The following is a 288,358-nucleotide window of genomic DNA, read 5'->3' on the forward strand; positions in this document are numbered from 1 at the left end:
AGACCGGTACTGAACCAAAGCCGCCTTCACAAACACCACAGCTCTTTGGGTTCCATCAGAGGTGTGAAAGGCAGGTGATCATATACGTGAATTTTCCAGAAGACGTGATCAGAATGTTCTTTTCCCTCAGTTGTTTTTAGGGCAGGAATGAGAGTAAAGTATTGTGCCAATATATAGGTCCAACCATACCATGCATTTCTTGCTTATATTTCTTGTTTAACTTATAATTTAAAAAATATTTTCATATCATGACTATTTCAATTCAAATAGATGGATGATGGATTTAAGCTCATTTTACAGGTGGTGAAATTGAGATACAACTTGACTTTTCAAAGATCACAGTTTGCTAGTGGCTAAGTGGGGGTGTGTCCCAGGACCCTCATCTCTGGACTGCTGTTTGTCATGACCATGCAGAGGTGGCTCTATAGTGGTTCTTAGATATGCTTAGGTGGTGGGACCTGGGTGTCACACTGACCTAGGCTAACCACCATGGAAAAACAAAAAAAACAAGCCTTCCCATGCTAGTTTTTCATGTATACAAGTTGTAGTTGCTAATGACAGTTTTTAAGAAGAAGTTCTTGGGCTTCCCTGGTGGCGCAGTGGTTCAGAATCTGCCTGCCAATGCAGGGGACACGGGTTCAAACCCTGGTCTGGGAATATCCCACATGCCGCGGAGCAACTAGGCCCGTGAGCCACAACTACTGAGCCTGCGCATCTGGAGCCTGTGCTCCGCAACAAGAGAGGCCGCGATAGTGAGAGGCCCGCGCACCGTGTTGAAGAGTGGCCCCCATTTGCCGCAACTAGAGAAGGCCCTTGCACAGAAACGAAGACCCAACACAGCCATAAAAAAAAAAAAAAAAAAAAAAAAAAGTCCTTGAAGAAAAACTCAAAGTTGGAAATACAGTGTTCACTAACTTTATTTTCTGCAAATAAAGTTTTTGCACAGGAAAAGACAATTGTTAGGTGAATTTTAGAATTAGAAAAGTTCAGACATGCAGATTAAGATGTTCCTGTTTTTGCTTCTGTAACCACTCTTCTGCCTGCCAGCATTTCTATGAGTCACTTACACTTAAAAGGAAAATCTAACCCTGTTGAAAAGCAAACCCTCTCAAAAGAGTGATCTCTAGTAGGAGCCAATGGTATCTCTTTTCACAGTTAATTCCAGCTGCTTCCTTATTCCCACTTCCCAAACGCAGACTCCTAAATACACAGATAGCTGAACCTTACCTTCTGACTTCATTCATTTGATCAACAAATATTTATTAAGCACTTAAAACGTGCAAGCACTATTCTGGTCTCTTGGGATATGTTACTGAGCAAACAGAAGAATCTCTGCCCTCTAGAAACTTATATTCTAGCAACTTTGAAGGTAATTTTCGATTCAGATATTAATAGCATTCAATGTGTTGATTTCTAAGGAAAGTAGAATCCATTATATTATTCTCAGGTAGAGCTAGTTTCTAACCACAGCCTTTCCATTACCATATCTGCTGGTAAATAATCTGAATAAGGAATATTGAGAGGAAATATTGTCATAAACTCAATATGGGTTCTTCTGACCTTTGGGCCCTACCTCAGATAGGACAGCTGGGAGCCTGATAAAACTTACTGGCTAGTAGCCCTTAAGAGTTGAGATTAAATCGGAATCAGAGAAGTATTTTCTTCATGGCAGTCAATGCTAAAGAAACCTTTCCTCCCCCACGCCACTCCAAGCATTATATTAACCATTCATTGCTCGTGAATTTCAGACATATATTTTGTTTTTCTGCACAGAGCTTGGTAATGATAAAAAAACCCAAAGGGTTCTGGGTGGAAACAAGCCAGAATGGGGAGGAAAAGGAGGATGATAGACCAGCTTAATAGCTTATATCCTAAACAGTGTCAGGAGGCAAAAAGACAGAAATGTTTTGTCTTTCATGTTGCCTCCCAATCTAGGCCAGTCCTTTTGAAACATAACACAGTCTTGAAAATTTTAAGAGACTCTGCAACTCGAAATCTGAAAGCATAAGGGAAGTAGCGTGGCTTCTTATTTGCTTTGTTAAAGTGTAGGTATAAATGAAATCAGTAAGTAAATTTTAAAAAGCAAATGTGATGGACTTCCCTGACGGTCCAGTGGTTAAGACTTCGCCTTCTAATGCATGGGGTTCGTGTTCGATCCCTGGTCAGGAAGCTAAGATCCCACATGCCTCACGGCCAAAAAACAGAAACATAAAACAGAAGCAACATTGTAACAAATTTAATAAAGACTTTAAAATTGGTCCACATCAAAATAAATAAACAAGCAAATAAATAAATAGCAAATGTGGGGCTTCCCTGGTGGTGTAGTTGTTAAGAATCCGCCTGCCAATGCAGGGGACACGGGTTCGAGCCCTGGTCCAGGAAGATCCCACATGCCTCGGAGCAACTAAGCCTGTGCACTAGAACTACTGAGCCTGTGCTCCAGAGCCCGCGAGCCACAACTACTAAGCCCGTGTGCCACAACTACTGAAGCCTGCATGCCTAGAGCCTGTGCTCTGCAACAAGGGAAGCCACCACCATAAGCCCGCGTACTGCAACGAAGAGTAGCCCGCGTGTGCTGCAACTAGAGAAAGCCCAGGCGCAGCAACGAAGACCCAACGCAGCCAAAACTAAATAAATAGCAAATGTGAAAAAAATATTGAGCTTATGCATTTATGAGAGTTCTGACTCATAAGTTAGGGTTTCATTTTTTAAAATAAAAGTTGTTATTTTGAGTTAGTTACAGAGTCTATGTCTCTTTCAGCTTAAGAAAACCCAGCAGATTCTGTCCCTTGTGCCCATCATCTAAGTTCTAAAAAGAGTTGCTGTTCAGTAACTGACATGAGAAGCTGACATGAGAAGTTACAATTTTCTTGGTTTTCTAAAAACAAAATGACAGTTGGCATTTTGCAACTTTTGAATGTGGGTGGGAGGATGACAAATAGCGGAACATGTATCATTAAGGCACTCTCAAGGAGACTAGACTCTGGAATGCGTGCTGGGGACAGAGGCAGGAAAGAGGAGAGAGGTTTCTCAGCAGAGCAACTGCTGGGCAGATAGGGTCCGTAGCTGACTGCCGCTGTGATTACCAAGTGCTTGGATTCTGCAGTGGCATCGAAGCAGTCTCTTGTTCAAAGTTTTTTGTTTTTGTTTCTTAAAGATACCTAATTAGGATGAATAAAATAGTAGTCTCCTGTGTGAAAATCTTCACTATTGTGACTATTGATCCTAAAAAAGATTTTTAAGTGAATTTTGTAATGTTTCATGCCTTCCTCATTGATGCTTTCTAGAGTTTTCCTGTCATGGAACTTCTTGCTTTAATCCTGATGGGCACTTCAATGTAATGAACGTACAACCTCTTTAGCTATAAACTAGAGGTATAGCTCTTCCCAGATTCAGTTTCAGCGAGGTTCTCTTAACCTTTGTTAATTGCATGTTGGAAAGATTGCTTGTCTGTCTGCAGTGCTGAGATGTGTGTGGGTAGAAGTCAGATTCATAAAGAGGTAGGCAGAGAGTTAACCTGAGTTACTTTATTCTGACAAGCTTGATTTTGTGTGTGGGCTTTCTGGTGGTGGGACATTGTTCGTATAAAAAATCAGCCATGAGCTGAGCTACAGGCCCTTCATTCCAATTGTAAGTTTAGGAAATTGAGTTGAAGGTGGTATTGATTAGGTACAAAAGTGATGAATTATGGTCTGTCAGGAGCTCTTCATTAATTAGCAGAATTCCCATTGGCGTTGATCTGGACTCCATAGGGGCGATTTAGGAGGCAGCTGTACCCATGCTGAAGCTGTACCCTGTGCTACAGTCCTTGTCAGCATCCTCCACAGAGTCTCAAGTCTCTGGGCCAGTAAAAAAGATCATTCCATCACATCGTGCAGCAAATCAGCCCCATTTTCAATTCACCACTTCCCCTTCTCAATATATACTGCCCTAAATATAAATTAGCATTGCCTTAAAATTTGGGGGTGGGTGGGAAGCAAATGGTAGTAATTTGAATGGTACATTAAACACCCTACAAAAGCTTTCTGGATCTCTATTAGGAGTCTGATAACATTAACATCATTAGAATTCAAATATTACTATAAATGTACATGCATATCCTTAGTCTATCATTTATTGCCTATTCTCGTATTAGATACATATCAATGTCAAAAGACACAGTTCTTTTTTTTCTAATGATATAAAAAGCAACATGAAAAGTATAAATTCTCATGACATGTGAGATTAAAAGCTTTGGCCAGGAAACTGTTTACTGTATTTTGTGGAAATAAGGATTAGTCAAAGTTGAATACTCTTCCCTTGAGTTTAACACAAAATCATGGCTCGAACACCATTTATCTGGCAAATGACCAGAATTCTCTGCTCAGCCCACCCTCCAACTCCTGAGAAGTTGGGAAGCCTAAGGGTTGGGAAGGCTTCCAAACCAAACATACCCTCCTAACCGAGCATATGATAAGGGAATGCAAGAGGGAACTACGGTCCCGCTGGGGTTTTCTCACAGTTGGGGTGTAGCGGAGGTGATCCAGCAGCTGCTGGGAACTAACACTGTTCTGGCTCTTTCTTGCCCCTTTAGAGGTAGGCCTACCTGAGTTTCTATCTTCTGAGAAACCCAAAACCTTGGTTTTCACTCAGCACCCAATATAGACAGTATATGGTTGGGAATGGCTGGCCACAAATGAGCTTGTAGGGATATACTGGGCGGGGGGCGGGGGCGGTTAGTACAGAGTATGCTGAATGCCTATCAGAAATAGGGCCTCAGAAGTAAGTTTGACACTAGGGATGCTAAAGAATTCAGCAACCCTCTTGATTAATGTAAACTCTATTGTGTCTTATGTATGGCAAGTTCTTTTCAGAAAATTCTTCTCTGGGGAGCTACTATGTCACAAGTGTTACGAAGAACTCATACACCAGAGTTCCCACTTCTTGAGAAAAAATCTGTCTTTTCCCCTAAAACTTTTTGGGGTATAATCAGAAACAGTGAACTAGATGTACACGAAAAGCATAGATGTCAACGACATGGTGCTGGATGAAAATGGTTAGTGAAAAAAAAATGAAATGAGATTTGTAACAGAGTATCATTTATGTACATTAAAAACACAAACACAGGGCTTCCCTGGTGGCACAGTGGTTGAGAGTCCGCCTGCTGATGCAGGGGACACAGGTTTGTGTCCCGGTCCAGGAAGATTCCACATGCCGCGGAGCGGCTGGGCCCATGAGCCATGGCCGCTGAGCCTGTGCGTCCGGAGCCTGCGCTCCACAACGGGAGAGGCCACAACAGTGAGAGGCCCGCGTACAGCAAAAAAACAAAACAAAACAAAGCAAAACAAAAAAACACACAAACACACAACCAACATTACACCTTTTATAAGGGTCCCTGCATATCAGACACTTCAGAGTGACATGCGTATGGGAAGGAAGAGTGAGGGGGGTTTGGGGGGGGGCTGGGGATAAAGGGGTTAAATGAAATAAAGTCAAATCAGCAAGCAAAGGCCTCGTATGGACCCAGACTGCTGGGCTGTGGATTGAAGAATGTAATTCACTCACCTCTGTGAACCCGAAGGTCAAGGATTCCTATGGGAAGAGTAAGGAGTGATAGAAGAAGTGGGGGGTCCATGGGCACAGGGAGGGGAAAAGGAACCTACTTAGGTCATGCTTCCTCCTCCATCCTGCCCTTTGCCAGGCGTTCCAGTGACGTCTGCAGAAGGGGCCATGCCACAGGGCAGGGGTCAGCAAACTTTTTCCATAGAGGACCATCTAGAGAATATTGTAGACCATACAGGCCAGTCTTCCAACTACTGGACTTGGTTGCTGTAGCTTGAAAGCAGTCATAGACAATCCATCAGAAAATGCAGGGCTGTTTTCTAGTAAAACTTTATTTAAAAAACAAGAGGCAGGCTGCATGTGGCCCATGGGCTCTGGTTGGCTGACCCCTGGCATGGGAGCTGGGCCTCCTTAATTGGTGTGGCCCACCATCCCTTATGCATGGCCCAGAGCAGAGCCTCTAAGATGATTCTGTCATTCAAAAATATGACCTATGAAGACGGATGCAAAGGCACCAGCCTCATTTAAATTCAGAGAAAAAGAACCCGAGGTCCACAGGGGCTTCCGTGATAATAGAATCTGAGACACGCTGAGCATTTGCTGCTGGGATAAATAACCCGGGGGCAGGGTTCACATCACTTTTCATTTGATCAAGTCAAGAGCATGTTTCATAAGCAAATGCAAATGCTCAAGAGCTTTTTGGAGTTTGCAGCAAGTGGCAGGAATTTACATTCCGTGTCTCCCAGTGGAACAGTGTCAAGGGCTCCCTCTCCACATTTCTCAGACAACTTGGCTTAAGTCTTAGGGGCATTCCCTCCAGGGACCTCCACGCTAGATAGGAGGCTGTCTGGGCAATAGCTAAACCCATGCCTGCGGCTCACATTAAGGGAACGTAAGACAAAAGCATAAAGTCTTCAAAATGATCATTTCTACACGAATAGGCCAATCAAGCACTGTAGATTCAAGCACGATGGTCGTCAGTGTGATGCTTTTCAGATGTCAGCAGGAAAAGGTAAACAAAATCAAGTAGCTGGACTGCCTTTCACCTCCACCCTGGTCCCCTGGCTTCTAGTTGCTAATTATCATCTCTCAAGGCACCTGTCCCCCTCCCCGTCTTGTTTGTCTGGCAAGCATCTCAGCCTCTCTCTCATTACTGAGTCCCTGGCTGTTTCCCAGAAGAGGGAAGACTCCCTCTGGCACTGGAAGGACAGCCTGTACCCCCTGATGTGGCAGATCTTAATTCAGTCCTGTAACAGTGTGTTTATCCACAATGATCCGTTTGTTCCAAATTAGATTTCGCCAGGCACCCCTTCCCTGCATTTGACTTGAGTCTATACTTTCTTGCTACAGCTCCAATGCTTTACTCTCCTGAGGAGAGGCTGTTAGGCAAAAAAGGACCCTTTTAAACCCTGTATAAATTAGTGTCAGTCATAAAATTCACCCACAGAATTTCTCAGGAATCTACAAGTCAAGAGAGAGGTGAGAAGAATCATTAGCTAAGTGTGCTCTTCTGATGGGGTCCGTCAGGATTTCACTCCAGGGTCTGTACATCCTGACTATGACAGCGAAGGAGTTCTCCAAGCAGACCTAGGGGGGAAAAATTAATAGTCAAAGACCCCATGGACCTGTTATTCCCATGTCTGGTTATAAATCCAGAATATTGAAATACTGAAACTTGTTCATAAAGGAAGTGCATTTTGTTAAGTTTGCTGAGGAGTTGCCCTCAGTATGGTTAACTGTACCTGATTTGAAATTTCACTCTTAGATGAGATTCAGAAATAGGTATCCGACTTCACGCTCCCCTAAAAGTAAATGGTACCTCAATTCAAAACGATGCCAGAAATGTTCATCTTAGGTCACCCACAGGAAGCCTTGGGTGCCCAGTAACAATTACATTTACATTTTTGGTGTTGTGTTGGGATAAAGGGAAAGACTAAGTTATACCTGCTGAGTGTCCTCTGTCTTGTCCCACTCTCTGCCCAGATCAGACGTTGCTCTTATTTTCTCATCTCTGAACCTCTGTCTTCTTTTTTGCAGTGCTTCTATAGCTGAACCCTCCAGGCCAACCACCTACATATCCTCTTCACCTTCACAAATCTGCATTTCTCTGGAGGAGGGAAAACAAGTGTGCCTTCTCCTTTCCAGGCATGAAGGTGACAGGGAACTCAAGAGGGACCAGAGAGACACACTATTCTTTCTACTCCTGGTGAGCATTCTGGGCATTTTGTTTAAAGGGTCAAGAGATTGACCTTTGACATAGAAAACAAACCTGTGGTTACCAAAGGGGAAAGGGCGGGAGGAGGGATAAATTAGGAGTTTGGGATGAACATATACACACTACTATATATAAAATAGATAACCAACAAGGACCTACTGTAGAGCACAGGGAATTATACTCAGTATCTTGTAATAACCTATAAAGGAAAAGAATCTGAAAAAGAATATATATATATATGTGTGTATGTAAAACTGAGTCACTTTGCTGTACACCTGAAACTAACACAACATTGTAAATCAATTATTCTTCAATTTTTTTAAAAAAGAGAGACTGACCTTTAATTAATAACAGTAATATAAATGCCTAATTTTATTGAATGTTTACTGTAGGTCAGACACTGTGCTAAGCACTTTCTGTGTATTTTATCCTCACAACAACTCTGGGTAGGAGGAATTCATTGAATACCTCTTTCACATGGGGAAACTGAGGTTGGACAAATTGTAACTTGCTCAGGCATGGAATTTGAAACCGGGGAGTCTGGCCCCTGTTTCCAGCCTCTATGCTATAGCAGGGAAAGGAATAGAAGAGGTACCGTCCCTGAGTCTTGCCACTTTGTGGTTATGCAGTTTCTCAAGGGAGACGAATCTCTATCATCCTGTGTAGGATTTACTCAGTACAAACTAAAAATGCCTCCTGGATTAATCCGGCAGCCCACACCTCACCATATGCCTCCTCTTCTGCCATCAGTCCCTGTCTGTTCAGGGAATGTTAACTCCGGTTATTATTAGCTGAGGAATAATTATGAATATGTATATAATTCATGTATGTAAATGTATTAATACCCTTTCCCTACCCTTAATCTTGTCTAAAGTGTTACCATGAAGGGACATTTTTATTTCTACAACCTAAACTCTTAAGACAGAATAGAGTTTTGTTTGTTTGGATTTAGCGTAAATCCTTAGTACAATCGAGATTGGAGGTGGGTTTTTGTTGTTGTTGTTGTTAAGAGCAGTGTTTGTACCTCATCTACAAAAGAGATGCCACCAACCCCTTTGTCAGTGGAGTGCTTTTCTAGACTATCCTCCTGGTGCCTTTTTGGATCAATGACATGTGTGTAAGATGGCCAGGCTGAGCCGGGGTTGCAGAAATGCTTTTGGAATAATGCAAAACTAACTGCCCTCCGTATGGCCCAAATGGAAGACCTTGGCTCCATTGGCATTTTTCTCTAAGGGAGGTAATTATCCAAAGACAAATGCCCACACTGACAAAACCCTAGAACAACAGTAACAAATAAGAGCTGACCTCTATTTAAAGCCTTCTATGGGTCAGATGCTATGCTAAGCAAATTACACACATTAAGTGGTTGCTATAGATTTGAGTACACTGTTATGCCCACTTAACAGATGAGGAAACTGAGGTAACAGGTAGTAAAATAGTAGAGACAAGATTAAAGCCCAGAGTTTTTCAGTCCTCTGACTCACTATGAGACTCAGCCAAGTGACAACATCCCAGCTGCTCCAGGGTCCTGGCAGGCAACTAACTTAAAGAAGTGAGGTCAGCCGCTGCAAAACAACAGGGAGCGAAGGGGCTCGAACAAATGGAGAGAGCATCGTCTAGCCAAGGAGGAGCTTCCACTCACCTCAGGCAGGCGTGTGGGCCAGGGTGCCAGGTCTTTTGATTTGTCCAGAGCGGCCAAGAAAGCTGGAGTTCAGTAAGAAATCTCCCAGTTTTTGAATGCTGGCACCTAATTTTATAAAGGCACTGTCCATGCCAACAGCCTACACCCGCAGCTCGTGCGGAGCCCACACGTGGCCATCTCCTTCCTCCACTGCACTGACTCCGCGCACAGTGTCCCCGTTGCAAAGGATTTGCTCTCAGATATTGACCTTCTGTATGGAAGTGCTCCTGGCTGCTGGGCTCGAATTCTCTGCTCAAGTTTATGAGCGCATGCGGTTGAAGAACGGAGAAAGATGAGGTGAACATGCCCACTTCCGTGTCCCATACTGCAGTTTATTCAGCTTGAGTGCCAACTGCAGCTTCGAGCTCTCCCGCGTCCTCTCTGCTGGGATCAGCGTCTTCTTGGCCTGAGTTCTCGTGAGGCTTTGTACTGCACTCGGTTGTGTTCTATCTCCCTTTTACCTGGTACATTTCTCCTTTCTCCCAATTACATAGTCAGCCTCTTGGGACAAGTCCAAAGTCTTACTAATTACCCTACTCTTCCCGTCTTCGCCCAAGCCCAATCTCAGCGTTTAATAGGTTTACCTTTCAAATATTTACGACATTCGCTCTAAAAATTGCAGTACGGGGAGGCTTGTCTTTGTATTCTTATTAATTAAGAGACAGGTTCAGTTGCTTTAATAAAGAACTAAACATAGTTAATTTGCCTCTTTAAACCTGTTTTCTCCTCTGTTAAATGTGAGTAATTACCAGACCTACAAGAATCACTTAATAGCTCTAGATTGCTTAGCACAGCGCCTGAAGCATAGACGGCACTCGGGAGAGGTCAGTTCTCGTCATAGCTTTCACAGATGGCACTCAGGATTTAATACAGTGGAGCTAGGATTTACTAAACAGCATATGGGGTCTCATTGCAGGGGGTCCTCACATCATGGGCTGAGATCCTGAGGAACTCATGGAAGGTCTCTTCCAAATTGAGACAACAGTTAGGGTTCCACATATTCGTTTCTTGTCAACTGTAATTGTTTGCTTGAACCTGGTAACTAGTCCTTTCCTTCTTAACAGAAATTTTACAAATCTAAATGATGAATGTGCTAATTACTGTCTGTCACGGGCTGAATTTCCATCCCCCTCCTCAAAATTCATGTGTTGAGGCCCTAACCTCCAGTACTTCAGAGTGTGATTGTGTTTAAAGATAGGGCCTTTAAAATGGTAATTAAGGTTAAACAAGGTCATATGGGCGGGTCCTAATTCATTCTGACTGTTCTTATAAGAACAGGGAGTTTGGAGACGCAAAGAGACACCGGGGATGGGCATGAAGAGAGAAAGGGCCATCTGAAGACACAGGAAGGAAATGGCCATCTAAGAGCCAAGGAGAGAGGCCTCAGGAGGCACCTAACTCGCTGACGCCTTGATCTTGGACTTCCCGCCTCCAGAACTGTGAGAAAATGAATTTCTGTTGTGCAGTGGTCCCCAACCTTTTTGGCACCAGGGACGGGTTTCGTGGAAGACACTTTTTCCACGGAGGTGGGGCGGGAGGGTTCGGGCGTAATGCGAGCGGTGGGGAGAGGCAGATGACGCTTCACCGCTCACCTCCTGCTGTGCGGCCCAGTTCCTAACAGGCCGTGAACTGGTAGTGGCCCGGCGGTTGGGGACCCCTGCTGTTGTGCACACTACCCAGTCTGTGATACTTTGTTATGGCAGCCCTGGCAAACTAATACATGCTTCTTCCCTTGGACCTTTGCCTCTTTTCAGTCACGTAACTCCAGAAAATAGGAAATGGGCATCTGCTTAAAGTAAGTGGGAGAAAAATGCACTTTGGGAGAAAGAGCATGTTTGCCTAAAAACTCTCTCTCCTGGCCTAGTGTTTGGGGGATTTTCTGAGGAAGGTGTGTATGGCAGATCCTGTCCATGTCCTGCCCATGTCCCCTTGGGTCTCATCGCTGTAGCACACGCCAGCCAGACGTTAAGCTGCCAGCATCACATCAGTGTGTGTGGAGGTTTTTTCCTGATTCCTGAAACCTACCCTGTCAGTGCTCAGTGTAGAATGGAAGTCCTGGAGAATCGATGCCCAATGACCCATGGTAACTGGAGTATAACTACCCCAACTCCCTCACACTCAAACAGGGTAACTCTTATAACTCCACATTGGCTTCCAGAGTTCTGCAGCAGTATTAAGCTCCAGATTACAATATCAAGTATTAATCTTTCTTGATAATGCACCTTTTCTTGGCTTCCTTCCTATCCCTGTTGAAGTTCTCCATCCTTCCATTGCTGTTCCTGGGAGCATCTCCCAAGCAAACTACTTGCTCTAGAACTCTTATTTCAGGGTGTGATTCTGGGGGGACCAGAACTAGGGCAACCTGCTTTCTGGCTACCTGTGTGTGCATATGAAACGTCCATATTTAAAGATGCTGCTACGGTTTCTAATTTAACAGTATGGCACACCGCATTGCATTCTTTCTGTGGTAAGTGGTCCATCAGCTGGTGAACCCTGGAGCCTCTCTTTGCAGGGAGGGGTGCTCTACAGTCCTGCCCTATGGAAAAGGTTTTGCTTCAAATTAACCACTCTGCATTTTTTTTTTTCATAAACACAAAAGCCCAATCCTTTCAGTGCTTATTGCATTTGATTAGCCTGTGCTCTTGCATCACATGTCCATGTTGGGTAGGTGTGTTTGCATCAGTGTAGAATGATTTTAATAACTTGTCTTGTGCCTGAGCCACATATTTCCTTATGGGGCTGCTGTAACAACTGCTGTGAAGTTTTCTTTGTCCATGGGGGTGTGGTAGGGGGGTTTGCTTCCGAATAGGAGTCCAAGAGACTGTGAGAGAAACAGACTTCTTAGGAACAGTGCAAGCTGCCCTGTGTGTGCAGTAAAGCTTCTGCTAAGGACCACTGACCCTAAGCCTGCGTTACTCTCAGGCTGATGGAGTGCAGTCAGAGGTTGAGGTCTTCTCAGTGCTTACTCAGAACAATGCTAAGGACACTCCACACTGAGTAACTTTCAGCCTTCCAGGCTCCCTTAACCCTCTGAAAACTATTTACAGCAAGACCCGCAGTTCTGGAACGAGGATGGTTCTGGGACAAGGCTCTAGATGAGCTCGTTAACAAGGCCTCACCTGACGATGTGTGTAAGCTCTGCAGCTGTTTTGCCAGCAGGATCACTTATCTTTGCCCCAATAGGAAAGGTTCTGTCACAGAAGCTATTTCTCTGTTGCATCTTTTGTGAATCTTTTTCTATTAGTGCATTAATCCTAAGAAGTATTGCTGGCTTAAAGGACTTATATGAAACGTTCAGGGGTCCACCACTGTAGCGTTTAATCACCTTCATTGCCACATGGTCTTCAGCTCAGGGCTAAAGGCCAGAACCACAGTTTTAAAGAGCTGTGGCTGACTCACTCCACGCATCTCAGCCAAATTATTTACCTTCTGCTCATTTACTGGTAAAAAGGAAAGAATAAAAGTGTGTGGTACTCTATTATTTTCCATCTCATTATTTAGAAAAGCCTCCCCTGTGAATTGATTAAAGTATTATACGGAGGGAAGTTTTCAACTAGGCTCTGGGTAAATCTACAAACTCCTATAAATCCACCCATTACCTCTAAATGGACTTCCTTTGAAGTAGGTCATTCTGTAAATTATGAGGACCTTAATCCTGTCTTTAGTTTAAACATGTTTTCCAAGAAAATTTCTCGTAGCAACCTGTTGGGGTATTAGTTTGGCCCTAATGCAAACGGAGGTAGCATTGAACTGCGAAGCACAAAATCCCTTGTTTGGTTTCCCAGAATTTTTCCTAAAATTTAAAAATATTTTCTGTGTTTCTTTTGTTTTAGTAATGGCAAGTTGAGTTTATTGGACTGAAGATTCCACATTGTTTTATTATCCTAGACAAAGGCATTGAGCACCCAAACTGTTTGGGGCAGGTCATCAAAAGCAGCTCTCACCCCTGCCTGAATCCCCTTTCATCTTCCATTCCCCACATCATCATCTTGTTGGGTTTTGCTTCAATATGTTCAACTCTTCCTTTCCTCTCCACTCCTGCTTAGACTACTTAGTAGCCTCAGTTGTCATCACCTCAACTGGGTGTCCCTGTGATACCTCCAAGTCTGCCTCCTTGATCTTAATTCCAGATACTCTAGGCAACTCTGCCTCCTGTTTCTTGGCTAATTTTCCCCACGCATGCTTCCACCATGTCCGTCCCCAGCTAAGAAACATACTGTCCTCCCTATGGATTACCACACACCTTCCAATGTACTCCGCCTGACTTTCGAGGCCCTCCACCTTCTAGCCTGTCCCTAACAGCCCAGCGTGCTCTCATTTTCCATTACTCAAGACGTTTTGCTTTTTCCTGTTCCCGGGAACAAGCCATGATCATTTCCAGGGCCAGTGGGTATGGGTGTGCAGCTTGTGTATAGCCCCCTGGCATTGGGCATCATGCAGAGCTGGTCACTTCAACTTCCATGATTTTCTTTCTTCCCGCTGCTTGACTGTCTAAATCCTTCTCATCCTTCAACATGTCCCTGAGCCATGATGTCTTCCTTAACTCTGCCAGTTCTCACCGATCTCCTCTTCCTTTGAGGTTCTGCAAGTCTTATAAGCTCTTCCCCCCAAAAAAGTTCTTAATAAGGGCTCCCCTACTACAGAGGGCAAGAACCCCCAATTATTCATCTTTCCATCTGAGAACACAGTAGGGCTTAGTGACTATTGGATAGTTTTCTCTTTTTTCAAATGTGATTGTTTTAACTCTCCCAACTATTTTCTGACCTCCTTGAGGGAATGAAGGCTGTCATCCACATCTGTAGCTCAGACGGTGCTGAGCGCAGGATTGATGTTCTATAAATATTGGTTGTCTGATTCCTGGGCATGATCTATAATTAAGCCAGAGAGAAAAAAGAACATCAAAGGTTCATATGCTTCTTAGAACGAAACCAGCATCACCTCTAGTTGGATTCCAGAGATATGTGATGTGAACCAAAAGGGTGTGATCTTCAAGCAGTAAGGCCCATTTCAGGAAGTTGTCCAAATTGTCCAGAGAGAAGAAATGAATTAATCATTTTTGTCACCAACACCAATAAAGTAGATTTCAAGCAAGGCAGCTTCAATTATTTCGAATACTGAGTAGCTATTCAAGGTTATTAATATTGCAAACTGAAAGGCAGAAACACTAGAAATGCAACATTTCTGCCCTATTGTTAGAGGCTGAAATTTTATGAGGATTACCTGTTGTCATGGCAGAAAATTATTCTAAATACATATCCGACAGTAACTCTGAAGAGTCTTAAATTCTCTAGTAGATGCTCCAGAAAACAGCCACAAAATTCTGTCATCCCATCTGTCTTTTTCTCCTTATGGAGGATCTGTGCTGCCTTAGAGAGACAAATGCAAAATTGAAACAGAAAGCAAAGTAGCCTCCTGTAAATGCCTTCTTTACTGTCTTCTCCTCTAGCATCTTCCCTGTCACATCTGATCTTGTGATGATTGGCACTTCTTCTTTGGGGGTATCTGTAGGATTTGAGCATCAACAGGATTGGCAGATTTCCACTTGCTTTGCCCTTTCCCAGACTGCCCTCAATCCCTCCAAAAACTTCTTTGCCAGCAGATACTGGTCCACCTGACAAACACCAGCGTGGAGTGTTAACTTATGTTCATTTTCAGGCTTATACCTTGTAGTGGTGGTGGTAGGGTGCTGGAGGGTGATCCACTTGTACTAGATAGGGGTCCACGGAAGAAGGAGCAACCCTTTAAATGGTAGTGGAATTCATAATGAATGCTGCAAATGTAAATGGGGCGGCTTACATCTGTCTTCATTTCTGGTCTGTACACGCTCACATTTAGGGAGTTAGGCTCAGCCCAGGCGTCATGGGTCTTAGGAGTTTTTGTTATTAGATTACCTACTTGGAAAATATGATGAAGCCTATGTCTCTTTCATCAGAGAAGTACACAGGCATTCTTCATATGATTTCAGGAAGTTCCCAGACCTTCTAAAATCTATGTAGCCCAGATTGAAGACAGTAATAAAGATACTTTCTAACACACCTGTGCTCCTGACTGCGCCTGCATTGTTCTAGGTACTTCACACTTCATATCTCATGTATTCCCCACAATAATCTAATGAGGCAGGTCCTATGATTTTCCTCATTTTGCAAATGATGGAACTGAGGCCAAAGACATAGCCCGTTCACCTTTCCACAATGCTTCCAAGTCTTCCCTATGATTTCATGGACTCTTGACTACATTTCTTCTTCTCTTCTAATGTCTACACCCTAAATAGAGATCTAAAAAGCATCTTGTCCGTACAACTTGAGAAAAACTATTAAGGCTTTACAAATATTAACTCCTGTTGATCCTCTGAGTCTCCCTTGTAAATAAATATGAAATTCTGTTGTTACTATTGTGAATGGTATCTGAGAACATGTTTCAAATCTACGTATTTGAAAAGTGAAACGACATCAGTTTTGATCTGAAATCATAAAAACTACAGTTCCGTGTAATGCCCATCATTGCAGAGAACAACTCCGTAAGTGATGGGGAATTCACACAGTATTTGGAAGGAATGGCCTTAGTCCTCAGAAAGCTTACAGCCGAAGAGGAGCCGGGGAGAACACGTATGCACATAATCCAGTGGACCACGACCCAAACTGGCTCATCCTGAATCGACTGGAGAACAGAGTCAGATTCTCTCAGCCTTGACAATGCAGGTTTTGACATTTCATCAGGCATAATCAGAAACTTTATGACTAACAGCTTTTCCTAGTTCTAAATCGATAGACCTAAAAGAGCACCTGCAGATAAAAGGTTTAGTGAGCAGCTCTGCTAATAGCAGTTGTGAAGCATTTCTTCCTCAAGCCCTCTTTTCCCTCCTAAGGGAGCAGGTCGGAGGGAGAGAATCAGATGAGTGTCACATTTTAATTTCCTAAGAAAGTTCTTCATTGCTGCTCTTATCAACATCACCTCTTTTAAGTAGGTTTATTTAGAAATAAAGATTGATATGTCAAGTGTTTCTCTCTATCCGGGCCTGATACAAAGCTTTAGATTAGAAAAACAAATTGGGGGGATTGCCTAGAACACATTCACAAAGTTTGTGTGCTTGGAAAAATGTGTGCAGAATTTCATGTTACTATCCAATCACCGTGTACTTGCGTGTGTGTATGTGTGCGTTTGTGGGGAGATAATTTTGATTAAGTATTCACTATGGAATTTTTTAGGTTAGACCAGTTTTGAACATAGAATAGACAGGATTTATTAATGACAACAACGCATATATAGTTCACTGTTTGCTAGGTGTTTTCATAGGCATTATTTACTTTAGCCTTTATTACCATCCCACAGACTAGGTTTTATTATCCCCTGTTTTACAGATGACGAAACAGGCTCAAAGAGGTGAAGTGCTTGGTGAAGGTCGCAGAGCTAATAAATCAAGAAACGTGGGACGTGACCTAGGTTTTCTGGTTGCACTTTCAGTGTTTGTTTTATTCCCCCACAGCTGTATTCAGAGTAGAAAGGATGAGGAAGTTATGTTTCGGGTGTTGGCAGTAAAGAAGGTGCTTCGGGAATAACCTGTGTAAAGATTTGGGGTTTGCCTAGAGAGGGGATTACGTGGGAAAAGTTGGCGAAGATCGTATCTAGACCATTGTTTGTTCACCAGGTCACGCGGCTTCCTTGGACCTCACCTGGGAATGATCAACAGCAGCTCCAGCCACATAGCTGTGATTTAAGAGGTACCTCATTGGGTTAGAGTCTGCATGTAGACCCTGTCTAATCTTCTCAGCAACCTGGTAGTGTTAGTATTACACAGAACATATCATGGAGGCTCAGAGAAGTCAAGTAATTTAAGGCCATGTAACTAGAAGGTGGAAAAATCTGGGTTTAAACTCAGGCCCATCTGGTTGCAAAGCACGGGTCTCCCCCATTCCACCACCCAGGTCCCTCTAGTAGCCACCTTTGTGGAAATCACTAGTTCCGTGTCAGGATGAAAGTGGTATTACTTCAGCAAAGGTAGCTGGGAAGTGGGCAAGGCAGAAAGCTTTTTTAGCCTGTTCACATCTCCGTCCTTTCTTACTATCAGAGATAAATTTTTTTCTAACCATGCCCTATAATAACCGTTCTCAGGTTCCTTGGTCTTGGGACCCCTTTACACTTTTAAATTATTGAGCTTTTGTTTTCTGTGGGTCATGTTTATGGATACTTACTGTATTAAAATTGAAAAGAGCAAAAATTTTAAAATATTTATTAATTCATTTAATAATAAACTGATTATATGTTAATAGAAATATGTTTTATGAAAAATAACTTCTCCAAAACAAAACAAAGTTAGTGAAAAGAATGGCATTGTTTATATTTTTGTTAATTTCCTTGATGTTTGGCTTCGAAGGAGCTGCTGGAGTGCCTTATCTGTTCCTGCATTCCGTTTGTTGCAATATCACATGTCCGTAGCCTCTGGAAAACACCAGTGTATCCTCATGAGAAAATGAGAACAAAAAAGGCAAATAATATTTTAGCATTATTAAGAAAATAGTTTCTACCGTATGGAACCCCTGCGAGGGTGTTGAGGATCCCCAGAGGTCCCCAGACCACACTTTGAGAATTGCTGCCTTATGTAACCACTTCAGTATTCACTAGGGCCAGTGAAAAAAGTGAATGTTTGGGTTGGATGGAAACTTACAGGTCACTGAATCCAATCATGCATCTGATAAAACGAAATTCCATGAAGCCTGGTGTAAGCCCCCTATTTTGCAAGGGTAAGGACTATATTAGGTTCAAAATGGACTTTAAGTGGATAGAAAAGCCTTTATTATGTTGAGAAGAAATTTTACTCTGTGGTTTCCATCTTCAGTCTTAACTCTGTATAGAATGAGTCCAATTTCTCTTCTGTGTATTCAAGGTATATGAAAACAATGACCTTGTTGTCCCTTGAGTGCTGTCATCTTCTTTAAGCTAAAGAGCTTCTTTATATTTAAGAACTTAGGAGACATTCCTGCTCTGAGTGTTCTCTAGCCCCACATCTATATCTTCTCACCAAGATCTTTGAGTACCAATTTGAACTCATACAATGTTGCCAGAATGCTCTAAGGCAGATTTTCTCACTGCTTACTCTGTACTTAGCTTGCATCAATGCTACAGATGTTTCAAATTCACAAACAGGAAGAAACATACTGTCAAAGGTCTCTGTCTTCTGGTTGGGTATGACCTTTGATACCCTGTTTGCTTTCCCACTCCCTTCTGCCGTCCTGGTGCAGGCTCTGCTTTCTCCAAGGCATCATTTCATCTCTCCCTTCCCTTTCACCCTTACGGGACGGCAGTGCTCTAGGTGCAGCGCTCTAAGGTTTGCAAACAGCTTTACAAGCGTCACCTCATTTAATTAGCACAGAAACTCTTCACAGAATGCATGGATGCAAGTATTATAAGGAAAACACAGAAGTTTCCATTAACCCGATTTTATAGATTACCATGTTAATACTTCATGCCTGGGATTCTGTAACCTGCTTTGCTGGCTGCCCAGCTTTCAACGTCTCCCTATTTTAAAGCACTCTACATACTGATGCTAAAATCATCTTCCTTCCCTGCTGATCTGAACATGCCACCATCTGGAGTCCATTTATAGCCTCCCATCACCCTTGGGATAATGTATTTTCCTGTGACCTTTGAGACTCTGCATCTGCTAAGACCTCTGGCTTGCTTTCCTCAACCTAGGATGACAGTGTTTGGCTAATCACAGCTTTGTTCATTCATTTGTTCATCCAGCATTCATTCATGCAGGCATTTTTTAACTTAGCATCTACAGTGTGCTAGGCACTGCAATAGACACTAGAGGGGAATACAAAAATGAAACATCTCTGCCCTCCAGGGTTTTATAACCTCATCTAGGTCTTACATGCAAACATTTAATTCAAATACAAGACTAACTGTGATAAGAGAGGCCGTGAAAGTAGATTCACAGTAGTAGGTATACTCTGGGGTTTACCTGAGGAAGGATTAATCCCAGTGGGCAGAGCAGAGAAGGCTTCTGGGAGGAGATATTGTTTGATCTGTGAAAGGATGAGTAGATTTCCATAGCAGAGTAGGGAGGATGGGACAAGACTGGCTTGGCTTTCTTGCTGTCTGTTGGTCAAGTTATTTCTCTTACTGCCTTCTTGCTCTGTCTTCTTGGGTATTTTTTTGCACCAGTGTCCTAAATACCCAAGGGCCTGGTAAACTTGCACACCTGCCTTAAAAAAAGAAATTTCCAGGATGATAACAGTAAATGGCATATAAAAAGGCATGAATAGAAGGATTTTGTTTCAAGACTATGAGTGTAAGGAATAGAGGACAAACTTATAAGGAGGAACATCCACCCTTATCAGCCAGTCTCTGGCTGGAGCCACCAATGCTGATAGTGTAAGAAAACATGTACCATCCCTGAGGGGAATATTTGCATGACGCATAGTGTGTGATGCACTACACAAACAATAGCACAGTATCACACAGGCTTGTCATGAACCATCTGATGGCTGATAGTTCTATTTATGATGCTTGAACACTAAAATGAGGAAGGCTTAACATTTTTAGGTTTGAAACATGTTTCATTATTTTGCTACATTTCTCTTGCCTGCATATTCATTCCATAAGAAAACAAAAATAACGTTAGTATCAAGTACACAGTTATACGTGGTATTCTCAGCAGAGGCGGTATGCGCTGTATTGGGTTTCCAGTGCAAGCTCTGCCTCTGACCTCCCACTGCTCACCCTTAGTCCTTGGGAAGGTCTGATTCAATCCGTTTTGATCATTGCATATTAAAGTGTTGGCAGGCTTGAATAGAGAGGCGAAATTGTATTTAGGTTTTCCATTTCAGAGAGCTGGTAAAGCAATGCAAAACATCTCAAATAGAGGAAAAATTAAAACAAGAGATGTTGGGAAGGGTTGGACACCAAGGAGGACTCACCAAAGTCCTGATAGCTATGGTGTTAGGAGACTCTTCAGCATGACATACACTGTGTACATTTATCGGGAGATACGTAGGTACACAGGGAGGGGAAAAACAAGGGAAAAAACCCAGCTAACAGATGCTTTCCTTGGCGTTCTTTTTCTTAAAATTAATTAATTAATTTATTTATTGGCTGTGTTGGGTCTTCGTTGCTGCACACGGGCTTTCTCTAGTTGTGGCGAGCGGGGGCTACTCTTCGTTGCGGTGCACGGGCTTCTCATTGCAGTGGCTTCTCTTGTTTTGGAGCACGGGCTCTAGGTGCACGGGCTTCAGTAGTTGTGGCACACAGGCTCAGTAGTTGCGGCTCATGGGCTCTAGAGCACAGCCTCAGTAGTTGTGGCGCACAGGCTTAGTTGCTCCGTGGCATGTGGGATCTTCCCAGACCAGGGCTTGAACCCGTGTCACCTGCATTAGTAGGTGGATTCTTAACCACTGCGCCACCAGGAAAGTCTCTCCTTGGCGTTCTTGATAATCACATGGGATCACAAAAATTAAAGGGGGAAAACCAAGGTGAGTCACTGCTTCAAATTTCATACAAGTAGAAATGGAAAGACACATGCTGTGTGTTCTCCAAGGGCCCAGCGCAGCAAGGGGTTGAGTGTCTCTGCTTCCTTCTGTCCTCTGAGCACTGCAGTCCAGTTCCACCCTTTACTCTCAGATATTTGGACCCCAACATAGTTATCTCTCCAGTCTTTTCTCTTGAGCTCCAGCTCACCCTCTGCTCTTGCTGGTCACATTTTCACTGGGGTGCCTTCTAGTTTAGTTAGTTTAACTGCTGTGTAAAACGAAAATCCCCAAAACCAGCTCCCCCTACTTCCTGACTTCTCTAAATCCAGAGCCATTTCTTTAATTGAATTTTTTTGAATAGGTAATATTAAAAAAAAATTAAAAATTATGCTTGAAAAACACCTCCCTTCCTTCCTTTCTCATGTAGCCAAGTCTGACCACTTGCAAAAAAACTTCACGTTTCTTCACACACATACAAATATAAGTATAAATCTCCCTTTATTATTATTTTTTTGAATTCATAAGGGAGTATGTTCTTCACACTTTTCTGAGCCGTATGTTCTGGTCATCTATCGTTGTGTAAAAAATACCTCTCAACTGAGTGGCTTAGAACAATTTGCTGCTCACTCTCATAGTTCGGTGGGTTGATTGGGCTCAGCTGCGGAGTTCTTGCTTTGGCTTCTCCCCGTGGCTGCAGTCAGACGTTAGCTAGTACAGGAGTCACGTGATGGCGTGGCTAGACCGGAGGTTCCAAATGGCTTACAAATGGCTGTCCATTGATGCTGGTTGTTGGATGGGAGCTCAGTTGCCAGAGCACATCTATCTAGACTCTCCAGATGGCTTGGGCTTCTCACAGGAAGCTGGGCTCTGAGTGGGAGCATCCCAAGAGCCAGCGTCCCAAGAGAGTAGGAAGTGAAAGCTACCAGGTCAGTTAGGGGCTACTTACAGAACAGGCACTGTTACCTCTGCTGGATTCTACTGGCCAAAGTAGTCATAGGGCCAGCCCAGGTTCAAGGCGATGGAGAAATAAGTCCTGTTTTCTTCATGGGGGCGTGTCAAGATTGTACTGCAGAAGATCGTAGGGATAGGAGACGCTGTGTTGGTCATCTTTGTAAAATACAATCTGTATCACCACCTGAAGTACTTTTCTACTCCTCCTAACACGTGTCCAAGCCCTGAGGAGCTTTCTTTTATAATCTCTGACATCTAACCTCTCTCTTTTTCCACTGACCCCACTCATTCAAACCCTCATCCCTTTGTAGCTAGGTGAAAGTCAGAGTTATCTTCCTGGTCTCCCATTGCCCCTCACTGCAAATAGCCAATAAAACTTGTGTTTTCTTACCATATGTATTTCCATAAACTTTAACTTTGATGATGTCATTCTCCTAAGTAAAAATCAGCTCTGATACTCCAGTGGTTTTGTTTGACCTGTGCAATGTTGGCATACATAGGATTTGCTTTTTTGTTTTAACTTCCAACATTCCAAAATCAGGAGAGTTTATGTAAAAATCCAGATTAAGCTCCTTTTGAAAAACTGGGTCCTTATATGTGGTAAAATTCAGTACTTCAACTAATATGTTCTAGATACTGAACAAAAGGAAAAAGACTTTCAAGCCCTTGTGGGACTTATATTCTTGTTGTGGGGAGGCAGACAACAGAGAAAATCGATAAGTAAAATACATAGAATGTTGGATCGCAACATTGGAGGGCTAGGAAAGAGAGCAGGAAAGGGGCAGATGGGAAGGGCTACAATTTAAAATCACATCGTCATGGATGGCCTCACTGAAATGGAGACATTTCAGTTTAAAAAAGCTTAAGGAGTAGAGGAAGGGTAACACTGAATTCTAGAACTATGCTTTCTAATAGAGTAGCCCAAAGCCATAAGCGGCTCTCTCAATTTATATTAATTAAAATTAAATAAAATTTAAAATTCAGTTTTTCAGGCACATCAGTCACATTTCAAGTGCTCAAAAGCCACATATGAGTAGTGGCTACAAAGCAGATACAGAACATTTCCACCATTGCAGAAAGTTCTACTGGACAGCATTTCAGAGGAAGTGTATTCCATGCAGAGGGTACAGCAAGTACAAAGGTCCTGGGGTGGGGTATTGCTTGATTTGAGCTAAATAGTGGCATGGCTCTTCTGCTTACACATTCCTGCTATTCCCTATTGCCTGTGTTATACCATGGCTATATGGTAATTGTCATTTAGCAGCTTACCCCAAGCCAACTTTCCAAAGGTCCTGTTGGTATGGAGTTTTAGAACTTTGGTCAATACCATAAAATCTATGGGATAAAGTCCAAACTCCCTGGTCTTGCATTGAGAAGCACTGTGAAGGAGTGTGAAGACCAAGGATCTGGCCTAGGAGTCAGAACACATGTGTTCTATTTTAGAGCAGAGGAGGTTCATGGTGTGATTCAAAGGGTATTATCAGGGGCGATATGGCACAAGCATCCCCTAATCGGAGTGATAACTGACCACAAGTGTCCTGGAGGGCCTCTACTGGACCAGGACTAAAGGTCTAGTGGACCTTTAGTTGGTGTTTCAGGAGGGAGTTTGGAGTATGGAGTATGACATAGGGGCTCAAGGCAATGCCGAACTACCAGTGGAAGCAGAAGTATTTCAACATTATATAAGCTGGTACACTCATATGGTACATACAAATAGGATTTCAGCCTTCAATGTATGAGACAGGTATTTGGAAATTGTAATGGATGATAGAGTTTATTGTAGGGCCCTTTCCAGTAAACACACACAGCTTTAGGTGACAGGATTTAAGGCCTTCTCCAGTGTGTCACCAGCATCCATTCTGATATTTTCTCCTTCTTCTCTATCACACGATCCCTCTCTCCCACCAGTATGACACATTCAGTGCCCAATATGTTCTGTGTCCTACCACCTTGGTGTTTTTCTCATGTTTTTCCTTCTTACTCAAAGGACCGGCACCCTTCTTTCTGCCTGGTTGAAGCTTCTGGACTCAGCTTGAAGGCACAGCTCAAGCTCCCTTCACTGACTTTTGCCTGTCCCAGACCAGAAGGATTTCCTCGCTCCTGTGGCCCTCAATGCTCATTATTCACACTCACTGGGCAATTACCAAGAGTACAAGGCAATATCTTTGTTATTTTATATGTGTATCTAGTCCTGGGCCAAGTTTTAAGTTTCTTGAAGGCAGAGGTCACAGGTCATTCTTCTTTTTTCCTTACGTGGCCATATTTCCGTATATATTTGCCAAGCATCTACCTTGAGAGGGCTGAGGGTACAACCAAGGGCCCCGATCTCCCGTAATTCTCATTTGTCAGTTTTATTTTTTTTAACGTGAATAAGCTTACTCAATTCTTACAAGTCTTAGGCAAAGATAGGGACCCCAGCGTCCTACTGACAAGGAGTAAAAGCGCTGGCTGGCCCTTGTTGAAGACAGATTGATCTGGGAGGTGAAGTTTCACGGCTATCTGGACATTAAGGCCCTGCTGGAACAGTTTCATTCCCAGGGCTCCCCTATTCCTACCTCCTGGAATGGTGTAAACAATGATTCACACCACAGCAGGCCTTTACGCTTTACCAAGCACATTCATCATATGCATCAGGCATTTAGGGAGGGTCAGGTTCCAACTTGTTAGCAGAGATTCACCTCCAGGTCACCAGACTTGAACCTATTTTGCTAAACACCTAGCATAACGAACGAACAAAAGTCTTCTCCCCTTAGCCTTTAATGATGAATGTGTCAAAGAGGGGACGGCGGGGGGGGGGGCAATTCTACCTCACTGGTGTTTGACTTGTAGCAGAATACAGAGCCTATTTTGAAGTTCTCTGGCAAAAACCATTTTTGGGAATAGCGATTACGATTTTGAGCCAGGCTGTGATGGGAACGGGGGAAAAAACCATTGCGCACACGGGGTGGGGTTGGTGTGCTCCAGACTTCCCAGCTCGCTTGGTCGAAGTTCAACGCTGTCAGAGAGGAAAAGGGGGTGAAGCGGCACTTTTCAGACTAAAGGGAGTTGGGGGATGGGCCGGGCAGTTGAGTGGGTTTGGTGCTGGATTCTGGGGATCCCGCACCTGTGGAAGAGACGGTGTCCAAGGTCCGAGGAGCGGCTGCCGGGGTCCAGGTCCACGGGCGTCCAGGTCCGCGGGCTGAGGTGTGCCGCTGGAGAGGGCGGGGCGGGGCGGGGCGGGGCGGGGCCGGGCGCACCTGGGCGGGGAGGGGAGGTGCGCGGGGCTGAGCCTGGCGGGGGCCGCGGCGCGCGCCAATGGGCAGCGGCGGGCTGCGCGCCCCGCGCCCGAGCCGCAGTCGCGCCCTCTCACTGCCTAGCGAAGGCTTGGACGGCGCGCGGAGGCGAGCGCGGTGAAGAAGGGCCTTCGGCGCCGCAGCCGCAGCCGCCTTCAGGGCATGAGGATGGCCGTGGGCTCCGTCAAGATGCAGCCGCCGTGCGAGAGTCCGGCCCTGGCCGCGGCGGTGGCGGCGGCGGACGGCGCCTTTCGCCGCAGCCCCAGCGCCCGCGAGCCGGAGCGCGAGCCGCTGCAGTTGCCGCCGCGGCCGCGGCTGCGGGACCTGCCCGCGCTGCTGCGGAGCGGCCTCACTCTGCGGAGGAAGCGCAGCGCCGCCGGGGGCCGCGTGAGTGTCCGGGTCCTGCCGGCCGGGATGGGCGTGGGCGGCGTGCACGTGGAGCCCGCGCCCACTCTCGCGGGCGACCGAGGCGGGCGTCTGGAAGTTGGGGAGGTTCCGGGAGAGGCCCCCTTGTGAGATACTGGGCAGAAGAGGGACCCGGGACGGTGGGGTCGTGGGGTTCCCCCAGGGGAGCGAAGGTTTGCCCTTCCCCCAGATGCACCTGACTTAACCCAAGCGCACCTGGATTCAGGCTGCGGGACCGTGAGCATCGCCGGAAGAAGGGCTGTTTGCCTGTCCCCAAAGGGGGAGCTGCAGGTGTCCGGTGCCTAACAGTCGGCCAGCCCTTTCCCGACAGCGAGCCTCAGGCCCCACGAGTGGGATCTCCGTTTTCAGGGGGCATGAGACGTGTGCGCTGGTGTTGGGACGCCTCGTTGCAAGCTTTGGGCATCGGCACTGGCTCTGGCCGACGCTACGGACGAGGGGGAGACCCCGGAGTCGGAAGCTCCGGGGCGAGCTTTAGCTCCCGGGTTCCCGAGTCGCCAGCACTTAGTACTCGGCGACTCCCCCAGAATCTTAAATATTGACTTCCTGCTGGTGTGTTCGATAGGATTTCCTGGTGGAGGACGGTGCCTCATTGGGTTCTAAGGGCATCTAATGGCCCGAGCAGGTCAGACGTGTTTTGCGGTTAAGAGAAGCGGGGCGGCCTGGGGTCTTTCATAAGTCACCCAGCAGGCCCTGCCGGGGCCTCTGGCCACGGGGCTGACTTGTCAGGTGTCCGTGCTCACCGGGGCCTTGGGCACCTTTTGGTGGGTTTTACTGAGCTTTTAAAAATTTGCCATCCTTAAGGAGACTTGACCGAGAAGCTACCACGGTGTAGATTTTTTGGACTGTAAGTTAAAAAAGGAGTCTTGGTTGTCTGCCTTAAAAGATCTTACTGGGGGATTTTCAGATCTTGCAAGATAAGTTTGTGGAAACTTGAGAGTTAGGTAGAAACACTGGGTTTGGTATGGACTCATCTGGTCAGGGAGGGGTCTGAACTGATGGAGGTCTTCAGCCTTTCTAGGCTGTGTTCCTACTTTCCTAAGAATTTTTCTTCCCGTGTAGGGATGACTGTACATGATCTACCTCAGAAGGATGTTTTGAGGATTAGCTGAGTGTAATAGGACATCTGTAAGTCCATGACCAGGGGAGTTTAGGAATTACCCACAAATGACCTTAACGTGTGGCATACAGGATTGCCTGCAAAGAAAGCGAGGAAATGTGTCCCAAAGATGTGATAACTAAATAAACACAAGAACCAGAGTTATAGACCTTGCAGGCGTCTAGGGAAGAGTAGGTCAAATCATGTTCCTATTATCCTTGACAGTTACTTTTTCATGGCCCAGAATACTGAAGATGTGAGGGCAGCCAGGCAATCTGTGAGCAGAATTGCTGAGGGTTTCTTTATAAATAGATCTAGAGTGTTCATCTGCATAGAGGCTTGTGTTTCCCTTGCCTGGGATGATGTTGTGGTGGACCTTGCCTAGATACATATTTACTTAATTATTCTGAATGCAGTTACTTCAAATAATGTATACTTTATTGGCCCTTCTTTAGTTCTAATACTGTATGACTTCTCTTTGGGACATTCCAAACACATTTCATAAGTGCATGGCCAGTTTTTTTATTGGAGGAAGATTGTCAAATTTTCCAATTTTGGAAGCCCGTAATTTTCAACTTTTTTCCCCTCCTTTGGCTCTGGAACCACCTTTGTGTTTTTGGAACCTTCCCATCAAAGGAGTTGGAAAGGGTTTGAAAGAAAGAGAAAAATAAGTGAAATATGTACCCATATTAGTTTGTTCAGGCTGCTATAACAAAATACCATAGGCTGGGTGGCTTAAACAACAGAAACTTATTTTCTCACAGTTTTGGAGGCTGAGAAGTCCAAGATCAAGGTGCCAGCAGATTTGGTTTCTGGTGAGAACTCTCTTCCTGGCCTGTAGACAGCACCTTCTTGCTGTGTTCTGACATGACCATTCCTTGGTGCACATGGAGGGAGAGAGATCTCTCTCTCTTTCCTTTTTCCTTTTTGTTTTTTAAATTGAAATATAGTTGACATACTATATTATGTTGGTTTCAGGTGTATTACATAGTGATTTGACGTTTGCATACATAACAAAATGATCACCACAAGTCTAGTTACCATCTGTCTCCGTACAAAGTTATTGCAGTATTATCGACCATATTCCTTATGCTGTATGTGACATCCCCATGGCTTATTTATTTTATAACTGGAGGTTTGTATCTCTTCATCTTGTTCACCTATTTTGACGCCCCCCCACCCATGACCACCTGTTTATTCTCTGTATCTTTGAGCCTGTTTTCATTTTGTTTGTTTTTTAGATTCCACATATGAGCTTATACAGTATATGTCTTTCTCTAACTTATTTCACTTCACAGAATACCCTCTAGATCCATCCATATTGTCACACATGGCAAAATTTCATTTTTTTTTAATGGCTGAGCAATCTTTCATTATATGTATATGCACCATCTTTATCCATTCATCTATCAGTGGACACTTAGCTTGTTTCCATATCTTGGCTATTGTAAATAATGCAGCAGTGAATGTAGGGGCACATGTGCCTTTTCCAATTAATGCTTTTGTTTACTTTGGGTAAATACCCAGATGTGAAATTACTGGATCATGTGGTAGTTCTATTTTTAATTTTTTGAGGGACCGCCATACTGTTTTCCATATTGGCGGTGCCAATTATAACCTTAACCAACAGGGCAGAAGAGTTCCCTTTTCTTCATATCCTCACCAACACTTGTTGTTTGTTGTCTTTTTGATGACAGTCATTCTGACAGATGTGAGGTAATATCTTATTGTGGTTTTGAATTGCATTTCCCTGATGATTAGTGATGTTGAGCATCTTTTCATGTGCCTGTTGGCCATCTGCATGTCCTCTTTGGAAAAATGTCTCTTCAGGTCCTTTTTTGTTTTTGTTTTTGCGGTACGCGGGCCTCTCACTGTTGTGGCCTCTCCCGTTGCGGAGCACAGGCTCCGGACGCGCAGGCTCAGCGGCCATGGCTCACGGGCCCAGCCGCTACGCGGCATGTGGGATATTCCCGGACCAGGGCACGAACCCGTGTCCCCTGCATTGGCAGGCGGACTCTCAACCACTGCGCCACCAGGGAAGCCCCAGGTCCTTTTTTAAATGGGGTTATTTTTGTTTTTGATGTTGAGTTGTATGAATTCTTTATATATTTTGGATTAACCCCTTGTTGGATATATCGTTTGCAAATATCTTCTCCCATTCAGTAAGGTGCCTTTTCATTTTGTTGATTGGTTTCTTTCACTGTGAAAAAGGCTTTTAGTTTGATATAATGCCATTTGTTTATTTTTTCTTTTGTTTCCTTTGCCTGAAGAGACAGATCCAAATATATATATATATTGCTAAGACTGATATCATACTGTACTGCCTATGTTTTCTTCTAGGAGTTTTATGGTTTCAGGTCTTACATTTAAGTCCTTCATCTGTTTTGAGTTTCTTTTTGTATATGTTGTAAGAAAGTGGTCCAGTTTGATTCTTTTGCTGTAGCTCTCCAGTTTTCCCAGCACCATTTATTGAAAAGGTATATTCTTGCCTCCTTTGTCATAGATTAATGGACCGTATAAACGTGGGTTTGTTTTTGGGCTCTCTATTCTGTTTTATTGAGCTGTGTGTCTGTTTTTATGCTTTACCATACTGTTTTGATGACTGTAACCTTGTAGTATAGTTTGAAATCAGGGTGTGTGTGATACCTGTAACTTTGTTCTCTTTCTTAAGACTGCTTTGACTACTTGGAGTCATTTGTGTTTCCATACAAATTTTAGAATTTTTTGTTCTAATTCTTTGATCTCTCTCCCACTAATTCCATCTTGGAGACACCACCCTCATGACCTAGTCTAACTCTAAGTACCTCCCAAAGCCCCTCCAAACACTATCATCTTGAGGCTTATGGCTTCCACATATGAATTTTGGGGGAACACCAACATTCAGTCCATAACAGAAGGGTTTGAAGGAAAGAGAAAAACATGAGAGGGCTTCCCTGGTGGCGCAGTGGTTGAGAGTCTGCCTGCCGATGCAGGGGACGTGGGTTCGTGCCCCGGTCCAGGAAGATCCCACATGCCGCGGAGCAGCTGGGCCCGTGAACCATGGCCGCTGAGCCTGTGCGTCCGGAGCCTGTGCTCCGCAACGGGAGAGGCCACAGCAGTGAGAGGCCCGCGTACCGCAAAAAAAAAAAACAACAAAAAAAAATGAGAAATATGTGCCAAACCAGTGGATGACTTGTAAGTACCTGGGGTCATGTGGTTAGCCCCTTGGTTACCAGTGCAAATAAATCATGGCTTAGATCTTTTTGTGGACCTTTAGTTTTGTATCTCATGAGCTGTACTTCCAGATTACAGCTGACTGATTATAGGGACAAGTTAGCACAAATTCATTACTACTGGTAAGAAAGTAGCTTTGTGCATTACACAAGTTGGTAAGAAAGTTTGCAGCTTCTGTATTGACCAAGATCCGATTTAGGAATATGTGAGACTCTTGCTCATGCTGTCTTGGGCTCCCACAGATCTTGACAATCTGACATCAACTGGCATCTAATAAGCTCTTTGTGGGTTGTGTTGCCCAACCCAGGTGTCTTGTAGGCTGTCTCTTATGAGGAAAAACTAAGCTGACATTTGTTACTACAAGAACTCCTGGTTCCTTGGTTCAGTCACTTCTAATCATACTGAATTCAGAATGCAAACTGATTAAGACTCTTTGCACTGCTTTAGGCTAAGTGGGGAATGGCTAAATTTTTCTTTTGGGGAGGACCTCCTAAAAATGTCAGTGGTAAGATAAGGCACAGATTGAATTTCCACCACAACCATTTAATTGTTTGTTTCTTTTTTTAAACTTTGTGTTACGGAGATTATGAGAGAATAGTATAATTACTACCTACCTTCAGCAGCTATTAACATTTTGCCAGTTTTGTTTCACTTATTTCTCCTTTCCCTACTTTTTTTTAATGGGAGCTGGTATATTTTAAAGCAAAATCCTAAATATTATGTCATCTCATTCATAAGTGTTTCAGTTTACATCTCTGATAAGGGCTTTTTTCCTTAGGAAAAAAAGAAAAAAAACATAAAAATTGTATGGCTTTCTCAAACCTAAAAACATTAATAAAATTCACAAAATATTAATAAAATTCACAAAATATTAACAAAGTTCACAAAAAATTAACAAAATTCCTTGATGTAATTCCCATATTTAATTTTTCTCAAAGATGTCTTTTCACTTATGATTTGTTGCAGTCAGGAATTAAACAAGGTCTCATTGCATTTGGTTGTTAGGTTTTCAAATCTCTTTTATTTTATAACAACCCCTCCCTCCCCCCCCCTTCTTTTTTCATGCCTTTGATTTGATGGAGATAGCGGGTCATTTGTCAGGTAGAATGTCCCGCTTCTGGGCTGACTTCTTACTTGTGGTGGTGTCTAATTTGTACCTTTATTTTCAATGTTTCCTATAATCTGGCAGTGAGATGTAGAGGCTTGATTAGATTCAGACTTAAAGGCAAGCATCCTTGGTAGGTGTTACTGTGTAAAAGTGTGGCATCGCATCATAAGACATGTGATGTCTGGATGTTTCTCTCTTTGAGATATCAAGAGTGATTAGTGGGTTCAGGTAGAGTCAGCTTACCCTTGTACCTTTCACCTAATGATTGTAGCATCGGTCATTCATGATTGTAACCTAGATCCATTTCATTAGAGGTTGCAAAATGATGATGATGTAAATCCATCATGCCTCTTGCATTTATCAATTGGGATTCTGTCTATAAAGAATTTACCCTCATGAATTACTTAGGTCTCCTGAAAATCAGATCGTGTAGAAAAGACAGGGAAAAAGCTTAGTTTTTTTCCTTTTATCAATTTTCTGAGTTATGATTTAGTGCCCTAACAACCTCCCATGATAATCAGTGAGTTTTTCTTTTTCAAGTATCAGTAAGATCTTGTGGATCTTAATGTCTTTGTTTCACTCCATTGAAGTCAATATTCTTGTTGATGCTCAGTTTCTACTTATCTCCTGTATACTTTTTACAAGGCCCTAGTAGTCTCTAATACCTTTCTTGCTTTCCAGCACAAGGTATTCTAAGCTTATCTTGTCCATTTCCTGCCCCAGACCCCAAATCAGCCATTTTCCAAGGAGTACTGATTCTTTTTACTGAAAACCATTTGTTTCCCCCAACTTTTTCCTCTCTTAGTGGTTGCATTTTTTTTAACCTTTATTTTAAGCCTTTCATCTTAAGTTTTTGTCTCTTTTAGAATTCTTCTCATCAGATGTTTCTAAGACTGTCATTTTCTCCCTCTAATAAAATAACTGGTAACTACCATTCCCTCTTTCTATATATACTGTCAGGCTGCTGGGACTGGCTTATTTTGGGCTTTGGCTGCTGTGATATTTTCTGCAGTGTGCTACCACTTTCTTCGTCTCCTTGAAATCTGTTTCAGTTCAGCAGCTAGAATGATTCACCAGTTGTGCCAGTTCGACTGTTCACCGAAGTCCTCCAGCGATGCTCAGCCTTTGGATTAGTCTTCTCTCCCCTGACCCCTTCCCTTTAGCCGCCCTTCACTCAGGCAGGGTCCCGATGACGTTACAAGTGCTCTTCAGACTTGAGACACTGGAAGTTCTCACTTTTTCATTTATCACAGTCTCTACCCCATGACTCCCTCTCAGAGAAGAACAGAGCTGCCCATTTCCTGTGTCCGAGCTGGAATGTTTTAGGTGTGACTTCACACCCTCCTCTGCTGGAAATGAGACTTTGTTGATTGAGAAGCACATTCTGCTCCAAATTATACCAGTATGGCCAATTTATAGTCATTTTATACACACTTCTCATAGGCAAAGCATGTAATTTGTTCCTTGTATTTAAATTAAAATCAGTGGCTAACACTTCATAGCACTTAATTATGTGCCTTGCATGTTCTTATATAAACCTTAACCCTCACTACAAGCTTGTGTGTTCAATGCTATTATTTGCATTCTACAGATGAGGAAACTGAAACCCAGAGGTAACTTGCCCAAGGTCATTGAGTGGGTAGGGGAAGGGAGGTTTGAATCCAGCCGGTCTGGTTCCATAGTCCATGCTCTGGCTTGACTCTCTCAAATGCACTGAGGGCAAAGGGTCTTATTCTGAATGCCCGTAGCCTTATTGTACCTGCCCCTATGACCTTCCACTCTGACAGTGGTCAGTTCATGGTGTTGATAATGTCACACGTTAACTTTTCTTTCATTGGAGCACAAAGAGACTTGTGATCCACCTGCTGGGATTGGGGTAGGGGAACTGAGGGCTGGGGGGAAGGAGCTACTGTGGTTATAGGTTTACGGTAACTAATATTTACTAAGATTAAAAGGTGCATTCAGTGTGTCCTAAGCAAAACCACCCAGGCCCACCTTGATCAATCCAAAAAGCTTGTGAATTCATCCTGCTTACTTCCTTTCTTAATCTGCTTATGGTAGCCTGTCAGAAGATGAAGGCCATTAAAGGGAGGTGTGCATCTTTCAGGAAAGGTGAGTCAGGTCAGAGATGAGGGCACATGTTGGTTTTATTTGAGAAACATTGACTTCCTACCAGCTCGAACTTTGATGTCATAGAACTGTGTTGACCATGTCTATAAGTAAAGTAAAACTCCGTGAATGTCACCTCTAAAAATACTTGGGAAGAAGGAAAAGGAATTACAGATTCATTTATTCTATTTTAATTTCTTGTAATTCTAGCAAAGGACCTCAAGGGCAAGTTAATGCCATATTGACTTTCTTTCTCTCCCCTCCGACCCCCTCACACAGGCTTTGGTTGAATAATTAGATCAGAGGAAAAGAGCTTGGGCCACAGCTTCAGAAGCTGGGTTTGAGTCACAGGGCTATCGCTTGCATGTTATTCTCTGAGCTCTCTAAGCCTCAGTTTCTTCCTCTGTAATGAGACACACTGTAGATCAGGTTTTTGTGAGAGACAATGTATGGGACGTTTTGGACACATTGGAGCTTAAATTTTTCCTTCCCCAGCTGGATGCTTATTCTAGGCAAATGGACTTTCAGAGACATATTTCTGGAAATCTAGGCACAAAAAATTTTGCTTTCATATGCAATGTCAGTTTCCAAGTTTTAGAAAAAACGCGATGTCCTAACATATAGTGAATATTGTAGATAGTGTCTAAATACTGGTGCCATAACAAAATAGTCTGAGTTTCACACTTGCACTGTTTCTTAAATTGATTTGGCAGTAATTGGTAACTTGTGCAGCTAAAAATAGACGGACAGGTGGGAGAAAATTCACTGGGGATGACTTGGAGTACTTGTCATTTTTTTTGCCTCAGTATTTCATAACAACCCTGGTTAGGAATACTGACCTTTCCAGTAATGAATATGTTACCTAGGAGTAATTTGTGAGAGGTTATTAGATTCTATGGGAAATTGAAATAGTTAAAATCAATGACTTTTTTCCATGGCTAGTTATTATTATGAGGTATCCTTCATAAATGGGTATGGAAAAGGGAAAATCCACAGACACCGCTGTGGATTCTGGCATGTCTTTTATCAGACTGAAACTTCAATAGTCCCCTAAAGGGAGGAGGTATTTTCACCTGTGAGGACACTACAGTCCAGAGAGGTTAAGTAGCCTTCCATGATCACCCAGCTAGGAACAGTATAGGTAGAATGGAGCCCAGGACCGTCTGATTCCAAAATCTGTGGCCTTTCCCCAAAACCATGCTGTCTAAGACATTGACAATAATTATAACGTGGTGTATTGAAACAGTGGGTGCCCAAGGAGCTCCAGTGGCACAATAGGTTAGTGCATGGTACTTATATGAAACAATGGGTGCCCCAGACATTTCAAGTTTAGTGCAAAGCACAGCTTATTTTCTTTCCCATGTCTTTAGTAATGGCTTCCAGGATCGATCTTTAATTACTCGCAAGATTTGACGATGGCTTGAGCACCAGCTGTCCGTCACCTCCCAGCAATATCAGCCATTGCACAAGAGACATGAAGGTTTGGGATGACTCATTCTGGAAGCCATTGCTCATGTGGTTTGGAAGCTGACTAGCTCCGTGTTACAGATGGACTTGGAGATCTATAAAGCAAGTAGGTTCCTTTTCAGGAAGACTGGCAGAGGAGGTAGAATGAGTTTCTGGTAACCCAGGAGTTACATTTCTGAAGGTGACTTGTTTGATAATTAAGAAACTTCAGATTAGGAAGGGGGAAGTGTGCATACCTGGCAAAGTAAATGAACCCATTTATAATTGCATCAAGTTATTGAGAATACACAAGTATCTTTTAATAAAGTTAAGCTTTGGGATATTTACCTTTTGATGTGTGATTACCTGAGGCAAATGGCTCTTAACTTTTTTTTTTTCCCGAACCCAGGCCTTTTCAGGAATCTGGGATAGCACCCTAGAAAAATGCACGTGCAGACATAGTTTTGTATCTCATTTCAGAGAGCTTGTGGATGTTCTGAAGCCTGGGTCACCACACGCCCCTAGTTAAAAGGCCCTTCTTCCAAAAGCAGCACCATGGCTCTGTAATTATTTTTCTTTTCATCTTCCTCTAAAAATCTGGCATAGTATGAAGTGCTCGTTCAGCAAATGTTTTCCCGAATTAAAGCATTTTATTGGCTTGTTGAATTGGAAATTCCTCACCTCTAAATGTAGCAAAAGCTTCAGTGAGCCCTGGGAGGTGGTGGCGTTGATGGTGATAACTATTGTTCTTTAACAGATTCTTATATAACATTTATCATGTCCCGGTCGTTTGAGGTACTTTAAGAACATTAACCGATTGAACCCTCATAACAGCCTTGTGTGGCAGGTGCTCTCATTGGCTTCTTCTTGTCTAAAGTGGAAAATGAGGTACAGAGAGGCTAAGTAGGTTGCCTGAGATCACCTAATAAGTAGAGGACGCCAGATTTGAACCCAGGAAATCTGGCTCCACATTACGAGGTCTACCTGTTCTGCTGTAGCCTCTCTCCAAATAAAAGGATGTATTTCCTTGATTATAGTCTCTCTCTCTTTTTCATTTTAATACTTTTGAAATAGGGATGTGTGTTAAATTGATGTGGTCATTTAATGGGATATTACTTTTTTCCTTGTACAACTATTATTAAATTGATAGTATACCTTAAAATTTTGGTGTCTTAGAATAAAACAACGATAGTAAGCCATGTTTTAGTTTTTAAATGTAGCTGAATAGTTTATCTGTAGAAATATCAAAGTAAATCACAGCTTTAAAATGGTGCGTACAAATCACGCACTTCCGGATCTCTCCCATGTATACATGTTATTAAACTTTTGTTTGATTTTCTCCTGTTAAAAAATAAATAAAATAAAATGGTGCATACAAAGAAAACCCCTATTTGTGAAGTGTGAAATTTGAATGAAGAGTATATTAACAATTTATCTGAGCACTGATAATTGGTTACGTAATGACTTAAATGACAGAGGAAAATACATTTAAATTTTTTCCTACAAAAAGCATGAATATCCTTAAAGTAATGTTGAAGGTGAAATTATATATACATAGAAACTTTATTATTGGTTCCCTCCAGATTTTTTTTTTTTTTTTTTTGCGGTACGCGGGCCTCTCACTGTTGTGGCCTCTCCCTGTTGTGGCCTCTCCCGCTGCCGAGCACAGGCTCCGGACGCGCAGGCTCAGCGGCCATGGCTCACGGGCCCAGCCGCTGCGCGGCATGTGGGATCTTCCCAGACCGGGGCACGAACCCGTGTCCCCTGCATCGGCAGATGGACTCCCAACCACTGCGCCACCTGGGAAGCCCCAGATTTTTTTTTAAGTAAAATTTAAAAGTTAAACTTCCCATATAAATTCCTTTTTTTTAAAAAAAAAAAAAAACTAAGAACCTTGAGTATACCCAAATGCCAGTAGATTTAGACTTGGCCTTTGAGTCACTGTACTTTATGTGGGGAGTTGGCAGATCTTATCTTTTGGGACTCAGTTAATCTTTTTTATGTTTTATCTGCTTTGTTCATGAGGCATTGGCTTCTCCTTCGTAAAATGCTTTTCTTTGCATTTTGCAACATTTGTGTTATCTGTAGAAAAAACATAATTCAGGATTTCTAATAAAGGCAAAACATACCTTTCTAAAGTTAAAGAGTCCAGAAAACCAGGACTTCTGCAGTCTAGCTCGTAGTCTTCCTGTATTTTTTTCTAACTTGTCTGGCAACTTACGCTGTAGCCCCATTGGTGGTTTCGCTGTTCAGTTCAGTCGAATTTGACCTTGTCCAATCATTTACCTGCAGCTGTTAGGAGGTGTACATGCAAATACTTATGACTGCCCAACACTTTTGCCTTTGGTGCTGACTGTAAATTTGTTTTGCTCTCGCCTGTTACTATTGAGGGAAGTGAACGGCTTATCACTTCTGTTTGGTCTAACACTCTAAATGTTGAACATTTAGAGTTCATTATAATGAACAAACACTACAAATGGTTCACTCCATCATATTGTGCTGTGAATTTATATGTAGGTATGAAATCTTCTTTTGTAGGGGAAAAGAAAGAAGAAGACGTGTGACGTTACCTTTTAGATATTAGGGGAAGTATGATGCCTGTTTCAATCCATGAAAATAGAATTTGGCTTTGGTATAGGAGAGAGGACATTTTTCTGTGTGTTTGTCATTTAACAACTGTGTGGATAAGTCAAATAACGTTTTTGAGTCTCCGTCACTAAAATGGAATACCAGTATTCTATTATGATGGAATTGATGGTGGGAGAGGGGACCAGTTTTCATTTCTTGGCCCTTGTCTGCCCAACCAAGGTCGGAGCAGTGGTCTCTCTCCATTGAGATGCCAGCTCAACCCCCAGAACACTTTGGGGCATATCTTAGACAGAGGGAAAGATGGGTCTTTAATATTCACCTCATCTCTTGAGTTGAAGAGGAAGGAGGAAGATACTGCTTTAGTAGAAAGAGCATTTGAAGGAACAGGAAGATTCTGCTTCAATCGAGAATCTGTCGTACCAGAAGAATAAAAAGGACATACCTATGAATCTGTTTCTAGAAGATTAAATCATTTGTTTGGCCGTAAACAGAATTCTGGGAGAGCTGTCAGGAGAGAACTTGTGACTGCAGTCCTTTGTGTCTGGGGAGAGCTTACCAGGTGGTTTTATCTTTTAGATAAGAGTTTTTTTTGCTATTTCTTGTCATCAGTGAAAGCTATTTCTTAGCCTTAAATGAGCATCAATATTTGTTTTCCTCTACTGTTTAAAATGTATGAAATATCTTCAAATAGCACCCATTGAGACACCGAAATTTCCTACTCTTCTTGGCACATAACTTCTTTCAAAAAAAAAAAAAGAAAGAAAGCAAAGAAGCCTCCTAGTCATATTCTAATCTACCTTGACTATCTCATAAATTTAGAGCTTAAAACAACTCAGCACATTCAGTTCATCAGTAGTTGACTGTTCACTCCGCTGTCATTTATGTAAGACTTTACATTTGCAAAGTGCTTTCGCATTCTTATTTTACTGTTTTCATCGCTCTGGAGTAGGCATTCCTTTCGCGTATAGACAGAACACGTTACTGAGCTTTTCACAGGGCACAACCTCACCGGCTGTGAAGCAAAGGTAGTGCCCACCTCACAGGGTGGGAGTGGAAGTAAATTAATATGCACCGCGCTTTTCAGACAGAACTGGTAGTGTAGAGAAGGCTTAGTGTGAATTGCTGCTGTCGTCCTTGCTGCCGTCACCATCATTGCCTGAAATGACAAATCTCAGGGATTTCAGGATAAAGCCCTTTGAAAAGCTGAAATAGGTCTTATTGGTTATGGTGATAGCAATTAAGTAAGAGGCTCAGACATTGGTATCTTGCTAAAGGTCACAGCGAGAAAGTTAAGAGGCAAGGGCTCCTTAGGCTGGAAGGGTCTCTGATAGGATATCTATGGTCTGTTCTCCCTGAAGCTGTCAAAAATGGGGTCTAAAGGAGGACTTCTCAAACTGTAGCATACACACACCTGAGAATCCCCGAGAGCTTGTTAAAACACAGATTCTCGGGCCCCAATCTGAGAGACTTCGATTTCATAGGTCATGGATGGGGCCCAAGAATCTGCATTTCTGTCAAGTTCCAGGTGATGCTGATGCTGCTGGGTCATGGACTCGCACTGGTCTAAAGGGCCTTAAAAGTTTGGTCCCCTTCAACATCAGAAGATTACTGAGGCTAGGAGTCTACCTCGTGTTCTGTTTGCCGCCTCCATGATGGAAGGACAAGCCAAGATGGCAGTCTGTGACTATAAGAACTCGATTGAATTAATAATATTGGAAACTCCCCCTTATTGGTTTCCACAAAGTGAGTGGCAGTTCCGAAAGCAATGAGCATTTGAAACATAAAGGGTGCATGGCAGCTGAGCGGATCAATTCTGTTTGTCAACCCCCTGCACCCTCTTTTGTGTTCTGGTCTGTACCTTGGAGTCTGCCCCCGGATGTGCATCACTAGGGCTCGTGCCATGTGGCTTTGGTTTGCGTTCGGTCAGTGGAAGGCCGGGGGGGAGAGGAGTCGGGGTGGGTGTCTGCCCCTTCTGCTTCCTGTCTCCTTCAGTGTGGTACTGGCAGTGACTGTGACCGTCTGTTACTAGCTACAACAGGCCAGTCTCTCCTCCATCACTTCAGCTCTCTCCAGCCTCCAGTAAAGCTGTGTCTTCCCCTAGTCCCTCCTGCCTGTGGCTGTTAAAGCCTTGTCATTACTAACCCGTGTGTTCTGTAGCCTCTGCTGCTGGGTCTTGGAACCTTGCCCACACATCTTTGATAGGCTGTCTTTTGAGAGGACCCTTGATTGATATAGGAGCCTAAGGAAGAGCAGTGCTGGGAAGAATGACAGTAGAAGGTGTAGCCTTGGGTGCCAAGAACCTTGTGAATGGAGTGGGCATGGGCAGTGATTGGCCCAGCCCCTGAAGTTTAGGTGGGGGGTAGAGGTGAGGAGTGCAGGGAAGGGGACTGGCCTCTAAACGGATGCTGGGTTAACCTCAGAAGGTCCTGGGAGGTTTCTGGTGAGAAGCTATAACTGCGCCAAAATGTGACCCGAGTGCCGTTCCTGCATCATTTCTGAGCGTAAACTTGGACGGCTAGGGTTCAGAGTCAGAGAAGCTTTTATATGAAGAATTTGCATTCCTCTTCTACAATTGCCGGACAGGTTTTTTGATTTTTGTTTTCCAGCCCCTGCCCTTTTCTCAGACACCCTTAGCGTTGTTAGTCTATACACAGGAGTTCTAAGGTCTTTCTGTGGTTCTTTGATCTGGCTAAATTTTGTCACAGTGTATTGAACGTGTTCTGAAATGCCTGCCAGAACTACATTCACAAAGTAACAGGTAGTTGAATAGAACAATTACGCCTTCGGTTCCTTTGCCCATGGGTTCCAGCGATGGGCGTGTCAATAAGGTGAAAAACACTTTTCATGGTTTTGGCACTCAGCCACATCATCATCTACAGTAACCTCACCATGAAGCAGGACCACAGCACAAACTCGTACCAATTCTGTGTGTTTATCAATTCTTTTATATTGGAATGTTATGCCCAGGTTGAAACTATTTCACAGCTTGTAGAGATTTTGTTTTTTGGTGGGGGGGGGGGGATAGTGAAGGTTATCTTAATACCTTGTCTTAATAAATGAAATGTTTAAAGACAAAACAGGCCCTTGATCTCAAATTTTCTGTTGTTACAATTCTTTCGGAAGAAGAAAAATTCTCCATGAGGAAGAATGAATTCTGGAATTTTTTCCCTCTTTCTGGGTTTTCATATATTTATGTGTCAGAAAGCATGGCTATGTGAGGGAGTTGGGGGGTGTGACCTCATACAATTGAGGCAAATCATGAATCACCTTGTGTAACCGTGGCACAGATTTAAGGCATATGAGCCCTTTGTTTTTGCTGAATTTCCCCTCCTTTCTGGTCATTTATCCAGTAGGACTTGGTGGCTGGGCACCCAGAGAAGACAAGCCACAGTGGAGAGGATCCCACGTCTACCAGGAAGGGGATGGTGCCTTCCTAGATGGAGGCTGCCTTGAAGCGGTGATGTGTGCGCATCACCTGTTAGTGGAAACTGACCAGAGGGAGTGAGGAGGGGTTCTAGCGCAGATGATCCCGAGAGAGCTTGTATCCTGTCCAGGGAACAAAGAGGAGCTCAGTGTAGAGGAGCGGGCATGGCTGGGCCCCCATCGTAGGCTTCTTTTCCAGTCTCAGACCCTGGGGTGCGGACGGTCCTTGCTGATCTACCTTGTTTCCACCTCCTAGAGTGGAAGACCTCCCCATCTCCCTACCTAGCGAAGGAGCCCTTCTCTTCTTAGTATCTCCATCTCTGCTTAGGCCCTGAGAAATCTCTGGGAGCCTTTGTCCTGGTGTTTTGAGGACTCATCTCCTTACTCACTTCCCTTGGAATGAGGTATCCATCTTCATTGTGGGTTTGGTTTCCTTTGGCTCTACCCTTCTTGTTTTTCTCTGCACGTCCTCCCCCAAGCTTTGTTCCCTAAGGCTTGTCTCGTGGACCGTTTTCCCTGCACGTCTTCTCTGAATCAGCTCATCCTATTGTTTGCTCTCCTTGTTTCCCTGCACAGCCCTCCTATTTCTTCATCCTTTTACCATTTACCTGGCTCCAGCTGAAGGCTGTTTGATATGGAAGGGGATGCTACATGCTCTTTTTAGAAATTTGGGTGATTCAAGCCCACTTTTTCATGTTAAAGATTATGAAGACTCTCAGGGAAGCCCTTATCCAACCTCCCTTAATTTTTTTTTTAAGATGATTTAAGCTCTTACAGCACTTACATCACCCTTTCCCCCTCCCTTCCTTAATTTCCCAAGACAAGAGGAACTTCTGCAAGAGCTTGAATAACCACTGTCTAGCTGGTCTCCATGGGGGGGATGCAGAGTTTACAAACATTGATTTCTGATTAACATTACATTTTCAAAACTACCTCCTTTAAATAGAGACTTCTGTCCTGGTCAAAGGATGTGTTCAAAAAGGTATTCCTCTGGTGAGAACTAGGATTGTGAAATTCAAAATCAGTTTCATTTCTTAATGACCGTAATAAATGTAGAACCTTCATTTAAGCCATTAGCTGTGGGAGTACAAGGCTAAACAGAACACAGAGTAAAGTGGATTAATGATTTTGCTAATCATTCTTTTGCTGCAGGCAGCTTCTTAATAATGTAGCATCTACCCCTTACATCCCAGACTGCTGTCCAGTGAGTCATCCTCACTTTTGCATTTCTTGATATCTCTTCTTCCTTCTAAAAATCTGTATAAGGCACCTACCATCTGATTTGTCAGGACAGCCTAGGTTTTGCTGCGGTAACAAATGTACCCCCAAATCTTTGTGGCTTAACACAGCAGAAGTTTTATTTCTTATTCACAGAAAGACTATTTTGTGTCTGGGTGCTTGCCAGGGCAGCTGTCCTCCATGTGGTGGCTCTGCTTCCATGATGCATTTCCATGTCATCACCTTCCACGATGACTGTGAAATGTGAAGAAAGAACGGAGAATTTCACAAGGGCATTTAAACGCACCTGCCTGAAGGGACTTTTGCTCTCATCTCATTGGCCAGAGCAAGTCACATGACCTCACTCATCGCCAGGCATCAGGGAAGTGTCCTCTTCCCAGGAGCTCTGAAGGAGAAAAGGGACACAGGTATTAGGAATGTCTCCCTCAGGCTGCAGAAGCTGAGAAGTCAGAAGTGAATAAAGGCATAATACCAGTCTCGTAGGTCCAGCTGGGGAGGTAAACATGTTTGTAGTGTTACAATATAGTCTTACAAAGCTGTACAGATTGCAAAATACATAGCACGATAATGACTATGATAGAACAAAAAGCACCTAGAAGCACAAAGTGGGAACATCTACCTCCCTGGGCTGGAGACGAGAGGAAAACTTTAAGTGGAGGTGACATAAGGGCTGGGCTTTGTCTGTTTGCCAGGTTTAGGTCTGCGTTACCTTGGTAAGGGTGGTATCTGGTCTTATCTTATGTGCTGCATCACAGTTCAACTAATCATTCGGGATACAGCTCTAAGAAATAGGCTTATCTCTTCTTTAAGACCTCAAGAAAGAAATGAAAGCACAAATGAACGCAAGAGAACAGATCTGCCAGATACCCACTCACCTACTTCAAGTCTTTGCACAAAGGCCATTCTCTTGATGAGACGCACTGGGCACCCTATTTAAGATTGTAACATTTACCTCCTTCCCGTGTCCTATTCCTGTTCCACCTTCTAATAAATAATTGATAATTAACTTATTTATTTTCTTTATGCTCAGTCTTTCCCCACTAGTATGTAAGCTACCCAAGGGCAAGGATTATTGTCTGTTTCATACGTGGTTATAAATTAGACCAGTGCCTGGAGCATAGTAGATTCTTAATAATGCTTGAACACATGGGGGATATTTTCTTCCGTTAGACTTCCTCTAAACTGTACATGAAGTTGTGTACTTACATTTATTTCCTTCCATAAAACTTCACCACTTTTTAATTCAATAAATATTATAGCGTACCTGCTACCATTCCCTCAGGGAGCTAGATTGGGGACCACTTAAGGAGCTCATAGTCTGGTGGAGAAACTTCTTGTAGTAATTAATTAAATTTAGCAAGTATTGGAGTGCCTATAGGTATAAAAGAGGAAGTTTGTCCTTTTTGAGTATGACATGCCAAGACTTAAGATTTGTCTCTATATGTCATGAACTTTCATGGAAAACCTCTTGCCCGGTGCTGCTTGATCCATTCCAGTGGCTCTCAGCTTTTCCCTCTGTCATGAGACGCAGGAAGCACGGTCATGGCGCTCACCTGCTTGACCATCCCAGGGTTATGTTGCATCCTCGGTCAACAAATGGTAGATTGTTTCTCCCATAAGAATTCCACCGATCTATTCGGTATATTGCTTTAAAAAACCAATCTGCTTTGATTTAAAAAAATTAAACCTCAGTATTTCTCTTACTAGTGATAAAGCTCTTGTGGCAAATAGCAACTAAGTTAAGGATGTCACCATGGCCCATTTAAGAATAATTGGTTTAGACAGTATATACTATGAGGAGAAAGGAGATTGGGCTTGATTAGCAGGATGGAAGGGAACTACTGGGGGGAGGTAGTATTTGACAGCAGGACTTAACTTACTATACCACGCAGAGAAGACAGTAGACTAGGTCAGGGCAGAAGTGAGCATGGCATGGAGGAGGGACACTGAGGGATGGGCCTGGCTGGGGCAGGAGTACAGGGTAAAAGGGTTGGCTCTGTAAATTGAGGGAAGGTGATGAACAATCTTGAGTTTGTCTTTGTGCTAACCTTGTTATCAGCAATGGAAAGTGTCATTGGAAAACCTGTGTGCAGTAGAGGTTGCCAGACTTTGTATTTAATGCCCTAGTAAATTTTTTTTTTTTTTCTGGTACGCGGACCTCTCACTGCTGTGGCCTCTCCCATTGCGGAGCACAGGCTCCGGACGCGCAGGCTCAGCGGCCATGGCTCACGGGCCCAGCCGCTCCACGGCATGTGGGATCTTCCTGGACCGGGGCACGAACCCGTGTCCCCTGCATCGGCAGGCGGACTCTCAACCACTGTGCCACCAGGGAAGCCCCTACCCTAGTAAATTTTTTTTTTTAATGGAGAACTAATGTGTGACTTCAGATTTCAGAACACACCCCCTAATAAAGAACTGCTCTTCACAGTTCTATAGAAAAGTACTACATTGTTTTTATTCTTATTGTGCCTCACACTGACATTTGAGAACCACTCCATGCAGTACATATATGGGTTTGGGGGACAGAATAATGTTGAGACTGTATGTGGATGGGATCTAACAGTGAAGGTTGCAGTCACCATCAGTTGACAAAAACATTTCTTAAAGTCTAGTCTAGGTGGGTAGGGTGCAGAATGGGGAAAGGAGAGGTTGAAGGCAGCAAAATCCCTTGGGAGGAGGTTGTCCAGGTGACAGGGGCCGAGGGTCTGGTGTGAGATGGAGGTGCTGGAGTGAGAGGTCTGAGAATTTGGAAGGTCAGGATGCCAGGATTTAGTGATTTCCTCTCTGTTTTCATGGGGAGCTTAAAATTAGCAAGAACTCAAAATAAGTTCCTGGTGTTGAAAGGAATATAACTGTCAGAAATATGACCAGGGCTTCCCTGGTGGCGCAGTGGTTGAGAGTCCACCTGCCAATGCAGGGGACACGGGTTCGTGCCCCAGTCTGGGAAGATCCCACATGCCGCGGAGCGGCTGGGCCCGTGAGCCATGGCCGCTGAGCCTGCGCGTCCGGAGCCTGTGCTCCGCAACGGGAGAGGCCACAGCAGTGAGAGGCCCGCGTACCGCAAAACAAACAAACAAACAAAAAAAGACATATGACCAGAGGTGGTCTCCATACAGAAGGTCTTAGATTCCTGAGACGCTTATTTAAGAAATTATGAGAGCGTGTGTGTGTGTGTGTGTGTGTGTGTGTGTATGTGTGTGTGTGTGTGTGTGTGTGTGTATGTTTGAATGAAAAATCGTGTGTAAGTCAGCTTATGTGAGGGGAAATAGAGGGAAAGGGGATGCTTTTTAAATGACTAAATGGTGGTATTTGTCTTTTGGACATTTTTTGAAGTTTCTGTGTTTTGGTTCCAGGAAGGAGACATAAAGGGCAGTCTGCTCTCATTCTTGTGGGTCCCTCAGAGTTGGTCCTGCCTTGTGGCCTCAGGGAGATGGAAATGGAGGCCTCCCTCTCTCCTGGTCCTCCCCACTTCCTCCCCCTCCAGTGCCTTGTCCTCAGGCTGCATCTGCTCAGTGTCGGGTCTCCACCTTCAGTGCCAGCTAAGCATAGTGCCCGCTGCCCTCAAACTCAACCTTGCGTCAGGCAGAGGAAGGTAACGAAGGAGATAGCCCATGTGGGAAGAGAGGCAGCTGACTGGATAAAAAGGAGAGTATTTCTTTTAATCCTGCTTGTCTTTTTCCAGTTCTTAAATTTCTGTGTATGTGAAGTCCAGGGAATTGTGACCTAAAGGTACCCATAGCTGCTTGTCTCAGCAGACTCAGGTCGAAAATTGCAAAGGTTTTCGAGGCTGACCACTCAAAATCCACCTGCCTTCTGCTTGACATTGAGAAAAACAAAACCCACTATTTCTTGCTTTCATCAGTTTCCTGATAGCTCTTGCTTCCCACCCTATAGGATGAAGATTTGGCTCATTTACGTGACAAGTGATGTGCTCCCCCCAAAGCCTACCTCCCTCTTGCCAGTGTCCTTGGGTAATTGAGTTGTTACTGGGCCAGAGTTCAGAGGAGCCTTTTGTGTTCACCTAAACTTGCCTCTGTAATTGGATTTGGGACTGAGTCAGTCAGGGGTCTTGATTGCAACCACGAGAAACCAACTCTGAAATTACTAGAAGGGTGTCGGAGGGCAGGTCGGCCTGCAGAATTATTGCAAGACTGGAGAGGTAGGCTTCAGAAGGGGCGGGAACCAAGGATATTTCCAGAGAAGAAGCCACACAATGTAAGCATTAAGAGCACGAATGTTGAGAACAACCAGCCTGGGTTTCTCTGCCATTCACCAGCTGAACAAACTGTAGGCAAGTTACTTAACCATTCTGTGCCTTCCAGGATAGAAATGCATTCATATTTGTAAGAAGTGCTTAAAACAGTGACTGGCAAATAATAAGCAGTATCTCAGTGTTTGGTGAGTATGCATTTCTAGCTGAGGTTGTGCATATATATACATATATTTTGGCTTTTAGCTGCTAAGTATAATGCCAGGTCGCTCTCTGGGCTGCAGGCTGCTTCCACGCCCACAACCTCTTCTTTGCCGGAACTAGCTTTTGCTTATCATGAATTGCCAACCTTTGTTCAAGGGCTTTGTTTCAGTTCTTCCTGGTTCCCTCAGAAACATCGATTCTGGAACTTTATTAGCAACAGAAGCACATAAAGATCACAGTCTCTACAACTGGGGCTTTAGTTTTACTCTGTCACCCTGAGCGATGGCGTATCAATTTTTTTCTGCCACTTAGTGTCTTCTTCTTTTTTTTTTTTTGCTACTATGTTTTCATGATCATTAATAACATCCCCCTTACTCTTTCCTCCTGTTGTTTTGTTCAAGGAGAAACAGCCAGAATGGAAATTCTCATAGATGATAAATCATCCTACCTCTGTGAAGGGTTTTAGGAGCCCCCCTCTTTTTAAAATGTAGCATTGATATTTAAACATATTAATATTTAATAATTAACATTATTGCTTATTAATGTCATTTAATTATTGTTAATATTAATAATTAATATTTTAAAGAGAACAGGAAAAATTTCTTTTTTAATTTATTTTAGGACGCATTGGGTCTTCGTTGCTGCGTGCGGGCTTTCTCTAGCTGTGGTGAGTGGGGGCTACGCTTTGATGCGGTGCGTGGGCTTCTCATTGCGGTGGCTTCTCTTTGTTGGGGAGCACGGGCTGTAGGTGCACAGGCTTCAGTAGTTGTGGCACACGGGCTTCAGTAGTTGTGGCTCGCGGGCTCAGTAGTTGTGACGCGCAGGCTCAGTAGTTGTGGCTCATGGGCTTAATTGCTCTGCGGCATGTGGGATCTTCCCGGACCAGGGATCAAACCTGTGTCCCCTGCCTTGGCAGGCGGATTCTTAACCACTGCGCCATCAGGGAAGTCCAAGGAGATTTTTGTAATATGTATTCTTTTCCCTCTTCAATTTGGTTCAAAGACAATTACATCTGTCCATTCTTTTATTGAAATAGTCTTTTTCTTAAGTAAGATTATTAAGAGTGTTGGTTATTCTGACAAACCAGGGCACAGTCCATTTATAGAGAAGCTTTACCTAAGAAAAAAAATCAATGACTAGGTGTAGCCCATGTGTTGAATCTGCTGTTTTGGGTCCCAGGTTTAGTTGGTTACTCTGTCTCTCTCTCTGCACAAACACATATAATATCTTGGTGTGTGGTCCTGCAGTTCAGCCTGTTTTTGAATATGTAAATATGAATATTTAAATATCTATTGAATAATTTAAAGATTCAAGTAGCTTAAAATTTTTTCATTGACTTTTAAAAAATTAATTTAATTAATTAATTTTTTATACACCAGGTTCTTATTATCTGTTTTATACATATTAGTGCATACATGTCAATCCCAGTCTCCCAATTCATCCCACCACCCCCTCCCCCGCTCTCCCCCCTTGGTGTCCATAGATTTGTTCTCTACATCTGTGTCTCTATTTCTGCCTTGCAAACCGGTTCATCTGTACCAGTTTTCTAGATTCCACATATATGCGTTAATATACGATATTTTTCTTTTTCCGACTTACTGCACTCTGTATGACAGTCTCTAGGTCCATCCACCTCACTACAAGTGACCCAGTTTCGTTCCTTTTTTTCACTGACTCTTTAACATGAGAACTGTAGAATCATTATAATGAAATGTTAGCATTTAATATGAATATATATAAAATAACAGTGGGCCCAGGTTTTATCTCATTTGGCAGGCTGTATAACGGGATGATTAAAAGCATTTTGTTTCAATTATATACATGCATACGTTTGTGTGACCTGGGTCACCACATAAAATGTACTTCTTACTGTGGGTTGTAGTCAAAAAAGTTTAAAAAGCAATGATTTAAAAAAACAGCCATAGCTTATTGCAGCTGTGTCTCTGCTCACCTAGTGGTGGGTTCCTCCCTCAGGCATAGATGAGTCGGAGAGAGCCAGACAGGTGGTTTAAAATTGAATGCATTACCCGGTGAGTAACAGGACCATGATTGTGGCGAGGTGTTTGTTGTTCAACTTGAGACACACAGGACTTAAGTGAGAGTTATGTGAAAGGAATAGCCTTCCATGAGTTATGGAATGAATTTTTAAATGGAAAACTTTCAAAATGAAGTTCCCCTCTGTGTGTCAGATGTAGTCAGCAATAAGAAATAGGGATCGACTTTTGAAAACCTTCTGTTAGCATTGAATCTTGACTACAGAAATGTGGGTGAGAGTGGAGAAAGCCCAGTTCTGTTCTCTGCAGGTGGAACCGGACTCGTCTTCACCTTCCTCTTGAAGGCTTTATTTATACTGGGTGACTCTGATGACTCTTGTGATGCATTTAAATATATTTATAAGGAGAAAACACAGGTACACAATTGTGGTAATTAACTCCTGGAGCTTCCTTTGCTCCTGATTACATTTCTAGCGTTGCTATTTAAAACCTCATTGAAATTAAGAAGTAGGTTTGACAAGGCATTGAATCGCCCCATGGCCTGGAGGCTCAGGCAATTCACAGGCAAAGTTAGAGCCCAGAAGAGCCTTCGACTGCATAGTATGGCTTTAGTTAGGTGTTTATTTACTTAGTTTTTGAGATTATCATTTTTAAGTAAATTTGGAATTTCAAAACCTATCAAATATGGTTTAAAATTAAAAAAAATTATTGTGGTGGGGCTTCCCTGGTGGCACAGTGGTTGAGAGTTCGCCTGCCGATGCAGGGGACACGGGTTCGTGCCCTGGTCTGGGAAGATCCCACATGCCATGCCGCGGAGTGGCTGGGCCCGTGAGCCATGGCCGCTGGGCTTGCGCATCTGGAGCCTGTGCTCCGCAGCGGGAGAGGCCACAACAGTGAGAGGCCCGCGTACGGCAAAAAAAAAAAAAAAAGAAAAAAAGAAAAAATTATTGTGGTAAAATACATGTAACATGAAATTTACCATCGTAACCATTTTTAAGTATTCATTCAATAGTGTTAAGTGCACTCACATTGCTGTGCATCCAATCTCCAGAATCATATGTGGGTTTAAAGCCAGACGGTATAAAAGCTTTATTATAGGTATGCTTTTACTCTAGGATTTTAACAATATTTTAGTATTCTAAGTTTTTCCATTAACTCAAGCAGTGTCTTCTAATTCACGCTTCTAAAATATGTAATAGAAATAGAAGGAAATCCTTGGTTACTCGCTCACTGCTGTCCCCTCTGTGAACATACTCCTTTCTTGAAAGTTCTTGGTCAACTCAGTTTCTCTTATAACTATTTTTGAAGGAGTCTTGGCATTTTATTTCAAGGGACATGCATAATTGCAGACTCAAAATGGTGTAGAAATACTTGCATCTGCAGGACTCATACCCTGGAGAGGGGTATAACTTAGGAAATATGAAAAGGTTTCAATCTTGCATTCTTTTGCAAAAATTTTGGTCTAATTCAGTTTTATATGCGATCCATAAATGAGTTTTAAAATAGTTTTCATTCTAGTTTAGTAACTGCTTTAAAAACAACTCTCTTAATGGACTTGACAAGGGGAGGGAGAAGCGTAAGCTGGGACGAAGTGAGAGAGTGACATGGACATACATACACTACCAAATGTAAAATAGATAGCTAGTGGGAAGCAGCTGCATGGCACAGGGAGATCAGCTGGGTGCTTTGTGACCACCTAGAGGGGTGGGATAAGGAGGGTGGGAGGGAGACACAAGAGGGAGGGGATATGGGGGATATACATATGCATATAGCTGATTCACTTTGTTATACAGCAGAAACTAACACCACACTGTAAAACAATTATACTTCAATAAAGATGTTAAAAAAAAAAAAAAACAACAACTCTCTTGGTGATTTACTCTTACCTTCAGTGAAAGGTCTGTGTGGAAAAGTTGTTAATTGTTTATGTACTTAAAGGCTTTTTAGAACTGCTTTTTCTCTTACAGTTTGAGGATTTCGTCCCAATCTGCATGTTGAAGTCTGAGTACTGACACTTTTTTCTGTATTGAACTGGAGAGTTGTCGCTCAGGACTCAGAAGGGGATGTGATGGACAATGAAGCCCAAGAGGCCTGGACCAAAACTTACATTTTTTTGTTTTGTTTTGTTTTGTGGTACGCGGGCCTCTCACTGTCGTGGCCTCTTCTGTTGCAGAGCACAGGCTCTGGACGCGCAGGCTCAGCGGCTATGGCTCACGGGCTCAGCCGCTCTGCGGCATGTGGGATCTTCCCGGACCGGGGCACGAACCCGTGTCCCCTGCATCGGCAGGTGGACTCTCAACCACTGCGCCACCAGGGAAGCCCCAAAACTTACATTCTTGCTGATGGCTCTGATGAAGCCAGTGTCTTAAACACGAGGATCACAATTCATTAAAAAATTGATGTGCAGTTTGCATATCTGAGGGTAGTGAATTCAGTACCTGTTCTCTGGGACAGTGGAGGGAGTTAGAATTTACTAGACACTACATTGACCACGTGGCTTCATATCATGTATTAAGTGTAGCTGTCACATCATAATCCATTGTGTATCTACATTCTTCCCCTGGAAGCTGGTATCTAACCGGGCTGTGTACAGACAATTAAATTCAAACATTGGGAACGCCCAAACTATTGGTATTTGACTTTGGGGTATTTACTTCCTGAATTGTTTTCTTTAGATGTTGTTAGCTCTGAGTATTCAGAGGTTAATGGCATGAGAAAGTGATCCTAATACTTCAGCAAATTGGCCACAAAACAGACACTGACTGAGCACTGATGTTATTGGAATAGGAACTTTGGGCAGAACCCAGTCTATATCCTTTACCCACCAAGGGTCATTTAAAAATGGAAGGGCTGCCCCATCTCTTCTTGCTGTATGTTTTCAGTTTCCCCTCTTTTCATTGTCTTCAGTCACCCTTTATCTCTCCATGGATCTTGTCCAGGCCCGTGTCTCTTTAGGGCAGGCAGGGAGGGTGCGAAATGGACTCCGTGGAGAAGAAAGGGGGAACGGCGAACGAGTGAAAACATCTTTCCTAACAATCTCTTTATAACCTGTTGTATCTTGTTGGCTCTTTACCTAGAGGTTTATCTCCCCCTCCCAAACCCATAAATATATTAGAGCTAATGTAAGTTTGGATTTCTTTCTGACTGTAGGCATGTTCTTAATCCTGTATGCATAGAGTCACCATTTGCGTCAGTGTAACCTTGCCTTTCTGTTAGAGGGTTGTAGGTGGAGGATGTGGTATAAATGGGGGTTTTATCTTTTGTTTCTGGTTATGAAAGGAATATATGTAATGGAGAAAAATTGGAAGTTTGAAAAGATAGAAACAAACAAATCTACCAGTAGCCAATCACACAAAAACCATTACTATTAGCATTTTGGTATATTCTTTTCTATTTGTTTTTTAAGCGTCGTTGACCTTATACTGTCTCTTCAGTTTTACTTACTATTGTTTATTATTATTTTTTGACTTTTCACCAAGATACTTACATATATTACAAGTTCTTTAAAATATTTGTAGTGGCTGCATAACATTTCATCAGGTGCCTGGACTCGCTCGGAGGAGGGGGGCGGAGGGGAGTGCCGGTGGCAGAGTCACAGCAGTAGTGTTTTTAGAAAACCAAGGACTGTAAAACCCTTTCTGGTGGTAAAAAACATACCCTAACAAAGTGTCTCCTCCTCTGTCATTCATGTAGGTTGTGTCAGTTAATTCCGCCGTCACCTACTTTTGGAATGTAGGGCACTTTATTAACCTTGGGTCTCTCGTCTAAAAGCAGATGATCAATGTTAACATACTTTGAATGGGGCTTCTTAAAAAATTAGGGTTGTGATTGACTCTAGCTCAGCTGAGTCAAGTTAGAGAAGATATTAAGTTTGTTACCTAGTTGCATGCAGATAAGGAGAAAGAGTGCAGTTGTAGGTGTTTAAAATGAAGTTTAAAAAAATTTGATTAAAACTAAAACTTGGGGAAGTTCTAAAAATGGAACTCCTTATGAAGTACCTCTTAAAGTAATTATGCTTCAGGAGGAGGGGTGAACACAAAAAACTTGGAGTTGCTTTTGGATCTTATACAGCAGAACGCGTGTAAATCGGCGTCTGAATGTCTTCCTCCTAGAAAGTTCGGGATGACAGTACAGGCTGCTTTAATCGGAGGGCTAAGTAGCTCTGGTGTTTGGCCTCTTTCCCTGGTTCGTCTTGGCTTTATAATGTCCTGCCTTTGGGGCCAAGGCTGCTCTCTGCTTGACCTCCCCAAGCAAGAAGGTAGGCGGTAACATCACATCTCAACTTCATCGATAGACGTACTTAAGAGTCGTTGGTAAACAGGCCAGCAGGAGAGCTTTGGAGAAGTCAGTGTGGTGCTTTGTAATTGTCGAATGGAGGTGCTTAGACTTCTGAGACAGGCTTTTCAATGAACTCTTTTCTGTTAATACCAATAAATGTGCTTTGAGATGGTAGCAGATATTTATAAAAATAGATAAATTAAAATTCCTTGGCTGATGTGTTCAAGAAATGTTGGATTAAACAGGTTTATTTACTGCAGGAATTCTTTAACATCTTTAATTGACTTAGGGGCATTTTTCAGCTTTAATGAGGGAGAATAAAGTAAGCAACATCCTCAAAACTCATTTTGCCTCATATAATCCTTTTCTAGGAGGACCTCTTTTGATATCTTGATGTAAAAACATTTGTAGCAGAAGCGGGATTTCGTATCTAGGTAGTATGGATGAATGCTTTTCAAACTTTACTGTGGTGTGATTCACCTGGGGATCTTGTTAAGCTTCCCCTCCTTCCTGATTGAGTGCGTCTAAGGTGGCGCCTGAGAGTCTGCATTTCCCGGAAATGCTCAGGCGATGCTGCGCTGCTGCCACACAGACCGCACGTGGAGAAAGGGGGTAGTTAACTGTTGATTACTAGCCGCTGAGATGGGGCCCGAGGAAGATTAATACGTGCCAGGTGGTTTTAGTAGCGTTCCAGAAGGCTCCCTCATGAGCTGCGAGAGCTGATTGGAAGTTGCTGATGCCTCTTATGATGAAAGGAGGATTTCCAGAGTGAAACCAGAGAACTAGAGATCCCCTGATCTCCGGGACTTCTGAACACCGCTGGGTGACCTGCGGGGTATGTGCTCTAGGTCTCGTTCTGGCTGAAGGGATCACCGTTTCTCTTTGCTGGGACTGTCGCGACCTTTGTGCTGGAGTAGAAAGTTGTCGGGGAGGAGACCACCGTTTGAGGAAAGACTCTATGATGACTTGTTAGAGAAGAAAAAGGGTGTCTAGACAGATGGGAAGAAATAATTTGGCGGGAAGACAGAACGAAGGGGATTCAGTGGAGGGAGAAGGAGATCTAAATCAGTGTCAAGGAACAGAAAGAGTAAGCGTACAGTCAGGGCAAGAAACTTGTCGGCACCAACGCAGCACAAGGCTCATTACCCGTTACAGAGAGGGAGCCTGGGGAGAAAGTGACCCTGTGCTGAACCTGGCCCGTGGTGGCATCTGATGTCAGCAAACGAAGAGAAGTGATAGTTGGGGTGTGGTTGCTGGAAATACTAAAGGAAATACGTACAAGATGTGAATGAAGTTGTGGTTCCATCGTATGGCTGTTAGAGTACAAGGAAGTGGAGGCTGGTGCGTTTCTAAAGTGAATTTTCAGGCTTAAAGAAAAGCGCACGAGGGCTTCCCTGGTGGCGCAAAAAAAAAAAAAGAAAAGTTCACGAGAGGAAGGAGGACGTGTGACCCAGGATAAAGAAAGTCTCACGAGCCTGTAGGACTCCAGGGCCAGCTCACTGAGGGCTTGGGAAGTAAGTGAAGGCCGACAGAGCTCGCGGTTTTGTGTGTGATCAGAGCCAGCAGAGGAGGAAGGCATAGGCCTGCTTCTTGCGGTAAGTGGCAGGATGTGATGCCTCTCTTCTTACCTCCAAAAAGAGGATGACGTTTCAAATGGGGATTGCACAACATAGGCAGCAGTGGAGTGCCGGCTCCTTTAAATGACTTCTGGGGAGTTAGGAAAATGACCTTTTGTGATGCTGCAAGTCCACACGTGGGATCGCAGCACCGCTGTTAGGATTGTTTGCCAAATTGCCAATTGAGGATCAGTGTCATCACCCTGGTATCATTGCACATGTCATGAATTTTATAAGTTGTGTATGTGAAATTGTAAACTGCCATGGTTAATATCGATCCTGTCAAGTTCTAAAATGAATTCTTAACTGAAAGGTTTGGGAATGCTAAGGGAAATAAGTAGTAGTAACCAGGAGACAGGGTAAGTTGAAAGTGAATTACAGGATTTCTGCTTGGCAGTGTCCAGATCAGACATTTCTTTAAAACTCTAGGTACAGTCGATTCGTAGGTGAACAGTGGTGGTGGCGGGTTGTTCTCATTGACAGAAGCCTGTGGAAATTCTGCACCCATTTGGGAAGGGACCATGGTCCCAAAAACCTGATAAAAACTGGTTCTGAGGGAGCTCCTCCAGACTCCTGAGTATGGGAAACAGGACCTCACCCCCATGGGTCACGTGGATGAGTGAAATAGCCAATGTCCAAAAGGTGCTTGCTGTGAGAATCCTGGGCATGTGCCCCATAGAAGAATTTTCTTTCTCTTCTGACCAGGAGGAGCCTTGGGTGAGAGGCAGAGAATTCTGTCAGAGCTGCTCCAGCCTTGCTTTGTCACAGGTACTCTGCCATGTCCTAGGGATGTGGATGAAAAAGATACACCCCTGTCCCCGGAGCAGCTTACAGTGTAGGAAGGGAGACCCACATTCATGTACGTAATAACAGTCAAGTTTGCTGAGTGCCCCAAAACAACAGCGAATGCTTTCTGGGACTTCCCTGGCAACCCCGTGGTTAAGACTCTGTGCTTCCACTGCAGGGGGCACGGGTTCGATCCCTGGTCGGGGAACTAACATCTCGCATGCCATGCAGCTCGGCTGTAAAAAGAAAAAAAAAGGAGCGAACGCCTACTGAGCACGTACGATACAGTGAGCACCTTTGTAAGCCCTTTAATATTTTATGTCAGTGGTTCTCAAAGTGTAGTCCATGAGCATCAGCATCTTCTGGGAACCTATTAGAAACAGATTCACAGCCTCGCCCCAGACCTAAGGCATGCAAAACCTCTCGGATGGGGCCCAGCAATCTGGTTTAATAAGCCCTCCAGGTGATTCTGATGCAAGCGATTTGAGAACCACTATTTTAAGACATGTAACCCTGACAAGAACCTTATGAGCAGATTTCATTTCTCCCATTTAAAGAGATGGAAACAGAGGTACAAAGAAGTTAATTTGTCTACAGATGCCTGACTTTTAAGTGGTACAGAGAGGTTTCGAATCTAAGCAATGCACATTTAGAGCTCTGCTCCTAACCACCAGACAAGGCTGCCTCCCAGGAGAATAAGGTGCAATGCACAGAGGAAGGAGCTGTAAACTCCAAAAGGTAAAAGGAATTAAGGTATTAAGAGCTGGATTTTTTTTTCCTTTGCAAACATTTAATGAGAATTAATTGTATGCAATGAATCATCTTACACACCATGGACATTTATAAATATGAGTGGAATATAGATCCTATCTTTAAGATTCTTATAATGAATTAGGAAAACCTAATATAAATATGTAACTGGAATCTGAAGTACTTTGAAGTAACTAAGAGAGAAATTCTGACGGGGCAGGGAGTGGGGATTTGAGCATATGAATACATTTTGACATAAACTGTACGGAAACTTACTTCTTAAATGTATGAGGAGAAAGGCATTCCAGGCTCAGGGAATATTATGTGCAAGATTCAGATGTTTGAAACAACATGTGTTCCTGGATTTGCTAGTCTGCATTACGGTATAGATTGGAAATTCCTAATTTAAAAGGAGTTCATGAAACTAATTGCTCCTTGTTTATTTTCACCAACATTTTTTTTTTTTTTTTGGACGGCACTGTGTGGCATGCGGGATCTCAGTTCCCTGACCAGGGATTGAACCCACGCCCCATGTAGTGGAAGCATAGAGTCTGAACCACTGGGCCACCAGGGAAGTTCGTGTTTGTTTTAATCTTGGGAGCCAGTAATTGTTTTGACCTATTTCTTGCTTTTATGTAACATGTCAGTGAAGGTGGAAATGTACCTTAAACAGTTTTGGAGGAAATAATCTTAAATGGCAGCGAGAGATCATTTGGTTCAAAATGAAAGAAATTCTTACTGGTTACTCACAGGGATATATTGCTAGGGAGATTACAGAGCTCCTCCTGCACTGTAAAATTTGATAATCTAGACCAGGATTGGTAAAGTTTTTCTGTAAAAGGTCAGAGAGTGAATCTTTTTGTCAGGAAAACGGTCAGAGGCCATATGTAGACACAGCAGCTTAACTGTGTTCCAATAACACCATGAACCCAGTGTGGCAGCTGAGTTTAGCCTGTGGCCCCCTAATCCAGGTCCCCACCTGTTTCACGTCGCTTAGATGAAGGCCGTGGAATGCGCCAGGAGACCTCAGGATGCCCTGTTTGGTGCTATTATTTCTGAGGTTCTGTGTATGGCTTAGTTGAGTAATTGAGAAATAAATACCAGAACTAGTTTGTAAGTCTTCCGTCTGCCAGAAGACTGTATGTTATCACCTTTATTGTTTTGCAGGGTTAAACAGTTTATGTACAAATTGACAAGAAACATCTAAGAGACTAATTTATTTCCAGAGCCGATGAAGGGAAGCAAGATACCTATTCCTGTATTTCTTTTGCTCATTTCTGACTTGGCGTTAATATAGGAAAGGAAAAGAGAACCTTCTTTCCTCTTGAAGACCCCACACAAAGTGACTTATTGAAATGTTTTCCACTACAAAGAAATAATTGGTATTCAAATGGATCTTTAAGTTCTAAAACAAGCACATAAATTATTCAGTGTATAAAAATATACTCTTGCTTCATATGTGACCACTTAAGACAGAGTTGAGACACTAGAGAAAACAAGGGGGGAAGGGTGGCAGAGGTGTTGATGGGTTTCATAGGTTTTGACGGCGTGGTATCATACCTTACCACTTGGCCAGAGAGTCTGGGTCACCAGGCGGTGTGGCAATGGGAGGAAGTTGCCATTGGCAGTTCAGCCCCTGCTGTATACTGTAGAAGGTCCTAGATTGACAGAAGGTTGAAGTCCCTCTGGGGGTTTACGAGGCTGGTTGAGGAGAGATCATCTACACATGCAGATGGAGCCGGGAGGCATATTAGTGGCAAATACTGACAAGTATGGAGTGTTTAGGGGAAGAGATTGGTCACGGGAGGCTCAAGGCTTGGGTAGGCTTCTTGTAGCATTTGTGTGGATGGAAGGAAGGGCAGGATGTGGAAATGTAAAGAAATACAGGGAGCAGAGGTCATGGCAAGGGCTTGCACACAGAGGTGAGAACGCACACGGTTTGCAGAGTAAAAATCAGACCAGCCGCCTGGCTAGAGCGGCAAGTTTGCAGGAGAGATGTGCAGCCTGGATTATGTAGACATTGAGGGGACTGGCCGCTTGGGTAAAGTCTTGGGATGTTGTCTGTGAGCACGTAGGGAGCATAAACTGTTTGTTTTTAAATAAATTATATTTTTTAATAACAAGATGATATGTAAGGAGAGGTTTTAGGGAGGTTAATCTGATTTGTGTGAAGGTGCTAGAGGCCAGAGTGGTCAAGGAGGCAAGGAGGGTCATTCTGTTGGGTAGCCAGGATGATAATGTTACAGTGAGAGCAGCTTTTAGTAAAGAGACACATGCTGTATTTTGAATTTTTTTGAGGATTTATTTGTAGGGAGGAAGGAGGCTTTTATTTTTATTTATTTATTTTTTTTGCGGTACGTGGGCCTCTCACTGCTGTGGCCTCTCCCGCTGCAGAGCACAGGCTCCGGACGCGCAGGCCCAGCGGCCCTGGCTCACGGGCCCAGCCGCTCCGCAGCTCGTGGGATCTTCCCAGACCGGGGCATGAACCCGCGTCCCCTGCATCGGCAGGCGGACTCCCAACCACTGCGCCACCAGGGAAGCCCAGGAGGCTTTTATTTTTTTGAACTTTACGTTTTGAAATAATTTCAGACTTAAACGTACAAATAATACGGAGACTTTGCCTTATAACCATCTCCCAGCTTCCCCAAATGTTAACATTTTATATAACCACAGTGCACTTGATACACAGTACCAGCATTGACGCTCAAGTGACATTGACACTCAAGTAACTAAAATACAGACCTCGTTCACTTTCTGCCAGCTGTCCTACTAAGGTCTTTATCCTAGTCCAGGATCACACTCAGGGTCACATTGCCTTTCCTTGTCAGTTTCCTTTGTTCTCCTCCAGTCTGGAGACCCTCAGTTTTTCTTACTCTTTCATGACTCTGACAGTTTTTGCAGAGCACGAGCTAGCTATGTTGAAGAATGTCCCTCAACTTGGAGTTGTCTGATGTGTCTCATTAAATTCAGGTATGCATTTTGACAAAAATACCCTAAAAGTGCCTTTCTCAGGGTATCGTATCAGCAGGCAAGTGTTGTCAAGTCTCATGGTTGGTGATAAGTTTTATCACTTAGTTAAGGAGGTGTCTGTGAAGCTCCACTGAAAGGTTACTATTTTTTCCTCAGTGTTCCTTAGTAGCTTGTGAGGAGACACTTTGACACTATGCAGATATCCTGTATCTTGGCATACTTTTGTTCACTAATTTTGGCATCCATCGATGATTCTTGCCTGTAACATTTAGTACTGTGTTCTTTGCCTAATGGTGATATTCTCTTTGCCTCCTTTCGTTGCATTTAGTAATTGAAAGAATTCTATAAGGAAGAGCTGTCTCCCCACCCCTCCCCCACCCCATTTTTTTAATTCAATGATTTATATCAGTATGGACTCATGGGTATTTATCCTACTGGTTTAATGCAATGCTTCCATTGTTTTGCTGCTCAAATCGTCCCAGATTTGGCCAGTGGGAGCTTCTTCACGTGGGCTGCTGTGGAAAGGGTTCATGCTGGAGTCCAGGTGTGACCAGGCAGGTTGATTTTACCGCAAGTAGGGGATTCAGTGACACGTGGAGATAAGTAAGCTGACAATTTAACTGTTGACCCCAAATCTTCAGTCACTTGATGCCTAAATTGTAAAGGTTTTTCTGTGATTGCATTAACCAAGGAAGCCCACCCGGCTAGGCAAAATCATTCTCTTGTTTATAAACGCAGAGAAGAAAGATACTTGCCCAAGGAATGAATAGAATCACGTTGATGACACTTGGGGGTTTGTTTCTGTGGTACCTATCGTATATATTTTCCCAGAAGCTGCTGGTTGTTGCCAATCTGTCTCCCTAGGCAGGCAAGATTGTGAAACATTTATAAGTATTCCTAAGCCCCACTTTAATTTTCTCCTTTAGCTTTTAAGTGGGGCAAACATGTTTATACTAGAAGAGAGTCCTTTAGCAGTGGGAAGTAAAAATTAAGTCTAATGCTATGGATGTCGTTAAAAGGGGATGTCCTTTCAGAAGGTATGTAGGTACGATGCTGCTCTGGGGACGTGAGGTTCCTTGGTTTAGGGCTGCGTCTGGGATGGGGTGGGTAGAAAACACACACCAAAGAACAGGTGCAAGGTGGGATTTCCTGAGACACTGGCTCTTTGTTCTACACAAGCCAGACTTAGAAGCTCAGACTCAGAGCCCAGGGCTGTTCGGATGGCTTGCACCTCTGCTGTGTTCGGATCACTTGAGGAGTGCGTCAAGCTTCAGAGCAGCAGGCGGATGATGAGAGGTTCAAATTGCCAATTCCCACCACTGGTTTTTATAGTTTTTCTCAGACCGGGGTGCACGTTAAAACTACATTGAAGGGCTTGGAAAAAACCCACGCAGGTCCCTCTCCTATAGGTTCTAATTCTGTGGACCTGAGCTCCTGTTTGATTATTTCTTCAGTTTCCCAGATGGTTCTAATTTACCTCCAGGGTTGCAAACTTCTGGATCTAGCAGAGACAGCTATCTGTGACATCTTTATGCAGTTATCGGCACTTGTTTGTCATGTGATTCTTAAATTAGTTCATTCCATGTTATAAGATAAATGTATGCGGAAGTAACTAAAGACAGGCTTGGGCTGCAAACTCAGGTGAATTGCTTAACCTCTTTAAGTCTAGTTTTGTCATCTGTAAAATGGGATTAAAACCTCATAGTTTTTCAAAAATTAAGCAATATATTGCATGTAAGATATTCAGTACAATCTCTAGCACACAGCAGAAACTGATTTATTACTTAGTAACATGCAGCGTGTTACGGTAGAGTGGTGACTTTGGAATCAATCACAATATTCTTCCAGCCCTGGCTGTGTAACTTCCCAGCTCTGGGGCCTTAAGTAAATTCCTTAATTTCTCTGAACCTCAGGGCTCTTGTCTGTAGATGTATGAATAGGTGGGTGCAGCTCCTAATGTGCGAAAGTGCTTAAGACAAAGGAGGTGCTCAGTAAGCATTTCTGCCGCCTTCCCTTTCATACTGTTTTTTAACACATCACAGGGCAGTGGAAAACTCTAATTTTGAGAATATCATTGACTTCGGTTTGGCCAGGCTGTGTTGAGAAGATATTGTTACAGTGGCCTTTGTGGCTGTGACTGACTTTGGGAGCACATCCCTTGGAGCCTCAAGGAATGGTTGGGCCTGATGCAGAAAGAGTTGTGGTGCCCGGCCCTGTGCTTCCACATCAGCACTTGACTCATGTCTCCAGTTTGCATTATGCCGAACTTGTGATGACCGTGTCCTTCTCAAGCCAACTTCCTGGCTGAGTGGGATTCTGTCCTTTTCACCGGGATCGACTAACTTTTTTTTTTTTTTTTGCGGTACGCGGGCCTCTCACTGCTGTGGCCTCTCCCGTTGCGGAGCACAGGCTCCGGACGCGCAGGCTCAGCGGCCATGGCTCACGGGCCCAGCCCCTCCACGGCATGTGGGATCTTCCCGGACCGGGGCACGAACCCGCGTCCCCCGCATCGGCAGGCGGACTCTCAACCACTGCGCCACCAGGGAAGCCCTCAACTAACTTTTGATTGAGATGCAAGGGTATGCTGGGGCTTAAAAAGGACCTCTCTCCCCAGCCCAGGCCTTAGAACTCTACTGCACAGCCTACTGGATCACAGTCTTAATTGTTTTAGTGCATAGTCTCTTAACACATGGGCCCTCTAGTTACTTATGGAGATTTTTGGCTTCTTAGAATGATAAGAAATCTAAGTACACTTATTCCACTTTAACATGTTCATTTCTACTTGGTCGCCCAGAGTGGGTAAAGGACAACGGCTGAAGGTGACAGCAAGTTGTGTTGTGAACTGAATTCTCAAGTTATCAACAGATTTGGTAGTTCTCGTTGGTTCCTATTTTAACAAAGCAGGTCATACTTCTCCGGTGACTGAAGTGATTCATTCTTTTTCCTTTCCTTTCTCTCTCCCCTTGTAGCCTCAGTATTTTAATTCAATCCAAGGCGAGCCTTAAGGCATGTCCTTTAAAAGCTGATTTAAAAATTTGCCTTAAGTCTACCATATAGTTTAGCACGATATTTCCAATGACTCTGAAATAAGTTCCATTTTTGGTTCAGACCCAGCCTCAGAGACTATTAGCATCTAACTTTAATGGACACCTAACTTTAAAAAAAAATGAAAGTAATACATGATTGCTAACCAGTTATCTTTCTGAGTAAAGCCTTCTGAGTTTACTCTGAGTTATCCTTCTGAGTAAATAAAATTTATTATGAATTTTTTCTGGAAGTTCATTTGTGAATATTAAAGGGTTGCAATTTTCTAACACATGTTTAAAATATGAGGTTTGCACGGAATCATTTAGGGAATCATTTTCTATGGTTCATTAAATTGGAGAGGAGAAGAAATAAATTTGAATTAAAATCTAATTTCATTTGTATTGTTACTAGTCTTCTCTCTATGGTCCGTATAAGTCCTTCATGAAAGAATCATTGCATCTAGCTTAAGTAATTCTAGGAAATTGGAAATAAAGGGGGAAAAAGAATCATTTCATCTGGGCTTTATATTTGAGGTATCATGGTGAGAGCCATTTAAAAGAGGACACCTGCATCAATTGGACCAGACATCCAAGATTATAGAGTAAATTGATAGGAAATTAGGAAGAAGAAATGTTCTTCCTGATTTATTTAAAATGTTCTTGAAATCCCGTGTCTTCTGATAAATGATTTCTAAGTTAGAGGATGGTATCTTGTTCACATGTATGTTTCTGGAGCTGCCACTGTGCCTGGCAAGGAGATCAGTAGGTGCTTCATAAGGGAAATGAACGGAAGTTAGTTGCCACGGGAGTGATGAGATGAAGCCCTGAAATGCTGAGAGGAGAAACAAAACCGAGGGAGTCCAAGATGGGATGAAAACAGCTGAGTAATTGAGTATGAGGGAAAGAATATTGAATGGCGAGGGGTGCATCTTCAAGGGTGTCTTTGTGCTACTCTTTCAGGGAAATGTTGGGAGAGCAGTCTGTGAGGTTCTTCCGAGCAGTCATTCTCAGATTCCTGTAAGTTGGCCCATGGTGTTTCCCCAGTAAAATTATGTAACAGTCCTTTCACAGTGTCTATGAAAAATGAGGTAATGGATGGTCAGTTCCTCCATGTTCTTTTTTCTTTAAGTCTTTGGCACTTGCTAGTTTTAGTCAATACCAACAGCTAACATAAAGTGATCTCAAAACAAAAGTACAGTTACGGTAGTTATTTTAAGTTGAACAGATCAGTCCTTTCCGGAGTGGTACAGAGAGCGCTGAGCTTCCCCGGCTCAGGTGAGTTTGAGAGCTGCTGTCCTGGAGCGTTCAGGAAACACAGCTCCCTCGGGGCCAGTTAAGAGCGGGCTTCACAGGAGTTTCTGACAACAAATCCAGGTATTGTGTCCTGTAAAAGGCAGTTCCTGTTAGGTTGCTCTGGTCGATCCCCTGTGGGCTAGGAGCTTATCTAACACTGTTATCTAGTCGGCATGGAAGGACCCCATGGCTTTATTGACTCACCTTACCAATCTTTTGTAACAAGCCATCCACGGGGGAAGTTTCTGTGAAGTGGAATTGTGCGAGTGTAACACTAGTGTCGAGACAGCCAGATTTGGGCTGGCGGCAGAGAGAAAGGAAGCCTTTCTGCTTTCTTTTGTGGAAGTGCCCCCGCCTAATTCTTTAGAACTTGTTTCTACCTGGAAGCTTTCTTTTTAACTAGATTATGTGAAGTAGTTGCTTTTCTGAGCTGATTTAGGCAATTAGATGAGTAATAAAGATTGCCATTCTGGTCTGCCATATTGACTTTTAAAAGGCTGTTTAGGGAAAAAAAAATCACTTATCATGATGATTCATCTTCAAGTTATAAATCTGGTGTAGATGCAAATTTTAAACTGTTCAGTATTTCAGTAAGTGAATACAATGCCTAGGCTCAGAAGACAGAAGGCCTAGGAAGGGCCGGTTGGGAATGTGTATAGACTAGACCAGAAGGGGTGAGTGGGTGTTTTATTTTAACACATAGCAATTAAAAATGGCCTGTCTTAAACCTTTCTTTTTTTTTCTTGGAAGCCATTGCAGATCTTTAGCAGCGTGTACCAATTGGCATTCCTGGATAAAGAGTCTGTATGTTTGTTTCAGTTTAATTAGAAGTACTATGGGAGCTGTGTGGAGTGGGCAAGGGGCTGAGTGAGAATTCTGTCTTAGCTTAAAGTTTGGTAGAAGGTTCAGACGCTGGAAGGCAGTGAGTGGCAGGGTATGTTTTGTAAGTGATTCTAAGAAGTGGCCGCGGCGGACTAAAAACTATGGGATCTCAGAAGACAGCAAGCTTTGGAATAGCGGTAAAGAGCTTTTAAACATAGGTTGGAAGCTCAGTAAATGTTCCTTTCTCTGTTCCTTTTCCTAAACGCGACGGGAAATGATAATAGTTTTCTGTTGCACTTATACACATGTGGGCGATGGTGCTGCTTACTGGATTGTTAGGTAGGAAAAATAAGCTCCTACAATTCAAATCACTGAGCAAATAGTTGATGCAGAGATATAAATATCTGTAGTAAATGAATAGAAAAATAAACATTTTGTGTGTGTGTGAGGTTGTGTGCTAGAGGCTGTGAAAGCAAAGCAGGTTAAGCTACCAGCACTCCCTCAAGGAGCGTATGGATTCGTTGGGGCAAATGCACACGTAGAAAGATAGCCAGTACTGCAGAGCACCCAGGAGCCGCCATATAAATGGTCAGAAAACAAAGAGCTCCCAGAGGGACAAACTGCAGTGGACTGGGGTGGGTGGGCGGAGCTTCACCCAACAGGTGACTGCACAGACCCGGACTTCAGTGGGGTTCAGGGGTGTAGCAGGGAAGACGGAGGGCTTTCGGTTGTGGAGGACGGTGTGAGCAGAGGCAGGTATGAATCGCAGCTTCTTCTGATGAGTAGATCTCACGTTGAGTCAAAGAAGCCATGCACGGAGGTAGAAGAATAGAAATCTGTTGGAGGCAGAAATCTGTTGGGCCCAGAGGGGCAGGCTGGGGGTTCGGACTGACAAGCAAGAAGGGACCTACTGTCAGTTGAGGGGCTATGCAGGGACTTCTGTTCAGTTGAGGTTTGCAGGATGGCCTGAGGGGGCGTGACTGGAGCCCAGGGAAATCCACTAAAAAGCCGAAACAGCAGTCCAGGTGTGCAGGGATGAGAGCTGGAGCTCGGGTTGGCGAGAGTGGAAATAGAAGGGAAAGGAGAAATGGGATCAAAATCACACTGAGAACAAAGTGATACCTGTACAAACATGCCTGTTTCTCTGTTGCACTTTTTGAAGTTGTGCTCTGTAGGTTGGGAACCGTTCCCATGGAATATCCTGTCCCATTGGGATGAATGTTGACCAGATATTTACACTGAGCGAGAATAAAGATGTTCATCCTCCATGGCCCATGACAGTTTTGTGGCTTAGACAACTGCTGGGCCTGCCACGGTCGCATATATTGTGTCCTCATAGTACAAAGCTTTCTGTTTGGTTCTAATTTTCCCCTTTTCTTTCTTTTCATATAGACTCTATCAAGAAGAATTTCCAACCCATACCTTGAACCTGCTCCTTCCCAGGTATGATTCTTATCTCTCTTACAGCATTTTCTGAAACAGTGATTCTTCCCTTTGCTCCTGATTACGCCGTCTCCTTCACCTGGGATGGCACGGCTGAAGGTGTTTGAAATGCTCTGATACTTGAGTCATGGATAGGACAAAAATGTTCTCCCATTTTCCAAGTCCTCTACATGAATGCATTATGAACATGGCAGAGTTCATATATAATATAAATATTTTCAATTTGCTGTATGATAGAAATGCTGTATTTTTAAAATACTGGATATTTTACTCTGAAAACTTTGTGTGAAAGGGGCCTATTTATATTTATTGTTATCTAATAGTAGAATATCCCCGAATGCTCATTGAAACAAGGTGGGGATGCCTTCATTACGTTGTGTTTAAAAAAAAAAAAAAATCAGCTGACAGGGTTGCATATTTTAGAATAACAGGAGACTGTGAGCTTTGTGAGGGCAGGACCGTTTTGGCTTTGCTCAGTACTGCATCCCCAGCATCTGGAATGGGACCCGATAGCTGCTTAGTGTTTTTTGAGTGACTGAGTGAATGAATACTGGTACATTGTCAGGACTAGTCAAGTGTCAGCTGACTCATACGTCTTTTATGGCAATACTTTCTGTTATCGGACTTAAGTTGTTGGTTTTTTTTTTTTTAATAGATTTAACGTGTTAAAAATAAATCATTACGTGTCCTTCACATTTTCTTCTTAGGTTGTGTTTAGGAGGTGATTACAGGAAAATTAAGGGAGTGTAAGGATAGGGTTGAAGTGTTCCGGATCAAGTTATAGTCAATATATTATCAATTTGTTTGCCTTGGGAGAAGACATAAAATATTTTGTAGGTGCAAAAAGAGTTCAGCAAGAAGCAAGTAAACAGATGTTAGCATGCACCCTCAATATATCTTCACTTTCATGAGCCTTTACCTAGACGGTTCATTTTCATTTAGCTTCCTTTGTGAAGCAACATTGCCCTGTGGACGAAGCTGCCAATTATAGAAAAAGGAGGTAGTTTATAAAGTGGGACATAGACCTCTCCAGATCTGAGGAATACCCTGCTTCATCCTCCAAGAATCAGAGATGCATATGGACAAATCAGAAGATTAAAAAAAGAAGCTATATGAAATTTTTATCTGCTAGATGGAGTTGTGAAGTAGATGAAACCAGGATGCTTGGCATTAACTGTAAACTCTGCAGTTGAGTGAAGCTTAAAAGCAAAGCACACAGAAGCCTGCTATTAAATTGTGTCATGGTGAGAGATGCTTGCTAGATAGGAAAAAATTAGTTTCCCCGCTTCCAAGACATTTACAAGTATGCATTTATCAATATGGCAGAGTTCATATATAAATATTCTTCAATTTGCTGTATTGGTACAAACATTGTATCTAAAAAAACAGGTATTTTGCCCTGGAAACTCTGTGTAAAAGGAAGTTATTTATAGTTAAAGCAGTTAAGTGTTTTAAGCTTAGGGACTTGGCCATAACTTTTTCTATATAGTATGTCATTGGCAGCTCACAAATTGTCACATCATTGTTCTGAATTCTCAGTGAGTCTTTGTCTTTTCTGTGTAGATTTATGGAGAGAATTCTTCTTGTGCAGGAAGAGCACTGAGGAATATTATCATCGTTCAGGCAGCTGACCTGATAAAGGACAGGGTGAACCTCAAGGGATTTTACAGGTAACACAGTTTCCTAACACCTTGTCAGAAATTCTCCTTGAGAAAAAAACCCCAAAACATGTTAAAGACATAACCTTGATCACAGAGAGGTGGGCAATTATCAGTAGAAGGAGGGTCGGTTTGTTTGAAGTGTCTATTTGGGATACTGGTGGTGTGGTGACTTTTCTCTTGATTAAACTTAGCCGAGTGTTTCACAGTTGGACTCCTGGTCTGAAGATAGGGAGATTACAACTGGAAGATTACAATACCATAAAGAATAGGGAGAGTACTCAGAATAAATGATAACAAAAAAAGTAGGAAAGGGTCTCAGAATAAAGACATTTCTTTAAGTTAACTAAAGTTAGCTTTATCACAGACTCATTACAGTCATTTTCTTTTTTTCCATTCGCCACAGATGGGAAAAATTCCATCATGGGCTGGCTTTGGGGGATAGTGGTTCCCAACCTATTTGAGTAAGACGACCCCCCATCCTTTTTCCTGAGGCATAGTTTACATACAGTAAAATGCACAAATCTTAAGGGTACAGCTTGACGAATTTTTAATCATTACGCACACTTATGTAACTACTATCCACATCAAGCTTTAGGGAGTTTTCACACCCTAGATAATTTCTTCGTGTCCCTTCCCTGTCAGCAACTATCTCATGCCAACAACTTCTTTCTGATAAAAAAAATTTGGCAGACTCAGTAATATTGGCACCATTGACCAACTGTGTAGTGGAGATGAGAGAACTATAATGAATTAACACTTTAAAATCCCATGTTAATTAATCACAGTATTTCCGTAGGTTTTGACACATTCGGCATAGGTTAGATATGACACATTCGGCATAGGTCACAGTATTTCCGTAGGTTTTGACACATTCGGCATAGGTTTGTCTGTTGACAAACAATGCTTTTGTGTATATGGAATTGTGAACCTCTTGAGAAAGCTCGAAGGTCACTGCCCCACCCTCCCGTAAGGAATTCACAGCCCAGGGTCTGAAAAACCACTGGTTTAGAGCCTAGGCCAAGCAGACGCAACAGGCTGGAAGACAGGCTGTGGTGATTGTTGGATTACTTCCCGTAGAGCTCCCCCCGCCTTTTTAAAAAATAGATGGTGGTATCAACTTTAGACAAGTCTAATTTTTTTCCCCTTTTTTTAAAAACTGACACTGCATGTATGGGCATCCCTCAGAGTTACTGCAGGTTTGGTTCCAGACCACTGAAGGAAAGCAAATAACACAATAAAGTGAGTCACATGAGTTATTTTGTTTCCCAGTGCCTACAACAGTTATGTTTACACTCTAGTCTATTAAGTGTGCAATAGCATTATCTAAAAACAATATACATACCTTAATTTTGAAAATATTCCTAAAACTTGCTAACCGTTATCTGAGCCTTCAGCAGGTCATCATCTTTTCTGTTGGTGGAGGGTTTGAAATATTGTGATCAGTACCAAAAATGAGACACAGAGACACAAAGTGAACGAACGCCATTGGAAAAATTGGCACCGATAGACTTGCTAAATGCAGGGTTGCCACAAACCTTGCATTTGTAAACATGATATCTGTAAAGTACAGTAAATGAAAGTGCAATAAAATGAGGTCTGCCTGTGTAAGTCTTTGGGTTTAGTTGTCAGCAGGCTCATAGGATTCATTTCAGTTCCCACATGAGGCTGTATGTAGGATCTGTCCTTGTTCTCAGTTTTGTTTCTGATTGGATATAGATTGAAAAAGAATTGGGAGATGTACATTAATCAGGTTCACGGAAAAGAACCCTCCATCCAAGTAAGAACATGCCTAGGGTTTAGTGGGAGTAGAATGTGGAGAGAGCATGAGTTGTCCTATTTCAGATTCCAGGTGATCAGGCCAGAACCTCCTTTCTTTTATAATCTAAGGACTGATGAATGCTCTGGGTTTAGAGACAAAGTGCTAATATGATTGCCCAGGCTGGGTCATTTTCATTTGTCTGGTAGTAAATTGAGCAAAGCGTTCTCCATGTACCCCATGAGAATTACTTTCGCAACTTTGAAATGTTTTCCATTTGTTTGGTACTATAGGAAAAATCATACTAGTTTTTTGAGGCTTCATGTAAGTGTGTAAATACCACTGCCCCACTGACATTTGAGATGAGGGTTCTCTCTGCACTACTATGAATTAATTACTAAAAATGTAACCGGAGACAGAAGGAGGCCAAGAGAAAGCGAATTTTCAACTTCAGAGATTAGTAAAATTAAGGTTTTGTTATGGCAGTCGCACTGGCCTTGGAGCAGTCACCTCCATATCACAATGTTCCTGTCAAGTACGGCAACGCTAGGTAGATCTGCACGTACTCGGAACAGTTGCTGGATTCAGTACAAGACTGAAAATACACGGGGAGTAAGAACTGCTGTGGGTGTTCACATTCCTCCCTTCCAGGCATCTCTGATTTCTCCACTGCTCTCCCCTCAGTCCTGGAGGTTTAGGTATTTAGAATGGATTGTTGCTGATCTGGTCCGCAAGTCAAGGGGGTGTGAGTTAACGGCAGCGGCAGCTTACCTCATTTTGTTTGCTTTGGTGGTGTTAGTGATAGTGTTCATCCTTACCCCAGTGACGTTTTGCCTGGTGCAGATGGATTGTTGAAAGCGATTCGAAACATAACTTGTTAAATTGGAGATGGGGGTAGAACGACGTCGTGTGCCCCCGAAACAGTAGCTTGCTCCGAGCGCGGGAGGCTGATTATTCAGTAATAACTACACATGACGGCAGTCACGGCGGGACTGTGTTTTAGCATACCCACTCAGCCCTGCACCTCCCCAAGACAGAGCCCTTCCCAATGAGAAGGTGGGGCTGGGTCACCGGCATCACCCTGCAGCCGGTTAGAAGTGAGGGCTCGGAGGCTGCACCCAGCCACACTGCATCAGAGTCTGCACGTCAGCAAGATGCCCCAGGGGACTGACTCCTACTGAACACCAATTTGGGAAGCCCTGGTCTGAGGCACGTCTTCCTCATCAGCTGTGAAGAAACAAGCCAACGCATCTGTCCAGTCACCATTTGCAATTTGACAGTTTAGTTTGTTTAGTAAATGTTTTGCTGTATCCTGCCGTGTTCCAGGTGGTGTCAGACACAGAGCAGGCTGAGGAGCTGCCTGTATTGTTCTGAGAATAAGGAATAAGATGATAAAAGTGCTTTGCAAGCCCAAAGATGTGGGCTAATTGACAGAGGTGTTGAGGAATTAACACTTTGAGCCTTTAATATGAAAGGTGTCCTGTAGAAGTTAAATTTGACGGTTTGGTCTAATTGCCTGTTTTGTTGCAATCTGTTTTCTTGTTTTGTTTCAAAAAACATCCATTTATTTGACTGTTAATCTTATGTCTTAATGCCAACCTGCAACTGGAATTGTAGAGCTGGTACAATCTGGAATTGCCTTAACGGCCTCAGAGTATCTTTCAAATATTTACTCCCAAAAAGTGATACTTTATCTGAAGTAGAATATTTGGTCAGATATCTCAGCAGAAGTGTTTACTACCTTATTTTTCCATCACTAAAGAAAACGTAGCATCTCATGGCATTTCTTCATACTGTTGGTTACTGTGTGATTTCTAGGTATTTATAACTATGCCAATCACAAAAGATAGACAATATTTTTCTGTTTTAGGAATACAAATAAATACTGGCATCTTTTGGTCCTTAAATACCAAATATAGGAGAAAGATAGCCTTTTACATGATACACCTCTTTAAAAAAATTTTGGATGACCTTTTTTTCCATACGGAAGAGTGGGTTTCAATGAAATTTCTGCAAATTAAAAAAACTTCAGAAAGTTTTCTTCGTTTGGTTTTTCATCTGAAGCTGATAAAGATGGGAAAGTAGGCGTGAAAGTACCGCTTGTGATGCCCAAATTGGGGCATTCTTTGAATACAGCTGTGTATTTTAAGGATTACAGATAGTATTTCTTGCATGTGGTTAGTGGAATCCATCAGCCAGGTTTATGGGTTTATGATCTACGCTGCTTGGCAGATTGCTTAGATTATGTTAAAAAGGTTAACAGTCAAATGTATTGTTCTTTGAGACAAGTATTAAGATTTACTCTCCGTTTAAAGATCAGAAAACAGAACTTCATACTACTCACTGTGGTATAGCCTTGTCTAACCCTGGAATTATTTTGTTCTCAAAGAGATGAGATAAAAATGTGTAATTGCTTGAACCAAAGCTGATCACCACCAACTCGAGGTACTTGTCTTACCAAGGCAGAAGCATTGTCTTCAGGTAAAGGGCTGCTAAATTTATTCCTTCATTTATTCTAATGTATATATTCAGAGACTTTACCGTGGGCCTGGACTGTTCTGATGTTGGCGATTAATCGTAAGTTACATACACATAGTCTGTGTTCTCCTGAAAACTATTCTCAAGGGAGATATTATTCATTTGGAAAGATGTATAATTGCTAAATGTTACATACACAGAGTCCCTGTTCTCCTGAAAATTATTCTCAAGGGAGGAAAAGAGATACTATTCATTTGGAAAGATGTATAATTGCTAAATGTTAGGTGATGCGAAGAAGAAATATAAGAGGATATAATTGTAAACTTCTGTAAGGCAAGCGGTATTTGAACTGAAACTGAAAGATGGATAAGAGGTCCGTGTCATTTATTCTTGAGTTGCTTGTTTAAAAGCACATGAAAGTGACGGTATTAAATTTCATTTTTTTTGGCAAATGGGTGGCAACCATGTCTTACTGGGAATGGCTTTGCTTTTGTCCAGGAGAAGCTGCGTTGGGTCGGAACTGGTAGACTGGCTTCTAGAACACTGTCCTTTGGTCCAATGCAGATCTATGGCCATAGGGGTCTGGCAGCTCCTACTGGATATGGGAATTATGTCATCAGGTTAGTGTCACATGTTTTGAAGGCACAGAATCATTATGTTGTTAAGCTACTTGACCAAAATGTGTTTGATTTCCTAGATGATATTACAATCTAGATGGAAATTGTGTTTGCTGGTATATTTGCATTCTCTTATAAATGAATGTGACAGTTCATCTTTTGTTACTTCTCACACCTTTTGTAAAAATAATTAGGTACTTGTTTCATTAACTACTACCTGTAGGAGTCTTTCCCTTGCGCCCTCTCTTCTCTACTTAAAATGATGCACACAATTTTTTTAAAAAATTAGCGACATCTTTAGTTGCTCTAAATGTGTGAGTTGTCTTGCTGTACTTAGAATAGTCATCAGAAACTGACTTTATGAGTAGCATGTGTATGCCATTTTAATTGTGTAAGTAGTCATAAATGATCTATGAAAATAAGCTGTTTAAACAGAACAGAAAATTGATGTTAACTAGAAGCTAAAATAGATGGTGGATATCTCTTTTCTTTGTTCAGCCAGGGAATGGAAGACTTAGAAGTCAAGCAGTTTGGATTCTTTATTTATCTCTATCACTCAGGTGCTGGTTTGTCACTGGGAAGCCCTTTTCTTCTATAGATGAGAAATATTGAGGGTCAGAGAACATATAGTAAGTTTCAGAAAGGCACACGCCAGGTCCCACTGTGGAAAAGTGGTGCAGATGGGGATGCGGGTGTAATCTTAGTCGGTCACACCTAGCACCTGATGCTCTTCTTTAGGAAAACAGTTAACTGCCTTTGAGGAATATAATTATCAGCTTGCTTGTGTGGTTCAGGTTTCTGCTTAGCAAAACATTTTGTGTTAATATTTTTTGGAAAAGTCTCCACGTCTTGATTTCTTTTAAAATAGGGTTTCCCAACCTTGGTAGTGTTCACATTTTGTGCTAGATAATTCTTAGTTAATGGCGCCGGGGGGGGGGGGGCGGGGGGCACTGTCTCGTCCATTATAGGATGTTTAGTAGCATCCCTTTCTTCCACCCACCAGATGCCAGTAGCACCCCCTAGTTGTGGCAACGCAGAATGTCACCTGACATTGCTAAATGCCCTCAGTGCTGGTTGAGAACCACTGATCTAAATCTTGCCATAGTGTCGTATTTGTGTACCACCACGGTATTTAAAGGTACTGCTTTGGGACGCTAAAAGAAAAAGTTTCTTCTACTGCCTTTGAATTGCTGTTGATTTCACCTGTCCCTGAAGTAGAACAGTTGTAAAATACATGTGAATATGCTGGCCAGAGCTTTATGTAATAAAAATAGGGTGGTCAGTAAGTCCTTTTTAATTCAATGGGACTGTGAACATGAATGGACTTCATTATCGTCCTACCCCTGGCTTCTCCCTCATACTTAGTAGGCCTTTCAATTTATTATTCAGTTTATGGCTCTCTAAATGATATACTTTACAAAACTGATCCATGCCTTTTTTGCTTCCAACAGTGGACCAGCATTTATGCTTTCAAGACACCTATGTTTTCTACCAGTTTTCGTCTGATGAGTGTAGCTACTTGTACTGTGAATTTGAAAGAGAAGAGGCGTGGCAAAACGGTGTCAAACTTTTACTGCAGCTGGTGCCTCTCATTCCCACTAGAGCTGGCATCTGTGAACTGTAAGTAGATGCTGTTTTGTTCCATTGTAAAATTATTGTCACTTAGCGAGCCATCCCTGTGTCTGGGGACTGTGCTCTGCTTTTTAAGATCATCTCCTTTAAGAAGTAATTGTTTTATTCCCATTTCTCAGATGCAGGTTCAGAAAGGTAAAATGCTGAAAATTCAGTCCAGTTAATAAATGACTGAACTGGTATTCAAACTCCAGAAGTCCATGCCTTACCGGCTGCACCACGCTGCTTCTAGTTTAATCATTGCTATATGAGTAGATGATATAAGTTGGGAATAAACATGATTTAGCTTAAGTTGGAATAACATAATAACTGACATCCTCTCTCCAAGTCGTGACTTTCCTAAGAAAGAGCTCAACAGACATTTCTGAAAATAATCTAGAAGCAACAGCTGGCAAATTAAAACACATGAATCATTATCACATGAAGATGCTGAGTCACTATATGATTAAAATGAATTAAAATTAATTCATTAGACGGGGTGTGGGAACAGGACTTGAGTCATGACATGATGATTCTGACATGGCTTTGTTTAGCCACAGCATTAATGACAAGCTTATTTCAGTATGATGAATTGCAGGTTAAAAATTTCAGTTAGCAACTTTTATGTATTCAGTTTTTAGAATACGCTGAGATTAGCAGGGCAAGTGGTATTATCCTCATCTCATGGGTAAGAAAAATAGGTTCAGGGAGAAGCACCCACAACCATAACAAAAATGAGTTACTCTTGTTAAAAAAAAAAAAAAAGACAGTACGGAACAGTTATTGCAGGCTTTTAGAAAAGAAATAAAATGTCAGAATATTAATGAGACACTAATAGGTTGATTGTAGAGGATGCATTTTATGTCAGGAACTATGCTAAATGCTTTATATTCATTATTTCATCAGTTTCTACTATTTTAAAGTGAGGAAACTGAGGCATAGAGATCAGGTAACCTATCTACAGTCACACAGTGGTGTGTGGAGTATTCCATGTCTGTCTGGCTTTAACACGCACGCTTTTAACAACTGCTAGAGTGTGTGCCCAAGAGTCATGGGGGTCATTCTAGCGTCCCTTTCTGAGACGTTATAACCAGAAGCTATAAAAATGTTAGACTGACTCTGAAATGGTTATGAATCCAGTGCCACTGGCACCACTGCTGTTTATAGAGGACCTTGCCATGGTGAAGCAAATATAATGCGTCATTCGATTGTCTAAGTAAGGAAAGTGTTTCTTAATGTAATGTGGTCTTAATGTAGGTCAGAAGTTGCCCAGGAATAGTCAAGGAGCATTTCAGTAAATTTTAAAAAGCTTTCTAAGAAGGAGTGGAATGCTTTTTTTTTTTTTTTTTGTGGTACGCGGGCCTCTTACTGTTGTGGCCTCTCCCGTTGCGGAGCACGGGCTCCAGACGCGCAGGCTCAGCAGCCGTGGCTCACGGGCCCAGCCGCCCTGCGGCATGTGGGATCTTCCCGGACCAGGGCTTAAACCCGTGTCCCCTGCGTCGGCAGGTGGACTCTCAACCACTGCACCACCAGGGAAGCCCAAGTGGAATGCTTTTTAAGCTAGAGGTGGCTGTGACTCTGTGGGACTGGCCCTCTCTGGCAGCTTTTCTTAACCATTTCCCATCCTGAAGTCGGAAGTATGCGCAGTCCCAGGGGGTGTACCCAGATTAACGGGGTATAAGGGTGTCTGAAGTAAACTCGAAAGCAGTCCTCATGGTTTATCTCCTTTCTCTCCCACTGAGGAAGCAGTTTGGAATGCCAGCGAGATGACCTTTTTACAGGGAATCCCTGAGTCTACTGTAGGTTCTAAAGATGAAGCTATTTAAAAAATTTGGTTCCTAATATTCCAGATTACTTGCAGTCTTTTGTCACACTGATCACTGTATACAGTGATTATCTGGGGTTGATAATCACTATAGCATGCCTTATCAGCACATTCTTTTTCTCTAGGTGTGAACTTGTACATTTGGGGGTGGTAATTCCTTTGGGAAAATTGGCATTGGGGAGCTATAGACCTGTTTATCCCATATTATAAGTACAAACTATAAAAAGATAAAATTACTGAACCCACTGCAAGTCTCTTCTGGAGCAAATATATGTGTGTGTGTGTGTGTGTGTGTGTGTGTGTGTGTGTAGGTGTGTGTGTATATTTGTTTATTTATTTATTTACTCTATACTAGAGTTATAAGCAAACTTCTAAGCTCTGATATAATGTTTTGGGCCAAATTTTTGAAAGCTAAAGTTTAGGTTATCCAGACTTGGAGTAAACTGTGGTCAGAGAAAAGATGTCCAGGGACATTGTCCTCTGCCAGTTGGGTTGTCACAGCCCTTCCTAAGGTTCAACACATACGATCCCATCATAACTTCTGCTCTAATCTGGTGATCTCCATTCATTCTAGCCCGTTTATTATAAACACCCGTTTATTCCCTCATGGCCTTGTGAAGTTCTGCTCTTTCCTTGTCAAGTTATACCCACCCCTCAAGGGGGAGTCCAAGTCCTACCTTGACCACAGAACTTCCGTGATATGTGCAGTCTATGATCAGCCCTAACTTTTAGTAACCTACTGCTCTTGCTGTTTGTTTCAATTTTTTTTTTCCACTCTTCTATGTCATTCTTAGTCCTACGGTATTCATTCCACTGTATTATCCATTCATTTTTACCTATTCTACCGAAATGCCCTCTAAAATCCTCTTGACTAATTAACTTACATTGTCCGTTCACAAGCTGAAAACCCGGTCCTGTGGTTCTTTTAATAACCTTTTTGAAGTCTGCCTGTGCAGTTCTACATTGGGGTCGTTCTAATTTGCCGTCTTCTCTCTGAATCCCTTCAAAATTATGTGAGGAAACTACTTCATGTCTCTATGTAAACACTGTTCTGTAAAGATTCATTTTTAAAAAGAAAAAAGAAACATAGATTTTTTTTCTCATTTAAAATAAGATGTTTAAAGCAGGAAGGAAAATGGAGCTAATGCAGGTTTCTAGGCTAATGTGAAGAAACAAAATTCCTATGCTATACAAAATGACTTTTCTATCCAAACTGAATAGATACTTTGAAAAAAGTGAGTGCATTTGTTGTCAAGGGTACTGTCTCTGGGGGAAGAAAGAACAATTGTGCTATCTTATTCGAACTGAAAGGCAAATCAAATCATCCAGAATGTCCTTTTTCGTAACTCTTTTTTATTGGGGTGGGGCAGTTAGGAACGCTGAAGTAACATTGTAGGGAAAGGCAGCCTAATAATTCCTCCAGGACGAGTAAGACATGCTTCTGTCTAACACTGACTTGGAGAATTTAGGCTGTGCGGGAGCTTGGCTGTTTTAATTCAAGTCCCTGTATTACAGCCCTCCCAGCTTGCCCAGGGGTGGGAGTGGTGGTGCTCTGAATAACTGAGTCTGTGAACCTTGATACATAAAACTATATTCTGCCAATTACAGGGCAGTTAACACTTATGCTGCTGTTAAGAGTCATAGAAGATTGCTAAAATTTAACTTATGCTGCAATCAGGCAGGGAAAGGAAAAGGTAACTTCTTCATTTTTCTCTAAGCGTTGTGTTGTCCACATGAGCCTCTGTCCTGCTGGACAGCCAGAAAGAAGGAAAAGAGAAGCCCCATAATTTTAGCCTAATCCAGTAAAATGACTCTAATAAGGAAATTTAAAAGGTTTCCTTGTTAGCTGTTGAGCATATTTTGGTAAAAAGGTTCAGTCTCTCTGCGCCCTCTCCTTGTTCCTCAGCAAGACAGCCCCTGGGGATATGGTGAGTGGTGTGGGCCCTTGACCCTAGCAGACCAGGCTTGCCTGTCAGGTTGGCCCTTTCCCATCCGCACTGATCTTGCCTAGTGACCCCTGAAGTGTGGCTGGGGTGCGCTGTTACTGTGGAGCCTACTGTCGGTTGGGTCTGTGTCTCTCGGCTTGATCAGTGCCCGGTGGTCCTAGCTGATACGTCCTCCTGGAATGTCAGCATCAGCTGACGTTCTGATGCTCCTGAGGTCTGGCTGCGGCTTCCACAGACACCCCATTCAGTCGCCTGACCTCTGCTGAAACAGCTCTCCCTCTCATTGCATCCCACCCTGACCTTCCCTAACTCTAACCTATGTGTTACACACACACACACCACACACACACACCACACACACACACCACACAAACAAAACCCCCACACCTGTTCGTTGTTACTGTTAATGAGCAGAGTACTTAATTGGATGGTGTGGCTCACCTTCCATTCCTCACTCACCAACTCTAGGAAAAGCTCAGCCCAGAGGATTGAGATGAATTTGTTAACGTTCATGACTCCATGCTCTAGGTAGAGAAGCAGAAGGGCACTTGAGGTAGATGGTACAGTGTGTAGGGCAGGAAGTTAGGAAGACGGGCGGCGTGTTGAGAGGGTACAAGGCAGCTTGATGTGGCTGGAGCAGTGGGTCACAAGCAGCGGGGGGGGGGGGGGGCGAGGCTCAGATCGATTGCAGGGCTCTGCACATCTATAGGGAAGCTAAGCATTGTCTTTGTATTGAATAGAAAGAATGACTTAACTGTATATAGATGCTGCCGAAATAAGTAAAATACAATTTATTTGAATTCACGGTAATGTTTTTGTCATATAATTTGCTCAACACGTACAGAGTTTATGGGTCTGTGATCTACTCCTACGTTAAAGGGGTCCCCCGCTTAAAAATGGGGAACAAATGGCTTGGTCACTTGGCCTAAGCTGCCCTGGCAGTGACAATAATACAAAAAATAGCAGTAATAGTTAACACTCACATGTACTTACCACATGCAAAGCACTGGTCTGAGCATTTTACATATGACTCATTTCATGCTCACAGCAGTAGTTTGGAGTTGTGATGCGGAAACTGAGGCAAGATAGCTTGTGTAACTTGCCTAAAGGGCAGGCCTCTGTACTTGGTGGCAGGCAGCAACATGAATTGAAGGCAGAAGGTGAACTTGGAAGTGATCTTCATGGCACTGGTTCTCAACCATGATACTTTAAAAAATAAACAGGTATAACCTGAGACCTACTGAATCAGGATTGGAGTAGAGAGATGAGACATGGGTATCAGTACTTTTTGTAAAGTTCTAAATGTGAGGCTAGTGCATACTAAGGTTGAAATCTGCTGTTCTATAAAGTTAGCCTTACAGAAAACTCCGTTAAGTGATAGGAAACGTGAAAGTTAATTAAATCAGAGTCTCAAAATACTACATAAAGAAGCCAGATGAATTGTTTCAGAACATAAAGATTTTATTGAGCATGGTACCTATTGCCACTTGGGTGACACTTCTGAAATTCTGTAACTTTAGCTTCATAAGCATTTATATCTGGAAGGGATTTCCTAGATGATTGAATTTGCTCCTCTTAATTTTCAGGTAAGGAAAAGGGTCTAGTCTCTACTGAGTAACTTACATAACAGCATTTACTGACGATCAGGTTTGTGTAAAGTGCTGTGCTTAGCCCTGTAACAGATGTGACCATGTGTAAGTTAGGTAAGGCCTTTTATGAGGCCAGCTGTATTATGACAAAGTTCAGAAAAAGAAAATGAATGTAAACACAAAAGTCTTATCAAATATTACTGAATTGGATCTGGCCATATATAAAAATGATAATACATCATAAAATGATATTTATCCCAGAAATACAAGGAGGATTCAACATCTAAAAATCAGACAACGTAATTCACCAGATTCAGTACAAAAAAAGAAAAAACTATACGAGAAACTCCATAGATGCAGAAAAATCATTTGAAAAAAACTCAACATCCATTCATGATATAGATTCTCAGAAAAGTAGGACTATAAGGGAATTTCTTCAATCTGATAAAACCTTACATAAAACTTACAGCTTACATCATACTTAATAGCAAAAGACTGAATGTGTTCCCACTAAGATTGGGAACAAGGCTAATACATTGCCTCTTATCACTTCTTTTCAATACTAGCCGGTGCAAGTAAGGCAAGAAAAAGAAAGAAAGTGTATGCAGATTAGAAGTTTGAAAAAAAATAAAGCCATCTCTCTTTGCAGATGACATAATTATATACATAGAAAATCCCATGGAATCTACAAAAAACCTACTAGGCCTGATAAGTGGGTTTAGCAAGATCACAGGCTATAAGGTCAGTATAAAAAAATGTATTTCTCTGTACTGGCACAAAAAGCATTATGAAATACTTAGGTATAAATCCAAGAACATGTGTAAAAGTTGTATGTCAGACACTTCATAAGCCTGATTTAAAAAGTCAAATTGAAGTAAGTAGAGGGTCTATCCATGTTCATGGATTGGAAGATTCAGTATTGCTGAGACGTTAATTCTCCCCATATTGACCTGTCTTTTCAGTGGCAGTCATCTCCTGATCTGTTGGCCTCACCACACATGCATAATAATAAAACCTACGTTTGGAAACATTAACCTCTAAACAGGGAGTGTCCTGGAGCTCAGTCTTCAGACATCTTTTTCTCTTCTCACTCTGGATGTACCCTCACCCAGTCACGTATTTAATATCAGCTCCACAGTGATGACTCCCAAAATTCAGGTTCCTGCCTTCTCTTAGGACCTTATATACAATAATAGTACCACCACCAACTACCCTGTCACCTCTGCTCCCTGTATTCTCCTTATCCTGCCTAACGTGTCCTTTTCTACCTGACATGTACAAGCAACATGAGAAATCCATTGGCATCCTTAATTTCTGCAATGGTGCTAGATTAACAGCCTCTAACTGGAGAGATCAACTTCACGTTTGTCATTCCTGTGTCCCAAACCTTTGTATTCCTCACTTTTCCTAATTAGGTTCTCATTTTATGAACCTTGGAAAGGAGGAGAGACTGGATGAGTACACAAACATGTTTTGAGTATTTCTCAAAAAACTTTTCATGATGGAACTTGGCATAAGTTTTGTATTAGAATCAGGTGAAGAAAATGTTCATTTATCACTTTAAATTGTTTTGTATAAAAAATGCTGTGAACCCAGCTTGTCTCAGTCTTTGTTATTACTCATCACCCCCTCTCCGAAGGAAACGCTAAGTCCTCCAAAATTTCCATTGTTTACAGACCAGACTTATTCCAGGTGTGGGAAGAGACAGCTCATCTTTTTGAGAGCACATCAATTTAGGAACAGTACAGGAATTTTAACAACAATCGAACTTTTGGGCATGCTTGTGCCAGCGTTCGGAATGTAGCTGTTTAATTAAATATGAAGCATTAGTTCTCAAATCTTCAATATAAAATGTGAAAGAGATACTAGTAATAACTAACTTTATTCAATTTTAGATGAATGTGTCACTGTATACCCTGGACCTTAATAAAACCTGTCACATTCACAATTTACTACTGTTCGGTAAATTTCCTCTATAAGCATAACTGATAGCCTGATGCTATGAAAAATTATCTTCTCTTGAGAAGGTTGAACAGGTGTTTGTATTCATGATGTCAGTGATCTCAAAAAAATCCGACTCTCCTTCTTCGACCATCCCACTTTTTCTTTTCGTAATAGGAATTTGCTTTGTTAAGCAAAGTAGATCTGTCCGGTTATAGATATTATGGGAAGATGTAGGTGGGACAGTACTTGAGTGTCAGATATGACACCTTCTTATCCCCTTGGGGTCAGTAGGTGTTGGTTTCAGTAGAGATTGACTCTGGGTCCCTTGAGGAACATTGTCTTTTGTGGCAATGATTTCTTAGGGAAAAATTTTTTAAAATCGGGCCCAGGAAGTAATTCTGACAGAGAAAGTCCCTAATACTTTTCCTTGCCTGACATTCAGCAAGTGTGGAATGGACTCTGGGTTGTCCAAGAAATCGTGGATTCTGGCATTGTCAGCTGACTTATCATCATTTCTTCCCAGCATGGTGGAGGAAGAGTCCCTCCTTCTGCTCCAGACTCATCCTTCTGCCTGGGCTCTGGTCCTACCTCTCCTTGGACACTTCCCATGCCTGCTTTCTCAGGTCCTCACTCTGTTCGCTGTTCTCCTTTCTCAAACAAATGGTTCTCTCGATCTTAAGAGGACGAAAGCAAACCTACCTTTGATTTCATATCTTCTTCTAGGTACTTCTCCTTCCATCGTGTTCACTTTACAGCCAAAGTTCATGGCCTTCAGCATAAAACCAAAACTCTGTAGCAGCAATAGACAGGCCCTGACTGTTCTGTCCTCGGCTTTATCTCTTGCCGTTCCCCACTGCCCTGTGCTGCTCATCCTGCTGAGTTCCAGGGCCACTCCTTTTCCATCAGAACCTCACCTTGGATATTACTTCTCCCAAGATGCCCCTGAATCACAGATCAGGCTAAGCGGCTCTCACTTGTGTTGGCAGAGTAGCTTAAAGATGGATTTTGCTAAGCCCACTAAGTATTATGTGCTTTTCTTTTTTGTATATGTGTGTGCTGTGCATCTCCTGTTTGTCGTGGGATCATGTTTGAAAGATTCCTGTAGAGTTTGTCTTGGTTCTGGTTTATTCCATGCCCTAGAAGTTCAGCAGCCTTTAGCAGGGGTAGTGTGAGGTTCACACTAAAAATTGTGTTTTCCTCAGGTCCCTCCAGACCCAGCAGGGCGGGGCAGGGCAGCGTCAGCCTGGCTCAGGGTGGGAGGTGGTGGACAGGCCTGCCCCACATTCCCCAGGGACATCCTCTTCCTGATTTGGAGACAACGCATGCGCCCCACCTTCATGAAGTCTCAGTCTAGAATATTCTCTGTTTAAGGCGAAGGTTGATGTAAGGGTGTATGTAGGAAACACTCAGAAACAAATGACAGCCCCAGGGATGGCAGTAATAGCAACTTACATGAAAACTGATTGTTCGTGTCCTCTGTCATGTGCAACATGCCTGGGCCTGGGATCATGCTGGCTCACGTGTGCCTGGAAGGTCATGTGTGACACCTCACCTGGCTTAGCACATGCCAGTTATGCATGGTCTACACCTCTTGAACCACTAGACTCCAAATGTTTGTCTATTTTATGGCTGTTGGACACATTTAACACATTTTCCTTCAGGAACCATGTTGTGTGTGGAGTGGTAGCTCTTGGCAACTCAGTGAATATGCCATTCAATATTGAGACGTAGATGGAGATAGATAGAACTTGTGCATTTTTAAAGTTACATCAATATACAAATGCAAAATGATATTATTTAGATAATATTTCTATAAGAAATGCTTCCAGTTTTCCATCCTGAAATCCCAGGAAACCTCTTCCACTGTTGAAAAGGAAGTAGGATTTTCCAATTACAGGATGATACTAGTTGCTTTGGAATCTTGAGTCACAAATATTTTGGTCAAAACCTGATTAAGGAGTGTGGGTTCTATCTCTCATATAGAAGATTTGTGGTAAGCTTTATTTTGAAAAACGTCATTGGAATGATCTCAAACTCATTACATAATTCTCATGAAGGAATTTTTGCTAAGAGAATTTTGGGAACCCCTGCAGGAATACCAGCTAAACCCAAGTTTCTAGAAATTATACTGGACCTGACTGGTATAAAATGAATTCTACCGCCCAGATAATGGCTCTTGTGTGCTACTTCCTAAGGCTTTTTTTTTTGAAAATCAACCCTACGTGACTGTTTAGCCCTCTCAGAGCTGAGAGTTTGTGTTGGGAGACCTTTTGCGGTGGGGAATTTCCTGCTGCTTTTCTGATGCAGTATGAATTGTGTAAATGATTGTCAAACAGTTGGCCAGGTTGGAAACTGTCACTAAGACTGTACTAATTATTTCTTAGGGGAAGATGAGGAAGTGAGAGTGACCATTGGTTGCTGTTATTTTATTTAAGATATTTTCAAAGTTAACAGCTCTTTAGAGTTTGATATAAGAAAGTCATTCATGTTGGATTTTAGAGACAGGGAGGTCACTGAGAGGAGGGACTGCTGCAGGGAGCTGGGAGGGTGATGGAAGAGCTGAGGGAAATAGCTCGAGTATAAGCAGGGTCCTTCAGTTGAACTGACTGCAGAGAACAAGCTAATGTCTTGTGCTGTGGTCGTCCGGGGATGGTGGCTGACAGCAGAGCATTCCCTGAAGTTTAAGGTCCTCAGTTAATTTATTCAATGAAGATTTATTGAATGCTTCCTATGGACTGTGTTGTGTTCTAAGTGTTGGGGATGGAAGCAGGAACAAAACGGACAGAAATCTCTACTCCCGTGGAGCCTATAGTCTAGGAGGGGAGAGGACAGGCAATTTCATAAACAAACAGATTTATGTTAGTTAATGGTGGAAAACTTTATGCAGATAAATAAAGTAGGAAATGAGCGATAGAGATACGGGTCAGGAGAGGCCTCTTCAGGAGGTTGACAGAGACTTGAAGGATGTGAGGGAAGAAGCAGTGTGCAATGTGAGGGAAGTGTTCTAGGATAAGGGGACCGGCAGGGCAAGGCCCAAGACAGAAGCATTAAGGCAAAGCAAGAGTGACTGGAATGGAGGAGAGAAGTGAGAGAGGTCAGCCCCTGTAGAGACTTTGGCTTTATACTGAGAAAGACAGAGAGTCAGTTGAGGATTTTGAGCAGAGGGGGGACATGATCTAACTTACATGTGAACAAGACCACTCTGGCTCCTGGGTCGAGGTGAGAGATCCTGTGGCTGGAGCAACAGCAGTTGGAGTAGAGGTGGTGAGAAATGGTCAAAAGGGAGATACCCCTTGAAGGCAGAGCTGATAGGATTTGGGGATGGACACAGCGTAGACTGTAAGGCGGGGGGCGGGCTGTTGGGCTCAAGGATTACTTCCAACTGGAAGGATGGAGTTGCCTGTAGTTAAGCGGGGGAAGCCTGTAGGGAGGGCAGGGGTTGGTTTTGGTTTTGGTGGGGGTTGAGTAGAATGATCATGTGTCCTGTTTGATGGTTAGAGGGACAAGGGCAGAGGACCAGAGGCTTTTGCCGTTCCTGTGTCCTCACAACGGCACCCTTAGATATTGCAGACCTCGTGCATTTACAAAGACTAGGCATTAGGATTCGACACACTAGGATTCACAGTACGAGGATCCGGCGCTTGCCTTGGAGGGTTACGGGGTCAGGCTTGGGCTGTTGGCAAGCAGAGACCTTGAGAAGCAGCCGTGAGAATTCACAAAGGGGACCCCCGTTGTGCCAGAGCTTTCTGCTGGCACAAACCCTCAAGGATGGGTCTTCCTTCCTGTGGCCACTTCCTTTTTTCTTCTCTTTCTTATGTCAACTTGTCACTGCCATTGGCGGCTGAGTCCAGCCAGGGTTTCTCTGTCCCCTTCTCCAACCAGAGTCTCCCTTCGTCTCTTCTTCACTGAGCAGCACAGCCCCCTTTGGTAACAGTGGGACAGATATGCAAGTACAGTCCTCCCTTGGTATCCGTGGGGGATTGGTTCCAGGACCCCCATGGATACCAAAATCCACGGACGCTCGAGGCACTTATGTAAAATGGTGTACTGCGTATTACAGCTGATTCTTTCCCTTATTCTCCCTTGCCCCACCTGTTTCGTTACCTGTTTTGATCTGACAGGTGAGGACTTTGTCGTCACTGAGTTGCACTGACATGTATTTATATCATAAAATAATCAGAATTTATCTCATTTTGTAAAAATACATTTACTGGGGAAAGAGAGTCTGGTACTTCTGGGCCTTTGGGCATTAAGCCGGGGAGGGGCCACAGTGGTGAGGCAGGAAGGGGAGTCGGGGAGCATCACCCTTCTCTCTTCCTTCCCCCCTTTCAAGCTCTCCCACTGCTTGCCTGTCCCCCTCAGTCCTGCTCCCACGTCCCTTCTCTACGCCAGGTGCCATGCAGGTACCTGCTGGTGCAGGGCCGACCTGGGACTCCCTAGCGGAAAAGAAGAGTCTTTCTGAATTCTTGAGCAGGAAGTGGGAGAATCCCTGAAGGTGTGAGTCTGGAGAAAAGCAGGACCAGATCAGGGTTTTAGAAGGAGAATCCCGGCATCTCTAGGAGATGGGGTACAGGAGGAGAGGCAGAGACAAGTTGGTTAGAAGGTGGTTAAAATAAGTTGTGGAGGTGAGGGCCTGTCAGCACGGCTCGTGGGGAGGAAAGTAGGAGAGCAGAGCAGAGGAGGATCTGGTGACTGGAAAGTGGTGGGAGTGAGTGCTGGAGGCGGGGAAGGGCTGCAGGGTGACATAAAGCTGAGTGGTGACAGGCGCTGGCAGAACCGGTGAGGGCAGGAGGCAAGAGGATGTCAGTGGAAGTTACGTCGAGTTTGAGGAGCCTGTGAGATTCCCATGTGGGTGAAGATGTTCTGGAATGGCCACCTAGAGCCACATTGAAGTTAGATGGAAACACAGGGTGAGCTCGGGGAAGATTCAGGGGCTAGAGAAGGACTTGGGAGCTCTGGGTATAAATTACGGTGATTGAGGGGATAAAAATGGGACACGGGCTGTGGGACAGCTCTCGGGAGAGCATCACTCTGTCTGTCTTACATGTATTTCCTTTAGAAACGTTTCTGCCAAGGCATGTTTTGTGTTGGAAGCGTGATGAAGGATAGTTTTGCTTGAACAGAGACAAATTATTTGTCACTGAGCTAGCAACAGCTTGGCCATTACTCATCAAATAGCCACGATCAGTGACATACACAAGAGCTTCCCTTGGAGTTTTGAGTTCCTTTCAGCAGTTTGTTGAAAACACATTCATGACAGAATCTGTGCTAATGCAAAATACGTCATGCACGTTACCTCATCCTTCAGGTGCTGCTGGGGGCTGAGAGGCAAGAGTGGGCACGACCAGCTTGCACTTCAACACAGACACAGACGGGACGTTGAAGCCCTTGTTTGGTGCTCTTGTGTCTAATGCTCTTGGCTCCTAATTTCCTCTCAGATCTGTTTGTCACCTCAGCATAATCTTATAAACCTAGTTTGGTGGCTTATGTTATAAAGGGTTGCAAATCTCTTCTCAGTGTAACTTCGTGTGTGTGGAAACCTTGTGAATAGATCATTTTAATAATAAGGCTCATTGTTTGAAATGTTCATTATCAAGGTCATGTTTCAGATGCTTTGCTGAGCTAGGAATGAGATTATTTGACAACATGCCCACTGTTTCATATCCAGAACCTGCAATTCTTGTAAAGACGGTAGTTTGTAATTCATTGCTCTGACTTGAAGGGTGGGATTTTTTTTTCTTTTGAAAGGGTTTAATAACATTTACAGAAACAGGAAGCCAGTGCCAGAATTGATTCGACTGGCTTTTCTTTTCTTAAAGAGCATCTTCCTAGCTGTCTTAGGAGCCAGGAGAAGCCCTCCTGCCCCGCGAGGCTCGCGCTCCAGCTGGCCCACTGCAGTTCCCGAGACTGAAATCAATCACTGGACTGCCAGTGCCGTACCGCCACTCTGCAAGGCAATTACCACCGATCCCCCCCAGTCCACAGGTGTTGAAAGGAATCGCCTGTGGAAATAGATCTGGGAGACAATTACATATATTCACTTGGCATTAGTCAATGTTTTTTTCCTTTGACCAAGTCAGGAAAAAAAATGTAATTTTATAAGATTTGTCTGAAGTAGATAATTTTTTATGTTAGCATGTACATTCGTGCGGTGAAAATTTTTCATGAATTACATTAGAAAGATGATTTTTCTAAACACACTGATCTTTTACTGTGTATTATGTTGTATGTCTCCTTAGTTATTTAACACATGCATAATTTTCTTCTCAACTGGACTGTGGTCTCATAAAAAAGACCAAAGTGCTTCTGCTATTGTATTGAACGTAATTCCTATCACAGTATTAGGCTTATAATATACCATTTCATAATAAATCTGTTTGGGCTGAAACTCAGATGTAGTGGAAAATTCATGTTTCATATTTTTGGAATCTGGATTTCATTTAGACTGAGCGGGAATGTCAGTACTTTACGTTATATTCGCCATCCACTTGTGCTCTGTGCATGCCCGTGTTTATAACTCTGGTGTGTCAGGATTATTGTGGTATCATTTGGAGAGCAGTACGCAGCCCTCAGGATTTAATTGATGTATGGGAAAGACGTTCTTGCTAATTGATTTCGAAGGAACAGTTGGGCTGCAACAGAGCTGTGATCCGATGGCATTATTGTCACCGTGTTACTCACATGGGCACTTTCGCTAATGTATTAAGCAATAATGCTGTTATTTACCATGTATTCCCCATCACTTGGTGAATACATTTGAACAGCCAAAGCTGAAGAGTAATTTATTCTTTGTTTTTCAAAGATCTCATCAGAAAATTGAAGACTCAGAAGAGAGCAGCGATGAAATTCTTTGTCGTCTAACGTCTGCGGTAAGGCCATGTGATTTCCCTGCCCAGGGGTGCAGAAATAATGAGGGGTCTTTGAAGGGCGGCAGTCTGGGTAGTGGTGTAGAGAGACACTTGCCCTATGGCTGCTCATCACTGGGGGAGGCCCACGTCAAGGCAAAAGGAGTCAGTGGCATTAACTTGTTCTCTGATGCAGCCTCACCTGCAAGATCATAGATGCTCTTGGTGGAAAGTTCCTGGAACCTTAGTGGAGGATTTTTTTTTTTTTTTAATACAGTATGACTTAACCTAGGGAAAGTTGTGACCTGCTGCACAAAGGAGAAAAGACTGTATGTTTCATTAGGAAAAAAAAGATCACTCCAACCAACAAAAGATCAAGTCCTGAGTTTTTAAATGTAGTAGATTGCAACATTTTTATTATGTCTTTTAAAGCCATTAATTAGAGTCAGTAATTGACTTGTTGGTTGAAGGAAAGCTTATCCCCTTCTTCCTAGAAAAAGCTGGCCATGGTCTCTAATCATGGAGCTCCGGTTTTTGACAGGCTCTAGCAATCCTATCTCACAAAATCTTTATCCATTGGCTGGGCTTTCTGGAAACTTTTCCAGCCTTACCAAAGATTCTTGAGTTCTTCTTTAACTGCATTCTTTAAGCGGTGCTAGCCTGAAAGTCATGCTGGCTTGGGTTATATATGTGGAATGAAACTGATCTTACACAGTTCTTACATGGAGTCTTGGCATCTGGACACAGCTTGAAAGTTAAAAGTTGTTTTTCCTACTCTTCTGGAATGTAGCTTAGAAAAGGAACTTTTGGCTAAATACAGTGCTCCGTGGTATAAAACTTCACATGAAATGAAATCTTGACAGTGTGTTATGAAAAAATATTTAACATGACCTTTGCAGTTTAAAATATTGACCAAAGAGGAGTGCCTTTTAGGTGCAAAATTGTTAACAGCCATCTGTTTAAAAAAAACCACTCACTACAGACCAAATACTATGTTAAACATTATGTGTGTGTGTGTGTGTGTGTACATACACACACACACACATATTACACTTCACAACAGCCCTGTGAAATAAGTGGCGTTATCTCTGTTTTACAGACATGAAAGCTTCTAGAGGTTAAGTAACTTGCCCAAAGTCACCCATCTAGAAAGGAACAAAGCCAGGATCTAAACTTAGAATTTTCTGCTTCCTAATCACGTTCTCTTAACTACTACACCTCATTTTTTGATAACGTAATGCAGTTAGTAGGTAAGTTTCAGAAGCAGCAGACGGGTAAGATGTGGTTCCTACAGCTATACCAGGAAGATAGGCACATTACAAAGTTAACCTATAAAACAGTTGGCAGTTGAGCATCAGAAATCATGGTGTATAGATAGTAAGTCCCAGAACCGTAGCAGAGAGCTTCAGTGAAGAGACGGGGCTTAAACCATCATTGAAGGCAATCAGGATGTGAACAGGTGACAAAGGATGTGTACTCTAGCTGTAGGATTTATTGTGTGCAGGAAGAGGAATGGGAAAATACAGTGGGAAAATAGTAGACCCATCTGGTTACAGAGGAAGCACCTAATAGAGAAAAGTGAAAGACTTTTTGAACAACAGATTAACATGATGAAGCAGACATTTAAGAAACAAGAAGATGAGTTGGAAATGGGGAGACTGGTTGAGAGGCTGATGAAAACCTATTATAGTTTCTGGAGGTTTTTGGGGGAACCAAAAGAAAACTGAGTTCAAAAAGGAGCATAAAGACGTTTTTAAAAGTCAGTAGGACAGGGCTTCCCTGGTGGCGCAGTGGTTGAGAGTCCGCCTGCCAATGCAGGGGACACGGGTTCGTGCCCCGGTCCGGGAAGATCCCACATGCCGCGGAGCAGCTGCGCCCGTGAGCCATGGCCGCTGAGCCTGTGTGTCCGGAGCCTGTGCTCCGCAACCGGAGAGGCCACAACAGTGAGAGGCCCCTGTACCGCAAAAACAAAACAAAACAAAACAAAAATCAGTAGGACAGGTACATGTAGAGGAGGAGTCGGATAACCGAATGGAAAAGTGAGGATACTCTTAGGAAACTGAGTAAAATGCATGGAAGGAGAGATGACGTAATTTTGCACACACTGAGTTTGAGGACATAAGGATGTAAAAATATTCGGGAAACACCTGGAGACGCGAATCTGGAACTCAGAAAGCTCAGGGCTAGAGTTATGGGAACCAGTCCAGGTTGTCGATTGAAGAGCGTAGTGGAAGATGGAGTCTTGGGCAGCACCCATGATAAGAGGGCAGTAGGGAGATGAGAGGACAGTGAGAGGTGGAAATACTGAATGGTTTATACCATGAAAGTTCAATTCAAGAAAGCCTCTAAAAAGGAGGGTGGACAGCAAAGTGTTGGCTATGTATTTGGTTGAGGTAATCTTGCTAGAAAAAATCTCCAAGCTAAAAGACTGAGTAAACTGAGGTAAGGTGCTAGAGTGGGAATGAGAATAAAGGGTAGAGGAGAAAAATTCACGTCTTAATTGATGGCTGATCGGCCTGGAATAGTGAAACTGTCTTTGAACTGAGAACGTGGACCTTGATTCTTAGTTCTTCCAACACTATGACCTTGGCCAAATTGAGTGCTGGACTAGACAATATCTAAGTTCTAAAATTCCTCTGTTCGTTGTATAAGCCATTTATGAAGGGACTGTTGTGCTTCACCTCTTCACAATGTAGTTATTCCTGTTGGCTTTGGTATGAAAACTCTGTTACCTAGCTGTTAACACCAAGTAGGAAGGGAGATGTTTGCATACATCACTCAAGTAACAGTTGTCATCTAGCATGACCTTTAAATGCATTAAAGGAAAGCAAAAGTGACGTCTGTAATGCAGACTTGTTAAAGTGCTCTTCAAAAGGTTTGTGTAATTAGGGGGCACTGGAAAGGGGGCAGCAGTTTCCCGCAATAGAGTTTACTGTACTGCCCTGTATATTCACCTCCTTTTACTCAAACTTCAGGGTTTTGTTTGTTGCTATCTTTTTTTTTTTTTGCGGTACGCGGGCCTCTCACTGTTGTGGCCTCTCCCGTTGCGGAGCACAGGCTCCGGACGCGCAGGCTCAGTGGCCATGGCTCACGGGCCCAGCCGCTCCGCGGCATGTGGGATCTTCCCGGACCGGGGCACGAACCCGTGTCCCCTGCATGGGCAGGCGGGTGGACTCTCAACCACTGCACCACCAGGGAAGCCCTGTATGTTGCTATCTTTAAAAAAAAATAATCCTCATTTTAAAATAGTTTATTTCTTAGTCTCAGGTTAATCAAGAGAAAGGTCCTGTCATCTAAAAAAATAATACCTAAAATTCTACCCTGGAAGAAAACACTAGTGAGTTTTCATATTAAAGGAACATAGGAAGACAGTGTGTATAGAAATAAAAACGTCTTGATAATTCAGTCAAGCACCTGACATCTGAAAACCTAAAGAAGAAAATTTTGTAAGAAGTTTTCAGCTTAAGGAAAAACGACATGGCTATAATAGACTCCTTCCATTATGTTCAGTCTACAGAAACACTCTGGGCATTATTATCTGAAAATCCTCTGGCTTTCCCTGCGCTACGTGTGGTTTCTGCCTTAACGTCTTAGCTTCCTTTTTAATATCTTCTGACCTTACACATTTTGTTAACTTGAAAATCTTCTCTTCTTCTTTTCCTCTGAGTCTCTGTTAGTCTGATAAAGCTGGCAGACCAAGAAGGGCCCTTGGATGACATAGTCTCCCAGTTCCTGTCCTTGAAGTTCTGAGCATTATTTTATTTTATTTTTAAACATGAATTCTGCCAGTGTATATGCCAAAAGGAGTGTTCAGAGTTGATGACATAGATTTTATATACTTGTTTTACAATCCAGGATAAACTAGACATAGGGAAGAATTTATAGTGAATGAAATATTGCTTTCAAAGTCATAGTTCTTAGGGTGTAAATTTAGGAAATAAGCTAAACTTTGAGGCATTTTAAAGAACTGAGAAGTACTTGGGCATCATCTAAAGACAGGAAGTGGAAACATGGACATCCTTAAATAGGAGATAAAAACTGATTCTGGACTTATAGCTCATGCTTCCTTAAAATCAACATCCTAAACAAACCATTTTGGGCTATTTCTGGTACTTCAGGCTAAATTTTCTTGATGGAAATTGTAGAGATAAGAAAACACAAACATCTGAGTGAAATTCATGATTTTTATTCACATGGTGAAACTACTGAGGTGATGTGAGTTAAGCTAAGTTGTGAATTTTACATATTAGATGCTTATTTGATGCCATGGTTATATGAGTGACGTTTATAAAAGGACAGGGGTAGGGCATGTGGCGTGGTCCTCTGTGCTACTTGGTCCAGCGAAGTCAGCCATCACTTGGATGGTAGAAGAGAACAGTGTTGAGTGTCTACAATAAACGTGAACCTGGCGGTGGTAGTGGCGAAGAGTTTGTGGCCATATCTTGAGAGATGAATTCAAATGACAAATCAAGCATACAGAAGTTAGGAAGAGAGGTCAGTGTGGATGAGAACAGAATCTAATACCCGGGAACCATTTAACTAGACACTCTTACACCCTCATATTCCTTCTCAAAGCTGATGTAGTTGATAATTTTCAGCAGTTTAGATTTCTCTGTTGGTACGTTTCTGCTCTGTCCTGTTGCTTATTTTCTTCAGCTCCTCAAACTTTAATGTAGAACCTCTGCGTTTGATGCTCTTAGTGGTATTTTCCAAATTCCTTCTCATGGGGTATATTATCACTCCTCTGAGAAATACCACTGAGCAATGAAACCCAAATTATAAATGGGGTGACTGCTGTAAGTTCTAGAAGATCTTGAAGCAGATGAAGCCCCGAGAAGCCAATAGCCATACTAAGATATATAACTTTTGGTGAAAGTGTTAGAGAAAAAGATATCTGCTATGGATTTTTTTTTTTTTTTTTTTGCGCCTCTCTAGGGGAAAAAAAGAAAAAGATGTGGTTATAACTGCAGCACGTTGTCAACTTCGCAGAAGAGTTTTTCCCCGCTCAGTGTCCAGAAGTTGGACATAACTCCATCAGTTTTCACATCAACCATGAACTCGTTCTCTCATGCTTCCTAGCATTCTTTCTAGTAAAAGTCATCTTCTCATTTTTTCCCTATGTGGGATCCTGCTTTACAGGTAAAAAGGATCTGATTTTATTCTCATTAACTAAGACCTGCACTTACCCTGGGCCTCTGATTCTTCTCCCGTGTCATCTTTTCCTTAGATAGAATTCTCTTGGGAAATACTTCTCATGGAGGCCCAAGGAACTGAGTCTTAATGAACAACCAATTGTCTTGTATCACCAAAAGCATGATACTAGGAATCTCAAAGACCCCAACTTTCCAAGATTCTCTGTCTTGTCAACTCTCTCATTCCCCTCACGTGCCTGTTCTCGTATCTTGCTTTCAGTCATTTAAAACTCCTCTCCTTTGCCATGTCTAATCATTCACCTGAACCTTCCACTATTTTCTTTATGGTGTGTCTTTCACAGGACTCTGTCTACACCCTTTCCGGGTCAGGAAGCATATAAGGTGGCTAGGATTCCTTTAGTTTGTTCTTCTTGATGAATCTACAAGTTGGGTTGATACGTTGGAGAAATTCCTTGTTGAACAATAGTATCTGAAGATAACGGTGACAGCTTGTTTTGATTGGAAACGTTCCCATTGGTACCAGTTCAGGAAGCAGAAATCACATGGGATTTGAGTTTTGCTGGAGCTTTAAAGAGTTAGAATTTTGGAGACTTATTTAAGAGGTGATACGTCAAGTTAGTTAGGTCTAGAGATGATTTTAGGGAAGGTGGGGAGAATCTGTCACATTGAGTACCTGATGAGCACAGTCCAGTGATGAATTTTGCCACGTTTAGAAATGCGGTTTTTTTAAAATGCTGAAATACTAATTTCCACTCACCGTTTTTCCTGGCTATCTGCCTCTTCCTTTCTGAGGAATGGAGAAGCAGTGTAGTTAATCTCCATTTTCTAAGTCTATCACAGACTTGAGTGGGCATGTTTGTTAAGAGAATAAAAGTGACTCTGCCAGCAAATGACTAACCTTCTTTCTGGCTGCCACAGGATTGTGAACATCTTATATTTCTTGTCTTTAGGGAACATAAAATTCTTATGTGGAATTGTAGCCTGGCTCCAGCCCTTCCAGTGGCTTCAGAGCTACTATGTGATTTGGGGAAGGGCCGGGTAGATTAAGTTTTGAGAAAGTGTCAAGTGAGGCCCTGGAAGACAGCTCTGGTTTCAAAGAGCATTAAGAAGGCCCCAGAGGACTTGTAGCACGTTCTTGGTGTAGTATTCCTTGTTCTTGGTATTCATAAGAAGCCGTGGGGCTTGTTAGTACCTTCCCTCATTGTGCTTTAGAGCTACCCTGATCAGCTGCTACAGTGTTCAAGGTGCCTTTGGCCGCGGATTTTTAAGTCTCTAGGACCACTTGGAGAGCTGGTTAAATAAAGCTCCTTCAGTTTCCCTCAGGGAGGATCTCACAGTAACATGCCACAAAGCCCATGATTGTCAACATGTGAACAGAGAGCTGAATGGTATTTTTCTCTCCTTTGTCAATAAAAAAGGCTTAATATGTTCTATGTCTATCATACATCAAAGTGATTTTCTTCATCCTGGGAATAGATCCCTAAATACTGAAAGATACAGATGTACACGCACACCACTTTTTAAACTAGTTATTAAGTTATTGTCTCTACTTCCAAAGAAACCATCTGCACATGCCCAGATCATGTGGTAACCTAATTTAACTGTAGCCTTGTCAAGTTGGTTTTGGTGAACAGCATAATACATGTCTTTTGCCTACTGCAATGAGCCCAGTGTAGGGGTATTTATTTAAAAGCGTTAGTTCAGAAAGATGTCAGTGTGCAGAACCCATTCAAGAATAAAACGTGTCTTGATGAATCCCTTGTTAATAGGGGAAGAAGTGTGTGATGCTTTTTGGGTATCTGTTCCCAAGATGGAGATAATAATTTTTACCTGCAATACACATAGAAAACATAAGCATTTTTAATTGACAAGGAATAGAAATAGATCATTTAGCTATCAGTTTGTATATAAACAAGGGAAAAATAATCTGAAAAAAATATATATGAAGTGAATCACTTTGCTGTATACCTGAAACTAACACAACATTGTAAATCAACTATATTCGGTTTAAAAAATTTAAAAGTCCAAAAAAATTGTATATTTGCAGTTGTGGGTTTGTGAAGTGTTCCTGTGAAACCCTATCTGAGGGAAGTGGAAGGAGCTTCAAAAGGTGATCCATGAATATTTCGTGTTGGGTTTCTTCTTTGTGCACTTGTTTAAAATAGAACTTCTTATTGCTGCTTAGATGAAATGTAATTTTGCATACTTACCTCAATGGCATAGCTTTAAATAGTATGTCCATATGAGAAGCAGGACCAGGAGGCATATAAAAAAGTGAAAACTACTTGAGTTTTTGGTGGTAATGGAATAAGGTAGATTTTAAATTAGTTTGTTATTTTATGTTGTTGTAAAAATCAGAATATAAGGAAATTTTATGTGGATACTGGGTAGAAATTGGGCGAATTCTATTCCTATATTTGTAAGTGTCAAAAGGGTGGTAAGGCGCAGTGGTTGAGAGTCCGCCTGCCGATGCAGTGGACGCGGGTTCGTGCCCCGGTCCGGGAAGATCCCACGTGCCGCGGAGCGGCTGGGCCCGTGAGCCATGGCCGCTGAGCCTGCGTGTCCGGAGCCTGTGCTCCGCAACGGGAAAGGCCACAATAGTGAGAGGCCCGCGTACCGGGAAAAAAAAAAAAAAAGTGGTAAATTTGGTAGTGAGTTGTCATTACTGTGGATTATACTTTGCAAATTTTAAAAGTTTATCTGACATTTTGGATTAACTTGAATATAAAGACTTAATAACCTTTTCAAATTCCAGAATAAAAAAGGTGCCCAGAATGAAACCACTTAGAAATAACTCATTATTAACACTTTAGTGTTTGTTACTTTCTAGGTTATTTTTCTTGCGTGTATATTTTTTGTAAAATGTGTAAAAAAAAAAAATGACCATTTTATTTTGTGGTCTGTTCTTTTCACTTAATATATTTTCAGTGTTAACAGTACCTCCTACAACATTTGTAGGGGTTCATAGTACCCCATTCCATGGATTTATCATCCCCTGATTTTTGAACATTGTGGTTATTTTCCATCTTTTCTATTGTAAACAACACAGAGATGAACCTTTTTTTTTTTTTTTTTTTTGGCTGCACTGCATCTTCGTTGCTGCGTGCAGGCTTTCTCTAGTTGTGGTGAGCGGGGGCTACTCTTTTGTTGCAGTGCGCGGGCTTCTCATTGCAGTGTCTTCTCTTGTTGCAGAGCACGGGCTCTAGGCGCACAGGCTTCAGCTGTTGCAGCACACAGGCTCTGTAGTTGTGGCACACGGGCCCTAGAGCATGTGGGCTTCAGTAGTTGCGGTGCGTGGGCTCAGTAGTTGGGGAGAATGGGCTCTAGGCGCGTGGGCTTCGGTAATTGTGGCGCATGGGCTCAGTAGTTGTGGCTTGAGGGCTCTAGAGCACAGGCTCAGTAGTTGTGGCGCACAGGCTTAGTTGCTCCGCGGCATGTGGGATCTTCCCGGGCCAGGGATCGAACCCGTGTCCCCTGCGTTGGCAGGTGGATTCTTAATCAATGCGCCACCAGGGAAGTCCCAGAGGTGAACTTCTGTGTGGGAAAATTATTGAGGAAACTTGCTCGCAGATGTTAATTTATTAGCCTGTTCAGAAGACCAAGTGAGATCTGGGTAAAAGGCAAAGAATGGGTGGTTTTTGCTGAGTTCTTACCTTGTGCAGGCATTCTGCTCATGCTTTTCATGCACTGTCACATTTCAGCCTCGATAGCAGAGTGTACTGTCATTTGCATTGGAGAGATAAAGCATTTGGAGAGATAAAGCATTTGAGAGTCCACATTAATTAAAAATAATAATTTAGGGCTCAAAAAGCAATTGTCTCTATTATCTTCACTTAAAATGCTTCATAGTTACTGAATAGGTCTCAACCGGTTGTGTTTGGGATTTGATTATAACGTTCCCTTTTTTTTTTTTAATTGGAATATAGTTGCTTTACAATGTTGTGTTAGTTTCTGCTGTACAGCAAAGTGAATCAGTTACACATATACATATAACCACTCTTTTTTAGATTTCCTTCCCATTTAGGTAACCACAGAGCATTGAGTTCCCTGTGCTACACAGTAGGTTCTCAGTAGTTATCCATTTTATGTATAGTAGTATATAGAGTTCCCTCCTTATTTGAAGAAGTTTAGAAAATGAAACCTATGCAGTTATATTAAACAGCATTTTAATTTTTAACCCGTTAGGAATCATTAAATAGTGTAAACATGGCTGCATGGTTTAGTAATTTAGAAATTTATTCAGACTGGTTCTCAAGTCTTCAGGTTCCATTGTGTGAACTCAGAGGTGTGCCCTAGTAAAGATGTTACACCAGTTAAATCATGTTCTAGGACTAGACTCTATTAACATGTTACTATGAAACCCTAAAAAGATGTTGAGGGCTAGCTTTTCAGGAGGGCTCTGAGGATCTGTGTTGTCATTCTGTGGTAGGTAGAATGGTCCCAAAGATGAATGTGCTGCTTGGCACCTGTAAATATTACATTACATGGTGAAAGGTACTTTGCAGATATAAGTAAGGCTGCAGACCTGGATTGTCCGCATGGACCCAGTCTAATCCAAAGACCTTGCTCTGGTAGGCATCAAAGAGAAACAGCAGAAGAGAGAGTAAAGAAAAAGCCTAAGCATGAGAAGGATTCAGCGTGGTGTCACTGGCTCTGAGAAGTAGGAGTCCACGTGCAAAGATCAGAGAGAGGCCTCTAGGAACCAAGGGCAGGTGCCAGGTGACAACCAGAAAGGAAATGGGCACCTCAGTCCTACAGAAGCAGGAACCACGTTCTGCCAACAACCTGCATGCACTTGGAATTCTCTCCTAAAGCCTCTAGTAGGGGACACTGACCTGCCCATGCCTTGGTTCTTGGCCTCATGAGTCTCTAAGCAGAGGATCCAGTTGAGCCGTGCTGTCCCTTGACTCCTGACCTATGGAAATATGAGATGATAAATGGATGTCCTCTTTCTTAAGCTGCTAAACGGGTAGTGATTTGCTACGGCAGAAATACCAAATTAATACACACTCCTTGTTGAATACATATTTGCAATCCCTTGGTTCATTAATCAGCAGTTATGTCTCAGATGTCAAAAGCTGCCAGGCCACAGCTAGTCAGTTGATCCCTCTGAAGTTTCAAAGTGAATTTTTAAAGCTAAAGTCTGTCTTTCACACATCTGTAAAAGCTTCGGAATTCTGTGGAAATCTCAAAGCTTATTTTTAAAGCTTTTAGAAGTACAAGCACTGTAGGCACTGTTCACAACTTTTCGGTGAAACATATCAGTCCCTTTTATGCTAGTTGCCATGTGGGGGCCATGTAGGTGGAATGTTATAAGCAGAAGCATTACTGGTTGTCAGGGAGTTCAAAATTTAGGTGGGAAGAAGGGTCTTAAACATATGAAATATTAAAGCAACTACAGATTGGACTTTGCTCTTATAATTTATTGTTAAGCTCAACTATATTACTTATAGTAATGTGATGATGATAGCTAACACTCAGATAGTACTTACTGTTTCAGGCACCATTCCCAGATGTTTTATAGGTATTAACTCATTTCATGTTCACAGCAGTCCTGTGCTGTGGGGTGGAGAGCTGTGATTCAGCCTCAACAAACAGAATCCCAGAATCTCTCTCAAGGTTGGCATAGGAGATTTCCTAGTCCTGTTTTAGGCTTTTGGATCTTGCATTCTGAATCTTGTTCTTCCAGGAAGCCCTCCTGTGTTAGCGGTTTTTGTAGATAGACTGTCTAGTTGGAAAGGGTCTTAGTTGATCTGGATTCATACCAATGCAAGAGTTTCTAATATCACATCCCTGCAAGGTTCTATAGGACCTACCCCTACAGATGGGAGATCCTTACCACAGAAGATCCCTAGAATGTCTAGTGTTGAACTTATACTCTTGGTAGAGTTTAGAAACTTAGTTCCAAAGAGCACGATGACTGAGAAAAGACATGTAAGGAATGACATATAATGTGAAATAAAAGACATACTAAGACATGAGTTTGCAAATTATATTGTCTTTAAAGATACTTTGTTAAATACATTATATCATATAAATCTATTGAAGAATCATTTAAATGTGACACAGATTGAAAATACTCTGGTCTTACCAGAAAATGGAAAAAAATAACTTGAGACAAAAAAATTTTTTTAATTTAATGATGTACACATAATCAATGTTTTATTTCATTGTTATAGCAAAACCCAGAATGTCCAATGTATACTTGTTTCCTTAAAACACTTTTCATATATATGAAATTTTTATTTGTCAAAAAATTCATGTTGATCAGCAGTTAGGGCTTTGGGGAAATTGCTGTATCAAGAATTGTAAGGGCAGCTTTGAAGGCTGAAGGAGCAGATACACCTGCTCCTTTGAAAAGATGTCAGTGTCATTTGCTTGCTCTTTTCAGATTTTATTCAGCCAGTACATCTATAGCTTCTCCTGTTCTTTGTGCCATGAAATTTAGGAGATTTCCACAGGAAGGAATGGACTCCAACAGTTATTTTTCATCTGTTTGTTAAGATTTGCACTCCCTCTATCTCTGTTGGGTAGATTAGATTGCTATAACATCACCACCTGTTCAACTGCTGGCTGACAGATACGGCTTCTCCCAGGAGGCTCACGCTTGTTCTCTTTTTATAGTGGATGATTTGGATAGGAGGCGGTCATAAAACAAATCTTTAGAACAAACCCTTGGTCGGGGTGCTTCTGATATGTACCTTCCCTTATAGAGCGTCTTCTGTTGAACCTCACGTAGTAGACCATTTCCACTGTGATAGCTCTGATTATTTGAATGTTCGTAGGGCTAAAACATGCCTTTCTGCAGCTTCTCTCCACTGTTCTGAATTTTACCCTCACCCTTTCAAATATTTGAAGCTAACGATCACGCTCCCCCTAAGTCGTCTGTTCTCAGCAGCAGCTGCGAACACTTGACTTGCATTCCTGATCACAGATACGTGTCAGGAGTGGTACTAGGAGTCATGGTCAGAATGATGAGTAAAGGAGTCTATTTCAGTGGGCTTGCAGTCTACTGTTGGAGACCCTCAGCTAAAGAGGAGATTTCACTAGCATGTGGTAGTGCTACAACTGAGGTACGTATAGAATGCTATCAGAGAATAAACAGGGAGGACTTCACTCCATTGGGGGAGGTGGGGGACTCATGAGAAGACGACAGCTAGGTTGGGACCTGAAGGACAAGTAAGTGACAGCCACACAAAGTGGGGAGGTGGGGAGGCATTCCAGACAGAAGAGCACGTGGCAAGTCTCAGAGCAAAGAAAGACCATGGTGCGTTCACAGAATTGCAAGTGTTCTATTTTACTAAGGCTGGAACATGGATTCTTTTTTTTTTTTAAAGACATGGATTTTAAGAAGAGGTATGGAAGTAGATGATACTGAAGACCAGATGAAAAGAATACTATATACGCAATATTAGACATTGGACTCTGTCTTGGTGTCATGGGAAGTCTTTGAAGAGGTTTTTAGCGAGAGATACAAGATTATATCTTATATAATATATGATGTGGTATGAAGAGAGATAAATGAGAGACAGCGGTCTGAGTTGGGAGAAAATGGTGGGCTGAGCTAAATCAAGGGTACCTCACTTCTTGGCTTGAGACCCTGGGTACATGGTGGTACCGTTCACTGACTGGGGGTATGGGCTGTGGAGCAGATTTATGGGGTGGAGGAAAGTGGTAAGACAGTGACTTCACATTTGGAAATGTTGAGTTTGAGCTGCTAGTGGGACATTTAGGTCTTGGAGGTGGATGGATATGAGACTTTTGGGCCCTGGAGGTGCAGATATAATTGAAGCCCTGTGAGTAAATGAGGTTGCCTAGAGAGAATGAACGGAAAGAGAAGAAGGTCTAGAGGGCTAAGGATAGATCACTGAGGATCATCAAAACCAAGAGAGAGGAAAGGGAAGCCTTGGGAGAAGAGAAGTAGCAGTCAGAGAGAAAAGAGAAAAGCCTGGAGCATATGGTGTCATGGAATCCCAGTGGTCAAGAAGAGGGGGGTGGGTAACCTGCCAAACCCTGCAGAGAGGACAAGGTAGATGAAGACTGCTCCAGCCATCTCACTGTCTACAAGGAGGTGACCACCCTTTGGTCGTCCTCCTTTGGATGCTCTCGACTCCTCCTAAACCTAAACAAATGGTACTTCAAAGCATATACAATCCAGATGTTGATTTCTCTGGAGTCCATCATTTTTTTATGACCTGAATGTTATTTTACTAATATTCCTAAAAACATAGTTGTCCACTTCTAGATAATCACATTTCCATTGTTAACGTATACTATGCTTATGATCAACTAAAAATTATCACATCTTTTTCATGTGAATCTGTCTCATAGTAGATCTATGTATGCATAGCAGACTTAAATACCAGACTTAAAAAGCCTGCGTGTAGGGCTTTATTCCACTTTATTTTGTTAGTTTCAGGACACTTCTATATATGTATTAGTCTTTGAATGGTCAGCTGTTGTCTAAGTTATAATAAAATGAATAGGCATATCTGTATGTGTTCAACAATGTCTATATGAAATTTTAAAAATATCCCTAATAGCCTTGAAATAGATGAATAAGCATAAGCATATTTTATCATTCCAGCATGCTTAGCAAACACATCTTCGATATGGCGAGAGCAATTATTAGGAAAAGAACTATTTGTTAAGTAAACTATTAGATGGAGAGCAGTACTGTCTAGACAGATAAATAAATAACTTTCTTAATTTTCTAATTATTGGTTGACATTAACAGGCAATCACAAGTTTATCCATGTGTCATTCTTGTGGCAATATTAACTCTTCAGAACAAAATAATGGACTTGGAAATAGGAAAACAGGCCTCCAAGGAACAAAGAAAATTGTTCCTGAGCCCATGGTTATTCCTTCATAGGACAGAAGTCTAGCCACCATCACTGCTCAGTTTGTGTCTTATCCAAAAGCACGCTGATGGCTTTAAGAAGCATAGTTATTTATTTTTCTAGAATTCTTTAAGTCCATAGTATCTTAAGATTTTATAGTGTTTTAAAAATAAGTACATTTGGGAATAAAACAGGGAAGAGTATTGGCTTATGTTTCTTCTTACATTTAATTTAGGTAATTGAGAAAATGGGTTCTGTGTTTTAAAAGCATTTCTATCATGGTATCAACATTTAAATGTTTCTAAGATTAATAGATTTACTAAAAACCTTTAGGGAATTTGTGAATTCATGATCCTATTTAAAATTAGTTTTTAAGAATGGCCCTGTGGTTAGGTAAGACTTTTGCCACTGTTGATCTGTCCTCCCACAATGACCTTTGCTGACTTTCCATCCAGCTTCACACTTGGTTTTCAAGGGTCTGTTCCCCCAGGAAGCCTGCCATGTCTTCTCAGTTAACCTCTCCCACGGACGTGATCCCTGGCGCTCAGGGTTTGCATTTGACACTTCCTGTTGCCTCTTGAGTCTTGTACTGATGCAAAACAGCTTTTCGAGCATTTGTATTTTGAGGCTGAAGGCACTATAAAGTGCCAGAGAAAAAAGACAAAATACTGGAACTAAGACTGGCTCTGATTCTTGTTGAATTTCAGGGCTATTTTGTGAACAGTCCTGCTGGTTATTGAAGATAGGAAGCCAAAACATTTCAGCATTTTAAAACATTTTAAAATTGCTGGTGAGTACCCAGAGGAGAGAGAAAAATTAGAGATGTGTTTTATCATTCTCTTAATTATCCTCTCTTTAAATATTCACAAGAGCAAATATACCCGAAGCTGCAGATGTGTTTTGAGTTACATGGTTCTTTTTATACTGAGTAAACTATGTTTTAAAGTTTAAGCTTCTTAAAAAGCTCCCTTGCAATTTTCCTTGTGCTTGAGTAGACCGTGTCTGTCAAACTGCTGATGTAGTAACTGAATCTTATCATTTGATTGGATTATATCATAATTTAATACCTAAAACACAGTGAAGGCCATGTTCCTTTACAAATGAATTAAATTAGAGGAGAACAAAATAAAAAGTAAAGATTGATTGTCAGTTGAAATGATTATAAGATTAAAAGGTTGAGTCTCGGGGAAACTAAGATATTAAGTAGAGCAGTGCTTCTCAACCCTGGATACAACCTAGATAGAATCACTTAGGGAACATGGAAACAGCAGCAGCAGCAAATACTGTTGGCTGGACCTCTTCCCCAGAGATTCTGATTTAGTTGGGGCCCAGGTATCAATTGTTTTTTTAAAGCTCCCCAAGTGATTCTCATGTGCAGTCAGGTTTGAAATACATGAAAATCCAAGCTATTTAAAGAAAGCATTTCTTGGTAGACAAAACGTACTGACTACATAGGTATTTGACAAGAAGATACAAGAGAAAAAGATGGAGAGAAACTTTTAGTGTAAAGTTAATAGAGGTTTACAATCCATTATTGACAGCTCTGCAATATAAAAGCCCTGAAAAAGAATAGGGTTTCATAACTTACTTGGTGGCAAAAATCTAACCTAAACTGAATATATTTAGTAGAAAATCCTGAGGCCTTTCCTAGTCTGTCTTTATCCCATTTAGTATGAATAATCATACATTTCATTGCAGAAAAGTTTTTTTGGCGGGGGGTGAAATAGAAAAGGATAGCTTTATTACTTTGCCAGGCAGAGGGGGGCACAGTGGGCTCCTGCCTTTAATGTGTCCCCGCAGAAATATTAATGTTACTGCCCCAGACGTCACTGAGGGTGTGCCCTAGATAGGGTACCTTTCTGAACTATATAAAATGTTGAATTCTGGAATACATCTAGCCTCAAGGGTTCAGATCATAGTAGGGAAGGCTTGTAATAGGGAAGACCAGTGTAATAAGGTACTTCCTGTCAGATTAAGAACAATACATTTCTTCTAATTTCCTAGGCAGTGGTTTAGCATTAAATAAAAACAATGGCGAATGTCAGAACATGGCTCTTGGCTCTATATGTCTACACTTTTTTTTGAAACTGATCTGAGAAGAGGGTTCCACTTCTGTCATGTTGAGAGAAACTTATGTTAACCAACAACACAAGTAGATCAAGTAGAAAAAATAATCATCTCTAAAAGACTTTTCAGCGTAACCAACTACCGCCAAATGTAATGGTTTAAAGCAACACATACTTATTATCTTAACCAGTTCCTGAATGTTAGGAATTCAGGAGCATCTTAGCAGGGTGGGTTTTGCTCTGGATTGTTACCAAAATGTGGGCCAGAATTTCAGACACCTGAAGACTTGACCGGTGCTGGAGTGTTATATTTCGTTTTCAGTGCCAACAGGTCCCTTATTGGTACTTAATGAAAATTCTAGTCCCTGTTTCTGCAGTTGTTCAAAGTTTTAGTTTTCAGTATAAACCTAACAATTATTTGCTAAAGGAGGCTTTGAGTCCTTCTAATATGTTCTGAAGATTTCTGCTGCGAGTCCCTTCTTCCTGGGGAGTGCCTTCCCTTTGGATTTCCTTGTCCTTCCTCAGGCAGCTTTTTCTCTCCCCTAGGTTCTGTCTCTGTTCTCTTAAGGTTACCTCTGCATCCACCTCCTGTGGATCACTGAATGGGTGTTGATGGCCCTGGATAGTGTGATGAAAAGATGGCTGCCTTGGAGGAGCTTCTGCCCAGAAGACAAGCATTAGTCACAATTGAAAATGATGAATTACATCGTTGCTTGTGTGTTTAAAAAAAAAAAAAAAAGTGCGGGGAAGATGCTCTAGGAGCCTCTAACGGGATCTTACCCAGTCTGTGTTTTGCTTGGTCTGTTCTTCCCCCTTTGTGTTTTGGAGGAAGAATAACCTACCCTTGGGGTTCTGGTCAGGAACAGTTTCCCTCGGGGGCAGAAACATAACACTTTTATGTCTTCCCTGACTGCAGATGTTCAGGGGATGTAGTGTAGTACAGTAGAATAATCTCATTTACTTTATGTGGAAAAATACAAAAAAAGGAAAAAGCTTGGGTTCCTTGTAACTTTAACTGTGAAGTTCTTCTCTTTCTCACTGCTCATCTCTCATCTTCTTGGCTTCCCAAAAAGTGCTATGTTGGTTTCTTTCTCATCCCCTTTCTCCCTTTCTTTCTGTACCAAATCTTTGAAAAGATGTAGTTTTATACAGTTTTGGGAATATAACAGTTTCCTTTTCTGAGCTATTTCTATTTTGAGCCTTATTTCTAATTTGAGAAAGAAAAACTGAAGCTCTCATGATGAGAATATCAAGTATGGAAAACTGATGGAGGGTGGAGAAGACAGTTTTTGATCCTCTGTATGCAAATTAAGTGATCCACCTTCTGCATCCTTTTCCATCTCTGCTTTTTTCCTGTCTCTGAGCCACAGTGGAGTCTTCCCTAGAAGCTCATAAAATCAGGAAGCCATCCACAAGGTCCCAGTGAGTGTTTCTAATCTGCATCTTTGTCTACCCCCAAACATTTGTGACACTGTAACAGAGGAAAATTCTGAAGAGAGATGCTGTTACTACGATAAACCTTACACGTAATTTCAAATATATAAAATAGGCACTCATTTATATTTTATTTTGTTGCCGTTTTATTACTACACATACAAGTATTTATAAAGGCTTTCCTCTGGTTAATCATCACTCCTGTCTCCCCCAGCTCTCTTTTCCCCCATAAGTTCTTCAACTATAAATTCTTCTACCCATGAGTATTTTTGGGTCTCAGACTCCCACGGTTAGAAAGGGACGGATTATCTTCTGATTACAATATAATTTTCCTGAGAAAGTCTTAAGGAATCGACGAATCAGTTAAATCAGGAGTATATATACCCTTTTGAATGGCACTCATACTAGCCAGCCAGGGAAAGCACGGCAGTAAAGCAGTATGGCGGGGGCGGGGGCGGGGAAGCTGCCTTCTTCAGGGATGATGATACCCTGGTCATTGTGAAATTGGTCCTAAACAGAGTCCCAGTGACTCACTGGGCTACTTTTGCCTTCACGTACATCAGTGTAAATTAGATTGATTTCAATAGCAAATCTTTAACCTTGAGCTTTCATGCTCTGCCTTTAAAAATATCATTAGTATAATAAGCTGCAGGACCCTTCCAAACTCAGTATCACCACCCCTGCAAACACACACACACACTCACACACACTCACACTCTTCTAAGCTTAAAAGATTGTGTCCTGAAGAGGAATGAGCTTGCTTATTATGAAAATTTTTTGCTGTCAAACATAGATTTCCCAAAGATTATCCCCGCGTTATCTTTTTTTTTTTCCATGTTATCTTTGAAAGTGACTGTGGTTATCTTCTTTGGTCTCTGTTTTATGTTACTCTTTGAGAATGTTTTTGAGAAAGGATTTAAGCATATGTGTTGGGGGGGGAGAGAGAGAGAGAGAGAGAGAGAGTAAGCAAGCAAAAATCTGGACAAATGAGTGAGGTTTAAGGCACTTAGGGTATTAAAGGTCATCTTGCCTATCCCCATTTCACCTGCCCTGTGTGTTGATAGCACTTGCTTTTATGCAGCATAATATCTGAAATGGTTGCTGTACACCTGTGAGGCCTCAAGTGATCCTTCATTGTATTCAAACAGAGGTCAAATTAAACTAGGATCACCTACCTCAATTTTTCTAGAATTTCTCTATAAACTAGAATCTTTGAGACATAAAGAATATTTAATATCTTTGCCACAGTATTTTGCCTGTTTTAATAATTTATTTGCATTATTTCTGAATGTTACACAGTTATGTTTTTGAGGTACTTCTCATCATCATGGCATAAGTACCCATGTTTTCCAATGTGTACATTCTGGCAACTGTTTAATTTCTCTTTAAAGTAAGTCCATCAGATTCTATGAGGGTTGGCCTAAAATTCCTATGCAGAGGTTTTTCCGTATTATTAAAAACAAATAAACAAAAACATGGCAGCAAACTTAATGCAACAGCTCTTAACTTTGGTTGCATATCTAAAAACAAAGCTACATTTTTCTTATTCTAATTTGGTTTTTCCCCCTAATATTTTATTAGGTGCAGAGAGAGCTAGCAGCTGTTATTGCTTTGAAAGCAAGGAAGTCTGGTGAGTAGTCTTTCATGGGGCTGGAGGAAGGTTCTGATTCTTTGGGGATATTTCACATGTCCTGTGGTTGTGAGCAGTTGAATGTATCTCAGGAAGCTTTGGTATAAAATGCAGAAAAGTATCTCCATTATGTTTTAAAAATTATTTATTCTACCATCAAAATAGCACAGGTGTATATCTCGTTCTTTAAAACTAGATATACACCGCCTTGCTTTATTTCATACTTCATGGAAAAGTGAAATTAAAAATTTAAAATGTGTTTGTAGTCCACTGCAAGCATGGAAAAAGTCTCGGTACCCAGCAAAAGAAAGCAAACCACATTGCATTACCTATCATAATGACAGAGGAAACTAAATAACATAATGGTGGTCTCTTTTTTATATTTTTCATCTCAAAGTAGCCTCTTATAAAAATAATTGAATTGTCTCATAACATTTAATAGCAAGCGTTTTCCATAGGGACTGATTGTGTGGATCTGATTCCTAATACCTTAGGAAACAATCTGTGGAGGTAAGAAGTGGAAAGGAAAAGGGAGCTTTCAGATACATCTTGAGGAGAGAAAGCCAGGCTCTGCTGAAATTCGATATGAAGTAGAGACTCAATGAGGTAGAAAAAAACTTGCTTTGCAAGGAGGAGTGTCAGGAGGAGGCATCCTTTGCTGTTCAGAGGCAGGAGGTCACTGCTAAAGTCTTGTTCTAGTTTAACTTTAATGTTCAACTAGAATAAGACTTAGATAATGTTAAACTAGATGTTAAAGTAGAGTAAGACTTTTCAGGTGAACACTCTATGACAAAGTCAAAGAGTTGCCAAAGTTTGAAGAAATAAGTGGAACAGAAATGTCTTCAGAACAGAAATCATACATTTTACATCTTCCTTTTTCTAGCTAGAAACTGTAAAAATTTGCTTTTCTCTCAGTGACCTCTGGAATCAAACACACCTTAGTATGAAGCCGCTTATTGTGTTTATACTATATCTTTGTTGATTTGGCTGATGTAGAGGATGCAGAGACTGGGTGCTGTAAGGGTGGTGGAGAAGAGACTCAAGGAACAGTAAGCTGGACCCACAGAGCTCAGGCAGTGTGAAAAGGGCTCCTCCGAGGACAGGGATTAGATCATGGGTATCTGCATAGGTGGAGGCCAAGATGGAGAAAGGACACCAGTATAAAGGTTGTAGGAGGGAAGTCTTAAAAATAACTTGTGCTAGAGCTGATGGTGGTTCCTGTAAACATAAGGAGACAAAACTTACAGTCTGTATGAGTTGGGATGACAGTGCCTTGGAGGATAGGGGTTAAAAAATTCTTTTCTTAAGTTTCGGAAGAAGTTGGGAAAATAATCAAAAACATATATTCTTGGGCTTCCCTGGTGGCGCAGTGGTTGAGAGTCCGCCTGCCGATGCAGGGGACGCGGGTTCGTGCCCCGGTCCGGGAGGATCCCACATGCCACGGAGCGGCTGGGCCCGTGAGCCGTGGCCGCTGAGCCTGCGCGTCCGGAGCCTGTGCTCCGCAACGGGAGAGGCCTCAGCAGTGAGAGGCCCGCGTACCGCAAAAACAAACAAACAAAAAGTAAAAACATATACTCTTGTCATTGCTGGAGAAAAACAGAGCAAGTAAATACAGATGGGTCTGGAGAAGGGGGTTGCTAATTTTCACAGCGTGGGATGGGAAGGCCCCCAGTAGGGCACATTTGAGCAAAGACGTGAAGTCACTGAGGGGTGAACCTTGTGGACATCCAGACAAGAGCCCTGGGCAGAGGTGTGTGAAATGAGTTTGAGGAACAGCAAGGATGTGTGAGTGGCTGCAGCCAAGTGAATGAGGCAGGTTTTGGGTGTCAGGCTAAGAAGTTTGAACTTTCTGGAGGTGAAGAGAAATGAAGAGGAGTAAGCAAGACCCACACACAGTAGCTTGTGCAAAGTAAAAGACTGGTATGAAGTTGACTTTATTACGCCATCACGTTAACATGTCTGTTTTCCTTACTCATTTCATCTGTGGAGCTTGGAGTGTGAATACTACATTGGCAACCTCTCAGGGACAGAGTGAAACACAAATGCACCAAGGATGGGGACATAAATTCATAGTTTTTCAGAAAAGCCACTTTTCAGTGCGTTCTAGCCTGGTTACTCTATAAGCCAGTAACTCCATGATTGGAGGTCTAGCTTTGGGCGTGATCAGAGACGCATGTGAAGATTCAGGTAGAAGAAACCTATTTCATTGCTTATTTTAACAGTAAGAAATTAGAAACAACCCTTAAGTTCCCATAATAGAGAAATGGTAAAATTGATCAATGAAATGGAATGTTAAATAGTTTTTTAAATGATATTTCAAAGAATTAATACAGTAAAATGTTCAGTGGAAAAAAGTGTGTGCAATGAGCCTGTATTACTTGTCTTTATCAAAATGAAAATAGCTTCATTTTTTTCTTCTTAGTATAGCATAGTCATTGAAAAACTTTGGTAATACATGAATGTATGAAGAAGAAATTGAAAAATCACCCATCATCTCACCAACAGAGATAACCAATAATACTCTTTTCTGTATGTATTTACAGATATTTCTCTATTAATATGTAGATATTTTATATATAATATATGCATTTTTATAAAAGTGATAATTTTTTACATGTGCTCTTTTATTTTGTGATAATTGTATATTCACGTGCAGTTGTAATAAATGATAAGGGATGACACGTTCCCTTTACCCAGCTCCCCCCAATGGTAACATCCTGTGAAACTCAAGTACAGTGTCACAATCAGGATATTGGCATTGATACAAAACACTTACATCACTGTAAGGATCTTCCGTGTTTGTCTTTTATAGCTACACTAACTTTCCTCCTACCTCTGTTTCCTCTTTAACCTCTGCAATTAGCAATCTGTTCTCTATTTCTATAATTTTGTCATTTCAAAAATATTAGTTAAATGGAATCATACAGTATGAACCCTTGTAGGAGTGGCTCTTTTCACTTGCCATAGTTCTCTGGAGATTTATTCAGGTTGTTGTGTATATCAATGGTTATTCCTTTTTATAACTGAATAGTATTCCATCATATGAATGTGCTACACTATATGTAACCATTCACCCATGAAGGGCATTGGGGTTGTTTCCAGTTTGGGTCATTATGAATAAAACTACATGTGTAAGTTCTTGTGTGAATGTAGGTCTTTATTTCTCTGGACTAAATGCCCAGGAGTACAATTGCTGGATTGTTCGGTAATTGCATGTTTTGTTCTTGTTTTTGTTTTTTGCGGTACGCGGGCCTCCCACTGCTGTGGCCTTTCCCGTTGCGGAGCACAGGCTCCGGACGCGCAGGCCCAGCGGCCATGGCTCACGGGCCCAGCTGCTCCGCGGCATGTGGGATCCTCCCGGACCGGGGCACGAACACGTGTCCCCTGCATCGGCAGGCAGACTCTCAACCACTGCGCCACCAGGGAAGCCCTGCATGTTTTGTTTTTTAAGAAACTGCCAAATTGTTTTCCAGGGTGGCTGAACCATTTTACATTCTCACTAGCAACGTATATGTGATGTAGGTTTTTGCATCCTTGCCAGCATTTGATGTTGTCGCTACTTTTTAAAATTTTAACCATTCTAATAGGTGTGTAGTGACATACTAAAACTGTAGTTTTAGTATGCATTGCCCTAATGGCTAGTAATATTGAACATCTTTTCATGTGTTTATTTGCCATCCGAATGTCTTCTTTGTGAAATGTCTGTTCATGTCTTTTGCCCATTTTCTAATTGGATTGTTTGAGGGTTTTTTTACTGCTGAGTTTTGAGATTTCTTTATTCTAGATAGCAATCCTTAGGCAAGTATTTTCTCCCAGTCTGTAGCCTGTCTTTTCATTTTCTTATCAAAGTCTTTCACAGAGCAAAAGTTTCTAATTTTGGTGAAGTCCAATTTATCAATATTTTTTAATGGATCATGTCTTTGGGTTAAGTCTTTGTCTAGTCTCAGATGCCAAAGATTTTCTCCTGCGTCTTTTTCTTCCTTAAAAGTTTTTATAGTTTTATGTTTTATATTTGAGTTCATGATCCATTTTGAGTTAGTCTTTATATAAGATGTGAGACTTATGTCAAGATTCTTCTGTGTTTGTTTTGGCTTATGAATGTCTAATTTTTCTAGCACCATTTATTGAAAAGACCATCTTTTCTTCCATTGAATTGCTTTTGCACCTTTGTCAAAAATAGGTTGGGCATATTTTTGTGGGTGTATTTCTGGATTCTCTGTTCTGTTCCACTGAACAGACTCCATTGGTATCCATCAGTACTAGCCTTGATTACTGTATCTATAAATCCACTTTTTATAGGATTCATTTTCATGCACTAATACAGCTCTGTATCATTTTTGTTAGCTGTTGTATGTTTATATTGATACCATACAACTTATTAACTAATTCTTTGTTGTATGTTTAAGGTTTTAATAGTTTTCCTATTATGAATGATAATAGAAGGGCTCGAAGATATATTCTCGTATATATCTTTTTGCCCTTTACCAATTAATTTCTCATAATAAGTTACTAAAAATGGATTGCTGGGTCAGTAGCTTGGTATGGAGAGTGTTAAAATTTTGTTTTTCATGTCTAAGACTTCAAGTCATCTGGAATTTATTTTAGTATATGGTGTCAGGTAGAAATCCAGTTTTATGTTTTCCTTATGCTAAACCAGTTACCCCAGTAGTGTTCATTGGATATGATGCTGACTCTATCGTATATAAAGTTTATATATATATGCTTGAATTTATTTCTGGTCTCTGTATTCCTTTGATCTATTTATTCCTTTGACTACACTTTCCTGTTTCAGTTACCAACACTATAAGAAGACTTTTGGGGGATTAAGGGGTAAAGCAAGTTTCTTCTTATTGTTCTGTTTTCTTCATAGCTTTATTTTGTCAAGTTCCATGAAAACCCCTATAGGGATTTCTTAAAGTGTATTGAATTTATAGGTCATCAGATAAATCTGACACTTTGGAGATAAGTATTTGCATTCATGAACCTAGGATATCGTTCCATTGTTTTCAGATCTTCAGTACTGTCTTAAAAATTTCTCCGTAAAGCTTTGTACATTTTTTTGCTTGGTGTATATTTTGGTATCTTGTAGTTTTGGTTACTATTATGATTTAACTTTTTTTTAAAAGTTATACTCTTCTTATTTTGTGAAGGTTTCTCATTCTCTGTCTTTCATGACACTGTATAAAAAAATAAACTTTACGTTTTAGAGCAGTTGTAAGGTCACAGAAAAATTGAGCAGAAAGTACACAGAGTTCCCATATCCCCCCTGCCCCAACATGCACAGCCCACTTACTGCCATCATCTCAGAGGGGTACATTTGTTGTAATCATTAATCTACATCGACACATCAGTATCACCCACAGTCCTTAGTCTACTTTAGGGTTCACTCTTGGTATTGTACATTTTATGGGTTTGGACTAATGTATAATGACATGTATTTATCATTATAGTGTCACACAGGATAATTTCACTGCCCTAAAAACCCCCTCTCCTCTACCTGTTTGTGCCTCTCTACTCCCATCCCCTGGCAATCACTCATCTTGTTACTGTCTCCATAGTTTTTGCCTTTTCCAGAATGTCATATAGTTGGGATCATACAGCATGTAGCCTTTTCAGATTGGCTTTCTTCACTCAATAATAGGCCTTTAGGGTTCATCCATGTCTTTTAATGGCTCGATAGATCATTTCTATTTAGCACTGAATAGTATTCCATTGTCTGGATGTACCACAGTTTATGTATTTGTTCACCTCCTGAAGGACATCTTGGTTGCTTCCAAGTTTTGGCAATTATGACTAAAGCTGCTATAAACATCTGTGTGCAGGTTTCAGCTACACACCCACGAACACATAGTTTTCCACTACTTTGGGTAAATAGCAAGGAGTGTGATTTCTGGATCGTGTGGTAAGAGTAGGTTGAGTTTTGTAAGAAGTTGCCAAACTTCTTCTAAACTATCTTCTGACTCTACTATTCTGCATTCCCACCAGCAGTGAATGAGCATTCCTGTTGCTCCATATGTTCACCAGTGTTTGTTGTTGTCAGTGTTGCACACTTTGTTGTTTTACTTTGCATTTTCTTGATGATATATGCTATGAAACATCTTTTCATGTGCTTATTTATTATCTTTATATCGTCTTTGGTGAGGTGCCTATTAAGGTCTTTGACCTATTTTTCAGTCAGGTTGCTTGTTTTCTTACTGCTGTTGAGTTTTAAGAGTTCTTTGTATATTTTAGATAACAGTCATTTTTTCAGATATATTTTGCAGATGTTTTCTCCCAGTCTGTGGCTTGTATTCTCATTCTCTTCACATTGCCTTTGAAAGAGCGGAAGTTTTTTATTTTAATGAAGTCAAGCTTACCTTTCTTCTTTCTTTCATTGATCCTGCCTTTGATGTTATAGCTGAAAATTCATACCATACCTAAGGTCATCTAGGTTTTCTTCTATTACATTGTAGAAATTGTATAGTTTTGCATTACATTAAGTCTGTGATCCATTTTCAGTTAATTTTTGTGAAAAGTGTAAGGTCTGTGTCTAGGTTCTTTTTATTGTGTGTGTGTATGGCCAGTTGTTCCAGTACCATTTGTTGAAAAGACTATCCTTGTTCCATTTTATTGCCTTTGCTCCTTTTTTAAAGATCACTTGATTATATTTGTATGGGTTTATTTCTGGGCTCTGTATTCTGTCCCATTGACCTATTTGTCTATTCTTTCATCAGTACCACACTGTCTATATTACTGTAACTTTATAGTAAGTGTTGCTGTTGGGTAATGTCAGTCCTCCAACTTTTTCTCCTTCAACATTGTGTTGGCTATTCTGGGTCTTTTCCCTCTCCATATATAGTTTTGAATCAGTTTGTTGGTCCACATCTATTATCTTTTCTAATTGGTTACTTTTGCTGTATGAGAACTCATGCTTTTGTGGCTAGCAAAAGTGTTGAACTCAAATGAATTCCAGTAGCTTGTTTTAAAATTATCTTGGGTTTTTTGAATGGGCAACTACAGCATCTGTCAATTATGACTGTTTTCTCTCTGTCTTACCAATCCATATAACTCCTTTTTTTCCCTCATACTATTTCATGAGCTAGGGTCCTATGATGTAAGTTGAATAATAAAAAGATAGTTGGCATTCTTATTTTGTCCCTGACAAAACTGAATATGTTTTCTGATTAGAAAAGTAGTGTAAGCAAAGAAGATAGTTTTAGAGAAAAACAGACTTTTCTGTCATACATTCCGCAAACCACAACAAGTTTGGGAAACAATCTAGGGGCAAAAATAACCAACAAGGTGATATTAAAATATTCAGAGAATTCAAATATGGAAATAAGGAGATATCTACCTGATTCGCCCTACGCTCTCGCTGTTTGAGTTGGCATTGAGAGTGGATGAAAAATAAGTGGCAAAGTATGAGAGCCTAAGTCATAGGTTATTGCCTTCATTCCTTTATCAAATTCTAACTGAGCACCTACTGTATGCCAGGAACACTGTAAGGCATGAGGGTACAATGGTGAGCAAGGACAGATATGGTTCTTGCTATTTTTAAACCACAGTGTATGTTTCATGAATAAAAAACATTAAGTCAATAGCTGTCTGAAAAAGGAAAATGGATTACTGAGTAGTTAGGAGATGATAAAATGAAGAACTATTAAGCACAGCCTTAATCAAACAGAACTGTAGCTGTAGAATGGTACTTCCTGTGTATGCTCACTGCTGTTTTTTAAAACTATTTTGAGTTTTTTTTTTTTTTTAAGGAAGAAGAAAAAGAAGCTGGTATACTTCTAATTAAAAAAGTATTAAAATGATAGTTGTCACATCTGGGGCTTGACAGAAGGAATTGATGACCCTAATATCTGTCTTGCAGTCAAACTGTTAATTAGGGCTCAGGTGGTCATGCCAGATTTATGTCTCACTGCGAAGGGTTATTAAAACAAGAATTAGTATAAAGAAAAAGTTTTTGGTTTCAGCTCACCATACAAACAGAAATAAAAGTAACTGTCAATCAATAGATTATATAAATGATTCAAGGCTCTAGCTTAGTAAAAAATCCATTTTGTTGTAATTTTCTAAGAGGCCATCAAGATGTGCCTTTAGTTTTCTCCTCTAAATGCTAACCCTAGTGAATGTGAATAGCATTTTAAGGCTTTACAAGATTTTAAAAAATTAGCACAGATATCTTTACACTTCTTTCTTTTTTGTTGAATTGCTTATTCTACTGCTAATTGCTCACCAGTTAGAGTCTTGGGAGATATGTTTCTTCCGCTTTTCAAGGGAATCTACAGCCAAAGCATGTTTAGCTCTCATTATCTTTAGATCATATGAAATTTGTGCCATGGTGGGCTTCTATTTCTGGAAAGCCAGAAATCTCATATTGGTAAACCCTCTTGGCAGTTTTTATGTTTCGCTCTCTCTGCCTAGACCATATCTAGTTAAGTGTTTTAAAACTAGGTAGCAAGGATATTAATGTTTGGGAAAGAAAGAAGAGGTTCTAGGCTCTGTTTATACCATTAAATGTCATTGTGACTTTTGTAAAGTGATTCCAATTTGTATCGTGAGGGGGTAGGTGTAGAATGTGGGAACCTTAGAGATTCCTTCCAGCTCCAGTGTTTCATTATAACAATGAGTATTTTCATTAATTTCCTTCATTATCCTTAATGGAGTCACAACCTTGGGAATATTTTATTCAGGACTCTTTTAGGTATAAGCGAGAGATAAACAAGCTGAAAACCACCAAGGAAATTTACTGTCTCAGGGCATCTGTGGAGTTAATCAGTCTCAGCAGAGAGAACCTCTTTCTGGTAGGTCCAACAGAAGTCTTGGTGGGGACCTCGGTGGAAGGGTGGAATGCCCATCTCTGTAGCAGTGGACACATGGTTGGAGGGCAGGATAGAGAGGTTGCAGGATGAAGAGGTTAAGTCAGCCTCCCACGAGACCCACGGACTGAGGCTAGGGCAGGTGTGGCTCCCCAAAGAAAACCAGCGCGGTGTTTGACTTTATCTTTAATCCTCTCATGAACACATTGCTCATATATAGGAGAATGCACAATAAAATGGGATTTTAGAGTATAGATGGTAATAATAAAATTAAGGGGCAGCAAAGACAGGCTTACGCGCTGGTACGTTTATTGCTATCTCAAACTCCTTCTACCTTTCTGGTTTTCTGTGACTAACTTGTTATTGAAAAAATTTAAATGCTCTAAAAAGTAAAAACTGTAGGGCTTCCCTGGTGGCGCAGTGGTTGAGAGTCCACCTGCCGATGCAGGGGACACAGGTTCGTGCTCCGGTCCGGGAAGATCCCACATGCCGCAGAGCGGCTGGGCCCGTGAGCCATGGCTGCTGAGCCTGCGCGTCCGGAGCCTGTGCTCCGCAACGGGAGAGGCCACAACAGTGAGAGGCCCGCGTACTGCAAAAAAAAAAAAAAAAAAAAAAAGTAAAAGCTGTAGTAGTCTTCTCTTGAATAATTTTTTCATCTAATCTCTAATAATGAATGTTCAAGCTAGAAAATACTAGTTTATAATGGCACAAGTCTGTTAGCTGTATTTTAAGCAATTACGATATTATGCTTAATTTTTAGTGATATTTCCAATCACTTAAAATTTTCCAAGTCTTTCCCAGCCTGTCCTTATAGGGCGCACCTTGTCCTCTAAGAATTGACATTTCCACATGGTTTGCGTTGTGTCCTTTCCTCCTCCTTTGCCGCCTCCCGGATGCTGTGGGGGCAGTGGCCATCACTCTCCTTCTTGGTCAGCACAGACCCACACTGATTGTCTTGTTAGCCCCACTAACAAATGTGCTATTTAGCATTTGTCAACCAAGAGGAAAGAAGTAGCATGTGTTTTCCCCTAAAATATTCAACACAACATTCTGGTCTTCCTGATTGATTGATGATCTACGATGTTTTCCCAAGAAGAGAGAGCTTTGCCTAACACCACGCTGATTGCTGAAGTTTGCAAAATCTCCACCCGTCTTTGGTGCAATAATAACTCCTGTTCTGACATTTCCAGAGACTCTTCTGCTTGCTGACGGATTTTGTACATTCACATCCCATCTCCACCAGTGCATATTCTTACTGAACAGTGATCAATTCAGCGGTTGACAAGTTGTATCTTCCTTTTTTATCTAATGGCATAAAAGCATAATAAGAGTCTTGAAACAGTAACTCTCAAGGCAGTGCAAAGTTAAAGGTTACTTGAAAATGTAAAAATCTTACAATCCAGAAAATAATAACAACGGTAAAACCCAGGAACAATTGAAAATGCATGAAGCAGACGCTTTGTAAATTTTTCCTAACTCTCCCACTGGGATACCAAGAAAATTGCCTTTAAAAAAATAATCCCATGACACTGTCTTTTGTAATTAGAGCTATTAAGTCGAAATGATAAATAACCATTCAGTGACATACATTAAAAGAAAATAGCCCTTTGCCCTCCTTTCTCCTGAATAACCAGAGATCTGAGAGTGTCCAGCATAGGAAGTTGCACTCCTTTAACCCTGAGGGTTGCTTAGAATTTAGGAAATTACAAAGCAAGGCAAGATGATTTTGTTTTTCATCCTTCCCCATGGTCATGTCCATTAAGAGAGTAAATGGAACTGATTTGCCAAGGAGGTGAATAATTATAATAACCACAGCAGAGTGTACTCGGGAATGCAGGGTTTAGAGGCCTCTGTTTTAAAAAAATGCGCTGCAGGGGCACTTCAGTGGCGGTAGGTAATGTTAATAAGGCTCCGTAGACAAAGGTATTTATCGCTTTAAATGGGAGCTTGTTCATGTTTTCGGGAATCAGATACTGGGAAGGAGAACTGAGCACCGATGCTCCTGAGTCTCGTGTGGTCCAGGACAATGATTTTACGTCATTCAGATTCCTACCTGTTATTGCCTGTGTTTTATAAATGCGGCCGACCCTTGGGAAACGGTTTTCTGAGGTTTGGAGCAGAAAGGTGGGTGGAAGGGGAGAGAGGAATGAAAGGGAGACTCAGGTTTTCTATTCGAGTGTAGAAAAAATGGCTGCTAGCACTGCAGCTCCTGGGAACGTATTTTCTGTGAGGAAACTAGATGAGTATAATGAGTGTACCCTGTGCATAAATTCAATATTAGTTCTACACCCAAGGTCAAATGAAAGTTAATGACCATTTGCACACCAGAGATCTGAAACCCACATTTTCTTTCTTTCTCATAATGACAAAAAGGAGAGCAATTTATATTTAAATTGCTTTAAATTTCAAAGCATAAACACAGAAGTCTCCCTGGTGCACTTCTTTCACCAGTGAAACTTCCTGGCAGGGCTCGACTTTCATAAAAAATGTGCTCCCATCCTATGGCAGTTCCCCAGTGTGGACCGTTTTCTGTTTTCTGTGGAACAGCCCTGTTCCTACCCTGCTGGGTTTGTGACACCAAATCAGAGTCCAGCAATGCAATCAGGGCCACTTTCTTTAATGATTTAGGTTTTGGATTTGTTGAGCTAATTAGCTGACTGAGGCAACTAATGGGTGTCTTTAATACACTGTTGACGGGGTAGCTTCTCCAGAGCCTGCTAGCTCCTTTGTTCTTGGTCTTCTGGGGTTTGGGAGCTGCTTCCCAGAAGAACATGTGATACATGCCACCCTGCATCTGGAGGCCAGCCTGAGAGGCTAGTATGCTAATTATGAAGTGCCCCAAAAGGACGAGCATCCACTTAAAACCCTGTATCTGACTAATTCTGTGGGCTCGAATAAAGGTGTACATTGATGGGGGACGGGGTGCATGGCTGAGGGCAGGGAGGGGGATTGACCTGTGATCCATTTTTACAATTTATAATGTTATGACTGCTTCTCTGTATACCCCTAAGGTACCAAATAAAAGCAGTCTGTAGATGTTTAAAAATATTAAATATTAGAATAGTTAAGGAAATATTAAAAGAAAAAGATGATTGGATAATTAAATGGAAAGCTATGGCTAATGGCTAAAATGATCTCTTAGGAACTAAAATATTCCTTAAGATGTGAAATCCTTGCTATATACCGTTTTTGTAAAGTTATGAAATTCTGTGGTCTGGTGAACACAGTCTGCTACCAAATCTGGCAGGCCTGGGCATGTAGTCAGGAAATCTTTTGATTCTTACACGGGCCAGTGTTCACTCTGGCAAGTCACTGGCTTCCCTCAGCCTCAGTTTCCATTTTTTATAAAAGGAAAGGTTGGGCTTGGTTGAGGCTAGGGGCCATGCTGGTCCTGCAGGTCAGGTCCTAAGTACCAAGTACTGGGCAGCTTTACTTCTCTTAAGCATACATTGCTGTCTATTTAGTAAGAACGTAAGAATAACAACTGCTGATAGCTTAATTTCTTTTCCAAACATTTTTTTTACTTTTAGACTTTTTCCTTAGTGAAGCTCTACACAAGGTCCTCTTTCTAGCCCCCCCCGCCCCCCATTCAGGGAATATTCTCTGCTGTCATTTGTATTGACAAGTAAGAGGTATCAAGGGAAATCTTTGTCTTGGCCACAGAACCCAGGTATTGTCCATCATTCGTCACATTAAAAGACTAATTGTATAAACAGCCATGAAAATGGAGCTGTTCTCAGTAAAACTGAAAATGACACGGGCACAGCGTGTACGAATATAAGTTAAATAACGTGTTATAGTATGTAACACAAAGCACGCAGTTTGATTCAGCTGAATCCTACCAGAAAAAGTGATGCCGTGACAACAAAAAGTGAAATTTACTTAATGTACTATTCTTTCCATTTATGTGACCCATAAATGCTTAACATTTGAGAATTTCTTACTAAGACATTGTCTTTGTAAGTGGCTAGATAATTGTGGTTCTAGCTACATGGGATTTTCAGATAGTTATAAAAATACTGCACTTTTAATACTGCAGTGATTGAAATCTGTTTTTGGAATGAGATTGGTGATAGAAATTTTGACCCTGGCGACAATGAAGGCTTATATTGTACAACTTCAACTTCAGCATATACATTTTGACATAAGTCCTTTTGTTGGAGATGAGGAAACAGAGATGGATAGATATTTTAAAGAATAATCCTAGGTTTCCTTCTGACCAGTTGCATCAGAATTCCTCGTTAACTAAACGAAATTTTGTTTTTCTAAAGCAGGGCTCCTCAAATTTAATTTGCCTAGCAGTTACCTGCAGCACCTGTTAATACTGCTAATTCCTGCCCTGTCAGCACCCCTCCCCCACTCCAATTGAGTTTGGGTGGAGACCCTGGTATCTGAATTTTAACCACTCTTCACTCCTAGGTGATTTAGATGCCACGTTTTGACAAACACGTTCCGAAGTCTGTGTGATCTGCAGTCTCAGAGAGTGAGTTGGTGTTTTATAAAGGGTGTTGGTCCCATGAACCAAGCATGGTAGAGGGAATCAAAATGTTACTTATGCTTTTGCTACTAACTCATTTATTGGGCACCTGCCCAACATTTTAGTCTTTCTTGACCTGAATGGAAATTTTGTCATGGGAATGGTAACAGAATTAAAAGCTCTCATGGCATTGGCAGTGAAACCTTTGTAAACGAAGAGAATTATTACCAGGCTTTATTTGGTGGGCAGACTTGGGAATAAGCAAACATTCTCACTGAAGTTTCTACATGAAACTTAGCAGGAAGACATTTGTGTGGGGGTGGGGTGTTCCACTAGTTTAAAGAGGAAGTGAATTTAACCTTGGCTTTGAATAAGGGCACCTGAACCAAAGCCATATCTCATAAATTCTCCAAGTTGACAGAACTAAAGAGATTGTCTGGTTCTCCTTTTGCCAAAAAGGTGCCAACTTCTATCTGTTAAAAATGCAAACATTTAATAGAAACAAAGCATTTGCTTTAAGACCTATTAAAATTAATGGAGGAAGTTTAGACCTTATCATGTTATTGTTTTCTAGTAGAAAAATGACTGTGAGAAATTTGGGATTAATGTTTTTTTTTTTTTTCAGTAAACATTTGATCTTTTTATTTTAAGATGCATTCTAGGTATTCCGTGTATAGGCATGTGGAGATAACAAGAAGGATACTGTATAATTATTATCTCTTTAGATTTTACAATATGTTTTCATTGGTGTTATTATGGAATTAGAACCTAAATCCAGAAATTAATAAGCTGTTTAAGATTTTCCTCCTCAGTGCTAGCTGTTACAGTGAGATTGTTACCTTTTTACCCTTAGGAACAGATGGAAGTTTTTAGAGATGTTGCCCATTATCTTCCATTCTAACTGCAATAGAGAGAAAAGCATGACAGATAGAATTGCCATCTTAGTTTTATATGTTCCTGTTTTCTTCATTTTGATTTTTAGTTTTGTTTTCATGTGTTTAAAAGGCCCATTTCTATATCATAGTTCTGAAGGTAGAGCTAAGTAAAGGTTCTTTTCCTCTGTCTGAGGGGGACCTCATAGAGCAAACACACATTTACATATATTAGTAACAAAACAAACTTCCACCTTCAGGTGGGGGGCATTAGGGGAGATTGGAGATTGTCCTTAGTTCATGGCTGGAAACCCCTCTTGCTCACAGTGGAGGTGGGTTGGTGGGCATTGTCCCAAGCAGGCTGTGGGCCCCGGGGAGTGTCTGTCTACCTTGTCTGGTCAGGCATTAGAGCAGCACACCTAGGCTGTAGGCTTGGACACTGGGCACCTTGGACCCTTTGGTCCTCTCAGAGTCATCACTGAAACTAACTACAGGTGTGGAATTCAGGCTTATCATTTGTACCTAAATCCACGTTGTTGAAGCTGCTTCATTTTACGAGTAACGTTAGGCCTAAATGAATCAAATAATTTCAGGGTTAGTCTTGTAACCAAATGGACAGTCTAGTAGTTTTATCAATTTTATATGAAAAGTCAAAATACATATACTTTTATTTGAGAGGAAATATGTCTGGCTTAGTGCCTTCATCATGGATGTGAAAAGTAGTTTGGGCTGATAACCAATGCTGTATCAAAACTTTTTTCTTTCCATATATATCCTGGTTTGATTTTCTTATCTGGTAATCTTATGCAATTATTTTATTTTATGAGCCATTGGAGCATTTACACTAATAGTCAAAAATGGTAATGTAACAGATTGTCAGAGGTATTCACTGCACTGAAATATAGGTGGGAAATGCTTTGTTCTTCGTTTTCAACAGCTATGCTATATGGTCCTATCTACTGCCAGTGAGCAATATTTCAGCTGTTTCTGATTTGAACTTTTGTTGTGGTAAATGTTCTGTTCAGGATGTTGGTCCTGCCTGGACCTAGTTTAAATCTCCTCTCTTGGACCACTTGACTTCTGGCATGTGAGGTGGTTGGAGCCCCATGGTGCCCCTGGGCTCCTCTGGTCTCTGCAGAGGTGCCCATGCCAGTGGCTGCTGCCTTGTGGGATTTGCAGCGGCAGTCGGGGGCCCATCTTGGCTGGGTCAGTGTCTGGACCTTCCTGGCTCTTCGGCTCCATATTGCCTCTTGCTGGAACTGTAATCCCCGCTGCTTCCCTGCTACATGCTCCAACCAGCCCCTGGCCCTTTTTGAGGGCAGGCTCCATCACAGGCCTCTGTTTCCCAGGCCATGGAGACACTTCTGAGTCCTTGCAGACTTCCCGGTCAGGGAAAGAAGAGCAACTCAGAAAAGTGAGCTCTGCCCCTTTTTGCCCCTAGCCTTACGATGCTCACTGCTGATCCACTGTGTGTTTGCTGGCCACTGCGTGGGGCTGGGGTAGGCTTCAAGGCAGTCTCCCCTGTGTGCCACGGCCCTGTCAGTGTGTAAACCAGCACCCGCGGTCAGTGTCCCTTCAACCATCTACTGACCTCGGCCTCAGAGCCCAAGCCCACCTGGGGGAATCAGGACTGCTCTGACCTTCTGTCTCTGCTACCTCTTTCCCCTGTCCCAGCCCACGGTCCACTTGCAGCAACACGGGGACAGCCTTGAGCTTTTCTAGCCCATTACTTCCTGACTGTCCCCTTGAGGGGAACAAACCTGTGGCTTAGCCATCCATCCCAGGAGAAAGATCTGTCATCTGAGACTTCTAGAGTTAGTTCTTGATGTGCAAAGGAAGGTGATATTCTCTACAGATTTTGCCCTTTCAAGTCTGTTGTCTTGCTGCACAATTCTACCGTGGGTGTCAGAATACAAATGTTATTGGCTTCATTTTTTTTTTATATTCAAGTTTTTTATTTTTTTAAATTTATTTTTTATTGAAGTATAGTCGAATTACACTGTTGTGTTAATTACAGCTGTACAACAAAGTGACTCAGTTATACATATATACATATTCTTTTTCATATTCTTTTCCATTGTGGTTTATCACAGGATATTGAATATAGTTCCCTGTGGTCTACAGTAGGACCTTGTTGTTTATCCATATTGGCTTCATTTTTATGTTCTTTATCTTCTGCTCTACCCCAGCTGTAGGTGGGTCTGATTAGGAAAAAGTTTCCATCCAAGGATGAAAATTCAGAAGAAAAAAGCGCATTACATGTTTTATACCATAAGTAGTAGCTACCCTTGATTAAGCCCTTGACCTCCATCCTTTCTTCCACACGCCCACCCTGTGGGGTCACGGTTATTATCATCCTCTTTTGCAAGTAATGAGGTTCAAGGTTGGTGAGTTGATATCACTTGACAAAGGTCGTATACTAGAAATAGCGTAGGAATGATGCTGTATTTTTTCCCAACTGTGTAATAAAAGGAAATTTCTTTAAATTTTAGCGGGATAGATTTCAATGAAGGTTAAGGAAAATTTTCAAATCTTCTTTCCTGGCCTCCTCTTGGCCTGTCTGCTTCCCCCCTCCCCCATTGATTGATTGATTGATCGATCGATTGTACCGTTTGGTGTCTTTGCTTGTATTTGCAAACACAAGGACTCTTAGGGGATTCTTGGTGGTTCCTCTGTATGTTTTAGAATTTCACTGTGATGTCAAGGGAAGCTTCAGCAGTAGAACTGCTGACCATTCAGGAACAACAACAACAAAAAGAATGAGCATCATGTGAGTAACAGAAAGTTGTAATAAACGTTATCTTTGAAATGTAGGTTTCTTGTCTACTGTAAAACCTTAGTTAACAAGAGTGTCCATGTAGATCTAACCTGTTGTGTTTTCTGGTTTACAGTCCCTGAGGCAGAATTTCTTAGCTGTAAAAAGGAAATTAAGGGATTCCCTGGTGGCGCAGTGGTTGAGAGTCCGCCTGCTGTTGCAGGGGACACGGGTTCCTGCCCCGGTCCGGGAAGATCCCACATGCCGCGGAGCGGCTAGGCCCGTGAGCCATAGCCGCTGAGCCTGCGCATCCGGAGCCTGTGCTCCGCAACGGGAGAGACCACAACAGAGAGAGGTCCGCGTACCGCAAAAAAAAAAAAAGGAAATTAAGAGACTCAGTTCAGTTCTGGCTTAGTCCCTTACTGTGAAGTAGTGGCTTCCAGACGCTCATTTTCTTATTCTGTGAAATGGAGCAAAGGGCACCTGCCTCTGGGACTCTTGGGGACGGGAGAGAGTTAGATGGCCTAAAGCATGAAGCTTCTCACTGGCATGTAGTTAGGCTTAGAAATAACTTTCTTTTACTCCCTAAGATAAATCTTTTAAAATTTTAATTGCTCAGCAAAACTGTACAGAGTAGTGGAGTGCACTAGGATCTTTTTTAATGAATGAATGTCTTGCAGTGTCTGAGCATCATTGCTGCTCATATCTTTTATCACGTGATCAGCCTGAACCTGTCCTGTCACCAGAGCACAGTCCTTGCAAGGCACTTAAAAAATGAAATGCTAAGGTTAATTCGTTTGTTTTTCATTGAGGTTTTCTTTCTTTTTTTTAAAACATTTTCTAGAATCAATGTTTTTTTTTTTATTTTATAAATTTACTTATTTACTTTTGGCTGTATTGGGTCTTCGTTTCTGTGCGAGGGCTTTCTCTAGTTGTGGCAAGCGGGTGCCACTCCTAATCGCGGTGCGTGGGCCTCTCACTGTCGCGGCCTCTTGCTGCGGAGCACAGGCTCCAGACGTGCAGGCTCAGTAGTTGTGGCTCACCGGCCCAGTTGCTCCACGGCATGTGGGATCTTCCTGGACCTGGGCTCAAACCCGTGTTTGCTGCATTGGCAGGCAGACTCTCAACCACAGCGCCACCAGGGAAACCCTGAGGTTTTCTTTTAGTTGGATTGTATGCAAGCCATCTTTGCATTAAAAGGAAACTTGTTCATTTCTGGTACATTTCCTCTCAAGAAGGGCAAGGGAACAGGCTGCTGGGCTCAGGTACTGATGAGCTCTTTATTACCCTTGCCAATGGAGCAAATATTTATGTTCTAATTAAAGGATACACTTTGCTCTGGTGAGATTATCATTTTTCTCTGTTGAATAACTTTTCCGTTGGCTGGACATGTATTAAATGTTACTCCAAAAAAAACACCTAATAGGTAAAAACCTGTGAGGAAGTGGAGGAAAGGAAGTTTGGAGGGCCGCCTCAACGACAAGGCAAAGGCCTAAGAGTTGAAATGGAATCCTCTGTGCCTGAGGGCAGGGATAAATCATGCAGTCGGTGAGGCAGCAGGGAAGCAGCCAGAGTCCCTCTCCGTGGCTGGAGGTGTCTCCAGCCAAGTGTGGGAAGTGTGGAGCGTCTGATGTGGGAGATGGCAGAGATTCTAGCCTCCACACTCTAGGTTGATTATGATGTCTGGGTGCCAAGAATTTCCAGAATTATCAGCACACCTATATTCAAATGTTAGTATACATTTCTTTTACGCAGCAAACGTTTATCATCTGCTCTGTACAAATCCCTGGGTTGGGAGGCATGGCTAGAGTTGGAGGGGAGGGGATGTATAGGAGAGCTTACAAATAAGTATGTCATTATGGCTCTAATTTTCAAAGAGACTGAAGTCCTAGTAGGAAATTCAAGTCAATTCTTGCTTAGATTGTTTGTAATAAACGTAATGATGGTGATGTTTCCTTTGCTCACATCGCCTCACTTGCTGCTAAATGACTTCCGAGTTCCTCAGCCTAACATCCAAGGCCAACTAACTCTTCCAGCTTTGTTCTCTGCCGTTTCCCAACACTGTCCTGTTCCCTGGTCCCATCCCGTGCTTTTCTACACCTCACGTCTGTTTATGCCGATTCTCTACGTAGACTGCCTTTCCTCACCACCTCGTTCATGTGTCAGAATCTACCTTTTCCTTGAAGTCTCTTTCATAATCTTACCCTCTCCCTCAAACTGGGTGTGACATTTTATTCTGTTTGTATCTGTTTGTTTCTGAATCGGTCACCTTTGTTCAGTTAAGTAGACCAATACTCAGCAGCACAGTTTCTAGAAGTTATTCTCTCCCCTTGAGGAATTCGTGATATAGATGAGTAAAGACAGATGTTTGTGTAGCTAGTTATAAAATACTGAGATGAAAAAGCATAACTGTGTAGAAAAAGAGCTTTGTTAGGCCAGGAAGGAAGGACTCCCCATTTTGTCGAGGACCAGGGGTACAGGTCGTGAAGACGCGGAAGGATTCTCACTAGAGGGATGGGGTTTGAGCTGGAGAGCCCAGTGGACAAGAATTTCACCTGGTGAAGGTGGCAACAAGGGCATTCCAGGCTAGAAACAAAGAAATGTGGGGCGTGCCCTGGGAGAGTGTGAGACCCAAATGCCCAGCCTTCAAGGCCAGGTTGAGGCTTCAGCCTGAATGACGGCCAGTGTTTAGTAGAGTAGGGAGCCCAGGTGTCAAAGCTCTCAAACCTGCACAAACTTGGGCGGAGCCCTACTGCATCAGAGACGCTGGGATCAGGCTGTGGAGTCTGATTTGGCATTGAGCTCCCTGTGTGACTGTCGTGTTCTCCAAGGGGTGAGAGGCAGGAGTCTAAAGGGATTGGGGGGGGCGTGGCAGGATCAGACTGGCGATTTGGAAGTGGACCATCTGGGTGGAGAATGTATTGAGGGAGAGGCTGGCTGATAAGCTGTGGCGGTGGCCCCTGTGAGAGGTGGCGGGGTCATGAGCTGTGACAGTGGCAGGGAGGGAGAGGGATAGAAACGTTTTGGAGGTACAAGTGACAGGATCTAGTGAGAGATGGAGGCGAGGGATGAGGGGAAGGAAGAATATGAAGACGCCTGGTGGCGATCTGAACTAAAGAACAGGCCCCCAGAGGAGGAAGAGGCTTGTGGGATATAGTGAGGTTCATGCATGTGACCTCAGACCTTTGTGTCCTCACATCGTACTAAATAGATGACTCTTTCTTGAGGGCAGAGGTGGTACCACTACACCTATCATAGCAGCTTGTACGGAGCAGACACGTGACGGTCTGTGAAATGAACATCCTCAGTGTGTAACCAGAGATGCAGGCCTGGAATTCAGAGAAGAGGGCAGAGACGTAGACACAGCTTTGGGAATAACCCGCATAACAGGGAAAGTTGAAACCATAGGAACAGATACGATCACTGAGGAAAGAGGCAAAGAGAGAAAAGACAGCCTGCAGAAAACTTGCATTTTCAGAGTTTCAACATGATAAGGACCCAGAAAAGAATTTTAAAACAACAGTCTCAAGTTCAGCTGACAGGCTGAACAGACTGGGGCAAAGATATAGTGGTTATTGGTCAGCTTTCAAAGTGAAGTTCAAAGGGCACTGGATGGGCCAGATTATAATAGTGAAGTGTGGTGGGATTGTAAATTGGTGCAGCCACTGTGGAAAACAGTATGGAAGATCCTCAAAAAATTAAAAATAGAACTACCATGTGCTCTAGCAATTCCACTTCTGGGAATATATCCAGAGGAAATGAAAACACTAACTTGAAAAGATATCTATACCCCCATTTCATAGCAGCATTATTTACAATATCCAAGACATGGATGCAGCCTAAGTGTCCATCAGTGGATGAATGGATATAGAAAAAACCAAACTCAGGGAAAAAGACATCAGACTTATAGTTACCAGAGGCAGAAGGTTGGCAGAGGGGGAAATGGAGGAAGGTGGTCAAAGGACACAAAGTTCCAGTTCGAAGGTAACTAAGTACTCGGGATGTAACGTACAACATGATGACTGTAACTGACACTGCTGTATGTTACATAGGAAAGTTGTTAAGAGAGAAAATCCTAAGAGTTCTTATCAAAAGGAGAATTTTTTTCCTTTTTCTTTTGTTTCTTTTCTTTTTACTGTATCTATAAGAGAAGATGGATGTTAGCTGAACTGATTATAGTAATCACTTCACAACATATGTAAATCAGACTATCATGCTGTACACGTTAAACTTATACAGTGATGTATGTCAATTAGTTTTCAGTAAAACTGAAAAATAACAGACAAAACTTTAAACAGTAAAAAAAAAAATAATAAAAATGCTGTATGGAATGACTCAGTGGTGACTACCGACCACTATTGTTCAAATTTTCCTGCAAAAACATATATTGTGATGAGTTGAGGCTTGCAACTGCTTTTTCCCTTACTTTTTAAAGATTAGAAAAGATTGAGTGTTTGGAAGCATTTGTGAATGTATGTTGGTAACTAAAAATGAATGTACTCTGTCAGTGTATCTTGCTGGCAGCTCATTTCCATGCCCTCTCACGGGGAATACACTCCTTGTTGAATGTGGATGGAGTCTTGTTGAGAGACCTCCTAAAATAAACAAAATGACGTTTCTCCAGGAATGGTACCAGAAAATAGCTGGTTACTTGGATAGTGAGGAACTAGGTTCTGCCTCTTTTGGCCTGAAGATACCTCTGTGTTTTCTTCACATTTTTATGTTCACAACCCACAGGACACACACAAGAGCTTGACCTGGCACGTAGCTAATTCACATTTGTGAAAAGTACTAGTTGCGATGCCTTTGACTTTTAATTTTTTTTCCTATTCTTTCTACTGTATTCTGTTGTATTTCATTAAAAAAAAAATGAAAAGGAATCCTGGTCAGGATCCACATGAACGGATTTGCAGATGTGTAGTTTGACCAGCCTGTTCTGCTCCATCCTTGACCGAGGGCGACTTGAACTGCCACAGATACATACGTTGTATGTGGGAGGACCAGGACAGGTTCCTTCACCTCATCTGTAAGATGAGGATGATTTTACTTGCCCAGCTATTCAGGTTGTGTGAACATCAGATGAGACCCTTCATGAAACAGCTTTCCCTCTGTAAAAAATACCACATAGTGAAAGAGGACATTATTGCCAAAACTTTAATTCTTGGCAAGTTACTCTATGAATTATTTTTCTCAACTGTATTTGCTGATTTCTCACATTGGAACTTGAAGTGCTAAATTTCTGTCTGTCGTAAGATTTTTGGTTGGTTTGTAAATTTAAAAAAAAAGAAAAAGTTTGGTTGCTTCCTAAAGAACGCTCGCAACTCTAGTCACATAGTGCATTACGGTCATTGTGTTTAATGACCTGCTGGTTTGGCTTCGACCTTTACACAATTGATCAGAAATTAAGTAAGCATCATTCTGATAGAGTATCAGTCCCCTGTGTGTTTAAATAATAGTTTTGACACAGTTATTAGGAGAGTTTTCTTAGCAACCATCCCAGTAAGTCGTGGGGAGAGAGAACCTATTGTCCCCAAGGCAGCAAGAAAGTGACATTCAGGCGAGCCCTGGCATCCTCGGAGGCTGTAACTCCTCTTGAATTGCTCTTGGCTAACTTACAAATAGATACAATTAAACTAAGTACTTTTATGTGAATTAGTGCTAATTAATCCACATATATTCTTAGTTCTCTCGGGGGCTCTCATGTTTACCATTCAAAGCATACGCTTCAGAGCTTGTGCTGTAACTTTTGTGGTGGTAAGTTATTTTCAAAGGTCTTTTCTGGCTTTTGGACTCTGTGTGTTGAGAGATAAGGGGATGGTTTATGTTGGCAGAGTGCGGCTTCGAGCTTCCCTCGGTCCCAGAAGCAGTCATTCCTGTATCTGTGTTCCACTGGAGGGAACTGTCCCAGAATCAATATTTGCATAGGAAAGTTTCCCCCAACATTTTCTTATTCTAATCAGATAAACGAACTCAGTTCATGAATCCAAGTAACTGCTTCCTCCTTGTTCTACACGAGCCGCACTATGAGAAGGCAGGAAGAGAAGCTGCCCCGTATATATTCCTAGACATTAATCTCACATTAAACGGTCAGTAAGGCATTCCCTTTTAGGTGGCTAACTATGTGGTCCATGAGACTTCATGGGGGTGATTATAAAATCCTCTGAAGGCCACGATAAATAAGGTGTTTTCCCCAAGTGGTGTATGTGAAACCCTGGCTAAAATGCATTCTTGGAATCATATTTTTTCATTATTTCCAATAAAATTATGTTGCGTGTCATAAGAGACCACACTCTTTTCTTCATTATCAAGGTGCTGAGGTTAAGAGTCTACTAGAACTTTGAGTGTCTCTTCGTTACCCACATTGCAATCAGTTGCTGAGTGACCTTGGCCACGTGCCTTTAATTTGTGTTTCTAATTCTTGCTCTGTTAATCAACATGTAACTCTGGGCAGCACATTTTGAGGTCTTCAGATATGTGATAAGAAATGGAGCAGTGTTGTTGAGGATAAGCTAGAAATACAGGACTGAATTTTTATTTTATCCCAAGTATGCTTTTCTGCTAATCTCTTCTTCCTTTGGTTCTATTTATATGTACTAAGAGTTATGCCTAAATAGTGTGAACTCTCAATCATGAAATTGCTATTCACTGTCCTGCATATTGTATGATGCAGTATAATAAGGTGAGAAAAAGAAGTGCATAGACACCAGAACATTGTTGCTTTAGAAACAAAAACGTGAATGTAATAGGCAAAAATACTTCAAAATTTAATTTTCTTTATTTTCATCAAAACTGAAACCTTAAAGGGCAAAAATTCAAATAAAGTATAAATTAAGTGCCAAGGTACGGTGGATACTTCATGTGGGCCAAGTTGTCCCCTGTAGGTATATTACTGAATTGCCCTCCAAAAACGTAATTCCCCGTTACAGGATGAGGAAAGGCTTCTTATATTAGTTGTTAGTTTGCTTATTTCTACAGCCCATTGCATTTTTAAGTGGAGTTTCAGATGTTATTTTGTATTTTATTTTCCCCTTTTCATTTGTGCCTCTAGTTTTTCAAAGAAAACAGGAGTGTTCTTCTTTATTCTTAAAGTTCCTCCTAACTGGGCAACAGTAGCGTCAATGGAACGTTTTGTTGAAAATAGAAGAAAAGCTTCTCTCCGATTCCACTCTTCCGGCCTTGCCCTTAAATGCTCAGCTGGTAGGAGTTATCCTAGTTATCCGTGGGGTTTAACAGAAGACTTTCCCTCCCCTCTTTTTTAATAAATGGTTATGAAAGACGTAGCTCATATATGTAGGTGTAGTCAAGTTGTGCCGTTTTGGTCACTTGGGGAGACATTGTTCATCTCAGTTAATTTTTACAGAGCTCATGCTGCGTGCACAGCATTTTAGGTGGGTGTCATCATAAGCACCACGCAGTGGGCGTAAAAGGCATATAAAAGCAAAAGGTGTGTGAAATAATATTTTTAAAAGTACAGAGCAAAGAGCATAGTACTTAAGAGTACACAAAACAGTGCAAACTGGATCCAAAAGTACAGTGGGTGACCTCACTGTCGGTGAGGTTGCTATGTCTGGGGCCTGCTTTTGATGGAGACGGCAAGAAGAGTAAGTGGTACAGTGTGTATGAGCAGTGCCTTATTCTACTTACAAATCACCCTGGATTACTTTTTCTTACTCATCTCCCTCCCCCACCTGCACAGTCCCCTGCCTCTCATATTCAGTTCATTGCCAAATGAACTCAAAAACACAGTTCAAGTCCTCCATGTTTCTTCAGCTCATTGCCGCTTCCCTGGTCCATGCCCTGGTTGTCTCTAGGCCAGATGTTAAGCCACGGTCACCTAACTGGACTCCTTGCTTCCTTCTTGCTCCTCGTTAGTCTGGTCTCCACAAAGCAGGCAAAAAGTACCTTTGAAAATAGACGCATCATACATTTCCCTATTTTAAAATTCCTTGGGGCGCCTCCGCATGTTCTTAGACTAACATCTGAATTGACCGTGGCCCATGGTCTCTCCAGGCTTGTCTTGCATCACTCTTACCTGTCTCGGGCAGCTCCGTCTCAACCTCGGGTCTCAGCCCACATATCACTTCCTCAGAGAAGCACCGTGCACGGCCTGCTCTCCGCAGTGACCTCCCCCAGTTGGTTTTCTGTCATTTCACCATTTATCATGATCTTTAATCCCATCTTATTTTTAAAGATTATTATTGTAATAATTATGATTGTTACTCATTGGAACAGTAGTTGTTAGCTATCCCCCCAGCTAGTATGTGTACTTCATGAGGTCAGGAGCTTACCTATCTTGTTCACAGGAATGACCCCAGTGCCAGGCACCTAGTAGGTACTAAGTACGTATTTGTTAAAATGGAAGAGCAGGCTATACAAGGAGAAAAATAATGAAATCGTAGAGTTTGGATCAGAGCTGGTACAATACGTTCTGATGTTAAATGTCAGGGTGAAGTTGGAGATGAGGAAGAAGCTGGAGAATTCAAGGAAGACCTTCTGTGATGAACAGTGTTCAGACTTGATGAGATAAGTGATACAGAGGCCAAAGCAGGGCACTTATTGTCATATTTTTTGAGACTGATTTTTAGCAGTTGTGCTCAAGCCCGGTTTTATTGGGGAGAGGTTGGAATCAGGGGCTTTGTGGTAGGGGGTTATTGCACCGGTGCAGAAAGGGTGACAAGGACTTGGATAGGGAGATGCTGGGGAAGTATGGGAGAGGAGGTGGATTCAAGACTCCATAGTTTGGAATTTTGTGGTAACAATGCTCTGTACAATCCAAATATAAAATATTGTGCTTCCTCTAGCAATCCCACTCCTGGGTATATACCCAGAGAAAACTCTAACTCGAAAAGGTGCATGCACCCCAATGTTCATAGCAGCACTGTTTACAATAGCCAGGACATGGAAGCAACCTAAGTGTCCATCCACAGGTGAATGGATAAAGAAGATGTGGCACATATATACAATGGAATACTACTCAGTAATAAAGAAGAATGAAATAATGTCATTTACAGCTACATGGGTGGACCTAGAGATTATCACACTAAGTGAAGTAAGTCAGATAGAGGAAGACAAATATCATATGATATCACTTATATGTGGAGTCTAAAAAAATGATGCAAATGAACTTATTTACAAAACAGAAATAGACTCACAGACATAGAAAACAAATTTATGGTTAGCAAAGGGAAAATGGGGGGTGGTGGATAAATTAGGAGTTTGGGATTAGCTGATACACACTACTATATATAAACTAGATAAATAACAAGGCCCTACTGTATAGTACAGGGAGCTATATTCAGTGTCTTGTAATAACCTATAATGGAAAATAATCTGAAAAAGAATATATGTATGTATAACTGAATCACTTTGCTGTACACTTGAAACTAACACAACATTGTAAATCAACTATACTTCAGTTTGAAAAAATCATGCTTCATTATATAACAGTAAACTATTAGCCAAAAAAATCACATAAAAAAAAATATGATGTTCTCACATGAACTGGATAGAAGCCTTTACCTCTACCCCAGCTCCCCCTTGGGTGAAATACGAAACTGACATGGTGATGTCTTGATGGGTTTAGGTGACGAGGAAAATTGAGATCGGATTGCTCCAATGCCACTGATTTAACAAATGAGATAATGTACATGAAAAGTGCCTAGTGCTATTCGTTAAACTTTTCATCCAAATAATTTAAAAAGCAGTACTGATATTTACATTCTGGGACTCTACCTAACATTATTTTTTCCTGCCAGATTGCCATCTGAAAAGAAAATGACCTGAAGCAATTTTCTTATGATGCTACATTTGTTTAATATTCTTTTTCTTTTTTTTATTTAAGCAATTGAACAAGATGAAGAAAACAGTGACAAACACGTAACTGTGACAGAGGCTGAAGGTGTTGCAGATCCTCAGGTGTGACAAGTTCTGTGACAGCCCCTCCTTACACCCTTCTTCTGTGGTGAGAGTGGTGAGATAGCACAGGTGTTTGCAGATGATACAGGTCTCACCTTTTGTGTTCTGTACAATAGTCATATTATGGGAATGAAGCACTTATTTTTGATAAGAGATATTTCACAAGAAAAACCTAAATTGCTCTTCATGTTTATAGTTTGGTTCATGGGGGAGGGACAGTTCCGGAGACATCCTTCACTTCCCAGAGACAGCAAGCAAAGTAAGTGAAGAACCAGGGGAGACCGCTGTAGGGTAGACTGTCCCCTGGAGATGGCAGAGGAGAATCAGCCGGCTGACAGCATGACAGCCGGGGCAGGGCCAGACAGACAGTGCGACGCCTCACCTGGCGACGTTTCTGTGCCCACCCCAGCATTTACCTCGTGGTATGGACACGCTTTTAGTAGCAGCTGACCTCCAAATACTATGGCAGCATAAAAACTTTGGGTACCCTACTGCTATCAACTGTTAACTTTATAAAGTGCAGAGCATTTAGAGATTCTTTGTGGGGACAGCAGGGCGAGAAGCAGAACAGATGGCATAAGGACATTCTTTTGCAAGCCCTCAACAATTCAACTCCACTCCTCAGAGTTCCACCCCCTTGACACCCAGCTATAGCCTTGTTTGATATGGCTAAGTACCTAGCTACCATAAGCCAGTTTGTTAACCCTTTTGAGTTTTAGGTGACTCATCTCTGAACCTACCTGATAGGGGAGTTGTGAGGATTAAAAAGAGAAGTATGTTGAATAAATAAGCCATTGCATTTTATTATACATAAGAACGAGAAAGGAGTGGGTCCTGGGGAGTGTACTACTAAGAAATCGATCATGGTGTGTAGAGAGCCATGGGTTGATTGATCTACCCAGGTAGAAGAATCGGAGCTGCTCTATACTCGGGGAAAGGAGTGGAAAAACTCTGCAAACAGACAAGCCCGTGTGAGCCCTTACTCCATGCAGGGCGTTGCTCGGTTCTACTAGCTAGACCTGGCCTCTCAGGATTGCGGTGATGGTATGCTGGTATCACGCGGGTCCAGACTCATCAAAATGGATACATTAAATGTGTGTGACTTTTTGTATATTAAGTATACCTCAGTAGGCCTGGAGAAAAAAAGATTCTTAGTTTGGTCGACCCCGCACACTTCACCTTTAAAGTTGTAAGTCTGTGGAGTCTGGTCAGAATAATCACATTAGCTTTCTCAGCCAGGGCTGCAGAGGTGGTCATGTTCTAGTAAGTTCATATAAGGACTTGTCTGGGATTGTTTTGCTGTGGTGATATTCAGAATGCTGCCATTCACAGGCTCATACTGAAATTATACTTCAGGCTTCCAAGCAAACCTGGGCAAGGATAGCTTTCTTAAAGGTTTCTTAAGGCATTAAGTTATTAGTAGGACAGTTTATTATTTAGTGTCTAAATTTAAACTGCTATTTTTAATTTATTTTGGACTTATTCTGTGGACAAAAGTCTGTTTTAACGCAATTTTATTCCTCTGTGTATCTCAAATGGATGCATAGACCTTGTTCTACGAGGTTTTGTGGTTTTCCTTCAGCAACGGTGACATCTCTGCGCATCTAGAGAATGTACAGAGGAATGGAATCATGAAACCAGTTGAAACCAGTGAATCGATAATTAGATCAGGAACAGATTCTCTTTAGGTTTGGAGAGTTATGAGTTAATTCACTGGGATGCATAATTATGTAGTCTTCAGAGTATATTTTAAACAAGTTAAGTGTTCACTGGTTTCTCATTCCTTTCCCGTACATGATGAATGATGTCACTGTGGGGAAAATGTCCCCTGGCTGTTGAAAACTTTGGGTGTATAAAGGGTTAAGGCAGTCACTAACTCCAGAGAGACTGGGCCTTGCTGTACCCACGTTTACCACCTACCGGAAAACTCTAGTTCTCTCCTCATATGTTGATTGCTTTCTTTCCTTTCTCTCTAAAAATATCTTTTCTGCCTAGGAAACTCCCTATTTCCATGCAGTGATGTGTAGGAAGAGTGAAGGGAGCATGTAGCCTGGGGTTTACATCCCAGCCCTTCTTCCTCATAGCTGGTGCCTGGAGGCAAGTTCTTTATTGTCTCTAAACCAGTTCGTTCCTGTAAGGTGGCATCCGTGTCTTTGTCACCAAAGTGTCCCCACCATGCTAGGCAGTGACTAGCATGCTTGGTTTTCATCTTTGTAAAGTAGAGATGTTATAAAGTTGTCATGAGGTTGAAATGAAGCAGCATAAAAATGCGTGCCACCCTGGCACATAAAAGAGTTTCCGTGAATGTCAGGCAGCGTCCATGAGGTTAAGAGTGTTGTCTCCTGGGCCAGGCTGCACTGTCACAGCAACCCTGGGCAAGTTACACTACTCCCTGGTGCCCCATGTTCCTTTTCTGTAAGAATATTGAGAGTTAACACTTAGACAGTACTTCAAACGCACTCTTCTAAGCTCTTTGTTCTTATTAACATACTTAAACCTCACAACAAACCCTATGAGGCAGATAATATACTTACCACCACTTCACAGATGAGCTGCTAAGTGGTGGGGATGGGAATCCAGCCAAGGTAGTCTGGCTCCTACATCCTTGCTTTTAACCCCTATGCTAAGCTGCCTTTCTAGCATCTGTAAAATGGAGACAATTGTTTTGAAGATCAAATGAATATATGTGACGCAGTTAGAACACTGCCTGGCACACAGTAAGTATAGCCTCCTGGAGTTATTATCATTGTCATGATCAGTATCACATTGCTTTCTGGTCTGAATATTTAAGGTATCTAACAGGACTGGGCTGCAGTGTTGCTCTGTCTGCCATTATGGTATCTGCACTTACAGAAAACATTCTAGACCCTTCACTCATTGTAACCCTTTATTTAGGACTAAAGGATTAAAGAATCTTTATCAAATGTATAGAATTTTTGCAGGTTCTAGTGAGATATTCAATGAGTAATTTATAACGTGCTGAACTTGGGAAATTCTTGCTTTTATTCGGGTGGCCATAGACCACTGGATTCAGTAATTATTTTGTCTCCTATTCCTCCATTGGAATCAATCATTTTAATATTAAGTGATAATAACTGTCAATTATACAAATCGATTGCCACATAGTTCATGATTGTTTTATCAGCAAAGTGTGATTTAAAAAAAAAAATAGACTGAAGAAAGCTCTTATTTAAGGTTGTGATAGCTATCATAGAAAACAGATGACCCTTTTCAATCCTTTGTGTTAGAATTTATTAAACTTACTTATTCTCTCTTTTTTTAAACTACTTTATTATTTGCCAACTTTGCTGCTCTGCTTAGCAAAATGATCAATAATGTATACAGATCTGAGCTGTAATTTCTCTCAGGTCAAAAGAAGATAAAATATTGGTGACCTCCCTATTCTAGTCGGAAAATTCAAGGAATTAAATATATGTAATGAATGAACCCCTTACTTCATCGATTATGTAAATATGTAATGTATTTAGTCTCATCAGAAGAGATAATTATATAAGTGTAATAGATTAAGAACATATTTAAGGGAAATAACAGTAATAAATTCCACGCAGCTACGGTTTCTGCCTCCTTCCCTGCCCCCCGACCCACTTTGGCAGGACACAGTATCACGCGGTGTTTGTAGAGGATGGGTCTGTGTGACCAGTGTGGTGTATCAACACAGGTAATTCCACAAGGGAGGGGGACCAGAGCAGTGAACCCCCCCCTGAACTTGCACTGCCTCATCTGTACAGTGAGGGACTGGGAATCACTGAAAGCTTCCTAAGGCGCTATGATGCCCCAGCATGGTGTCTGAGGCCCGTCCTAGTGATGCCCTGGACATTAGTAAACTGCCTTTACCGTCACACTTTCTATCGCCTGTACTTTTCACTGTATGTTCTTTTCTTGATCCTTTCCACAGTTACCAAAGGGTGTATTTTTCTATTCCAACCAGTAGGAAATTTGTCATAGTTTTCTTTCTCTGGAGAAATTTGAGAAAATGGGTAATAAAATGAAATTTTTAAAATTATTCATTTATTATGAATTGTCTTCTGAATTTTCCTGGAAAGAATTCTACTTTCTGTGTTGGAAATAGGTAACGTATTACACCATCCTAGCCCATCAGTGTTTTATTCTGTCATTTGGACTTTGTGTTCAAAGTAACAAAAAAAAAAATTTATGAATTTCTATTCAAGATTTAAGTTTGCAGAAATGAATCTATTATGTAATAATCAATACGAGTTTACCCGAATACCCTGAATTTGTATTGAAAAGCATTCTGTTATTACAAAAGTGCTTTCATGAAAGGTGGATTCTTTCATCCTGGTTTTCCTTCCCTTGATAGCAATTTTTGCATGGTGTTTTAGAAAAGGTGATTTTTAAGGTTATGATAATGCAGAAAATGCTGCCATACATAGAACTTGTGCTCTTTCACCTTATGTCATAAAGGCTGTTCATTTAGCTTGCAGTTTTTCCTAAGGGAATTCTGTCCAAGTTTCATTTCACCACTGAAAGAATGGACCAAACATTTCTATGACTCCATTTATAAAGGAAACAGACTTTTCATTTACATTGATAACATTTCTCAAATACTGAAAATGATATAAATAGCGTTAATTATGCATTACAGAGATTTTTTTTTTCAAAGCAGACCTTGAAATAAGGCTCTTAAATAACTCTTCTGATGGTTACACATTAATCTTTTATTTTTTGCTGGCCTAACAGTGTTAGGTAAACTGTTTATAATTATTTTCACATAGATAAATTAAGTAGTCCAGGAATGTGAAAGTCTAGATCAAGGGCTGTTATCTTGCTTCTCCTACCATAACAAAGCTCTCAAAATATATTAATAAATTCATGGCTTTTTTGAATTAAATCACTAAATTACAGAACTGTGAAAGGAACCCCCCAGAGAACATCTGGTTTAGTGTGGTATTTCCAAAGAAGACTGTCTTATAAAGCTATCCAGGATGTACGGGCATCTCTCTGGGATTAAAGTTCTCTAGGGAATGAAGAAGCTTTCATAACCCTCCTTGAAAGCTTTTTTTGATAGTTATATGTAAGGAGTGCTGTAGAATTGATTATCTTGTGAAAATGCATCTAGAAATTATGCAGAAACCAGAAAATCAAGATAGCAATATTCCTTTTTAAATTATAAGATGATTTAATTATAAATAAGAAATAATTGAGTCAATCTGAAACCCAGTTTTAAAAGTAATAGCATTTTGTGTTTAAAATACATAATTTGTAAACCCAAGTTATCTGGTTCTAATAAAAATGTATTTCCTCAAGAAAGAAAAGTCTCTGTTTAGGATCCTAAGCAAAAAACTCATGTTCACACAGAAACCAAAAAAATAGTCGAGGTCTCTTAAATTTCCTGTGTTCAGTCCTACCGTTTTTTTGCTGATGCTATTATCAGTTGTTTTTTTAAAAATACATATGGCACCCACAGACAGAAGGAAAGACTCTCTCTCCAAGCTGGAGTCTATGGAAGCTTAGCCCAGTTGCTTTGGAGCCTGTGCTGGTGAGAAAAGGTAACAGGCTCATTCTCACTCACCAAATTAGTTAGCTCACGGTGCTTTCCTCCTGTGTGCCACCCCTGCCTGGCCCCATCCCACAAGTGCCCTCCATTACACAGGGCTGCCACACTGGGGAGCAGAGAGAGATGGGGACCAATCCATCACACTACTGAATAAGCAGCCCCGGAGCAGGTCCAGAGCTTGCAGTGTCATTAACACCCTCTCTCCTCCAGCAGGACAATATATTAAACACCCTGAGGATGACAGGGATGGAGAGAGAAGAAATCCTAGTTGGTCAACATAAATGAATTTTCTAGATAACAGAAACATATTCCTTTAAGTGTCACAACATTTAAAGAATGTTAATAATTTTTGTGTAGAAATTTCCCTGAATAATTTCCTTGCCTTCGTAGTTTAAAGGAGCGTCCTTAACACTGCTGATCTAGTATTGATTAAAAGAACATCTTCAAGATTGGCCCATGTATTCAGCATTATCTCAGGTTATGGGCTCCATTAAAATCCTGACAAACCAATACACGCTAAGGAGGACGGCTAGGACGGTAAAAGGCTCTAAAACCAAAGTCAAGTGGGCCCTTATTAATGCTTGGCAATCTGATTCTACTTTCCTTGTCCGGTTGCCTCTTCTTTCAGGTCAGGAGTTGAGAAACCACAGCCTACTGCCTGTTTTTGTTAATAAAGTGTTATTGGAACACAGCCATGCTCATTCATTTACATACCGTCTCTTGCTGCTTTTATGCTAAAACGGGACACTTGGGTAGTTGCACCAAAGACCACACGCCCCACTGAGCCTAGAATATTTACACTCTGGCCCTTTACAAAAAAAAGTTTGCCAACCCTTGGAACTGAAATGACCATTACATGCCTTCTTTTCTTATACTTCCAGGATCTTCTCACAGTCCTTACTCTCAGCTAATCACCTGACTTCTTATTTCTGAAATAGAGGCCTTCAGAAAAGAATTTCCTCGTTCCCACCACCAGATATGCTAACCTACTGGCATGTTCCCCCCGTACTCCACTTCCCCTCCTATTACAGTGAGTGAAATACTCATATTCATGTTTCTGAGAGTAGGTCTTTATGCTCTTTCCTTCTCAAAGATATTTCTCCTAAAAATGCCCTGTGTCTTGCCCACATCATCAAATTTCCCTCTACACTGTCTATGATTTCTAATAAAGATAAATGTGCTGGAATATCCCTCACCCTAAACAAGCAAGCAACATCACTCTTTAACTAGTGCCCCGTTTCTTTTTAAAAAAATTATTTATTTATTTAGGCTCTGCTGGGTCTTAGTTGCGGCACGCGGGATCTTTTTTTGTTTTAGTTGTGGCAGGTGGTCTTCTTAGTTGCAGCATGCGAACTCTTAGTTGCAGCATACATGTGGGAGTTCCCAGACTAGGGATGGAACCCGGGCCCCCTGCATTGAGAGCGAGGAGTCTTACCCGCTGGACCACCAGGGAAGTCCTAGTGCCCCGTTTCTTGAAGTAAAACTCCTCAAAAGAGTTGTCTTTCATTCTCTGTTAAAACCATGTGAATAAGGCTTTCTTCCCCCCTACCACTTTTTTTCTCAAAAAAAAAAAAAAAGTTACTTTCAGGGCTTCCCTGGTGGCACAGTGGTTGAGAGTCCGCCTGCCGATGCAGGGGACATGGGTTCGTGCCCCGGTCTGGGAAGATCCCACATGCCGCGGAGCAGCTGGGCCCGTGAGCCATGGCCGCTGAGCCTGCGCATCCGGAGCCTGTGCTCCGCAAGGGGAGAGGCCACAGCAGTCAGAGGCCCGTGTACCGCAAAAAAAAAAAAAAAGTTACTTTCAAAGTCACCAGTTACTTTTGTTAAATTCAGTGTCAGTTGTTTTGAACTCCTTATTTGATGTTTCAGCTGCACTGGATACAGTTTTTCACTCCCTCCTCCCTGAAACACCGCCCTCACTACTCACTGGGTTCTCCTCCTAGAGCCCCTCCTCCTTATTCTCATCTTTCCAATATCTAACTATTAGACTCAGCTCATGGATTTCTTCTCTGTTCACGTCGCTCCATTGGTAACTTCAGTCCTTCCTCTGGTTTAAATACCATCTACATTATGATGACTCCCAAAGTCCTATCTCCAGCTTAGACTTCTCTGGACCTCCAGACGGCCAACCCGGCAGCCCCACTTGGATGTCTAATAAGCTTATCCCTTACTAGATCTCCCCAAGTCTCCCAATCTCAGGAAATGACAACCCTACCCTTCCAGTGACTCGGGCCAAATATCTTAGAGACCAATTCTGCTAGCCCTTCCTTTGAAACATCCAGATTTTAATCACTTCTCCCCATCTCCACCACTACCACAAGTTCCAAGCCATTTCTTGTCTGAAGACCGATCTCCTAACTGGTCTTCTAGCTTTAACTGCTTCCCCCCACCTTAACAGTGTTTTCTCAACCCAGAAGACAGAACGATCCTGTAAAAATGTCAGATTATTCCAATCCCATGTTCAAAACGTTCCTAAGTATTTCCATCTTATTCAGAAAAAGAATGTAAACCTCTTACACATCCTGTAAAGAAGCTGCGTGTTCTGGTCGGCTTCACCTCTCTGAGCAGTCCCACCGGGCTCCCCCTTACCAGCTCTGCTCCAGCCCTGCTGTGCCCTTTGCTCTCCATTGAACATGCCAAACACACCCCAGCCTCAGGCCCTTGCACTTCTGTTCCTCTGCCTGTAACATTCTTCACTTCCTTTATATCTCCACTCAAATGTCAACCAAAGAATCCTTCCCTGACATTTCTATCTTAATAACATTTCTCTGTCCCTTACCCTGCTTTGTTTTCCTTCATATCATATATTTCCATCTGCCGTTTCATATCTGGATGTTATATAATCCACATCCCCTGGTGAATATAAGCTCCATGACATGTGGGACTTTGTTTTTATTGTTATTATTGACCACTGTATCCCTAGAACCTATAATAGATCTTGGCACATGGTGGTGGTTCAAATAAAATCAGTTGAGTGAGTGAGTGAATGAAAGGAGGATATCATAAATAGTGGTATTTAAATATTTGGAAGTTTGTCATATTGGATAAAAAATAGACATACTTTCAGTTGCTTTAAAGGCAATACTAGTACTCATTGTTTGAAGTTCAGTGGTTTCAGCGTTTTTGTCTAGCATGATAAGGGACTTTCCAATAATTCTGGCTCTCCAGCACTGCACAGGCTGTCTTAAGATAAACTGAGATCCTTGTCCTTGGAAACCTTGGAGACAAACTGGAAGACCACTTGTGAAGGATGCTGTAAACATAAATGTCTGACTTTGGTGGAGGAATTCCACTTGCTGTTCCATGGGAATCTGATTTGGGCCACGTCAGTGATTTTGTTTGTTTCCTTCCTGTTTGTTGGAGAAACTGCTAGTTAAGATGATGTCCTTGCCCTTAGGAATAAATACTTAGTCATTGCTTTGAATGGAAAATTCCATTTTTCTGATGCCCACTCAACAAAATGTGTGTCTTTAGTACAAACTGTTAAGACCCTGAAGCTGTGATCACTTGCTGCCCCCTTCTCCATATTTGGTCATGTTGCTGGGTCCATTCGAATCCTATAGATTGTATAGCGTAAAACAAAGACTTGATAGTTTCGGCTGTTCCTGCCAAGAGTAACTTCTGATTTCCTTTTAGATCGTGTCCTGATATGTCAGTGTAAACCATTTTTGAAAGAATTTGAGCAGAAACAGTTCGTAATGTGTGTGATATAACCATTTTTTGTTTCTGATCAAAGTCCTAGATTCTCCTTCTTCATATTATTATTATTTGGTAACATGGGTATAATAAAAAGTATGATGCTTTGTGGACCATTTCTAAACCCTGATGAAATTTGAAGCTTTCTTTTTGCAGTTTATTTTTAATAAACTTTTCCACCAGATTTTATGCAACATTGGAGGTATTTTACTAATAATGCCCCATAGTAACTTTCCAGTTATGAAAACAGAAGAATTATCTTGTGATCTTCTTGTGAACTGTGAATTTGTACATGGAATGAGCTGGTGGAGCGGAGGAATTAGGAGGTTATGTACTGTTATTTTTAGTACTCTATCACTTCACCCTTATTGCCAGAGTAATTCCTGGCTAACTTTCCCATGAGTTTTTAACCTCTTGCTGGGCTTATGTAACAGGAAACAGGCTGTCAGGAACAAATAGTGGCATATCAGGAGCGCCCTTTAGTAGCAAATGATTTAGTTTGCTCTGCCTTTCACTCTCTTAAAGTAGACTGATAAATGATCTCACTTTAAGTCTTTTGGTGAGGCATTAGGTTAAGATACTACAATTTCAATTTTGGAAAGGCAAAATATTTTACCAAGACCATGATTTAATCCAGACGACAGAGGAGATGAGTCTGTTATAAGGTGAACTTTGCAGTGGTGTCATGTCCTGGGACTGTGGATTTAAGTATATCTTTGCTTTTTCTCCAACTCTTAAGGCTGGGGTGATATGCAAACTTCAGGAGAGAGATGATATCGGGCGAATTGAACTGGTCCAGAAGCTGGCAAGAGAAAACTGTCAATTTTTGCAGACGGACAAAAAAGAACAGGAGAAGTCTGAACATGTAAGCCCTTTTCCTCTTGGGGATGCGGGTTTGAAGGGGTGGAAAATGTTTCTACCTGCTTGTATGTTTGAAGGAAAGAATATTTTAAGTTCTTTAGGTTTGGGGGTTTTTTCCCCCCCAAAGCATGCTTCTTAGTAAAAAATGACAACTACTATAATTTTCTAAGCCAGTGGTTTTGTAAGAGATCTCTTCACAGAAGTAAATCATGTAGAAATATAAGAATGCATGGGAGCAAATATGAATGCATGTCTATTTGATGGCTTTCAGGTTTGACTTGGGGAGTTTCACCCCATCAGATAGTTTGTGGAACATGAGTTTTGAGAGGACATTACGATGTACTTTTATATTTAGCACAGGGGGTGAATCTAGTTATCAAACAAATGCATCCTAAGTCACAAGAGACAGATAAGAATGGACGAACAGTTTCTAGATGCTCACACTAAGTGAGAGAGTCAGAAGGGAGTTTTCCCAGTATCTTGTGAGCGTTCGTGTTCCAACAAGAGTTATATTGTTTGGATGTAGTTCAACTGGAGGAAAGGGATGCTCTGCTCAGTTCTCCTGAAAGCAGTTATTCAGATTGAGCCTTAGAACTGAGAACGCTGCCGTCATGCTAGGGAGACAATGGGACCACTTTCTTCTGCTTTACATTGTGGTCTGTTGACTTCTTGTTGTTGTTTGTAAGGCTTCACTCTCCGTGCTAAGCTCTCCAGGATTGCTCATGAAGGGGAAAAATTCCTCAGTGTTTATGAACATCTCTTTTCTCTGACTTTAATTTTTTCTTGGAGTTTCATTTTCAACCCTTTCCAAGGGGGAAAAATATTGTTTCGTGCTTTTTCTGCTCCAAGGCCATCAGTAGAAAGGCCAGGGATTTACTGAGCTGGAGAGGAGGTGAGAAGTCCAAGGATGGCACGCTGTTTAGTTTGATGACGGTAACGCGTCTCTAACCATTCGGCAAGTCGTTAGCAGCGGTGTCTCAAGGGGGAGAATAATTAGCAGTTTCAAAGCCTTGTGATTGCAACGATCTTAGAGGTGACCATTGGCTTTAAGTGCGAGTGGAGGTCTCAGGAGCCTTCACCTCGGTAGGTACTACTGAAAAGTTAAGGGACTTGTTTGAATTGTTAAAGAGCACCCTGAAGGTTGACTGCATGTATATCTAAGACTGACCCCTAACTTCTTCTGCGTCCTTAGAATAGTTGAATATCCTGGCTCATGTCCTAAATTTCTCAAAACAATATTCCTTTCGATTCATTTTAATTAGAAGAGCAGTAGTTTTCATATGCTACATTTTATTGATTTCAAGGTGCACTTTCCTCACACATCTTAGCATTTCTGAAATCAGGATGAGTCTTAAAGTTGATGATAGGAAAACATGTCCTAGTTTAACTGGGAACATTTTTCTTTCTTAGTGGTCCTTAAAATGGATGACATAGTTTACAATGGATTGCATACTCAATTCAGTGGATCAGTGACAACCTGAGGGGAGGGCGAGATCTTTTAAAATCAAACCAATGGGAGATAGAGTACCACTTCACCAAGATGAGAAATCATCAGCCTTAGGCCACAGACAGCTTTATGGTTATTAAAAAGGTACCTGTGTTGCCTTTGTCTTATTAGTTGAATCCAGAATATTATAGTTACAGCTAATGAGCGTATAATACACTCCAAATGTATAGTAACAGAAATCTGAACTCGCTGCTCTTTATTTTAAGGACTTTTACCATGAGACGGAAATTTAGTGGTGGAAGGTTTGCTTACGGTTTGCTTACGTAACTCTGCTGGCGGTTGTGTGCTCACTAGTCTCTTTACGCCTTCATTTTAAGATTGTAAAAGAGAACACTAAGGTTTTTTACTTCTTGCATCAATGTCATAATATTGATGCAATAACAGCTCTGAAGTGTGTACATTTCTGAGAGGAAAGATGATGTATCAATAAATATTGGAATGATGGCCTTTTCTGTGTAGACTTTTCCTACTGAAGCTGAAAGGCAGGAAAGGTGACTATGAAGGACCTTTCTTCCTTAGTGATAAATACAAACTTAGCCATTTTGTGGTCTCCCTCCTGCAGGGTGACACCGTCTGAACTGATCAACCCTCAAGGCTGAGACTTCCATAGTACTCTACCAAACAGGATATTTGATACTAGGTGCTTCTACTTTTTACAATAATTTATAAGGAATAAAAATCATCTGGTAGCTTTTTTCACTCTTTTATGTCTTAAGCACTTGTTATAAAGATACCTTTGCTTGCCCACTGAATTCACAGTGTCCATGAGATGATTGCAGCATTTTCATTTTTCCTGCCCTCATTTTCTCTTTGATAGCAGTCATCTGTTCTTGTTCATGAAAACTCAGTTATAACACACAGAATATACAGAGGAAGTTGCAGTTTACTTAATGTAAACCCGGTCTGCAGTTTCCTATTCTTATAACAATAACGACCAAACCCTAGAGTTACATACAGATTTCCTTTCTTTTGTGATTCTCAAATGCGTCAACTACCTCATCTACCATTCCTGGGCCAAAATTATTTAAGTGCACAGTGGTAAAATTTGAGTTAGAATCCCAGTTGCCTCTTGAGCCATTCTTTTCACTAAATGACTTTGTTTCTCCAGTCCTAGAATGTCACATCCCCTTTTGTACATGTATGCCAAAATGAGACAACTACTTTGAGGTACTACTGCATAGAGATAGACATGAATTTGATGGAATAAAGCTTTTGCTGCTGGTACATCTTGATACAAATTGAAGGGGCTTCGAGATTTCTGAGTGGGCATAGCTAATATCTTTTTCAACTGGTAAACGCCATGATTAGGTTATAAATGGATGCAATTAGAGAAACACTTGACTCTGTGCTTTTGCCAAGGGGCTTCTGAAACTTAAAAAAAGTTAAATGTATAATTATCACGAGCTTCTCAGCAAGCACTTAGTTTTCCTATTTTATATTAACAAGCTGTAGGCAGAATTAGCCAGCACTCAGTCCTAAGTGTTGAAAATTATGTGAGAACTTTAAGAAGGGGACAGAAATGGCTGTTTCTTATAAACATTATGAGAGTGAGATTAACATTTGGCCATTAATTCTCTAAAGAAATTGCCTCTTATGTGGGCATCATATATTCTAGGCTTAATTCTATGATTATATCCATAGAGGAAGGGGCACGTGTTACCAAATGGGGACTTTTGAGCTTGAGCTTGAAGAATGACTAATGGTCATAGAAGGACAGGACAAGGGAGAGCAGTTAAGGCAGAGGGACCAGCAGGAAGGCACATGAGTTGAGCCCTGGGCAATTCTTAGGAAATGAGGTGGGGTGAGGTGGGCTGTAAGTTGTGAAAGACCTGGCAGTCCACTCTAAGGAGTTTAGACTTGCCTTTCTGGTAAAGGAAAGCCATCAAAGAAGGGAAGTGGCATAATCAGATGTGGTCTTTTTAAGATCTCTCTGGCATTGGTTTAGAGGAAAAATTGAGTGGGGAACAAGGAAGTGTTGGAGAGAACCCTTAGAGAGCTATTGTTGTGACTCAGGTGCGAGATGTAAGCCTGAAGCAGGGTGGCAGCTCTGGGAAATGAGAAGGCCACAGACGTTGAGTCGTTTAGATGGTAAAATTGGCAGAATTTGATAATTCTGCCAATTATCAATGGGGGATAATGGGGGAATGTGTGTGCTAATTTATACTAAGCAGTTTTTGAATTTGTTATTACAGTTTCCTGGTACAGACATGAGAAAGTTCTGTTTATCACCAGAGTGGTTGCTCACCTTTGCCAAAAAGCTACGTAGACATTTACCTTGTTTCGTTGTCCTGCAGTGTGTTTCAAGTGTCTGAGATTTGTGCTACAGAACACTGTTTATCTCGTTAACAAATTGTTTGATGGAGTTTCTGGCTAACAGTATGGAAACTACTTCTTCTGAGACCCAGATACTTGGACAATACCTTAAGCACAGAGAATCTCTGGCAACCTCAAAATGAACTAAATTATTTGGCCAGAGCTTTGGCATTGGCTGCATTGATGTGTGTGCCTCCTTCAGAGCTAACTGTGATTTTAGAGATGCTCTCCTGACCCATAGTCCGAGTTGGTGTTTCTATACTGTTATTCTATAAGACTCTTGGTCGTTTATTCATTCAGTACACCTTTATTGAAGCCGATGTTGTAAGGGATCCAGAATAACCATGGTGGTTCCTACCTGAAGGAGTATAGTCAGGTTGTGGAGAAAAGATACTGACACAAATAACAGCAATACAAGGAGGCAGTGGTGATAATCCCCAGAGAGATACATGGGTGTCAGAGGAAGAATTTACACCTGGGGAAACAGGATTCTTTCTCATGGCAGAGGTTGAGTTTGATGTGGACCTTAAAGTAGGTTTTAGGTTGGATTTAAACAATCCAAACTGAAGAAGAGCGTTCCTGGAGGAAAGAATAACATTAGAAAATGCACAGAAATATCTTAAAAATACAACGTATTTTTTGGAAAGCGAAACCATTCTGTCACCAGGGTACCAAGAATGGGGGTAAGGGAGATGGTGACAAGAATTCAGGAGATGGAAAAGTTAGTGAGAAATGAGATTGGGACCAGACTGTGGAGGATTTTGAGGGCTGAGACGTTTCACTTCATTCTAGAAATAATGAAGAGGCATTGACTTGTTTTGTTACTTTTCGTAAGAAAGTAGGATGAGGGGGCCCTTCTGTGAGGTAAACGATATTATTTCAGTGTGATGAGTCAGAAAGCTGAGGCTGTTGAGTGATTAAGCAGAGCTGGGGTAAGTGTGAACTCAAGTCTGACTGCCCCTGGGTGGCATCTTCTCTCAGCTGTCATCACCGGAGGGAGGCCTGGTAGGAGGACAGGAAGCTGAGATGACAAGAATCATGATAGTCCTGAGAAAGAGGCACCACTAGGAGGACAGCCCTGAAGGAAAGACAGACAGACGGCTACATATTGAAGGGATGGTGGTGGTGAAGTGTGGGAAGGAAAAATGAAAAGGGAATGCTAAGCTACTAGCTTATTTTGAGTCCTAACTTTTTAAAGTGTATAAACTGTTCACATTTAGTATCTGTGAAATAGCTGGATTAAAGTATACATCTAGATGTGGTTGCTGTTTAATGGCATACCACCACACTGTTTACCAGAAAACCGAAACTCAGTTTTTCCCGAAATGTCGTTTATGCTTTGTAGTGTATTAACCTGTAGAGTAGAAATACTAACAAGCAGCTCCTGAACTTGACTTCCTAATTTCCAAACTGCAGAAATGAAGGTCTGTAAAACGTATGTGAGAGCAGTGCTAAGTGATGCTTTCCTTGGGGACCCTGTCTGTATCCCTCCCTCTCCCCACCCTGCTTTCTTCAGTGCCTTTGTTATGTCTGGGGACCCACCCTACTTCCTTCCCCTTTTCCAATTCACTCATGAAATATGGGTGGGAAGGGGATTTTACACGTTCTGAAAATGAATCTTGGCATAGTCGGCTGCCAGGGTAGGGTCCCTATCTCTCAACTTCAACCGGAATTTCCTTTCCCCTGTTTCCTGCAGCCTCATCCTGGACTCCTGCTTGCGTCAAAGGGTTTGCTGGTTGTGGATTACTAGGGCACAAGTGGGTTGGAGTATTCTGGCTACCGCTACTCTTACTGCACACACTAGAAGTTGGTCTCTGCATTTCATTTGGTCTGTTGCTTAAAAAAAAAAAACAGCTTAATATAAAGTGAAAGCCCTCTTTATACTCTACGTGAAATACTAAAAGGAAATGGTTTTATCATTCTGTATTCAAACTTGCATTATACATCTAAGCGAGTAAAGTTAAGACCAATCATGGCATTATTTGAAGTTCACCAGTAATTTAGTTTAACCAGGAAACTAAAGACAAATGGAATGTTATAACATTATTGCTTAGTATTGAAAGCCAGAATTCCAGTGTATTAGGCAAGTCATAATATATTAAGTTGCCCACTGCTGAGAAATTCTGTGTAGAAACCATGTATTTTTCTTAATGACAAAATCCCGACTTTGTGTTGGTTTGGTACTAACATACATACCTTTTTAGAGGAAATAGGCATCCTTGAGTGAGTTGTTTTAGTTCATTTTTAATCTGGATTCATTTGGTCACAGAGTAACCACGAAAGTGATAGAAGATAGGTCTTGCCTCCAAGAAGTTTACAGTCTAGCTGGAGAAACAAATTCACACTTGGAAAACAAGTGAACCACACATTTCCCAGGCCTTCAGGGAGAGGGAAATACCTCTGGTAGACCTATTCACAGTGGCAACAATCCAAAAAGAAGTTCTCTGTTTTCAAAAGCAAGGTTTACAAGTTTGGTTCACTTTAAATTCTGCTTTTGTTTCGTTTTTTTCCTTCCGGAAAAATGGCAGTCGGTGGACAGCAGTGCTGTGCTCATGCCCTGGGGGGCCATCTGCCCATTAGCTGGATTTCTAGGTTCTCACAGAAAGCCCACTGCAAGTCTCAACATTTTTAAAATATTAGTTTCAGTTTTTAAGGTTTTTAACATTTTAAGCGGAGAGGGACTTGTCCTTATGATACTCATTTATTTTTCTGAAAATATTCAAGTTTCTTTTTTAAAGGCCCAGTTAAGAAAATGGATACTGTCTCAGTTAGTTTGATTTATCAAAGCCATATTCTCAGTGGATCTTGGATTCCCTATGGTACAGATGCTGCTCCCCAGGTTTATTCCTTTCTTCTACTTGTAAAAATAAAATAGCCATATCATCTTTAGTATGTCTAAGAAATCTTTAAGGAGAAATATTGAAAAATAGGTTATTTTTCCTTGACTTTTGTTCCTCTCAGTGGTGTACCTCACTCCAGACCCCTGGCAACCTTATATTCTTTTTTTCTCTACCCCTGTCAAGCAATATTAATACTTTGTAGGTTGTTGTCTGATCAGGTAACACTAGAAATCTTTGGTGGTTCGGTTTTATTTGAATTTATAATGGGTGCTTTAAGACAAAAGGGTAGAGAAAAGATGCACAGACAGATGGGCAGTCCTTCACAGAGAGATGGACAGTACTTCATGACAACTGTGTGCCACTGAGGCTCAGAGAAGTAAAACGTGGAGACATCAAGGAGTATGGAGACATAGGTACCAACATACATTGTGCCTTGATTCCCCAAAGACTGCCCTGATACATCATCACTGCTTTGGGGGAGATAACACTGCAGGAAATGCAGAGGCTGAGTTCACAGTTACCTGCATGCCAAGTTCCAGGGTGCTGTGGAAGCTTGTCACAGGGAGCTCACTCAGCTGGTCTAGGGAGACAAGCATGTGTCCCTGAGGAAGAGAAAGAAGAGAAGAGTCAGAAGAGCTACCAGGAGAAGTGAGGAAGAATGGGCATCCCAGGCAGAGGAGAGCGAGCATGGGTGAGGACAGGAAGGGCCTGATGCAGAGAGAGGAGGATGCCGCCCTGCAGGCAGAACTAGTGGCTGAAGCCAAGGGGTCAGAGGGTGGGGAGGGCCAGAGGATGCAAGGCACTACCTAAAGGCCTAGCCAAAAACGGCGTGCTAAGAGCCATACAGAGCTTTTGTGAAGAATGTAAACAAGAGAGAGAAAGATGATTAGATGTGAATTTTTGAGATTCCTCTGCTGCCCTGTGGGGATGGGTTTGCTAGCAAAGAATGGGTCACGCGCACTCCTTTCAAAGCTTTCTGACTCTCCTTTCCTCATAGTCCTCTCTTGATTTTACTACATAAAGCAGGAACCAGCAGAAACAGTAAAGCTTTGCTGTGAAGACAGAATGTCCAATGATAGCTCTACTCTTACTTATTTAAATATACTACATCATCATTTTTCTTGAAAAAGTTGACTTTGATTCAGTCCTGCTTTTATAGAAATGAATTTTGAACTTGCATGTAATGTGAATACTCTCTGTTAATTAACACCCCGCAGCCATGTATGTTCACATTAAATGTACTTACTCTGCTGCACGATATTTGCTGCACATTGATTCAGCCAGAGTTTGGTGATTTCTGAGAGATTCAGATACTTCAGTTGATAAAGACGAGGAAAAGAAATTTATAAAAGATTTCCATGTGGGATGCAAAGAACCTTTTTTTCCTTTTGCATTGGGAAGTGGGTGGAAAGGAAAAATTCCATCTGGCATACAGCAGCGCTAGATGTTGTTCTAAGATGGCAAAAATAGAAGATTGCTGAAAATATCGTCACAGAACATAACAGACTGTGGGTAAATGTACAGTACATATTTTTCTAATAAATCATGTTAAATACCCATATTTTACTTAAAACATGACCATGTTCTTATTTGTCGTTACATAAAAATTTGTCTTTAATTTTAAAAAAAATCACCCACTCCATTACTGTAGCAAAAAAAGACTTGTTTGGGTCTGTAGAAGTTAATGCTGTCACACTTCGGTTTACCTGGGATAGGTTTTTGTGGCTTTTTTCTTTTTCTTTCTTTTTTTCTTTTCCAATCTTTCCCTCCTGTATTTAAAAAAAAAAAAAAAGGAGAAATAAGATATGACATGTCTGTTCATTTATTGTACATTCCTACGTAACTAAGTGAACAAGGCTCAACAATTTTAACAAAGCCTTGTAAGTATCCTCTTTGTTCAGGTTCCAGGAATGGCTGGGCATGATTGAGGTGAGCTGAGTCAGGATAAAGGATCAGGGGCTCTTCCAGATCCAAGAAATAAAGAGGGGGAGTGAACCACAGTTAAGACGAGCAGGAAGTGGCTCGGGGGTAGGGATCTCTAAGGAAGGTCTCTTGAAAACTTAATGAGTCACAGAAGCATATCTTAGTGACCTCCCAGGTAGGGGTGGGGTGGAAGGTGTCCAGGTAAATAAAAATTGACCCTGTGAGATCAAAATCACACGGATGACTCGGTAAACCTTGCTTGATCTTGCCTTGGGTAGGATTTATAGAGGCAAAACAAGGTTTATATTGATACTCTTGTGCATAAAGAATTCTAATGACCCCCAAATGGTACAATGCATAATAAAATCCCAAACTGAATTTTACGGTTGATGGATGCTATCACTTTCTCCCTGCTCGGTGAACTTACTGTTACTACAGGTCGGGGGATTGTGGTGATGTGTTATTTTTTGCAATCAATCTGAGTATCCCGGAGTTTTCCTATGAGAATCATAGGCATTGGAAAGAACTGTTTTGATGTGATACGTCTTCATTAGGTAAGAAAAAGTTTCACCCAGAAACTGGTACCTGCTAAACAGGATTATGAAGAGTACCCTCTGAAATGGGCAATAAGTACTTTACACTCCATTAATTCTGTCGGAAGTTCATTAATCACAAGAAGATTTTGAAATATTTCCATTGATAATATTCTTCTAGTAAAATGTGTACCTTTTAGCCTCTGTTATCAGAAGCAAAAGATCATTAATTAAAATAGTCATTATCGGAGATCCTTCAGGTTTGTTAGGGAAAGGTGTAACTCAGTCTTTGTGCTTTTAACTCTTGGTGTTTCTGAAGGTATATGTTGTGGGACTCTAATGGAGACTAGCCTGACTGAAATGACCCTTGCTCCAATAAAGCATTTCTGCTGAACTACTTCTCTCCTACTAATTAGCACTTATCCCATCAGAAAATTAACACAGCAAGTCCTGAACACAGGTACAGTTTTGTCAACAAAAATAAATGGGAGCATTCAGTGCTTCTCATTAAACACTCATAGGGAAGCACAGATCTAAAAATGATCTCTGTGTTAAAACAATACTCAGGTATAACTCTAAAATGATGGGAACCGAGAGGGTAATTGAAGGCATGGAGATAATACTGTCTCCTCTCGTAATTTGTATGACTGGAATTTTAAAAGATGTACATGAATAGAACTACAGGATATAGAATGGCAGGGACAGAGCACGCATGGCCCAAGTTGGTGCTGATTTCTACCTACAAGTTCAAGGTTAAGGGGTACACCGAGGAGGACAAGGGAAGCTTTTGAGCTTAGATGAGACAGAATTCTAACTAACCCTTAAAATCCAAGAGAAGAAACTTTGGAATAAAGTAGAGAGCCAATTTTATTCTGATTGTCTTTTAAGGAATATACCTGAATGCCAGATGCTTGCGGGCAGACACCTTTCATGACTCGTTGAACTGTTAAATGCCATTTCCATTGTAATTTGTCAGTCTCATCTGACTTGTATCCCAATTTTAAGTAGACCCCACTTCTGTCCCAAGTCAGTAAATCTCCAATTCCTGTCCTTCAGTATTATTCATAATCTTGGCATATGGAGGAGATATGCAGAGACCTGAGAAAAGTTCGCCACACCCTGGAAAAATCCTTCTTAATAAAGATCTGGCTGGCCCTAGGTGTAGTCAACATCTGCAGCTGCTTATTCCCCTGGCCCCAGCCTCTGTGGTTTGCCGTTTCTGCATCTGAGCTCTGACTTCTGTTTTTATGTACCACACCTGGCTATGCCAGAATCTCCGGGGAAGAGTGTAGTGAGTTTTGTTGACCCCATTTTGGCCCAAACCTAAGTTTCGAGAGGGCTCCAATCCAGAAGAAAAGCCAAGAATGGTGTCTTTTCCTTCTGAGTGATGGAGCATGGCAACTGCAGACCTCCCGGTCTGGGGGACCCTAGAAAGAAAAGAAAAGTTAGGTAGCACAGGCCTATGGAAGACTCAGAGGGAATTAACTGTGCATTCCTTAGCTGGATATGGTGACCCACCGACTCCGGGGAATTCATTCACTTACCTAACTGCAGTGAGGTCTTCAGACAGACACCAGCATCCCTCATCAATCAGACACTTAGCTTCTCCATCATTAGCAGTTTATTTCAGATTCCCGTGTTTGAGCTCATACAGATGATTAGAAAGAATCCTACTAGATGAAGATGGAGACAGCCAGATAGCTGTTTAGCTTGCTGCTACCAGTAGTGGGTATTCAGCCACGGCACATAAAGTTGACTTTGTCTAGGGCCTAAATAATTTTTAATTTCAGTAGAACTTTCTCCTTTTCATATATAGAGCAGATTTTTAAAGTACTTGGCCAAGATTTATTCTTGCCTATATTCATTGAGAAAAGCATTTGTGAAGCACTGATGAACCAGGCATCACACACAGTAGAACAGAGACATAAGTGAACAAGATACGATCTGAGCCCCCAAGCCAGCCACTGTTAATGAGGGAGAAAGATGAGAAAACAAAGACACGAGAGTGAAGAAGGGCGATACGCAGACAGAAGAAAGTAAGGGGTGTACTCTGAATACGGTGTTTGTTTCTAGAAAATTGTTTTTTGCCTTCTGGTGAGGCATTTGCTAAATTAAACATCAGCTCTTTTACTTCCTGGGTTCTGACCACGTAAGGACACAAATCATAAATGGCAAATATCACAGATCTCATATCCGAAGAGAGTTACATATTGTTGGTGTTTACCATTTTCCTCTCTCCCCATTTTCTAGTTACAAAATATATTTTAATTAGAATATTGTATATAGTTCTTGTCCTGTTTTACTGATTGAATTTGTTTTTGAAAACAAGCTTCATTCTTGAGGTTTATAGGTGTTTGACAGTCCAGAACAAGGCATCAGGCAACTTGCAGGAATTTATAGCACATTTCTGTTAAAGACTGTTTAAAATTGTTCTACTAATAGTAAAGTAATACGTGCCTTTTGTAGAGAATTTAGAAATCATAGAAAGCTACAAGGAAGAACAGAAAAATTTAGTGAGAACTAACTACGATTTCCTCTCGCCTTCCCAATTATATCAGTGTATACATTATGAGGCTTTCCTTACGTTTCCATAACATACTTCACTTACTTACTCTTCCCATTTGGGGGCAAATAGGTTTTCAAATTTTTGCTGTTATAAGTGATCTGAGATGCACATCTCTAAAAAAATCTTTATGTAAATTTATATTTCTTAAGGATAAGTTCCTAGCTGAGTAATTACTACTCACAGGTATGAACTGCATTAATCTCTTTTATGTTTTTCGCTCAGCTACGCTCCATAAAGCTTGTTCCAGTTTTCCCATACATTAGCACTACATTAAAGTACTTATTTTGTAATACCCTCACCCACATTGATTATTACGATTCTTAGAAGGAGAAACTAAGTATTCTTGTCGGGCTGATGGCAAGGACCAGTATTATCTTGTTCAAATTTACATTTCTTTTCTAGTGAGGTTGAATACTTGCAATTTATATCAATCCAGTTATATTTCTTCTGTAAATAATCTATTCACCTCCTTTGCCCATTTTTCCATTGGGATTTTTCTTATTGATTTGAATAAGCTTTTTATATGTTAAGGACATTAATCTTTGTAATATTTGTTATATGTAGTTTTGCCGAGTTTGTTTGTTTCTTATTATTTTTATACATATATGAGCAAAACTCTTGATTCATGTTTTTTTAATTTCAAAGATCACCTTTAAAATCAGAGAGTTCTTCCCAATTCTGTGGCTAGATGCTCAATTTTATTTTCTTCTATTTCTTCTAGAGTTGCACTTTTCACTCAGGTCTTTCATATAGCTGGGATTTATTTTTGTAATGTAAAAGTAAGGTTTCTTGATTAGTTATCACATGCGAATTTTTTCATATTTTCAAACTTTTACTGTTTTGTTACCAGCATTAAAAAATCCATTTTATTCTTGATAAATTGAAATTCTGTTAACAAACTCCCTACAAATTAAATATATTGAGCACGAATTTAGTCAGTCATATTACCTCTCTGAGCTTCAGTTTCCTCATCTATAAGGGTAGTAGATTGGACATCTACGATTTCTTCTAGCTCTAAAATTCCTGTCTTAAATTGAAGACCCGCCTCCCCCCCACAAATTCAGCAGCATTCATACTTCTGAGTGTTGAACACTTTGGGGGGAAATGTTGCCATTTTAAAGTGGATACCAGTTGATTATTCAGGAAGTTTTGAATAGCCATCTTTTACTCTGATTGACTATGCCTATCAATGCCAATAATCATTCTGTTCTTTTATGTTCTAAAAGTACTCCTGTGGCTAGAATTTCTAAAAATTTACTTTTTGTGAAATGCTGTTGGTATGGACAGATGGTGATCTAGCATCCTGCCAGAAGTATCCCTGCTGTCAGGGTGTTAAAACCATATTTCAAGTCATGTCATTAAATATTTGGAATTGTTTTTCTGAGTTCAGAATGTCCTGAGCAGGACTGAGATATAAAACTCCCAGATAATGACAAATTAAAAAAACTTCCAGATCTTTCTGCCTTGAACTCCTAGAAATAAGAATAAAGGGGTCTGTTTATTTATACTGGCTAAATTCATTAACCGCTACGCACAGCCTAGCTCCAAACCACTGTTTTTTAAAAAATGCAAATTTATATCTCTCCCCCATTTCTCTCTCATAAAGAATATTTCCTCTTTGAGGGTAATCTCCATGTTGTATTTGAACTTTTACCCCCAGTGTCTAGCGCTAGGCTTTCAATCAATATTTGCGGGCCTGAATTCGGTCAAGAGGACAATTGTGAGTGATTTGAAATGTTTCCCAAGTTCAAGCACTCAAACCGAATCTCTGCAAAACCAAAGTTGTATCTCTGCAGATCCAAGGTTTTCATCTCATCTCCAGGATTCCGGTTCATTGGAGATTTAAAGTTTTAAATTGAAGGGTTTTGTACCATGGGGAATTAACCTGGAAATGACAAGCAGAAAGGACAGGGAGGTTCATCACAGTAGTCAGTTCGTAACTACGGACAAGCTTTTGGGAGAGTACATAGTTGGTAAAGAGTAGACACAAACTTTCAAACTTCAATGAGTCATAGTTTACAAAGCAAGGCTCTTAACTGGGGCAGGTTTGTATATGAGGATTTCAATCCTCTTTGGCCTCCCAAGTGCACATTAATATTCAGGAAAATAGAAGATTGTTTTGCTGTTCTTTATTATCAAAGTACTTTCATTTCTTTTCAATCCATTCCTCTCTTCCCGCACATCCATCCTTCACTCCAGAAAAAGAAGGAGAAACACCTACTCCATTGCAACCAAATTCATTTTTGTCTTATTTTAACGTTCTCTCTTCCTTTTTACCTTCTAATTTTGTTTGTCTCTCAAATAATTGTACCAGTATTCCATTACAGTTTAAATTCCCTTAACCTGTTTTAACACCAACTTTCTGTGGCTGTGCAATAAACCAAGAGTGACACAGTCCTACCTTTCTCCCAATCTTGTTTCAAACTGTGAAATAAATTTCTGAGATGGTTCCTGCTGAGACCTAAGGCGTGCCTCTCTAAAAGCACCAAGGAATGTGCAAAACATGAAAATACAAGAGTGTTTACTTAAGATGCTTTGTATCTCCTTGCTTCCATGCCATGTGATCTTGCAGTTGCTACGGTAACTAGGAATTTTTCATTCCATAACTTGTATAAGGACTGAGGCTGCCCTTTTTATTACTGCTCTGCCCTCTCTAAAGTTACACATGCACTCACGTGCGCACACACACACACACACACACACGCATATTTGCAAGCACGCACGTGTAAATGCACATTTATATACACACAAAAGAGACTTGGAAAGAGTTCCTTGACTTGAAGCATTCCCATTTTCTAAGTGTATTACTTTACACTTTATTTACTTTCAATTTAAAATTTTTTTCCAGCTTTATTGACATATGATTGACAAAAGTCATATATATTTAAGGTGTACAATGTGATGTTTTGATATATGCATACATTGTAAAATGATTACTGGAATCAAGCTAATTAACATATCCATACCTCACGTGATTACATTAGATTTTGTGTGTGTGTGTGTGTGTGTGTGTGTGTATGTGTGTGTGTGTGTGTGTGTGTGTGGTGAGAACACTTAAGATGTACTCTCTTAGCCAGTTTCATGGATCCAATACTTTTTAAATTTGAAGAATATTTCCACTGGGTCTGTTCACAGTTAAGAGCTAGCTTTCTCAAGTTATTTCAATTTATAAATTAGATCTTTACTTAATCAGGACGCATTTCCAAACACAACTATGTTTCCTATAAGAGGAATTTGGGAGGAGAAGCCAACGCCATAGGAACTAGTCAGGGGTGGCTATCAAGGGCTGCTGTTAAAATCCATATTGTCCTCTTTTTACTCAGATTTTAAAGGCTTCTGTAAAACTGCTGCTGTGAATTAGTCAAACCCCAGGTGACAAGTATATCTGCAACTAGTACGTAGAAATTTTGTCCGAGTCGTAATTTGCCATAGGTTTTCATCTCATCTTTAGGCTGCTTGAGGAAAGTGTCAATATTGATATTTTCCCTTCAGAATAACTTCATAAGTGTGTCACACACATATACACATACACACACACAATGATATAAGAATGCTTGGGAACTAGAAGGTATTTCTAAAATTTATATTTGTCATTTCTGTAAAATTTCCTAGGAAGCAAGATTTCAGATTTTTTGGTTGTTTTAAATCTCAAGTAACATATGTATTGTATGTTCAGGGCCATCAAGATATACCAATATGTACAGCTGATTCACTTTGTTATAAAGCAGAAACTAACACACCACTGTAAAACAATTATACTCCAATACAGATGTTTAAAAAAAAAAAGATATACCAATAATGCGAAGTGGAAATAAGTGCTGTTCCCAGCACTAAGTTATCTGAGTTTTTTGCAAACTGGCCGAATCTGTCGTGAACATATCGTGCAAACTGTCTGCATGAACGCTGTGGATTGATGGAATTCACAGGTTCAAAGTATTGATAGACAAAGTTTTTTTCCAGTGACCTCAGTATGTTAGGAAATGCTTAATGATCTAATTTAGAATTTGAAGGCATCCTCATTTCTTCTGAATTACCTTCTAATAGGCCTCTGTCAGATCATATATGCACAAGGCAGTGCCCTCAGTTGCCCTTTGACCTAGGCTTTTTGAATCCAAGGGGTAAGTCTCAGTGACTTCCCAGCCCAGCCGAGCCTTTGCATTTTCCCGTGGGCCCACTAACCAGGGAGAGTGTATGTAACTCTGAGTCTTAGCAGAATGAAATGACCACCATATCTGGGACCAAGGGGCTGCAGAAGTGATGGAGTGCAGCAGCCGCACGACCACGGCTGACATCACGCCTTGCTTGTTGCTGCAGGTGTTTTATCTTGTTTATACTTTAGACTTGCTGATGCTGAAGGATATTGACTGCTCCCTTGCAGATAATCAGGAACCCCGCCACAAAACTAGGGCCTTGCAAGGCATTAACTAACTCTTGAAATTTCTCCTTTCTACCCTAGCCTACTCTCTGAACTGAGTCCCTTGGGACCTCTTCCTCCTTGCCTTTGCCGACCTCTCTGTCCTTGATCTTGGGCCATCCCAATGTCTAGAATCTGTCTGCTCACCCACCATTCACCAGGCCATTCATTCATTTAACAGACAGTGTTGTTCTGGATGGAGGGACAGCACAGAGAACAAGACAGACCCAGCCCCTGTTCCCATGCAGCAGATATCAGAGTGGAACTTGTCCTGCCATTTCGCCTTTCTCTTCTCCCCTCTATCCCCACCCACAATCTTGTCATCAACCAAGAACTTGCATACTGGATCTAGAATACTTTCTGGGAAAGATTTAATAAAATTTAAGATTTTATGATAAAAAACAATAACACCTGTGTGATTTAATAACTCTCAAGGGTCACATGGGGAGTGTCGAGTATGAAGCAAAGTGTAGGATCTGAACTGTAGTAAACTGATGTAAATATTAGACCAGAAAGAGTGTTAAGAAAATAAAACGTGCAAGAATTAGATTAAGTCAATTAGGGAGATGCTAATATAACCTACCCTAAAGCTATTATGGTTTTGTGTTTTTTGTTTTCTTTTTGCGGTACGCGGGCCTCTCACTGTTGTGGCCTCTCCCGTTGCGGAGCACAGGCTCCGGATGCGCAGGCTCAGCAGCCATGGCTCACAGGCCCAGCCGCTCCGCGGCACGTGGGATCTTCCCAGACCCGGGCACAAACCCGCGTCCCCTGCATCGGCAGGCAGACTCTCAACCACTGCGCCACCAGGGAAGCCCAAGCTATTAGGTTTTTGAGTTGTTTTCCTGACAGCAAGGTGATGGACTCCATGACCTATATGGTGCCATCTAACTTAGTGACAAGCTGACTTAAGCTTCTCTGGAAACTGGAAGGACAGGTTTGCTAGATCATGTACATTTGCATCCCCTCCTCCATTCTCACCTCTGCTCTGTGCTGGTTGGCAGTGAGACCTAACCCGCCCGGATCTCTTGCCTTCCATCTCCAAATGGGGCTCGGGCAATGGGAGGGGTCACAGGGGATCCGAGTGTAGAAGGAGACGGGGTCAGGGTGTTTCTTCCTACCTTGTCCAGCTTTCTGCTGCAGTTATGGCAGTGACTGCACCCCTCTGGGACTGCAGCTCCTCCTTGCAAGCCTCTCAGTTACTTCTCCAGCTCCCTCCCAATGGGATCCAGTACTCACTCTGACTTCCTCTTGCCCCTTCAAGCCCAGGGGTGGTTAGTATCTCCCTTTGCTGGTCCATGGTTATCTCACCATATTTTGGTTAGTTTTATCAAACCTACCCATACTTCTGTAAATAGTCCCTCCATTAAACACTTTCAGAACCCTTGCTGAGTATGCCTCTTTTCTTCCAGTGTCCAGAATAATCCATGAAGCTAATAGCGTATATCAAAATAGACTTGTGATGGAAAAACAGTGCCTGTATTTCAGGATATTACATCCTCTCCCCATCTCCTCTGCTCTCTTGTGCAGTAGGTTTACTAGCTGAAGTTGGCTTCAAGATCAAATTCCTAGCCTTGCCCTAATTGTAGGGTTCTTAGAAAACTTGCTTTACATGATAATTATTAGAGGCAGTAACATTTAATAAATACAGTTCTTTTCTAGCAGCCAGAACTTCCTATCCAGTCTTGTGTACTCGTTTTTCTGTGGGAGTTTAGTCACGTTCCGTAACAACTTTGTGTTTGCTTTCACACTATGGAAGTCAGACTTGACCTAGATTTTGTAAGCTTGGGGATGATGAATTCTATTAGTCCTATTTAGGCGTTAGTTTGAGTTATTAATCACAATATGTGTAGGATTTTTAAAAAGAACTAATTATCATTATTTAAATACTCTCATTCTGCCAGGATCATCTATACAAACGATGTGTTTGCCGGGCCAGAACTTTGTGATATGGTAACTCTAAACCACTACTCACCTTGACACATATCTTGCTTACTTTGTCTTTCCCTTAGCTGTTCTCTTAATCAGGTCTATCTTGCCAGCAATATCCTTTTTACTTTTTTTTTTTTTTTTAAAGATCTGTTTCCTTTTTTTTTTTTTTTTCCATGAGAATAGAGAGTCATGAGATACATTGTCAGCAAATTCTGTGAAGGTTGTTCTCAGACAAAATTGTTTTTGGCCAGAGGAGATTTTTTTTTTCCAGATAAGTATTCCAGTTCTGCTGTACCCACATTTAATGGTACAAGAATAGATGCGGGCATTGGTGGTTTGGTTTGCTAAGCTGTGTGTGAATTTCCGTAGGACAAGATGAGGAGAGATCCCTAACCACTAAATCACATGCCACTTCCCTATTTAGGAGAGACAGCACTTTGGGCTTCTGTGAGAAAAGTGATGTCAAGAGAACTGAATTCTGTAGGATCTAAGGATTGGAAAAAAATGCCGAGGTTATCTTGTCCAGCCTCACTCACTGAAGAACCATCTTCACTTGTCAATAATGTTATTGACAAGCTCTGCTCCAGTTTGAGACAGAGCTCATTCTGCCTCTGCCATCAGTACTTCCTTAAACTGAGCCTCCATCTGCTTCCTCGATCTAGCCACCCAGTAACGGAAGGTAACTTTTCTAGAACATCACAGGTAATCCTATGGCACCCTATCCCACAAGGCAGGGTAGCTCAGAGAGTGAAAATTTCCTGCTGTGGTTTCATTCTCCCCATCTTTTTGTTCTTAGATATTCCAGCTACCCGAACAGTACCTCAAAGGGTGTGTTTCCCAGACCTGCTTGTAGCTCCTTGGTGCAGAGTCCCATGTATTTTGATCCGCAAAGTCCTGTGCCCAGAGGCTCATCACAGCCCTGTTTTGTTTTGTTGGAGGTAAAATTTGCATAGCATAAAATTAACTATATTAAAGTGTACAGTTCCATGCCTGCCCAGAGCTTGAGCCCATCAGGCCGAAGGCAGCTTATGCACTGGACGCCCTGCTAATCTTAGGCTGCATGTCTCTGGGTACCCATGTTTTATGGGCATCAGACCGCACTAATCCCTGCCATGTTTAACTCCGTTCCTGCCAGCACTGCATTTCCCCCTTGCCAGGGGTATTGAGCTCCGCCCTGGCTGAGCTTGCTTAGCTGTGGTCCTGAGACTACGTTCGGTCCTTGGCATCCCTCTTCTCCTCTTGGAGCTCAGCATGACGTAGACACACCTGTTGCCTCATCTGCCAAGCAGATTAGCCTGCTTTGGCTGCCAGCACCAGGGTAGACCAAGTCCCCCTCCATACTTATAGTCTCTAACGTGTATTAGTGACCATCTTCTGGGGACGTCTGCGGTTCTGGTTAAGGGCTCTGTGGTTGGGTCTGCCTGGGTTCAATCTCAGCTTTACCACACACCCTCACACAAGATCTTGCTTGGCCAAGTTACTTTATCAAAATGGGAGTTTTAACAGTATGTACCTCATAGAATTGTTGTAATGGTTAGATAAGATAATGGATGTGCAACTCTTAGCTTTGCTGATGTATGGTAAACCCTCGATAAATGTGATAGATTTATCTGCCTGGTCATGGCTGGATCCCTCCCTTGTTGCCTGTTCCTAGTGGGTCTGTTAGTTGCATATGGCAGTGCTGTCTCCTTAGTTCTTGAGCTGTGGTTACCTCTACCACTATGAGATAAAATTATGTTAGCTTTTTTAAATTGTCTAGTAGCTAATGATTGCATGATGCTTTACACTTCACAAAATACTTAACCATGTTTCCTCTTAAATATTGGCCAAGTTTGGGGGCTGCCTTAGTGATCCTCACGTTAACCACCCTCAGGCCAAGATCCTGAATTAGAGCAGGTCGTTTTGATCTCATAACCCCTTGTCTGTCTATATCATTGTCCAGTGTGATGAGCATGCAGCTCTTCTTTTCAGTTTGCCCATATCTGTTTGAGTGTCCCAAACACTCAAGTTGATGATCAAGATGCAGAACAGCGCAGGCCACTGTTATCCACACCCCTAGTAGTTGGATTACCCTTCCTTAGGAAGAGCACCTCTCAGCAAACTGTCCCCTGTATTAGCACCATCAGAGTTCAGCACTTGAAATGTATCTTTTGAGAGTAAGCTGCTGTTCTCTAAACCTCTACTCAAAATTGCACTTTTTTTTTTTTTTTTTTTTTGCGATACGCGGGCCTCTCACCGTTGTGGCCTCTCCCGTTGCGGAGCACAGGCTCCGGACGCGCAGGCTCGGCGGCCATGGCTCACGGGCCCAGCCGCCCCGTGGCACATGGGATCCTCCCGGACCGGGGCACAAACCCATGTCCCCTGCATCGGCAGGCAGACTCTCAACCACTGCGCCACCAGGGAAGTCCCCCAAAATTACACATTTATCCATTCCTCATTTTGTGTGTTCATTGATCCATCTGGGTAAGGTTCTTCAAGTATTTATGAAGTGCCGAGACCTGGCTGTTTGTTGGGAATTCAGAGTTGAAGGAGATACGGTGCCTGCCCACACGTGAGCTTATGCTTTAGAAGGGAGACAGAAAAGGTCATCAGTATGTGCTTCTCAGAATGCTGAGCCCGAAGGAGTCATGTGGCACTGTGGGGTTGCAGAGAAGGGCCAGCCACATCAGACTGGAGGTAGACGGAGCAGGTTTCCTGGAGGAGGTGGTTCTTGAAGAGAACTTCGTAGGAGGAATGAAAGTTCGACCAAGCAGGTTGGGAAATGAAAGGGGTCATAATAAGCTGTTGGCTCTAAATGCCATCTCAGTCTGTTTGGGCTGCTGTAACAAAACACCACAGACTGTGTGGTTTATAAGCAGCAGAAACTTATTTCTTACAGTTCTGATGGCTGAGAAATCCAAGATCAAGGTGTCAGCAGATTCAATATATGAGAGCCCACTTTCTGGTTCACAGATAGCTGTCATTTTGCTGTGTCCTCACGTGGCAGAAGAGGCAAGGGGTCTCTCTGGGGCCTCTTTTATAAGGGCACTAATCCCATTCATGAGGGCTCCAAAGGCCCCACCTCCAGACACCATCACTTTGGGGGATAGGGTTCAACGTAGGAATTCAGGGTTGGGGGAGACACCAACCTTCAGTCCATAGCAAATGCCTTCCTACCACTAAGTTAGCATCTTCAGTTATGGTGTTCACAAACTTGAGGGAAAGCAGCATTGCACCTTGTGCTACTTGTATGACTTCTTGAGTGCTGTGGCATCAAGCTAGATGGTTCTGTGCATTCTCCATCTGAAAGCTTCTCCGGTGCTGCCTGCTTCACACAGGTTTGATGATGGAACACTGGGTCACGTGAGGAGTGTTGAGGATCCTGGTTGGAACCGAAGGGGGCAGAAGGGGGATTTTAGAGGGCACAAAATTCACATTTTGCCCAGTTCACACTTCAACCCACAGGGTGACCTGTTCACGCCCACACCCTTTTTTCCATGTGCCCTAGACTCAGGGACAGTACCATTTAGTGAATGCCTTCCCATTGTTGTGTTAGTTATATGGTCTCTTATATGTCAGTTGCACGGGAGCTTGGTTTGGTAGAATTCTGACAGATGGAGCAAGTACAGCGCTGAAGTACAAAACAGAGTTATCTCCTGTGATGAGCATCATAATAGGAAAGTGACTAAGTAGAGAGGGTAGGGGCAGCCTCAGAGGAGAGTGGCCGTTGAACCACGTGAGATCGAATTCTGTCTTTTAAAGGTAATCCACTCGCTCACTCACTCTCTTGCTTGAACTTGCACGCTCAGTAAACCGTTATCAAGTTAATATCATGTGCCAGGCCCTAAGCTGTGTGTTGGGAAGAGAACTAGAAGGTCACAGTCCCTGCCCTCAAGATGTCATCATTTCGTGGAGATCACAGAGGGAGCAGATAATCAGAGGTCAGTGTGATGGATGTCATGTCAGGGTTCTTTGGGCATCTTATCTGGATAGGCAGTGCTACCAGCAGGAGATTGTCCAAGAAGGTTACTTAGATGCAGTGATAAATATGAGTGTCATTGTATGGAACGATTTGTACCTTTTGGGGTTCATAGACTCCAGTGAGACCTAGAACTCTGGACTCTCCCTGGGAAAATGTGCCTACACATAAAAATTTTATATACTTTCAGAAGCTTCTCTGAGTCACTAAAGCCCATCCATGAACCCCCAGCTAAGCCCTCTTGTAAGAGTTGATACTCACAGAGCATCAGGGACACAGTGCCATGGAGAATACCAGTGGCTGCTTTATGTCAGTACTTGGGAGAGGAATATTTTCCATTATCAGAGATAATGGAAAATCAAGCAAGTAGTTGTGACAATTCCAGCAGGCCTGAGAAATCCCTTAGTAATGACTTTTTCTTGCTAGTGCTGGTGACAAGTGAAAATATAAATGCAGTCAGAAATTTGGTTCAGGACAGCGTAGACTTGCTAAACTGTGAACATCAGTTCTTCACCTTACTTTTTAAAAAAATCAGTATTTTTATTACCCTATATGTATTTTCATCTTAAAAATAAATGTCTTTCATGTGAATAAATGAAAAAAGAAAAGTCGGATTTCGAAGTATAAAAGCTGATCTTGGTCGAGGAAGTTAATCTAAAGTAAGTCAAAGGGACGGGTTCTATCATTCATTCAGAATTTGCAGGCAGGGGAGCAGTGTAGCCATAAAAAGAAAAGAAATCAGAGCTAGTCACCAAAGAATAGAACAAAGAGATGAGGAGCAGAGAAAAGCTGAAAACCCTCCTCTGTTTTCATATTTTTCATGGCCTCTGTTCAAAAGGTCCTGTGAGTCTGTGATCAAACATCTTTCCCTCCCCTCCCCCTCCCCTCCCCCTTTCAGCTGAGGATACCTGTTTATTTTTACACTTCCTTTCCTCCCCCATCTCCCAGCTCATCCCAGACTGCATCCCATAGGCAAAGCTGTGAAGAATCCGTCTGGCCTGGTCCTTAGAGTTTCTTGTTCTTCCTGCCATCCCTTCAAGAGAGTAAGGCAAAGACCTGGTCTGTGCAGATCTAGGAGCTAAAGTGTGTGTCAGGGAGCGGGGAGAATTCTCACTTAGCCTGTACCAACCAGAGCTGAGCGCCCCCATGCCTTGGCTGGGGCGGGCGGTGGGAAGCATGGTGCCTTCTGGGAATACATCCCACTCCCCACTGCACCTTCCTCTTCAGTGTTGCACCTACAGAAGTCCCTTCTCCTAAGGTCTGTGCCCCTGGCACTGGCATTCTTTTTTTTTTAATTAAAATTTTTTTTTAATTTTTATTTTTCGGCTGCGCCGCGCGGGATCCTAGTTCCCCGACCAGGAATCGAACCTGCGCCCCCTGCCTTGGCAGCACAGAGTCCTAGCCGCTGGACCGCCAGGGAAGTCCTCGGGCATTCGTTCCTCACCCATCCTCTCATCACTTTCAGGAACATCCCTGGGTATGACTCTCTCATCCTCCTGACAAGGAAATGCATTTTATCTTTGACTCCAGTAACCGTGCTCTCCACGCTGCACCATGCCAGCGGCAGGGCAGCATCTTATGACCCTTGTCCATGGTCACGGTCCTCTAGCCAGAGACCACCAGGAGCACACCTGTAGTTGAGTAAGTTGGGTTTATTGCTTTTGGTATAGTGATGGAGCCCTCGCACCATGGGGAGCCTCACAGCAGCTCAGTACAAGAAGGTGATAGAAGAAAGGACATCCCAGGCTTGGGTTTGTGTTTGGTGACTTTGGGGAGGGTTTCAAGTAGCAGGGCTTTGCTCTAGATCAGGAAACTGGGCAACTCTGTGACGGTGTCTTAAATCTTATCTATAGGGAGAGGAGCAAAGCCAAAGTTGTCACTGGGAAAGAAGCAGCAGTCGCTACTCACTCACTGGGCTTTCTGGTATTTTCTGCCGTGATCAATGTTTGTGCTTTGTCTGTGTTCAGATATGACTTCCGAGTGGCCGTGTTTTTGTGTTGTCCCACCACAGTCACAGAGTGGCCTTATCTGATGTTGATTTTTCGCAGAATCAGTGACATTTAACAGGAGAACACAAGGCCCAGCCTGAGTGCCAGGCCGGCTCCCAGGTGTTAGGGGCTGCTTCTCCCTTGCTCCGTCTGCCCTGCTCTGAACTGCCCCACTTCAGAGAGCAGCCTCCTTGATCAAAGCCTCCACCTGCTTCCTCCTCGACCGCCTGCCTGCTCCCTTCACTCCTGTAAAGGCTTGTCCTCGGCCCCCGCTTATCAGCTCCTCTCTTGGCGCACTCCTTTCCCTAACCAGACAGACGCCCTGTGGAGAAGGGCTGTTTTGCGTGTGTGCTGACGGCAGCCCACAACACCTCTCCTCCCTCCCTCCTGGTGTCTCCTACGCCGATCTCTTCCCCTGGTGGGCAGAGGGGGCGTCATTCGCTGTTCTCCTCTCAGGTTTCTCTTCTTTTAATTTAAAAATTGTTTTTTTTAATTTATGTTTTTAATTTAAAAATTAAAAAAAATTGTTTTGGCCGCACTGCGCAGCATGTGGGGATCCCAGTTCCCCGACCAGGGATCTAACCCGCGGGCCACACCGCACCACCCTCCCACCTCCCCACGGTGGCAGTGCGGAGTCCCAACCACCAGGCCAGGGAAGTCCCCCCCCCCCCCCCCCCCCGACTCAGATTTCTGAGCACTTTGGCAGGAAGGCCTAAAACCATAAACATATGTTTTTCTACCCTCAGCAGCACAAAGCTGCCTGGCAATTCCTCTTTTCATAACTTGTTTATTCCCTGTTGCAACCCCTAAAGCCATTTTTCCAACAGTTTTCAGGCCAAGGAACCTCCCCTTCCAGAAGATGGTCGGAACCCTCACTCTACGGAGATGATAGAAGGCATCTCATTTTGTCTACCTCAGCTACCTTATTTTCCCTGCTCTAATTTTTTTCTAAATTTCCACCCATCTTCATTCCCGTGATCCTCTCTGGAAGGAGGAAGGCTCGATCCTGTTGTAGCCTAAACCCTCCATGCACATTCCTGATCTCTCGCCCCTTCTCCTTAGCCCCTCACCTTGCCGACTTCCCCAGCCAGGCAGCCTCTTCAGCCTGACTCCTTCCTTTCGACATGAAATTCCAAGGAGGCGGTCTTACCTGTTTGTGCACTTCCTTCACATCCGCTTACACCTCAACACTCGCCTTCCCATCGTGGTCTCCTCATCACTTCCTCCTAGACTCTTCATCTTGGTGAATTTGACAACGTCAGACAGCCTTTGCCCTTGACTCTCCTGAGTCAGTGCCCTCCACCTTCTCCTGGCTTCTGTTGGTTTCACTGCTTAGTCATCTCTTTGGTAGGTTTCCTCATGACTCTGATCCCCTCCCTCTTCCTCCTTCTTTCTATGTTTTCTCTTCCTAGTTCCCTTTCTGTCCTGCTTCCCTTCAACAATCTCATCCACTCCCAAACTTGAGTAGTTCACAGATTTATCTCTGTCCTTGGCCTTTGTCCAGAGCCCTAGTTCTCTATTTCTAACTGCTTGCTAAACATCTATACATGATGTGTTATCAGTACTGAAACATCAGTTGTCTGAAACCAGGTTCATCATTCTCAGCAGAACCAGTTTTTTTGTGCCCTTTAATGGCATTTCCATTCTCTTTCACCCACAGATCTGGGATTTGATCTGTCATCTTTGACAGTCAAATCGCATGGGTTCTCTACCTTTGCTTTCTCTCTTGCATGTGGCCTCATCTTGGGGGAGCTCACCACGTTAGACTCACCCTGTTATGGAGCTATCACCTTGTCATTTAAGGGCAGGGCATCGGTCTTACTCACCGCTGCTTGCCCCTTAGTGTCTGCCACAGTGCCTTACCCAAAGCAGACCCTCACTGTTTGTTGAGTGGTTGTCCATAAATTAAGCATTTTAATGCTTTCCTTGCATTTCATGAACTGTTTGTCATTGAACATATTTCTTGTCATTAGTTCTTTAAATACTTTTATTCTTAACCAAGCAAGCACCAGAGTAAAGTTTCATACCCAGAACTTCAACTCTGGTACTTATGCTGTTTTTCAGGAAGAGCAGTTAGATAAGGGTACATAGGTTGGTCAGGAGGTGTTAATTTCACCTTCCTTCTTGAGAGCCGGGTATAATACATACGGTTATTACGTTTTCACGGCAATTTTAGATAACTTCCATCTCCTTTTATACATTGATTTTTCTACTTTTTTGCTTCTTTATTTTTTAACAGGTTTTCAAAATGGAAACTATCACTGTGACATAAGATGCTATTGATAGTACATCAGTATGGTTCAGCTATTCCCCTGCCCAGCAGAGTGTAGCTGCTCTGTGCACAGCCCTGTAATACATATTAGTTACACAGACATTAGAGAAGCCCTTCCCATCCATATGTATGTGCATGGCCCGCGGAGGTTAATAATGCCATATATCACATGCACGTAGAATGTAAAACGTACTTCAGAATGACAGCAGGCTCATATAAAATGAATATTGGCTTACGACGAGAGGAAAGCTAGGGAAAGATTTTTGTCCTTTCAAACCTGCTCTTTACTGAATTATTTGTTTCTGTGTCTCAGTATCCCGGACTCACATTCTGCCCCCACCCTTTTTTTTTTTTTTTGTCAATATTATGCTCCTCTCACCAGCCACCTTGCTTCACTTCAGCCACATGGATAACAAAAGAACCCCTTTGGAGAAATGAAAGATAGCAATTATACATTGGTATTCATGTTACAGGAGTCACACTGCCATCCTCAGGGAGTTTAACAATGAATATCCAGTATTAATTGCCACAGTAACTGTGTGTCTGACCTTGCTGAAGTGCAGTACATCAGTTTTACATAGTAAAATTATTTGCCACTAAGAGATTTAGAAAGGATGATCTTAAAATTATATTGCTGTTTAGAATGACTAGTATTTTTAAGAAGATCTCGGGGGACTCAAATGACTAGGTCACTACATTTTCTTAGGAATCAGCACACCGGGAGTTGAAATCATCATTTTCCCACTGATTTGGTTGGCAATTACGACAAGAATAGTGCCTTCCTATTCTTATGGAAGGTGAATAAATACATCGGCATCTCTGATAAATCTATGGAACTGATAATAAGGCACGAGGACATAGTACTTTTTATCCAACGGGGGGCGGGAAAATGTTCTTTTTGTGTGTTTGTACCTAATTGAGGTAGGGTTTTCTGCCAGGAGCAGAAACACAGAAGCATGCTAGGAACCCTAGGACGTGTTTCCCTTTTTAAAGAGGCAACATAATTTTTAAGGTGAAGCCTCTTTGCTGTCAACTTTTCTTGCTTCAATCTTTTGCTCAGATCCTCAGAAATACAGAAGGTAAATATTTCTACATGTGTTTCTCCCTACCCCCTCCGCCCCTACCTGCCTCTGGTTGGGCGCCACCCATCAGGAGAATTTCACACTCCACAGTCTGGAAGCGTTTGTCACTTGGGTGTCACTTGGGTCGGCTCCACACTGCTGGGTCAGCAGTGAGCCCGACTCTGACAGAGCCACGTCAGCGGGCCATGTTAGGCTCTGGGCTGTGGAAGCTGTGTGTGCAGAAATGAATGATTGTTCAGCCTTCTCTGCGTGTTAAAAGGGACCGCGGTGAAGAAAGTCAGTGCATTCACCCGTGACATCCGAATTTCAGCCTAGATGAGGTTCTAACTAGAGATCCGTTTTTGCTCTTATTCTGGCAAAACAAGTACGTGATAACTATGAAGGCCACCTCAAGTTCGGGAGTAAAACATGAACTGAATGATAGAATGAGTAGTTTTTTTCCCACCTTAAAATAAGGCTGTGATGTAAATGAATATGATCTGTATCTGCTACGTCTACTTAATATGGCTTGCTCATTGTTTTAGTGTTTAAATGATGTTTTCTATGATTCTCTAATTTTAATATAGTGGCAGTTTAAGAAGTATTAACCAGGTAAAAGAGAGTATAGCACACATGCAATTAGTATATTGTGTTTTTGAGACTTTGAACTTTGGATTTCTTAATTCACATCATTCAGGTAGTTTTAAAAATGAACTCTGAATCCCATCCCCACTTTATTCTTTTTTCCAGCTTCCTTTAAAGCATTTATGTCTTTCTAATGCTTTATGTATCCATACAACTTGAGCCTGGACCCTGTACCATTAGAGGGAGATCCTTGACCAGATTCCTAATTTGTTCTGAATCTGTAAAGATATTAGGTGGGAAAGCAACTTGAGAAAGTGCAGCTTTAGTTAGCTTTTTTTTTTTTTGGCCTTTTAAATTTTCTCTCTGTTTTTCCTTCTTCCATCCATCACTCCCGTCGGCAATGAAAGCAGGATGATGAAGTGACAACCGTTCAGGTTAAAGAGCAAGACCGGGACGTCCTGGTGCTGAAGAAAGTGCAGAGCTGCGGCCCAGCCCCCCAAGCGGGGAGCTTGGAGAGTGATTGGAGGTCAGACTTTCCACCCAGCCCCCGTGCTCCTGTTTCCTTTTCCCTGCCTTCCTCCCCTTCTCCCGCTCCATCTCACTCGCTCTCTCTGCCTCCTCTATCCCCCCCTCCCTCCCTCCCTCCCTTTTTTCTCCGCCTCTCGAGCCCAGCGTGCTAGCTGACTGCAGAGCTCTTAGCAGCCAGATGGACTCAGTTCCCAGTGAAAGGACAGAGATGGCAAGATCTTTGCGCCTTTAGGTGATGCCTTTGTTAGCAGCCGTGCACAATGGGCAGCTCCCGGCTGAGAGTCTTTGACCCTCATTTAGAGAGGAAGGATTCTGCCGCGCTTTCAGACCGAGAGCTGCCCTTGCCCACCTTCGATGTGCCTTCTTTCAAATACATTGACGAGGAGGACGAGGACGAAGAATGGAGCAGCCGTTCACAGTCGTCCACTGAGGATGACTCCGTGGACTCTCTGCTCTCCGACAGATACGTGGTCGTGTCCGGGACCCCAGAGAAGATCTTGGAGCACCTTTTGAATGACTTGCACCTGGAAGAAGTCCAGGACAAAGAAACAGGTAAGGCAGGGGGGTGTCTCCTGCTCCCAGACTCACAGCTGCGGCTGCCCTTGTCCGTTTCCAGAGGGGCAAAGCCTCCGTCTGTACTGTAGCTGAAACCAGAGTGGGCTGACCCAGCATATGCTTCTTGGGCCTCCCCCTTAGCCTCCTGCTGTTTTGTTTAAATCCAGTAAATGGACGCACGTAGATCCAAGCAGCCGCCTGGGAAGTAGCTGTACAAAGAAAATGATACGAAGGCAGATGTTCTTGTTTCGCTGGCCGTTTTTACCACATCTCACCTAAAGGCAGTTGGCGAGAGGCCAGCATTTAATAGCCAGTGTCCAGCGGGAAGGAATATGAGGGATGGGGTTACCAGCTCTAGCGTGCACCTGGCTTGTGGGAAGCACTGAGCTGGGGGGAGTGGCCTCCCTGCCGAAAAGTCAACAATTAATGCAACTACTCAGCAGCTATTAGCTTAGCAGCAACTTCTGCCTCTTTCCATGTGGTTTACAAACTGCTCAGAGCAAGCCCTGCTGTGCAGGATATGATACTCATAGCTTCTCAGACCAGAAACTGTAATTCACTGAAGTCTTGTTGATCAGGCTTCTCGTCCTTTCTATTTAATCTGGGAGCAAAATACCCGCTTAGCTTTTTCACCCTTGCACTTCTGGAAACACTACCATTGCATGATCTACCCAAACTTCCTTTATCACACAAGGGCAGTGCTTGCTTCTCTTAAGCAAAATTTATCATTTGTTCCAGCCTGGAGCACTTATTCCAATGAATAGGCCTCTGGCTGTAGCCTGAATTCTGCAACTTGATGCCCTGACTAAAATGCACTTTTTGCTGCCACCATAGCACCTGTGATGCCGCAGTTTGCAGTATATCAACTGCGTCAATAAAAGGCATTTTTGGTTTTATTAGTACAAGTAACTCCTTAGGTTTTTCCCATGCAGGAAGGGTTGTGAAATGACAGCTTAGGTGGGAACAAGAGTTTCCTTGGGTCCCAGTAGTTTTGTCTGAACTTAATTGATGTCTGGCTCTATACTGCATTATAAAGGACGTTAAGAGAAACAAAGATGTGTGAAATATGTAATAGTGTTTTTATAAAAAAGCCAAAAATGACTCAATCACGCATCCTACATAGATGTTACTGTTTGATCTTGAAATTCAAACAAAAACGTTATTTTGCATATCTGTGTTTGGGGAAAAATAGGAATAGTTGTCATTTATACACAAACAAGCTAAAAGAGAAACGTATTGTTGTGGCATTTGCTGGGTGGTTTTGTACGTCTGTCTATTAATATTTTGTGCGTTTGAGCACTATTTCCGTGTTCTGCTTCATCAGAGATAGTCATCATGGAACTGGCCATAATTTTCCGCGTACTGGTTAGCAGACTGCTTTACACAGGTGGTTTGGACTAGATTACAGGCAAGTTATCTGCCACGAAGAGGACACCTTTGAACGTGCGTAGCAGTTTGGGGGACTGAATGCGTTCTTTTTAATAGCACTGCAGTTCTATAACACAGGACTTTGTGTCTAAGTCATATTAATAAGAGTAGAAATTACTGAAGCCAGTACTAGGCCTACTTGATTTCTTTTTTCTTTCGTTCTCACTGTCATTAGTTTTTTGTGAAAGATGGCCTAGGTACCCACTGACAAGTTACCCCTGGGAATGAGAAATCACCCTAATTCCTGTTACTAATGCCAGGAGTGGCCTCCTGCTGGGAAACAGTGTTGTACCTGCTGTCTAATGACTGGTATTCCCAGTTTCTTCTCGATTATACCAACTCTGGGATCAGATGTGTCCCTCTTGCCAGGTGCCGAGCAAAGCTAAAAGGACCACGACTCGGTGTGGCCAAAGCCGGGCAGGTAGAGCCCCGCAGGGGTCAGTCTCTCCTCATTCCTCCTCATTTCCTTAGCGTTTGCAGAGGACACATGTAAAACTTCAGATGTTTGCAGGGACACCTGAGAGGGAAAACAGTAACAACTCTTCCTCTGATCAAAGGAGAGTTTTATGAAAATGAAAAAGTCAACTTTGGAGAGAGATTGACGTGTAATATGATAGGGACACCTAAGTGGAAGTCACATGCAGTTCTTCCACACTTCACGAACAGCGCTTGGAGAAAATACAACAGAAGAGCCACTGGGTGGCTTTTGTTGGTAACATTTAAAAAAATAGAAATATAAAATCAATGTCATTTACAAAGTGAAGAAAAGTGGTTATGAGTTCGTTCTAGTTTGAATACTAAATGAGTCACATATTTAAAGTAGTTGGGGCCCCTTGTCACTGACAGCGGTGAATGTTAGTTCTTTATCTTGGTCAGGCTGGCAACCCTCACTATAAAAGGTCTACGTGTGCAGGAGTCTGAGTCGCGTAAACATATGGAAGACAGATGGAGGAAAACGAGAAGGGGCTGCACTAAACGTATACAGCAGCGTTTTTATGTTCTTGAGCGCCCCTTTTAGGGAGATGGAGCCATATGGAGCCGGGTGGGGCCATATGGTGGTTATCCACATGGCCCCAATGGCAATGAGGAAGAAAGCATTCATGGGAAGGAATAAACGGTCCTGGAGGCTGGGACGAGCCCGTTCTGGATTCTTACATTCCTGTACCCACCAGAGGCTGGGGAAGTTAACCAAGCAAGAGACGCAAGTTATTTCCATCTCTTCCCCACAGAAGTCACTTCATTGTGAAAATGTAGGTGCAAGGCCCAATAGGCTAAGAGACCTATACTCGCAAAGGACAGGTTCAGGTGATTAGTAATTGCTGTGTACATGCAAGCGGAAAAAAAGTTTACTTAACTGAATGGAATAGAAATAAGAGATACTGTATTTTTGTTATTACCAAATCTAGAATAGAATGGAATAGCAAACAACAATTCATATAGTATTCTATCACCATATCAAACTGACTTTCAAAAGCAAAAAACATCATTAGAGATGCTTACAAGCAACCTACTAATGATTTTCATAAATGATTTGATCCACACACCACTTACCATGCTTATTTTCATAATCCCCTATGTGCCTACCTGTCCTCCCTGGTACTACCAGGCACAAACAGTCATCCTGGGAATATCTGGAATGAGTGGATGGATGGATGAATGAATGAATGAATAATTCTTCATGGTTTAAAATAGAAAAACTGTTTGAGTCTGGTAACTGGATACCTATCTGTGAACGTTGAAGGACTGAAGCTGTTTTCAAAGATTACCTTTTCTTTGGAGGTTCAGGGTCTGACTTGAGGCGTTTGGAATGTTAGGGAAAAATCAAGCGGCTCTATCTTTCATCTTCCCAGAAATAGGGCAGACGTCACTGGGCATTCCCAGCCCAGGAGAATTACAAGGAAGGCAAGAAGCAAGAAAATGTGTTGTGAATAGAGGAGCTGGAGGGGTAGAGGAGCAGGTCCCCACCACCAGCCCCGTCTCTGGAAAGGATCAAATGTGTTTTGTCTAGAGATGCTTCTATTAGGAATAACGATTTCTGTTCTAAGGGGGGTGGCCGGGGACAACACTGTGATCAGACGGATACGTAGAGAAAATCCTTCTTACTGACTTTTCTTTCTACATCTGCATTATGATGAGTCTACCTTAGGGGAAGCACAAGAGGAAATAACATTATTTGCTCCCCTTTTTTTCCCCATGTCTTGGGTTTTTATTCATCTTTTTGAAGCAAATGTGCTTATGATTACAGGTTTTCAAGAAAAAACAAGCAGGGAATAAGGTAGCGGGAACAGGTAAAGCCTATTAGCCGATTCTTACTAGGCTCGGCCTGCTTTCTTCCAGGTGTGGCTGTTTTTACTTCATGAGGTTATCGTTCAGTATATTGTGTACTCAGTGTGGAAATGTCTGCTCATCCTGCTTTGACCACGGAAGGCATGGACGCCTCTGTGTGGGTGGTGTACTTTCAACAGCACCTAGTAGGCTGATTACATCATGGAGAAAGTGAGTCCCTTACCTTTGTAACGAGGCAACCACCTCCGTGAAAGTACCTGGTTTATATATAGGAGTGTCTCACTTCATTGATAGGGTCCCAGAGCTATTCTCCATTGCCAGCTTAATGGCTTTTCTTGGGGCATTGCACTGATGGAACCTTGAGTGAAGCTAGGGCAGGCAAGCCATTTTTCATTTTCTTTTATCTTCTTTCCCGTTCCAGCACCAAGCGTATCCTAAATACTTGATACATATTTCTTGTGAAGGAAAATTAAGAATGCCATTTTCCTGATCGTTGGAAATACGGAAGACAGTTTAGGTGAACTTCTTCCTTAATTTCCTTACCTTTTAGGATTTCTGGAAAGATGTTTGGTGCTTCTCTTCTAGGCTTTCTTTTGCAGGTGGCAAGACCTTTATAACGCTGCGGCCGCATGGCTTTTGCAGGACTAAACCTTTTGGTGGGTAGACATGGAAGTTTTTAGGTGGTGGTAAGCCTCGCCGTGATTTTGTGCAATTAACATGCATGTAAAATTATCTTGGGTCTATCTTTTTATTTTTGTGGTAGTATGTAACACATAATAGACCAGTGGATCTTATCTGTGGCTGTATCATTAGCAGCACATAGGGCATTTTTCAAAATATCAATGTCTGGGTCCCACCCCCGAGATCCTGGTTCAGTTGACCCGAGTTGGGGCCTAAGAGTTATGGGCTTTGAAGGCTCCCCAGATGAAGCTATATGTAGCCAGGTGTGAGAGCCACAGAACTAGGACAGTGACTTTGTCTCTCCACTTTTTTCAGAGACATATTCAAAGTGTCTAATAGTTATCAATTTGCCCCTGAGAACTACGGGCGTCATTTCTCCTTTCCTCCACCTGCCCTCCCCACTCCCTCTCCTGGTCTCTGTGTCCAGCCTCATATCCACTGGTCCCTGCCCTAGAGCCTCTGCAACCTGAGTTCAAAATTCACAAACCTGCATTGCTGGTCCATCCACTGAAATGGTTTTGAAAAAAGAAAACAATCAGAGCGGACGGAGGTACTGGCCACACAGCTGTTAGCTCTCAGTTCTTGGAATGAGGAGGTGACGGTATAGTGAACAAAACCCATTTGGATTTTTGCAGGGTTCTGTCACACTCCAGGGATCTCTGGGTGGTCCTTCAGTCTCACAGCCAAGAACGCTTACTTCTGTAAGAAATGATGTTCTAAGGAAGGAGAATATGCACGCAGCAGAGTAGAAAGGGTACTAAAATGAGATTCTGAACCCTTGGGTCCCCAGATCTGGGCTCCATTAATAGACCAAACTGAGACCTTGAGCAAGTTATATGTGAGATGAGTTCTGACATATCTTTCATCACTAAAATGCTTTGATCTAAAGAGATTTATGTCAACCCCTTTCCTTTCAAAATATGTCACAGAACCGTAGAATTCTAGATCTGGAGGAGACCTTAACCCTGCGGTCGTTTTGTGCTGACCTCACCATCACTTAGGCTTTGCACAAGGGCTTAGGCGGTTTGGCCTGACTTCATGTTGCCCTGTCTTACTGCTGTGTTTCTCCAGCCTCGCTCAGAGAGTAGTTAGAATGTTGATGGGCTAGCAGGCTTGGAATTCAAGGCTCAGTGGCCATACCCGGTGATGATTTAGGTGTGTTTGTGTATAACCTTGTCCAATGGGAAACTTTTTAAGTTTCTTTGGGAAATTATGCTATAACATTTACAAAGAATAGCTTTGGTTTATCACCTACCAGTAATAGCCGTTTGCAGAGAGTTTTACTACCAGGCCATTTTGGGATATTCAGAAACAGTCCGTTGCTAGAGAAAAGCAGCAACGGTTTTCCCCCAGTGATGAAATACTCTGCATCCTGGCTCTTATACTAGCCCTCCCCCTGTAATTCCTTTACTTTTAACTTTACATACTGCTTCTGTAATCAAATACAGCAGTGCATATTTCAGTGTTCAGTTTCTATATGCGGGTGAATGAATACCATAGAAAAATTTAATTCCTTCCTTCCGCGGATATTTTCGACCTCTTACGTAGGCACTGTTCTAGCTGTGGGGCATACAGCTGTAAACAGAATACACACAAACTCCTTACCTTCGTGGGGCTTACATTTTAGTGGAGGGAGTCAGACAAAAAGCAAATAGGGAAAGAGTGGATGTTCGTGGTGCTAAATAACCAATCTCATTATAGACACAAATTTGGGAGAACTATATCCACATGTCTTTAAAAATGAAGAAGCTAGAGGATGTTTTAATGTGTTTAAAGTAGTATAGAGAATGAATGTGAAATGTCTGGTCCTATTCAGCAAAGTTCAGAACCAAAGGAAATAGACTTAGTTGAAAAAATAAATAAAAGGAGCTGGAAGTAGGTATAAGTATCCCTGGATGGTACTGGCGACAGCTAGGAGCCGTAGACTCCGCAATCCGGGGAAACGGTTGATGTCAGCCTTTTACCTTCTTGACCTGTGAAAGTAGCTTTCTCAGAGACAAATAACTGGACTAGGTTGCCACTCGAGGTCTTTTTCAGCTTTATGAAACTGTCAGTGTTAAATGTTAGGTTAATTTTGTTTGCATTACATGCTGATGAAAAAATCAACGAAAGACTAAATAAATTCATTAGCACCCACTCCAGCTGCCCTGGGTGTGCCTCAGATGCAGATGAGAACCCCACTGTTCAGCGAAGGCTTGTGTTTTCAGATAAAGCGAAGGCTTGAAACAGCGATCCACGGTGACAATGAAAATCCCCAAAGCGCCATTGAGAGAGCGCTAGGAGTAAAAGTGCTCATATTAGAATATTGGTTTCTGTTCTGCTTTATAAGCTCTGTGCTTCTGGTTTGGTTTGGTTTGGTTTTTTGGCAGTTCCCTTAGCTTCTCTCCTAATTGCTAATGTGGAGAATGTAATGTTTTTGCCGATTGTAATTGAAGCATTGGAAGACTTTATAAATTAATACTGACTAAGTGATGAGATAATTAGAATTGTGTAGAAATTTCTTTCTCATTTGCCTCATGTATGAAATCAAAGAGTTTAGACCACATGACATCCGAGGCCCCTTCCAAATTTGAGAGCCACGATCTGACACCACGCTGTTTATCCAAACATCCCCTCCACTAGCTGGATGCTTGTACGGGATGATTATCTCCATCTAATGGACGTAGACGCTAAGGCAGAAGTTAACTAAGCTGCTTCAGAGATAGAGTGGTCATTTGAATCTGAAAGTGAACCCAGATGTATTCCTAGCTGTGTCCTAGACATCATTTTTGCCTAGTGGCTAAAATCTTGAATGAAAGGCAGAACTGAAATAAAAAACCTCCCATTCGACTCTAGCTGTAAACCCCAAATCAGGCGCTTCAGTAGCCACTTAAGAGGGAGCTAATCTCCAGCACAAAGACCTGCTTCTTGGTTTCCACCTGTGAGCAAGGTGGCCACTGGGTGGGCTCACTGCTTCAAGAAGGTTACACAAGAGAGGGGGTGTGGGGGAAGAGGTCCTAGTTGCAGCTGATGCTGTATCAGACCACTCACATCAGATAATGTTAAAAATCAGATTATGACTGTGAATTTCATTTGAGGTGTTCATCTTCTGAACTAATCTATTCACACCACCTTTGAACATGTGATACTATATATGATAACAAGGGAATTGATGCTTTTACACTGCCAGTAGATTGTGGGTTAATTAATACTCTTGTTGGTAATGAAGCAAGGTGAAATGCAGTGAGACAGAGATGAAGCATAAGGTCATTAGTGTACACTGATTAATAGTGAAAATGTGGAAGTTTTCATTACAGCATAACCAATGGGCAAAAGAAGATGTTTAATGGATAAAGATGTAAGGAGGAGTACAGCCTACTTTTCAGGGATACCGTCCCCATTTCGAATGAGACTGGATCATCGGAGTGCATTTATTAAATCGCATCATTTTCATGTTTACTCCACATGATGTCTTCCAGTACTTAAAGTTCAACTCTAAGTCTAGAGCACCCTAGAAACAAACTGAAATATTGTAGGGCTGTGAGAAATTAATTTCAGGAGGATCTGAAGATAGGAAATGGAAAATGAAATACACAAGGGGCAAGAATTACCTCAGAAATTAGATCTTTAGTCTCCTGACTATAAGGATTTTGAAAAACTTGTGCATCTTAAGAAGAGTTTTTAGACTTTCTTCTTTGAATACTTCTAAGGAAAATATCAACAACTTTCTGATGGGCTAGAGGGAAGGCTGTGTCCTAGAGTTGGGAAGTGAGATAGAGGATCTTTGAAAGTTTCCTTCACACATTATATTCTAGATGAAATACACATGTGACTTCTTGTTTCTGTGAAGTCTGTCCTGCTGGTGATGTCCTCAACCCCCCAAACCATGAGGGTTTTCCTATGTAAATTGTAGCCAGAACAGAAGGCTTAGAAATGAATGGACTTTCTCCTTTATTCACCTTGGAAATTTTATTTGCTTTATTCCCCTTATTTACATTTTCTTTGCTTCCCCTAAAATGCTTTTCCTCCAACTCAGGTGCTCGATTTGGTGCTCATCTTTTTAGGTAGACAACTGTGGGGAACCTTAGGTATTTCTTTCTTTGTAGTTCAGTAAATTTCTAATTTCCTAGAATGGCTGGTGGATAAATTATTACAAATAACAAAATACTCTGGTACACTGAGAGTTGCCATAAATATGTACATAAATTGTCAATTTTCAAAGAATCATAATAGATAAAATTACAGTCTGTTTTTAAATGTAAAATATAAAGGCCCTTTCTAATAAGTCACAAAGTTCATGTAGAATAGTCTTCGGTTTTATAATTACATGAATAAGATATTGGCTTAAATCTGTATAGTCTCTTTGACATAGGGTGAAGATTCCCTTTTTTTTTTGTAATTTTTTTAAAAATATATTTTTATTTTTTAATTTATTTTGGTTGCTCTGGGTCTCAGTTGTGGCAGGTGGGCTCCTCAGTTGCGGTATGCATGTGGGATCTAGTTCCCCGACCAGGGATCGAACCCAGGCCCCCTGCAATGGGAGCACGGAGTCCTATCCACTGCACCACCAGGGAAGTCTCTAAAGGTTGCTTTTTAAACACAAATCCAGTGTAACTTGTAGTTTTTCTCATAAAGATGCGTTTGAGAAAGGTAATAGCTTTGTTTAGTTTTCCCTTTATATTTTGTCTCTCTAATATATACCCTTTAAGAACAAAGGCTGCTACTTCTATTTTTCTATCTATAGTTCTATAATCCATAATTTCTGTAGCACAGTTTCTCAGTTGGGTGCTGATTTTTGTTCTTATAAATTTCTTTTTTTGTTCTTTTTAAAAGGAAAATGGATTTTTATTTCTTTAAAAAGAAAATGCTGTTCTTAACTCTTAAAGTTTTAAAAATGACCATATTTTCTCAGTGAATTTGGGGTCCACTGGCATATTTAATATTGTACTTCAGTAGAAACACTTGTGATTTTGCCAGCGTCCCGCTGTATTTCCAGAAACTTGTTTAAATGTGTGATGTGAGTCAGGTATTTTTGGAGCAGCGAATTGAAAGAAGCAACACATTCTGAAATTTCTGGAGACAAGATACTGTGTCAAAAGTCAGTTTGACAATCGAGTAATTTTAGCAGAATCATAGTTTTAATGTAACATCAGCACATGAAATTACTCGAGACTGTGCTTAAGACAATTCAAAGGATGAAAAAACTCTCTTTTCTCTCTCCCTCTGTTTCTCTCCCTCAGAGATCTTGTGTGTCATCTCTCCAGTTGATGGATTTAAAGTGAGATTATCAGATGTTCTTGTCTGTATTTTTTAATGCTGTGACATCGTCCTCAGTCAAAAATTTAGCATCCTATCGGAAAATGGGGAAAAAAGTGATTTTTCTATATAAGAGTATGGATTTCAGATAGTCTTGTAAGTGTGAGGAAGGAATGCTAGTAAATAGCAATTTGTTGATTATAATCGCTGCATGTTAATCTCTCACAGCATGTTTCAGTCAAATTATGGCCTCATGTAAAGGGTGCAATGCCACAGAATTGCTGTAATTGACAAGCACATGTCTAAAAGGAATGTTCTTCAAGTGGGAGAATTTTTGCCTTTAACATACCTATAACTGAGCTTTTCCTCATTTCTTTTTGCAGTCTTTCTCATTATAACCTTCCCCTCCCATTTCCCATTATCCTCATTTTTTGCCCTTGGGGCCTTCTCGCTCTACAATTGAAACGATTCTTTTCATTCTGTTGGCAGCTTTTTTGCCTTGTGCTTAAGGCTGCTATTAGGCTGGCCGTCCTTCCCCCAAATCTCAGAAATAAATATGAAATTAGACAGAATCGGTAGGTATGTGTGAAAGGAAAGTGTGGTGGAAAACTAAAATACCTTGTTGTAATCCCCAGAATATCTTGCTGTAATCTAAATAGCAACAGAAAATTACTTTCAGAGCCATCCTGTGTCCTTTTCTGCTTCAGACTTATCCTTCTTTTCAGCATTCAGGATACTTGGTCAGTCTTCTAAGTTTTAAATCTTTTAATCCTGTAAATGAGCTTCACTTAGTGTGAAGATGAAAAGCATCAGTTAAAATTGTCCATCTCATGTCTGGTTGGATATTTCTACCTAAATTCTCAGTCTAAAAGTGAACAGGGTTTTAGGCGAGTGGCTGTATATATCAGGGCTCATGATGGTAGTTCTAATATTAAAGCATCTGGTGTTTTCCTTCTTGCTACATCCCTTTGAATGTGCCTTAAATAGACTTGTTATGAAGAAAGATTTACATAGTACATAGAGCAAGGTAGGTTTTCCCCCCAGATTTTCTTCCTGTCTTGCTTGATATCACATAGCTTGTTTTTGTGTAGCAGGCTTATAGATATCATAAATCCAGTGTCATGATTTTGTTAAGAAAAAAAAAGAAGAACAGGGTGAAGATATTTTCATCCTAATTTTGGATCTTTTCCCAAGAACGGAACGTACGAAATGTGACTCCTTGTGTCTTAGTTCAGTTTGATCTGAATTTGAAGGCATTGTAAAGTCGTTTTCATTTACCACTGATGACTTTTGTAGAAAGATTTTAGTAAGCTCAAGTTCTGCCAGTGCTGATTGGCATGTTGTGAGTGCGTATCTCAGAATTATTATGACAGTTTACACTATTTGACAGTCTTCTGGGGAGGTTGTTTGTTCTTTTAAACAATAATCAAAAACATAAAAGGCAAATGTGTCTTCATCAGCACATTCTACAAATCCACAGTAATGAGATCAGGATAAATTCACAACACTCATCTCTCCTTAAATGTACGTTCCCTGCTTATGATAGCTGAGAAACTTGAGAACAAGACCACATTACTGATCATGTGTTTGAGTTCCTGAAAATTTTCTGTGGGTATATATTATTGGTTATCAGGCTTGGCTGCATACAACAGAAAATCTCGAACAGTGACATAAACAGGTTACGTATACTTCTCTCTCATGTGAAAATAAAAATAAAGAAGTGCAGTCCAGAGCTGGTAAGGCCCCTCTGAAATCAACCAGGAGTGAGATTCCTTCCAGCTCTTTGTTCCAGTGTCCCTAGAGTCTGACCTGCATCCCACGAACCAAAGTGAATATAGCATCACAGTCTAGGTAGCAGGGTGGAGCTAGTTAAGAACATACCTGTTCATCACACCTGGCTGCTGCTTCTTTCTCATGGACCAAAACTTAGTTGTGGCCACATCTAGCTACAAGTGAGACTGGGAAATGTATTGTTTGGTTTGGTTTTAAGCTATCTGGAGAGCAGTATGCCCAAGAAAAATCAAAGTTTGGTTCCTAAAGAAGAGGAAAATGGCATGAAATTTTATGAATGGAAGCTTATGTTAATTTGTTTCGATACTTTAGACCCGAGGCCATAACTATATATTTCTGTCCCTTCAAAGTAATATAAACACATTGTAATTTAAAGTGCTGTATAATCACTTTTTAAAAGCCTATAAAGTGGTTTGGATTAAGTCTTATATGCTTCTCAACAAGTGACTATTGACACTAATCTCATGTATTCTTTTTTTTTTAATTGATGTATAGTTGATTTACAATGTTATGCCAATCTCTGCTGCACAGCACAGTGACTCAGTTATATATACATTCTTTTTTTATATTCTTTTCCATTATGGTTTATCACAGGATATTTAATATATTTCCCCCTGCTATACGTTAGATAATCTCATGTTTTCTTAATTCTCAAGGTTTACTTACCGGTAAGTACCTTTCTTGTGTGATTTGAGCCCCTGAATTCATGCCAGAGAATTCTGCATTTTTCACTCCAAAATTCTCCCTTCCAGTTGTTAGAAATATTTTTCATAAAATAAATTTAACATATACCAAGGAATAGTTCATGTCATATGGCTTTGAAGAAGTTTTTTTAACAATATCACAAAGTAAATTTGTTCTTTTAAGAGTAGATTATAGTATACAATTTTATATAATTATATTATTGTACTCTTGGTGATATTTCAGAACTCATATGTACCCATTACATACCTGTGTGAGTCAAATCACCATGAATCTTGCTAACAGAAAGGCTTAAGGATGTTCGTAGGCTTGTAAGTAGTACATTTAATTTAAAACAAAACTGACTTCTTAGAACCACTTGAGACAAGGGATATGTATGAGTGCCTTTAGCCAAAAGGCAAAAATATCTTGGCCAGTGACAGTTGATACATGTTTAATGGTCTGTTGATCCAGATGTTGGGCTGACAGGTGATAACTGAGGTGAGGGATAGCCAAGACTTTGACATGCAAGTCACTTCTTTTGATTTGGGAAAGAGTGAACAAAACGTAATGTGACTAATGGTTTTCAGTATCTAATATGGAGAAGTTTATATAGAAGAAAAGGAAGAGTTTTATGGTTTGACCTTTTAAAAAAATTGTTTTCCTTTCTGCCTTTACATTTCAATTTTTAAAAATATAAATATGTATAATTGGTCGTTAAAATATCTTAAAAACATTATGAATCTGTGGACTGTCTTAATCCTTCCATGTGATTGTCATTTCCACTTTTAGAAAAGTAAATTGGCTGATCTCTTATAGCTATTTGCTATTGCCAGGTGTTTGCTAGAAAATAAAAACAAAATAACAAAATTTGAGTAGGAATAAAGGAACTGTAGCATGCGCATAGGTGGAAAAAGACGTCATAGGGCCATCTTCGGCAATTCAAGGCCAGTAAAAAGACCAGATTCCCGTATCTATGATGCTTTTCCCTGTCCAAACCCAGGATTCCATGACTTTCCTGTACTTCCTTTCCCCTCACCCCTGACATGGACGGTTTGTATCCACACCCTCAGGAGAACATTGTGCAGTGAGAGCCATTGCCGTGGCTCAGCACGCCTTGGGACCTAGGCCCCTTCCGACATTAACTCAGTGGTTATTCTCTGTACTTATCTCAGTCTCAGTGTCATCATCCCGCTAAAGGTAAGACCTACCTTCTAAGGTGGTTTTGAAGAGCACAGATCATGTGGGTGACGCTTGTGGTACAGCCCACAATATGTGGTCCATAAAGGTTGGCTGGTGTGGTTATTTTCATACAGACTAGCCACTGTCTTCCCCCCCTGCCAACCAACGTTTCCCCGTCACCTACTGAAGCCACCGCCGGCTTCCTGGGGCACATTAAGGAATAGGTGTGGTTCAAAGCATGGTTTGGGGCTCTCTGGGGCTAAAACATGTGTGCTGGGTGGCAGTGGTGGGCAGGGGTGGGGTATGGAGGTTCGCTCAGACATTCACATGGATGGAATATTCATCAGGCTGGAGCTTGTAGACTGCCCGTTGTGGTCCTTTAACGATCTCACCAGTCAAATTCCAAATCCTTGCAAAAGCTGAGACTTTATCTTACAACTTTGTCTTCACCAGAGCAGAGAGCCCTGTGCTCAGCCCTAAGTAATACGTGTTTGGTCATCCGTTTCAACCAAACCTTTCTCTGTGACCCTAAACCACAAGTCTCCCTGTCACCTGTGTGAGAAAGATAGCAGCCATGTGATATTGGAAAGAAAGAATTCTAATGACTCTTCTGGAAACCAGACACAGAGGCATGTCTGCTGTCAGTCACTGGTTGAAATACATTTCCTAGAAATGTTTTCAAACACAGGCAATACATTAAAGTAAATTTTCTTGTATCGGAAGTGTTCAGTTTGTGTGAGATCTTGTGCCACATTGCTTAGAAAGAGCCTTAGTTGTGTTTCCTTTAAATGAGTAAGTTTGCAGAATAGATTTGTAATTCTTAGGTGTAAAATAGGCAATTGACTATCCATTGCTAAACTTTATTTAAAATAACTTCTCTCTAGTGTCCATAAAATTTCTTTTAACTAGAAACAAAAGTAAATTAGTAAATAAATAAAATTTTACTTGTCTGAAATTCAGCACTAATGATTCACAATGACCAAGGGAAAAAAAATTAACACTCAGAATGGTGATACAGTTCAAGTTTTGAAAGAAAGCTGACAGTAGAGATTCTTCTTAGTGCTCAGGAGATAAAAATATCATACCTTGTTTTAAGTTGAGTCAAGTATTAGAGTTATTGCTTGGAATAACCATGCCTGAGACTTCTGATTTAAGATTTTTTTTTAACATCTTTATTGGAGTATAATTGCTTTACAATGTTGCATTAGTTTCTGCTGTGTAACAAAGTGAATCAGCTATATGTGTACATATACCCCATATCCCCCCCTCTTGCGTCTCCCTCCCACCTTCCCTATCCCACCCCTCTAGGTGGTCACAAAGCACCGAGCTGATCTCCCTGTGCCATGCAGCTGCTTCCCACTAGCTATCTATTTTACGTTTGGTAGTGTATGTATGTCCATGTCACTCTCTCACTTCGTCCCAGCTTACCCTTCCCCCTCCCTGTGTCCTCAAGTCCAGTCTCTACGTCTGCGTCTTTATTCCTGTCCTGCCCCTAGGTTCATCAGAACAATTTTTTTTTTTTAGATTCCATATATACGTGTTGGCATACAGTATTTGTTTTTCTCTTTCTGACTTACTTCATTCTGTATGACAGACTCTAGGTCCATCCACCTCGCTACAAATAACTCAGTTTCATTTCTTTTTATGGCTGAGTAGTATTCCATTGTATATATGTGCCACATCTTCTTTATCCATTCATCTGTCGATGGACACTTAGGTTGCTTCCATGTCCTGGCTGCTGTAAATAGAGCTGCAGTGAACATTTTGGTACATGACTCTTTTTGAATTATGGTTTTCTCAGGGTATATGCCCAGGAATGGGATTGCTGGGTCATATGGTAATTCTAGTTTTAGTTTTTTAAGGACCCTCCATACTGTTCTCCATAGTGGCTGTATCAATTTACATTCCCACCAACAGTGCAAGAGGGTTCCCTTTTCTCCACACCCTCTTCAGCATTTATTGTTTGTAGATTTTTGATGACGGCCATTCTGACTGGTGTGAGGTGATACCTCACTGTAGTTTTGATTTGCATTTCCTGATGATTAGTGATGTTGAGCATCCTTTCATGTGTTTGTTGGCAGTCTGTATATCTTCTTTGGAGAAATGTCTGTTTGGATCTTCTGCCCATTTTTGGATTGGGTGATTTAAGCTTTAATGTTTAAATTAATTTTTCTTTGTTTCATGACATTTTAGAATATTTAATTGACAGGCACTTAGGAGCACAGTTTGTAGCTTAAGAATGCATATGTGATGTTAATCATACAAGATGCAGCAACTCAGGTCGATTATGTTAAACTGAGCGAATCTTCGAACTGGATATTAATTTTTTTTTTGGATATTAATTTTTATTGGTAGATGCTGGCAGATTGGTATTGAAAGCTTCATACCCATGACAATTCCCATGTTCTCATCTATATTGTTAAGTAAAATGATACTTGCATTGATCATGAAGAAATTTGTCTTCCTGGCTCATTTGTGAGAGCACCTGCCGTTACTGATCAGTGAGCTACACAACCACAAGAAGAGTCTTTGGGGAGAAACAGCGTGCTAGATGGCATGAGAGCTGAGTGTCAACAATATCCTTAGTTCTCTTCAGTCTATCAAGAGTATGCCTCTACCACTTAAGGGGCATCTCTCTAAAGCCAGCACACCAGGGACCATCACACACCACATCCAGTGGCCTTTGAATGCTCTGTCTCATGGACCTCCTTCCAACAACTTTTGACTCTTATGATCTGCTCTCTTTTCCAGTCCTTTCTTGTTGGCTTCTATCACATTTACGTCTCCCAATTCTCCAATTTCTTCTCTTTTTAAACTCATCTTTCTCCCACCATTGCCCAAATATGAACATCCACCCTAGCTCAACCCTCAACCTCCTGCTTACATCTTCCTAGGATTGTCACTGAGAATTCATGTTGTTCCCAAGCACTCTCTTTATACAGTTGCTCCCATCTTCATCTAGCCTTCTTTAGCAAACTCTGGTCTTCGACAGTTTTGCTCAGTAGTTCCATTTAAAGTAGCCTAGGGAACCCAAGCTCAGTGCATTTAAAAGTAAACTCATCCTCCCTCTCCTTATTCTTCCTGTATCCCGTTGGACTTCCGGGATGCAGCAGGTGTAATCTGCATCTCTTGTCACTTCTCACCTTGAAAGTCTTCATTCACTTCCCTTTTCCTATAGAACGAGCCCCAGGCTCCTTAGTCTAGAGCTCAAAAATACTCCAGGAATTGGCTCCAACTTACTTTTCTACTTTTCAGTTACACCATGTGACCTCTTCCATTACTGTTTCAAAACTGTACCATAGACTGAGACTTACATACTCGCGTGTCCCCAGACAGTTCATGTGAACGAATGAAGCCAACCAGAGCAGAACTGTGCTAAACTGGGGAGGGCATCCTGCGTAAAGAGCGCAACTCAGGTCTAAACCACGGTTGCCCTCTGAGATATGGACGTGGTGTTGCCAGATCTCTGATTTTTAAATATTGTCATCTAACAGAAAACATCTTTAAGGGCAAAACAAGGCTCAAAGGCCACAGGTTTGTGACTCAGCCACAGGCACACACCCATTACCCACTCCTTTGTTTACATCCTTCACCTCTTTCTCCGCCAATTCTGCTCAGAAGTTCAGAGGTCGTCTCACACGCCACCTGTTTGGTGCAACCTTCCCTGGCCTGTGGAGTCTCTCCTTCACCCCCTGTGACATCTATGTTTGGTGTTGCTCAGTTGCCGTGTTACCTTACTTAGTTCATCCCATGGGGATACACGTCTCAGCTCCCTTTCTCATTATGAGCCTGAAGCCATGGACCAGCGTTGTGCTTCCCTGTATCAACCCCCAGTGCCTCAACCAATGCCTTATGTATAGTCATTCCTCAATACACAGTTTTGGTTGGTTGACTGGTAGCGCTTGGAGAACTGGGACAGGACAGACATAAATAATTTTGGGAAAATAAAGAACAGGTAGTATTTATTCCGTGCTTGATATATGCCAGATTCTTTGCCAGATGCATTAGCTGTCCTATTTAACTCAGCTACAACTCTGCTAGGTGTGGATGTGACATCCACTTCACGGTGGATGATTTAACTAAGGCCCAGAGAGATTAGGTACTCTGCTCAAGGCTACCCAGGTAGGAATCCAGCTCTCTGACTCCCTTTGCGTGCTTTACACGGTGTGCTGAGCTTCCCAGCGGACTTGGCAGATACATGAAGTGTGCCTGGACACTTGAGAGCAGCTGATTGGGGCTGGGACAGCAGGAGCTCATGGGGCCCGTCCACTCTGTAACAAGAGTGACCTGCAAACTGACCCTTTCTCTGTGTGGAGAAGATAAAAGTGCTGCTGTTAATACTCCATGCTGCTTCTAGTGCCATTTTTAAAAGGCAGCATGTGCAATTAAACTTAGCCAAGAACATAAAACCTGCTGTATTCAAATCACTCTTTCCTAAAGAAATATGGTGGGATTCCAGAACCATATTTTACAAGTTAAAATGAAAACGGATTTCATTATTGGAAGAGTGCCACGCAATCCGTATCGCAAGTTCCTGTCGTTAAAGGGATGACTTTTCAGGTTTGATGTAGAAACAGCATTAAATGAATAAGCCTTTCTTGTGCAACCAATATCTAAAAATAAAACTAGATCAAGATTTGACAGTTTTAGAATGGCTAGGCAAGACCCTGGTGAAATTGTACAAGTCTGCAGGAGTCAAGTGAATTGAAAAGCTGTGGTAAACAGCTGCATTTGAGCCCATGAATACTGCTTTTTGAAATGTAAAATAAACCGAGCAAGAAGCAGAGCTTGTACTGGTGGCATCGCACTTTAACCTGTGATTCATACACGAACAGTGAGGTTGTTTTGTTTGTGCTTAATCACATTACATGGACATTTTGGCAGTGCTTCTCAAAAACTAATGGTAAGTTGTAACATTCCAGGGCCAGAAATGGGCGCTTTCATGTACAAAGCTTTTCTTGGCTCCTTGGAATAGAGGTTAAGTAGAGCATGTTTTAGAGCACCTTAAATTTCATTGCATCTCAAGTAGAAATATGGGTGAAGCAAAACTACTAACAGTACTTTAGGGGATATGAGTTAGTAGAGAAATGTTGAATATTCACATTGCCTTACTTAGGTTAAATGGCTCCTGTGGGCAATTGTCTGTCAAAGCTCTTTTCATTTGCTTTCTTGGTAATTCACTTTAACTGGTGAGTGGTTTCATTACGGCAGTGCATTTTGCTGGCGAGTGTTGAAAAATAACCGAGGTAGATTTCTCTAATTGTTTCTAAGTCACCCTATATGCATTATGATTTCTAGACTTCCGGGTTCGTTTTTATGTTTTTGTTTTTTCTTTTTTTACCTCCTCCCCCCGCCAAAAAGGCATTAAGCTTAGACCTTTTGGAAACATTTAGACCATTTTCTTTAATTTGATTAAATTTATATAACAGAAACCTTTAAAAAGAGTCTGTACCAAACTAATTACCGTTCCACCTTGACACTACTCTGGGATATTCTAGAAACACTTGTATTTTGCAGAAATAAAATGGAAATTTTTAGTGCTTGATACACTTAAAGTGATAGTGAGAAAATTTTTTAATTTATGCATATAAGAAAAATACATTCAAGTAAAATCAAATAAAAATAGATAATTCTTTCCTTATGTCTTAAAGTTAAAACAGTAACAAATGAAAGGGAAAAGTTCTGTATTAATTAACATTATGGCTAATTATAGACCTGAATTTTAGAGCCATTTCTATCAAGTCTAGATTTTGACAGCGTATTGATATATTTTATTTTAGGTTACATTGTTCTTAAAACTGTAATAGTATTTTCCCTCCAGTTTTGTTTTTTGTTTTTTTGTTTTTTTTTTTTTTTTTTGCGGTACGCGGGCCTCTCACAATTGTGGTCTTTCCCGTTGAGGAGCGCAGGCTCCGGACGCGCAGGCTCAGCGGCCATGGCTCACGGGCCCAGCCGCTCCGCGGCATGTGGGATCTTCCCGGACCGGGGCGCGAACCCGTGTCCCCTGCATCGGCAGGCGGACTCTCAACCACTGTGCCACCAGGGAAGCCCTCCCTCCAGTTTTGATAGGTATTAGCATGTTACTTTTATACTGCAAAGAGTAATTCCTGTATTTTAAAAAGCCACTACAAAATGTTATGTTATTTGGGGAAAGAAGAGGGGTATTCCCAAAAGGATGGCTGAGTATTTTTGTCAGTGATGAGCCAAGAATTTGGGATTAGATTTAGAGATTGATTTAAAGAATAGAATTTCAAAGAAAAGTTTTTGGTACATTAATACCTAGGTATTCATTAAACTAGAAATCAAAATGAATGCATCTTTTTATTCAGAGTGTTAGTCTGTATGGCAATGATGAATGTGTTTAAATGAAAGATGTTTTTATACACAAAGGTGCTTTTCTACCTAGAGTCTTAAATTACTATTAATTAAGCAGTATATAATATAATAGATAATTATAGTGTTTTAATGTGGATGCCAGTGGATTTGCTAGTCTTTCTAAATGGCCATTGTTGGCTAATAGTCTTCAGGGGATCATTTATATAGCCATTGTGGTTCTAAAAATATCTCTAAATAGCAGTGGGACAGCCTTTTTTGAAGCATGGATATTATAAAATGCACTTTTATTTGAAGTGTGCTGTTTTGAGTATATCACTCAATTACTTTCATATGCGGCAAAAAAAAAAAAAACCAATGTTGAAAAGGAATAAAGGAAAGCTCTTTGTATACAGAAGAATTTCAGAACAATATGGTAGTTAGAGAAAGATTTGAGTTAGGAGTATTGGGAATCTGTTCTATTCATTGGATTTTTAGCTATTCTATTCATTAGGTTTTTAACTGGAGATGTTTTTATGTAGCATCATTGTTTTTATTTTAATTAATATTTCTATGGCAGAGAGATAATTAGATAAATGCTGATGAATATTAAATATGGTAGTCGCTTAGGGGAGATAAGCATTTCTGGGTCAAAGCCCTCAACAAAATATTATCTTACGTGAGCTGATTAATTGAATTGAATGCCAAATGGTTTTGCCACCATCCAACCAAACTCTCACAGCCACTCAGTTCATTATCTAAGGCTCTTCCAGAATGGAATGAATGCTTTTGTCAAAGTTAATGGCGCTCTTTTTAATCTGAGCTACTCATGGAGGAAATCTTGATTAGAGAATACTTCCCACCTCACTAAATTAGCTACGTGTAAGAACATCCCAAAGAGTCTGAACCTGAGTGTCACACCAAGAATTTTACATGCTGAATTGTCTGAGGTTCTCAGTGCCGTCGCCCAGTGGTTTCTGTATCTTGTGGGTTCCGATCTGTAAGGGCCCATTGGAAAGCCTGAAGTCAATTCTAGGTTCTAGGCTGCTCTATGGTCCTTGCTGCCTGTGTCTAACATTGAATGCAAAAAAGACTTAATTTCCAATTAGACCAGAGAAGCTAAGGATTCTCATCAACCATGTTTAGTACAGAGATATGTTGTAATTTGTGAACATAACTGTTTAGTAGCATTCCCAGAGTGATAGTTTTCAAGTTGGATTCCAAAATATCCTAGGGGTTCAGACATTATGCCATTGTTGGACCTTAATTCCAACTACTTAAAAAACTGTAATGAGGGAATTCCTGGTGGTCCAGTGGTTAGGACTCCTCAGTGCCACTGCAGGGGGCATGGGTTCGATCCCTGGCCAGGGAATTAAGATCCCACAAGCCTGGAGGTGTGGCCAAAAAAAATTAAATAAAAAATAAAACACTGTAATGAAAGAGACACAAAATTTCACATACACATTCCAAATTTTTCACTAGGATGCCAGTGATTAACTTGTACTGCCAGGTTAACTAGTTTGGGGGTAGATTTTACAATAAAGCTTCTTCTGCCTTTTTGTGCATAGATTGGAAACTTTCGTAAACAGGGACTCCAGTAGAGAGCGCCTAGCTCTGCTGTGCATATCCACTCACATTCAGTTGTGCAACCAGCCACATTCCCAGTTTTCCTGTACTGGGCTTAATATATGCCCAGCAAGGCCCAGGCACATCTGTTTGAGAACTTGCTTTTCCACAGAGTAATAGTGGGTTAGACCAGTGACTGTTCACATACTACAGTGTGATACAACATTATAAGTTTAGGCTTAATTTACATTTTAGGTGCCATTTGTCAAATTAATTTTTTTTAGTGAGGAATACTGATACTTATCTATTATAAAAAAAATAAATACCTTTGAAAAAAATTACCTAATACTCTTCATTAACACCTCTGGTTCATTTTAATTAAGGGCCTCTTGCCACTAGAAAGCAAGCTTTTTTGGTCAACTGTTACCATTTTCAGCCACTTACCTGTTTGGATCAGAACTATCTTGATATTTTGCAGCATAAACAAACCATGGAAATAAATTAACCCCTGCAGTTCATATAGGACTGTAGGTGTCATTCACAACCGCTTTTTATCAGAATTTTGTGTTCTTCAACACGGCCTTTTGTTTTGCATTGATAACTTTTAAAGAAACGTTGCTGGTTATTTCTAAAATTCTGGAATTTTTCTAATCTTCAGCGTAGAGCTATAGAATTCTGTATTGGGCAGTTCTTTCTATTTCCACATTTGTAGTGTAAGAGAGCATCAATGCTATTTAGGATACCAGCTCACTATTCTTACAGTTTTCTACTATATCAAATAGCTAAAATTTTGATATCCAGAATGTAAATGATATGAAAATTACATAATATTTTTAAATGAATTTCAAGGTAAGGAGATTGGTTAAAGACTACTATAGCAAAAGGTCTACTTTGCATTCTGACTGTAAATCTTTTCTATCATTTTTGAAATTTTATTGGAGGTCACTTTGCCTGTTCAGGAGTTCCGTATTATATGTAAGCTGGACTTTTCGAAGAACACTCAGGCAAAGAGGCAATAACAGTGGAACCTGTTTTTGTTGGTTGAAGAGTTAGAAAAGGAATTAGGAGGGAGTATGTCATGATCCATTTTACCTGCTTTCTCTTTCCTTTTTTTTTTTTTTTTTTTTTTTTTTTTTGCGGTACACGGGCCTCTTACTGTTGTGGCCTCTCGCGCTGCGGAGCACAGGCTCCAGACGCACAGGCTCAGCGGCCATGGCTCACGGGCCCAGCCGCTCCACGCTATGTGGAATCCTCCCGGACCGGGGCACAAACCCACGTCCCGTGCATCGGCAGGCGGACTCCCAACCATTGCGCCACCAGGGAAGCCCTCTCTTTCCATTTTTAACTGGACTTAGTTCTGCCTCTCTTCACAACAGTAAGAAAATCACTCACCACTTTCCCAACTTCTTACAGATGCTTTTGAGAGATACAGGTGAATGGCCTTGGAACCTGACGTGTGTCCTCTGGGTTTTATTATCCATTGTTCTTGTCCTAGACTTAGGTAAATGGCTTCAGAAAGCCTTTATTTATTAGAACATATAAGCGTCATTCCCTGTAGGTCTGGAGTGCATACTTCAGAAATCTTATAAAATTTATTTTTAAAAGCACTTTTTTTTACGCATTGGTTTTCCATAACGTCTATACCCAAAAATATAGATGATGTTTTAGGGAAGGAAAAAAAGGTGACAAAATTGTATGTTTAGAGAGCCTTGTAATAAAAAAAAAAAAAATCTCATTGCTTGAGGCGTTCTATATAAGAGTTTTAAAAAATAACTTTACTAAATCATGTATTTTGTGGCTAAAATTCCCCTAACCTCACCCCTCCCACTGCCACCACCATTTGTCATATTCCTTCTGTGCACACTGTTCCAGGGCCTGGCTAAGCAGCTGCCCCTCTTATCACCGATTTGCTCACCTTGTGTTTATTTTCCTTTCTTTGCAGAGACCCTCCTTGATGACTTCCTTCTCACGTACACGGTCTTCATGACAACTGACGACTTGTGCCAGGCGCTGTTGAGGCAATATCCTTCATTAACTGCAGGATGCTGTGTCGGCTTCCTCTCAGACAGATGTCTCACATTAGGAATGAACTGCCTTTCTTCATTTACTCAGCCCCTCGGTGGAGTGTGGCTATGTTAAATATTCATGTCATGATAGCCAAGGTGAAAGATGAAATGAAACAGACCAGGCAGGGGGAGCTGGAAATGAATGCAGAGCCGCTGTTTTCACGTTCTACGTCGTGGGTAGATTGTGCTGTCGATATTATGTTTTCTTCAAACCTACGTCTCAAGACTTTAGAATCTGGAGATGAATTTGGCCTGCTGGGTAAACACCAGAGTCAAGAGGTTGAGTGGATTGGCGATAACTGAAGTTAGAAGACAATCAGTCAGTTAGTGCCAGACCATGTGATGGGAAAACATACATATGTGAGTGTGTGTTTCTGGGCAAGTCTCCCCCGGGGGAGACAAGGATTCCCCACTTGGGAGGTCTTATCCCCGTAATCGACTGTCATCGTTTCAGAGCTTTGTCAGGGCATGCTCTCTTAGGATGATGGATGTGATTAGAAGGTTGATGACCAGTTAAGGAGGCTTTAGGATTGCATACGCTAACTAGAAGAGATGCAACAGATCAAAGGCTGGAAAGCCATGCCAAGGAAAGGCACTCAAAGTGTCCGAACGAGTGTCTTGCCTCACAATGTTTAAGGAAGAGTTTTTTCTTTATCATTAGTCAAGCCATGATAGTTACAGGAAAAGAGGAAAAGAACATTTGCATAAGTGGAAATAATGTAAGATAAATCTTTATATTATGCCTTTCAAGAGAAAATCTAGGAGAAATAGATACTTTAATAGATTCTTTTTGTGTTTGCTTGAGTTTGTTTCACAGGTAGAAATCAAAGAAATCAGATGTCCTTGATGTGCTTTTTTTTTTTTCCTGAGTTAGTTGCTTTAATTTTATGGTGACATAACAAGGATTATAGTAATTTTTCTCCAGATATAGCCATTCTAAAATGTTCAGGGTTAGCTATTACTTTTCTCCCCTATTTTATTTTTTTATTGAAGTATATTTGATTTACAATGTTGTGTTAATTTCTGCTGTGCAGCAAAGTGATTCAGTTTTTTATATATATATATGTATAGTAGTATTCCATTGTATATATACGTACCACATCTTTTTTATCCATTCAGTCCTTGATGTCCTTTTGCAGGTTGGGGAGACAGTGACTGAATTATGTTTTAAAATAGTTACAAAGCCCGATACAAAATTGATTCCTATTTTGCAATTATATATCAGCATTGAAGAATAGAGAATCCTGTCCAGTAACCCCAAAATCTACCTGTGTTTGGTATCATAGCATTTTCTATTTCTAGCTAACTTTTCAGTGTGTCCAAGATACTCAGAATGATAATTTGGGGGGCAAAAATGCTAGGTTGTTTTGGAAAGTGCCAAGCTTCTCTCTCATTCCTAAGGCTTTGAGCATGTTGCCTTTGGGGTTGTTATTTTTTATGTAATTTTAACAGCATAGTTAATACATAGTCATTGTATACAAATTGGGAAATGCTTATAAGTATAATATAAATGATTCATGTTCTCTGAAATCTCATTACCTTAAGAAGCCACTGTTAACTATTAGTATATATCTTTCCAGGTAATGAATATATAAATAAACATAGTTAATAGAAATGGGTGATCCTAACGTATACTTTTCTTACTTGCTTTCCTACTTAACAGTATACTGTGCATGTCTTGTGTCCGTAAATATAGTGCTGGACCATCAGTTTTATGGCTATAGAAAAGCCCTTTAAGTGGATATGCAGTAATTTATTTAACTGTCCTTAATGGTTGAAGCATTTAGGTTATTCCTATTTAATATTTTTTTATTCCAGTGAAAATGAAAATTAGCAGCCCTTTTTTACTTACATTTGCACGCTTATCCATTTCTTTTTTTTTTTTCACATAAATTCCTGGGGTGAGCATTTGAATCATATCGCAAATTATGCTCCAGAAATCTGTGCTCATTTGGCGCTACTTTAGAATGTGAATTTCTGATGATCAAAGTATATCTGGCCCCGTTCTGATCTAACTTTTATGGAAACAGTGTCCACCTATGTAGTGAGGCCAGATCTTTTGGAGCCTTAATCTCTTGTGATTAATGGGCCACCTAGGGTCTCTTGGAGGTGGCATTAACCCATGCTGCCTGTGGAGCTATGTCAGCAGCTGTGAGTTCTGTCGTCCAGTCTTTATCCTCATGGCCTGCCACCATGTTATGTAAATCGTTTTCCTGGGCTTACCCTCTTCAGTGCACACCTTTTACTCTCCCTACACATATTCTTTTCTTCCTGCATATTCAGGTACTTGTAGATATTTTGGAAAATGTACCTTAGCATAGTTTGTGAAAGCAAGAATAAACGGATCTCTTCACATTTTTTACTTGCAACAATGTAATTTCCTTAACCATTTGCACCTATTCTGCTAAGAAGTATCAAGGCAAAGAAGAAAACTCAGATGTTCCTTGTCGGAAACGGAAGGTCTTGCATCTTGTTTCCCAGTGGATTGCTCTGTACAAAGACTGGTTACATGAAGATGAACATTCAAAAATGTTTTTAAAGGTAATGTAAAACATCCAGTTATTGAGTAATTCTTTTATGCCAAATGACTCATTTCAAAAATCTCATTCGTGGGCTTCCCTGGTGGCGCAGTGGTTGAGAGTCAGCCTGCCGATGCAGGGGACACGGGTTCGTGCCCTGGTCGGGGAAGATCCCACATGCTGCGGAGTGGCTGGGCCCATGAGCCATGGCCGCTGAGCCTGCGCATCCGGAGCCTGTGCTCCGCAACGGGAGAGGCCACAACGGTGAGAGGCCTGTGTACTGCAAAATAACAAAAACAAAAATCTCATTCGTAGGTTACAGTCATCTAACTTGTTTGTAATATTGAAGTTATGATTCAAAGTATTAATTTGTTTTGACCTCTGAAGCCTGATATTCCTTACATAGAAGAAGGCAAGTTTTATCGTCACTCACTTAAGGTTATTTATTTTATATAAGTCATGGGAATTTTGACTGCAAATGAAATAATTAAGGAACGTAAAATAAAAGATACTTTAAAACTTGATACTGTTTAATATGTTGAAATGTATTATAACTTTAAACTAACAATTCCCATATCTACAATAATGGGATAAAACATTTATCATTTAAAACCTATAGTGACAATGTATACATTATGAAACCTTTTCAGGACCTGGTATGTTTTGAGACATTAGAGCAATAATAACCTATAAAATAGATACTAACCTAGATTTATATTTGAAATTGGATAAGCTGATATATGTGTCCAATCATTAGTAGGCTGCAGTATCTTTTCAATACCGATGATTCTCTGGAGATGACTTGTAAACAGTTGGATTCTTTTGGCCACCAAAACCGTATTAGCTGTGCAAGTTAACACAGAGAAGGGGTACGGTGGAATTTGAGCAGGGAAGAGTTCTATTTCAGAATAGGCAAGTATCTAAACTGATTTTGCCTTTCATGAAGGAAATCACTTTGATTTCAAAATTCAGATATCACTTAGACATCTAGTTAAAAACTGGTTTAAATCAAGTCTCTGACTAAACTAATGTTATTTTCAAATCAACTGGGTAGTTTAATTCAATGGATTTTTTCACTCCCAAATGGTTATGTGGATATTATTTCTAAAAATTTAGAACGGGCATGGAAATTTTGAGTAGCCAGCCAGAGATCTCTTTTAAGTTTCCACCGTTCCCTACCAATAGCCTTTAAAAGCTTCCACAGAGCCACACCAGTTGAGCGAGGGGCTAGGAGGTGGAATCCCACTCAGGATCTCATTGGTACCTGGTTTAACCCCCAGCATTGTTCTGGATTCCACTTATTTCCCTGAGCAGGTTAACCACTCTATGAGTCTTAGTCCTTACAAAATAGGCATCAAACCAATTAAGCTGAAATTTTCTTTTTCCCCCAGACCATATACAGAAATGTACTGGATGATGTATATGAATACCCAATACTTGAAAAAGAACTGAAAGAATTTCAAAAGATACTTGGAATGCACCGTCGTCAGTAAGTAATTTTCCTCATCACAGTTAGGAAAAGCAAGCAGCACATGTGATAGAATTGGGGGTGTCTCATATGTATCATTTGGAACATTTTGAATCTGAGATTTATCTTGATTCCTTAGGTTCTCTAGTAGTAAATATTTGTTTTTATATCTCAAGATGAATGAACACTAAATCAAGCTTATTGCCTGTTTTTTTTTTTTAACCCTGTTTGGTATGGTAGAAACAAACTGCGCCATGACAGTCTGGGTACCTAAGAACAATTATCTAATAAATTATTATTTAGTTTTAAAAGTGTAAATATTTAACTTGTCATTTGGGGGAGCTCATAGCTATCTCTAATGAATAGGAAAAACGTTTTATAAATAGGTCCCAGCAAGTCATGGTGCATTTTTAAAGTTCAGTTTTGTGGATTCCCTGAAATTTCTTTATCAATTCAGAAAACTTAAAGGAAAGCGTTTATTCAGTGACTTTTGTCATATCCAAGGTGTATCACTGAGGTGTCTATCATTAGTCTTTCATATTTCTAATACCTAACTTTACTCTGATTTACCACTAACTCTTCTTATTAATTTTGGTAAATGAAAACATCAGGTCATTATTCAGTTTTCAGATGCAGCTGCAAAGTTAATCTGAAGGGAAAAATTGTTCTCTGATTTACAATGTAGTTTCTACTTTTTAAACATAAAACACATCTGTTGTCAAGTTGTGAAAAACTTCTATTAAGATTTCAGCAGTCACAAATGCACTTCTCATAGAAAATGTTAATTCAGGCCTTTCAGATTATCGATTTGAGATTTCAAGCCTGACTTAATTTTAGTAAAGGGAGATCTATTTAGTAAAGGCTATATAAAGAATTTTAGGGTGCAAACAAATTATGTATAAACCTTAGTCCCAATCAGGAAAATCACACATTTAGAAATTCAGAAATGAGGGGCGGGGTGTTAGAAATGAATGTTGTGAATTTTGGTGGTCATCTTTTATCACAGTCTACACTGTAATAAATTTCGGTAGCCTAAGACTAGTATGAAAATATGAACAAACAAATGAAGCAAAAAAGAAAAAGAAAGAAACCTTTACATCAGAATAATGCCCTACATGGAAGTTGATCTATGCTGTAAGACAGGCCTTCTTACAGTTGGGAAAATTTAATTCTGGTTTAGTACACATTTAAATGCATTAAATAAATAAATGGAATTTAATACATTCCATTTAAAAACTTACATAAAACTGGGAAATAAAAGATTTAAGTAAGAAAATTGTCTAAGACATGATTCTTGCGTCTTTGGTACAAGGTGAAGTATCTCTAGATTCTGGGATAAGATTTGAGCTGGGGACCTGCAGAAGATCCCCCAGTTCCACCACACATAGAAACGTCCTGGAAAAGATCTGTCTTGGCTGACTTATTTAGCTATCTAAAGAACAATAATTTCACCGAAAATCTAGCCAAATATGAGAAAACTTAGAGTTTCTGTGGAAATAAATCCAGTTCTTTCCTCAATGCTCAGTTTCTATGGGTAGAAAGCAAAATATACCTGTTGAATAAATAGCTTCTTTTCTTCCTGGTTCACTGGAAATCCAGAGCCCAGTGTCAAGTGTGTTATGCATAGTAAACTAGTGAATACTGTGTGTTTTATCTTTTTGAAAAGCAAAAACCTCTGCCCGCTGCCTGAAAAGGAGTCTCTGTGACAATCACTACACTATTCTGGGTTTGAGACAAAGACTGATGTCTTGTCCTTTTCCTTTCAGCACTGTAGATGAATATTCACCACAAAGGAAGGTAAGGCAGCCCCTTCTGTCTGAAACGGGGTGATCTGGTTTGGAGGCCTGGCCTTGGCCCACTTGGTATTTCTTCATAATTAATGAACGCTGCCTCTAGCAGAGGAGGGCCAGGTGTGGAGCCGGGGGCTGCACCTTGCCTCCCCACTCCTACCTCACCTAGCTTTCCCTGTGCTTGTGCAGATGCAGTTTCAGCCAGGTGCCCTAGACTTTATGACATTCTGAATTTTTGTGGTGCGTTTTGGAGTCTCAGAGTTTCCCCAACATCCCCAGAATGATATAAATTTGATTTTTAGTCATTGATATAAAGATAGAAAACCGTCTATGCAAGACTCTTGCCTGCAAGAGTAAGGAAGTCTTGTAAGAAGAAGGTTGGAACCCTTCAACCCACCAGAAAGAGAGATGGTAGCCAGAATGAATGTGTTTCCTCTTCAACTTGGGGGGAAATGCTAAATGAGATGTCAGGCACAAGTTTTGTAGGAGCTGATATATCAGGTGATGGATAATCATAATGGATCACGTTCCTGTTTCTCTTAAGCAAGTCATTGCACTACAGCAGAAGTATGAAACCATCTCGACGTGGCTTTATCCAAAAGCAAGGTTGCTGTTGGGATGGGGAAACCATGTCTCTCTCAGGAGAGGAAGCTATGGATGTTTGTAGTAGCGAGTGTTAAAAATCACGCCCATACTCTCCGGCATGTTGCAGAGAATCATTTGGGGGGCTTTTTCCTTTGGCCAAGGTCTATCATGTTGCTCAGACTCTCCACCTCCATGTGCATTAATTGAGGCAGCTCCCAGTTTATTCATCTAAGATTAGATGGGTGGATTTCATATTAAAAAAAAAAATTGGCACGCTCTTTTGGAACATGTTGCAAACAGCTCTGGTTTTCCAAAGGGCAGCAATACATTCATTCATTGTTCTTGTTCTCCCTTCTTGCAGAATAAAGCCCTTTTCCACCAATTCAGTCTTAAGGAGAACTGGCTCCAGCATAGAGGAACTGTGACGGAAACAGAGGAAAGTGAGTATGGTTTGAACAAGGCTCTGGGGCAGGTGGAGTAGCAGCTAATCACCATCATTCTCCAACTTTAACACATCAGCCTGCCTTTAACCCTTTCTAGCTGCCATACCCCTAAGACACGCATGTTAGCATCCACAGTGATAGTTTTTCTTCTCTTGCTGTGGGCGTTACAGTTTTCTTTATCACAGAGTACTGTCCCAGGTAAGGAAAGGAGACTGCAAAGAGCCCCCTGCGTTCTTGGGGAGATGTGCAAAATGGACTGGAAAGGCAACCTTTCCCCTTGGCTGCCTTCTCCCCTGCTGTCAGCCCATCGCCTGTGACTCACTGGAGAGTCCCTTAAAGCCACCGTGCAGGGCTTTGGCTGAGTCAATCCCTGAGATTTAGAGAAGAAAATCTTGGAGAAAATAATGAAAGGAAGGATGTGCAGTCGAAACTCCTCCAAGGCAAGGCCCTGCCGGGCAGTGCCACACGTCCAGTGTGTCCTCAATCAGTGCTGCTGGCAAAAGGGCTCGTGACCCACCCTGAAGAGGGCTGCTCCATCAGTGCAGGGGAGACACCTCTGTAGCACTCTGAAGGTGCTGATGTACTTTTTATTTTAAATTTAATTAATTAAGTTATTTATTTATTTTTCGCTGTGTTGGGTCTTCGTTGTTGCATGCAGGCTTTTCTCTAGTTGCGGCGAGCGGGGGCTACTCTTTGTTGTGATGCACGGGCTTCTCATTGCGGTGGCTTTTCTTGTTGTGGAGCACGGGCTCTAGGCGCACGGGCCTCAGTAGTTGCAGCAGGCAGGCTCAGTAGTTGCGGCTCGCGGGCTCTAGAGCACAGACTCAGTAGTTGTGGCGCATAGGCTTAGTTGCCCCACGGCATGTGGGATCTTCCCGGACCAGGGATGGAACCCACGTCCCCTGCATTGGCAGGCGGATTCTTAACCACTGGTCCACCAGAGAAGCCCCTGGCGTGCTTTGCTACATTACTGTTTTATAACGGAACTGGAAATGGTTTCCTCCTGTTTAGATAAAGGTTGAGTCAAGGGCAGAGCTGGGAAACACAGCAATTCAAATGTGCATGCTATTGTGACTTGGAGACTTTCTCTTTTAATTCGCCTTTCCCGACAGCGCTGAAATTTTAAGTGTGGACGTTGAATATTTATTCAACTTATTGAATGTTTAAACAACAAAATGTCACAGGATACCTCTTGTGTTCCATTGTTTGTGTATAACCAAACATGATGGCACTCGTTGGGTCATAGTGTCACCTGTACCAAGTGGAGGAACAAATGGAATGACCTCACCTCCTCATCTCTCAGTTGCTGACCTTCCTTTCCCATTTGTCTTACAATTAATTGTATAATGTTCCAAGCTGAGTTTCAAAGAATCTGAGTATTTCAAGACCTCCCCCCTCCTCTTTTTGTTCATCATCTTACTGAGGAGGCTGGAAACTTTCCTCACATTTTGTAGTTTGTAGACTGCAGCTTTGCCTTGCTCCAGAATTCCGTCTTTTTGTGGAAGGATAAAAACATTTTGTCTCTCACAAGTCTGTTGACAACACATAAAACAGCTATTTGTTAGATGCTAGGGTTTTAGTGACACACCCAACCAAACCCAAAACAAAATACTGTCAGTGCCTCTTGGTGGCGTGTTTACTTTGAGGTTTGTGCTAGTGAACCCCTAGTTTGTCTTTTGCTTCATTCGCATTTCTGTGCAAACATTCCTGGGCTTATTTCTGTGGTGCATTTAAATTGCATATGAAATTTCTCTAGGACCTGCACTCCCCATTTTTTTTTTTTTTGCAATCTAGAAGAGAAGAATAAGTATATTATTGTCCTTCTGTCTTTAGTAAAGAAGCTGGTGTTTTATACATTCAGAATGGCTGATACAAGAGACAAATAACGTGTCAGTTATTTCCATTGCTACAGTTTCTGCTATTAAATCATAAAGAAATGTTTTTTCCAGGGCCCATTCACCCTGATAGTGATAATGTCCCAGTAATAATGATTAGTACCACAGACAAGAAAAAGGAAATTAAAAAGGCTGGAAATGTGACCTCCATTTGAAAACTAAACTCACTACCACCTTGATATGGGTGGAGGGGCGGCACGCGGAGGTTCATTCTTATACGAGCAGGAAGGCTGAAGCCAAAAACCATAGCAAGTGACAGATTTTTTAGATAAGCTTATGAGAATTCAAATAACAAAATGTGGTGGTCTTTACTGAGCCACTGTGCCTGTCCAGAGGTGAAGTGTAAAACAAAAATGTTTGAATTAGACGCTTTAATAGACTGCTTTGGGAGATCACAGTAACCCTCACAGAAGGGACTCCGAAGTCTAGTCCCTGTTGCACAGATCCCACTGTGTTGTGGCCAGGCTGCCTCTACCCTGAGCAGACGCTTTTGCATGGTGTGGGTCTCTCACTACAGTATGGGATGCTTAAGCACTACTCCACCTAGCTCAGCAGCTTTATCACGGCTCCGTCTCACGTGTGTGCAAGCTCGCATTGCTGTGCCCTCAGGCACCCGTGTGCACACATATATACGTAAATCTAGCTGTGTCTGCTCTGTACTGCAGGGAATAGTGTGGCGGGTGCCTTGATTTGGGTGAAACGTCTGTACCTCATGGCCACAGCTGTTCTCTGTCTACTCACAGTTCTTTCACCTCATGCAGTTTTCTGTCACGTGTATATCACGGAGCACTCCTATGTCAGCGTGAAGGCAAAAGTTTCCAGTACAGCCCAAGAGATCCTGAGAGTGGTGGCGGAAAAGATCCAGCATGCGGAAGAGGATCTGGCTCTGGTAGCCGTCACATTCTCTGGGGGTAAATTATTTTCTGTCTTTGAATATTAATCTTTCACTGGATTGCCTCCAGAAGGAGAGAGTTGACATTTTTATGGAGTAGACGTGCAGCGCGTCCCTTCTGGGTCTGCAGCTGGATGAGCACTCTAACAAGAAGAAGCCACCTACCAGAGGTGTTTCCATGACAACAGTTGGGTACCGTTGGATGCTGAATTTCCTCCCCAAGAACTGAGCAGAGAGGCGCGCCAGTGTTTTGAAATATATTATAAAGCTTTACATATTTTGTACTCTAGATAAGCCTTCTGTTTTCATATTTAAATTAACTTGGGAAATTGCTAAAGGATGAAATTACTTTCCGAAGAAAAAAGAAAGGCAGCCTTGAACTAGTCTTTTAGCTGGCTGACAGTTTAATACTTAAAGACTCCCTGTTGAAGGAAATAAAAACTGTACAATAAGCCGAAAGCTCACAGGCAGTGTTCCTTCAGGCAGACGTGGGGAGGGAGCCCTGGTTATAGTTTTTGCCTCTGTTGGGCCTTATTTATCCTCAGAGAATGGTTTATTGTCTGTTTTGAATAAGATCACACAGATTACAAGCTGATACTATTGATCTGTGAGACCTGAACAGACCCCTGCGTTCTCACTGGAGCCTGTCAGATCTCAGTGTCACTGGCCTCCTTTTTTGGCTTACGATCTTTATTTAATATCTCATTAACCCTGAGAAAAATACAAAGAAAGTGACTTAGTCCCAGTAGTTGAAAAATGGGAGTACTGTGTAAACTAACCAGCCAGAGATGGGGCGGGCCGGGGAGGGGGGAGCAGATAAAGGGCATTCCTGTTCACCCTTTGTTACCATTCTAGAGTCAGGAGAAGAAGATCAGCATGTATTGTACTTGATGCGAAAGCATTATGTGATGGAACATTGCCTCTTTCGCTTTGTGACTCAGAGGCAGGTAAAATGGGCCTACAAGCTAGTTGATTACATATTCAAACAAATACAGCCCATCTCCCCTGTCCTAGTTAAGTGAGGCACTCCTTCCTCTCCCTGGGCGTTGTGCCTCCCATCAAAACATTCTCTAAAGAAAAAGAGCAAAAATTTCAGAAACATGTGGACTACATGAATTTTAATCAGGGAGTAGTTGAATGTTTAATAAAATATATTAGGTATTCCAGATAAATACGATATTTGTATATTAATTTTAAGTGACCAAAGATATTACATGATTCTAAACAGTATTAAACTTCATCAGAATCAGCATTCGCCTCTCAAGGCAATACCATAACAGAAAGTAATCATTGGGTCCCCATGCAGACGGAAGGTGCTGGAGAAAGAAGGACCCTGAGAGAACCTGGTGGCACAGCTGAGACCCACACCCCCTTGGAGGCTGACTCAGAGTCGGCCCAGGGCCACACGTGAATCTGGGAATTAATGAGTGGGTCTTTTACTACCCAATATCTATTTGATGGCTGGGAAATAGGATTTTTACACTCTATTAGATTCATCTGTCGTTCTAATGTGTATAGACTCATAGCGAATCATCACTAGCAATATCAGTTTATCTCTTGAATTATCTCACAGGTTTGGAAATATGCCGTCATTTGCCATCCATTAGTAGTTTTGTCTGTTAAGAACCTTTCTGCCTGCAGCTTCATATCCACCAAGCAATAATGTTCTTATGAAGAAAAAAAGCCCACAGAGCTTAATGTATTCCTTGCTCTAGTTACATAATTTTTAATAAATGTTTTAAATGCTACATCAAAATGAAATGACAGTGAGATCTACAGTTATTTTCTTTTTGTTAAAAAAAGTTTAGAGATATTGGCCATGTTGTAGGTTTTGTGGACTTTTCTAAAAGGACTGGTATTATTACCCTCACAGCTTTCGGTAGGTTTCCAGCTGTTTTGTACCCAAGTTAGGTATATATGTATGTAGTAACAGAAACCTACTCAGTTACTCAGAGCTTAAAATCCTATCACTTTTCATCGTTCATGGTGTAGTGACAAATCTGAAAGTAAGAAAAACACTTCTTAGCAAATGGAAAAATTACTGTCTGAAAGCCATGGCATTTGCAGAATGCAAATGCCATAGCAAATGCAGAATGGTTCTTATAAAGTCAGATTTAAGGTATATATGGGCACACAGAGGGTTGCAAGACATTGTAGCTAAAGAGGGAGGAGATAGAAGAACGTCAGAGCCCGGCCATGTGGGACCATTTACTGCCGACGTCAACGGCCCAACATGACAAATACTACTTATCTTCGCAATGCTGGGCCATAAAGAATGTATTCGAGTATCATTTGTGTACTCTGTATCAAACAGAAATGTTCAAAACAAAATCTGGCGCTCGAACTGATTATCTAGAAAAAGAGATGTGGCATATTGTATTTCCAACCATGCTGGGTAACTGGAGGGCTACCTTAGGAGAGGCTGATTATGTCACAGTGGAATAAAGTTGAGTATCACTTTGGTCGATTCCCATCTGCATCTGGTAGGTGGGGGGAGGACGTTTTTCTATGAGAAGCCTATTGTGTTATATAAGAGTCCAACTATGGTAGAAAAATGGCCAAAGGACAGGAACAATAGGGGAATAAAATAGAAGTAGAATAGATGAAAAAAAAAGAGATGAAAATATTCACCTTTCCTAGTAGTCAAGAAACACAAAGTAAACCGAGAATCTATTTTTGATTTTAGCAGAACAGTAAACTTATTCAAAGGAATGGTGAGCGTTGGTGGGTGTAAGAATTGGAAAGCAGTTTGGCAGCTTGTATCAAAAACTTTAAAAATGTTCCTTCGCTTTGACCTAGGAATTCCACTACTGGGAATCTATCTTAAGAAAATCATCTGTAAGCAGCCAAAGATTTATGCACAAAGATGTTGACTTTGGCAGTATATATATGGCTGCTGTAATAACAGATCCCATTTATCAAACCCCTGTTATGTGCTGGTCCCTGTGCTAGTATTTAGCATGGTTCTTGCTATCTAATTTATATGACCAAAAAAACTGGAAACCATTAAATGTTCAACAACAGAGGAAAGATTAAATGATGGCATAATAGACAGTTATATAACCAGTTACACATGACATGACATTATAAATAATTTTGACAAGTGGGTAAGTACTTAAAATAGGAATATAAAACCACATAAGGAATAATTACAAATACATGTATCTATAGTGATTATTAATGCAAACATATAAATAATCATTTTGACCATATGTACATGTGTGCACACACATATTTGCATAAAGATCAGGATGGAAATATACTCAACTGTTACCAGTATTACTATCATATGGTTACTTTAGAGTGATGGGATTGTGAATGAATTTTACTTTCTTCCCTAAGCTGTTCTGTGTAAAGAATGACTAAATATTTTAAGAATGAATCACAGAGGGTACCTCTTTATGGATTCTGAGCATTGATTTTCTGGTATCATTGTATAGCATATGCAGAAGTGAATTAAATCTACTTCACATCCCATTTATTTTTAAATATTTTTCTTTGGCAAATTTCACTTTTTAGATGTACTGTGAATGCCTACTAGGTGTTCTTGTGTTTCTAATTACTCTTTTTTGTAAATAAAGAAAAGCATGAACTTCAGCCAAATGACTTGGCCATCTCCAAATCCCTTGAAGCATCTGGTCGGATATATGTCTACCGGAAAGACCTGGCTGACACTTTGGTGAGTACCTTTAGCCTTGTACTTGAAACACACAGACCCACACGTCAGACTGAGACCATGTATTTGTATGTTTTAAAATGAATGTTAGAAAAATACATCAACCTGTTTCCTCCTGTAGTCAACAATACACTTTTCAAACAACACTGTGTTTGCAAATCAAAGGCAGGCCCATCTTTAGGGACTCTCGACCCCTCCTAAGTCAAACGCTATTTCTCTCTGAGTCCCTCTGAAACAAGGGATGTGAGAGATGTGACTCTTTCTCTGATGGAATCTTAATTCCATTCTTCTTTTTTGGTGGCTATATGGAGGTTAGGCTGAGGAACGCATCCTGTGTGGATTTAAAGGGAAAGAGGCTCTGTCCTTAGCTCCTGTCCACTGGGTCCACTTTGAGTGAGCCATGGCACCTAACCGTGCAACATCAGATGCCACTGAAGTGTAAGCGTATGAAGAAATATAGAACCCACACTGTATGTTATTTTCCGTCCTAAATTTAAGAACACTTACGCCTAACTAGATGATTTGTTGTTGTTCCTAAAAACCTCGGTCTCATGGTTGCTTTCTCAATGGTAGGGTCAGGCCTCAGATCCATCGCGCATAAAAAGTGGGCTGTATCAGGTCGTGATTGTATCATCCAGACTTATGGTCCTGGTCTGTCCCATGGAGTCATCACAAGGATGGGTCTTTCCATCTGGCTCCTGTTGTATATATAATGGAGGAATCTGTATACCATGTGGGTTAACCAAAACTGCTTATAATAAAAGTATCTTATGTAAAATTATCTGCAAGATATCAAGCTAGCATAATGACATTAGTCACTGTTATCTTCACACTTTCTACCAGACACGTATGCACTAGGTAATTTACATACAGTATGTCATTTAACCTTCCTGCTAACCTTGTGAAGTTCAGAGAGGCTGAGTGACTTACTCTAGCTTCCCACAGCCAAGCCAGGGAGAGGGCTAGGATTTCATTCCAGTTGTATTTGACTCTGGAGCTCCTGCACCTTCCTCCTTGTACATCGTGAGGGAGAAAAGGAGAGGGAAACCCTTTGTCTTACTTGGGATTTCCCGTTGCTGGGTGTCCTTCTGCAGGTCACCAGGCCTGTGTCTATACACGATGTAATTCCACCAGTGGAACTTGACAGACAGGATGCTGCACAACATCTTTGAGTAGATAATGAGATTGATGTGACTGCCCGCCGCCCTCCCCCGCACCTTGTGAAGGAGGAGAATCTAATATGCAGTTGCCCTAGGCTCCTGGTGATGGAAGGACCCACACTCTAATTGTCTCCCACCCCCCAGCCCTCACCCGCCACACACAGACCCCTCATGCGGTTCCCTCGTGTGCGCTCCCAGAGCGCTCTTCTGCTGCGGTCGAGGGCCTCAGAAGAGTAGAGGGCAGGCCTGGGGCAGTGTCTTGTGGGATAAACAGGTGCTGTGAATTCCGAGTTGAGCCAGATGCTATCCTGTACTCGGATGCTTCCCCCACCAGCTTTTTGCACCACCTAAAAATTTCCTATTGGAATCAAAGTTTAGGTGATTTCATCTCCAAAAGATTTCAGTTGAAATGGAACATTGTATGGGAAGGATAACATGTGAAACCACTCATATCCACTGTGCTTGTGCGTAGATTAGCCTTCATGGAGAGCAGGAATCATAGCCCTGAATGAATGGAATAGAGAAATAGAAAGTGTTTCTTGGAGAGGGCAGTGGACTACCTGAGTAACCAGAGGGCAGTGCCAGGATAAGGGGCACATTTAGGGAAAAAGTAGCAGGGATAAAAAGCCAAGTGAAAATACCCTTACACCTCCAAATTACTAAGCAGAGATCTGTGTTACTTCCCAACTCGTGGCTCTTTGAATGTCTGCAGTGCAGCCTGGTGTCCATCTGGTCCCAATCTAGCCAGACCAATTCCTGAGAAACCTGGGCTTTCCCCCACCTCAGTGTTTGCATGCACATCATTCATTCAGCCCTTACTGAGTTCCACCCCGTATCCACACTGCGGGTAGGGGGACAATTTGTACCTAAACCTACTCTGAAGAGAGTCAAGTCTGTGGAAAAGCTTGTGAAGGTCTTTTGTCATTTTTTTAAATTAGGAAACCTTTACATAAATATAAGAATTTGAAAATGCTAATAATTTATTTTGCAGTTCAAAAAATAGAGACTAATATTTGGATTCTGAAATGTTCCCTTTATCCTGCTATGGCATTTATTTTTGCAAAGTCCCTTTCTTTTTTTTCCCAAGTCATTAACTATTTTAACGTCATTAGCTGTTCAAGTCAGATGGGAGAATTTATATCTTAATTAGAAAATATCAAATATTTTTAAAAGGTGCCAGATAATTTTAATACATTTAACAGTGACAATAGATTTAAAATTGTGGTGGCGTTTAATAATTTTACGTCAGATTTTAAGGAAATACTATTATTACCAAACTCATATCCATTTGTATAGGGAAAGCAATTGATACTTTAAAATAATCATCCATTGGGCTTCCGTGGTGGCACAGTGGTTGAGAATCTGCCTGCCAGTACAGGGGACACGGGCTCGAGCCCCGGTTTGGGAAGATCCCACATGCCGTGGAGCAACTAGGCCCGTGAGCCACAACTACTGAGCCTGCGCGTCTGGAGCCTGTGCTCCGCAACGAGAGAGGCCGCGATAGTGAGAGGCCCGCGCACCGCGATGAAGAGTGGCCCCCGCTCGCCGCAACTAGAGAAAGCCCTCGCACAGAAACGAAGACCCAACACAGCCAAAAATAAAATAAATAAATTTTTTAAAAAACAAACAACAAAAAAACCAAAAAAACTATTCCCTTAAAAAAAATTTTTTTAAATAATCATCCACCATGGTATAAATGAAGTAACTTATTTTTTATTTCCTGTTTAAAATTTTTTTTTTTTTTTTTTGCTTTCCATGGGCATTTTAATAAAATTTGTAAATGTATGTCTGGGATGAGACTCGTCAAACATATTTTCTGTAAAAGCCGTGTCTGTCTTTATTGAAGTGCACTGTGACATTTCTTTTGTTTGTTTTTATACTCACCCTGCTGGCACATTAATTCTTACCAGAAGCCAGAGTGACTTCAGGGCTTTCACTTTCATTATGTTGTCTGCCCGCGGCAGTGTTTTATAATCAGATTTGTGTCTGTGTGTGTGTGTGTGTGTGTGTGTGTGTGTGTGTCGGGGGGAGGGGCAACTCAGTGAAGTATCATTGATCACATTCTACGGCTTCCAAGGCTGTTTGCTAAATTGGTTGTAACTCACAGAAAGTGAACGGCCCAGGGAAAATATTAAGTGCGCTCAGACAAGAGTTTTTTTCTAATGTGGGCTTCTAATGCCTTTCGATAGCCAGACAATTCAGTGCCAAACATTTTGGAATTGACTGAGGATTCTTTTACTTTTGTCTGTCACCTTAGAATCCTTTTGCAGAAAACGAAGAATCACAGCAAAGGTCGATTAGGATTTTGGGAATGAACACTTGGGATATTGCTCTGGAATTAATGAATTTTGATTGGAGCCTCTTCAATTCAATTCACGAGGTAAGTAAGAAGGGAAATGATAAAATAAATGCTTGTGCCAGTATAACTGTGAGTTCTTTTTGAAGAATATTTGTTTGTGACTGGGTTTTAAGAAGATCCATCATCTGGTGATCTAGTTATGCTTTAGGATACTGTGGCCCCAAAATATTTGGGGACTTTAAATATATTAAAAGACTGACCCAAACCTAGGAAAATCAGAATACATGACCATGCTTTATTTGCACCTAATATTGTTCAGTCGGATAGTTGTGTTAATGTAGTGTAAATATGCTATTTTTTTGTTTGAAAACTTATTCATATATATATATATATGTATATATATATATATACACACACATATATATATATATGAAGGTCTAATGGGGTGGAAGAGACATTTTATATTTGATACCTTTGATATTGACATTTTTATTTTTCCATGAGCTTTACAGAGCTTTACAGTACTTATATGAGAAACACATTTATGTATGTACCTACATGCACACACACTCACACATTCCCAAGAACATTCTATACACTTAGACTATGCTGCAAGACTTCAAGTACTCTATTGAAAATTTTGAGATATATTTCAAATTTGTATGCCCATCAACCTCTCCCTTGAGGACAGGTTAAACATTTATGAAACAGTAGATGCGGGGCAACATGCTACTGACATTTGATGAATAAATGTAGCTGGTGGAAAGGCTCACAGAAATCAGGAGATGAAAAACGAGGCAGCTCTGTGCTACAATATGTTGCATTTACTTTGCTGTGTAGTGAAATGTTTCAATACAAGAAGGCCTTTCCTCCTGAAGAAGGAACTCGTGCCCAATTTAGGGACCCCCAAGCTTCACTTTCACTTTGGAACGTTTTTTAAATGTCCTCATATTTTCTCACTGACAACATTCCAACCTGACGATCTAAATTTGAGCAAGTAGTGAACTCGTTCAAGCTAAATGACTTGTGACTTTGCAAATGGTAGTAGAGTGGGATGTGTCCCTGCTTATGTGCTTATGCAATAGGAGAATGTGAATTACTCCTGTAAAATATACATGCACACCCCTCCGGTTAGAAACACATCTCTTCCATTGCTTTGCATATGGTCAGTCTCTGTCACTAGTTACTGGTCTGACTCGATTTTGTCAGCTTTGTACCTTGTCCTAATCTTGCTGTCTTTCTGTGATTTGACAATGTCTTATGTCAGTGGTTCTCAAAGAGCGGGTACCCAGACCAGCATCATCAGCACCCCTGGGAGCTTGTTAGAAATGCAGATTTTGGCCAGAGCACAGACCTACTGACCCAGAAAATCTGGAGGGTGGGGCCCAGCAATCTGTGCTTTCACAGGCCTCCCGGTGATTTGGATTCACACTGAAATGAAAGAACCCTTGTCTAGAGAACCTACCTGTGAGGGTCTAACGTAATGATAGTCATTTGCACTTGAAGTCGCTCATGGAACAAGTTTGGGAAGTTTGGATTTGATTCAGCCTGTGACTCAAACTTTAGAATGTCTTAGGTTTTCACGAAAAGTGTCATCCTTGCATTCTAAAAAATTACAGTTATGTAAGTCTTCTGCGTGCAGGCTTTTCTGGAAGTCAAGATAAATTATCCTGAATTTAATATATTGTTATTTGCTATATCTAACATGTTATGATATGACAGTGCCTACCTGAAGTAGCTCTTAAAAATGAATCGAATTTTGTATCAACTTGACTCTGTGCTACAACAATAAACAATTGTCTGAATACGTTGTCTTTCAGCAAGAGCTGATCTACTTCACGTTCAGCAGACAAGGAAGTGGGGACCACACAGTGAACCTGAGCCTCCTACTCCAGAGATGCAATGAGGTCCAGCTCTGGGTGGCCACGGAGATTCTGCTCTGCAGCCAGCTGGGCAAGAGAGTGCAGCTGGTGAAAAAATTCATCAAAATTGCTGCTCAGTGAGTTTCTAGTGGTAACAAAATGCAGTTCTTCTCCTCTCTTTGAGAGGGTACATTATTTTCCTTGTGATGATAAGAAGGGATGAGATGCAAAAGGGTACTATTGAGTTAAGTGACCAAATGATTGAAAAGGTCTCTTTTTGAATATTTCTCTCTTCGCCTTTGAAGTATTTATATCTTAAAGTAAAGGTCAAAATACTAGACCAAAGCACTCTGCTCTATGCTGTAGAAAAAAGCAGGCAGTGCACACATGCCCCATCGTGCAGCTAAATTACCCTTGTAGCCAGGTGAGCTACAGTAGGTTAGGAAATTGGGGGAAGGTGATGTGAGGGGGGTGAGAACCATTGAAAGTCAGATGCGTTTCAAGATTCTGCTTTTGGCTCCTTGATGCCCAGAGTATGAACTTTGCAAACTCCTTAGCAGGCTCTGCACTGTCTGGTCACACCTGACCTCTGAGCCTCACCCCATGCTGCAGCCACTCTAAATGGCTCTCCCTTTCCCATGCAAGCCTGGACATGTGTTGTTAGCTCTGCCAAGAATGGCCACTTCTACTCAGCAAATTGCTATCCTTCTTCAAGACCTAGGTCATATGTTGCTTCCTTCCTAAAATCATCCCTGACTTTCAAATGCAGGGTCAACTCCTTCTTACCCTGACCTCCCCCTACCATGCACACGGTTTTTTTCTCCTTTTTTAAAAAACTTCTTTATTATTATTGATTAGACTTACTTTTTTTTTTTTTTTTTTTTTTTTTTTTTTTTGCGATACACGGGCCTCTCACTGCTGTGGTCTTTCCCGTTGAGGAGCACAGGCTCCGGACGTGCAGGCTCAGCGGCCATGGCTCACGGGCCCAGCCGCTCCGCGGCATGTGGGATCTTCCCGGACCGGGGCACGAACCCGTGTCCCCTGCATCGGCAGGCAGACTCTCAGCCACTGTGCCCCCAGGGAAGCCCTAAACTTACCTTTTTATATAGAATTCCTTCAGTGGACTGTGTTGGCTTCCAAAGGACAGGGACCATTTCTAATCAATCACTGTACCTGGGGTGCCTGGTACTGAACTTGGTAAATAGCAGTGACTCAGTAAAGTCGGTTGAATGACATTCTAGTAACTTCCTGGGAGCATCTCTTAAAATACCAGATGAATATTCTGAAACCACTCTTGGGACAGCTTCCCAACAGAAACAGGCAACATGAATCAAAATCTTTCCCAGTTCCTTCTACCTTCCAGTCTTCCCATTTTTTTTCCTTTGTTTTTCAAGGTAGTTTTTATATCAAACCGTCTCTGAGTACATGTCAGTGTAATATATTCAGGAAATATGTATTGATCACTCATTAATGTTTGCACATCCATGCAGGGTATTGTGGGGAAATCAGAGTGAGCCTGCACCCAATCGGCTGGGGGGATACTTTCTATAACTCAAATGTCTAATTTTCAAAACGGAACCTGAGGGTGCCCTATTATGAGATGAATTTCTTTCAGGGGCTTTAGAGGATGGGAAGCTTATATGCCAAGGGTGTGGGAAAGGAGGATTAGAAAACCATTTGGAAGAAAGTAGCATTTTGAATTCTGGGTATGAATTCGAAAGAGCACACTGTCCGTGGAGGTCAGACTCATGAGAGAGAAGCAAAGCGGTTCATTGGAGGCGGAGAGCATGTGGTCAGAGAAAGGAACCGCATCCAGTTTGGCCAGAGCGGAAGGTATTTGTAAGGAAGTTGTGGGAGACTGATCTAAAAAGGAAGATGGGGCCAAATTGTAAAGGATGTTGAATTTCAGAATGAAAAGTTTAGACTGAATTGAGAAGGTGGTAGGGATTCTTTGAAAGTTTTTGTGCAGGAGATGGATCTGATCCAAGTTGTCCCTCAGGAAGGTAGATCTGAAAGTAGCACATAGACTGAACTGTCGGTGAGGAGACCCCAGAAGCAGGATATTTTGTTTACTTAGGTGAGAGATAATGGCGGTTCCCGACCTGGTGTTTGATGTGACTGGTGGTGGAAGGAGAGAGAGATAACAGATATGCCTAAATCTTGGACTACTTTTACGATGAATGCTCCTTTTTTGTTTGTTTGGCCAGTACATTTTCTATAATAGCCTGTGACATTCTTAAATGTGAGGCTCTTTGGGATCAAAAGCTTTCTTATAAATGCCAGTTGCTTGGTGAAATGGGACATGAATGTCCTAAGGAGTAAAATGACACCACATAGCTTAGTTCCCAGTATAAGATTATATCTGTCCTCAGGGAAATGAAATATGTATATTCACATCTTCTCCATATGGCCCCATGCTCTTGAATTGTTTGCTGTACTGGTCTCTATCCCTGGCCCATAGAATAGAATGCCAACAGAAACACAAAGTTAAATTCTTCATAATCACACTGGTAGGAATAGCCAAGAGAAAACAATCATGTCGGTGATCAGGAAATGTCTTCCCTGCCTAAGGCATCCTATTTGCATATTCATGTTTCCTTCCTTCTTACCAGTCCCATCCCCCCACCTCTGTGGGTTGAGTGGATTTTATTTCCTTACACAAAGGAGTGTTAGACTGACACTAAACTGGAATGTTTTAGTGTCAGTCTGTTCTTACCTTGAAATGAACGAACCTGGGTAAAGGAAGATTCCAGATGGGAATGGTAACCCATATTTGTACTGTATCAATTCGTCTTATAGAGAAATCATTTCTATATTAATTCTTTTTTTCTTTTTACAGATTCAGATGTTAGGTATATGTGGGTTTTTGTTTTTGTTTTTTTAATTTTAGGTGTGACTAAAAAAGAGATCTGAACCAGGAAAATTGTTTATGGGGAGATAAAAAGATGAGACTTATATCTAAGATTTTGTGTAGATAAATGATTCTGAATACGAAGAAGAAGAATAAACTTTTTATAATGACTAATAATAAAATGACTTCCCCGAAAAGTCTTGTTTTCAGCTCCGGCAGTTGCTGTCTGAAAGGTTTGCTGTATACTCCGCGTTTGAGTGATGGGCAGAGTATAAAAATGTCTGGTGGGCCATGACAGAACCAGTGGGGCTTCCATCATGCAGTAAGGTGGGAGGACTGGGAATAAGGGGAGGGCATCCAGTGCCTCTGGCATAGGGATGGGGCACTTCTCGCTGACCTCAGCGTCTTGGCGGGGGAGCCTGGCATCATGTCATCAAGAGATGGAGCTGACTCAAGTCTCTTCTGGCTGGTGTGAACTTGCCAGGGTGTGATGAGACAGAAGGGGCGGAATGAGGGAAGAGAGTGGCGGAAGGGAAGCAGAGTTGTAGTGCTGATGCCTTTAGGCACCAGTTTCTCAGAAACAGGAAGATTTCTGAACCATAGACCAGGGAAGTGTCCTGTTTGTTTGTTCATGGAATATACCAGGCAGGGTCTACCCAGGAGACAGTTGGCAGAAACCAGCGAAAGGGGCCAGTTAGACTGAATTTCAGGTCCTCTTGCCTACCGGAGAACTATAGGCAGAGTCCAAAGCTGGACAGGAAGACTGAAAGGAACAGACCACGCCCAGTGGAGACTCAGCAGTGAGGGGCTTGCAGGACTGTGTTCACCGAGGTATTTTGGACACTAGGTGCATAGGCAGCAGTGCCTTTCCTGGTTCCCCTGTTAATGGAGCTAGAATTTCCAAAATGCTTGCAAATGGCTGACCCCCACTGCTTTGGTACCCACGCGCAGCTGTACTGGGCAGTGTCCAGTCCATGAGGCTGGCTCTGGGAGCAGGCAGGTTTAGGCAGGACCGGCCAGGGCGCAGCCGCCTCTATATATTACCACTTTAAGAGCCGAAAACAGTTTCCTGGTTCTGAATCAATGCTCCTGTACACACATGTGCGACTAGAAATCAGTATAGTTTTGAGAGACAGAAGTTTTTAATATGTGTTGAGAACCTTTAAAGTCATGATAGCTTTTGATCAATCATGCAATGACTGGAAGTCTAACTTAATTTTAGGAAATCATAAATACAGTAAGAAGTTTTTTTCACAGAAGGTATTTATTGTAGCATTTTACATTGATTTGAATTGAAAATAGATTAAATGTCTACAAGGGAATAAGTAAACAAATTATGAAATACGTTTTTGATGAAATGTTCTATAACATTAATGATAACAGTGAAGAATCCATAATATATTATATAACATGGTAGAAAACTGAGAAATCGGGATGCAGAGTTGTATATACGCTGTTCCCAAATTCCATTTGAGACATTGATGGAGATGTCATGGAAGAGATGACATGTGAGGGCAGCTCGATCAACACACACTAGGGACTTTTTATGCCTCTGGCTTACTGCTAAGCACTTTCATCTTTTTTCCTATTTAATTATTAAGTCAGGGTAATTTTTAAATTTTTAAATCTTTCCTCAGAGAAGTCGTTTTCTAATACATCCCAGATTAAGGAATATCTGGAATTCACAGGCTGTTCCGGCCAACCTGGAGGCCCACCCTCCCTCTGCTGGCTTTGAAAATTAATGGAGTTTTGACTGATTAAGTTGAAGGGCAAGATTGACGTTCTGCAGAGCATATAACCTTCCAGAGTGAATGGAGCTCAACATGGTCTTATTTTGCATTTTATTTCCTTTATTCCTTAAATGAGAAATGTGAGTCAGCGTCCCCATAATATATGCCGTATTTTAAATACATACATAACATAGTAGCTATTTTGTTGAGAGCAAAGAAAATATGTCTAAATGTAACGGGAGAGGGTCCTGTGAGGTAAGAGGGTCTTGTTTCTCAAAAAAGAAAGACAACATATAGATTGAAGATACAGAATCAGGGGCTGTTATAATGAATATGGGATATATACAGAAATATGAATGTAAGAGCTTTCAGTTAAAACTGTCAATGCATCCAAAATAGATTTTTAAAAGGGAGGAATCTTTTGAAGTATCCAGAACACAGATCTTTTCCTAAAGGTAAGGAAGCATTTGGAATCCTTTCATTTGTGTTGAGGGGATACCGCCCCATCCGACAGGAACAGTCGAGACTGTGTAGGTCACAGAGCAGAGTTCAACCCTGCCCTAGAGGTTGAACTCTGTGGCCTGGGAGAGTCTTGGCAGCTTTATCTTTTGTGATCATCTGGTGAAAGGACGTTGCCTCAGAGTGCCTTCTGCTTTCTTTTATTCCATAGCTGCAAAGCCCAGAGAAACCTGAATTCTTTCTTTGCTATTGTGATGGGTCTCAACACTGCTTCTGTCAGCCGGCTGTCCCAGACCTGGGAGGTGAGCCCTGGGGGTCCATACGGAGGGTGGAGTTGGGGACAAATAAAACTGAACGGGAAGTGGTCCAGCTAACAGTCTTTATTTAAAATAAACGGTTTAAATGAGATATGTAGCACTAGAAAAAAATGTTAAAAAATTAGTGTCTCAAGCCGTCAGGAGCTATTTTCATCAAATGGTCTTCAACATGGTTCTATAATATATATGAAAGAAACACAACTTGTAAAATGCTTCCCAGCTAGAATTAGTTTTCTGCTTTTCTCCCGTGATGGCATTGTTACAGTTCCATGTTGGTCATTTCAAAAGCTCACCTGTGTGTCCAGAAGCAGATTTGCAGAGATGCTAATGAATTTAAGCTACCAGTCTTCTCACTTGTGGGGCCTCTGGCAATATGTTCACGTGGATGATGGATATCTTTACAAAATCTGCAAAATTTTATATTCCTTTTTCCTAAAGAGGACTCACAAAATGTTTTCAGTTTCGGGCCTCCCCAGTCCTGGCTCTGCCTGTCAGGGCTGTATGATGAAGGCTGTTTGGGTTCGAAGTGGGACAGGGCCACTCAAGTTAGCGCACGTTCTGAAACGTGGACTCTGAGGGTCTACGTGGGAAGAATGGAAACTGGGGTGTCCCTAAATGTAGCCAGACACGGATGTAGGGCCCTCTGCCTCCCCCACGACCCCGACACCTTCTTTCTTTGGGCTTTCGTTTCTTTCTCTCTCCATTCGCTACTGACTGTGTACCTAATTCCCCGTACCATTTCTCTCTCTCGTCCTTTCTCTCTCACCGTCAAGTCTTCTCCCTTACGCGTCCAGCCTGCTGTGGCTCGCTGCGGCTCCCTCGGCCTCTCCCCACCCTCTCAGATTCAGCTGTTCTTCCTGCCTACCCTGCACTCTTCATGGTCCCCAGTTCACACTCCTGCAGGAGAGAAGCTGACAGGCCAACTGTTGTTTTTCTCACATTCCATCTCAGCGACGGTCTGTGGGCAGCTTTGGGGTTCACCTTCTTTGCGTCAGGGGCCACACTCTGATGGAATGCGCGGTGGTGACCTGAGGGTCAGGGTCAGTGCTCCTTAAAGGGGTTCAAAAGAAAAGCGACAGAAGGCTTGCATCTCTGGTTAAGCAAACCAGATGCGCACACACTTCATGAGATTCAAGGAGGTGGGCAAAAAAAGCCACAGTTGATCAGAGCAGGAGGAAAACAAGTGGCTAGCAAGGGTCCGGGGAGGAGAGTGGAATTTTAAATTATACACAGAAAGAAGGCTTGATCTGCAAACATTGAAAGGAGAACAAGTCAGTGAAATTCACATAGTGTGTATTTCACGTGCACAGTGACCGCCTGCCACGTGCGCAGCTCTGCATCAATGCCGTGGCAGGTGGAACGTGGCCAGATTAGCACAGGGTGTGCTGTGGTCAAGGAGGTCTTGAACTGGTTCCAGGCGGACCCCAGCAGAGCAATGGAGGAATCATGCTGTCTCAGGGTGGCTGAAAAGCCTTAAGCAGCAGGGCCTTGGAAGTTGAGTCGGGAGTTGCTGGGGGCATTGGGGTGGGCCTCCCTCGCAGAGGTGAGCTCCGTGTCTCTAGGCCTGGAAAGTGATCGCACTGTCCTGAATAGGCAGTATAGGAAAAGAAGTCGGTTTAAGGAACTAAGACAGAGGTCAACAGACATTCTGGGGAAAGAGCCCCAGATAGTGAATACTTTTAGGCTGTGCAGGCCATGTGGTCTCCACCGCTGTGACTCGACTCTGGCATTGAGGTGCAAGAGCAGCTATGGTTAGTTGATAAATGATGAGCATGGCAGTGCTCCAGTAAAAGTTTATTTGCAAAAGCAGACGGTCAGATTTGGCCCACGGCTGACCCCTGGAGTAGACAAGTTTGGCTTTAGGTATGTTGAGTTTGAGATGACACCGGGATATTCGTGTGGAATATCCAACAGACTAAGATACGCAGCTCAGAGGAGCAATCGCCATCAGTTGCAGGTGTCTGTGTTTTACCTTCTCATTTGATTTGTCTTTCCTTAATTAATAAAATTTATTATTAATTTATTAATACACGTGTATTGGTGTGTGTGACAGTAGCTGCCAGATCACACAGCCTGTGTGCTGTCCAGATGCAAAATTATCAATGTGATCATTTTGAATAATTTAGAAGTCTATTGTGGGGTCTACCTCATTATTCTGATTTGTTTTAGAAACAGAAAATCTCACAAATCTTCTAGAACAGTCATAAGTGTTAATAGCTGGAGTTTGCTGAGCACCGACCACAGACTGTACACTGCCTGTGAGTTATCTCCATTTCAGTCAGACAACGTGGAGACTCACTGCAGACGCACAGCTAGAAAGGGGCAGAATTCAAATTCAGAGTGACTTACTCTGAGGCATCTAGCTTTTCACTTCACCATGTTAAAGGAAGGCTGGGGTTTCCCTGGTGGCGCAGTGGTTGTATGCTAACACATATATATGGAATCTAAGAAGAAAAAAAAAAAAGGTCATGAAGAACCTAGGGGTAAGACGGGAATAAAGACACAGACCTACTAGAGCATGGACTTGAGGATATGGGGAGGGGGAGGGGGAGGCTGTGACGAGGTGAGAGAGTGGCATGGACATATATACACTACCAAGCGTAAAGTGGATAGCTAGTGGGAAGCAGCCGCATAGCACAGGGAGATCAGCTACGTGGTTTGTGACCGCCTAGAGGGGTGGGATAGGGAGGGTGGGAGGGAGGGAGACGCAGGAGGGAAGAGATATGGGAACATGTGTATATGTATAACTGATTCACTTTGTTATAAAGCAGAAACTAACACACCATTGTAAAGCAATTATACTCCAATGAAGATGTTAAAAAAAAAAAAAAGCGAATCCTCCTGCCAATGCAGGAGACACGGGTTCGACCCCTGGTCTGGGAAGATCCCACATGCCACGGAGCAGCTAAGCCCGTGCACCACAACGACTGAGCCTGCACTCTAGAGCCCATTAGCCACAACTACTGATCCTGCACTCTAGAGCCCATGCTCTGCAACAAGAGAAGCCGCTGCAATGAGAAGCCCGCGCACCACAATGAAGAGTAGCCCCTGCTCGCCGCAACCAGGGGAAGCCTGCACGCAGCAATGAAGACCCAGCGCAGCCAAAAATAAATAAATTTATTAATAAATAAAGGCAGGCTGGAAAATTCCAGGCCCTTCTTCCTTAGGCCCCAATTTTTATTTGGGAAGATGACCTATGTTTCCATCCTCTGTGAATCTTCATGCCACCAGTTGGTGATCTTTACAGTTCAGTGATTCTATCCATCCAAGTGCAGGCTTCATCATTTAGGGTTTTCATGGGCTTTCACTATTTAGCCCTCTGCTGTGAAACACAATTATATCATTTATACAAAAAGCATCAACCAACGTTATTATTTCCCGCTCAGCAAGACTGTTTAAGAAGGTGAGAGCAGGGCTTCCCTGGTTGCGCAGTGGTTAAGAATCCACCTGCCAATGCAGGGGACACGGGTTCGATCCCTGGTCCGGGAAGACCCCACATGCCGCGGAGCAACTAAGCCCATGGGCCACAACTACTGAGCCTGCACTCTAGAGCCCACGAGCCACAACTACTGAGCCCACATGCTGCAACTACTGAAGCCCACGTGCCTAGAGCCCGTGCTCCACAACAAGAGAAGCCACCGCCATGAGAGAAGCCCATGCACCGCAATGAAGAGTAGCCCCCGCTCTCCACAACTAGAGAAAACCTGCTTACAGCAACGGAGAACCAAAGCAGCCAAAAATAATAAGTTAAAAAAAGAAAAAAAAAGGTGAGAGCATTTGTCAGAGGTAAGATACAGAACCAAAATCCAAGTTTTTATTAGAAGATCACCAGTGTGTGGAATGTTTAACCAGCTGGATTCCCGATTCATGTGGCTGTTACTTATTTTAAACTGGGAATGATGAAAACTGCATAATGAGAAGCAATCAGGGTAGAACCAGATGATAGAGCTATTTATGTTCAGAAATGTGACAGATATAACACAACTTAATGAACATTTCCCTTAGTGCCTCTCAAAATAACTGACTTCTTTTGACCTTTTCTTTTTTGTTTGTTTGTTTTTAGAAAATCCCTGGGAAGTTTAAGAAACTTTTTTCTGAACTTGAAAGTTTAACAGTAAGTAGTTGAGCCGGAGTAGACTTATTCTTCAAACTGATTGCTGGTGTCCAATTTCTTTCTAGATTTCAGTAGTCGGTATCTGCACTCTACCGTGTCAGGTAGCTTAGACTAGTTCACTTGTGTATGAAAATGTAGCTTTGCTTCTTACGGAGTGAAGCAGGTTAACACTTCTTCCTCTCCATGGAAAAAGGTAGTGAGAATGGTCCTCTTGGTATGATATTCAGAAGGCAGATTTTTAAGTATACTCAATTTTCAGTCTCTTTTCAGATCACAATAAAACTGTTCTCTTGTTTTCTCTGCATTATCTGTGCATTACGAGGGCAGTTTTTCTTTGCAGTGTGCTTAACAAAAGGCTGTGGGGTTACCTCATGGTAGAAACTATGGAGAAGAAACGGTACTTAAGGAACCTGTTTGAGGGAAGAATAATAGGGCAATCAAAAGGTGTCTGTCCTTTGCAGTCATTTCCCATTATTGTCAACCAGTAAGTTGACTTTCATTCATTGCCTAGATTTCCTGCCCTAATTTAGTGAGTTTATTCTCCTAGGAAACCTTTATCTACTTTGTTCTTAGGAAGAACCACTCTGTATCTAAATCATGTTCAAATGGTATAGTTAAAGTGGATTTAGAATTGTTTCTATAGCGCATTGATTTTTCTTTCTCTTTGTAATCTTCTTGGTTCGGCAGGATCCTTCCCTGAATCACAAAGCCTACCGAGATGCATTCAAAAAGATGAAGCCGCCCAAAATCCCTTTCATGCCCTTATTGCTTAAAGGTAATGGTTTTCTATCTTTTATGCTATGTAATTCCATCTTCCAGAAATGTATCACTCTACAGAGGGCTAGAAAAGGAATCTCAGTTTATTTCTCTAAAGTAATTTTGACATTCAGACCTAACTGTGTTGGCTTGTGATTGTTTTTCAAATGTTCAATTATTTCTGAAATGCTTAAAATACTTAATTGTACTTAAGCAGACATCAAAGTGTTTTCGATTGACTCACAAACTTGGCACTGGAAATGTTTGTGTTTTTACTTTACTCTGCTTTAAGCATCGTCTTATTTGAGTCTACAGTTCACTTAATTCAAGCAAGAATAAGGCTGGCATAAAGAATCCAAACAGTGATCAGTCACGGTCTACGTTTGCAGCTTAAATTTCAGAGATCCAACCCGTGGCCTGCTGCTGTGTGAGAAGTACCTTTGGTCAACCCAGGCAGTGTAGCGTATGAAGAATTTTGGTAGGGAATGTACTTTCTTCTTTCCAGGAGTGAATCCAGTTGGGAAGGTATCTGACAGCTCCAAGTTAGTCGACTAACTTGTCTTCTGTAGAGAGCGCCAGATCATTCACCATGAAACATGTTAGTTAAATTTACTAACGCTCTCAGGGGTCTCTTTCAGACCCAGGGGATTAATGAAAGGGAAGTTCCTTTTCATCTGGCCTATGCTCCTGACATTTAGTATATCTGTGTGCTTTCCAGGAAAAGCGGGTTGGTCATTTTTCTTGGCTGTGTTTTCATTCTTTCCAAGGGATTATAGGAATACTCTTTTATATTGCCTTCACCCTTCAGAGACTTGTAAATTCTGCTGGCTCAGTCCCCGGTGCCTACACCCATAAATGTGATTCTGGAAGTGAAATACCTGGGAACTGGATTGCTGGCTGGCCTGGCCGTCTCCTCCCTCACCTCCCCCCATCGCCAGCCCCACTGGCATAAAGCTGATGCTCCCTTTTCGGCTTCTCTCAAGAACAGCCAGAGCTTGGAGAAGTGTTGAGTTGCTATGCATCCCTGCAGCTATTTATTCAATCTTCATCTAGTATAAAGCAAGACTTTCTGGGAAACAATAATGTATTAGGACAATTGAGAGTCACACAGAATGCTTCATTCGAGCTCAAAAGATTCTGCGAAATGTAAATGGATGAAATAAGGAGAGATTGTAAAGCCAGAATACCAACTTAAAAGTTCATTTAATTTTTCATGTTTATTTCTAAGATAAGTTTATTCAGGCTTCTGATTTTTATTTAAAATAAAGCACCAGCTGGAGAGCGGGGGTGGTGGCCTGTGGGAAGTGACACTTAGAATTATTTAGACACAAAGAGGAAAACTAGGAAGCGAAGACAGATCTGGGAAAGGAATTGATTTTAGGAAGACAAAATTTTGAAACAGTGGATGTTTTTAAGGTCATGAGAAAACAGTCGACAATGTCCCGTTAACTTAATTAGATATGAGCTGAGCTTTCTGCTATACATTAGTGGTTTTTCCCCCAAGGTACTTAATGCAGTCAGGTGCCTCACACGTACGTCTTAGCTTGGATGCAATTTTCTGCTATACTGAGTTTATCTAGACCTCTTTGTCGGCAGCAAAGCAAATCTCCCTTTTTTCTTTTGTCTGTGTGTGTGTGTGTGTTTAAATTTTTTTTTTAATAAATAGGTTTTTTCTATTTTTTTGTATACAGCAGGTTCTTGTTAGTCATCAATTTTATGCACATCAGTGTATACATGTCAATCCCAAACTCCCAATTCATCCCACCACCACCACCACCACCCCGCCGCTTTCCTGCCTTGGTGTCCATACGTTTGTTCTCTACATCTGTGTCTCTATTTCTGCCCTGCAAACCGGTTCATCTGTACCATTTTTCTAGGTTCCACATATATGCGTTAATATACGATATTTGTTTTTCTCTTTCTGACATACTTCACTCTGTATGACAGTCTCTAGATCCATCCGTGTCTCAAGAAATGACCCAATTTCATTCCTTTTTATGGCTGACTAATATTCCATTGTATATATGTACCACATCTTCTTTATCCATTCGTCTGTCGATGGGCATTTAGGTTGCTTCCATGACCTGGCTATTGTAAATAGTGCTTCAGTGAACATTGGGGTGCGTGTGTCTTTTTGAATTATGGTTTTCTCAGGGTATATGCCCAGTAGTGGGATTGCTGGGTCATATGGTAATTCTATTTTTAGTTTTTTAAGGACCCTCCATACTGTTCTCCATAGTGGCTGTATCAGTTTACATTCCCACCAACAGTGCAAGAGGGTTCCCTTTTCTCCACACCCTCTCCAGCATTTATTGTTTGTAGATTTACTGATGATGCCCATTCTAACTGGTGTGAGGTGGTACCTCTTTGTAGTTTTGATTTGCATTTCTCTAATAATTAGTGATGTTGAGCAGCTTTTCGAATTTCCCTTTTTTCTACTGAAAATACATTCTCTCATTCACGCTAGTAAATTAAACTTTTGCTTTTTCATTAGAAGCTCGAGTTTAAAGAAGCACTTGTTTTTCCTTCATCTTAATTTTTTGTCATTATAAAACAACGTTAGTACTCTCTTGCATTTAAAGGTACTATTTTTGTCTGAAATAATTTCCAAAGGAAAACAGGATGAAACTTTTAAATATGGGTGTATCACGTCTGAGGTAAGACATTTTGGAAAACATAAATGACATTCTTAGCTTTTGTTAAATGCAAAATTATTTTAAAATTTGCTGTAAACTAGAGCAACCAACATTTCATGAAAACTTCCCAGCCCTCCCCTCTGTGCCTCCTGCTCTGCATTGCTTTTGGTTAGAGAAAGAGACCAAATTGAACTCCTTGGGTGTTAAGAAGGATTAGGGCTCCCATGTTTCATTTTTTGAGATAGTCAATTCCCAATACCACGCAGATTATCAGGTGAGCAGGTAACCTAAAAATGCTTCCAGCCATCAGCTTTTCTACTTCCCAGTGAATTTCTTACTTCTGATTTACTTTCCCCCCCCTACTGTGGAATCCAGTTCAGTAGTGAGAAACCCTAAGTAAGTGTTGGGGAAAGGATCCAGCTGAGCTAAAGGTCAAAAGCAGTTGAATAATCTGTATCACGGCGTTTTGGGAGATGGTAGTCCTTCCAGTAGAGTGAACAATCAACAGGTGTCTGACGGTAAACTGAGGTCGTGTTTGTATCTTGGGGCACAGATTATTATTGCACATTTGCGGGGGTGTTTAAATAAATAGAATGTTGAGGTGCTTGTATGTTTTTTCCTTCTCTTTCACTTGCCATCTCTTCAAACGGAGTCCTTTCATCCCCCGTCCTGTTATATGAAGTGTCAGGAGCGTGTTCAGATGTCTCCAGATAAAGGAGTCTGGCAGTTGCTCATTTCTAGCACTCTGAACCTGGTGGGTGCCCTGAACTGCTTCACAGCCCATGACTTAGGTTCTGAGACCCCCGTTTTTGAGCTCAACCACCTGTATTGGTTTATCCCTCTCACACCTGCCTCATCACACACCTGCCATTCATCTGCATCAAAACCTTCAGCCATTTGACCCCCTTCTCCTGGGCAGCAGCCCCTTCCAGCCCCTCTTGCCTCCCCACCTGGCCAGACACACCTTCCCTGCCTTATCCTCAGGCCAGCATCAGCCTAACAGCCCCCCACCCTCAGTAGAGCTGCCATCCTCATGCGCTGACCTCGACAAGTCCTTGAGAGTTGAGATTAAGCAAGATCACCCACGCAGAGGAGAGGGAGGAGATAGAAAGAGGGACAAAGGAAACACTGTAAAAGTTGCAGAGGCCCCCGTCTCCCATGAATTCAGCAAGGTGGCTGTAACGGGTGGTCAGAAATGTCCAAGTCCTTTCGGGTACCAGAGAGGCACCGTGGAGAGAGCAAGCAGGCTGCCTGGGCTTGGGTCCTGGCTCTGAGACTTAGAGCTGTGATCATGGGCCAGCTGTGCTTGTTCTTTGGACCATCCTTTCTTCACATTCTTTTCCTGCTAGGGCTTTTACCTTATAATCTTTTGTGAGGATTAAATGAGTTAATGCTATGTCTGACGCTGGTAATAAATATAAGCTGCGTTATTTTTTTTTTTTTTAATAAGCTGCGTTATTATCATCATCTTTGGGAACATAGGGAGGGGATGACAAACCTTGGAACACTGGGGAAATGGACCAAGAGACTCTGACAGGGCATTTGTAATCCGAATTCTCCGCGAGTGAGGAGTTACTAGGCTTGTAGGTGGTGTTTAATGTAGATAGAGTACACACAGTGCTTTGCTTGCTGTACAAACAAGGTACAAGCTAACTGTGTTGGCTACTCTTTCTCTAAATATTGTGTCAGAGGTTGAAAGCTTGCAATTCTATTCTGAAAGCAAAACAGTGAAAGAAAATAACCAGAGAGTTTGTCAGATGACTGTGTAATTGTGAATTGCTTCCCTGCTAAGACATCAGTTTAAAAAACAAAAAAATCAAGGGGAAAAAACTTAGGAAAACGTTGCAGTCTGGTGGGGCTGGAAGCTGTGAATAAAGAATGCCATGAGAAAAGGGTCGTCTTCAGTGTAGTCTGTAACTGTGGAACTGGTGTTGCCCCCTGGTGGGCAGTCAAAGCTCAGCGGCTGGGTGTGTTGCAGGCAGATTTCCCAAGCACCTATCTCGTAATTGCCCCATAGGGACCAGCAGAATCAAAGTCTTGATTAAATGCAAATGCTTTTCCTTTCTATTTAGAGGAATTTTAATCTGTTCGTTTCCCTCTTTATATCATGTTATTTTAACAAGATTTTTGAAAATGATGTTCATTTGGTTTGTCCTCCATGTCTGTGATTATTTGCATGTTCTTTAAATTGTAGTGTATTTCTTACTTTGATTCTCCACTGTGAGGATTCCCTAATGCTCAGTCACTGACCCTCTGATTTGAGTTCTTATAAGCCACCCCCTTTCAGAGCTTCAGTTGCTGTTATTATTGTAACTAATCCTTGTCTCTTGAAGAGACACTCCAGTAAGTTTTGCGACCAAAAGGAGATTTTTATTTGAATATCTTCTTTCACTTCAAATGCAGTGAGGCTCAAATAAAATTAACATTCCCGTCCTCTGAAAATGTATCTTCATCCTACTTTCCTTATGTTGTTTTCATCAGTGAATAGGCCCAGAAATCTTGCCTTTTCCAAACCTGTCCCATTCCTCATTCACTTCAGATACGCAGTCAGGCCCTGGCTTTGAAAACCAAAAATCTAAACATTCACATCTAAACCTTAATGCTTTAAGTAAAACAGATCCATATACTTTGCCAGGGATTGTTAAAAAGCAAACACATAAATATTAAAATCCTTTTTGTTTCTGGGGGTTCAGTTCTTTTCTGCTCGATGTTCTGACCTAAAAACATAATGGACCAGTTAAGTGATAGAATAGTGTTAGTGGATATTAAGCAGGTTGAAGTCAAAGCCTGCAATGTAAAAGCAAGATACATACTTGCATGAGTGTTATAATGTTTTCTCTCCACACGCATACATTATGCCCCCTCACATCAAATACTATTGAGATTCAATTTCAAGTTGCCTGGTCAATTGCATGAAATAATCCATAATGTTTAAGAAAAATTAATAAGCTGCATTGCATCTATACCTCTTCAACTCTGAGTCATGATCCGTTCCTAATGGTACATATCTCTTTTTGTTTTTAATTTTCAGATGTAACATTCATTCATGAAGGAAATAAAACATTTTTGGATAATCTTGTCAATTTTGAAAAACTGGTATGTAAAACTTCACTATTTCTCCTTTTTCCCACTGTAAGGGAAGTGTATGCTTTTCTGCGCCAAGAAACAAACGGTTTAGGTGCTTTTCTCCTCTGAACGTGCGGTGATCTATCTGCTACATGTTGTGCATTATCAATACAGTGCGTTCCAATTAAAAATAAGTGTGCTGGCAAGTTCTGGGGCCACATATGAAAATCTGCTTTTTATTTTTGAAAACGGAACTTCATTAGATTGACGTCAGTGGTTGAGTGTATGTGTCTGAACTAGAATGAAAGCTGTAAGGTTCCTGTCAGCAGGAGTTCACAGTCTTGAGGTTCAGCCTTGTTGCTTTAAAGGCATCTCCCTGTGTCTTGGCTTGCGCTGCTTCTGAGGCACGGGACAAAGCGCTCCTTCTGGGGAGGTATGCCCATCTTGGATATGAAGATGGAATTTGTAGGGTCTGCATGGGAGGGGAAGGACCACCCCTCTATCAGCCTGTGGACAGATGGTGCCACTGTGGAGAGATCACCTCGTGCAAAGTGAGAAAGTGAGCTCACGAGAAAGGGGTCCCTGGCCAGTCCCTTCTTACAAGTCACTGAGACGCCTCTTTGAGAACTGTTTCCAGGACATTCTCAGGTGCTTTGTCATGCAGCGGGTTCCTACTAGCCTTTCTCACTGGCTGTGGGCACAGGAGGAATTGCCTGCAACTGTGAAATACGAGTGCCCCAAAGAGACCCTGGGGACCACAAGAATGGATTTGTCTGACAGATGAACTTTAGTGTCATAGGTGAGCCTGCCATGCACGGTTAAAGATGGTATCAGGGACCCCTGTCCGTAGACCCTGACCTTTGAGTGACCTTTTCAGTAATGGTAATGGATTTCTGTGAACTCTTTCAGGAATGGACCCCCGGTTCCCTGTGAGACTGGGTCAGGCATTTGAGAGAAGGTTGAGTGAGACGGGGGCCATAGACCGTGACCAAAGAACAGTACCACCTGATGAGTCCACATGAGGTTTGGCCTCTGACCTTTGGCTCAGAGGTGCCCCGCTCTAACTGTGAGGTTAACTCGCCACACACGGGATGAGGTGGTGCAGAGCCAGTACAGGAGGCTCTGGTACAACCTGAAAACCCAAGCAGCTGAATCTGGAAGACTGGCGTCTGGGGATAGCTTGCCTTAGCTCAGTTTTAATGATCTGAGGGTGATCGCTTTCTTGCTCATTAGTTTTGAAGTAGACATGTCCATAACTTTTTGAGTCTCTCTCTGCACTAAGTGCTTTGGAATCCAGCTCAGTTATTTTAGGTACTACAGTCAAACCAACACAGCCCGAAATAGATATTTAAAGTATTGGGTTTTCTTGTACTTACTCTTTAGAGATTTGTTCTGGTGTCACCCAGTAATGTTCTGAAGATCCCAGGGCCCCACTTCGTAGCCAAAGACTGTAGGCCCTAACCTTCTAGTCTGTAGACAGGTTAATCTTCAGTGTTTGGTATTAATGAAATGATTGCAGGAATAAGAAGCCTCTGGTCAATACTTATGTCAAATCTTGGCCAACACCTCTGCTTAAGAACGCCAAATAAGCTTTGGCGAGCATGTAAGAGATGTGGGACGAGCTGTGTCACACCAAGTGGAATTCCCTCTAAAGGTCTAGTACCCTTCCCTCTGACTAACGCAGAGGAAACATGCGAGAGCCAGTGTACTCTTTGTACGCTGACTGTGGTCAGTTGTTAAGGGTACAGTGGTGGTTGGCCCCCTTCCCAAAGAGAACCAGTGATTTGGTTAAGTTCATTGTGTCATTTCCCCCCAGATGGAGCTCCCCAAGTGAGAGAACAATTCAGTAAAGGCAAGCATGGACGATAGAAAGCTTCCTACACCCTCTCTCTTTCATTCTGACCAGCGTCTCTTTTTTTTTTCCCCTGCTTTCTCCAGTGGTCCAGTGGAAGCCTTTTAAGGCTGACGCACGTAGTCTAGGATCTTGCTTTCATAGAGACAGGACTTAAAACTAACCGTGGGGACTGAAACAAAGTCTAACTAATAGTACTGCTCCTAGGGTCAATAATTGTATGTACCCTGAACCCTTTAATAAAGCTTAAGGAAATAACATGGCATAAATAGGTAATCTTTTATTTTAAATTCCTGAAGAGAACTCTTATTAAAAAGACAGCTAGAAGGTAAGTGCAGTTATACATGCATGCAGCAGGCCCACGGCACACAAGCGCACCCATCAGTCGCTTGCCATCACATCATCTCTAAAGAGAGCAGATTTTGTAGTGTCACTGGGTTCCTGGTCCTCAAAGCAGATGGCATTTAAGGTACAGCATGCCTCATGCTGACCCCCCCCTCCTTGCACAGAGAAGACAGGCTGAAGTCAGAATTTTTTCTAGACAAAACTGTATTTTACATTGTACATAGCCCTATGTTGTACTTGGATGCTGGAGAGTGAAACTGAATTTCCTAGTAGAGTCAGTAGTTTCAGCACGTTTCTTAGCAAAAGACAAGGTTTCACTTAAGCTATTGATAAAATAGCATCATCTTTCACAGTAATGAACCAGTAGAACCTAACTGAATTAACTTGTGGGAAGCCAATTCCTCATGATGGATATTAGCCAGTGAGCAGATAATTCAGTGTGTTATCTTTATCAGGCTGATCCAGGCCAACACATTAGGTCAGAGAACACGAAACCCAGAAGTGCTTATTGGACCTAATAAGTTTTCCATTGTTCCCCACACTGCCTCAGCAGCTCCAAATGTTTCAGCCTCAGACCATTAAATAATGAAGAAACAAATGCTTTCTCCTTTTCTTCTCTTTATCACTCAGTGTTAAGAGCATCATCTTTTATCGTAGCTTCCTCCCCGCTCCCTTCAGAAAACCTAAAGATGAGATCAGGGCTCTGGTTTCAGTGCTGCCCTGAGTACCTGACCTTACATCAGCTGTGCAAATGGCACGTGATAGAAATCAAGGTGACGCCATACCTTAAAACAACGACAGAACTGTCCTGGGAATAGTGGTAAAATTGGGGGAAGGAAATTTAACAATACATTCTCAGACATGAGTCAGGTCTCGTTTCCTTTACAAACGCAACTCGAGCTGTTGCTGTAATCACTGTCCTGTTTATTTTTCACTATTGAGTAGAAATACAATAGAAATGCAGCCTGTGAGAACAATTTAATAAGTAGGTCATATTCAAATAATGTTTCTGGAGGTCTGCTGAATTTTAAGTAAATTTATTTTTAGTATTAACATCATTATTTTAACAATCATTTGTTGAGCGTTTGCTGTATATAGACGATCCTCTGTTCAATGTGTGTAGGCAGGACATGAAAAACAATGGCCCAAGGTACAAACTATATGTATAAAATAAATAATATACAAGGATATATTGTATAGCACAGTAATAATAGCCAATATTTTATAATAACTTTAAATGGAGTATAATCTGTAAATTTTGAATCACCTGAAACTAATGTTGTGCACCTGAAACTAATATTGTAAATCAACTGTACTTCAATTGTTTAAAAAAATATGGCCCATTTAGGAAGGTTTGGAGGACCAGATCATGAATAATGTTGATTCTTGAATTACAGGGTTATGTTTGGATTTTGTATGAAACAGTGTGGAGTCACTGTTGCCTTCCAGAGGACTAGAACATGAGGACAAGTGTTTGAAGATTATTCTGGTAACCGCGCAGGAGGAAGTGTAGTGGAGATTGGTCTGGTCCTAAATGCCGTGTTTCCTTTACCGTGGTAGAGCTAGAAGGCGGTTGCAGGTACACAGGTATGAGGCGAGGGGATCTTGTCCAAAGGGAGGAGCTGTGAGTTTAAGAAATCTTTGCCTGGAGATCAGTAAGAAGCTTAGAGAAATAAAGTAGAAAACTGAAGACTATAAAAGGGAATGTACATTATAAACAGAAAACGGTCTCTGTAAAGATATTGATGTTTTAGAAAATGTACCTGTTTCATAAATATCTCATCTCCTGTCCCCATTTGAGTTACTTGAGTCTTTGATTCCACAAAACTTCTGGCCTCCATTCAGCAAGTGTGTGTGAGGCCACGTGTGTGCCGTACGGTTGGCGCTGGGTACACAAAGCCCTCTCGTGATACTTGCCCTAGAGGAGGAAGAAAGTTCCACAGAGTGATCACAGCAACGCAAACCCAGTAAACACTGTACACAGAGCAGTGGGAAGGTTGAGAATGGAGCTTCCCAAGTGCAGGTGAACTCACAAAGACTTCATGGGGAGAAGGTGAAACACCTTCTGAAGTAAAAGCATGTGCAAATGTGGACAGGTAGGTTGAGGGTGGACACGCTGCATTTTTTTAATATATTTTTTTAAATATTTCTTTTTTTTTCTTTTAACTGAGGTATGTATTGATGTACAATATTATATGTTACAGGTGTACAACATTGTGATTCACAGTTTTTAAAGGTTATACCCTGGTTATAGTTATTATAAAATGCTGACCATACTCGCTGTGTTGTACTATCTTTGTAGCTTACTATTTTACACATAATAGTTTGCACCTCTTTATCCCCTATCCCTGTCTTGGCCTTCCCTCCTTCTTTCTCCCCACTGGTAACCAACCACTAGTCTGTCCTCTATATCTGTGAGTCGGTTTCATTTTGTTATATTCACTAGTTGTTTTATTTTTTAGATTCCACATATAAGTGATATCATCCAGTATTTGTCTTTCTCTGTCTGACTTATTTCACTTAGCCTAATACCCTCCAATCCCATCCATGTTGTTGGGAATGGAAAAATTTCATTCTTTTTTATGGCTGAGTGGTATTCCATTGTACACGTATACCACATTTTTATCCATTCATCGGTTGATGGACACTTAGGTTGCTTCCATATCTTGGCAATTGTAAATAATGCTGCTGTGAACGTTGGGGTGCATATGTCTTTTGGAATTAGTGTCTTCATTTTCTTTGGATATATACTCAGGAGTGGAACTGCTGGATCCTATGGTAATTCTATTTTTAGTTTTTTGAGGAACCTCCATATTGTTTTCCATAGTGGCTGCACCAATTTACATTCCTACCAACAGTGTAGGAGGGTTCCCTTTTCTTCATGTCCTCACCAACATTTGTGGTCATTTTAATGTTAGCCATTCTGACAGGTGTGAGGTGATATTTCATTGTGGTTTTGATTTGCATTTCTCTGATGATTAACAATATTGAGCATCTTTTCATATACCTGTCAGCCAAGTGTATGTCATCTTTGGAAAAATGTCTGTTCAGGTCTTCTGCCCTATTTAATTTTTTTTTTTTTTTTTTGGCGGTACGCGGGCCTCTCACTGCCGTGGCCTCTCCCGTTGCGGAGCACAGGCTCCGGACGCGCAGGCTCAGCGGCCACAGCTCACGGGCCCAGCCGCTCCGCGGCATGTGGGATCTTTCCCGGACCGGGGCACGAACCCGTGTCCCCTGCATCGGCAGGCGGACTCTCAACCACTGCGCCACCAGGGAAGCCCCTTCTACCCATTTTTCAATCGAGTTGTTTTCTTGATGTTGAGTTGTATGAGCTCTTTATATATTTTGTATATTAACCCATTATTGGTCATATCATTTACAGATATTTGCTCCCATTCAGTAGGTTGTCTTGTACTGCATTTCTTAACAGTATGTTTTCCCATGGCTCAGTTAGAATCTGTGCAGCCGGGGTTGAGAGCCACTGTTTCTGAAGACAAGGTCAAATTTTCTTTTGTAATCCAAACTCAATATATATTATCAATTAAAGTTAGGTCCCGCACCAAATATAGCTCCTCTGTTTACACCCAAAGGTGTTAGACTATCCAACCAGCCTCACAGCACCGCTAGTTCAGCAACACCCGAAATGACCGTTCCGCTGATGTGTTTCCTCTTTTGCCTTCCAGCATATGATTGCAGACACTGTCCGAACACTGAGACACTGCAGGACTCACCAGTTTGGTGAGTCATTGAAGTTGGGTATGGCATGCTAGTCTATCATACGTTGGTATGGACTGTGGCCATATCACAAGTATTGGTGGTAAAAAAAAAAAAAAAAAAAAAAATTGTAAAATATAATATGCACATCACATGCATATACCGTATTCTCTCTGTGTCATCACTGCATGTTTGGGAGGCAGAGTAGGAGAAGAAATGGCAGCTTTTTATCCTCTCCTGGCAGCAAGTTTACACTGTACAGAGTGACTTTAGACGGTCAGAAGCTCCCGCTGCACCCCTGACCCAGAAAGTCTTGTTTGCTTGCCTGCTGGCTCAGAATTACCCGTGGGTTTATCAGGGGTGACCCTGTCCTTAACCTCCTTGCTTGGAGCCTTCCTGGAATAGGAATATAGTTTGTAAAAAATGCCTAAAGCTGCCTTGCAGAATCTTTTCTCCTCTCCAATGAAAACTTCCTGTTTGGAGCTGCCTTTCACTGAAAACGTATTTTTCTGAGCGCTTTTGTTGACTCCCCACTGAGACTGATGTATGTAGGAATATTTATTCCTTTTTAAATCTCAAGAATAATTTACACTGTGTTTCAATGATGTTAAAACATTGCAGGAAGGAAGGAAATCAACTGTATCGAGTTCAAGGAGCTTTTCACATGGGCAGTGGGATCCTGACCCTCGTGCTGGTGAATGGAGATTATAGACCCTGTGGGTGCAGAGCAGAAAACTCAGGCTCGGAGAGGCTAAATTTCAGCCGTTACTCAGACCGAGTACCTGACTGCCCAGCCCGTAGCGTTTCCTTCGCCTTGTGCAGACTTTATAAGTATAAAGGGCAATTAAAAAAACAGAGAGTTCAGTAATTATAAATCAATCAAAAGTGACCACTGAGTAAAACTTACTTTGTTAAGCAATACATCCTCATTGTAAACCAATGTTTTTCAACAATACAGAAGTATCTTTAAAGTAGAACAATCAAAGTCCCACTTCCTAAGGAAAATATTACTAACAATTCGGTACATATTCTTAAGAATTTTCATTCTGTTCATGCCCGTCTTGGGTAGTAATACTGTCCTCCAACAAAGCAACTGAACTTCTGTGTGGATTACAAAGTTTCTGTTTGAAAGAGAGAATTATAAATACAGGACCTAATTTTCTAAGTGCTCACATCAAGGAATACCGTTTGATACATGCTTATATAATTGTCCATTAACTACCCAAGTACAATGCAGTTTCAATAGAAATAGCAATAACATTGTCATGCAGATTCATTCAAATGTACAAGCATACTGTTGCCGATGAGTAAAGGATTTGTATCTCTTTCACCCCCCCTTTGCTTCCCAAGTATTTATGGGTACTCAGCTAATTCTGAGACCTCAGTCTCACTTACCAAGGGATTCCGGTCTATATACACTGCAGGTGTGGGCAGGAAGGTTATACCAGTGGGGCTGGCCTTGACCTTGCCAGCCTCCCATCTCCAGAGAGTAAGTCTGCATAGCAAAAGGCAAAGGAGGAATTTAAATAACTCTCAGGCCAGTTTGTGTTTTGTATTTATATATCTTTCAAAATCAAGTTTGGAACTGAATTATCTAAATTCAGTTTGACAGTTTATATAGGCAGCGTTAAACAACGTCAGCCCTTGGGATACAACAATGTTCATCAAGCCACTTAGAGATTACAGAGTGCCATGCAAGGGTCACTTGTCATGGTTGGAAGCATTCCGCCTGCCGTCTTTTTAAGGCTGGAAAGTTAACAAAACTATCTCGGTAGCATCATGTTTTCTAAACCAAACAAGGGGGAATGGTAAAACTTTAACTCCTGGTGCTTTTACTTGTTGAAACCAAGAAGCCTTGCTTCTATGTAACCTAAGAACTACAGGCCGTCCATGACATACGAGCCCTAAATTATTTCCTCATAAAACGTATTTGTCACAGAGGAGGAAAAAATGCGTTTTCACCAAGAGGTAAAATTTCTGAATTAAAATGCTCAGCCTCCTGGGGGCCCCTTTTCTGCCCCAGCTGAACTCCAGCCTCACCCCCGGCTTCTCCCTCTGAAATCCCACAAAGCAAGAAGACTCACAGTTACATTGTCTCACTGGAGGGCAGCTTAGCCCATCTCCCCAGGCCTTAATGCGTTTTCTGTTTGTTCCTGACCAGGGGAAGTGGGCCTGCCCCACTGTCCAGGCTACTTTATCTCTGGTTCCTTATCAGAGCTGTCAGCAGCATGGCACACACGGGTTCACAGTGCACCAGAGCCTCTTGTGGCCCTTTAACCGCGCTGCGTCTGGGAGTAGAAACTCCCTTGCTTTGTCCTTCGCTGCGTGGACGTTACCCCATCCACACACATTCTGAACCCGCTTTGCCTGTACACCAAACCTTGAGTCCACTTCTGTGATATCCGTTCATTTGATTGTTCCCTTAATTTTTTTTCCCCCAAAATAAGGACACCAAAAGATTTTCCTACCAAAATAAGGACATACAAAATCAAAAAAAAAAAAAAAAACTAATGTGTCCATGCAGTCACCAGGTTAGCAGTGATTTCTGACAGTTCCAGCCTGAGATATAAGAGCCTGTGAAAGCCATTTAATGGGGCAGTCACTGTGACAAGCTGCATGGCGTGGGAGCCGAGACCATGGACTTGGGGGCCTCACGGCCTGGGTTCTGGTCCTTCTCTGCCGCTTACCTGCTAGGTCTGTGCTGTTTCACGTTCTGTAGAGGGAGATAATAACAATCACTAAATACTGTATAATGTTAGGAGAAATTGCTCTATCAATGTTGGTAGAACAGACATCTTGCCAGTCTAATTACCTGACCTGAGGCATCTGGTCTGAGCTGGAAAAGCATCTCTGGGATTAAGATAAAGATATCTCTTCTGGGACTCTGACCAATGCGAGTCTGCCTTCTGGGTTTACCCTACGCCTTCAGGTGGGGTGTTACTGGTATTCAGAAACAGCATTACTGCTCTCATGAGATTGACTTTTTTTCCTTCCCCAAAATAGGAGGTGACATATCTCCAAAAGAGCACCCAGAGTTAAAATCCTACGTTCACCACCTGTGCGTCATTGACAGCCAGCAGGCCCTGTTTGCGCTCTCGCACAGGATCGAGCCACGGGTGTGAGCCCCCCCCACGCCTCGCCACCCTGGAACCGCAGCCCCGGGAGCTCCGGGGATGGCAGTGCCGAGCACGTTGCTTTCCTGAGAGAAAAGAAGTTGCTGAGTTTTATCAGCATATCACAAGACATACACAGGAAAGCCAGCCAGAGCGTGCTCGCGAAGTGATGTCAGCTGCCAGAGGTGCGGAGAGGCTGCTGTCGGAAGGAGAAGGCAGAAGCTTTCTCGACATGGAGAAGTCTGGTTTCTTAGGATCACCTTGTTGAACCAATCCAGTTTTCACTTTGAGATGCGCCAGCGTCGAGACGAGAGACCGTCTCCTGTCATACGGTGACCAGGTGTCTCCGTAAGAGCATGTGTGAGCCTGGGAGGAGTTTTACTTTGCCTGGCAGCAGATGCCCGTTTCTAGGCTGTCAAAGCGGGAGCTCATTTGAACACCTGAAGACAGTGACGGCATCTCTAGGTTTCCAGGGAGACGCACCGGTCTCTGTCTTTATGAACTACGACATCACCAAAAGCCACTTGTGTCTAGGGAGTTAGTGAGGACTGGCAGCTGGCGTCCCTGCTCTGATCTCCAGAAGAGAAATGTCAAGGCATGCATTTCTTGGCATCCACAGTCACTTAGCGATGTGTGCTCGCAGGTGAAATGCGTTTCTGCGCAACTGATTCACAGCTGTAGGCAAGTTAGACTAAGTTGCTTTGCCAACACGGAAGAACAGTCACCTTTAAGAAATGGACGCATTGAATTTCTGGGGATTTTCTTTCCACGTGCAAGCAGGCTCTCATCTCGGGTACCATACGATTTTTGACAAAAGCACAGTGCCTGACACGTTGCAGACACTCTTAACTGCTTCTGGGGGTGACGGTCACAAAGGCCCGCCTTTTTGTGCCTGGCGATGCCCTCGTGTGTTGCTTGCTTCCAGCAGCCTCATGCCCATACTCTGGAATGAGAACGGCCCATACAGGGAGCTTAAGTGGGATGTGATGTGTGAAGCACTTAGCACTCCCTGGAGAAGAACAAGGGGTTAAAATAGTGGTGATCGCCCATCTTTCAGCAAATGAAAAGAACCCCAAAGATCTAAATGTCTGATGTAGGTTGGACACTTAGAAGTCCTATAGTCTGCCTCCCAACCAAGGCAGGGAGCCTCTCTATAATTTGCCTTTTTTTTTTTCCCCCCAAAGTCTCAGAGTCTTTTAAGTCTTTTTATTCCCATTTTTACAGGTTGGGGCTCCTACAGTAAATATGACCTCTTGCTGTTCTCAAGAACTGGTTAGAGGATTTCCCTCAACCTTGAAGTGAACAAAAAAGCCTGTGAGATACAGTAATGAAATCCACCCCTGCCAGCTAGATCCTTGTCACTTTGCTAAAATACAAGGGCCCTGCTTTGCCTGTTAGGTTCATTCATTTTCCACACATGTGATCCGGGTGCCCCTCTCACCCCTCCTGCCTGGTCCCCTCCTTGGTGCCTGTACAGAATCGCTTCTTCTTGTCCCATCAGCACCTCATTACTGAGATGTGTCCAATGCTTTCTTACACCTTTATAGCAATGCTGTTTCCTGGGCTCGGGAGCCGCACTGAGCTTGAGAGATCCCTGTTAGCAGCCACAGGGAGCAAATTTGGGGTAGGACTTTGAAAGAGAGTCTGTCCCAGCATGTCAAGCTTCAGTCCTGAACATTAACATGGCTTTATAGAAAGGCGCCATCCAGGGCTAGTCCACTCAGAGAAATGCCCCAGGCTCCTGGGAATGGAATGAGACCCATTGGAGGAGATCAGACCCACCAGAACCAGGGAAAAGAGACTTTTCTCGTGGCTGATCAAACACTGGAAAAGCGCTCCCCTTGGCAATTACTGAGGACGCTGTGGGCTTACGGCACCAGTGTGTGTTCTGGTCTTTTCTCTATGCTCAGGAGTAGCATTGGGCCATTCTAATCCTACGAGGCCATTTTGACATCGTCTCTTGTGTTTTACGGTTTAAATGGTTATTCACATTAGATCTACCTTGCTCCCTCTAAAAGTATTGCAATTGCTCCAGTGGAGAACTATTTTAGCACAGCACCTGCTGCTTGGACCTCAACTCAGATGTGTGCATGGCCAAACGAATCCACACGTACATCACACCTAAACAGATTTTGAGGGTGTAGTCAGAGTACCCCACGTGGTATGGGTGGAAACAGACTGGGAGAGAACGGCGCTTGCCCACTGTTTCCTCCAGCCATGGTCTTGTGGCTCTTGGGGCAGCAAAAGGGAAGGATTTTGTTTTGTTGAGATGTGCTTTTCCATCCCTGTCTTCTGAAAGTCAAAATCTCTAAATCTTCCTGAAATTTAACAACGATCTGCAGAGGTCTCCCAGGCAGCAGCTCTCAGAAATTTCAGAAGCAATGAGAAGACGTGAATCTGGAATCAATGAATTCAAGGCAGAATCATGGGAACCAGCTGTAGCTCAACATGAGGCTGTTTCTAATGAGTCTGGAGCTGTCCAAGTGAACAGGCTGCAGGGGACTTAAGCAGGGTCCCTGTTAATAGGGGTGGGTCATATTCCCTCTGCATATATCTGCCAAGGCCTCTTTGGAATAGGTTTTGTTCTGGCCAGAAGGGTGGCCAGGAGGACCTGTAAGCTCCTTTCTAGCTCAATCGCACGAGATCTCCATTCACTCTGAAAAATCTCCTATCACCTGAGACCTTCACCAGCGACGGTGCGTGGGCACTTCTGAGGGGGTTCCTTTTGCTATGGCACAATTTTCAGACAGTCCTATGGGTCTTTGGATCTGTCAGCAAACCAGCCCTGCTTAGAAGTTAGCACAGGGCAAGTTCCTATCGGCAAAATCACAAGCACTCAAAAAAATGTTTTTAATTTTTCCATACCCATTTGCAGATGCTCCAAAGACTACAGTGTTTTACAATAACTTCACTCTTCGTTATAATCTGTATAATTGCCAGACGGTTGTAGTGATACATATTATGGGCTGCGTTCACTTTATTCTGGTATCTCGTTAGAATAAATTCATTTTCCTAGACCCCTGTCCACAAGCAAGTTGGGTGCAGAATACCTTAAATTCGGAAGCATAGGGACTAAGTAACAACCCATACCTCCCAGCTTGTAGGGAGATGTTGCACTAATGCATACTCACCTCCAAGTAGGGAGACACAGTGGCATCAAAGAGAAGGTGCTGGTGACGTTTGATCCCTGGAGCTGGGCTTCCACTGCTGCCCCGATCCCTGCCCAGTGGTTTTGTTGCAGCCATCTCACACACACCACAGATTCCAAGTGTCCCTAGATGGCAGAGCTAGTCTGAGCTTCTCAGAAACTAGGCAAAAACATTCAAATGGGGAAGATCAGGTCCACTCTGGTGATCTAACATGGATAGCATTTCTTTTAAATGCTTCAAAGACATGTCCTTAAGTTTTCAGCCTGCTTATTAACGAGTGAGCCATTGTGCTTAAAACTAGTGCTGGAAAAAAGTTTTTAAAAATTGCCAAAAAGTTAGATGAAAATGTACTATATAAAGCAAAGCTGTATATACTAAACATTTTTTAGCAGAGTAATATTTATTTGCATAGCCTATTTATTCGTATTCCACTGTTATCAAATACTGGGATGAAATGGATGAGACCGCTGTGACATTATCAGCTTGCATTAACAGAAGATAGAAAACCCACAATCAGGGCGTCTACCTAACTTCTCAGGGACTACACTTTGTAGTTTTCCACCATTAGAAGAGCTGGTAAATATGAAACATTTGTGGAATTACCAGAATTGCCATTAACAGTATTTTCTTTCTCATATTTCATGCTTTCTGCTCCTGTATATATGAGTGTGCTGTGTATTTATCAAAGCTAGTAAGCAATAATTTATATGTAAAAATGGCCAAGCAATATAAGGTGAAAACTTACATGTAAGTCACTGTTACCTTATCTTGTATTTTCAAGTGTTTTTTTTTAAAAACTGCTTTTCCAAATATAAGATGACGTTAAAGATACTATTCATGCCTCAGAGCTTCTTGCTTCGTGATGTTTGGGGGCTCTGTAGCCTGGGTTCCGGCAGCATATTATGCTCAGATGTGTGGAACTCAGAAATCATTTACTTGCTGACAGCGCTACAAGTAGGTGAAGAGATTCTCAGGCGACCCATGGAAGCCTACATCACTTGTGCTGCCGTTGAGTTATCGTAGAACCTAAAGACCCTGGAAATCGCATCGTATTCTGGGATGTGGAGACTCCCAACAACCCCTGTCATTACCTCACCCCACTCAAGTGGGACCACGTACTCTCCCTTCCTTACCAGCCCAGACACTGAGGCAAGCTCCAAGCCCTGGTGGTGATGCCCTAGGCCTGGAATAGCAGCAGGACAAAAGCTACGGGTGGGACGATGAAGCAAAAGGGTGGTAATGATGCTTTACTGGAATGGAAAGATGAGGGTCACATACACTGGGGTAGACTTATCCTTCAGACCGTTCTCTCCCCCTCCCTCCGGAAGAATTATACATCCTGCCCATTGACGTCAAGCTTGGCCTTTGGCATGTGCTGATCCCTCCCCCTGCAAGAGGATTATGTCGTTCACCATGATGAGCTGAGAACCAGCTAAATGTCTTCCTCTGTCCAGTGAAAAACGGGGAGAAGCAACCCGTGTGGCTTGGAGACCGAAGCTTTGAGGTAACCTGTGGCTGCCATGTCTCCTCTGCTAGGAGACCCGCAGTGTCCAAGCCCAGAGTCCACTGGGCTCTCCGGCTTGTGAAGGATGTGTCACTTGAGTGAGAAATAAAACATCATTAGAAGCCACTGCACTTGGGTGGCAGGGCGGGGGTAGGTGACTACCCGGGTGGAATTTCACCAAAGCTGACTAATACAGTCTCCAGGACACTGCTTTCTTGATAAACGGCCCTTTCCCTCAGTCCACGTCGGGGTGATAGTACTGACTTTGCACATTACCTGATGGATAAAACCGCCGGCTGTCCTCTATCCATGCAAAGGGCTAGTGTTTATGTAGGAAAAGGTAAAGACCAGATGATTCTCTTGGGTTCTTGATCACTAGGAAGGGGTACTCTCTGTAACAAGGGAAAATGGGAAGAGATGGCAAAGGGGGGGAATGGGCTCTCAGACCTTGGGGAGCAGAGAGAGGAGGACCACTGAGCCTGACTGCTTCGTTCTGACCCATCATCATCTGTGGGCTCCGGCCAGGATCTGGAGCAACGCAGGAGACGAGGGGAGGATGGAAGCCCTAGGCTCCAGCTTCAGAAGGGAATCGGAGGGGAAAGGGAAATTCCCATTGCTTAGGATTCTCAAGAGATTTTCTTTGCTGGGATTGTCCGTACTGGGAAGATGAAGGCTCCCGCAGACTCAGAAGCTGGTTCTTGTTCTAGCAAACCTCAAAATGAACTTTCTGGTCCAGGTGCACTAGCTACAAAATCGGACTTTGGAGGATGAGAGCTCCAGGTCTGGTCCAGCTCTTCGAAGTCCTCTGGATCCCCAGTGAGCCACTTGTGTATTTGTTTTCCATTTACAACTTTAGACGAATGAAAAGTCCTAAAGCTTTAGACTTGCTGATGTCCTTCAGTAAAGCATCCCTGCTTCTGAAGGCAGCAGGTGCGCCTTAATAGAGAAGACCCTAAGGCAGACCCCACCGTGGAGCCTTACTCGCCTGAGATGCAACCCTGGGAAGTGGTATTGAGCCCGCCTCTCCCGAAGGCCCCTTTCCTGCTCTGAGAAGTTTAGAGGTTCCCAAGTTGTCTGTGTGTGGTTAGAGGGTTAGAGGCTATAATCTCTAGTTAGAACTTGAGTGAAAATAGTTACATTCTGAGAAAATCCGTGCAGTGGTCACCTCGGTCTTGAGAGTTCCAACCAAAAAAAAAAAAAAAAACAACAACAAACAAAATAACTCAATGCAGCAGAGAGATTGAAGGCTTAAAACCAGCGAGCCCACATGCAAGAATTAAGACAGTGGCAAGATCTTTTCCAAGTTCAACAGCAACGGTGGCTCTTTGGGTCTCATAACAGGTAAATCCCTTTCTCCTGGGAAACCTTGTATGGCCAGTGACGGCCAAGTTCAAACCATGGGAACGAACTATCTTGATTCCTCACGTCCAGCACCCCTTGCTCATCAAGTTCTCCACCAGCTGCTCTGTCCCCACTTTCCCTGCACGAGGTCAGGCATTCACTATCTATTACTTAATCATTACAGTAACTGTCTACCTAGGCTTCCTCCCTTTAGTCTAAATTTCCCCCGTCAATTTTTTTTTTTTTTTTCTAAAATACAGATCTGATCGTGTCTGTCCTAGCTCAGAACCCTTCAGCAGCACCTTCCAAGCTGTAGAACTGAACCTCAATAGCATGCAAGTTCACATTCTGGCCTCTACTTATCTGTCCAGGGCCAAAGAGATTGGGAAGATGCCTCCAGAAGACGAAGAACTTGGCATCCCCTTGAAACTGCTATTCTACTCGGGGAGATTCATTGATTCATACCAGTAAGAATGCCAGCTGAAAATAACATGCACCTGGGACTTCCCTGGCGGTCCAGTGGTTAAGACTCCACACTTCCACTGCAGAGGGCATGGGTTCAATCCCTGCTTGGGGGGCTAAGGATCCCGCGTGCTGCAGGGCAGTGGCCAAAAAAAAAAAAAACAAAAACATGCACCAAACGTTTGCTAAATAAATCAGTGTATGTGAGACTTATTTGCTCCTTTTCAGATGTGAAATCTTGAAGCCAGGCTGGGAAGTATTCAGAGCTAGCTGGGGTTGGGGCAGGGGCTCTGACCGGCTTTGCCCAGATCACCAGAATTGCCTTAAGAATCGTGAGCTCTTTCCTACCAGAGCTGTGCAGACAGACCTCAAACCAACTAGCAATTGGATCCTCAGATGGAGGCTCTGAGAGAAGACCTTTACGATCCCTTCCAGCCCCCGGCTGTTAAGAAAACTGGTGCAGATCTGCGATTGCCAGAGATAATTGGTTTTGTTTTGTTTCAGGAAGTGACTTGGCTGATGTGGGAAGAAAGAACTGTTCATGATCCTTTGTATTCCGCTGACCTGGGCTGGGCCCCAGCTGGAAGGGAAAGGCAGTGGGACGAGGGCGGAAAGGAGCGCCTCGCCCCTTCCCCGTCCTGTGCCTCGTGCTGACTCCACAGTCCTATCAGAGATCAAGGCCTGCAGTAAACAGCCAAATAAAGCCCTGGAGTCAACGCAGCAGGGCCTGCTACCGAGCACTAAGCTGGCCGCCGCCTCCCGAGGGGTAAGGAAGGTCCACGGCAAAGGCGAACCTCGTCCTTTCTGCTGTCACTGTGTTCCGGGCTCCCGCAACCTGGCCTCTCCCTGCCTTCTCTCCCAGGCACCCAGCCTGGACCCGGCACTCAAGTCTGGCCAGGCTCTTCTCTCTTCCACCCCCCTTCCCTACCCCCCAAGGAAGGCGCGTGCACTCCCAAGCCCTCCTGGAGGACCCCGTCCCCCGCTGAACCCCTTTATCCCTCTCTGAATTCCTACAGCAGGTCCCACGATGCAGCATCTGTCCACCCATCCTACATGGGCTGCCTCGAGGGTGAGGAAAAGGGTTAACAGTGTAGCCTCTGAGGCCAGACTGCCAGGTTCAAATCAGGCTCAGGCATTTTAGAGTTGGGAGAACTGGTGAACGTTTCCACCTTGATCTTAGCTGCTGTTTCTGCACCTCAGAAAATGGGGGTTCATATGCCTCCTCCCTTAGAAGGTTGTATGAGGAAATGGATGCAACGCCCTTAGTGTAATGCTTGGTACATAGTAGACACTCAATGAAAATGATCTATGATAACTATGATGAGGATGATGATGAATCCTGGATGCAGGCCAGAAGATTTGCACCCACGTTTCTCCTCTGCTGTGGGCCCATCACTTCTCATCCTCAGTTCTCTCGATTGTCCAACAAGATGATGAGCAACATCTTTGCCGCCAGGCAGCTGTGCAAATGAAACAGACAATGCGCGTGGGCGTCCTCTGTAGGCGCTGAAGTGAGATACAAACGTGAGGTTGCCTTCTGGATCCCCACGTGCTTTGCTCAACACTGGGACAAAGCAGTGACTCCCTAAATGTTTGCCAGTTGATCTGAAGGAAGATGTCTGATACAGCCTGCACAACTGGGGTGATGGTGGTGTTAGTCTTAACATTGTCATTAACATATTGACCCAGGAAGAAGAAAGGCTGAGCAGACCTGGAGCCTGTGCACATCGGATCAGGGGCCACGACCTCTCTGCGGGCTCCATGAAGCTCCCGGAAGGGCTTTTCCTTGGTCCCACTCCACCCCTTTCCCTGTTGTCCCTCTGCTCGGACCCCAGGCCCGGGAACTCCAGGACAGCAGCTCCCCTGACAAGCTTCAGGTGTCCTGGCAGCAACACAGAAGCATCCTAATTCTGACATGAAACTGAGAAGGACCAGTGCTCACTGTTCTGTACTTGTGTCCTCTGCAGTTGGGACAACTTTCTCCGGGTTCATTTAGTCAGTTGGTGTGAGCACGAAAGGGCTGAGCCTAGACTCTGAGCCCTGGCTGGAGATGAAGTCCCCTTTGTAAGGCAGAAAAGCAGGGGAGGCCAATAGAAGAAGGGACAGCTCACCCTGGGCCTGAGGACACACTTGCCAATGTTTAACTTCCTTTAAATCAACCAGCAAGCCCGCCCCCTCTCGTTCATTAGTAACCTGTTAATCTGCCACAAACTTCATCAACTCCATCTAATGTGTATTTTTTGAGCACCTACTATGTGCCAGGTACTTTAGGTGATGGGAAAACAGCCACAAACATAACAAAGATCCCTGCCTTCATGGAGTTTCGATCCAGTTAGAGAGAGACAATAAGACAGATGAGGAAAATATGTACTAGTACATCAGATGATAAGAAATTCCTAAAGAAAAACAGCTAAAGCAGGGAAGAGGATTGCAGAGTGCCAGGAAGAGGGGGGAAACGTTCGACAGGGTAGCCAGGAAAGGCCTTTGTTACGGGTTGAATCAGGTCCCCTCGAAGCTCACGGGTTAAGGTCCTAACCCCCAGGATCTCAGAGTGTGCCTTTATTTGGGGACAGGGTCTTTACAGAGGTCATCAAGTTAAAATGAAGTCCTTTGGGCGTGAGCCATCAGGTTGGACCGGTGTCCTTATAAGAATGTTGAATTTGGAGATGCACGCAGGGAGAACGCCATCTCCAAGGCAAGGGAGAGGCCTGGAACAGGCCCTTCCCTCGGAGCCCTCAGAAGGAACCAGCCCTGCCAACACCTTGCAGCCTCCAGGACCGCGAGGCAACACACTTCTGTTGTTTCAGGCGCCCAGTTTGTGGGACTGTGTCATAGCTACACCAGGACACTAACACAGCCTTGCTGAGAAGACCTGAAAGGAGGGCGAGCCGCAGCGAGGTCGTGTTGGCCCCTCCCAGTGTTGTGGTGTTTGCCTGTCCGTGGAGCTGGTAGTGATTCCAGCACATTCCTGAATGCTTATTGCAGGGTAAATCCAAGTCCCCTGTCCCAGAGCAGGTTCCAGGTAAGCCAGGCCTGAGGTCCGCGCCAGCAGCAGTCAGTCCAGGGGCCCCGGGCCACCATTGTCACATTCTTCCTCGAGGCCCTGAACACTGTCCACAGTTCAGCGGAGACCAGGGGAGGCATTAGCTGAGCCCTGCTCAGCAGTGACACTGTCGCTGATAGGGGAACTGAGAATCCTTGTCCTCTGCTCAGCCTTCACCCCCGCATCGTCACCCCAACAGTCCTGCCAGGGCTAAACTTTGACCACTCCCAGATGCCACGAGGGCTAAGCATTTCCCTCACTCTCTCAATGGCTGAGCAAGCCTGCTTCCCCAGCCGTATATATGCAGCTGGAACATTACCAGGTGTGGCTTCAGCGGGCAGCCTGCCACCCCAGTTTGGGGTCGGGCGGGGGGGGGCGGACAGAAAGCAAAGACAAAGCTTCATTTCCTTCCCTCCCCTTCTTTCCCAGGAAAGAGCCTTAAGGGCACACCCAGAAGGAACAGAAGGGCAAGTCCCCTCCGTCACTCGCATTGGCCCCAGTGGTCGCCACTGGGCTCCTTTTATTCTTTGGCACAGGCAGGGTTGGGACCACAACTTCTCTGGAAAGGACAGGGTCAAGAGGCTGGGATCAGCCAGCGGCCCTAGAGGAACCCGTGTTTTCCATTGTGCATTGAAATTCCCGTTTGCCCCGGGGCCGAGCTTCCCCACAGAATCAAAGAGGTCAATAAAGGCCAGGGACAAAGCACAAACACAGCCTGGAAGCCAAAAGATGCCCATAAGCGTGGAGATAAATGGGCATTTCAGAGTGGTGCAGGAGGTGGGTGTGGGGCATTGCCCCTTCTCTGGCTGGCAGAGCCTGGCCACTGGTTCTCCAAATAGCCCTTCCAACTTTGGAGATGCCAGGTTGTTGTGGACCCAAGGCTTGACTCGTTCTGGGTCACAGTGGGGAGGATTGACAAGAACAAAGGCTCCCTCTGGACGACAAATACAGCACTTCCTGTATTTCATGCTCTGGTACTCAGCCCTCCCAACGTGGAGGCACTCTTTTTGTTTGTTTGTTTGTTTTTAACTTTATTTTATTGAAGTATAGCTGATTTACAACGTTGTGTTAATTTCTGCTTTACAGCAAAGTGATTCAGTTATATATATATATATTCTTTTTCATATTCTTTTCCATTAGGGTTTATCACAAGATATTGAATATAGGTCCCTGCGCTATACAGTAGGACCTTGTTGTTTACCCATTCTATATGTAATAGTTTGCAGCTGCTAATCCCAAACTCCCAATCCATGCCTCCCCCACTGCCCCTCCCCCATGGCAACCACAAGTCTGTTCTCTGTATCTGTGAGTCCGTTTCTGTTTCGTAGATAAGTTCATTTGGAGGCACTCTTTTCTGACAGGGTTATGTTTCTTTTCTTTTAAGAAAAGTTCCCACTCTTAGGGGTTTTTTAAATGATGCAAATTCTGGCAATTCAGAGCTGCTTAGCGTCTTCAGTTAGATGTTAAAAAATAAGCCCAGTTTTCTCCCACTATTTCCTCTGCCCTTTGGTTTATTTCATCCAATGTTCCAGTAGAAAGATCCCTGGAGTGTGAGCCAGGAAACCTGAGTTCTGCTCCCTGCCCCGCATTCTTCCAGGAGCTGCGACCTTGGGCAAGTCATTTATGCTCTCTGAGCCCAATTCTCTTACATTCTGAGATGACGTAGAATCATAGGGGGGAGACACAGCTTGGTTAGTTCACTATGTCACCAGGTAAGAGCTGTTTTGATTCTCTGTTGGAGAGTTCACTCAATCATTCATTCACTCATCCATCAACTAGTTAATATATGCAGGAATCATGACAGGCATGAAGACGCAAAGTTGAATAAGACGCGGTCCCTGCCCACGAAGAGGCAACATGCTATGGTGGAAAGAGTGCTGACTTTCTGAGGTACACAGCCAGGTCCCAGTGCTAATTAGCTTTGTGAGCTTAGCTAAGTTTTGATAACTTCTCTGAGCCTTCGTTTTCTCCCTGGTATAATGGGATTATTGTATAGGGTGACCAACCATCCCGGTTTGCCCTGAGACAGGAGTTTCCTAGGACACAGGACTTTCAGAGCTAAAACCTAGAAAGTTCCAGGCAAACTGGGATAAGCTGGTCACCTACATGAGAGATGAATTGAAATGACACCTAGGTAGGGCCTAGCCCAGTGCCCAGCATCTAATAGCTGCTTTATCAACACAACCCTTTTGTGGATACACACGCACACAGCCAGACACCCACCCACATAACTCATCACAAGATAAAGAAAGGAAAAAGAAAAAACGTAAACAAATAAATAGGCTCTCGCTAAGGCGGCACAAGGGAGAGCCGGGCTGCTGAGAGGAGCCAGGAGAGGCGGCGGCAGAGGGCAGGAGCCGGGGGCTGGCTGCTGAGGGGGGAGGTGGACTTGGTCCGATGAGGATGCTGACTAGGGAGGTGCAGCCTATGCTTGAAATATTTGTAAATGCAGGAAAGCTTAAGAGCTTTGAGCGCTTAAGGGGTGTTCTGTGTGGCTAGAGCAAACAGAGAAGATCCTAAAGGTTGGTCTGATTCATCTCGAAAAGGCCCTGTGTGCGATTCGAAAAGGCTTGGACATCATTTTGAAAGTTTCTGAACACTTTCAATGATGCATCTTTCTGGTGGAAAAAAAGGTTGAAAACCGACACCTTTCCCAATACATGTATACTTATGTATAAGTAATGCGCATGTGTTGTGTAAATAAATAAAGCATACAAAAACCCAGAAATGTTTAAAGAAGCAGATAAAAGGTAAATATAAGTAGAAGTTCTGTTTTCATTCTGTGCTCCAACAAGTTGTCTTGTCTGCTTCCTCTAGTGCACATACCCCGTTTGAGAGACCACTACTGTAGGCGGTGGAGAGTCATGGCAGGTTTTAGATGAGAGCAAAAAACCTGACATGATCAGATTTGATTTTTGAAAAATGACCCTGGCTGCTTAGAGAAGGGCCTGGAGGCAGAGAGGCCAGTAGGAAGCTGTTGTCAAAGTCCAAGAGAAGGTTCCAGTGCCCCGGACTAAGGTGGCAGCATAGGTGTGCAGGGAAGGTGACAGATTGGGGAGGGATTTAGGAGGTGAAATCAAGAGGACATGTGACTGAGAACAAATCTGTTGAGTTAAATAAGTTTATGAATGCATGCATCTTGAAATACGTCCACAAGGAGAGGTGTGCCCTGGAACTACATTCAATTCCAGTGACTGTTTTCTTTTTTTGTTGTGTTTTTTTTTTTTTTTTGCGGTACGCGGGCCTCTCACTGCTGTGGCCTCTCCCGTTGCAGAGCACAGGCTCCGGATGCGCAGGCTCAGCGGCCGTGGCTCACGGGCCTAGCCGCTCCCCGGCATGTGGGATCCTCCCGGACCGGGGCACTAACCCGTGGCCCCTGCATCAGCAGGCGGACTCTCAACCACTGCACCACCAGGGAAGCCTTCAGTGATATTTTTGATCAATACTCCAGATGTGATGCAGGGAAACAGGGCCATACTATGACTTTTGTGGGCCCTAGACACTTTGTCTTCATGAGCCCCTTCCTGCATTAGAAATAATAATATATATGTGTATATATATGTATTTATATATATGAAAGTATATTTAACAATTGCACTGTATAAAGTTGAATATAATCAGGGAGTATTCTATTCCTCGTTTTCTCATGATGTTAGAAGAAAGTAAAATACTTCCATGGGTTTCTAAAGGTATCGTGGGCCTTAGGCCCTGTGCCTGTGGTGCCCAAAGGATAAGCCAGTACTGGAAGCCCACCAGACTCTGGAGATGCTGAATTCTGGCAGATTCAGGATGAGCATGGAGCGCCATCTAGTGGTCCGCCTGCTTGCAAGGCAGCCGAGCCTCTTCTGCCCTACGGAAATAAATTAATCTGTAAAACTTTCTCTCAGCGTCCCAGACCGGACCCAATCCCTCTTGAGTAAGCATCTCCAAACTGCCCTGGAGGCTGGGTTTTGAGGCTGTCTGATTGGCAGGCAGCCAAAGCAAGACCTCAACACCACGATGAGAGCCCAGCAGTGCCCCCAAATCGCCTAAGAGCCAACCGTTTAATCTTTTCATCTAACAGGTCATTTAATGCAGCAGTAGTGTTCAGTATTTTTGTGCCTGAGGCACTACAGTGAATGGGGGTATAAGCGGACACCAGTTTAGGAGGGAAAGTTTTAAAATACTTCTAAAAAATCAGTTTTGCCATATTCTCTCAGTATTTGTTGCTTTCTTCTCCACTGGGATTCCTTCTGTATCTACAAGGCAGAGTTATCCAGCATTTGGTAAGTGACCAGTCTTTCTTTGTAGCCAGTTTGAGATAACTTCATACAGACCATCACCTGTTCTTTTCTGCAACTTGAGATTCACTCAACTGAGCACTTCATCTGCCATGTCACCAGAGTGGGTACATCTTCAGGGAAAGGCAGAGAAAGGCATCAGAGGAGGCTCAGTTGTGCATCCCGTTGTACAGAATGTGGTAGCACACTGTCCAGCAACCACTGGGGTAATGTCAGCTGCTTCCTAAAGCTAGGATTCGGGAGATTTTCTTCTCAAGGACATGAAGTTGTAAATTGATAATTGCTACCATACACATTTTATGGGTTGGACTGTTACCTCCACAAATGCATATGTTGAAGTCCTAACCGTCAGTACCTCAGAATGTGATCTTATTTGGAAATAGGGTCATTGAAGATGTAATTCATTAAGGCGAGGTCATATTGTAGCAGGATGGGGCCCCTAACTCAATATGACTTATACCCTTATAAGAAGGGGAAATTGAGACAAGTCTCATCTCATTTTTTATGCACCTCGATTCATAGAGGGAAGATGGTGTGAAGACACGGGGAGAAAACAGCCATTTACAAGCCAAGGAGAGAGGCCTAGAATAGATTCTTCACTCACAGACCTCAAAATTACATATATTATTTTAAAAAAATAAAACATACAGCCAGGACTGAGAACTATTGGCATAGAAGATTCTTTTATTTCTCTTCATCTACCTGGTCTGTATCCATCCTTTACGTTTCTTCTTAGATTTCACTTTCTCTGGCAATCTATATCTGATCTGATCCCTCTCTCTTTGCTCCCTCCCTCTCTGTCCACTTGGACCATGTGCCCATCTTTTGTATTTCCGTTGCAACTTCAGCAAGCTCTTACAGTACTTTTGAAAATTGCTTTGGTCTATGTGTATATTAACGTGGTGTATCACATTTACTGTTTTGCAGATGTTGAAGCATCGTTGCATCCCAGGGATAGATCCCACTTGATCCGGGTATATGATCCTTTTAATGTGCTTTTGAATTAGGTTTGCTAATATGCTAGTGAAATTTTTGCATCTATATTCATCAGGCATATTGGCCTGTAGTTTTCTTAACTTATAGTGTCCTTGTCTGGCCAGAGTAATACTGGCCTCATAAAATGAACCTGGGAGTGTTCGCTCTTTTTCAGTCTTTTGGAAGGGTCTGAGAAGGACTGGTGTTAATTCTTCTTTAAACATTTGGTAGAATTCACTCGTGAAATCATCTCATCCTGGACTTTTCTTTCTTGGGAGGTTTTTGATTACTGATTCAATTACTCATTATTGGTCTGTTCATATTTTCTATCCCTTCGTAATTCAGTCTTGATAGGTTGTAAATTTCTAGGAATTGACCCATTTCTTCTAGGTTATCTAATTTGCTGGCATGTAATTATTCGTCATTATCTCTTATGATCCTTTGTATTTCTGTGGCGAGTTAGTGGTAATATCTCCTCTTTTGTTTCAGATTTTATTTATTTGAGTCTCCTCTTTTTTTTTTTTTTAGTTAGTCTAGCTAAGGATTTGTCCGTGTGTGCGTGCAGCTCCTGACTTAGAGCTCTAGATGAAATGAGCCTCTCTGGCAGCGTCCACACAGCTGGGGGATCCAGGCGCTCAGTCACACACTCACATTCTCCCACAGGAGAAATCACAGGCGGAGAAAGGCTCTCTGGCCCCTGAGCTCAGCTACCCAGGGGAGGCATGTTGTAGGTCAAGTCAGCTGTTCCTCTTACCCTCTTTGATGTGTCCAGTCTCGGAATTTTTGTTTCTCCTCCAGTGATGCGCTGGAACGTCTCTGCTGGATTCCTGGACTTCCACAAAGTCTCTCTGATACGTGAATGACTGTCAGATTGGGGTTCTTTGGGGGGAATATAGTAGAAAACTTCTATTCCGCCATTTTGATGATGTCACTCCCCGACAAATACCTTTAAAAACATAAACTAACAAGGCTTACTCACGAAGACGTAGATAAGGGACTTCCGTGGCGGTCCAGCGGTTGAGACTTCGCCTTCCGATAAAAGGGGTGCAGGTTCGATCCTTTGTCGGGGAGCAAGGTCCAACATGCCTCACAGCCAAAAAACCAAAACATAAAACAGAAGCAATATTGTAACAAACTCAGTAACGACTTAAAAAAAAAAAAGAAATAGATAACATGATAGTCCTATATCAACTGAAGAAATTGAATTCATGGTTTAAAATCTGTATCAATTTGCCTGCATCCAGTCTGGAGCTTAAAACCACACAGGAGGTTAAACAGGGAAAGTTTAAAACGAAGAATCATCAAACTCTGATAAAAGAGGACCTATAAGATAAAACCAGTGCTGGCAAGGATGTGGAGTAACTGGAACTCCCTTACATTGCTGGTGGGAATGCAACGTGGTACAGCCAGTTTGGAGAACATTTTGGCAGTCTCTTATAAAGTTTAACAGATCCTTACCATTCGATTCAGCACTGCCACTCGTAGATATTTACTTAAGAGAAATAAAAAGCTATGTCAAGACAAAGACTTGTCCTTAAATGTCCTTAAATGTTTATAGATGACTTAGGCATAAGAGCCAAAAATTGAAGCCGCCCAAATATTTACCAACTGGTAAATGGATAAACAAATTACAGTATATACAGAGATTAGGAAATCATTCAGCAATAAAAAATGACAAACTACTGATAAGCACAATGTGGATGAATCTCAAAACGTAATGCTAAGTGAAAGACATTAGACCTAATGACTACATACGATATAATTTATATACATTCTAGAAAAGGTACAGTTATAGTGACAGAAATTAGATCACTGTTAGGGGCCAGGGATTAGAAGAATGTATCGAAGGTACAGATGCACAAGAAAACTCCTGTGGTCTGAATGTGGCCTCCACCACCCCAGATTCATATGTTGAATCCTAACTCCCAAAGTTGATGGTCTTAGGAGGTGGGGCCCTTGGGAGGTGATTAGGACACGAGGGCAGAGCCCGTATGAATGGGATTCACGCTTTATAAAAGAGGTTCCAGAGAGATCCCTAGCCCTTTCCACTGTGTGAGGTTACAGAGAGAAGGTACCAGCTATGAACCAGGAAGCAGGCCTTTGCTAGAACTTGACCATACTGGCACTTTGATCTTGGACTTCCCAGCCTCCAAAACTGGGGGGAATCAGTGTATGTTCTTTACAAGTGGTATTTTGTTATAGCAGCCTAAACAGCCTAGACAGGAACATTCTGGGGAGATGGAAATAGTGTTTTTAGTATGTACGTTTTTCAGAGCTCAACAAATTGCACATTTAAAACTGGTAATTTTATAGTTTGTAATTTATTTCTCAATAAAGCTAATTTTAAAAAATTAGTAATGGCAACCCTCTAGACCACCCTAATTAAAATAGAATCCCTGCAGATAAGGCCCACATGCCTTAGGGCCTTATTCTAAGTGCAGTCTGGGTTGAAAATGACTGCCCTATGCAGAAAGAACATTTGTGTGAAGGCCAGCTTCACTGAGGCATCTCAAATGGTATGGTATCAATAGGAACCTTTTTTTCAACAACTCCTCCCACTGGCCTCTGTAAAGCATCAGGCGGGCTCCCTCCACATCTCAGGCTGACTCTTACTTTCCAATCACTTTGTTATTCTAACAGTCTTCTTCTGGTTACAAAAATTCCATGCTGTTTATTTCTAAAATTCCACTCTCCTGTCAGTATCACCCCCTTCAAGGCAGGGCAGGGTGTTGGGATCTGAGCCTGCAGAACTGGAAGGGGATGGGCATGCTCTGCGGCCCCCACCCTTTCTTTTCTCTGCAATTACCTGGTGAGGGGAAGAAGAGCCAGACTGCAGTTCAGGAGGTCCCCAAGACCACCCTCAAGTTCCATGATTCTCTAGAAGGACTCACAGAACTCAGAAAAGTGACTATACTCACCATTATGACGTATTACAGCAAACGGAAGAGCTGTGTTGGGCAGAGTCCAAGAGCGACCAGGTGTGATTTTCCGTCGGTCCTCTCCCAGTGGAGTCATGGAACTGTGCTTACTTCTCCCAGCAGTGATGTGTGGCAACGTGCCCAGGTTATCGCTACCGGGGAAGCTCACCCCGGCCTTGGTACCCAGGGTTTTTGTGGGGGGTCAGTCATGTCAGCATGGCTGACCACATATATGACTGACTTCAGTCTCCAGCCCTTAGAGGTCAAGCTGATACCATATGGCCCAAGGCCTCCATCATAAATCACATTGTTGGCGTAGACTATTCGTTGTGGTCCAAGGCAACCAGGTAAACAAAGACACTGATCAGGCAGGCTCTTCCACGGGTTCAGAGGTTAACTGAGGAGCCTCACGTGGGTCCAGGCTTTCTTTGGGCAAAAAGGTTAACCCTTTACTGCACGCTGGTTTACCTTTATGTGTCTGCTGATAGCGGGAGTTGGTTCCCCTTGCAGGTCTGACTCATTGTCTACATAGATCCCATATGAATGCTGGTAGCCCCTCAGACCTGGAGAATCTGGGAACTTGGTTGCTTACAGTGCCCTGTATCCGTTGTTATCACAGCACCACTTTGTAACCTCGGGAGTCAGAAATGGATCTCAATCAGCATTTCGTACCATCCCATTAATATAGCAACACATGCAATTTAACATTGAATTCAAGACATCCCTTATTTAAAAAAAAAAAAAAATCACTTGGCCATTTTTCCATAGTGCAAACTCCAGCTTCCTCAGTTCCTCTACTGCCTTCCTTTTAGGAGGAAAAGCAGATCCTTCCAATTTCAGTTCCTTACCGTCCCCACTACCAAAGTTTAGCTCCAGGCCAAACTCTGCAAGTCCAAACCCATTTGGGAACTGGGCAGAATGAAAGAGCCTTTCATTTTTCCAGGATCCACCCTCAAAAACGCACTTGTGATGGTAGATAGCAATTTCTATCCCTATGTTACGATTACTGTTGCATTATTAGTCATTAACCATGGATGTTCCCCTTTTCAGTTGACCCTCCACTGCTTCTAACATGCTGCATGAACTATGGTTTGGTGCCTAAATTCTGATGGCTGACAGAACACCCACTGGGACCAGGCATTTGTTGAGTTTTTACTTATGTTCTCATGGCCATGAGCGTCTGTCGGTGAGGCAATCCTCTTTGCAGTGAGATAACATCGCCCGTGTTTTACTGTTTGTCTTACTGAATAGCTTTGATTTGCTTTAAGTAAATATCTTATGAGAGTGTCTTTCAGTTGAATTGCTTCTGCAGATGACATGCAGCGTTTCATACATACTGTTTCCATCTGAAAACAGCTAAGCATGCCTGCACTGAGGAGACATCCCTCAGTGTGTGATGGAGCATGGCAGATACATACACAGGACTGGGGGCTCTGTCCTGCAGCAGGACAGAGGGTTTGCCCTCAGGGCCAAGGCGTGCGTCTAGTGAGAAACCACGTGGGCGACCACAGGCCCGCTGAGCCACAGGTGGTCCCAGGAACAGTACAGGCAGACCTCGTTTTATTGTACTTTGCTTTATTGTGCTTTTCAGATATTTTACAAAATTGAAGGTTTGTGACAACCCTGCGTGGAGCAAGTGTCTCAGTGCCATTTTTCCAATAGCATTTGCTCATTTTGTGTTTCTGTATCACATTTTGGTAATTCTCAAAATATTTCAGACTTTTTCATGATTGGATTTGTTGTCATGATCTGTGATCAGTGATCTTTGACGTTACCGCTACACCTTGCTGAAGGCTCAGATGACAGTTAGCATTTTTTAGCATTAAGGTATTTCAAAATGAAGGTATGTACATTATTTTTTTAGATGTAATGCTATTGCACATTGAACATAACTTTTATACGCACTGGGAAATCAAAAAATTTGTGACTTGCTTTGTTGTGACATTCACTCTGTGGTGATCGTCTGGAACCAAATCCACCATATCTCTGAGGTCCGCCTGTACTGTGATTTGAAGGAAAACACAGTGGATGCAGTAAGACCAACTGCTCAAAACTCCGTGCTTTCCAGAACTTAGTTCTCGGGCAGGATCTGAAGCAGATAGAGTTCAGCTGTGAATAACCAGAGTCACACTTGCTGACCAGACTGTGATTGACGTGCAGGCTGGCTTCACAGACATGTGGCCTGCTTGGGCTGTAATGCTCTGTGGCTTCTGTCCTGAAGTTCTGAATTATCTTAGTTTTGAATTTGTGTTTTGTAAGTGAAGTCCGATGGGACAATGAAACATGGGCCCGGGGTTTGCAGGCTCCTCGGATTGCGGTTTTTGCCTTTTAGCGTGCCTTATAATTTTTTTGTCGTGAGCCGGGACACGAAGTACACGGAACTGAAGGAAACAGGCCATTAGTGTGAGGCTTTGTGTTTATCTGGCTTGGGGTTGGGCTGTGTTTTCTGTTTGCCGGAGCTGAAGGTGTTAGAGGCTAATCTTTCCTCCAGTGTCCTTGTTTTTACCTCTCCTGTTGCCCTTGGATTTCCCCAGAGGCTTCTTAAATCTTCTGAGAGGCACAGTTCTCCCAGGTGTATCCCCCAGTTGTTATAGGGAGCCCTAGTGATGTGGGTGGAAGGTGATATGGAGGGAAAGCGTCTCTGGTCCTGTGATTAGATCACAGCGCTTTTAGTGAGCCTGGGTCCAGGCTGTGACCTTCACAAGAGCTTCTCAGTTTTGTTTTGCTTGCTTCCCTTTTCGGCAAGACAGGGAGGCTGGAGAGGGCTGAGTTGGGTGTTTCCATTCCCCCAGGTTGGTTAGAATCTGGTAAAACCTCAGCAGGTTAGGCTCTGGTAAATTGGTTTCTTTTGAGCGCAGGCCTTGTTAATTAAGAAGACTAGAATTCTCCAGGTGTATTTAATAAAGGCTATTTTCCCCTCCCCTGCTCAGAAGTAGGAGGGGCTTTTTGTCTGATCTTCCCTGTGAGAGCCTGGCAGGGCTCCTTCAGGTAACACACAGAAGTGTGGGCGCCTCCCGGGAGCTTAAACTCCCCAGCAAGTCATCAAATACACTTCAGCCTTTCCTTCCCGGGCACTGGTTTCCACGGACGTTTCTGCCCTGGTAAGTTGTGATTCTCTGCGTCTGCCTGTCGGTCTCTCCAGATTTGGGGGCAGTGGCTTGTCCTGTGACCTCAGTTCTCTGACGGACCTAAGAGGAGTTGCTGAATTTTGGTTTGTTCGGCTTTCTTGGTTGTTTTGTGGAGGAGAGAGAGAACTTTCAAGCCTCATTATGGGCAGAGCTAGAAACTGGAATTCTAATTTCTAGAATTTCTAGAAATTCTAATTTCTAGAGGTTATATGAGAAGCAGTATGGTTGTGGGAAAGAGCATGGGCTTTGGAGACGTGGACTGTTCGCTGCCCTACCTCTCCTGGCTGCTTCACTTAAAACCTCACTACTTGGAGCGTGGTCCATGAACTGGCCGTATCCCCCAAACTCAGGAGGAGCTTGTTAGAAAAGCTGCCTCTCGGGCCCCATTCCAGACCTGCTGAATCAGAGCCGACAGTGTAACAAGACCCTCAGGGGATCCCTGTGCATGTTACCATTTGAAAAGCTCTGACTGGAAGTTACTTCACACCTTTGGGCATTAGTTTTTTACCTTAGTTCCCAAACTGTGCACTGAGGCACCCTAGTGAATTCACAGGGGGTTCTCTGGGATACTTTTACATTTCTTGGGAAACACAACAACATTGGTCCAATGCTGTGTGAACCACTAGCTTGAGACGGTTCATTTTCAATCTTAAATCACTACGTGCCTTCTGTTGATGTCATGTTAATGACAAGGAAAAATTGCAGCTGTGATAAAATACTAGAACTGTATGAAAGGAATGTGGAAGGAGAAATGAGTTGGCCGTTGTATCTGATTCTAATGTCTGTGAAGATGTGCAGGGCCCAACAGGTGCTAAGTAGTTAGACTATCAATGTGGATTAAATTGTTTGAACCTGACTACATAATAAAGAGAACAGTTAGGTATTTCCTTTACTAGGGATGCTGACACGCTAGGAGGACCATGAACTGAGAAAGTTTGGGAACCTCTGGTTTAACATTTGGTTCATTACTTTGTAACTGAACCAAACGGGTCCACTGGCCTGTGCAAAGTAAAGCCAGTCTACTGACACCAGGTCGTGGTGAAGGAAAGTGCGGTTTATCGAAGGGCACCAAGCAAGGAGTCCAGGCTTTCAGGGAAAGGTTTTTTTTTTTTTTTTTTTTTTGCCGTACGCGGGCCTCTCACTGTCGTGGCCTCTCCCGTTGCGGAGCACAGGCTCCGGACGCGCAGGCTCAGCGGCCATGGCTCACGGGCCCAGCCGCTCCGCGGCACGTGGGATCTTCCCGGACCGGAGCACGAACCCGCGTTCCCTGCATCGGCGGGCGGACTCTCAACCACTGCACCCCCAGGGAAGCCCCAGGGAAAGGTTTTTAAAGACAGGGTAAGGGAGGGGAGTTGGGAATGCGTGATCAGCTCGTGGTGAGGTAATTGGGAGTTAACAACATCAACCTTTTGGTTCCAGCTGGTCTGGGTTGGGTCTACGTGCTTGTGGGCAGCGTGCAGTTAACTTCTTCCACCTGGTGGAGTTTCAGTAGCTGCAAAACAGCTCAAAGGATTTGGCTCAGAATATTATCTACAGCCTTTGAGGAGGAACTAAAGGTCCTCGACTTTGTTTAATGGCTAAATTACCATTATTTTGTCTTGCTTGACGTTTCCCTTTGCTTCTGCATCTTCTCATGTCTCTAATTAAATATATTCTTTGGAACTCCAGGAAGGCCTAGGAGGCTAAAGTTTTTCTACAAACAAGAGGCAGGCAGAGGACCTGAGGGGGTCTGTCCTCGAAAGACCCCATAGGGTTCTACTCGGTTACAGCTTCTCTTTCACTTGATTTTTGAGTGAATTAAATGAGATAATGCCCATAGATGTTAGTTCTCTTCAGTCTGCCCTTATTCAATCTGCTACTTTACTGTTGAATTTCATCTGCATTCTTTAAAGACATAAGCAAAGCCGTTATACCCAGGTCAGTGAACCCCACCCAACAAGCAGGAAAGCATATATTTACAATGCCACGATCCGCTTCACTACTGTGCAGTGCTTACATGTGTATCACTCTTTATTGTTCACATACACAACCTCCTTGAATTTTAACGGCCTTATGAGAAAAGCCAAAGAGGTATTATTAAATCCATTTTAAAGGAGAAAAACCAGAGCCCTGAAATTCAGAGAGGTTGCATAATTGCACAACCTCACACGCAGAGTCTTACTAACTCAAGACTGGTGACCCTTATTTCCCTTACTGCCTGGAGGGAAAAGCGGATAGTCAAGAACTGGATGTGATGTCAGTAGGTAGTTTTAATTTAAACTCTACAGTTGGTTGGAATGCTAGCTTCCTATTGGAACAGAAGGCCTCTCAGTGTTAACTACTGACGTCAGCTAACAGCAGGCCTAAGGGTCACACTTGTGATGATATGGCATGATTGAGCCTGATTAACTCCCCCAAGTTGCCATGAAATTGTGCAGGTCCTAGGGCAGTGGTGGAAGTCAGCCCAGCCTGCTGGGATGATTCCCTTTGTCACTGAGCAGCTGCCACTGGGCAACACTGTCCCTCAGATGATCTCTACCTCCTTGGTGAATTGGAAGAAGTGGTGCAGGCTTTAACATGGAAAGCACCTTGGAAATTGCATAAGACCCCACTCCCTTGATAAACCTGGCTTGCCAGCTGCCTTGGGACAAGCTCTCACAAAATGGGCTCCAATCTCCAGTGCCAGGCATGGTGTAGAATGGGGCTGGCAGGAAAGAAGTGGATCCCCAGTTGCTCAGGTAACATGCACAGAAGGAAGGCTGAAGCAGCCTGGCTCCTTCCTGCTCTCTGGTGAACAAATAGAAGCGAAAGAAGTTACTCTTTTCCAGAGGTTGGGCACTGTCTAACCATCAGCCACATAACTACGCTGTGAGAGTGATGAAGGGAACTTTTATTCTGCTTCACTAACGTTCATTTCATTTCAGGTGATTCAATGAATCACACACACACACACACACACACACACACACACACAAACACACACACACACAGAGTTTTGGAGGGTCTGAGTAGATCAGGGGACTGGTAATAGACTCTGGTCCCCGGGTCAGGGATGCTTTTGACCAGGAAGGGCTGGGACAATTCATGGAAGGCAGCTGAGGCCTCCACAGAGAGCTTTAGAGATGAGGACAGCTATATCAGCACTGAACACGCCATTGCCTCTGGATCCCTCATTTGGTTCTTATCCGGATCGGGAGTGACCAGAAATGGTGACCATCTGTCCGCTGTTTGTTAGCCTCCAGCCAGAGCCAGGGAGGTTTGACTCACACCGCCGCTGCCACCCACCCCGGGCTCAGTCCACTGGGTGGAGTGTTCGGCTTTGTTTCATTTCTTGATTCTCAGGTTTAACCCCTACTTAAGGAGACAGTGTACAGAATCACTTTGCTCCCTTCTTTTTAAATAACAAAATCTCCCATTTATTGGGAAACCACTAGTACAGGCATTGTGCTCCGCGTGTCACCCCAAACGCCCCCAAATTAGTTTGCTAGCACTGCCGTCAAAAAGTACCAGAGACAGAGTGGCTTAAACAGAAATGTATTGTCTCACAGTTCTTTGGGACCGAGAGTCCCAAATCAAGGTGTGGGCAGAGCCCTGTTCCCTCTGTGGTACTAGTGAAAGATGTATTCCAGGTCTCTCTCTCTTAGTTTCTGGTAGATCCTTGGCTTGTGGCAATATAACACCTTTCTTCATGGGACATTCTCCCTGTGTGCATGTCTGTCTCCAAATTTCCCCGTTTTGTAAGGACACTAGTCATATCGGATTAGGAGCCCACACTACTCCAGTAGGACCTCATCTTAACTAATTACATCTGCAATGACTCTATTTCCAAATAAGGTCACATTTTGAGGTATTGGGCCTGAGGGCTTCAGCGTATGCATTTGGGAGAACATAATTCAACCAATAACACCCCATACCCAACTAACAAATGAAGAAACTGAAGCACAGAGGAGTTAAATAAGCTTTCCGGGGTCACATGCCTAGTGAGTGACCAAGCTGGGATTCGAACCAGAGGCCCTTTATTCAGAGAAGTGGTTTGCAAACTGTGGCGGGCACCAAGATGACTGGAGCCTCATTGAATGCAGACTGCTGGACCCCATTCCCAGTTTCTGGTGCAGGAGGTCAGCGGTGGAGCCAATGCATTTGTATTTCTGACAGGTTCCAGGTGATGCTGCTGCTGCTGGTGGTCCGTACTTTAAAAACAGCTGGCCTAGCGGTTCTCATACTCCAGAGTGCATGTAAATCTCTGGGAGCTTGTGTTTTGTTTCTTCTTTTGAGCAGATCCTGTGACCCACTCCAAGAGATTTTGATTCAGTAAATCTGGATGGGACCCAGAAATCTATACTGTTGACAAGCAAACGCAGTGATTCTGAATCAGTGATTAATGGCCACAGTTTAAGAACAAGGTTCCTGTTTCCCAGCCAACTCCCCATATCCTCAGCTTTACCTGCACGTTGGAATCACCGGGGAAACTTTCAGAAGTACTGAAATGATGGCTGGGACTCAGCCTTAAAGATTCTGATTCAGTTAGTGTTAAGGGGTGGCCTGAGCCACTGGGTTTTTTCAAAAAAAGCTCTTGCAGGTGACTCCAATGTGCAGACCAAGTTGAGAACCATGGCCATAGCCACAAGCATGAGAAAGAGCCCCTAGGGGCTGGTTACTGTGGGTGAGGTTCCAGACATTCGTCTAGAAGCCTAGAATCCCCAGGGCTCAGCTCCACTTCTTCCCCAACATTAAGTCAGAAGGCCTCCTTGTTACTAAGGTCTTTTGCAGCCCAAAAGCCTATATCTTTTTCCAGAAAACCTTATGAATTCATTCATAAGAGGCAGTGTGGTGCCCTGGTTAGCTGTGAAGACTCCATAGTGTGACCCCATGTACATTATGGGATGACTGGCTGACTGGCAGGGAGCGGCAAGGGGATTGCAGCATCTTTTTTCATCCTGGACTGCAGGGTCGCATCCTTCCCTTTCTGTGAGGCTCATTTCACTCGAACGGAAACGCTAATCGGCTGGCGGGCGCAGGAGGCCGCCGGTCCTTCGATTTTCTAAAAAGACACTTGGTCCTCTAGCAAGATCTCGCGGGCCAGCGGGGCCCACTCTGAAACTCCCCTACGGCCCCCCCGCCGGGCAGCGGCCCCGACGATCCTTAGCCAGGCGACCGGCCTGCGTTCCTTGCGCTGTGCGGTCCCCCTGCCCCGCGAGCGGCCGCCGGGATGCTCAGCCAGAGGCACCATCTCCGCGTTGCGCATGCACATACTGCGTTGCCTCAGCAGGTGTCGCTGTGGTCAGGAAAGTGAGAGCCTGCAAGGTGCGCGAAGGCCGTGCGTTGCCCGGCTTGGCCTGCGGTGGGAGTGGGGGGCTGCGGGAGGGGACACTAAACCAAGAGGTAAGTAACTGCAACGACCAAAAGGACTGAGATGTTCCCCAGATGAAAATTGTTACCGGCGGCGGCGGAGCTTCCTGCGGCCGCCGCGGTGGAGGCAGAGGAGGCTTTTTTTGCAAAGCACGGCGGAGCCCTGGCTCCAACGCTTCCATGGCCGTTGGGGTGTGTCCTGGGGCCCCTTCTCCCCGGGTCTACCTGGAGCTCGCAGGGGGATGGTTCTTGAAAGGCAGCACGACCGGTGAGGAGCCTTAAATGCAGATCCTGGCCCTCGCCGTAGAGCTTCTTGTTTGGAACTAATGGGACGCTGCCCAGGAATATGCATTTTAACAAGCACCTCTGGTGTCACAATCGGTGCAGTCCTTACTTGGAAATACGCTAATTTAGAGAATCAGCCAGATCAAGTCTATTTCCTGGAGACTTGCCAGGAATCTGGGTACTTTTCCAAAAGATGTTTCAGCAGGTAATTAGAAAATTGCAGAAGAAATTTTACCTCCGAAGTGCAGAAAGTGGCCGTTTTCACACTGATGTGGCTATATTTTGGATCCGATTTCTATCAAATGCCCTCCACTCTGCTAAACCCTTACTGACATAATTCTAATTTGTCCCTCCCACAACTTGATGGCAACAGTCTCTCCATTTCCACCCTGTGAAACGGAGACTCTGAGGTTAAGAACTTGTCCAGAGTTGCTCTGCTCTCCTTGGCAGAGTATGGACTCCAGCCCGGGTCTGTCTGGCCCCCCAAACTTTGTCATCCACTGTGCAGTTTGTACAAATGAATAAGGGAAGCGTGGGCACTCGGTCTGTCAATCTAACCCCTGCTATGATGATATGCAAGTTCTGCAATCTTCCGTTTGGAGTTAGATGCAGAAAATTTGTGGGAAATGTAACTAGGAGGCTTTGCAAATTCAGCAAGGGTTTTGGGTCCAGACTTGGTCAAACATTGCTCATTGCTGTGTATCAGTGAGCTCTCAGTTCCTTGTACTGACGCACAAAAGCGGATTCACAGTGACCTCCCTAGACCAAGCCGCCTTCAGCTCTCGCTTATTCCGACGACCTCTAAACAGAGCTCCTTGCCTCTGCGAGCCCCCTACAGTCTATTCTCAGTACAGCAGCCAGAGTGGGCCGTTTAAAATAACCAGATGATGTCACAAACTTTCCAATGGATTAGAGTAAAATCCAGAGCCCTCACTGTGGCCCTTGAAGCTCTAGCGGCTGTGACCCAGGGCACTTCTCCCTCCTCATCTTCCACCATGCCCTACTTCCCACTAAGCTGTCGCTTCTCTCATTCCCAGCTTAGGGCCTCACTCGTTAGCATGTCATGAGCGCGAGGACAGAAACTTTGCCCTGTGCACTGCTACATCTTCAATGCTGGCATTTAACAAATATTTGTGAATGAATTTTTATGAATGAATTTGTGAACTGTGGTTTTTGATTCTTGGATGTTGTTTCATTAGGGAAATTAGAGTGGGAGATAGCTGTGGGGAAAACAGCTCAGCAATGTCATATTTCACTTCTCCACATCACTAGGTTTTTGAGCTTCTCCCTTCTACTCTCTAGGGTCAAAACCCACAAAGAGCACAGTTTCAAAAAGGAAAGAACACACCCACTGAGCAAAGGAACACAGATCCCCCTCCACCACTGTTGATATCATGAAGGTCCATCTTGGATCAGCCCATGTTCCCTAACCTGCTGTGGAAGAGTTTTCACTGGTTTCTTAGTGTGGAGACCCAGAAGATGGACATCAGAGCCCATTATAAAGGGGCGTGTCTAATCAAAATAGACTCCAAGGCAGAAGTCAAGGTGTCTTCCAAACCAGCAAACAAACAAAAAGAACTCTCCTTTCTCCTATCAGCTGGGTGAAGCATTTGACAAGGAAAGGATGAGGTTTTTGGGAGAGATGGAAGAGGAAGAAAGGTTGATGTTTTCACTGTTGTTTGGTTGGTTTGGTTTTGAAAGAAGTTGCTTGCCAAAGATGAGATGGTGATTCTCTCAATATCTTGGGTAACACTGGAGGGCCGGAAGCAAGGCCAGAATTGCCTGGGGTCTGAATTGAAGTGATTCCCAATTGCTCCGCTTCACCAGTTCCTTGGTTCAACAAGCCCCCCTTCCCTTCACTGTCACCGTGTGCCTCTCATAATCTATGGGTCTGAAATTTTACTCAATAGCTGCATCTATACAGACAGCCACTGTCCAAAAGTTATGATTTTTGTCTGCTGAAATATGTAAAAGCAACTGAATTTAGTTCTCATTACAGAATAATTTCCTGTTGTCCTTAAAGCTTTTTTTCTATCTCTAAAAAAGCCCAAGTTGAACTTATTCTATCGCAGAGGCAGATTCATAGTGAAGCAAGTAAACCTGCAGGTTCAGAGTTATCATTTGTATGGCTTCTTGCAAGGTCCTGAGCATGACCAGGAATGTGTTCACATGTCAAGTGTCCTTGTAAAATCGGGAAATAATAAGGTATTTTAACTGTAATCCATTAAAAACACTTTTTCCTCTTCAATTTGCCCTCTAATGACTTTTTACATCTGGTGTCATCAGAGGTGGCGACCATCATTTTGGGGATCCAGCTAAGAGAAAGCTGAATTGCACAAACGTTTGGTTTGCATTTCATGGGATATATTTATTTGGTTCCCATTTTTTTCCTGTAGAAATAAGTCACGCTAATTGTCCCAGTGTGGGGAGGGCTTTTATGAACATCCCTATGGTCTACCGTGCTTCCTCACCTGGCATTGTAAAACAAGGCTGTGCAACACCAAAGTATATCTGTAACGAAGAAGAAACTGGTTTGAAATGTACACAGCCAGAAGCTAGTCTGTATAAAACTTGTGCAGTCATCAGAAGTTTAGTATTATAAATAAAAAATTTAGTTCTCATTGCTGTTGGGTCACAGTGGAGGTTTTGTCCTGCCAGAGATCAAAATTTTTTTAAAAATCATAATGGGCCACTACAAGGACATCTGTGACAGACTGATTCATAAGTTACTTCAATTTACAGTATTTAAAATGATTAATGCCTTGAAATCTTAAGACTTACTCCTGAAACAAAAACTTAGTAGTTTTCCTAAGTTTGACAACAATCCAAAAAACTTATGTGATATTAAGAATAGTGAGTTGCTTGCTTCTATGTGATATTACAAAAATCATTTTTATATAAAAAGTTCATAACCAAAAATGTAGGAAAAAATAATGGACTGGTCAGTCAATACATTAATACATTATATAGATACATTCCATAAGTACGTTATATACATTATATAATTTATATGTATATTTATATAATTTCTATAAAATACATAATATAGATATTTATTATTTTAATAATTATGTAATGCTATGTCTGGATTTTGTGATGTTTGTGATATTTGTCAGCTTTTAATTTATTTTTTGTTGAGATATAGTTGACATATAACATTATATTAGTTTCAAGTGTTCTGTATAATGATTCGATATTTGTATATATTGCGAGATGATCACCACGACAAGCCTAGTTAACATTTATCACCACACATAATTACACATTTCTTTTTCTTGTGATGAGAACTTTTAAGAGCTACTCTCTCAGCAACGTTCAAATAAACAGTACAGTATTATGAGCTGTAGTCACCATGCTGTATATTACATCCCTGGGACTTATTTATATTGTAACTGGAAGTTTGTCCCTTTTGACCCCTTCACCTATTTCACCCACCCCAATCCCTTTCTCTGGCAACCACCAATCTGTTCTCTGTATCTATGAGTTCTTTTGTGTGTGTGTGTGTGTGTGTGTGTGTGTGTGATTCTAGCTCTAAGTGAGATCATATGGTATTGTCTTTCTCTGTCTGACTTATTTCACTTAGCATAATGCCCTCAAGGTCCATCTGTGTTGTTGCAGATTTCCCATTTTTATGGCTGAACACTATTCCATTGTATGTATGTATTTCTTTATTCATCCATCGGTGGACACTTAGGTTGTTTCTACGTCTTGGCTATTGTCAACAATGCTGCGATGAATATGTGGGTGTAGATATCTTTTTCAGTTAGTGTTGTTTTCTTCAGATAAATACCCAGAAGTGGGATTGCTGGATCCTATGATAGTTCTGTTCTTAATTTTTTGAGGAACCTCCATACTCTTTTCCTTAGTGGCTGTACTAATTCACGGTTCCTACCAACAGACCACAGTGTTCCCCTTTCTCCATATTCTTCCCAACACTTACCATTTCTTATCTTTTTGATGAGCGTCATTCTGACAGGTGTGAAGTGATATCTCATTATGGTTTAGATTTACATCTCCCTGAAGATGAGTAGTGTTGAGTCCTTTTCCTGTACCTATTGGGCATCTGCATGTTTTCTTTGGAAAAATGTCTATTCAAATCCTCTGCCCAATTTTTATTTTATTTTATTTATTTATTTATTTATTTAATTTTTGCCGTACGCGGGCCTCTCACTGTTGTGGCCTCTCCCGTTGCGGAGCACAGGCTCCGGACATGCAGGCTCAGCGGCCATGGCTCACGGGCTCAGCTGCTCGGCGGCATGTGGGATCTTCCCGGACCGGGGCATGAACCCGTGTCCCCTGCATCGGCAGGCAGATTCTCAGCCACTGCGCCACCAGGGAAGCCCTTTTTTTTTTTTTTTTGCCTCTGCCCATTTTTTAATCCAATTGTTCGGTTTCCTGCTATTGAGTTGTACCAGTTCTTAATATATTTTGGCTATTAACCCCTTATCAGATACATGATTTGAAAATATTTTCTCCCGTTTAGTACTTTGCCTTTTCATTTTGTTGATGATTTTCTTTGCTCTGCAGAAGCTTTTTAGTTTGATGTAGTCCCACTTGTTTTATTTTTGCTTCTGTTACCTTTGCTTTTGGTGTCTGTCAGCTTTTAAAAATTAGAAATAGGATGAGAAATGAAATCATAACCAGAGTTAGCACTTTTGTCCCTCTCCTACCGACCGATGAAGATGTTGCTGCCCAGGATGATCAAAAAAGCAACACTTCCTGCAGGAACCTTTCCTAATAAGCCTATGAGGATGTACTGCACACTACGTTAGCAGCCCATCAGAAGAGGAAGGAAGAAAAAATCAAAAGGAGGGAAACTGGAGAGAGAAGGAAGAGGCACAGAAATTCAAGTTAAACAGGTGAAAGTGGGCAAGGAGAAAATGAAGACTTAGTAACAGCTAACTAGAAGGAGGCACACGACGCAAACTATTAGGAAAATGTAGAGTAAAACCGACTAAACGTCTTAGAGGGTTTTTCTACCTCTCTGCCAGGCCTTTCCCAGATGGTAACTGAACCATTTGTTTAAATTAAGTCTTGCTTGAATTTTAAGGAGCTGAGCAAATTTCCAATGTCAAGAATTCTTGGAACAGAACCATGGGAGGTGGGAGAACCTACAGAGCTGGAGGTTGGAGAAGCGGCTAAACATTAACCAGCTGAGGACTTCTGGGAGAGTTCTGGTATTCACTCACGTTTAAAACGATAGTCACCCTCCCTAAGCCTGCCGCTTTATCCTGATTACTGTGCTGAAGCCCTGTCCCGTGAAATATGCAGCATCTTTAGTGGGAAACTTCTTTTTAAAAAATTCCCTGAGGGATTGCCCTGGTGGCACAGTGGTTAAGAATCCGCCTGCCAATGCAGGGGACACGGGTTCGAGCCCTGGTCCGGGAAGATCCCACATGCCTCAGGGTGGCTAAGTCTGTGCGCCTCAACTACTGAGCCTGCGCTCTAGAGCCCGCGAGCCACAACTACTGAGCCCACACACCACAACTTACTTAAGCCCACATGCCTAGAGCCCACGCTCCGCAACAAGAGAAGCCACCACAATGAGAAGCACGCACACCACAATGAAGAGTAGCCCCCACTCCTCGCAGATAGAGAAAGCCCTCACGCAGCAACAAAGACCCAAGGCAGCCAAAAATAAATAAATAATTTTAAAAAATAAATAAAATTAAAAATTCCCTGAAATGAGTATATAGGAGGAAAAGTGAACGCTAGGTTGGTAGCATGGTGGGTGGTTTCTCCCCCCACTTCCTTTTTTTCTTTTGATTCTAGTTCTTATAAAGTTCTTTGAATCTGAAATAATTTTTCAAACAAATAAGCAACTCACAGGATTCAAAATTAAGATCAAGTTGACTGTCTTTCAGTTAGGGCGTCTGAAATGGTCACATGTAGCAATAAGAATTCCCCGACATTACAAAATAGAGTCCTAAATGTTTACATTGATGGTACCAGGTCTAAGATGCACTATCAAAGGAGAGGAAAGAAAACATGCCTGAAAAGGGCAGAGATCACAGGGTCTAGTCTGAGCATGTGTAAGAGAGAAGCACCCTCTGGATAAGCACCAATTTTCCACTTCCTCCTCTTAAAACCCCTGTAGCTCCTTTGCCCCCTGCAAAGAGCTCCTGGGGCCCTCCAGGTCCTCCCCCAACATCTCCAGCTAATCCAAGTTCTTGGTCAGATGGCTTCCTTCATAGCCCCCTGCCCCAGCTGGGTCTTTCAAAAACACTTAGAGGCTGCAGCCAAGCTAGTTTTCTTTTTAACTTTCCATTTTTATTGAGAGGTAAATTACGAGTTGGGAGCTATCCCAACTTAACTTTCCTAATGCTGTCACTAAGTGGCCATGGGTAATTGCTTGAAAGCTGCAGCTGCCAGATGACAGTCTGAACAGAACCACCCACGGTGGCCGGCAAGCCTCAGAAGGGTCAGCCATTCAGCAGCGCTCCAGGGCCAATTATTTATATGCTTTACTGTACCTTCGATGGAAAAACCAAGCCTCTTGGATCTGTGAAATTTGGATCAGAGCTACCTGAACAGCTTCTCCATTGGCTTTTCCGGGCTAAAGGGATGAGAATTTTAATGGTTGAATGCTAATGATGATGATGTCTAACAGAAAATTACTTGCCCGTGTACACATCAAACTGGATCAATTACCAGGGACTGTTCACCTAATGCCAATGACAGTTAAGAGAATCTCAGTGCCATAGGTGTGAGCATTTCCGCTCTTTCAATTCCTGCAGGGCACATAAAGGCAGTGAGGCATGTTGAAAGGGCACTGAACCCAGTTCCAGGCCTGCTTCAGTTTCCTCCCAGAAAAGAGTGTAAAGGTCTATAAGGTACTCCATCTCTGGGATCCTCAATCTATCCGTCAGTGAAAGGAGGATGATGCACTCTGCCGTATTTACTTGAAAGGGTGGTTACAGAGATCAAGGTGATTAATGCTCTGAAAGGATTTTGAAATTTTCTGTACAAATGTAAATAGAGCATATTACACAAAATGAAAGATTCTCTCCCCCTAGCACCACTCATTACGGTCTTGATCTCCAGGCCCTGCAGCGGCTGCCATCGTTGGTCTCCCCAAGGGCATTTCAGCTCATCAGGAGTTCTGCTGTTGAATGCCTTAGGTTTTGTCGTTGATGAGATTCTTTCGCTTAAGTAAAAGTCAGTCCAATCTGCAAAGTCTTTTAAGACTGGAAGAACTTCAGGAGTCTTTTATCTGCCACACGTTTGATCTGAATCTCAACCAGCCTCATACAAAGGCACTGTGACTGACAAGCGTGTGGCAATAACATGAGTGATGGAATGAGTGGATACAAATTAACGCTCAGAAAACCTCAGCCAGCCTGCAGAGTTTTCTTCAGTTCTCCCAGCTTTTACACCACAATGATGATGAAGTAAATGGCAGTGGAGCGCACTAACCTGATGAAATACTGTCATTTCCTACTCTGTGGACAGATTTTCCTGTTCTATTTACTTGCTCCTGCTTGGTTGTTAGCAAGCCCAGTTGTAGTTTTCTGTTGCGTTCTATCTTAACTTTCTTAGTTGGTCTTAAGCTCTTCTAGCTAAAGGGCATCTTTTTCTCTCTAGAGTTGTACTCTCAATATTGGAAAAAAGTATTCCTTCATGGGATAACATACAAAAGGAATGGCCAGCTCTAGGAAAACAGACCTCAAAGTTTTCAGATGGGAAAAAACTGTAGAATTAGAAAACAAAAAGACCTTGTTTGTTTTTGTATTTATTTTTTCAAGTTATAAAAGTCATACATGCTTACTGTAGAAAATTTGTACAAAGAATACAAAAAAGTCAAAAGAGACAGGAGAAAACTATTAACACACGGGCACTTTCCTTCCAGTATTTTTTTCCCAATGCATCTTCCCTAGCTCAAGTCATTTGTTTATTTGTTTAGTAAATAATTGTTGCGGCACCTATGTACCAGGCCACCATGCTGCAGCAGGTACTTTCTCAGAAGACACTGGTGAGCAGCATAGTTTTACCCAATTTTGTATGTGCTTTCTTCACTTATCATAAAGCTTCTCCCAGAGATGTTTTCTTTACCCATTTGTAAGTATATCATGGGTCATGTCTGTAAAACTGTGTTCAACTGTCTTCCCGTGTGGATTGTTAACTAACAATCATGTCGTTTTCTAAGTCACATGAAAATCTCTGTCCATTTGCTACTTATAATAAAACTATAATCATCCTAATGTAGCTGGTCAGTAATGGATGAGACCCATGAATTCTGACAATTATCATCGCCTTGGCGTACCAAATTTTTAAAAGAGATAAGTATCCCGCGATTCTATCCTAATCTTAGGCATAGACCTTGGGGCTTGTCCTTTAAAGCTATGGGGTCCAGGAAAATGTTAGCAGGCCCAGCTCGTTCATCTTTTTTTATGGCTGGACGAGAGGGAGAGAGTGAGAGAGGGAGGGAGGGAGGGAGGGAGGGGGAGAGGGGAAGAGAGAGAATGAACGACACCGTTCGTATCCTTACTTACGTGGGCTGGAATTGTTTCAGCATCCCCTCAGGCCCCAAAGTCTCTGAAGTTTTGAGGATTCAGCTTTCCTATTAGAACATCCCTGCAGATGGTGAATCAAAAGAGAGAATGAAAGAGAAGTAGTTTTATTCCAAATTATTTGAATTTAAGAATACAGGTACAGATCAGACTGCAGCATCAGTAAAAATATGTCTCTCCCTAGGATGTAACAAGTACCCGCAGCCCCAGTCGAAAGTCAGTTAACTTCCCGCTGACTCAGGTGGCCTCCCCAGTCACAGAGGGGATCTCCCAGTTTCCCTTTGTACCCAGGCCTCCCCTCCAATCCTTTAAGGAAATGGTCTAAACATTTATATATAGTCAAGCCCTGAGTACCATGTTCACAGTGGGAAAGGCTGTAAAGTGGGGCGAAGGGGGCACACAAGGATTCGGCAACCCATCCTGGGAAATTTCAGAAGCTTTCCCACTTTTTGATAATATTTTCTAAGTTTCTCATTTTTTTTCCAGCACAAAGGCAAGTGTTCAGATCTGGTTGTCAAAAATGAGTTATATCTGTTATTTTTCCTACTTAGAGAAGTCAATGAATGCATTTAAGTATTGAGATTAAAAGTTCCCTTGTGTAGATGATTCCCTGCTAAGTTTAAGAGGTTTATTGGCTTCAGTCACTCATTTTAGTTCAGGGTGGTGCTTTTTAAATGCTCATAAGGCAAAGATCTTTCTCCTTGAGAAGCAGTCATTGGCAATGAAAAGTGTGGCTCTATGTATGCATACATACATAAGCACGTACATACACATGTACATGTCAAAGAAAAAGCTGGACAGTAGTTAAAGAGGTAAAAACAGATTTCATTCAGGGCTATTCCAATAGAGGAGAAGAGACCTCGGTGTAAAACCAAGCTTAGTTCTGAATATAGTGTGGGCAAAAGGGGATTTATAGCCAAGGAGCAGGGTAGGGGTCAGTGGATGGAAATTACTAAGAGAAAATATCAGGGGTGAGAGGATTTTTGGCTAAATTGACCTAACAGGATTCTTGCTGAAGACAGGCCAAGAGGATCAGACATCACCTGGGGAATGGTGGAGGCTGAGGAACCTGCTCAGATTTGGAGGGTGACAAGATATGGAGGATGGAAAACTCACTAAACTGGCTTAGTTTTAGCTAGAACTGGATTTTATAAGAAAGTGCACAGATGGGCCTAGGAGGAGGTTCAGGAGCCTGACTAAAGTTTCATCAAGCAAAGCATCTTTGTTAATACACACACACGCACACGCACACACACTCACACATACACATGCACATACACACACATACACACACATACACACATACACACAACACACATACACGCACATACACACACATATATGTATATATACATAAAATGTGTGATTATATGTGTGTGTGTATATATATATATACACACACACATACATACTATATATATTTTTTCTTTCTAATAACATATACTGGATTCTTAAAATTTCAGGTGTTTAATGAAAATCTAGGGCAGTGCTTCCCTTATGTGGGTCCATGGACCATCTGCCTCAGAATAACCTGGGGAGATTTCTTAAAATGTAGAATCAGGGATTTTAGATTCCCAGATAATCTGACTTAGTGAGGCCTGAGAATCTATATTTTAAACATATTCATCAGATTCTTTTCATGCCCAGATGCATTTGAGAACTATCTTATGCAGTGTATTTGACCTGTCTTGAAAAAAGCAAAGCCGTACACTGTGCTTTGTTTTCTAAAATAATAGTGACCACGTCTACCGCGAAGTTACTTTTATGTTCCAGGTACTGGGCTAGGTGTTTCCCTTTATTATTTTGAATTAAACACAGATTTATTGAGACCTTTTTTTAGCTTTAGGAAAATGTTCTTTTAAAAATTAGACGGTAAATGAACAGTCTTTCTTAAAGAGCGTGCCTCGCTTTCTTTACCTCGTTTTCTTTCTTTTGGTGAGGTGCACACAGTAGAGTTGTGGTAGACTAAAAAATATTCAAATACGTAGCCAAGAAGCAACACTGAAAATGACAGAAAGTGCATTGTTAAAACACAGAAGAATGGAGTGGAGTCCAGTTTTGATAGGTGAGCCAGTAGTCTATCTTTTCAGGCATAGCCTTAGAGATTCCTTTTGTGACGCTGATAATATGTGCCGTAAATGCCTCAGTGTTTTTGCTTGTTCATTTCATTAATGAAACTATGCAACTGTGCTCATTTCTGTTGTTAGAACTTAGTATTTATTTTTTTGTCTAAGGTAGAGTAATTTGCAAACTGATTCATTCTTAAATATAAGCTATGTTCCAGAGATCAATTTCAGGTTATGGTCTTTACCTTCTTTGGAGATAAACCAGCTTGCTCAAGGTCACATCAGTTGGTAGTGGACGCAGAATTAGAATCCTTAAGTCCATCCTTGACTCTTTTAGTCACGTTGATGAAAACAATGTGACTTTTAGGTCTAGGATATAGTTGCTACCTACCATCCTTATTGTGATGTCAAAGCATTTGAGAATATATGGAAATGATTGCCATACCCCACTTTCCCCGTGAACCACAATCATCCCTATGTAGAAATTACATTTAAAAGGTTTAGCAAGCTTTGGTTTTAAGAGTGTTTGATCTCATCACCTTCTGGGTTATAAAAGCATGGACTTCTGAGTCAGCGTAGTTTTAATGGCTCTTTACATCTCCCTGCAGAGTCTAATTTGTATAGAATACATCTTCTATGAATGTAGCTCAGAGGGAGACTGTCAAAGCGTACAGATCCTAGACAATTTCTCCCCACTGAAATGGAGGACTGGGATCTGTTTAATTATCAAAGTTTCCAAGGTTCTCAGCCAGTAAAGCCACAACTAAATTTGAAGCATGAGAAAAACAGAACAATCTTCCTTTTATCTACCCAGACACCTAACCTCATGGTCACTGAGTTCTTTTCTGATAATCAATATGAAATGTCTCTGGGACATTGGCTAGTCATTCATTCAGCAAACATTTATTGAGTGCCTATCACGCACCAGCATCTGGTCCAGGCACTTGGGATGCATCAGGGAACAAACAAGGATCCCTTGTCTCACAGACCTTTTTATTCGGTTAAACTTTCAAGCATTCTAGGCTATTTGGACATATCAATGGCATATAGGTATTTTGTTGCTCTGTGAGTTGCAAACTGGTAACCAGAGGTTCCGTTCAGCTCACAGATAATCTCTTTGGTTAGCTAAGTGGATTTTTTTAAATGTTTGTTTATTTATTAATTTAGGCTGTGTTGGGTTTTCATTGCTGCACGTGGGCTTTCTCTAGTTGTGGCGAGTAGGGGCTACTCTTCGTTGCGGTGCACGGGCTTCTCATTGCGGTGGCTTCCCTTGTTGCGGAGCACGGGCTTCAGTAGTTGCAGCACCGGGGCTCAGTAGTTGTGGCACGTGGGCCCTAGAGTGCGTGGGCTTCAGTAGTTGTGGCTCATGGCCTCTAGAGCACTGGCTCAGTAGTTGTGGCGCGTGGGCTTAGTTGCTGTGTGGCATGTGGGATCTTCCCAGACCAGGGATTGAACCCGTGTCCCCTGCATTAGCAGGCGGATTCTTAACCACTTCACCACCAGGGAAGCCCCAGCTAAGTGGATTTTAAAAGTTAGCTTGAATGCTTTAAGAGAGTTGCACACTCTCTAGAGGACACATGCCTATTGCTGTTTCTTACTGTTTTACACCTTGTCAGCTTCACTCACACCTTACCTGCCTGGCCCCAGAAGGCATTTGAGTTTGTGGTCCCTGGCTTTTAGCATGTCCATGCTTGGCATTGTTTCCTCATGTTCAGCTGGAATTGTCAGAATAAACTCTCTTCTCTCACCTCAAAGAATTCAGAGGCTCTGAATGTGTTCAGAGCTATATCTAAAATGTCAGGCCTTTCATGGGAAGTCAACTCACATGAGTACTCACAGCTAAGGACTGTGAACTCAAAAAGGTAATGGCTTACATAGCTAATAATAGCTGGGATGTTGCTAAAATTCACGACGTCACTCCTTTCCCTTACATTGGAAAGTAAAGTTGGTTTTTTTCTGTTGGCAAAATTGTATGTGATGGTTACAGGGGAAATGAGCCCTTGCATCTATTTTTTTAGGAAGTTCTCGTTCCTCTCAACTGTCAGCCGGTTGTGTCTGAACTCCTACACTCATGCTGTCCTTTTGAAATGGAATACTTCTCTGCAGTCCCCAATCCAACTCATTCTTCCATGAGGGTTTCCATCTCGTCCATTAAACCAATCCATTCTGTGTTAACTCTTGGCGATTTCCCCTTCTCTGAACCCATAGCATGCTTAGGGTAGTTGATACACCCATTCATTTACTTGCTCAACATTTATTAATTGGCTACCCCGCTCTGCTCCAGGCACTAGAGCTGATATCTTCTATGGTCTGAATATCTGTGTCCCCCAAATATTCATTTGTTGAAATCCTAACCCTAAAGGTGGTGGTATTAGGAGGTGGAGCCTTTGGGAGGTGATTAGACCATGAGTGTGGAGCCCTCATGATTGGGATTAGTGCCCTTATGAAAGAGTTCCCAGCTCGAGGGTCTGACAGACATTGGGAGAAGGGGACAACCTACCTTCCAGGTCTGGGTCATCAGTAAGGACTGTAGCAGAGTGCATCCATAATTAAAGTTTAGAGAGTTGAGTGGGCTTTGATAGGTCTAACTAGTCACCATGTTTTGACTACCCTGGCCCTAACACTAATCCTTCGCTTTAATACTGGGACTTTCCAAAATATGTCACCACCCCCATGAAGACTGTCCCCTTGCAAATCCTCCTCTGTGGCACCATTTTTTCATCATTGATTATTACCATCCACCATCATCATCTTTCAGCATCACAGCACTCACAGTGGGGTGGTTATAGCTCTCTGGAAAATAAACCTCAGTGAGGTTTGAAATGCCCTTTGATCAAAGAGGCAGAATGTTCAGTCCTTGGTAATCACTCGATAAACACTAATTGGATATCTGGCCGTGGGAAATAAGTTCTTTCCATTTACACTGGAGGTTGGAGAGGACTAAAAGTGCAGGGACACAGATTTCTGTCTCCAAGACACAGGAAGACGTTCCACCTTAAGATGTCATTAAAGAAGTTTGAGGAAGGAGAGGGTTAACTATTTCTTGGGACCTTCTTTAATCTCAAGATCAAGAAAGTTTCACTCAACTCTGGCTTGCTTAGGAACTTTCATGCTCTTCTTTTAGTCTTTCAAACATGAAGGACAAATGTTTAGTCTTTCAGGAGTTTCCAGTCCTATTTGAGGACATAACAAAATATTTCTGACCCTGAACCTTTTAAGTAGACTACGAAGCTCACATACAGTACACATGCACAAAATCCCCTATATTTATGTTTATATGTATAGCACATCTCTATACATATAGACACACACAAATATCTTTTATCTTGATAAAGCACGTTCTATTCATAGGAAAATAGTTGGGTCAGGCTTTCTGGTTTTTTTTGTTTGTGCACCGCAGGGTGCCTAATCGCACTGCAGGGGCAGGCATCCAATGTCACACCAGCCACCTACAGCAAGCACGGGTGCCAGAGGCAGAGATACTAATTAGAGGGTGTCAGGAGACAAGGAGAGAACGAAAGGGGGCCAAAAAAAGCATAAAACTTTCCATGAAGATGGCAAGTAAAGGAGTGTGGGTTTCTCCTTTTTATTTTGGGTGGGAATTCTCTTCTTTTGAACTGTACTTACTACTCTCTCCTTCGTTCTGTAATTTATAGAGCCAAGAGCTGGATTCATGGAAATAGCTGGATTACCTTTTGAAGGTTGCCCACATGTTTCTAATAAACATTTTTCAATCTGCTTTTGTCCACACTTCCATCTTGTTAACCCCTTTGCCTTGTACTAGCCATTGCTGACAGAATTCGTATTCAAGAGTCTTCACGAAGGTTCCTCAGTTTTGTGAAATTGATTTTATTGAATCCAGCACTCCCTATCTTCCTAGGACTGATTTGTAGCTTTGTGTTTCTCATGGACATACCTTTTGTATTTAAGTGGGCCAACCCCCCTCAGCCTGGATGGTTACGTTGAAGAACAAAGTAGGTATTGCCTTATAAGATAATTATTATAGTATTACTAGTAAGTTATAATGACTCTCAGTAACTAAAGATATGGATGGTTCAAGCCATACACTTGGCATTTTTATGGATCTGATGTTTTCCTTTATCCCTGCTGCTTGTAGTTGTCTTTGTTTCTAAGTAAGACTTTCACAGCCCTCTCTGAATCATTTTATTCTTTTTGTTACAATGGTAAATGGGAGTGTTTCCTTAATTTCTCTTTCAGATTTTTCACCATTAGTGTATAGGAATGCAAGAGATTTCTGTGCATTAATTTTGTATCCTGCTACCTTACCAAATTTGTTGATTAGCCCTAGTAGTTTTCTGGTAGCATCTTTAGGATTTTCTATGTATAGTATCATGTCATCTGCAAACAGTGACAGCTTTGCTTCTTCTTTTCCTATTAGGATTCCTTTTATTTCTTGTTCTTCTCTGATTGCTGTGACTAAAACTTCCAAAACTCTGTTGAATAAGTGTGGTGAGAGTGGGCAACCTTGTCTTGTTCCTGATCTGAGTTGAAATGGTTTCAGTTTTTCACCATTGAGAACGATGTTGGCTGTGCGTTTGTCATATATGGCCTTTATTATGTTGAGGTAAGTTCCCTCTATGCCTGCTTACTGGATGGTTTTTATCATAAAGAGGTGTTGAATTTTGTGGAAAGCTTTTTCTGCATCTATTGAGGTGATCATATGGTTTTTCTCCTGTAGTTTGTTAATATGGTCTATCACATTGATTGATTTGCGTATATTGAAGAATCCTTGCATTCCTGGGATAAACCCCACTTGGTCATGATGTGTGATCCTTTTAATGTGCTGTTGCATTCTGTTTGCTAGTATTTTGTTGAGGATTTTTGCATCTATATTCATCAATGTTATTGGCCTGTAGTTTTCTTTTTTTGTGACATCATTGTCTGGTTTTGGTATCAGGGTGATGCTGGCCTTGTAGAATGAGTTTGGGAGTGTTCCTCCTTCTGCTATATTTTGGAAGAGTTTGAGAAGGATAGGTGTTAGCTCTTCTCTAAATGTTTGATAGAATTCACCTGTGAAGCCATCTGGTCTTGGGCTTTTGTTTGTTGGAAGATTTTTAATCACCGTTTCAATTTCAGTGTTCGTGATTGGTCTGTTTATATTTTCTATTTCTTCCTGGTTTGGTCTCAGAAGATTGTGCTTTTCTAAGAATTTGTCCATTTCTTCCAGGTTGTCCATTTTATTGGCATAGAGTTGCTTGTAGTAATCTCTCATGATCCTTTGTATTTCTGCAGTGTCAGTTGTTACTTCTCCTTTTTCATTTCTAATTCTATTGACTTGAGTCTTCTCCCTCTTTTTGTTGATGAGTCTGGCTAATGGTTTATCAATTTTGTTTATCTTCTCAAAGAACTAGCTTTCAGTTTTATTGATCTTTGCTACTGTTTCCTTCACTTCTTTTTCATTTATTTCTGATCTGATCTTTGATTTCTTTCCTTCTGCTAACTTTGGGGGTTTTTTGTTCTTCTTTCTCTAAGTGCTTTAGGTTAGGTTGTTTATTTGAGATGTCTCTTGTTTCTTGAGGTAGGATTGTATCCCTCTTAGAACTGCTTTTGCTGCATCCCATAGGTTTTGGGTTGTCATGTTTTCATTGTCATTTGTTTCTAGGTGTTTTTTGATTTCTTCAGTGATCTCTTGGTTATTTAGTAGTGTATTGTTTAGCCTCCATGTGTTTGTATTTTTTACAGATTTTTTCCTGTAATTGATATCTAGTCTCATAGCGTTGTGGTCGGAAAAGTTACTTGATATGATTTCAGTTTTTGTAAATTTACGAAGACTTGATTTGTTACCTAAGATATGATCTATCCTGAAGAATGTTCCATGTGCACATGAGAAGAAAGTGTATTCTGTTGTTTTTGGATGGAATGTCCTATAAATATCAATTAAGTCCATCTTGTTTAATGTATCATTTAAAGCTTGAGTTTCCTTATTTATTTTCGTTTAGGATGATCTGTCCATTGGTGAAAGTGGGGTGTTAAAGTCCCCCACTATGATTGTGTTACTGTCGATTTCCCCTTTTATGTCTGTTAGCATTTGCCTTATGTATTGAGGTGCTCCTATGTCGGGTGCATAAATATTTACAATTGTTATATCTCCTTCTTGGATTGATCCCTTGATCATTATGTAGTGTCCTTCTTTGTCTCTTGTAATAGTCTTTGTTTTAAAGTGTATTTTGTCTGATATGAGAATTGCTACTCCAGCTTTCTTCTGATTTCCATTTGCATGAATATCTTTTTCCATCCCCTCACTTTCAGTCTGTATTTGTGTGTAGGTCAGAAGTGGGTCTCTTGTAGAGAGCATATGTATGGGTTTTGTTTTTGTATCCATTCAGCCAGTCTATGTCTTTTGGTTGGAGCATTTAATCCATTTACTTTTATGGTAATTATCAATATGTATGTCCCTATTACCATTTTCTTGATTGTTTTGGGTTTGTTATTGTAGGTCTTTTCCTTCTGTTGAGTTTCCTGCCTAGAGAAGCTCCTTTAGCATTTGTTGTAAAGCTGGTTTGGTGGTGCTGAATTCTCTTAACTTTTGCTTGTCTGTAAAGCTTTTAATTTCTCTGTCGAATCTGATTTATATCCTTGCTGGGTAGAGTAATCTTGTCTGTAGGTTTTTCCCTTTCATCACTTTCAATATGTCCTGCCACTCCTTTCTGGCTTGCAGAGTTTCTGCTGAAAGATCAGCTCTTAACCTTATGGGGATTCCCCTGTATGTTATTTGTTGTTTTTCCGTTGCTGCTTTTACTATTTTTTCTTTGTATTTAATATTTGATAGTTTGATTAATATGTGTCTTGGTGTGTTTCTCCTTGCATTTATCCTGTATGGGACTCTCTCTGCTTCCTGGACTTGACTATTTCCTTTCCTATATTAGGGAAGTTTTCAACTATAATCTCTTCACATATTTTCTCAGTCCCTTTATTTTTCTCTTCTTCTTCTGGGACCCCTATAATTCGAATGTTGGTGTGTTTAATGTTGTCCCAGAGGTCTCTGACTCTGTCCTCAATTCTTTTCATTCTTTTGTCTTTATTCTGCTCTGTGGTAGTTATTTCCACTATTTTATCTTCCAGATTACTTACCCATTCTTCTGCTTCAGTTATTCTATTCTTCTAGAGAATTTTTAATTTCATTTATTGTGTTGTTCATCATTGTTTGTTTATTCTTTAGTTCTTCTAGGCCCTTTTTAAACGTTTCTTGTATTTTCTCCATTCTGTTCCCAAGATTTTGGATCATCTTTACTATCATTACTCTTGAATTCTTTTTCAGGTAGACTGCCTATTTCCTCTTCATTTGTTAGGTCTGGTGGGTTTTTATGTTGCTCCTTCATCTGCTGTGTGTTTCTCTGTCTTCTCATTTTGCTTAACTGTGTTTGGGGCCTCCTTTTCACAGGCTGCAGGTTCATAGTTCCCATTGTTTTTGGTGTCTGACCCCAGTGGCTAAGCTTGGTTCAGTGGGTTGTGTAGGCTTCCTGGTGAAGGGGACTAGTGCCTGTGTTCTGGTGGATGAGGCTAGATCTTGTCTTTCTGGTGGGCAGGACCATGTCTGGTGGTGTGTTTTGGGGTGTCTGTGATCTTGTTATGATTTTAGTCAGCCTCTCTGCTAATGGATGGGGTTGTGTTCCTGACTTGCTAGTTGCTTGGCATAAGGTGTCCAGCACTGTAGCTTGCTGGTCATTGAGTGGAGCTGGGTCTTAGTGTTAAGATGGAGATGTCAGGGAGAGCTTTTGCTGTTTGATTTTATGTGGAGCCGGGAGGTCTCTGGTGGACCAGTGTCCTGAAATGGGCTCTCCCACCTCAGAGGCTCAGGCCTGACACCTGGCCGGAGCACCAAGACCCTGTCAGTCACATGGCTCAGAAGAAAAGGGAGAGAAAGAAAGAAGGAAAGAAAGAAGAAAGAAAGAAAGAAGAAAAGAAAGGAAGGCAGGAAGGAAGAAAGAAAGGAAGGAAGAAAGGAAAGAAAAAATCATATAAAGTTATTAAAATAAAAAATAATTATTAAAATAAAAATTTAAAAGTAATAAAAAAGGAAACAAATCCACCAATGATAACAAGCACTAAAAACTATACTAAGAAAAAAAAAAAGAACCCTAGGACAAATGGTGAAAGCAAAGCTATACAGACAAAATCACACTCAGAAGCATACACATACACACTCGCAAAAAGAGAAGAAAGAAAAATATATGTATATTTTTGCTCCCAAAGTCCACCACATCAATTTTGGAATAATTCGTTGTCTATTCAGGTATTCCACCGGTGCAGGTACATCAAGTTGGTTGTGGAGCTTTAATCCGCTGCTTCTGAGGCTGCTGGGAGAGATTCCCCTTTCTCTTCTTTGTTCTCACAGCTCCCAGGGGCTCAGCTTCGGATTTGGCCCCGCCTCTGCGTGTAGGTCACCGGAGGGCGTCTGTTCTTTGCTCAGACAGGACGGGGTTAAAGGAGCAGCTGATTCGGGGGCTCTGGCTCACTCAGGCCGGGGGGGAGGGAGGGGTACGGAGCGCGGGGTGAGCCTGCGGTGGCAGAGGCCGGCATGATGTTGCACCAGCCTGAGGCGCGCTGTGTGTTCTCCTGGGGAAGTTGTCCCGGGATCCTGGGACCCTGGCAGTGGCGGGCTGCACAGGCTCCCAGGAGGGGGGTGTGGATAGTGACCTGTGCTCACACACAGGCTTCTTGGTGGCGGTGGCAGCAGCCTTAGCGTCTCACGCCCGTGTCTGGGGTGCACGCTGATAGCCACGGCTCACGCCCGTCTCTGGAGCTCCTTTAAGTGGCTCTCTTAATCCCCTCTCCTCGTGCACCAGGAAACAAAGAGGGAAGAAAAAGTCTCTTGCCTCTTTGGCAGCTCCAGACTTTTCCCGGACTCCCTCCCAGCTACCCGTGGCACACTAGCCCCCTTCAGGCTGTGTTCACGTCGCCAACCCCAGTCCTCTCCCTGGGATCCGACCGAAGCCCGAGCCTCAGCTCCCAGCTATGCCCGCCCCGGCGGGTGAGCAGACAAGCCTCTCGGGCTGGTGAGTGCTGGTCGGCACCGTTCCTCTGTGCGGTAATCTCTCAGCTTTGTCCTCCGCACCCCTGTTGCTGTGCTCTCCTCCGTGGCTCCGAAGCTTCCCCCTCCACCACCCGCAGTCTCCGCCCGCGAAGGGGCTCCTAGTGTGTGGAAACCTTTCCTCTTTCACAGCTCCCTCCCACTGGTGCAGGTCCTGTCCCTATTCTTTTGTCTCTGTTTTTTCTTTTTTCTTTTGCCCTACCCAGGTACGTGGGCAGTTTCTTGCCTTTTGGGAGGTCTGAGGTCTTCTGCCAGCGTTCAGTAGGCGTTCTGTAGGAGTTGTTCCACGTGTAGGTGTATTTCTGATGTAGGGAGGAAGGTGCTCTCCGCGTTTTACTCTTCCGCCATCTTGAAGGTCTGTAGGCCTTGGTTTCGTTACAAGTTCTGTAGATGATTCCAATGTTCAGGCAGGATTGAACCCCAGCAAGGTGCTCGTGTGTGACCCCAGGGCTTCAGGAATACCTGTGAGTGGCTTGGCTTGGCCCCAGCACAATCTCCTCCCCTGGCCTTAGTGCTACCTACTGCTTACTCAGCCTCTGTACGATTCTTAATCCGATCACCAGGGTCAAGACCAGGTAGGGGTGAGTGAGACATCTATGGCACAGAATTTAAGGAGACACTCACTTTCAGGGCCCCTCGGTACCTTTCTTGCCTCACCCTCATCCTGGGCCTGCAAATTGGTTGCTCTTCACAGAAACTTGCACTTGATTGGCCTGGAAATGAAACTATGGACTTATTTACTTTCCCTCTTCTCCATCTAAGCCTACCTGTTATCTACCATATTTGGCAATCCTATTTAGCAAATATCATTTTAAGGAAACAAGAGATGTCTTTCTAAATTGCCTTCAGAGCCAGCACGAAGTCATACTTAAAGACACTGTTTTCTTCCCTTTAGAAGTATAATTGCTTTTTCTTTTAACCAAAATATCTTATCCTGAGTAATTTGTTTCACTGTTCCCTAACGCAAGTCCCTCCTCAAAAGACCAAATTCCAAAAGTCTTGTTCTGTTTCTGAGGAAATGCCATCACAGAGTTCCAAAGGCTTTTTTACATTGACATCCCCAAACCACCTTCTAGGTGTGGAACTGTTTAACTTTGATGATGATTAAATGATATGATATATTCCAGATGACTATTCCAGACACTGAAAGTCACAATAGATGTCAGTTTTGTTACCTTTTGACCCTTAATTCCAGTTTTCTACTGCATTCACCTCCACCAGGAGGCCCCGCACCTCCCTCAAGTAACTGTGTCTGAAACTCATCTCACTGGCCTCCCCTGTGAACTGCCTTCTTCTAAACCTTTATGCCTCCCAACTTTATCCTGTGGCTCGCCTGACTTTCTACCCCACTGCATCAGACCAGAATCCTGCCACCCTCCCGTTTACGTATGCTTCCAACCAACCCAGTTCTAAGACCCTGTGAATCTCCTCTCTGTGCTGTTCCTCGTCTCCATAACCAACCCCAGCCGTTTCCTGACCCGCCATGTCCTCTCCCGCCGCTTTATCTTTGCAAATGTTGCCTTCCTGCCAGATGAGTTCATCTGACTCCTGTCAGACCAGTGCACAGTCTTCCTGACCTAGTTATTGGCCACCTCCCACGGGAAGCCTACTTTGAACCCCCTAAAGAGTGAACTCCCAGTTTTGAGTCCCGACATCCCCTGGTGAGGGCCTCCACCATAGCTTTTATCATAATCACTGCAGTTGTCTATGGCTATGATTCTTTTCTGTGAAACCCTTATTTCCTTGAAGACAAGAGCCATTTCCCATCTATCTCTATAGCCCCAGGTTTTAACCCAGTTAAGGACACTAACAGGTTTACAAGGGTTGTCTGTTATGTATGAGAGAATAGCATCGTGGAGGTCAAGAGTTAGGACTCTGAAGTTAAACTACCTGAAATCAAATACTTCGGTACTACTACTTGCTGGTTGGATGAATCCAGGTAAGTTACTTGAACTCCCTCTGCTACAGTTTCCTTGTCTGTAAGTTGATATAATAAGAGGACCTCATGGGATTATTGTGAAGAGTAAGTGAATTAATAACTTGAAGGCAATTCCCAATTCTAACATTCTAAAATTCTATGAAAACACCCCCTTCCCCTCCTCCCTAAACAAATGTGTAAATGAATTCAGAGATAATCTGTAATCTTGAAATCACCTGTAGCACCTAACCCCGTGTAGTGGTTAAAATCAACTATTTCATAGGATGTTTGTAAGGATGAGTGAATGAACACATGTATAGGGCTTAGTGCCTGATACGTAGGAAGTGCTCAACAAATGTTAGCTACTTGTTTTTATTATTATTATCATTGCCATCCCCCCCCCAATTCCTTCAATAGCTCTCCCATGTTAACTTAATGAAGTCCAAAATCTGTTGCCCAAGATTATGACAAATGTACCTGAATCTCATTCATGACCGTTACTACCTTCGCAAATGCTATTCAGTCGACCCCATACTCTGTGCCAATCTTACTCTCTTTTTCACTTGTTAGAACCTACTCAGTCTCTGAGCCCATCTCATATGTTACTTTAATAATACATTTTCTGGATTTTCTAACTACAAATGAGCTTTTTTCTTCTGAATGTTGAGTGAACTTTCTTGGTATTTTTTTAATTTTATTTTTTACTACGACTATTACTACTGGCATTTATTGAGCACTTACTATGTGCCAGGATGCTGATAAGCATGAAACACGTGTATTATGTTATTTAACTTCAGCAAGAAGGAGGTTTAAATGGAAAAGGATTCAGACAGGGCCAGCAAGGGGGTAGGGTGTGACTGTAGATACGTCTCCACCTGTGTCTAGGATATTATTTTCCTTGTTGCAGAAGAGGACCATTTGTTTTTGTCTTGGTGGACAGGAATTGTGCCTTTACTCATCTTAGTAATACCTCTAATATGGAAATAATATATTTTGCAGCCAGTCATTTTTCTTTCAAATTTAGTAATGTATCCTAATGTGAAACCCATAGCAGTTTTACTAAATCTTCACATCAGAGAGAACCTAATATACTTTTTCTTTGACGATCCAGACATCTCCTCTGTCAATAGGAAGATTGCTATCAATGCTCTACAAAACACAAAAGTCCAAAAAT

At 42.2% G+C, this 288,358-nt stretch overlaps 1 protein-coding gene across 3 annotated transcripts; it reads left to right on the forward strand.

Annotated features, from left to right (window-relative positions):
* Positions 1-25,290: 25,290 nt before the first annotated feature.
* RAPGEF5 (Rap guanine nucleotide exchange factor 5) lies at positions 25,291-239,429 on the forward strand (the record flags this gene model as incomplete). 3 transcript variants are annotated; one of them, XM_082846352.1, is made up of 26 exons in its annotated part: positions 25,291-25,515; positions 65,119-65,169; positions 66,733-66,839; positions 71,563-71,684; positions 73,133-73,301; positions 87,399-87,465; positions 106,519-106,567; positions 133,317-133,390; positions 143,362-143,487; positions 171,780-171,898; positions 172,364-172,452; positions 195,560-195,638; positions 198,080-198,224; positions 199,594-199,691; positions 201,437-201,467; positions 202,407-202,485; positions 205,145-205,294; positions 208,857-208,954; positions 212,369-212,491; positions 214,231-214,409; positions 219,524-219,614; positions 223,693-223,743; positions 224,431-224,518; positions 230,167-230,231; positions 236,082-236,136; positions 239,116-239,429. In XM_082846352.1, the coding sequence occupies 26 exons, from the start codon at positions 25,291-25,293 to the stop codon at positions 239,232-239,234; spliced, it is 2,649 nt and encodes an 882-aa protein (XP_082702478.1). In that variant the 3' UTR covers positions 239,235-239,429. The 3 variants fall into 3 exon arrangements, with proteins under 3 accessions (XP_082702478.1, XP_082702480.1, XP_082702479.1); XM_082846354.1 differs by having other exon boundaries at positions 239,119-239,429; XM_082846353.1 differs by having other exon boundaries at positions 171,783-171,898.
* Between the last annotated feature and the right edge of the window lie 48,929 nt (positions 239,430-288,358).

The sequence above is a fragment of the Leucopleurus acutus genome (genome assembly GCF_964270905.1).
Source record: "Leucopleurus acutus genome assembly, chromosome: 9".
Classification (NCBI taxonomy): domain Eukaryota; kingdom Metazoa; phylum Chordata; class Mammalia; order Artiodactyla; family Delphinidae; genus Leucopleurus; species Leucopleurus acutus.